Below are 260,333 nucleotides of genomic sequence, written 5' to 3' on the forward strand. Positions count from 1 at the left end.
GCGTACCGCAAAAAAACCCAAAAAACAAAAAACATACAGAATCACCTGTTGTACCTGTTTAAAACACATGTTTCTAGGATTAGTTCAGGTACAGATTCAAAGTCTCAGAGCATCAGTGGGGGGTAAACACTGGGAATTTACATTAAAAACAAACTAAAGATTCTTAAGCATATCCAAGTTTGAAAAGAACAAGAGTCTGTGTTCTGAAAGAGTGCTTTTTGAGTTTAAGCATTCAAGAAGTTCCACAAGGTCCAGAGGATGTTCTAAGAATGGAAGCCTGCAACAGAGGACACCATAGATTGTTGGGATGAGTCTGTCATGGAAATTTGGGACTAGGACACTGACATGCCCAAAATGGTGACAGAAAATGATGTAATAATCAAAGACTGAACCCAGTGCCAAACTCTTTGGTGTCTATGGGTAAGAGGTCTGAAAGTAGTGGGCTGTTTTCAACAGTGGGAAGAGATGTTGCCTCCTCGGTATAATGCCTTTTTCACAGTTATAATAGTGTGAGCTCTAGAAAATGAGAATATGTTTCTGATTTAAATTGTCTGTTTTATTTGTGTATCTGGTTATACCTAACTTAAGATTCCGCACTACAGTGTTGCTAGCAGATACTGTGAGAATGTTTCAAGCTCTCTATTTGGTTGAAATACATTTCAAATTGCTCCAAGTTTATGAATATAGTACCTACCTGTAAATGGGGCTTTAAAAACTTGAGGGAAAGGAAAGAAGTGCCTATTCTTCTCTCCTCAGTTACTTATTGTTACTGTTTATTGAGAAGCTAGAGATTACATGGTCATTGTCATCCCATAATCATTTGAGATGTGTCCTAAAACGTAGCTGAGCAATTCATTTTAAACAGAGTTTCCATGTGAGTGCAAAAAACTGGCATATGAAGAAGATGTAATATTCTGACTTGGTGGGATTCTACAATTTTTTCTCGCTTCTCTGTAATTCTTGTAGGGATATATGGCCCTCTACCTTTTAGGCAGTAGGAGCCCGAGTTGCAGGAACATTCTGACAAAATCTCCTTTCAGCACGAGAGGGAAGCAGACCCCTTGACAATGTGCTTATTTAGCATCAGAAATGACTGAGAGATGGATGCAACTAAAGCTCACTTCACCCAAAATACAGATTGACATGCAGACATTAAATATGTCATGAATTTTTCTTTTTTCTCATTACAGAGAAAGGAAATGAGGATGATGTCAAGGATTTTGATGACACTATTTGCTGAGATTTGCAACATTCTGGGAGGAACAGGTTTGTGATAGAAAATCCTGAGTTTGGTTTTAGATGCTACGTTTCAGATGATTGTTGGACAGCCAACTAGCAATGTCAGGTGGGCAGTTGGACATAGTGTCTGAAGTTCAGGGGACTGATTGGGGCTGATGACATCACTGGAGGAGCCCTGAATAGTATGTAAAGCCATGGCACTGATGCTCGTGTAGATGGATCCTGTGGATAGAGCTCCAGGGCACTGCAACCTTTAGAATCCTAGAAGAGAACAGCTCATCAAAGGGAAAGAATGGAACATAGCCAGTACTTTCATCCTCAAGAAAGCCAAAGCCAATGTTTTTGGCTGTCTGGCTTGACTGAAGCTTGAAAAATGGCAACTTGCCCCTTGCAAATGTCCTAAGAAGTAGCCACTGCCTTGGCCTATCAGCCCTGGCTTTCAGTGAGCTTTTAAAATGCCAATGAGCTCTTATTGTGTTGATTGCCTGACAGCTGTGAATACAAGATGCTGACTCCAGAACTGCAACTCATTCTGCGGAGGGCACCAGCCTTCCCCACTAATGACTGCTGAGCTGAGCCACCTGAAGCCTGCGTGAGGTTTAACAGCAGCTGCACGTCTGCTCCAAGAAACAGCTGGCTGCAATCAGATCACACCGAGGCTCTTCCCCACGTCACCTGGAAGCTTGGGTATTTGTTTTCAGAGCATTAAACAGTAAGAGTCCTAGCTTAACTGGCACACAGGCGCTTTGTGTCTGAAAGGGATTTGGCTAGGTCTGTGGTCTCCATCCTCAGTGTTTTGAAATCTACGTTTGAGCAGAGACCCTTGAGATGCTCCTGCTACCATTAGCTCTTCTGTCTGACTTTGCAGTGTGACGAGGGGTGAGGACAGAAAGAGAAGTGGCTGCCTATCAGAAGTTACTGGTTAGGCACTAGCATAGTGGAACTAGATTCACAACTCTATGAACTTAATTTCCTCTCCCTAACTTTTTCTCAATACAATTATTCTGGCCTTGTGTATATAAAAAATAAGCCTGCTGATTTACTTCCCACTCTGGCTCCTCCTCCAGAGAGCTCACGTTCACAAGTTGTCAGCTCCCTGTTAATACACTGCTTAAAGCAGAGGACTCAGCTCTGGCTGAACATTGCAGTCACCTGCAGAGCTTTAAAAACTCCTGAAGTCTGGTCCCATCCCCCAGAGATTCCAATTTCATTGTCTTTGAGTGTAGCCTGGGCATCTGGATTATAAGCAAACTCCCCAGGTAACTCTAATGTGATTGAGAACCATTGGCCTCCAGACTCTGTGCTTTCCAAATTAACAGCTAATTTCATGAATCTCAGTTATCGCGAGAAAGTGAAGGACTGACCGCCCCCACCCTCCCACGCCCGCCCCGGCTCGGGCTCTCTCCATTTCCAGGTAACGCTGCATTAGCCTTCAGGAGAACAAGCCCTGCTTCTTGTGATCTCTCTCCAGGGAAAGTCAGATCCAGGCAGAGACAAGACTGCAGAGGAGCACCTTGGGGAAAAGTAGGACCCTTAATACTTACAGCATGGAGGCACCTTCCTTTAACATTAAATTTGTCAGAACGAAAATTTGTCTATGTAAACCAGGGACTTGTCTTTGGCGTCCTCTCAGGGCTTTTGGGAACTGAGTTCTCTATTACCAGCTGCATATAGTTCAGCTAACTGTTGGGGGCATGCAAGCAAGGTTATAAAGCACGACCTCTGCACTCCAGGAAAGCCCGCTGGGAAGAAGGTGGAAAAACAGAGGGTTATACCCTTGCAAATCAAAGTGCGTTCTGAGGATCAGCGGCGTTACCTGGGAGCTTCCTAGAAACAGTGTCGGGGGCCTCATCCCAGACTTGTTCAATAAGAATCTGCATTTTAACAAGATGCCCAGGGGGTGAGTATGCAAGTCAGTGTTTGAGAAGCGCTGGCCTATATTTTGGCGGGTAACGCAGTGCGCAAAATCTCAAGCAACTGTAGGGACTAGGTGGAGAGAGCCACTTATTCCTCTTCCTGGACTGCGGTCTGTTTGTAGTAAGTGGCAGAGGCAGGAGGCTGGCGGGCCAAGGTGCTGGACTAGGTCAGGGCGGCTCCGCCTGCGCGCCCCGCCCCGCCTCCCTCCTGGGTCTCTGCCCAGCGCGCGGTTGCTGTGGCAGCGCCGGACGCAGCCAGAGCCGCGGCTGCCGCGGGCTCCACCTCCTCCCCCAAAGGCCTCCCCGGACCCCTGGCTCGGGCCCAGCCGGTAGCTCCGCCATGCCCCGGGGGAGGCGCGGCGGCAGGGTGAGCGCCCTGGAGGGCTGCCGGGAGGAGGAGGCGCCCCCGGCGGCGGACGCCGTGCCCTCGGTGCTGTGGGCGTCAGGGCAGCAGCCAGAGTCGGCGGCCGAGCTGATTCTGCTCCGGGGTATCTTCGAGATCCGGAGGGACAGCTGCGACGTGGTGCTGAGCGAGCGGGTCCTGAGGTGGCAACCCATCCAGCCCGAGCGCCCCACAGGTGAGTGGTCCCAATTAGAAGGTCCCGGCGTCTTCGCCCCCCGCGGCGCCTCCTCGCTCTCCCGGCCCCACACCCTCCTCCCGGCGCAGTCCCTCCTCAAGCTCCGCCTCTGCCACAGCGGGCTACCGCGTCCGGAAGCCGCCGCCTCCTCCCTCCCGCCAGGTGGCGAGAACCCGCGCCGCCCCCAGGGGCTTCCCGCTACCTGTCCCCTCCCAGCTGGCTTTCCGCCTGGGGTGCCATCCGGGGACCTGCGTCACACTCTGCTTCTGCTCTGTGACGCCGAAGAAAGAATTGAGCCCCGCAAGGGGAGGTGTTTTCCAGATGCAGGAAGGTCACCTGCTCCTCCCCTCCAAGTTGAAGTTTTACTCCGTCAACTTCTGACGGTAACGCTGAAAGTATAAGCATTTTACCGAGTATAACTACACGTGGGTTTCAAATCCAGCTCTCATTTTGCTGACTTCTGAAAGTTTCACCCCAACTTTTGGTCTCTCTGGACTTTTCCATCCCTCACATTCCTTGCCATTGTCTAGAATCAAGTCTAAAGGTCAGTCTAGAAACTTTTGGTGTTCAATATTGACTTTAGAATCATCTTGTTGTTTACGTGCATTTGCCTTTTGACCTAAACCTTTATTTAGAAAGTGTTATAATTCTGTACAATAGAACTATTTCAAGTCTTAGAGATGATTTAGGGGAAAACCTTGGGATGTGGTACACGTCCCCTCTAAATGCTAACTTATGAAATTTTAAAAAATGCCTTCCCCTGTTGGAAAACAAGACACAATGCGCTGTTTACCTCAAAGAATAGAAAAATGTCACTGTTTTACAGTTTCCTGTACAAAAATCTAACAAAACAGACTAGTCAGGGACCCAGTGCTGGTTCTGAGTGGGAATTCTGCTTCTGCTGCAGGTGTCCTGCTGACCCACTTAACTAAAACTGCCTTTGACTTTAATTAAAAATGTTTTCAGGTGTGTTGAAAACCAAGCTGTGGAGTATTTTCTAGAACCTTTGAGTTAAAAGCTAGGGATATGGACATAGAGTTATTCTGTTTAGTTTTTAAGTCTGTTCGAATTTGGGGACATAGAAGTTTACCATTAGAGTTTAAATTGGCCTACAAGAGTCGATTTAACCTACAATGAAGCTGAAATACTATAGGAATAAAAGGAGACATTGTGCAACCAGAGGTATTCAAATCAGTGTTGCAATACCGGTACACGAAAAGTCAAATAATGGCATGAAGGCAAAAAATGCTCTTTTATATACTGAGTGGTGATGGAGGGAAAATAGTCTTAATTAGCATTCCTGGCTGTAGAGTTTAAAAAGACATCCCGACAGTTATAACTCTAAAGGTGGCAAGTGTTGATCTGTAATTTTGACCTAAAACACTTTGGTTTTCTTTTCCTTCATTTAGATATACCACCCTTTCTTTGTAACTAACACCTAGTATGCAAACCACTTTGGGCCCTGAAAATTGGAGGTCCAGAAGCCTAGCACCTTAGTAAGCACTACTATTTGTAGGAGGAACCAAGAGATGTTTTACTTAGTAAAATAATAAGAGTGGGAAAAGAAAAGGAGGTATTGAGAGATATGTTTAAATGTGAGAAATACTCTCTGATGTGGAATTAGCTTAGATGTGCGTGGTGAAAGACAAATGAAATTGGTCCAGAAAATGGAGGAAAAACTACCTTAAGGTTGCCATACTTGGGAGGACGTGGTGTGGGAGGATGTAGTGGAGGAGACCATGTCTGTTGCTCCTTGGCCGGTGCCTGGCTGTCCCAGGAAAGGGTAGGGGTGGGGTCGGATTGCTGGGCATTATTACATCATATGAGATGCTTGCAAGATCACTCAGTTTTTAAACCTCATAGTGCCTTAGTAGCTGTTTTGTTTTTCGTTTTTTTTTTAAAAAATAGGCTTTATTTTTAGAGCAGTTTTAGGTTCACAGCAAAATTAAGCAGAAGGTGCATATACCCTCTGCTCCCCACACATGCATAGCCTCCCCCATTATAAATATTTCCCACCAAGGTGGTACCTTTGTTAAAACTGATGAACATTGACGCATCATTATCATCCACCGTCCATAGTTTACATTAGGGTTCACTCTTGGTGTTCTGCATTCTATGGGTTTTGGCTTATTTATAATGACATGTAGTAGGATTCTCCAGAGAAATAGAACCTTGAAAAAAATACACAGTACAATATATATTTGAGGAGATTTGTTATGGGAATCGGAGATTATGGGATTATGGAGGCTGAGATATGCCAATGTATGCCATCTGCAAAGTGAAGAACCAGGGAAGCTGGTTGTATAATTCAGACCAAATCTGAAGGCCTCAGAACTGGGGGGAACTGATGGTGTAGCTCCCAGAGATGGGATCTACATGAGAAGAGGGAAGATGTTCAGGACATCTGTTTTGTTTACTCTCAGCGCTTTGAAGAGTGCCTGACATAAACATTTGTTACGTGAATGAATTTGTTAATTGGTCTCATGAACTTTAGTTTTGCCCATTGCATTATAATCTGATTACTACACTGCTACTTAATAGTGACTTCTCATCACCTGTAAGAGTATCCCCCTCCCCTTTTGTTAAAGCATTAGAACTCTTTTTACAAAACATTCTTCAGCTGATGTTGGCTTACTTCTCCATTGTTAGCATCATGGTGAGAAGGTTCCATCTTGCTCAGCTGTAAGTTGGAAAAAGAAAGCAATCTATGACCAGGGCATAGATTGACCAGTATGTCACATCTGTAAGCAAACTGTATACAAAAGGGCATCATCCATTCAGAAAATATCTTCATTATCGCCTGCCATGGTGCCTAATGATCTTCCTATTGGAATCTCAAATTACAGTCATTTTACTTGTGGAATCGTATGAGTTTATTCATGTTAATTACCAAGTTAACTCTCTGTGCTCTAGGAAAGAGCAAAACCTTTCGTGAAGAAATGGGAGAGGGGTCAGATGAGGATTTTAAGGCCAAATGAGAAAGGTCAGGCACATCTGGGTCATGGGACCCTGTCTAGGCAGAGCAGGCCACAGTGTTGTTAGTCCCCTACGTGGTGCCTGGGACCAGGCGTGAGGTGTCAAAAATTGAGAAGAGACTCAGAAAAGGGGTATGGGCAGATGCCATAGACCAATATGTGTATTTTGTCATTTAGCCCTTAGCTTGTTGCTGGATCAGATATTTTCAGAGTTCCAACATTTTCAAAATTATCACTGATGGCCTGTTGGCATTGTTCTAAATCTCAACCAAGGACAGACTTCTAGGAACGTGCGCTTACCAAGTGGTAAACTTCTGTTGGAAACGTTAGATGGAAGCAGAAGGTACAAGCATTTTTGTGTATCCCCAATGCAGAATCTGCTTACTGTACTGCGAGACCTGGTTATGAGATTTTCCCGTAAAGGAAAAGCTACTGGTAGGGAGAGTCAGTAATGCATAGCCTTAGACTATGTTAAGCTCATATTTTAGTACACTGAAGAATGATTAATTTAGGATCTCTATGACTGGAATGCCAAATGCCCACAAGTCTCTGTTACCTCACACTGGGCACCTTTATCACTTACTGATGAATAGCACCTTGAAGTATGAAAAGCACTACAGGATCCTTTACAGGCACCCCACTCCGGCTGCCTGTAATCTCCCATCTGGTGTAGGAAGGGTTTCAGGAGTGCACCAAGGGGCCTGAGGTCTTGTCTACAACTAACGGGTGTAACTGACTTAAGGCAAGTCATTTAACTGCTCTGAGTGACAGTCTATTCATCTGCAAAATGAGGCGTTTACATTATATGATCTCTAAGAACCATCAACTCTGTGAAGTTGCATTTTAAAGAAAATACCTATTTTTATAGACTTTTGGTGTTAGGACATCGTAATAAACCTGAGTTAAGTTTTAATGATCAGATGCCAGGTGTGTGTGGAAGACTTGTATTTTACACCAAAGCTTCACAGCCCTAATGAATTTCTAATTAGAAGAACCGCCTGGGAAATACGGGCCAAGCTTCTTGCTCCCCTTCCCTAGCTTCAAGACACAATAATGAGAGGTGGGCAGTCACCTCAGCACAGGGTCTGTCTTTGGAAAGGAAGAAACCACTTTCTGATAGAAAATAGTGGGATAAGGCTAGTCATGAGCAGATTTTTCATGATGGACAAAAGGACTAGCTTATCCTTTCTTCAATTTCATTTCCTGTACCCTCTTATTAAATTTCAGGGCAAGGATCTTACAGTGTGTTCGATTAGCATGAGAATGTTATGTTTTAAATATTTTTTAAAATACGGTTAAGGTTTCAAATCTTAGTTATGGTTTACAATTCTCTTATTATTCTTAGACTTACTACCTCAGGTTATACCATTTCATGTTGTGTTTTTTCAAAGGGTTATTCCTACCACGACTTTGAGCTCAGCTTAATTAGAGCTGTAACCAGAAAAACCTGAAAAAGCTGGGCTTCAAAATAAGGTCTTGAAAGTGTTTCTTTTATAAAGGAGTTCATGATTTTCTTGTCCTTTAAGTTTATATAGACATTCATTTGCTGGAAACTTTGCAACGTGAAAGGTAATGTGGAAAAATGTGAAAATGAGAAAAAAACCAATCAATTTTAAAACAACAAGAGTTAGTGATTACATGGGACTTAGCAGAGCTAGGTCCATTCTAAGTATTAATCTGCCTGAGCTGTTTGGGAACAGATGTACGTGAAACAGATCCCAGGCTTCTGTTGTGTATATCCAAAGTGAGACATCTGTCGGTAAACCGTTGGTCAGAAATAATGGAAGCAGGGGTTAAACCCCGAAATGACCCATTACTCATGTGAATTATTGAAGGACTAATTACTCAGTAAAACATGATGCTTTGATTCACCAGTCTACATATGAAGAAGAAAAATACTTCTTTAAAAAAATTATTAGTGTATTCCTAAGCTGTCAAATTTGAAGGAATTTTTAAAAGCTGGGTGCGAAAAATCAAGCTTACCAGGCAACTGCATGTAATGTTTATAATGTTTTAAAACGCTTTGACAGATCTGTTATCCTATTGTATAAATACTGTATAAAGCTCATATTGTATAAATATTAGCTTTTTCTTAAATTGGTCCACACAGGAAAACAAAATATAGAATGAATCTCTAAGCATGACTGTTTAGTTAAACTCTCTGCACTAATGGAATGCTCTGTTCTGTCCAATACGGTTGCCACCAGCCACTTGGGGCACCTGAGGACCTGAAATATGGCTAGTGTGACTGAGGAACTGAATTTAATAATTTTTTTAATTTTAATAAATTTAATAGCCGTATGCAGCTAGTGGCGATCGCGTTGGACAACGTAGCTCTAATGCATAGACCCATGAAGAGTTGAAAACGTTTATTCCCTTTATTCCCAGGCATGGGTTTGCATCTTTATAGTAAGGTACAGTTTTCAGTAATTAATCTCAACATAGAACTGATATGACCATATAATCTGAGCTGCCGATTTAAAGATAAAACAACTGAGTCCAGAGATGCCCAAGTGGCAGAACCCTTTAACGTACTTTGTGAGTACAAAAACATGCTTTTGTTATTGTGAATTAATTGGCTGACAGTAAAATTGAAGTCTTGTCTGTTAAAACCATAGTCTTATTCCTCACGGTCATGATTTATTTAAGCTAAAATTTGGCAAAAAATCTGTTTCTTACTATAGGGATAGTAAATTTGAAATAACAGTCCTAGCTTGCGTACCTTGACCCCATGAAAGTCTGCATCCCAGTGTTGTTCATAAATATACCACAGCCATGTGGCACCATCTGAAGACAAACACTTCTAAAAACTGGTCTACTTTTGCGTCCCCTTCCTCTCGGTCTCCTCCACGTGGGGGTATTTGAGGCTGCAACTGGCACAAAAATATCCTCCTAGAAGTGGGGAATGGTACTTGCAATTGAAGGCAAGGGACGTACAAACTGCAAATCAGATAAACTGGATCAAGGTTGGTAGAGGCTGATCCAGATGGGATCCGTCATAGCAGGAGGACCTGAAGTGAACTGCAGGAGTCTGAACATGATGGAACTAAAGAACCAAAGAGCCACGGCAGTAGATAATAGGGATCAACGGATAGGTTGGGTACACAGGAGGATGCTATTGCCTAGACTGGACATTTTTGTGCCCTCTGTAATTTGGGAAATTACATCCTTGTTTAAAGGGCCAGGGATATAGAATATATAATTGATTGTGATCTTAGTACTAGAATGCTCCTTTTGAACCTTATTGCTAATCCTGCCTAGTCCATTAGTTGACTAGGTTATTAGATTACATTTCAAATATTGACAAATCTACAAACATCATCAAAGTCCTCAGCATAGGCCTCTCTCATTTCTTCCATATGACTGTATTCCTGCCCGAATTTTAGAAGTACTATGCCAATGATGGGGGTACCGTATGCTGAGCAAGTGACTTCTGGTCGGGTATGTGGTGGGCAAAGGGGAGAAACTCCTGGTAGCCATGGCTTTTTATATGCTCTTGTGTTTTCCAAGATCAGTAAGTGACGAGTTAAAAGGGAAAGTTGGGAGGGAAATGGAGTTTGAAGGAAATTAAACCTTCTGCTGACTTTTGGCATGTGAACTAGAAGTCGAGGACCCTTAGTATAATGGATGCCAGACTCCAGAGACAGGCAGGCAAGCAGGCGGGCAGGTATGCATATATTAAAAAACACTTGGCATAGTGCTATGGACTTATGGTAAGCCTACAGATACGTCTAAAATAATGTACCAGCTGGCATCGGGGAATTCCTATGTACATTCCAAGATTTTCATCAGAAACAGTGTTCTGGAAACTACTGCTGCTGCTATGCATTGGTGTCCGGTGTTTGACTGAAAATAGTGAACGTTTATTGATATTTACCCTGCCAGGTCCTATGCTAAGTGTCTTATCTTGTTTAATCTTCCCAACAAGACTATGTAGTCCAGACAGGATTTTTATTTCTAGGGCCCAGAGGTGACGTTCCTTGTCCAAGGTCATGCTAGTAATGGAGTTGCTGGGATTCCAAGCCAAGCAGCCTGACTCCAGAGTCTACACTGTACCCAGGAGGTTACGCTGTTTCCTCAGTCCAGTAAGAAAGAGTTCTCCCTAATGCCTTCAAGAGTCTGTGTGATGTCCGAGTTACTGACAGTGCAGCATCATGGTCCAAACCAAAACAATAAACCTTTTTTTTTTTTAGTGGTAAAACATTAAAAGTTTTATTTTCATATCTAGAATAAGAGTTAGATAGTAATGCCTACCATCTCCACTATTAATATTGCTCTAGAAATAGCACATGAAATTTGACGTGAGAAATGATAATTTAAGGGGTAAATCAGAATAATAAGCCTTAATACAACAAAATCATCTGACTTCTTTCAGACCTTCATGAGAGTTCCACTGTAGAGAGCATGTTCCACTTCTCTTGCCACTTCTACTTCCTGAGTAAATGACAAAATGGGACAGACAAAGTTTTTGAAACCCAATATTTTTATTGTGGAAAACACCAAACATACCCAAATGTAGAAAGAATAATATAATAAGCCTCCATGTTCAACCCAATGAGTGGTGAGACCCTATGTGACACGTTGAGTTTAAACAATTTTCAAGGCCAGTCTTATTCCATCTATGCCCTACCCATATGTCCCTCTACCTGGAATAATCGGGAGCAATTCCTAGACATCATATAATTGCACCTATAAACATCTTACATGTATCTCTAGGAGATAAGGATTTTAAAAATATAGTACACAATATGATACCCAGTATAGTCACTATACCACTATTCCAATTTAAAATAATCCTCTATCCTTAAATATTCAGTTAGTGTTCATTGTCTCCTGATTGTTTCTTTCTCTTTTTTATATAAATCAATGTTTGAATAAGGTCCATATTGCAGTTGGTTGCCATGTCTTTTATATCTTCAAATCCACAGATTCCTCTCCATTTTTAACTTTTTCCTTATAACTTATTTTCTGAACAAACTGGGTTGTCTGGACTGTAGTTTTTCATAGGAAAATGAAAGGTTTGTTGAGGGCGAATGTCTGTGAAAGATAAAAGGGGCAGGAAGCAGGTTGGGAGGGATAACGTTCAGACTGTGATGCCAGTCTGACACCTGTAAAGAGGGGATGAAGCAGGCAGGGTCAGGGAGAACCTCAGTCTATGGTGCTTATCTGATGAAGTCTTTGTTTACCTATGGTGAGAGCTTGGAAGCAAAGATTGCTCATTAGGGGTCCTGTCTTAGGCAGAAGTGGCCAAATCTAGTTGTGTTCAGTCATAGACTGGGGGCTGCCTGGGAAGAGTGAAGTTGAGGTGGATCCTAAAGGCACCCGTAGCTGGAGGCTGTCAGCTAACTGCATTCATTGCAGCAGAAAAGCAAGTTCTTAAAGGGAGAAATCACAGCAACCACAGCGACCAATAACGTTTATTACTATCATTATGAGCTCAGTTATTTCAATATATTTCAATTCACGGCAATGACTGTTCTTACTAATTCTCAGACTGCCCCAATTCTAGATTTTTGGACCAATGAGAACCTCCCCAGGCTGACTTCTGAGACCTTTTGACATTCTCTCAGCTGTCTCTATTAGCTTCTTTGCTTTCTGGAGTGGCAAGATATTCCAGGCTCATCTTGAACATTTTATGCCTATCATCAAGGAAGCCTAATTTTTAAAATTGACTAATGGTATTTAGAGACCACAGTTTGAGCACCTGTGTGCTCATTGCTAGAACTTCCCTTATATGGTCCTGTTTCCTAGGTTTTTCTGAAAGCAGAGCTAGGAAGTATGTATTTTTTTTCCGAAAGAGAAAAATGCACCGTGGAATCATGCTGTTATTTCCAGTAAAAGTTCAAGACCGAAAGGTTTTTACTTCGTCTTCTTGCTCCTACCCTTAAAATCCTGTGTTCTGACTGCAACAATATCATTACTGATTTGCCTTATCCTGCAATAAATGTACATCACAGAATACCAACACCAATGCCACCATCAATAATATAATTAACCAGAGCCATTTAAGATCATTCTGTAATATTTTGTTGTAGCTCTTAGGGACATACCACTTAGAGTATATGCTATGGATAGTCAAATTACTATGTCTTAAAGACACTTGGAATCATTCCTATCTGTGATGTTATGCCTCCAACTCAATATGCAGAATTATTTGTTTCATTTTTGCTTTTATTTTTGGGCATTGCTCTTTTTAATCCAATTTTGTTTTGTAATTATATAAAATATTTATATGGTTCCAAAATCAAATCAGCTAAACAAGCTATATCCTGGGAAGTATAATTTTTATCTGTGCCCCTTCTACCCTTTTTCTTCCTTCCTATTATTGGTAAGCCTTTTTAACTTTTTTGGTTTATTCTTATGTAGCAAACATGTACATATGTTATTCTCCTTACCCCACCCCTACCCATCTTCTTAAGTGCTTGGTAGTGTACCATATATGCTTTTTGCACTTTGATTTTTTTGAATTAACAGTATACCTGGTATATCACTTGATAGAGGTATATAGCGAGAGTCATCATTTCTTTTTATATCTGCACAATAATCTATTGTGTACTATAGTTTATTGAACCATCTTTCTGTAGAAAGACTTGGGTTGTTTCCAGTCATTTTTGCTATTGCAAATAGTGGTGTAACAAAAAAAAACCTTGTCATGTTTTTTTTTTTTTAGTATATTTTTGGAATAAATTACTAAAATTTATTTTGGAATAAACTACTAAAATCCTAGAAGTGGGATTGTTGACTCAAGAATAAGTATCTATATAATTTTTTAATAGACTTACTTTTTAGAGCAGTTTTAGGTTCACAGCAAAATTGAGTGAAAGGTACAGAGGTTTCCCATCTACTTTCTGCCTATATAATTTTGCTAAATATTTCCAAGTTCCCTCAAAAGGATTGTGCTGTTTTGCTTTTCTATTGTCATTGTATGAGGGTACCTGTTTCTGTGCAGTTTCTTCAAAAGAGTATATTTTCAGACCTTGTTTTAAAAAACCAATCTGAGATAAGAAGTGGTATCTTGGCATAATTTTAACTTGTATTTTCCTCTTTAAATAATTCACTTTTTTAGCTTATTCCTCCTAATATTAGGGAGCAACTATTATGTGCTAGGGTATCTGATAGGTTTCAGGGATGCTACAATCAATTTGACACAATTTCTGCTTCAAAGTATTCACAATCTGCACGGAGACTTATCAGCAAAATAACTAGGTAGTCTATTTTATGTGCCATTGAGGTATTACTTACAAGGCATTATAAAGAACCAAGGAAATGTAGCCAAAGGAGAAAATCATTTTGTTTGAGTGGGCTGGGGGGAGGTCAGGGAAAGCTGCAGAGGGGTGTGAGGGTAAACTTGAATGTGGGCCTTGAAGCATGATTAGGAGTTGGCAGCACAAAAGAATAAGGAAACCATTATAGGAAGTAATATTTTAGAAAAATCAGGAAAGAATGCTTTGACCTTTGTGGAAAATAAGACCATATCCTGTGCGGAGAGTGTATGTTCATGGGAGAAGATGATAGTCCTTTGTGTAAGTCAGTAGTTTGCGTTGGCCCTTGAACATCATGCCAGGAAGTTGGTGTCTTAAACTGAGGGTTGAGTAAAGGGTGGCAAAGGCCGAGTGTCAGAGGATATCAAGTTTTTGTTTTTTAAAGTAAGTGAGTTTGGGTTTTAGAAAGACAGCCATGGGGGTAGGATGGATTATAAATGGAGTCCATTTCAGTAGCCAGTACCCCAGAAGATCCAGGAGATGGTGTGTATTTGGCCGGGAGAATAGAGAGGAGAGGTGAGGCCAGGTGCAAAGGGATATTGTCAAAGATAGAACCTGGAGGATGTGGGGTTTGAGGGAAAGGGAAGAAACAATGGTGAAGCTGAGATTTTTAGCTTGGACAATGGAATGGATAATGAACACAGCTAAAATTGCTTCTTATTTTGCCAATCTAAGAATTATCTCACTCGAAATGTATTCTACCAAGAATCAAATATGCCAAGACTAGCAAAATGTTCAAACAGAAGGGAAATGGAAAGCTTGAAGAATGCATAAGCTTGAGAAATTGCTCTTGAAGGATTATAAGTTGAACCCTGTCAAGTGTAAGATGTATGTTTTCCATGAGCCTCGGGCTCTCCTTCTGTGCCCTTTCTTACTAGGTTGGGGCTACTTTGGAAAAAAGTTTAAAGCTATTTTCAGAAAACACTATTCATTAAAAATTGGTAAATAAAGTTATGATCTTTGTACAACCATAATGTTTAGGTATTATTGAAATATAAAAAAACAGTGAAATAATGTTAAATGTCAATTTTTTATTTATTTAAAAATTATTTATTTATTAATTTATTTATTAATTTATTAATTATTATTTATTTATTAACAGTTTATAAAACTGTTTCTATATCATTTTAAAGTAAAAAAATTCATTTATTTCATGAAATCTTTTTGTCTAATGCAAGTATAATATTTGTTCCAAATTAAACTTTCAAGCTTAGTAAAATGTTACAAACACATAATTCAAAGTATTTTCTAGTGCCCATCTGTGCAGGAAGAATAGGATCAATAAAATAGAACAACTGTTAGAGCGTACTGGTTTCCTTATATTTTAGGCATGTTTTCATGTACTGAAAGTGTAAAGTCTAGATAGTATGTTTTGTTGTGGTTTTCATTATACAGATGAAAACTTGTTACAGTTGAAATCTTGGTGAATATAATGGATTTTTGAAGTCCCATTCATAGCCCACTTATTTTAGATAATATTTAAATATTTAAACTAAATCATGTGGATACATTTTTGTCATGAGATTTGATTTCTAATACACTCATTTTAAAAGTAAAAATACATCCTTCTCTAAAAATCATTATTTCCATTTCTTTGAATTAGCATTTTTCATATTTTGGGGGAAAATATCTTGATATCCTAGCTTCTGAATGGAAGACAAGTCTATCATTTTCCATATTGTTTGAATGTTTTACACTGGGACCAAACCTACTCTGTTATTGAGCTTCATGCCCTGGAAACATCTTATGGGGGGACCTCTTTTACTCAAATCTTCTTGGTACTTGGATACTTTGTTAGGTGTGTACAGACTCACTTTGCATCCACTTCATCTGCATGGGAAGATAGGTACATTGAAATTCTAAGTGCTTTTTCAAATCTAAATTTCCTAGAGCGCAACATGAGTCCCAACAATGTAAAGCTATGAAATGCCTTTTCATTTTGACTTTTCAAAGACCTTTGTTCATTAACATTTAATCAGCATCCGTTCGTTGTGTACATTGTATACTTCGGGGTGATATGACTAGTAACAAGGAATATTCTAGAGGATCTTAGACTTCTGAGATTGAAGCTGATAATACACTTACTAAATTATGTGCTGCTTTACATTAAAAAGATTCAGCAGTTACCTATTTCTTTACTGAATATAGGACACCAGGTTGAAACCATTGATTTTGAAGTGAAGAATTCTTGGTCATATTCTGAACTAACCAAGTATTATCATTAGCTTTGAAAATAACTATCTTCAGTATTCTAGGGTAGACTGAAGAAAACCCATGTTGGAGGCCCGTAGAAAAACGTTAGTATCCTTATTTGGTTAATATTCTGCTTTTATGAGAATCTCAATAAAATCAGTTAAATGGAAACTCGGAAAATTCAACATACTGTCTATCACGTTCAGTTTACTGTTAAATAAAATTATGCCCTGGATATAACCTTCTAATTTTATTTTTTCACCTTAATGAAAGCACTGGTCATTATTGCTGCCACTGATGCTCTTTTGTCTGCACATACTGTTGCAACATAATGTGTTGTGCATTTGATACGGATATTACCATATTGCCATAAGGAGCTGCTATTATTTTAGACACCAACTGATTCCATGATAGTGTCAGATTTCTTTAACATATGCTTATGTTTTTGTACAAATGACCCCAAGAAACATCTGCTAGTTTTGTGGTGATATCTACAGTTTCTTTTTTAGAATTTGACCTGTCAGTCACTTTTTAATGTGAAATCTACAGTATTTCATTAGAATAAGCTCACTTTCTGTTTTTTTTTATTACTGATATTAATTAACAACATTTTGACTCAGCTTTATGACATAATTCAGAAAGTAATTGAACTGCCTGTGCACATTATTTTAAAAATCTCTTTTCATGATGTGTCATTGATACTTTAAAATAGAAAAGTGCCCTTTTAATGGATCCTTTAGCATCCAAAATTTTAGGTCCCAAATTGCTTTCTAATGGTTCTGAAATTATTCTTTCAATTTTACAAAAGTGTGCAGTAGTTGTGGTGTATCATTGGTCCGTTCATATCCTTTGCTAATTGCTAATCTTCAATGGATGTGTAAGGGCAGACAAAGGAAAAGGAAATGAACTTTCAATAAAGTTATGAAATCTTTCCTCTAGGAGATTGGAAAAACGTTTAGAGAACATAAACCAATGATTATGTTACGGGTGGGATCCTTTCTTTTACTTGCTTTGGTATGACCTTGACTAAGAAGCAATGGTCACAGACTCCCATTGTCTGGAATTTTCTTTCCTGCTTTCCTCTCTTTCCTCAAATGTCTTTCTTAAGTCATAGCTACTTATTCAAAGAAAGCAATATGACCATGTACTCATGGTACTTAAACAAACCTGGAACATCAACAAAATGAAAAACAGGACTTTGAATAGCAATATCTGTCCATGTTTTCCAGTGGAAAATATATAAATAGATTTTCCAACTCCTTTTATTGTATCAGAGGACATTGTCTATAAAATTTTGTATTACCTACATACTTGATACCCAATAGAGTAAATATACATGAGGTATAGTCCTTAATCTTGCCTATGTTATTAAGATAATAGAACACTCGGTTTTATTTTCTACTCATCTGCTTTCTATGTATCAGCTGTTGCACTCCTTTAGACTCGAAGTGTGTCATCATTTATATCTCCATGCTCATTCAGTAGCCCTTGCTGCTCTTACTCTCTCTTTGTCCCTTGGGTAACTTGTCATTAGGACAACCTTCTGTCTCCTGCTTACCATCTCTTGGCTGAAACTGAGCTGATGCCCTTGCCAGGTACCTTAGGTGCTGGACCTGCCTGGGTTCCGCTTTGGCCTTGGTGATGTCTGTGTGCCTTCCATGCCAAAACTCAATTCTGTGAGGGGTGACAGAATGACTGAAAGCTTTAGTTTCAGTGATAAAGCCCAAATGAGTCTGTATTGCGTACCTAAATAGCTTTCTCTTAGGTCTGAAATAGGAGAGCCAGGAGCCTCAATGTCCCTTGAGAAAGAAAGATTTCCCTCAGCCTTCTGGGCTCAACACTGAGCCATTTAAGTGGGTTAGTGGGCTGGACCCAAAGGGGGTGTAATTTCCTCAAATAGTGTTTTAGTTTTGCTCTGTGTATCATGGGAGTAGAACCAACTAAGGGAAGTCCCTAATGACTTTTCTTGCCTCTTGTAGGGCAGGCCATTTACTTTAAGTCATGGCTTCTTACCCCTCTGACACCTCTACCCTATGCAAGGCACTGGAGGAACCATGGGGATGGGGGAAGACATTCATGAAAAGGGTTTTCAGGTACTGGGTATATCTGGAGTCCTATTTGAAGGATAAAGACTATTTAGCAATTACCATTTTAATACTTATCACTGCCTATACTTTTTGTTGTTTTTAGTACAGAGAATTTTGTCATACTATCAATGGTGGAGTGGAGCAGGAAACAAAATGAAATCTATTTTCATTAACTTCGTATGGTGTCTGGTATGATATCATGAACAGGTGGGCTCATAATTGTTTACTTGATGCTCTTTTTAAGAAGTCAGTTATATCACGGGAAATTGAAGAATAGCAAAATTAATTTGTTGAAGCATTCTTTAGGAAATCTTGCCTGCATGTTCACTAGAGAAACATGGGGCTTCTCCCTTAAAGGACAAGGCTTTGTTTTGTTTCTAATAAGACACACTCTTTATAATTAAAACAAAATCCCAGTGTTAAGGGATTACTGTTTTAAATAATTGGATTTCTTTCCTTTGTTTCCCTGATCCCTATATATGAGAATAAACCTAATGGTGTCTTCGGCTAATACATATTTCCAAATTAAATAGTTCTGTTAACCAATGAATCTTAATAATGCCTCTCAAAGTTTACAGATGATAATATAGAAACCAATGTAATATCAGGAACTTATTTTAGATTTGGGAAAGGCAAAGATACAGAAACTAATTAAGAACAACAGAAGCTGTGGAAACTTTCTTTTTAAATGATGATATATTGATATTCACAATAAGTTATTAAAAAATATAAACAAACTATTTGTATAATTTTATTTAACTCTGCCATCAAAATACTAAATTCAGTACCACATATTTTTAATTTCAGACAAATGCTTTCATGAAATGGTATTTTAATGCCCTGAAGATGGTTTAGCTTAAAAATGGTTAGGGTTAAAATGAAATAGGAGAAAAGCAAAATGTAAGTGTCTAGTTGTTACTTTAAGAAAAATTCCCAGAATAAGCTCTGTCCCCCTTTCTTTCTCTTCTCTTTTTGATTTCCATACTCCAGAGCCCTTTTCTGAGACTCTTAAATCATGTGTGAGTGCAGGAGAGGACAAGCATTAGGGTGAGTGGTAAGAAGGGGGAGCATTTTGCTTGGGGCAAACTCTTCCTCCATATGGGACCTTCTTAAAGCCCTCCCTCAGCCCCTTAAATCAGAACTTGAGCTCCCAGGCAGGAGCTGTGTTAGGAGCAGCATTAGCAGGAGACCGGGGGTGTGGGTGTGGGTGGGGAGGTGTGGTGGTAGATGAAGGGCCATTTTTCTAGTTGGTCACTCTTGGACTTTGGTGAACCTTTTCAAACTGACCTGTTTCTCCACTTAATGCTGAGTCAGTCTTGACCCTTAACTTTTCAGGTGTAGCTATGCTGGGTCCTCCTAAGTTTTGAAGCTCAAGGAGGAAGTGTGTCTAGTTCCAGTACAAACTTGTAAAGAACGAGTGGGAGCAAAAGTGTCAAGGACTCTTGAGAGATTTTGTATTTGATCCCGTATGAAGGCAAAATGAAAAATATTGTAAGTGGCACTTTCAAATCTTACACAAGTTTCTCAGTTACCCTCATCTGTCGTTTCTGGGCTGCATTGCATCCCTTGCTATCTTGATTAATTCCCACCTAAAATAATTTAGTGTCCTCCTAATATAACTCTAGCATTCTAATTAATGATAACCTAAGTAATTATTTAAAGTTTTTTCTCCATTTGGCATTCAATAGTCTTCAGTGTTCACATTTGGAAATATTGAAACCTGGAAGGGAAAAAAGGAAAATGATTCATTTCTCTGTTTGCCATACTTTGCTTGATGTTGTGATAAGACAGAAGGTCACCACCTGGTGTAGAAAATTTAGAGATTCTATAGAGGAAATGAAAACTTAGGACAAGCTAAAGAAGGAAGGTGTATTAGTCTACTAGGGCAGACATAACAAAATACCACAGATGAGGTGGCTTAAACAACAGAAATTAACTTTTTTCTCACAGTTCTGGAGGCTAGAAGTCCAAGATTAAGGTGCTGTCAGAGTTGACTTCTGGTGAGGCCTCGCTTCCTTAGCTTATGGACGGCCGCCTTCTCACTGTGCCCTCACACGGCCTTTCTTCTGTGCACACATGGAGACAGAGATCTCTGGTGTTTCTTCCTTTCCTTATAAGGACACCAGTCCTATCAGACTAGGGACCACCCTTATGACCTAATTTAAACTTAATTAGTCCTTAAAGGCCCAAATATAGTCACCCTGGGGATTAGAGTTCAGCATATGAGTTTTGGAGAGACACAGTTCAGTCCAAAACAAGTGGATTTACTGTAGTACTCCTTTAGCTAAATCTTTTCCAATCCTGAAAGTGGGTTTTACCCCCTCCCTCCAAATTCCTGTTAACAGGTGAGGTTTTTCTGGTTTGTTTCTTTTTGATTTTTAATATAATAGTTAGTGTATGGTTGGTTACATCAAATTATATATAACGCTAGGAAATAAGAATTGTTAGAAGAGTCAAGTGAGCTAAAACATATTAAAATGATTTGGAAAAAAATTTTTTTTTTAACATTTTAAGTAGGTTTCCTCAACTCTAAATCTGTGTGAACTTGGCATATCTAATCAGTCTAAATGCAGGCCAAATAGCAATCTTAGTTATATAATAGTAAGCGCAGATCTCAAAGATTGTAAACTACATCTGAATACACTGATACTCATGAGTTTGCTTGTCCTAAAATTTTCTGAAAACATGAACTCATAACTTCAATATTCTTGTCTATGACTGTAAATGTTTGGTGAGAGATGACGTGTAGGATTTTTTCCCCCCGTTTATTAAGGGCTTATTTCAGGTTTCAGTACTGAAATTAGTGTTCATTTTGTATCTTCCTGGTAAATCTTGCCAATAAATATTTGCATATTTGGAAGTTCTTAGGACTATCATATTATTGGGCAGCCTTAAAAGGCCACGCAGAAAAGTGATTGGGTTGATACCGCTCTGCTTTATTTAAGTCTGAACAATTCACTTTTGTGGTACAATCAGAGTACTGACCTACATTTGAAAGTGCAATGCTGTTCTGTTATCTAAATCCACTGTGCTATGAAAGGGTGAAATACAAAAAAAGAGGTCACCATTATTATTTTCTCTGTTGTCCCGGAGTAAGGGGGTTTGTTTTCGGTTAGATGGTCTGCTTCTGAAAGATAACTGAAGTAGAAACTTCACTAGGATTCCTATATGAAATCATAGGAAACATAAATTGAAACATGATATAATAACCATGTTAACATTTAGCTAAATAAGGGCTGAGATGAGTTAATTCTATTTGGAAATATTTAAATTAGAATTAGCTTTTGATAAATACTGCCTTTTTAAAAAAAATTTCTGCTGAATCTTTAAGCTTTTAATACTTCAGTCATTCTCCTAAAATAGGTGTAGAAGCGTGTCCTTACCTTGGTTTGGTAAGCCTCTGAACATGCAAAGCAACAGATGTTATACCCAGCGTAATTATATGTATCCTGGAAACACATCTTTATAGAGTGGGATTGGTCCTTGGGAAAACAAAAATTTGGCAAACAAAGGGCATTAAATTGCTGATCTCAGCACTAATTACCTGGGATAGATTATAATAATCTTGTATAGGTAGTAACTGCATGCATGTATTGGAAAAATAATGTAATTGTAAAATACATTACAAGGAAATTGAACTTGTGTCAATTTTAGCTCATCTGTCCCCTTAAAGAGCAGAAGAAGACCTCACTTTTATTTTTTAGAAAGTTCTTTCAACAACTTTTTGGAAAATGTTTTGAAGAGTCCAAATCCTAATATACTAAGGCTTTTGAGCATGTCTCTGTAGGTTACTGCCTTTGTATTTTTAATATAGTGTCCACTGAAAATAGAGCGTTTTAAACAAATGGATGGATCCCTGATCTTCAAGCATCCTAGTATCTCTGAATACACTGGGCACTGTGAGAGCACAGTTACTTGAACCAACAACCATACTAAAGCAGTGGTTTTTGTAATTTTGATCTCTTCGTTCCAAGGGCATCTTAAAACACCTTCTCTTCCCTCCCCAATAGATAAAGCAAAGCAGAGCTCATTAGGTTCGTGTCATAGAAGGTCTAGAATCATCTGGAGGTCAGTTTGAGAAGCACTGTATAAACCATTGCTAAAATAGGGAGCTACAAAGTTGTGGAGGTCCTTACAGAAATTTCTGAAGTTTATGGTGTCGGTTTTTGGAGTCTGAAGTTTTTAAATAAGAATTTGTTGATAGTCACGGTCTAAACAGCAAGTTATCACCAAGATCATCTAAATGTAGGGTTGTTTACTTTTTTTTTTCCCCAAAAAGATTTTGAACACAAATGAAACCTTCAGGACAAGACATTATAGTTTGAGAATGTTCTGGAATAAATATGCTATGGGTTTTACTTTCTGTATCTTAGGTTATTAGCATGTGTTTTGTTGCCGTAGATGTGCTTACAGATAGGTCATCACTTAGTCAAAAATTCTTAGCAACTCCTTCACCCGTAAACTGTTGCTGTGGCATAGTTTTCATATCTGTTGAGGAACCGGAATGGTGAATAAGGAGAATGTCACGTTCGGAGCTGGTGTGTTCTCACACCATCTAGTGTTTCAGTACTCAGGGCAGTGATGTGTGCAGCCTTTCCTACCAGTAATAGAGTGTGCTAAGGTTTTCCTCCTCAGCACAGTCTGTGCATTTCCATAACAAAATCCAGGATCCAAGGAAAATACTACAAGGTGATGAAACTAGGTGATTGTGATCAAATTTCTGTTCCACACTACATCATCATTAGTGTTTGTCAGAAACGTTGTCCCATCCTGGGGTGGAATTGATGAAGAACTTGCATTGTGAGTGGGGCACATAAACCCTTTCAGGATGAATACAAACTGAACTTGATATATTTCCCAAAATATTTGTGCCTAGCTAGAATCAGAGTAGTAGTGACCTGTGAGTCAACTTCTGGTAATTTTCTCCTTTTATTATTATTTCTTTCTTTTCCCCTTTCTTTTTGCTTAATTTGAAAGATTTTTTTTTTTTTTTTTTTTTTTTTGCGGTACGCGGGCCTCTCACTGTTGTGGCCTCTCCCGTTGCAGAGCACAGGCTCTGGACACGCAGGCTCAGCAGCCATGGCTCACGGGCCCAGCCGCTCCGCGGAATGTGGGATCTTCCCGGACCGGGGCACGAACCTGTGTCCCCTGCATCAGCAGGCGGACTCTTAACCACTGCGCCACCAGGGAAGCCCTGAAAGACTTTTTAGTTAACTAATAGGAACAACAATCTTATTTCTCATGGGATAAAGCCACTATAAATTGAGCATTTCATTTGGGGCCACTGTGGATACATAATGAACCAATTAAAATATGTTCTGTCTTGATTATGTGATGAAAATCTACGTAAGTCTTACTATTATTTCTAATGTATCTTCCTAATACTGTCTATATTCTCTCAATTCCTACTTTTCTCCTCCTAACGTATTCCATAAATTTCTTAGTAGGCCCTTTGTAACAAGAGAGGTGTTTCCAAGTCTGCTTTGGGGAAGGCAATCAGGATGCCCCCTAATATTAGGAGTTACCTTTATAAATTCAAAACAAGCCCGGAGCATTTTTGTATTCTAAGTGTACGGAAGAGGTCTCCTCTAATCATTCCTGCCTAGTACCATTCTGTCACACATGCTACTTTCATGGTTTATCTAGTTCAGCTACTGGTGTGGTGACTCCAGGATTTGTTGAATTAGTTCAGGTAATAATAATAATAGTGGTAAACACTTATATAGCACATTGTATGTGCCAGGAACTGTTACCAGAATCTTACATATTAACTCATTAAATCTTGACAACAATCGTCAGAGGTAAGGGCTATTATAATCCCCATTTTCTAGATGAGAAAACTGCAAAAAGTTTAAGTAACTTCTCCAAGGTCACACAGGTAGTAAGAGGCAGAGCCTGGATTCCAGCCCCTTTTCTAAGAGGCCATACCTTTTTTTTTTTTTAGGTTGGATAATACCAAATTCTTTTTTAAAAAAAATTTATTGGAGTATACAGTGTTGTGTTTCAATGGAGTTACAATGTTGTGTTAGTTTCTGCCTGTACAGCAAAGTGAATCATCTATACGTATATCTGTATCCCCTCTTTTTTGGATTTCCTTCCCATTTAGGTCACCACAGAGCATTGAGTAGAGTTCCCTAAGCTATACAGTAGGTTCTCATTAGTTATCTATTTTATATAAGAAGCCATAGCTTTTTTTTTGATGTCAATAAGTCAAGTTTAATTATTATTTATCGAATTTCCAACACAGCCTCACTCTGTATTGACTTTGGCTGCTCAGCCATACAAACTACTACAGCAGAGCAACAGAAACCATATGGTCCCCAAAGCCTAAAATCTTTACTATCTGGCCCTTCACAGAAAAAGTTTGCCAACCCTTGGTCCATATGAACGTGTTGACAGCACACTGAATCGCAACGTTTACAGTTTTAATGTGACCAATGTACTTGATTTTTGCTGGTTAATTTATGTAATCCAAGTTGGATTGACAGCAACACCATCCTCAGAAAATCATGAATACCGAAATTCTAAATATGGTTTATTTTTAGCTGGAAAAGGCATATCACTTACCTCTGCTGCTTCTCTTTGGGACCTTTTTCTTAACAAAACCTGAAGTGCTGCTTCTGAAACTTGGAGTTTCAGAAAGACAGCAGAAGATATGCTGAAGTGTGAACCCATGCTATGGAATGAACCATATCTTCTCAAAGCCTAATTATAAAGCACATAATAATATTGTTGTAATAACAAGGTGGTTCTTTGCAAGTCCTTCTAGTCTGTAGAACAGGGGAAAAGAGTATGAGCTTTAAAGTTCAGTCTTATGCTCTGCCATTGACATCTGTCACTGATAAGCCCCTTCACCTCTCTGAGGATCTGTTTGGTCTTCTCTAAAATCAAGAAACAGGGATGCTATATCCTTTCATTGTCACCATAACCTGAAGATAATTTATGGTTAAATGAGATGGAGATCTGATTTAGTGCCTAGCTCGGCAGGCATGTCATCCGGCTTTCAATTGCCTGTGTTTCTGTGCCGTGCCATTTACAATAAAAAACTGACTGCTTCCTTGCCAGGAACACATATGAAACATATTTCCATTCCATTAATGGAATATATGTATAGTAAGGTAATTTGGAAAATATGTAAAGAAAAGCTTTACTACTTAGTATTAGCTTTATACCTACTGATAACTTGGGAAGGAGCTGAGCTTCTGAATGCAATAGTTTCCTCTTTAGTCAGTCATTCTTAGATGCTTAATAGAAGTTAATGAAGGAAGGGAACAGTTGGAATAGAGAACTAATTTCAGGCAAGTAAAAACTACAGCTTTAAAATGTTTTTTTTCCTTATTATACATATAAATTGTACTTGTAGAAATTTAGCTAATATGAAAGAATATGTAAAAGAAAATATAAACAAAAGCACACTTTTTGGAGGGAAATTTAGTTCTAATTTCACCTTTTAATGCAGGACTATTTTTTAAAAGAGGTCTATAGTATTGATACATCTGAATGAATCTGGATCTGTGTTGAGAAGGTGCTCTGGGTAGAAACCAGAAAGATGAAACAGATTGGGTAGTTGTTTCTTAAAATCTCTGATGGGTTCCAGTATCCTTTGGTGAAGGAATAATTTGTAAATATGAATCTGGTGAAGTTCCACAAGATGGCTAGTACCCACTGTGCTTCCATTCCCCAATATACTGAACCACTGGAGGGAAAGACCATATCTAATCATCCTTAAATATGCAATATTGAGGTCAGAAAACACCTAAATATAGTAGGCACTTAAATTTTGGAACTAGATAGATTATTAATGGGAGATACATTTCTTGTCTCCACAATTTATAAAGCAAGATGATCTCCAAATAATCTTCAGAATACTAGGGGAAAATGCCAGCTATAAGAATAGTTCTTCAAAGTGAAAATCTAGTTATTCTAATATCACCATTGTATGTGGAAAGCTCGGGAAGATAAAATGGCTCCCAGCCTGTGAGGGTCCCTGGCACCTGGTCCTGGCTGGACATCCACGATGCAAAGAGCGGAGCCAGATACTAGCTGTCTGCTGAAAATCAGAGGGTGACCTCAGTGGTCCCAAGACCAGGCGACTCATCTCTGCCTCCTTTGTCCTTCTCGGATTTCTGTAAGGATTTCACCTCTGAACGCTCAAGGACTGCTTTCCTTTTCAACATGGTTGTACCAAAAAAAATATGAGAAAGTATGCAGAGCTCCTTTCTGAAATATTTTACAGAGCATATTTACTCTGTTAGGCTCATTAGAAGTGTCGATTCTCAGTAGGGTTGATGAGCGGGCAGCGAGTTTGATAGAATGGGAGAGGCGAGGCCCCTCGGAGGAGCCCCGGTTCACCAGGCCTGTCCGTTGTCCTGTACAGTTAGGCATGTAGCACCTGGTGGGTCACTGACCTGATGCAGGAGCTCAAGGGCTGCTGTTCTCTTTCCTTCATGTGCTTCGCAAACCTCTTTTTTGTTCGTGTTACTTCACTGCTTTGGTTTTCTTGATATTTGTCTTTATATCAATATTCACTTCTAGTTCTGCAGTTTCTCTTTCACTGTTTTTCTTTTTTTTCTCTCTTACTCCTCTTTCCCATTTTGAACATTCAAAGACCATCAAGAAAAACAACAGGAGAGGAGAGTCAAACACCAGTAAAATGAGATATTATAGTAGTAACTTACTATTGAGAGTGATTGAAAGATGGGTTTTTGGAGCCATACTATATGTTAGAATTTGGGCTTTGCCACTTCCTATGTAACTGTGGGGCAAGCTAGTTAAGCTCTAAGCTCATCTCTCCTTGCCTCCCACCAGCCTGTAAAATATGGGATATAGTAATAGTGCCCAGCTTACAGTGCTGTGAGTTTTCAGTGATATAATAAATCTCAACTTCTTTGAACTAGCCTGGAATGGAATTTTTGTCTATTATTAATATTTATTTAACAACTATCGTAGCATTTTAAAGTTGAAAGAAACTTTTGTATCGAATATTCGTCATCTTCCTCAGTAAAGGGTAAGTTCCTTCTTTTTTCACCACTGTTTCTTTCACAACTAGAGTTGTGTCCAGCAAATTAGTATTCAATACATATTTGTTGACTGACTGAGTGAATGAATCTATTCCAATTCCCTTATTTTAGGAATGAGCTATCAAGCTCAAAAGTTACGGCATTTGCCTCAAGATTGGTGACAGAGCTAGAGCTAAAACAAAGGTCTCCTAACTCCCACACCAGTGTCCTTTCTGAGAAGATGATGTCATTTTCTCAATATTTATTTTATATGATAAATTCATAGGAAGCTGCATATTACTATAAGAGGATGTGCTTTGCTAATCAGACATGCTTGGATAAAATTCTAGTATTCTTATCAAAATCATTGGCACACTGCCTATCTTACACATCCTCATCTGTAAAGTGAGAGAATTTCTACCTTGTAGAACTATTACGAGGATGAATTGAGGTAATCCATGTAGAGTGCTTGGTCCCATTTCTTTGGCCCTCCCCACCACCAACTTTTTAGTCTAGTTAGACTTACTTTACATTCACAGTCTTACCTTGTTTCTCATTCTTTCTTGAATCTTCTATGATCAGGCTTTTGCGTCCCATCACTCTGCAGCTCACTTGTCAAGGTCAGTCCTCATGTGACTTCACCTATGAACAGGGTTTGACAGCTAAATCACACTGTGCTCCTTAATACAACTTTGTATCTCCTAGGATGTCACTCTTTTGGTTCTCCTCCCACCCCACTGGTCTGCTCCTTCTCTGACTAATCTCTTGGCTATCCTCATTTTTCCATGAGTGTCTTCTGACCCCGTTGCCTGTTTCCATTCTCTCTCTGGTTTAACCTCCTCTAGTTTCTGGCTTCAAATATTATCTAAATACCCATGACCTTCAAATGTATATCTCTAGTCCAGACCTCTCCTCAGAATGCCTGATTTATAAACCTAACTGCCTACTTACATTTCAACTTAGAGATCTAACAGATTTCTCAAACTTTTTTTTTTTTAAAGATTTTTTTTTTTGCGGTACTCAGGCCTCTCACTGTTGTGGCCTCTCCCGTTGCAGAGCACAGGCTCCGGACGCGCAGGCTCAGCGGCCATGGCTCACGGGCCCAGCCACTCCGTGGCATGTGGGATCTTCCCGGACCAGGGCACAAACCCGTGTCCCCTGCATCGGCAGGCGGACTCCCAACCACTGCGCCACCAGGGAAGCCCTCAAACTTTTTTTGATCTAAAATAAACTCCACGTTCTCTCCTGCAGCCTCCAACTATGTACTTCCTATAGATTTTCAGCTCTCAGTACATGGAGACTTCATCCTTCTGATTGCCCAAGCCCAAAACACTGGAGATCTGCTAGATTCCACTCTTTCACTCTACGTCCAATCCACTAACAAATCCTGTTGCCTCTTTCTTTGAAATATATTCAAAATTGAACAGGATTGCTGCCACCATCTTAGTATGAGACACCATCATTTCTCCCTTGGAGTATTGTATAAGCTTCCTTACTAGTCTCTGTCTCTAACCATGTCTTCTGTCAGTCTATTCTCTATGTATCAGATAGAATGTTATTGATACTTTGAAACTATATGTCAGATTACGTCTTTCTTCTGCTCCAAAACTTCCAGTGACCTCACATCTTTTTCAGGCTAAAATCTAAAGTCTGCCTGCTTCCAACCTTTGTATTCTCATGTTTTACCCTCCCCCCTTTCTCACTAACTCCAGCCACCTCTTGCTGTTTCTGGAATATACCAAGTATGCTCTTGCCACGGGGCCTTTATACTTACTGTTCCCTTTGTTCAGAAACCCTTGGAACGAGCTGTGTGAAAATTCAGCTACTTACTGATTTTAGAAAGCTAATCGGGACATATGTTTATGCGTATGTAAAACCCACAACTAGCCTCAGGTAGCATTGCATATTCAAACATTAATATTTCTGAATGAAACATTAAGAATATCTATGTGAAGTGGCATAAATAAAGACTTGACATTTCATGGTCAGTTCAGGTCCAACTTTGGGGCAAAATGAGGTCAGCTCAGGTTTTGTTGCCAAATGATTTAAGAAAAAATAAACAATTTTCAGAGCTTTGGGGATTTTAGAATTGCAGGTGAGAGATTTTGGACCTGTAACTACATGGCTTGCTCCCTTTTTTTTTTCTTTTTTTTCCAATCTTTATTCAATGATCATTGGGTAGTTAGGGTAGATCTCTATCTAAAAGGCTTTTCTCTTGTAGAGCAAGTCTGGCATGTGGAAAGTGTCTAGTTAACAATTATTGAAAGAAGGAATGAAGCTCAAATCATTTTTCACTCAAATATGTGTTATTTAGGAGACAGTGTGACCAGTTTAAGAACAGTTAACCATTATCAAAAACAAAGTACTCTTGATAAGTGATAGTTATCTCAAACACATATTAGTATTTGAAATATCAGAAATACTTAATGGCTGAATCATCTGCTGACACAAAACCCATTACCTATTTTAGTGCCTGGTAGCCTAATCGGTTGGATTCTGTTTCATTGATCTGTTATTAATTTGGCATGTAACTTTAAGTCGAATTTTTAGTATAATTTCATCCTTTTTTGATCACCCTGTGTCTCAGAGCATTTTCATGCAGTTGATCAAGGATATATTGTCACTATTTGAATGTAAGTAAAATTTAAAATTTAAATTCTCATATACATTTAAAGTATGATGTATAAAATAAATAGAAAATAAAAGTGCAGAACTTGCATTAAAATCACCCGAAATCTTAACATTCATTTATAACCCTTATATAAATGAACTTATTTCTCTCTAAAGAAAATGTGAGTAGTAAAGAGCTGTAATGGTTTTTGTCTTAGTTTTGGTTGACTATCCACTGGAGAAAGTTAGGCATGAGTAGGAATTATTGTAGTACCACTTTTCCCAGTGGTTCTCCAACAAGAAAAATTTTATGTCCTTCCAGAAATTAATCATTTTTCTCTTCTTTCGATCTGTGAGACCATAATTGTATTTAAATTGCTAATCTGTTTTGAAGGATACATAATAAATTGCTTAACATTTATATTGAATCAAATTCCTAATTTGTATAGCACTTTCAGAACATTTGAAAAATTAAATTTAAGAAAATGGGAGCGTTACTAGAATTTTACTGTACTTTAAAAAGTTAGCTCCCGATGTACAGACTGAAATCCTCCTTCAATCATGAATTTTTATTGCTTTTCTCTCATAGACTAGATAGAGCAGATGTGATTTTATTTTTTAATCCACATGACAGGGAGGGCTTTCTTTGTTTGGGTTTTATGGAAAGGATTTTATTTATTATGGTACTGATACTTCAGTTGCTTAAGAAAATGCTATTTTAAATATAAGTACTGACTTACTTGCATCCTTTAACTTATCGAACGTGCCTTTAAATAGCCAGTATTTTTGAAGGTCTTTATATGTGATCACCATGGCTTATATTCAACAGTGCCATTAAATGAAATAAACATAGTTGCCTCTTCTGCCACAGAGGCACAGGTGGACATCTTGGTGGTAAGCCTCATGCGGTGTGACACATGGCACAGCCCAACATGGGGGCAGAGAGCATGCAGCTTGAGCTAGGAGTCATCTTATGGACACTTCGCTGTAGATTTGTGTTTTTCTGTGGAACAGCCATCATTCAAGACATTTACATAGTATGAGGTTTGTTTTTTAAAAAATGTTTCTTATAATTTCTTAAAAATAGTCAAACCCTGATCAGCACAACCTACTTAGAAGCCAGTGTTCCTCCACCCTGCCCCTTGCTATCTATATAAATGATATTTTTGACTCTGTCCTTTATAATGTTGGCACCCTGTGCATATTAGATGTAATCGGGGCTGAAAGGAAACTTGAATCCATCTGGAAGCAATAAACTTTTCTAAAAGACTGCACAGTGTTATTTAATCCTGTGACTTCTTACTGTGAGTGAAATTAAGGTTTGATGCAGTTGTGTCACATCGTATTGATATCAAATTTATCTTTCTAAAAAAATTACTGACAGTAGTATTACAGCACAGTGGAGAAGATGGCTTGCTGTAATCCTACAAGCTATTTTGCTTCGATTACATGCTATATGGTGTAATTAAATATATACTTGATCTAAAATGTTCAAATTTTCTCTAAAATTTTCACACTATCAAAGTAATACTTTCTTACCTTTACCTTTAATTTTGGCCTTTTATCATAGTACTAATTATGTGGTAAAAATTATAACAAAAGGCATGGAGAAGAAACTGTTACTTTAAAACTCTTTAATTGGGAACATAACTGAATAAATACCATATATGTAGAACATCAAGGTCAAACATTGAGCTTATTTTCATATCAGACTCTTTGAATCAATTTAAGACTTTTTCAGAAAAAAAAAAACTTCTAATTTCTATTCCAAAATGGCTTTAAAAATTTCATTTCAAATAGGTAGGTAGAAGGTCATATTTTTTGTGAAGAGGAGCCTAAATGGTATCGACTAGCATAATTTATAGTCTTTGTATGTGTGTTTATTAAGATGTAATTTTTTTTTTACATTTTGCCTAAGTCCAACTGAAAATAAATTTAAAAGTTAGGATATTTGACTACATTTTATTGGTAACTTCATTTTAATATTTCTTAGTGAATCAATTCTCACTGGATTTACTTATCTAGAGGTTTTGAATGCCAAAAACAAAACAGAAACTAAACATGTTTGGCAACTGTATGCTTTTAATGGTGGAAATGAAATAAAGGGCTACATCGCCCATGTGCCTAGCATATTAAAAATAAACATAAACTTTGTCTTGAAAGTTATTAAGTTGGAATTTTTTAGTAAAACCATGATCAGCTACTTTAAAATTGTTTATCACTTTTCCTTTGTCTCCACTAAGTCTAGGCCTAGAAATCCTCACCAAATTAATAAGGGTTTACAAATATTTTTAGCATATCTCAAATGTGTATTTTTTGAGGTATAATTGACGTGTAACATATATTAGTTTTAGATGTACAACATAATGATTCAATATTTGTTTATATTTTGAAATGATCACCACAATGTCTAGTTAACATCCATCACCATAGTCACAAAATTTTAATTTTTGTGATAAGAACATTTAAGATCTACTCTACTAGCAGCTTTCAGATATGCAGTACAATATTATTAGCTACAGTCACCATGTTGAATGACTGTATCATCATCCCCATGACATTTTAAAGCTGGACGTTCTTACCTTTTGACCTTCCTCACCCATTTTGCCTACCCCCTACCCCTTGCCTCTGGCAACCACCAGTCCATTTTCTGTCTGTGAGCTTGTGGTTTTTGTTTTCTAAGATGCCACATACAAGTGAGATCATACAGTATTTGTCTTTCTTTGACATTTCACTTAGCATAATGCCCTCATTGTTCCATCCATGTTATCCCAAAGGCAAGATTTCATTCTTTTTATGGTTGAATAATATTCCACTGTGTGTGTGTGTGTGACATTTTCTATATCCATTTATCCATCAGTGGACACTTAGGTTTCCATATTTTGGCTATCGTGAATATGTTTGTATTTAAGTTTACTTTTGTATGTTCAGCATAAAAGTAACTTCTGGCAATTTCTCTTTATTCTCCCCCCTTGCTTCCTTCACACACACAGTGGTTCCTTGACCACAGATGTGCCATTTCTGGCATCTGGAAGGTGGACTAATGATAAGTTCAGGTGTCCTGGAGGCTGAAAGGTGAATTTCTTCCAGTTCATTTCTGGATGGTCAGGATGGTGGCATTCTCTTCCTAGCTGTCTTGGCTCTTCAGCTGAATTTTTCCCTTCCTGGTACTAAGATCAATCTTCATCAAGTGAAAATTATTACTTCCTTTAGTCTCTCATGTAATGGTTCTGTTTCCTACCAGCAACGTGGATCTGCATGTGCTAATTTCAGATACCCTGGATTTACAGTAGTTATTCTGAATACTTGTTTGGCTTCTTAGGAGCAAATAATGACAGTCTTGAAGGTAAAACTGAATGGGAGTGGTATAAAAGTGAGCCTTTTAGTGTCTCTCAGTAGCAAAACCCTTTAGATTATCTGGAGGGCTGTGTGGTAACTTCACTGTGACTACTATGAGGTGATGGGGGATGGGACCTGCGTAGCTAGGGCATTGATTGCTAGTAATGGCAGAGGTGAAAACAAAGTCATTGTGACTGTCTTTGAGGTCCTCAGAAAAATAGAGTATCAGTGAGCCAGCTTGGACTGTGAGATGAAAGGGCCCTTACCAGGCAGGAAGCCCATATGCAGGCATTGTCCTTAGATGCTGACAATAGAAGCCATCATTGTAGCTTAGATTTGGTCCTATTTCCACAGTCCAGCAAGTTCCAGGCCGTGAAGGATAAAGAACTCCTTAACCTTTGTTCTCTTAGAAACAGTTGTCCATGGAGATCGCTATGTTAATATTAGCATTTTAATATCCACACAGAAGTGCCTGGAATGTTAGGTGTTCAGACATATTGAAGAAATAAGCTTTTGGATTTATCCTAAACTATTACAGTCTGATCTTTCTCTAATCCCTCCCCCATTGCTGTTTTTTAAAACCACCGTTTAACTAGTGTGGGAAAAAATATATGTGTAACTTGTTTATAAGTTCTTAAAAGGCTTTGAAGGACCTTTGTGCTTTCACCTCTCTGAAGTTAGGAACTTCTGATATGTGACTGCATTTCAGCTGAGTAGTACTGGGCCAGCGGAGTTCAGAGGGACTAGAAAATGAAGGATGTTTCTTGGAAGAGGGGCTCCGTGTGCTTTGACAGATGGTTAATGTTTGAAAAGACTAGAGTCAAGAAGGCCTTCCATTTGCTGGGTAATGAAGGAACAAAGGTTCAGAGGTTGAAATGCATACACTATCATTAAGATATTATCTGATTGATGGTAAATACAGTCAATAAAAAAACTTTTATTGGAAACCTAGCCTGTGTTTGAAGCATTGAGCTAGATGCTGGGATACAGAGATTAGAGATGAGGAGGACGGTCAAGATATTGTTGAAGTGAATGACTGAGAAACTAGAAAAAGGAAGACCGATTACAGTACTTCTGACGTTCGTGGGGAATCTGCAAAGGTCATCTAGTAGGATATATGTGAACTGTAAATCCTGTGAATTGATACACATAACTGAACTGATAATGCCAAAAAAGACTAGATTATAAGATTAAGGTGACTCAATTAATGTCATATTTTCTGTTGGTGCCATTCTCAGAGACTCCCCATTTATAAATGTTTTTCCTAAGGAATAGAAATGGAAGTAGATGTGTAAAATGACAGGGGTAAATATATAAGTAGATAGTAAAATTGAGTAATACATAGTCCCAATAGATGCACGTGAGTGCTCTTGCTGAAGTGAAAATGACAAAACCCAATTAACTGCATGATAAAGTCATGCTATAGAATATGAAATACAGAATATGAAATTTTGAATTTTTCTTTCATTTCACTAGGTTTCATATGTAATAGGGACTTGTTGCATAGACAGTCTAAAAAAATTAATGATATAATCTCAGTTGTTTGATACAAGATGATGAAAGATAAAATGCGTGAACCATGACATCTTTAGGCTGCATTTTCTTAAGGTTAGGCCTATCTTTACAACATTATAGATAGACCAGGGGTTCTTGAGCCTTTTGGTCTTGGGACCCCTTTACACTCTTAAATTATTGAAAACCACAAAAGAGCTTTTGTGTATATAAGTTATACCCATTGATATTTATCACATTAGAGATTAAACATTCAAAACATTAATTCATTGAAAATAACAGTAGTAAGTCCATTGCATTTTAACATAAATAATATTTTGACTAAAAATAAATATTTTCCAAAACAATAAAAAATCAATGCCACTTTCTTGACTGCTTTACAGTTTGCAAATCTCTTTTATAGAAGACAGTCTTCTTTAATAGAAGGCTTAATAAAAGACAGCTGAATTCTCAAGATTGCTTCTGCACTCAGTTTGTTGTGAATATCTTGTTTTTGTTAAAGTGTATAAGGAAAATCCAGTTTCACACAGATGTTTGCTTAGAAAAGGAGAAGTATTTTAATAGTGTTTTCAGGTAATTGTGGATATCCTTCTTTGATACTACAGTAAAACTTGGTAAGTGCTAATTTCTTAAATGTTAGTTACAAAGCAGGATCTGAAGACATCAATTAACCTTTTGTAGTCTGCTATTTGAAAATTTATTGGTCTGTCTTGCACTTTGAATGAATCTTTCATTATGCATGATTTTATAATATCCTGCATTGACTCTTTGGAAAATTTGGTCTACTGAGTTATGTAGAGCTTCCAAATGTTGACACATTTTATGTAATATGTTTAAAATATCAGATACATTAACAGCACTGCATCATAAGATTCTTTAAATAGTGGGAAGCTGTCAAGCTCACCGTGACAGATACAAGTTTTACAAAATTCTAATTTTTGCTTGAAGGCTGGAATTTTATCAGTGACAACAAATATTCTCAGTTGTTTTGCTTGAGTGACTGGCCCACTTCGTTCAATTCCCAGAAAACATTTACCAAATACTCATGTCTGAATACCATAGTCTGTTAGTCCATCTTTCAAGCAAAAATGGTCTTCCACAAAATCCAGCTAGTCATAATGGGAAGGGTATAAGTGCTTTTCCTGGAGAGAGCCATCACTTTCATTTGTAGCAGAACTGCTTTTTGCACATTTCCTAGTTCACCACACATAATATTAAAAAGAAATATACTAAAGAGCAGAGAGTTTTTTTAAAAATTGAAGTGTTACTGCTTCATCAAGGACAGTTAAGTGAAACTTCTTTTTTTTAAACTGTGAGTTTGAGGTGATGAAGGATGCAACAATTATTAATGGAATTTAGTGTCACTGCCTTGATTCATGGTGACACCAGGAGTTTTAACCACGGTTGCCTTTTCACCATCCATGCAAATGTCAGCACAGTGAAAAAGGCAAATAACATCTCTAGTATTATTATAAAAATCATGTTGACCCTATATACCTTCTGAGATTACACATTGAGAATATCTAATTGATTGACTTAATTTGCCAATTTCTCCATTTGTCAGTATGAAACAACAGTGTAAGTATAGATATACTTTTATTAATGGTAGATATAGGAAAAAAAACTGATTTCTAAGAGCTCACTAAGATATATGGAACATGAGTAAATTATGTATCAAGAAAAGAGCTTTAGAACAGAAGATTGTCTATGATTGGAAGTCAACCTAAATTTTCAATTATACTGATTTTTAAAATACTGATTTTATGTGGTATTTGTGATTAAACAGACTATGTAATTTAAAATTGTTAATGTCACTCTGTATCATAGGCATTAAATGTTGTTTTGAATAAGAATTACATATTGTCTGTATTTCAAATCATCAAAACAATAATATTTAATTTTTTGCCTGATTAGTTCATTTTGGACTTCATGCAAAAGTACCTATGTATCTCCAGGTGCTTAGTTCTTAAGAGAAGTACCTAAGCTGTTTACACATGATAGAAATAACTAAGTGGGAAAAAAAATTGCAGATAAGAAATTGAGCATTAATGTTTTATTTGGTATGACAAAAATGTGACTTTTTGGTATGGGATTGGCATTTATCTCTCAGTAAGTGATAAGTTTAGAATTTCCTCTATAATTCTTTTACTAGATAATTCTATTTCTTGTCACTCTTGATAAGTATATATATTTAGGAACTTAAACTTTTATGCTAACATGTTAAGTCATAATTCTTGAGGATAGTAATGCATTGTGATGGTTTTTCAGTAAATTACTGGTGCAGCCCTATTTGTTTAAACCCTGGTTTAACCTGATTATTAACAATTAAATTGTGTTTTCTCCTTACAGTTAAAGTGTATTCAAATTTATTGGTCCCTTGCTTCACAGATTTATCTCAGTATGTGGTATATTCAAACAGAATTTTGTATTTTTAATTAGGGGATTAGATAAGTAATTCTGAAGAGCTGGAAAAAAAAATTGTTAGACATCACATTGCTTAACCATCTAATATACCATAAGTGTGTGTCTACACTCTGTTGTGGGAGCCATCTATCAGGCAGGCTTGTTTTTCAGGCAGTATTTTAAAGAGTGGACATGTGCAGGAACTGTGAGCGCAATTAGCGCCAAGCAGATAAATCCATCTCTAATCCTGTTTACGGTCTGCATCAGACAGATGTGCCAAGATTGATTTAGACAAGCCCTGGGCTTACAGTAATATTTTTAAAAGTGCCATTCACTGTTCTATTTCTGTTAAACCTTTGCTAAATATTCTTAAGTGTTGTTGGTTTTACTCTTCTTGTTAACCACTGTAACCTACTTTAAGCAGGTCCTGCTTTGCTTTCATGGTGACAGGGTAACCTGCCAGGAGAGGTTATCTTTATTCCTTATAATTAAATTGACTTTTCCCCCCAAGAAAATACAACAATAGGAAGTGGGTGCTGAATTAAATAAATAGCATGATATCCAATAGACGTATACTTAAATCCCATGCTGGAACAGATGGTCCCCAGCATCTATGTAAGTAATGTGAGAGGACAGTTAATGTTCTGAAACAACTAGCTATCACCAATATGATCCTAATGAACCAATAGATTTCAAATAATAAACCACTTGCCACAAAGAAAAACATATAAATATATATCATCTGTAAGGTTTTAATTCTCATAATCTGAGAAAGTGTCTATAAATGATTCTTATATTTTTATCTACTATTATCAAATATCAATTTATGGATAAAGTTTGACTTCATATTTTTCACCAGTAAAGCTATGTTTTAACATTAAGGTAAAATTAAAGTTATATTTAAACTACACCCCCCGAAGTATGTTTTCTTTTCATTAAAAAAAATATTTTTAATTCCCCTTTTACATACTGTCTGCATGTGTTAGGTTGTGCATGGAAATGTGGCTTTTGCTTCGTTATGAAAACATTTGCTTTTATACATGGCAGAAACTTGTTGTATACTCTAACAGAGGTGGCTGGTGTGGGGATCGAAGCAGCTATCTTGCAGATGAAAAAGTAAGCAGAGATAAAAGACCTAAATATGTTTCAGCATTTATAAATTTACAAATAAAATAGGTTATAAATCAAAAGCAGTATTTTTCTGATTCACATAGAGAATAAAGAGAGTCTGAGTCATTCTTAAGGTATTACTTATAAAGGGGTGTAGATAAGTGGTCAATTTTTATAGACCCTAAAACAGTAGTCTTCACTCTGAATATGGTTTATTTTCTTTTTTTTCCCTCTTTAATCATGTTTTTCATAAATATTTGTATTTTCTAAATGTGTCCCAAAGAGTAAGTGTTTTGGTATGGGGGTTGAGGAGAAACAGTGACCTTCTTAGATTTTTAGCTTATCCTATCAGATGATCTCTAGAACCTTCAGCCTTCACTGGGGGTTAGCCTGAGGGCTTTCCACCTAGAAACCTGAGGACCCTTCGGCCTTAGCTCTCTTTCAAGTCTTGGAAACCAATGTCCTGTTGCCCCGCAGAGCCAGCTGGCCCACTGCTTATATCTTAAGAACTTCAAAAAACAAAAATAAGACATAGACAAGCACCATCTAATCTGATGATGGATTAAACAATATTTAGACAGTTCCAAGCCATTAAATAAAACCATTTTAAATTCAAGTTCACAGAATTCTAACAAGTTTTAATCCTAAAGACCATATTCAGAAGAAGAAAATAATTTTCTATAAAACTAGTATACACATCTTCACATATGTTAGGAAACAGTTTTATTCAAAATCAGGTGTATCCTGTGATTAGAGAGAACTGGGCAGATTTACTCATGTCACGTAAATGATTAACATTGGAGAAATGAATAATAGGCCAGAATTACTATGTAGGAAATTGGCACCTGAGAGATCTCTATAGCTGCTGAGAAAAAGAGTGCTGAAGAACATTTGCATATTGTTAGAAGTTCGTAAAACAAAAACTGTTTTATTCACAGATCAATTATCTTTATTTTCATTTCAAGTAAAAACAAAATGTTTGTTCTAAATCTGCAGTTCTTCCTCTTAGTTTCCTGTTGTCACCCCGGCAAAGAGACCACGTGAAAACCCCAAATTTGAATCAGTGGGCAAATGTGGGAAGAGATTAGAAGCCTGAGCAGGGAAAGCAGGAAATACTACTCAGAGAGTTACAGGGATTTTCAGAATTTTCACTTCTGTCAGCTCCTGGTTGCTACATTCTAACTTTCCATTTCCTTGAAGGTTACCCTGAAGTTTCAGATGAAATACAGTTGACCCTTGAACAACATGGGTTTGAACTGCATGCGTCCATATATATGCAGATTTTTTAAAATAGTAAATAGTGGGTGGTTGTTTGCGTCCTTGGGTGTGGAACCACGAATGGGGGGAACTGTGGATACGGAGGGACAGCTATAAATTATATGAGGATTTTTGGCAGCACTGAGGGTGCAGCCCTAAGCCCTGAGTTGTTTAAGGATCAGCTCTGCTACTCAGTTAAGACACGTCGGTGGGGCTTCCCTGGTGGTGCAGTGATTAAGAATCCTCCTGACAATGCAGGCGGCATGGGTTTGAGCCCTGGTCTGGGAAGATCCCACATGCCGCGGAGCAACAAAGCCCTTGCACCACAACTACTGAGCCTAAGCTCTAGAGCCCGTGAGCCACAACTACTGAAGCCCATGCACCTAGAGCCCGTGCTCTGCAACAAGAGAAGCCACCACAGTGAGAAGCCCATGCACAGCAATGAAGACCCAGTGCAGCCAAAAATAAATAAATTTATTTTAAGAAATAAATAAAAAAGACATTGGTGGTTTGCTGTTTTCCTACAGAATAGAGACAGAATAATGGTTTGCCTACTGTTTTAAGTTTGACTAGAATAAAAAACAGATCCAGAGGATCAGACGAGTGTGTGTTTACTTGAAGAAGGTCCTTACTAATGTGAAATGTGGGTAAAGACCAGCCAAATTGCTTGGATGTAAATCTTGGATCTGGCCCCTACCAGGTGTATGACCGTGGACAAGTTATGTAAACACTCTGGCCTGAATTCCTTCTCTTTTAGGAAAAAGCATCTACCTCAGGTTAGTAGATCCACAGGTTAAGGATTAAATGAGATAATAGATGTAAAGTGCTTATAGCAATGATATAGCACAGTGATATAGCACATGCTCATTAAATATTAGCTACCCTTACATTTTAGAAAATGGGATTTTTTTTTTTGCGGTACGCGGGCCTCTCACTGTTGTGGCCTCTCCCCTTGCGGAGCACAGGCTGCGGACGTGCAGGCTCAACGGCCATGGCTCACGGGCCCAGCCGCTCCGCGGCATGTGGGATCTTCCCGGACCGGGGCACGAACCCGTGTCCCCTGCATCGGCAGGCGGATTCTCAACCACTGCGCCACCAGGGAAGCCTAGAAAATGGGATTTTAACAATTAAAACTATGATCAGGAACTATTTTAGGATGAGCAAAGGAAACATCTTTTTCAATTAATTACAGAAATACTTTCATTGTAGGAAAATTAGAAATTCATATACGCAAACTAAATCACAAACTCATTCTCCTTCCAAGTTTTCATATGCATCTTCATACATATGTGCATATGGAAATATATTCCACATGCATTATGTGTTCAGTAAATATATACAAAACAGTAATGGAAATGTGCACTGTTTTAGACACTTTTCTAGTCAGATTTCTACATTTTAATGACTGAATTGCATTCTGGTATATGAGTCTGCTTCATTTATCAGAACCAATACTCTGTTATTTCATATTCAGGTTGTTTCCAAGTTTCACTCAAATAATGCTTGGGTAAGCATTCTTTTAGCTAAATTGTGCATGTTACTTATTCCCTTAGGGTAAATTCCTGGAAGTAAATTGCTGGATCAAAAATATGCATATTTTAAAGCACTTTCCCTTCTCTCCATTTTAAAAAAAATATAAAATGTAATGCTGACTACAGAGAGGGAGGTTTTTAAGAAAAAATTAATCTTATACTCCCTCATATCTCTCTTTTCATGGGTAACCACTGTTTATTTTCCCCTTGGGTTTTTTTCTCCTTTTAAAGAAATGAGATCAAATTTCTCAGATTATTTTGTTACTTGCTTTTATTCCACTTATTCATACCTCTTAACATGAGTGTCTTTCCAGATTAGAACACAAAGATCTAATTTGCTCATTTGTGAGTTGAAGATTATGATTAAACTGTTCTCCTATTGAAGAACATGAATATTGCTTCAAATATTTTTGCTATTATAAATGCTGCAATTAACATTTTGAAATCTTTTGATACGTATTCCCAACTTGTTCTCCAGCAGTTACCATTTTTGCATTCCCACCAGTGCTGGGAGTGGTTCCCTTTACCGACATCATCACTGAGCATTATTTTTGATCTTGTGCCAATCTAAAAGGCAAAAAATGGTATCTTGTTGTTTTAATTTGCATTTCTTTGATTACTAATTAGATTGAACTTTCTCGTATGTTCATTGGTCAATTTGCATTTCTTCTTCTGTGAAATGCCTGTCTGGGCCTTTTATGTACTTTTCCACTAAAGTGTTTCTTTTCTTGATTAAATAGATTATTTAACTGTCATATGTTGCAAATATTTCTGCCCAGTTGGCTTTTGTTTGTGACTTCTTATGGGTCTTTAGGACTTTATTGGCATTAAATAACTTCTGTGTTGAGTATCTCAGTCTCTGTAATGTCTGCCTTTATTGCCATGCTATGGCTTTACTAATTTATGGTTATATAAAGTTCTTTCTAATCTAGGAATATTGGTGTATATTATGAAATAGAGATCTAGTTTTTCTTTTCTTTTTTAAAGATGAACCAGTTCTAAATCACCTTTCACTGAATATTTCCCACTGAACTTGGATACTACCATTATCACATTAGTGACTTAAAATATTTACAAGTATTTCTTTGGACCATTCATTTATCTATTCCTAGATGTTTAAATTATTATAGCCTTAAAAAATAGTATTTTATCTGACTGCGTATGTACTTCCCCTCATTACTGTTAAAACATTTTCTTCATTAATATATTTATTCCAAGAAAATTTGCAAATCATTTGATTAGGTTCCTTGCCCCTTACATCAAAGAAAATACCATTGAGATTTTGACTGGAATTGCATTAATGTAGTTATTAATAATGAGAATACTGGCATAAAAATATGTAATCTTCGAACTTGGTATGCCTTCATTTATTCAATTCTTTGTCTCTCAGTTTATTTTGAATGGCCTTTTCCACCCAAGCAAGTCCAGGATCATTTTGCTAAATTTGTTTCTGGATAATAATTTGCATAGGATCTCTTTATCTCCATTATGCTTTCTTTCTAGGTATTGATATATTTGTAACCAGCTTCCTTACTGGCTATTCTTATTAGTTCTATTGGTTTTAAGTTGACTCTTTTGAGTTTTGTGAATATATTGTGATACTATCTATAAATAGTTATAGTTTCAGCTGTCCCTCTACCCCTTCCACCATCAGTTGTTTTTATTTCATTTTCCTTATGTATGATAGTGACCAGAATGTCCAGAATAATTGAGAATAGTAAGAATGATAATAGGTATTCTCGCCCTGTTTCCGTAAATTTTTCTAGTTTTCACTACTAAGTTGGATCTTGGCTGTTGGTTTAGTATCTTTAAATTTGCAGTTTACAAGAGATTTTAACTAGGAATAGTCATTGAATTGTTTACTGCCAAAGTAGAGCACACACGGCAAGGAATTCAGACTAATATAGGACTTCGAGTGAAAAGTGTATATTTCATCCCTCTATTTTTTTTCCTCAGTGGTCCTTCCCTCCTTTTCTACTTCCCTCCTTTGGAGCTCTTATTTGCTGTATGTTTGACTACGTAAATACTCAAATTGACATGAGACGCAAGGTTATAACGAATATTATAAGTTTAGCCTAGAAGAAATTATTTGTAACATATATCATGCATATATAATAAAGGATTAATTTCAAGAATATTTGAAGGACTCCTACAGATTAGAAGAAATAGACAAGCAACCAAATAGAAATAGGGAAATGCATTTGTAGAGGCAACTCTTTTAAGAAATACAAATGAAAAATAAAAGATGTTCAACTTTATTGATTGTTTAACTGATTTTTGGAAAAGTACTCGCAGATATAATCAAGAATATAAATTCCTTTAGGGTAGGGAAGTGCTATGACCTGTCTATAACATTTAGCTTATGAAGCAGACACCCAGTAGCACCCGTATATGGGAGGCCAGTTTCTTTACACTTCACAAGGTATCATTTGCCATACAGACAGTACATACCACAGGGTGAGGATTTGTCGGGACCTTTGAAAGCCTGCTTCATTCCATTCTTTTTTTTTTTTTTTTTTTTTTTGTGGTACGCGGGCCTCTCACTGCTGTGGCCCCTCCCGTTGCGGAGCACAGGCTCCGGACGCGCAGGCTTAGCGGCCATGGCCCACGGGCCCAGCCGCTCCGCGGCATGTGGGATCTTCCCGTACCGGGGCACGAACCCGCGTCCCCTGCATCGGCAGGCGGATTCTCAACCACTGCGCCACCAGGGAAGCCCCGATTCCATTCTTGACGGTAGTGGAAGGATGTAAGCTCTCCCTGGCCCCTCCCAATTGTTCTAGAGACCCTGGCCATATGCCTACCTGCTCAACAAGTGCAAATAACTTGTACTAAGCCCACCAGCTGCAGATATCTTAATGATGATTTACTGTGAAAGAGCTTGGTTTCCCTCATATATAACACGTACTGTCCAGCTTTAGTTTCTAAGATATTCTTCCTGAGAAGGAACCAGGCTCCTTGAGGAATCCAGATGAGCTTGAAACACTATGCTGTTATAAGAAAGAAAGGTTATTTTCAAAGCTATTGGGATATTGTAACAAAGGAGGCAGATGGGAGGAACTCTCACTGGTCATTCTGTACCAATTTGGAGTATTCAAGTGGAAACAAGAATTTTAATTAATTGAAAAGTTGAGTCTATAAAAGGTCCTAACTTTATTATATGGTCAAAGGGAACAAACAATCTAAAATATGCTACAGCTGCATTTTCAAAATGTGTTCTAGGACCCTCTCAGGGAGTTTGGGAGATCAAAGCTATTTTCATAATTTTATTAAGAAGTTATTTGTTATTTGCACTCTTATTCTGTCTCGAGGGTACAGTTGAGTTTTCCAGAGGCTGAGATATGTGGTGACATATTTGCCCTGATGGCTAATACAGTGTGTGCTTTGTATTCTTGTGTTTAAAAAAGTCTCTGTTTTGATGTCTAATATGGTAAATATCAATAGATATAACCTCCATAAACAAAAGCTATTTGGGGCCCTCAGTCTTTAAGAATGTAAATGGGCTCTGAGACCAAAGAGATTGAGAGCCATTGAACTAGAGAAAAGTCAATCTTACCAACATGGGTTAATCCATTAGTACTTACAGAAGAGTGGGTGGGTTGACTCACTCTGTTCATGAAGGCATGTGGGACATTTTGGCTTCTGATGATACATTATTTTCACTCTGTTGATTAAGTGATGATTGTAGTAATAGTGATGGCTGTTTTATTTTCTAGAATATATAAATGTTTCCCATTGAAGTGATACTTTGAGGGTATTGATTCTCAGGTCACCGGGTGACAATAGAAGTAGACGGTACGCAGACCTGAAGCTTGAGCTTTCTGAGGAAATGACAGGCCTGAAAATTTGCCTGTGGGTTCACCCTATCCCACTGCCATAAGCACCGAGAGAAGAACTTGTCTTTGTTTCTTTTTCAGTGGTACATGTGCTTTGGGAGCAATTGGGCTGTTTGCTGAATGGTTGGGAAAGGCCCCCAAACTCCCTGAGAATGCAGAGAAAGAACTTAAATCACCTGAAAATTTTTGCTCCAGTCTGAGAATATCTTTATGCCTGCTTAAGGCCTAAGAAAGCTGAGAGAGGGCCTCTGCTTCCTGGGGCTATTTTAGCGCTGGTACCATTTCTACATCTGTTTCTATTGATTTCTTTGTCTCTTATCTTGGCTGGTATTTTTCTGCCTTTTTACATGTGTAGTGATTTGTGATTGAATGAGAGCAATTGTGAATTTTACCATTTAGAGTTGCTAAATATTTTCGTATTCCTGTAAATGCTTTTCTTTTTTTCTTTTTTAACATCTTTATTAGAGTATAATGGTGTGTCAGTTTCTGCTTTATAACAAAGTGAATCAGTTATACATACACATATGTCCCCATATCTCTTCCCTCTTGCATCTCCCTCCATCCCTATCCCATCCCTCTAGGTGGTCACAAAGCACCGAGCTGATCTCCCTGTGCTATGTGGCTGCTTCCCACTAGCTATCTGTTTTACGTTTGGTAGTGTATATATGTCCATGCCACTCTCTCACGTTGTCACAGCTTAACTTCCCCCTCCCCATATCCTCAAGTCCATTCTCTAGTAGGTCTGCATCTTTATTCCCGTCTTGCCCCTCGGTTTTTCTGACCATTTTCTACTTTTTTTTTTTTTTAGATTCCATATATATGTATTAGCATACAGTATTTGTTTTTCTCTTTCTGACTTACTTCACTCTGTATGACAGACTCTAGGTCCATCCACCTCACTACAAATAACTCAGTTTCGTTCCTTTTTATGGATGAGTAATATTCCATTGTATATATGTGCCACATCTTCTTTATCCATTCATCTGTTGATGGACACTTAGGTTGCTTCCATGTCCTGCAACTGACAAAGGATTAATCTCCAAAACATACAAGCAACTCATGCAGCTCAATATCAAAAAAACAAACAACCCAATCCAAAAATGGGCAGAAGACCTAAACAGACATTTCTCCAAAGAAAATATACAGATTGCCAACAAACACATGAAAGAATGCTCAACATCATTAATCATTAGAGAAATGCAAATCAAAACTACAATGAGATATCATCTGACACCGGTCAGAATGGCCATCATCAAAAAATCTACAAACAGTAAATGCTGGAGAGGGTGGGGAGAAAAGGGAACCCTCTTGCACTGTTGGTGGGAATGTAAATTGATGCAGCCACTATGGAGAACAGTATGGAGATTCCTTAAGAAACTAAAAATAGAACTACCATATGACCCAGCAATCCCACTACTGGGCATATACCCTGAGAAAACCATAATTCAAAAAGAGTCATGTACCAAAATGTTCATTGCAGCTCCAGTAAATACTCTTGAGCTTTGTTCTAGGATGTTAAGTTACTTGGAAACACTTGAATCCTTTTGAGGGTTGCTCTTAAGCTTTGTTAGGTGGAATCAGAGCAGCCTTTGGTCAGCTCACTAACGAGACAATACTTTTTTAAGTGCTCTCCCCAAAGTCCCACGAATTTCATTATTTTTCCACTTTGGCTGGTGGAAACACCTGTGTGATCTCTGAGTGTTGTTCTCTCTAATCCTTTGGGTAATTCTTTCCCTGGCCTCACACATATACAGATCCATGCTCAGCTGAAGATTCAGGGGGAAGATCTATAGAGTTCTCTTTCTTTTTATAATAATTTTCCAAGTGAACTCTAAGTCATCTTGGCTTTCCTGGCTCCTCAGTCCTCCTCAACTCAGGGAGACAACCAGACTCCACCAGGGTTCCGCTCCCTGTGGCCTGGGACAGTCGGCTTGTAATCATATGGCTTCTTTGTTTTCCCCCTCTCAGGAATCACTGTCCCGTGCTACCTAATGTCCCATGTCTGAAACTGATGTTTCCTTTCTCTGGTGTGCTCTTTTAGTCGTTTCAGGCAGAAGGTAAAAGCATTCCCTGTGATTCCATGTGGGCCAGAGTGGAAGTTTTGAAAGTACTATTTTTAAAGTATAAAACACTTCTACTTTGAGAGTCAGTTGAAAAAGTCCATTATCACAACAACAGGTGTTTTCTGACCTGTGTTTAAACATAACCAGTAAAATTTCATGCCACTATAAAATAAAGTCTGACTATAGTAAGATTCAGGTGCATCTTTCTTTTTAGAATAGCAGGCATTCATAATGCTTTCTGCTCACAGTAATCTTGCTCTGTTTCCTTTTTGCATATGTGTTACTTTCCCTAGAATGTAAATTTTCTTTCCTTTACATGTTGCCTTCAACAACCTGTCATAAACTCACTTCTGTTAGTGAATTCTCTTCTTTCCGTTACTTTACTCTGTCCTTGTAAGTACCAGGAAGCCTCTTGCATGATACTCACTTATTATTATTGAAATGTTGCTTTTTTTATGTTCCTGGAATTCTTCATACATTGAATATTCTCAGATTCTGAATGTCCTAGGCCTTGTGTGGCAGGGACTCCCTTCCACTTCTTCTATTTATGGGAAAATAGACCCAATTTTTCTTTTTTTATCCCCACCCATCTCATACAGGACTTGACATAAAGCATAATCAGTAAAATAACAGATGATAACGATTTTGTGGGTTTTCACTATTTATTATTCATACATATAAGATATAGACACAGTGGTTTTGATTAGAAAATTTAATTTCTTTTCAGGTGATTCCAAGTATAATTTTCTACATAAAGAAGAATTTATTGAACTCAAAGACATATTCTCTGTCAAACTGAAACGGCGTTATTCAGTTAAACAGCAGAGAAGTGGTACTTTATTAGGAATCACACTCTTCATATGTTTGAAAAAGGAACAAAATAAATTAAAGGATTCTACACTTGATCTTATTAATTTAAGTGAAGACCACTGTGACGTATGGTTTAGACAGTTCAAGAAAATTTTGGCAGGTAAGTACTCCTTGTGGAGATTTTTAATGAGTCTAGTTTCCTTGACGTAGGTTATTAATCTAAACATGACACTGTATTTATCAGTACAGTAACCCTTGATTATGTTGAGGTCATTTGCTTCTGTTGTTAGTTTGTTAAGTGTTTTTATCATGAAAGGTGTTGAATTTGGTCACATGCTTTTTCTACATCAATTGAAATAATCATATGGCTTTTTCCTTTCATTCTATTAATGTGGTGTATTACATTGATTGATTTTCATATGTTGAACCATCCTTGCATTCCAGGAATAAATCCCACATGGTCATGGTATATAATTCTTTTAATATTTTACTGAATTTGGTTTGCTAGTATTTTGTTGAGGATTTTAACATTGATATTTGTGAGAAATATCTGTGTGTAGTTTTCTTTTCTGCTTTTATTATCTTTTTTCTGACTTTGCTATCAAGGTGATGCTGACCTTATAGAATGACTTAGGAAATAACTGTTGAATGACCTCTTCCTTAAAGAAACTTTGATCATCTGAAATAAAACAATTCTTAAATATTTTTTTTCACTTGTTATTTTTCTATTAATGTTTCTTTTGAGCTTATATTGGAATTTGCTTTTCTTCCACCTACACATTGATGGCAAGTGCATATATGTACTGGATGGCTTGAGAATAACAGTTTTTTTTAAATTGGAGTATAGTTGATTTACAATATTGTGTTAGTTTCAGGTGTACAGCAGTGTGATTTGGTTATACATATATATATGTATGTGTGTGTGTGTGTGTATATATGTATATTCCTTTTTTTTCTATTCTTTTCTGTTCTTTTCTATTCTTTTTTATTACAAGATATTGAATACAGTTCCCTGTGTTATACAGTAAATTCTTGTTGTTTATCTGTTTTATATATGGTAGCGTGCATCTGTTAATCCCATACTCCCAATTTATCCCTCCCCCCCTTTCCCTTTGGTAACCATAAGTTTGTTTTCTATGTCTGTGAGTTTGGGTTTTTTAAATAAGTTCATCTGTACTATTTTTTAGATTCCACATAAAAGTGATATCATAATATTTATCTTTCTCTGTCTGACTTACCTAGTATGATAATCTCTACATACATGTTGCTGAAAATGGCATTATTTCATTCTTTTTTATGGCTGACTAATATTCCATTGTGTGTGTGTGTGTGTGTATCACATCTTCTTTATCCATTCATCTGTGGATGGACACTTAGGGTGCTTCCATGTCCTGGCTATTGTAAAAAGTGCCTCCATGAATGTTGGGGTGCATGTATCTTTTTGAATTAAAGTTTTCATCTTTTCCAAGTATATGCTCAGGAGTGGCATTGCTGGATCAGACAGTAACTATTTGTAGTTTTTTGAGGACCCTCCACACTGTTCTCCATAGTGGCTGCACCAATTTACATTCCCACCAACAGTGCAAGAGGGTTCCCTTTTCTCCACATCCTCTCCAGCATTTATTATTTGTAGACTTTTTGATGATGGCCATTCTGACTGGTGTGGGGTGATACCTCATTGTAGTTTTGATTTGCCGTTCTCTAATAATTAGTGATGGTGAGCATCTTTTCATGTGCCTGTTGTCCATCTGCATGTCTTCTTTGGAGAAATGTCTGTTTAGGTCTTCTGTCCATTTTTGGATTGGGTTGTTTGTTTTTTGAAATTGAGTTGTATGCACTGTTTGTATATTTTGGAAATTAAGCCCTTGTCAGTCACATCATTTGCAATTCTCTCCCAGTCTATAGGTTGTCTTTTGTTTTTGTTTATGGTTTCCTTTGCTCTACAAATCTTATAAGTTTGATTTATAGGTCTCATTTGTTTATTTTTGCTTTTATTTACATTGCCTTGGGAGACTGACCTAAGAAAACATCAGTGCTATTTATGTCAGCGAATGTTTTGCCTATGTTCTCTTCTAGGAGTTTCATGGTGTCATGTCTCATATTTAAGTCTTTAAGCCATTTGAGTTTATATTTTGTGTATGGTGTGAGAGAGTGTTCTAACTTCATTGATGTACACATGGCTGTCCAGTGAGGATAACAGTTTTTTGAAGATAATATTTAAATTGTCTATATTTCAGGGTAGATTTTTCTGAAGGTAATATCCAGAGAAAAGAGAGCATTTACTAGAATATTATCTCCTTTTGAATTCAGTTGTATCTAAAATTTCTGAATGGCATTTATATTTTACATTTTAAATAAAGTGCATGAATAGACATATAAAGCAAATTGGATTTCTAAAGGTATCTAGGTAAAGTATAATCAAACTGAGTTTTAGGACTTTTTTCTTCTCATAAACTTGTAAGTCTTGCTTTCTTTTTTTTCGTTTTTTGTTTTGGCCATTTCTTCCTGTTTGCCAGATTGATCAAGGTAGAGGCAGCTGGTGTAGTTGATGCACAGCTTGGGGTAAGATGACTCAGGACAGAGATGGGTGCCAGACAAAGAGCAGGCACATGGCGAGGTTAGAAATTTTCAGGCCAGGAATCATTGACCAAGAAGACTGAGGACCCAAGTTGGTCAAGGGCAGCCAACTGATACGATTTTATGCACAAAAGATGAGGTGAAGGGAAATATTAGAGCTAGGAGAACTGTTACTAAGTGGTCCCTTCAAAGAGACCTGATTGTTTTAAGAAGACAGGAAACTACAGAGGCTGTAGTTTGGTTCATCTCTCTGGAAACATACAGGAAAAAAAAAAAAAAAAAAAAATATATATATATATATAAAAGTATTCCACTTTAATGGTGAGTCTTTTACAGTGTTCTTATTTTAAATTCATTTGAGAAGAGATAAAAGAAGTTAAAATGAAAATGAAAACTTAATTGAATAAATTTCCTTAGATGGGCAGGTATTCGTGGGACTTGAATGGTCTATAAAATAAGAATGTGTCATTTGATTAGGAGAGGCAAAGCTCTTCCTTGCATTGACGGTCTGAGGAAGTCTCCCCAGGGGCTTATGAAGGGCTGGCTGAGTGATGTGAGAGACAACTTCCGCAATATATCTCACCCATAAGACCAAAAGCAAGTAAGCAGAGGGCATCACAAGAAAGCCCAGTTCCGTAAAAGCAATTTTATTGGAGTAGAGCAACTTGTCCAAACACACACACACCACAAAAATACTGTCCACATATTTTTTCAGTTTAATGAATGACGTTTTGGTTTGATCCAGGATTAAAATCTAGGCAATTATAGAGATGAATAAAGTACATATTTTTTAAGCTATCGTCCTTTGGGAATGTTACTTTTTGTACCTTTGATTTTGATAACAGTTGGAGGTAGTGAAATATATGAGGTCATATTCTCTGCCATGGTCCTGGAGGACAGAGCGATTTTGCTGATTAAAAGCAAATAGATTGACTTGAAATCAACCAATGCAAACAAACAAAACAGGTTTGAAATCATCTAATAAAAATGAAGGAACCGAATCAGGATGGTCTGAATGAATGGCTGTTCCATTTCTGCCTCTCAGTAGACTCAGTAGGTCCTATAGGAGGAGCCAACTCCTCAACCCCATGCCTCACAAAGGCAGTTCTGGGTCAGTTTCATCGTACGCAAATGCACGCTCAAGCTCCAAAGATCTCTGCCAAATGCTGCATAATACTGACACTTCCTTTCTTAAGTTTGTAATCTTAGAGCGTTTTTGTTCATATTTCTTTTACTTTCAAAGCTAGGTAATCCAGGTGTTTATTAAAATGCCTATTGTCTGAGAGTCAAATACAATTGGCTCGAGGCTCTTTCCATAAATAGAGGTGGCCTGTGTCTTTCCCACTCTTTTTGGGATGAAGTTGATTATTCACTTCTTCCTGGTCCTCTTTTGTTCTTATTTCCACAGAGTCGGGTCTCTTTGTGGATTATCTTTGTATCTCACATCCATTGTCCCTATTCTGTACCGTATATACTGCATCAGGTTTGGCAGATAGTGATTGCTGGTTTCCAAAAAAATTTTTTGACAGTCCCCAACCAAGGAATTAGTGTTTGCAATAGACCTGACGTAAGTTCAGGGGATGAGAGAAGTTTACATCACAAAACTATAAATGCCCTACATTTGAATTTTAGACATTACTATTTTTTTTTTTTTTTTTTTTTTGCGGTACGCGGGCCTCTCACTGTTGTGGCCTCTCCCGTTACGGAGCACAGGCTCCGGACGTGCAGGCTCAGCGGCCATGGCTCATGGGCCTAGCCACTCCGCGGCATGTGGGATCCTACCGGACCGGGGCACGAACCCGTGTCCCCTGCATCGGCAGGTGGACTCTCAACCACTGCGCCACCAGGGAAGCCCTAGACATTACTATTTTAAGTCCAAAGATCTTGCTTTAACTGGTTCTGTGGCAAAACAGTGAATTAAAAAAATATATATTTTTCCATTGATTTTGAATATTGTCTTTAATCAGCAAATGGATTTTTTTCCTGTAAGCTTTTACATCTTTTTCTCCTTTATTCTTCTATTAAGACAAACATGAAGAAGGTATTAAAAGCCTCAACTAGTTGGTCTTTTAGTGAGATTAGTCTAACAATTATAATTTGAGAATATTTGGATATTAAATTTTCAAATATGCACATTTATATTTTGAACTGGAGCAATGAATAAGATTTGGTGAATTTTTGAGGAAAGACCAAATTGGCAGTACTAAAAGGAGGATGAAGCCAACTCTCAAATATTGATACTTGAAGTTTCAAGACATTGACAAAGAGTAGCCAGATTAAAAAGGGTTTATGAGTATAAAAAAGGAGTCTTAGAACTGTTTCTATATTTATTTGGAAAAAAATTAACTCCTTTTACATTCCAATTTTTAATAACACAGTTGAGCACAGTATCTTTTTTATTCTTAGTAATAGAAAAGTCACCATAACTTTATTGACTAATAGTCAATATAAGTTAATTCATCCAACACACATTTTGGATCAGGCACTGTGTTAAGTGCTGGAAATACAAAAAAGAATGAAATGTAATCCTGTATAGAGCACTCTTGCCCTAGGAGACAGACAAGAAAACTCGTATTATAAATGTGTTAAGGGCCACAATGAAGATATGAAAAATTCAGTAGGGAACATCACCATTGATCATTGAATCAGAAATTTAAATCTTAAAAAATTAAGGCTGAAATGTAGTCACTGATAAGCCTAATATGTAGTCATTGTGGTGAAAGTCATTTAACGTAGTCTCTTCTGCTTTTTTTTATACCTGTGATGCAAAGATAAACATGCACAACCTTTAACTATAGCATGTGTGTACACTAGATGCATTAACTTTTATTCAATTAGGGTGTGTGATCCAGTCTCTGCATATTTGAGTTTCCTGGAAATGGTGAATTGCAAGCTTCTCTGCACCCTCAACCAACCTTTTCTCTAGGTACTATAATCTATGCTTTAAAGCATATTCATAGGCTTTCTGACAGGTATCCCATATAGGGGGACAAAACAAAGTATCCCTAAGGTGACATTTAGGGCCACTCAAAACTGAAAGATTTTCAGGAGTTGAACTGGTTGATCTTCAGTGGAGGACTTAGGGGAATGGTGTGGAAATGAAGAAAAAGATTTTAGGGCTTCCCTCGTGGTACAGTGGTTGAGAGTCCGCCTGCCGATGCAGGGGACACGGGTTCGTGCCCCGGTCCGGGAAGATCCCACATGCCATGGAGCGGCTGGGCCCGTGAGCCATGGCCACTGAGCCCGTGCGTCCGGAGCCTGTGCTCCGCAACGGGAGAGGCCACAACAGTGAGAGGCCCGCGTACTTCAAAAAAAAAAAAAAAAAAAAAGATTAAAAAAAAATCTAAAGCCTTATGCCCAAGTAACTTGGAGAGTGGTAAAGTCATAAACAGAGTGAAATCCGGACACTGGTTGATTTGAAGGAAAGATGTTCTGTTGCAGACACATTTGGCATATATAACATCTGTTGGAGATGTGCAGCAGGCTGGCAGTTTGAGAGGAGTGCATGAAGAGGTGAAGAAGAGCTGATGTGATGGGAATAGATGAAAGACTGCAAGGAAGTAGTATACTTCCTTCCTAGTTTAAAAAAAAAAAAAAGCAAAGGGCTAAATACAGAATCTTGGGGGGATACTCATACATTAAAATAGGCAGAGGAGACAAAAGCCAGAACTAAAATAGAAGGAATGGTAAAAAGAAAAAAAAAATGAAGAACCCTTTTATCATAAGACCATTGAATTTTGTGATTATATTTTGGTTTTTCTAATTTATTTGTAATATTTAATTGTTACCCAGAGACAACTGACAAAGGTATTTTTAGCCCATATTTGACTGAGTTAGTTCTGTTATCATATTTTTCTGTTTCATTTTTAAATGCTAACTTCACGAACCATTTTGATTAAACACACTTTGTCCTTGTAATATAATTTGCTCTTAGCTTCTAGTTGAACAGCCTCCAGGTTTTCAGTTCTGAAAAACAAAGAAAATAGAAAAATTACTTAAATAAATATTTGGCTTTTATTCCTAAGAAGAGCAAGTTTTCCTAGTTTCCCAAAGACGTCGAATCTGATTGCCATGTGATAATAATGATGGTTTTCATAGGATCCTTTCCTCAATAGTAAAAACCAGGGCTTCTAAACAATATTTTGTTTAATATTCATGTTGTCTTATGTAAGAAATTCATGGTAAAATATGTTTTGGGGTTTTTAAAAATCCAAACTGTATCGTGATTCATATTATCATGAACCAGGTAGAGTTTTTCTTAGGAGGAGAACATAATGATGTGAAGTTTTACTAGGATGTGCTGCCAGATGATGTACTTATAAGGAGAAATAAACTGGAAATCAACAGTATAATGGTTATCTTAAGATGAGCGTTTGTTATATATCAAAAGTATGATAGCTTCAGACATTTCGTTGTACAGTATTTGAGTTAGCAACACCTGCCTCCCTAGGGACAAATTATTTTCTGCAAGGACATTTTGTCTGAAGTATGGGTAGTTTTTCCTTTGAAGCACCAAAAAAATGATTCAAGACTTTGGTTGATGAGCATTTGAGTTGGACGTTAAAATATGAATGTCACTTAAACATTTAAAAAAATTTTTTAATTAAAAAAATTTTATTGAAATATGGTAAATTTACAGTGTTGTGTTAGGTTCAGGTATACATCAAAGCGGTTCAGTTTTATATATATTCTTTTTAAAATTTCTCTTACATTACATGTTATTACAAGATATTTAGTATAGTTCCCTGTGTAATATAGTAGGTCCTTGTTGGTTATCTATTTTATATATAGTAGTGTGCATACTTTAATCCCCAAATCCTAATTTACCCCCTCTTTAGTAACCATAAGTTTGTTTTCTATGTTTGTAAGTCTATTTATGTTTTGTGAATAAGTTCATTTGCATATATTTTTTTAGATTCCACAAATAAGTGATATCATGATATTTATTTTTTTCTGTCTGGCTTACTTCACTGAGTATGATAATCTCTAGGTCCATCCATATTACTGCAAAGAGCATTATTTCATTCTTTTTTTATGGCTGAGTAATATTCCATTGTGTGTGTGTATGTGTGTGTATATATATATATATACCACTTCTTCTTTATCCATTCATCTGTTGATGGACGTTGAGGTTGCTTCCATGTCTTGGCTATTGTAAATATTACTGCTATGAGCATTGGGGTGCATGTATCTTTTCAGATTATGGTTTTCTCCAGATATATGCCCAGGAGTGAAATTGGAGGATCATATGGTAGCTCTGTTTTTAGTTTTTTCAAGAACCTCCATACTGTTCTCCACAGTAGTTTACATTTGCACCAACAGTGTAGGAGGGTTCCTTTTTCTCCACACCCTCTCCAGGATTTATTGTTTGTAGACTTTTTAAAAAAAAATGTTTATTTATTTTCTTATTAGAAATCCATTTTATACACATCAGTGTATACATGTCAATCCCAATCTCCCAATTCATCCCACCACCACCACCACCCTCACCCCCCGCCACTTTGCCCCCTTGGTGTCCATATGTTTGTCTTCTACTTCTGTGTCTTAATTTCTGCTCTGCAAACCGGTTCATCTGTACCATTTTCTGTGTTCCACATATATGCGTTAATATATGATATTTCTCTTTCTGACATACTTCACTATGTATGACAGTTTCTAGATGCATCCACATCTCTACAAATGACCCAAGTTCGTTCCTTTTCATGGCTGAGTAATATTCCATTGTATATATATACCACATCTTCTTTATGCATTTGTCTGTCGATGGTCATTTAGGTTGCTTCCATGACCTGGCTGTTGTAAATAGTGCTTCAATGAACATTGGGGTGCAAGTGCCTTTTTCTGTTTTTTTAAATACCTTGTTTTTAACCTTAATTTTTTTTTAACATTTTTATTGGAATATAATTGCTTTACAATGGTGTGTTAGTTTCTGTTTTATAACAAAGTGAATCAGTTATACATATATCCCCATATCTTTTCCCTCTTGCATCTCCTTCCCTCCCACCCTCCCAATCCCACCCTTCTAGCTGATCACAAAGTACTGAGCTGATCTCCCTGTGCTATGTGACTGCTTCCCACTAGCTGTCTATTTTACATTTGGTAGTGTATATATGTCCATGCCACTCTCTCACTTTGTCCCAGCTTACCTTTCCCCCTCCCTGTGTCCTCAAGTCCATTCTCTAGTAGGTCTGCATCTTTATTCCCGTCCTGCTTCTAGGTTCTTCATGACCATTTTTTTTTTTAGATTCCATATATATGTGTTAGCATACGGTATTTGCTTTTCTCTTTCTGACTTACTTCACTCGGTATGACAGACTCTATGTCCATCCACCTCACTACAGATAACTCAGTTTCGTATCATTTATAGCTGAGTAATATTCCATTGTATATATGTGCCACATCTTCTTTATCCATTCATCTGTCGATGGACACTTAGGTTTCTTCCATGTCCTGGCTACTGTAAATAGAGCTGCAATGAACATTGTGGTACATGACTCTTTTTGAATTATGGTTTTCTCAGGGTATATGCCCAGTAGTGGGAATGCTGGGTCATATGGTAGTTCTATTTTCAGTTTCTTTTTGTTTTGTTTTTTGTTTTTGTGGTACGCAGGCCTCTCACTGTTCTGACCTCTCCCGTTGCAGAGCATAGGCTCTGGGCGTGCAGGCTCAGTGGCCATGGCTCACGGGCCCAGCTGCTCTGTGGCATGTGGGATCCTCCCAGACCAGGGCACGAACCCATGTCCCCTGCATCGGCAGGCGGACTCTCAACCACTGCGCCACCAGGGAAGCCCTATTTTTAGTTTTTTAAGGAACCTCCATACTGTTCTCCATAGTGGCTGTATCAATTTACATACCCACCAACAGTGCAAGACGACGGTTCCCTTTTCTCCACACCCTCTCCAGCATTTATTGTTTGTAGATTTTTTAATGATGGCCATTCTGACCAGTGTGAGATGATACCGCATTGTAGTTTTGATTTGCATTTCTCTAATGCTTAATCATGTTGAGCATTCTTTCATGTGTTTGTTGGCAATCTGTATATATTCTTTGGAGAAATGTCTATATAGGTCTTCTGCCCATTTTTGGATTGGGTGGTTGGTTTTTTGATACTGAGCTTCATGAGCTACTTGTAAATTTTTGAGATTAATCCTTTGTCAGTTGCTTCATTTGCAAATATTTTCTCCCATTCTGAGGGTTGTCTTTTGGTCTTGTTTATGGTTTCCTTTGCTGTGAAAAAGCTTTAGTTTCATTAGGTCCCATTTGTTCATTTTTGTTTTTATTTCCATTTTTCTAGGAGGTGGGACAAAAAGGATCTTGCTGTGATTTATGTCATAGAGTTCTGCCTATGTTTTCCTCTAAGAGTTTGACAGTGTGTGCCTTACGTTTAGGTCCTTAATCCATTTTGAGTTTATTTTTGAGTATGGTGTTAGGGAGTGTTCTAATTTCATTCTTTTACATGTAGCTGTCCAGTTTTCCCAGCACCAATTATTGAAGAGGCTGTCTTTTCTCCATTGTATATTCTTGCCTTCCTTATCAAAGATAAGGTGACCATAGGTGCGTGGATTTATCTCTGGGTTTTCTGTCCTATTCCATTGATCTGTATTTGTTTTTGTGCCAGTACCATACTGTCTTGATTACTGTAGCTTTGTAGTATAGTCCGAAGTCTGGGAGCCTGATTCCTCCAGCTCCGTTTTTCTTTCTCAAGATTGCTTTGGCTATTCAGTGTCTTTCGTGTTTCCATACAAATTGTGAAATTTTTTTTCCTAGTTCTGTGAAAAATGCCAGTGGTAGTTTGGTAGGGATTGCATTGAATCTGTAGATTGCTTTGGGTAGTAGAGTCATTTTCACAATGTTGACTCTTCCAATCCAAGAACATGGTATATCACTCCATCTGTTTGTGTCATCTTTAATTTCATTCATCAGTGTCTTATAGTTTTCTGCATACAGGTCTTTTGTCTCCTTAGGTAGGTTTATTTCTAGGTATTTTATTCTTTTTGTTGCAGTGGTAAATGGGAGTGTTTTCTTAATTTCACTTTCAGATTTTTCATCATTAGTGTATAGGAATGCCAGAGATTTCTGTGCATTAATTTTGTATCCTGCAGCCTTACCAAATTCATTGATTAGCTCTAGTAGTTTTCTGGTAGCATCTTTAGGATACTCTATGTATAGTATCATGTCAGCTGCAAACAGTGACAGCTTTATTTCTTCTTTTCCAGTTTGGATTCCTTTTACTTCTTTTCTTCTCTGATTGCTGTGGCTAAAACTTCCAAAACTATGTTGAATTATAGTGGTGAGAGCGGGCTACCTTGTCTTGTTCCTGATCTTAGAGGAAATGGTTTCAGTGTTTCATCATTGAGGATGATGTTGACTGTAGGTTTGTCATATATGGCCTTTATTATGTTGAGGTAAGGTCCCTCTGTGCCTACTTTCTGCAGGGTTTTTATCATAAATGGGTGTTGAATTTTGTCAAAAGCTTTCTCTGCATCTATTGAGATGATCATATGGTTTTTCTCCTTCTATTTGTTTATATGCTTTATTACATTGATTGATTTGCATATATTGAAGAATCCTTGGATTCCTGGAAGAAACCCCACTTGGTCATGGTGTATGATCCTTTTAATGTGCTGTTGAATTCTCTTTGCTAGTATTTTGTTGAGGATTTTTGCATCTGTGTTCATCAGTGTTATTGGTCTGTAGTTTTCATTCTTTGTGACATTGTTGTCTGATTTTCGTATCAGGGTGATGGTGGCCTCATAGAATGAGTTTGGGAGTGTTCCTCCCTCTGCTATATTTTGGAAGAGTTTGAGAAGGATAGGTGTTAGCTCTTCTCTAAATGTTTGATAGAATTCACCTGTGAAGGCATCTGGTCCTAAGCTTTTGTTTGTTGGAAGATTTTTAATCACAGTTTCAATTTCAGTGCTTGTGATTGTTCTGTTCATATTTTCTCTTTCTTCCTGATTCAATCTCGGAAGGTTGTGCATTTCTGAGAATTTGTCCATTTCTTCCAGGTTGTCCATTTTATTGGCATAGAGTTGCTTGTAGTAATCTCTCATGATCTTTTGTATTTCTGCAGTGTCAGTTGTTACTTCCCCTTTTTCATTTCTAATTCTACTGATTTGAGTCTTCTTCCTTTTTTTCTTGTTGAGTCTGGCTAATGGTTTATCAATTTTCTTTATCTTCTCAACAAACCAGCTTTTAGTTTTATTGAGCTTTGCTACCATTTCCTTCATTTCTTTTTCATTCTGATCTGTTCTTTATGATTTCTTTCCTTCTGCTAACTTTGGAGTTTTTTGTTCTTCTTTCTCTAATTGCTTTAGGTTTAAGGTTATGTTGTTTATTTGAGATGTTTCTTGTTTCTTAAGGTAGGATTGTATTGCTATAAACTGCCCTCTTAGAACTGCTTTTGCTGCATCACATAGGCTTTGGGTCGTTGTGTTTTCATTGTCATTTGTTTCTACGTATTCTTTGATTTCCTCTTTGATTTCTTCAGTGATCTCTTGGTTATTAAGCAGTGTATTGTTTAGCCTCCATGTGTTTGTATTTTTTACAGATTTTTTTTCCTGTAATTGATATCTAGTCTCATAGCGTTGTGGTCAGAAAAGATACTTGACATGATTTCAATTTTCTTAAATTTACCAAGGCTTGATTTGTGACCCAAGATATGATCTCTCGCGTGGAATGTTCCATGAGCACTTGAGAAGAAAGTGTATTCTGTTTTTTCTGAATGGAATGTCCTGTAAATATCAATTAAGTCCACCTTGTTTAATGTATCATTTAAAGCTTGTGTTTCCTTATTTATTTTCATTTTGGATGATCTGTCCATTGGTGACAGTGCAGTGTTAAAGTCCCCTACTATGATTGTGTTACTGTTGATTTCCCTTTTTATGACTGTTAGTATTTGCCTTATGTATTGAGGTGCTCCTATGTTGGGTGCATAAATATTGACAATTGTTATATTTTCTTCTTGCATTGATCCCTTGATCATTATGTAGTGTCCTTCTTTGTCTCTTGTAATAGCCTTTGTTTTAAAGTGTAGTTTGTCTGATATGAGAATTGCTACTTCAGCTTTCTTAAATTTCCATTTGCATGGAATATCTTTTTCCATCCCCTCACTTTCAGTCTGTATGTGTCCCTAGGTCTGAAGTGGGTCTCTTGTAGACAGCATATATACCTGTTTTTGTATCCATTGGATACCCATTTTGTATCCATTCATCCAGTCTGTGTCTTTTGGTGGAGCATTTAATCCATTTACATTTAAGGTAATTATAGATATGTATGTTCCTATTCCCATTTTCTTAATTGTTTTGGGTTTGTTATTGTAGGTCTTTTCCTTCTCTTGTGTTTCCTGCCTAGAGAAGTTCCTTTAGCATTTGTTGTAAAGCTGGTTTGGTTGTGCTGTATTCTCTTAGCTTTTGCTTGTCTGTAAAGGTTTTAATTTCTCCATCAAATCTGAATGAGATCCTTGCTGGATAGAGTAATCTTGGTTGTAGGTTTTTCCCTTTCATCACTTTAAATATGTCCTGCCACTCCCTTCTGGCTTGCAGTGTTTCTGCTGAAAGATCAGCTGTTAACCTTATGGGGATTCCCTTGTATGTTATTTGTTGTTTTTCCCTTGCTGCTTTTAATATTTGTTCTTTGTATTTAATTTTTGACAGTTTGATTAATATGTGTCTTGGCGTGTTTCTCCTTGGATTTATCCTGTATGGGACTCTCTGTGCTTCCTGGACGTGATTAACTATTTCCTTTCCCATATTAAGGAAGTTTTCAACTATAAGCTCTTCAAATATCTTCTCAGTCCCTTTCTTTTTCTCTTCTTCTTCTGGGACCCCTATAATTCAAATGTTGGTGCATTTAATATTGGCCCAGAGGTCTCTGAGACTGTCCTCAATTCTTTTCATTCTTTTTTCTTCATTCTGCTCCACAGTAGTTATTTCCACTATTTTATCTTCCAGGTCACTTATCTGTTCTTCTGCCTCAGTTATTTTGCTATTTATCCCTTCTAGAGAATTTTTAATTTCATTTATTGTGTTGTTCATGATTGTTTGCCTGCTCTTTAGTTTTTCTAGATCCTTGTTAAACATTTCTTGTATTTCCTCCATTCTATTTCCAAATTTTGGATCATCTTTACTATCATTATTCTGAATTCTTGTTCAGGTAGACTGCCTATTTCCTCTTCCTTTGTTAGGTGTGGTGGGTTTTTATCTTGCTCCTTCATCTGCTGTGTGTTTCTTTGTCTTCTCATCTTGTTTAACTTCCTGTGTTCGGGGTCTCCTTTTCACAGGCTGCAGATTCATAGTTCCCTTTGTTTTTGGTGTCTGTCCCCAGTGACTAAGGTTGGTTCAGTGGTTTGTGTAGGCTTCCTGGTGAAGGGGACTAGTGCCTGTGTTCTGGTGGATGAGGCTGGATCTTGTCTTTCTGGTGGGCAGGTCCACATCTGGTTGTGTGTTGTGGGGTGTGTGTGACCTTATTATGATTTTAGACATCCTCTCTGCTAATGGGTGGGGTTGTGTTCCTGTCTTGCTACTTGTTTGTCATAGGATGTTCAGCACTGTAGCTTGCTGATCGTTGAGTGGAGCTGTGTCTTGGTGTTGAGATGGATATCTCTGGGAGATTTTTGCCATTTGATATTACGTGGAGCTTGGAGGTCTCTGGTGGACCAATGTCCTGAACTTGGCTCTCCCACCTCAGAGGCACAGTCCTGATGCCTGGCTGGAGCACCAAGAGCCTGTCATCCACACGGCTCAGAATAAAAGGGAGAAAAACGAAAGAAAGAAAAAGATAAGATAAAATAAAATTAAATAAGTTATTAAAATAAAAAACAAAAAATAATTATTAAAATTTTTTTTTAAGTAATTAGAAAGAAAGAAAGAACAACCAAACCAAAAAACAAATTCATCAGTCGTAACAAGCAATGAAAACTATACTAAAAAAAACAAAGAAAAAAAATGGACAGACAGAACCCTAGGACAAATGGTGAAATCAAAGCTATACAGACAAAATGACACACAGAAGCATACACATACACACTCACAAAAAGAGAAAAAGGGGAAAAATATATATATATATCATTGCTCCCAAAGTCTACCTCCTCAGTTTGTGATGGTTCGTTGTCTATTCAGGTATTCCACAGATGCAGGGTACATCAAGTTGACTCTGGCAATTTAATCTGCTGCTCCTGAGGCTGCTGGGAGGACTTTCCCTTTCTCTTCTTTGTTCACACAGCTCCTGGGGTTCAGCTTTGGATTTGGCTCCACCTCCGCGTGTACATCATCTGAGGGCATGTGTTCTTCGCTCAGCCAATACTGGGTTAAAGGAGCAGCTGCTTCGTTGGCTGTGCCTCACTCAGGCCCTGGGGGAGGGAGGGGTACGGATGCAGAGCGAGCCTGCAGCGGCAGAGGCTGGAGTGGCGTGACGTTGCACCAGCCTGAGGTGCACTGTGTGTTCTCCCTGGGAAGTTGTCCCTGGATCACGGGACCCTGGCAGTGGTGGGCTGCACAGGCTCCCAGGAGGGGAGGTGTGGAGAGTGACCTGTGCTTTCACACAGGCTTCTTGGTGGCTGCAGCAGCAGCCTTAGTGTCTCTTGCCCATCTCTGGGGTCCGCACTGATAGCCACAGCTCGTACCTGTCTCTGTAGCTCCTTTAAGCAGAGCTCTTAATCCCCTCTCCTCACGCACCAGGAAACGAAGAGGCAAGAAAAAGTCCCTTGCCTCTTCGGCAGTTCCAGATGTTTTCCTGGACTCCCTCCCGGCTAGTCGTGGTGCACTAGCCCCCTTTAGGCTCTGTTCACGCAGCCAACCCCAGTCATCTCCCTGGGATCTGACCGAAGCCCGAGCCTCAGCTCCCAGCCCCCGCCCGCCCCGGCGGGTGAGCAGACAAGCCTCTCGGGTTGGTGAGTGCTGGTCGGCACCAATCCTCTGTGCAGAAATCTCTCTGCTTTGCCCTCTCCACCCCTGTTGCTGCGCTCTCCTCCATGGCTCCAAAGCTTCCCCACTCTGCCACCCGCATTCTCTGCCCGCGAAGGGACTTCCTAGTGTGTGTAAACCTTTCCTCCTTCACAGCTTCCTCCCACTGGTGCAGGTCCCATCCCTATTCTTTTGTCTCTGTTTTTGCTTTTTTCTTTTGCCCTACTCAGGTACGTGGCGAGTTTCTTGACTTTTGGGAGGTCTGAGGTCTTCTGCCAGCATTCAGTCGGTGTTCTGTAAGAGTTGTTCCACATGTAGATATATTTCTGATGTATTTGTGGGGAGGAAGGTGATCTCCACAACTTACTCTTCCACCATCTTGAAGCTCTTCCTGTAGACTTTTTGATGTTGGCCATTCTGACCAGTGTGAGGTGATACCTCTTTGTAGTTTTGATTTGCATTTCTATAATAATTAGTGATGATGTGCCTCTTTTCACATGCTTGTTGGCCATCTGTATGTCTTCTTTGGAGAAATGTCTTTTTAGATATTCTGCCCATTTTTTGATTGGGTTGTTTGTTTTTTGATATTGAGCTGCATGAGGTGTTCGTAGATTTTGGAGATTAATCCTTTGTCGGTTATGTGGTTTGCAAATATTTTCATCCATTCACTGGGTTGTCTTTTCATTTTGTTTATGGTTTCCTTTGCTGTGAAAAACCTTTGGAGTTTAATTAGACCCCTTTTGTTTGTTTTTATTTCCATTAGTCTAGGAGACAGATCAAAAAAGACCTTGCTGCAATTTGTATCAAAGAATGTTCTTTCTGTGTTTTCCTCTAAGAGTTTTATAGTATCAGGTCTTACATTTAGGTCTTTAATCCATTTTGAGTGTATTCTTGTGTATGGTGTTAAAGAATGTTCTAATTTCATTCTTTTACAAGTAGATGTGTAGTTTTCCCATCACCGTTTATTGAAGAGACTCTGTTTTCTCCATTATATAGTCTTGCCTCCTTTGTTATAGATTAATTGACCATAGGTGTGTGGGTTTATTTCTGGGCTGTCTATCCTGTTCCATTGATCTATATTTCTGTTTTTGTGCCAGTACCATACTCTTTTGATGACTATAGCTTTGTAGTATAGTCTGAAGTCAGGGAGCTGGATGCTTCCAGCTCCATTTTTCTTTCTCAAGATTGCTTTGGACATTCATTTTGTTAGAGTTCTGTGAAAAATGAAATTGGTAATTTGATAGGAATTGCACTGAATCTGTAGATTGCCTTGGGTAGTACAGTCATTTTGACAATATTGATTCTTCCAATCCAAGAAAATGGTATATCTTTCCATCTATTTGTGTCTTCTTTGATTTCTTTCATCAGCATCTTATAGTTTTCAGAGTACAGGTCTTTTCCTCCCCAGGTGGGTTTATTCCTAGGTATTTTATTCTTTTTGATGTGATGGTAAATGGGATAGATTCTTTAATTTCTTTTTCTGGTCTTTTGTTGTTAGTGTATAGAAATTCAGCAGATTTCTGTGTATCAATTTTGTATCTGTAATTCAACTTTACCAAATTCATTGATGAGCTCTAGTAGTTTTCTGGTAGCACCTTTAGGATTCTCTATGTATAGTATCATGCTTCAAGCAGTGACAGTTTTACTGCTTTTCCAGTTTGGATTCCTTTTATTTCTCTGATTGCCGTAGCTGGGACTTTCAATACTGTGTTGAATAAAAGTGGCGAAGGTGGACATTCTTGTCTTGTTCCTGATCTTAGAGGAAATGCTTTCAGCTTTTCACCATTGAGTATGATGTTAGCTGTAGGTTTGTTATATATGGCCTTTATTATGTTGAGGTATGTTCCCTGTATGCCCACTTTCTGGAGACTTTTATCATAAATCGTTGTTGAATTTCATCAAAAGCTTTTTCTGCATCTATTGAGATGACCACATGGTTTGTAATTCTTCCATATGTTAATGTGGTGTATCACACTGACTGATTTGTGGATATTAAGAAATCCTGCATCCTTGGGACAAACTTGATCATGGTGTATGGTCCTTTTAATGTATTGTTGGATTTGGTTTGCTAGTATTTTGTTGAGTATTTTTGCGTCTACTCATCAGCTATATTGGCCTCTAATTTTCTTTTTTTCTGGTGTATTAGTCTGATTTTGGTATCAGGGTGATGGTGGCCTTGTAGAATAAGTTTGGTAGTGTTCCTGCCTCTGCAGTTTTTTGGAATAGTTTCAGAAGGATCAGTGTTAATTCTTGTGTAAATATTTGGTAGAATTCGCCTGTGAGGCCATCTGGTCCTGGACTTTTGTTTGTTGGGAGTTTTAATAACAGTTTCATTTTCAGTTCTTGTTATTGGTCTATTCATATTTTCTATTTCTTCCTGGTTCAGTCTTGGGAGATTGTACCTTTCTAAGAATTTGTCCATTTCTTCTAGGTTGTCCATTTTATTGGCATATAGTTGCTTGTAGTAGTCTCTTATGATCCTTTGTATTTCTGTGGTGTCCATTTTAACTTCTCTTTTTTCATTTCTAATTTTATTATCTGTGTCCTCTCCTTTTTTTTTTCTTGATCAGTCTGGCTCAAGGTTCATCAATTTTGTTTATCTTTCCAAGAAGCAATTTTTAGTTTTGTTGATCTTTTCTAGTTTTTCTTAGTCTCTATTTCATTTATTTCTGCTCTGTTCTTTATAATTTCGTTCCTTCTAACTTTGGGTTTTGTTTGTTGTTCTTTAGTTGCTTTAGGTGTAATGTTAGTGTGTTTGAGAGTTTTCTTGTGTCTTAAGGTAAGATTGTATTGCTATAAACTGCCCTCTTAGAGCTGCTTTTGCTGAATCCCATAGGTTTTGGATTGTTGTGTTTTCATTGTCATTTTCCTCTAGGTATTTTTTGATTTCCTCTGAGTTTTTCAGTGATTCATTGGTTTCTTAGTAGCATATTGTTTAGCCTCCATATATTTGTTTTTTGCAGTTTTTTTTCTTGTAGTTAATTTCTAATCTCATTGCATTTTGGTTGGAAAAGTTGCTTGATATGACTTCAGTTTTCTTAAATTTACCAAGGCTCTCTTTGTTGCCCAGCATGTGATCTATCCTGCAGAATGTTCCATGTGCACTTGAAAGGAATGTGTATTCTGCTGCTTTGAGATGGAATGCTTATAAATAACAATTAAGTCCATCCAGCCTAATGTGTCATTTAAGTCTTGTTATTCCTTACTGATTTTCTGTCTGCATGATGTAAATAGGGTATTACAGTCCCCCACTAGTATTTGATGTTGTCCCAAAGGTCTCTTAGATTTCCACATTTCTTTTCATTCTTTATTCTGTTCCAAGGCAGTTATTTCCATCATTCTGTCTTCCAACTCACTTATCTGTTCTTCTGCCTCATTTATTCTGCTATTAATTCTTTCTAGTGTAATTTTCATTGCAGTTATTGTATTCTTCATCTCTGATTGGTTGTTCTTTATTTTTTCTAATTCTTTGTTGAAAACTTCTTATAACTTCTTGCTCTGTGCATCCATTCTTTTCCTGAATTGTTGAATCATCTTTACGGTCATTACTCTGAACTCTTTCTCAGGTAGACTGCCTATCTCCATGTCACTGGTTGTTCTTCTGGGGTTTTATCTTGTTCCTTTGTCTGGAACATATTCCTCTGCCATCTCATTTTGTCTGAACTTTTATTTGTATTTTTATGTATGTGGAAGGTTAGTTATGTTTCTTGACCTGGGAGAAGTGTCCCTCTGTGGGGGATGTCCTATGTGTTCAAGCAGTACACCCCCCTCTCATCACCCAATCTTCAGGTACCAGCTGGTCCAAGGGTAGGTTCTGATGTGTATGTAGACTCAATTCCACAAGCTTTGGGACTGTATATTTCTTACTTCTGGTTTCTGCCTCCTGGTAGGTGAGGCTAGTCTAGAGGATTTTATAGACTTCCTGGTGGGAGGGACCAGTACCTGCCCATTGGTGGGTGGAGTTGGGTCTTGGTCCTCTAGTGGGCAGGGCCATGTAAATGGGCATGTCTACCGGTGACTCTGAGCTCAGGAGGTCTTTAGGCAGCCTGTCTGTTAATGAGTGGGACTGTGTTCCCACCCTGTTTGTTGTTTGGCCTGAGGGATCCGAGCACTGGAGCCTACAGGCTGTTGTGTGGGGCCAGGTCTTGGTGCTAATATCCCAAGCAAGATGTCAGCCTTCAGATATGTTTGTCACCAGCTTTTATGTCCCAAGAGAAAGCCAGAGCCAACCTCCCTTCAACCCAGGAGACCATCCAAGACCAGCAGGCAGGTTTGGCCCAGGCTCATATGAAGTCACTGTTTTTGCCCTGGGTCCTGTTGTGCACAAGACCTTGTGTGTGTCCTCCAAGAGTGGTGTCTCTGTTTCCCCCATTCCTGTGGAGCTCCTGTGATCAAGACCCACTGGACTTCAAAGCCAAATGCCCTTGGGGGTCTTCATCCAGACCCCCGAGACTTGGGAGCCTGATGTAGGGCTCAGAACTCTGAGTCCCATGGGAGAACTTCTGTGATATAATTATTCTCCAGTTTGTGAGTTGCCCACCCCTGGGGGCTATGGAGTTTGATTATATCATGAGTGTGCCCCTCCTGCCATCTTGTTGTGATTTCTTTTTTGTCTTTGGATGTAGAATATCTCTTTGGTAGGTTCCAGTCTTTTTCATTGATGGTTGTTCAGCAGTTAGTTGTGTTTTTGGTGTTCTCGTGGGAGGAGGTGAGCTCAAGGTCTTCTACTCTGTAATCTTATCTTCTTTCCTGGTGCATGGGCCTGAGGGCAGATGGGGCTTTGGCCAGTGGTGTCCCTCATGAGTGTAGTAGCATTGTGGTTGTGGGTGGGGTTGGTGTTTGTGCTACTCTCTCCTTGGTTTCCGGGGAAGCTCAGTGATGGCAGAGGGAGGAGATGCTGAGTTCAGCCTCTGCAGGGACCCAGGCTTCATGCTGGGATGGTGTTAGGGCCACTCTACCCTCAGTCACTTGTGGACGGAGATGGGGATGCCAGGGATGGGGCGGAGCAGGATGGAGGAAGTGGGACGTGAGTAGGCGGTGGAGGACGGCTGCTCCACTGAGAGCTTCCACCTTCTACCATGCGTGTCACTGTTGAATATATTTTTACTATCAATATATATTGAAATAATGTAGAAACTGATTAAATATGTATTACCTTACTTACATATAAATATTAAAGTCCAATCCCATTTGAAGCACTGTGTCCAACAAAGATGATGTGATGTATGCCTCCTGTAGTGGTTTCCACCTGGGTTCTGTAGATTATCACCACCCTATCCCCCAGGAGTTGCCTCACTGTGCAGAATCCATATCTGTCACTCACTCTTGAGTGAGTGTAGCTCCTAATTGATACATTTTATATTCAGTAGTACTGAGTAAAGCTTTGTTTAAAGAAAGCTTCCAAATATACAGTCACTGTGGCAGCCACATATTTTGAACTATCCGAGTGTCCATGTAATTTTGTTGTTTTCAATAGAAATTACTTATTAAATATATGTTTAAATGTATTTTTCTTTTCTATAACTGTAAATTATTGAATACAAATCAATTTGCAAATAAGAAAAATATATGTTATCAAAGATTGAAATTGAGTCAAAAAATAAATTATTTCAAAGGTTTGGCTTTTTTCTCTTCCTTGAACTTTCTGTTGCTTTCTGATCTGGAGATTCAAAGGAAAACTGTGATAGTAAACTAATTTTTATTAAATTCTTAATGACTAATAACACTGCTTAGCTTTTCAAAGGATAGTACATAAAACTTTTAAAAGCCAAACCTCCCATTTCATGAAATTTGTAACTGAAAATATAAGTATATGGAAAAATCATTATCTTGCAAAATTTGCTAATAAAGAGAAGGAAAAAATACTATTTATCTTGAACCTGGAGAGTACCAGCTTAACATTTCAAGCCATTTCCATTCCAGAAATTAACAGTGTGAAAAATCACCATGAATAAGAGTCTGCAGACATACACTATAGCAGTAGATCCCCAAGAACTGCACATAATAGAACAAGCAGAGGATATGAAATAAATAAATTGAAAATTATCAAACAAAAAGAGAAATTGAAAATATAAAAGAATAGGGTATAATAAAAAAGGATAACATTTTTGCTATGACATATGTATGTATGCATGCTACTTTAAAAAATTCATCCTCCCTAGGACTTTCTGTTCCTGAGCCTGAGAATTCAGAGGTTTTGATTAAATGCGTCTGGATGGACCCAGGCATGAGCTTCCTTGAGAAGTCTCTTCAATGATTCTAATGTGTTGCCAGGGCCAAGAACCACAAATGTGGGAGATTTGAACAACATAATTTTAATTTGATGAACATCTGTAAAACTCTGCACTCCACACTTACCAAAGGTATCTGTGCAATGACTAATTATAGGTATAATTTATATTCTTGTTGTTATGTTAAGTATTCCTACAGGTTAGCCAGTACCCATTCCTGAGTCATGTAAGATTATCACTTATTTTCCAAGACCATTACCTTGGGCCTGGTTCACAAGAGCCTGGAAAAGACCGACAGAGGCATGCCAAGAGTTTCTCTTGTTCCTTCCAGTTTCTTTTCTTGTTAGCATCAGCTCTAACTCACAGCCGTGACTCCTTCAGCTGAAGGCAAGCTAGTGTTAGTTCTTTAGAAACTATTGATGCTGTTTATACTTGGGATGAGTGGCAAAAGTCCACCTTCCCAAGGGTTTCTCACAGGCCTCTGTAACATTTTTATCCTAAGAGAGGGATATATTTTGCATATAATTGATGATAATTATGTTTAAAAGCAAGTTGTTGATGCCTTATAGAAGAAAATTATATTCCTGCTTCAATCATTACAGACTACCTTGAGAAAAGAAATTAGGAGATATATTTATTCTCAAGTTATTTCTAATATATTTCTAATGCTTTTTCTGTATAAAAGTTCTTTTTGACTGTCTTTTGTGTAAATAAATTTCTTCTTTGGAGAAAAAAATTAGGTATGCTTTGTCACATTTTATCATGTGATTATATCAAAGACTAAATAAGAACTTTTCTAAATATTTCCAGTAAAATGTTGAATTAAGTTTTCATGCTGTTAAATGAATTAGTTAATATTTCTCCCTTTACTGAATTATAGAGAAGTCATTATTTAAATCTTAATGATAAAAAATTTAAATCTTAATAGCTAACATTTATTAAGCATTTACTATGTGCCACTCTTGTAAATAATTTTTATTACCTCATTAAATCCTTGTAATAATAGCATCAAGAAATATAAACATATTCTCATGTGAAAAGGGGAATGATATTGCTTATTTTATGAGTTTTGTTGTGAGGTTTGAGTTAAAATGATGCACGATTTAGCAAATAGTAGAATTAAGTAAATTATTTTTGTTAATATACTCTTCATCTTAGTTTATACATTAGAAAACTAAGGTTTAAATAGTTTAAAAATTGGCTAGTCTGAAGTTACACACCTACTGTATGGTGGAGGAGCTGGAAACAAATTCGTAACTGCCTGAATCTGGAACATGAACCTTTGACTGATGTGCTATTGCCTATCTGGTCTGTCATGTACAATTCTTAAAGTATACCATATTTACTGTACAGTTTAGACTCTATCCTGAAAAAAGGACTTCAAACACTTTTCTTGTTAGGAAGGAGCTACATTATCTTGTTTGAAGATTATCCCTTTCTAGACTTCTTTTCCAAAAATGATATGATCCAGAACTCTGGATCCTTGGAGTTCTAAAGGTAACCCTCTGCATTCAGGGCGAGCAGTAATACACTAATGTGTTTCTCGGTCCTTAAAAAAATTCCTCCTCATGACTGTCACCATTATTAATTGAGATTTCTCAAATGCCTTGGAATGAATTAGGAATGCACTATGAAAAAGATGGCAAAGAGTTCTTTCTATTAGCCTAAAGGAATTTTAAAACACATCAATACACTGGTTTGTGACTGATTTCCAGGCTCTATGTTTATCAGAGTTCCCTAAACAAATCACAAATGCTGTTAGCCTACAGGAGATATTAAAATTTGGATCAATCCTTAGATGAGAGTATAATGGATTGTCATTTAACAACTTTTTCGCTGGAAAGAAATGAAGTAAAAAGTAATAAAGCAGCATTCTCACAGTATGCATAACTAGTAAATACATAATATTTCATATCGTGACAAATAATTATTAAGCCCCCTGGTATTCATTAGACTACCATTAATGGTAATGAAATTCTGTATTTATATAGATATTATATGTAACTCCAGGAATTTTATTATAACCTTATATGAATATATTTACTGTTTGAGACAGGTAGGTGGATGTTTGCAGTGACTACATGCTGAAGAGTTGAGATAACATTTTTCAGATCAACCATTTTTTTTCTCCTTATTTGTCATTGTTAAAGAGAAAACATCTATTTTAAAAATTTTATTCTTTGAAAAAAATACCTTAAGTGAAACATTACGTAACTTGGTAAAGCGTATTTTCTGTTTCTACTAGTTATACACTTTAGTTGTTTTTTTAATGAAAAGAGAAGAGATGGGCAAAGATGAAACTGCTTGCATGGCTGGGTTCCTGGGCTCTCTGCAGCATCTAACGCTGGGCCCTGTTCTCTCATCCCTCATTGCCTGCCCATGTGCAAAGTAAGTGGCAAAGCTAGGAACTGCCATCTGTTTGGACTGCTCCTCATGTCCTGCTGGCACAGTGAGGTCCATTTTGCAGTTCAAGGCCTGATGTAACCACCAAATTCTCTGCAAAGCCAACTGACATAGCAAAACCAGGCATTTCCTCTTTTAGGTTTTTGTAGCACTTATATACCTCTGATAAAACACACAGTCACTTACATTCTAATTGTTGGCTTATACAGATGATACCTTATTAGACTGAGAGCTCTCTTGAGCACAGAAATTTTTTTTAAAGCACGTAGAGTTTCAAGTATAGTAAGTACTCTATTAATGTTTGTTATTATTTTTTTTATTTCTAACAGTACATAGTTCAGTCATGTTGGTGAAGTGAACTGAATCTATTATCTAGTATGTGATAGGCATTGTCTTTGCTGCTTTTAATATAAACCAACTCACTGAATCTTTTTTTTTTAATAAATTTATTTATTTTTGGCTGTGTTGTGTCTTTGTTGCTGTGCATGGGCTTTCTCTAGTTGCGGTGAGCGGGGGCTACTCTTCATTGCAGTGTGCAGGCTTCTCATTGCAGTAGCTTCTCTTGTTGCGGGGCACGGGCTCTAGGCGCGCAGGCTTCAGAAGTTGTGGTGTGCAGGCTTCAGTAGTTGCAGCGTGTGGGCTTGAGTAGTTGTGGCACACAGACTCAGTAGTTGCGGCTTGCGGGCTCTAGAGTGCAGCCACAGTAGTTGTGGAGCATGGGCTTAGCTGCTCTGCGGCCTGTGGGATCTTCCTGGACCAGGACTTGAACCTCTGTCTCCTGCATTGGCAGGTGGATTCTTAACCACGGCGCCACCAGGGAAGCCCCAACTCACTGAATCTTAATCACAACACTTTTATTGTGGTCAAGATTTTTTTTTTTTAATCTTCACAAATAGCTATGGAAATAGAACTCTGAGAGATGGATTGACTCCTGGGTCATGCAGTTAAAAAATAGTGGTGGAGCCACACTGCCTCCCAACAGAAAGGTTTGAAAACTTTTTATCTATTTTTAAAGAGTGGTATTAGTTTCTTAAAAGGCAGAGTATAACTGACTATGTTATGTATTTGGAACTAAATATATTATTATCAAGTATATTAAAAAAAAATCTGTGGCAGCTCTCTTGGAAGGCGTCTTTATTGCCTGGCTAGAGCTACAAGGAAGGGGACAGACCCCACTTTGGTAAAAGAGAACAGGGAAAGGCCATAAACAAAGAAAGACAGACTTGTAGTTTATTTTGTATTTTTTCAAAATAAATACACTTTACATTAAAATAAAAAATCTGTGGCAGCACTGGAAAGGATAACATCAATGGGCCATGTGGTTGAAGAATTTCTAGAAGATGAGACACCGATGAAATCAGTGATCCAGCAAAGCCAGCTTGTACTGAATCTTGATATTGGCAAAGGACAGGGTCCCTTTGAAATCTTCCGGGACAAGGCTTTCCTATTCCCCAAGTTTGGACCTGCCAGACTGGACGGCTCAAAATAGTCTGACAGGATGCATGCCCAACTTTTACCAGTGGTTTTCTATCTAGAAGGAGAGGAAAGTGTTATTCTTTAGAAACTTCTGATTTGTCTGAATGTCCTATCAAAAATAAAAATTTCCATTTTGTAATACATAAAGAATCAAAGGACTTTCAAGTTCAAACACCACATATTATTGTTTTGAAATGTCCTAAACAGCTCACCACAGATACCATTAAATCTGTCAGAAACAAGGTGACTTAGTCCTAACCACCAAGAAGGGTGGAAAGGATCATCACCCTAGGGTAGCATGGCTGGGTTCAATTCTTTTTATTCTCCTTTTACTTGAATGGAAAATCCATCATTGCTGGATTATGAATGAGTTATTCAAACCCGTGGAGTTTTTATTTGGATAATCTGGATTTGGTTCCTAGTTTTGCTACTTACTTAGCTGTGTACCTTATCTTCATGTCTTCTCTGAGCCTTTGGCTTTCTGTTTGTAAAATGAAGTCAGTGATACCAGTCTTGCAAGATTATTGTGATACTTAAATATGTAATGTGTATCAAACAGCAGGCACTCAATAAAGGGTAGCTTTTCTCATTATCACATAGCTCTCCAAGTTAGTGTTGCACTTCTCAAACTTTTTTATTTTTTAAAAATTTTTATTGCAATATAGTTGACTTACAATGTTGTGTTACTTTCAGGTGTATAGCAAGGTGATTCAGTTATATATATTGAGTGGGCCAAAAGATTTGTTTTTTTCTGCAAGCTCTAGTAGCACTTAGTTGTTTTTAACTTCATTCGAAACAATTTTGGTAGATTGTATGTGACTGCAGTCATATCAATGTGCATTTTAAAAAAGGACTTATCAGGGTACTTCCCTGGTGGTCCAGTGGTTGGGACTTTGCCTTCCAATGCAGGGTGTGTGGGTTCGATCCCTGGTCAGGGAACTAGGATCCCGTATGCCTCGTGGCCAAGGAGCTAAAAACATAGAGCAGAAGCAATATTGTAACAAATTCAATAAAGACTTTAAAAATGTTCCACATCAAAAAAAAACTTTGAAAAAATAAATTAGGGCTTCCCTGGTGGCTCAGTGGTTAAGAATCTGCCTGCCAAAGCAAGGGACACGGGTTCGAGCCCTGGCCCAGGAAGATCCCACATGCCGCGGATCAACTAAGCCTGTGTGCCATAACAACTGAGCCTGAGCTCTAGAGCCTGCAAGCCACAACTACTGAGCCCACGTGCCACAACTACTGAAGCCTGCATGCCTAGAGCCCGTGCTCCACAAGAAAGGAAGCCACGACAATGAGAAGCCCGCGCACCACAATGTAGAGTACCCCTGCTCACTGCAACTAGAGAAAGCCCACGCACAGCAACGAAGACCCAACACAGCCCCCCCAAAATTAATTAATTAATTAGAAAGAAAGAAATAAATTTTAAAAAGGACTTATCAAAATTGGTAAATTTTTGTGTAGCCATTTTAATATTAAAGATGGAAGAAAAAAAGCAACATTTTCAGCACGTTATGCTTTATTATTTCAAGAAAGGTAAAAATGCAACTGAAATGCAAAAACAGATTTGTGCAGCGTATGGAGAATTTTCTGTGACTAATCGAACGTGTCAGAAATGGTTTGTGAAGTTTTGTGCTGGAGATTTCTCGCTGGACGATGCTCCACGGTCAGGTAGACCAGTTGAAGTTGATAGCAATCAAATCGAAATGATAATTGAGAACAATCAATGTTATACCATGCAGGAGATAGCTGACATACTCAAAATATCCAAATCAAGTGTTGAAAATCATTTGCACCAGCTTGGTTATGTGAATTGCTTTGAAGTTTGGGTTCCACATAAGTTTATTTTTTATTTTTATTTATTTAATTTTATTTTTTAAATTTATTTTTGGCTGTGTTGGGTCTTTGTTGCTGTGCGTAGGCTTTCTCTAGTTGCAGTGAGTGGGGTCTACTCTTCGTTGTGGTGCGCAGGCTTCTCATTGCAGTGACTTCTCTTGTTTCAGAACAAGGGCTCTAGGTGTGCGGGCTTCAGTAGTTGTGGCATGCAGGCTCAGTAGTTGTGGTACATGGGCTTAGTTTCTCCACAGCATGTGGGATCTTCCCGGACCAGGGATCGAACCTGTGTCCCCTGCATTGGCAGGTGTATTCTTAACCACTGTGCCACCAGGGAAGTCCATGGTTTCCACATAAGTTTAGTGAAAAAAGTCTTCTTGACTGTATTTGCGCGTGCAATTCTTTTTTTTTTTTTTTTTTTTTTTTGCGGTACGCGGGCCTCTCACCGTTGTGGCCTCTCCCGCCGCAGAGCACAGGCTCCGGACGCGCAGGCTCAGCAGCCATGGCTCTCGCGCCCAGCCGCTTCGCGGTATGTGGGATCTTCCCGGACCGGGGCACGAACCCGTGTCTCCTGCATCGGCAGGTGGACTCTGAACCATTGCGCCACCAGGGAAGCCCTGCAATTCTTTACTTAAATGTAATGAAAACATTCCGTTTTTAAAACAAATTGTGACAGGCGATGAAAAGTGGATACTGTACAACAATGTGGAACAGAAGAGATCGTGGGGCAAGCGAAATGAACCACCACCAACCACACCAAAGGCTCATCTTCATCCAAAGAAGGTGATGTGTATATGGTGAGATTGGAAGGGAGTCCTCTATTATGAGCTCCTTCTGGAAAAGCAAATGATTAATTCCAACAAGTACTGCTCCCAACTAGACCAACTGAAAGCAGCACTCGACAAAAAGTGTCCAGAATTAGTCAAGAGAAAATGCATAATCTTCCATCAGGATAACGCAAGATCGCGTTTCTTTGATGACCAGGCAAAAACTGTTACAGCTTAGCTGGGAAATTCTGATTCATCTGCCGTATTCACCAGACAGTGCACCTTTGGATTTCCATTTATTTCGGTCTTTACAAAATTCTCTTAATGGAAAAAATTTCAATTCCATGGAAGACTGTAAAAGGCAACTGGAACAGTTCTTAGCTCAAAAAGATAAAAAGTTTTGGGAAGATGGAATTGTGAAGTTACCTGAAAAATGGCAGAAGATAGTGGTACAAAAGGATGAATACGTTGTTCAAGAAAGTTCTTGAAAATGAAAAATGTGTCTTTTATTTTTACTTAAAAAACCAAACGCACTTTTGGCCCACCATATATATATCCATAAATATCTATATATATGGATATATATATTCTTTTTTTAAGATTCTTTTCCATAATTGATTATCACAAGATACTGAGTATAGTTCCTGTGCTATACAGTAGGACCTTGTTGGTTATCTATTTTATATATAGTAGTGTGTATATGTTACTCTCAAGATCCTAATTTATCTTTCCCCACCTTCCTCTTTAGTAACCATAAGTGTGTTTTCTATTTCTGTTCTATAAATAAGTTCATTTGTATCATTTTTTTTAGATTCCACATATAAGTGATATCATATGATATTTGTCTTCTCTGACTTACTTCACTTAGTATGATAATTTCTTGGTTCATCCATGTTACTGCAAATGGTATTAAATTTTTTTTGTGACTGAGTAATATTCCATTGTGTACATGTACCACATCTTCTTTATCCATTCATCTGTCAATCGACATTTAGGTGCTTCCATGTTTTGGCTATTGTAAATAGTGTTGCACTTCTTGAGAATTCACAGTTCCAAACCCTTTAGCCCTTCAGTACTACATTTAAGCATCATCTTTGCAGAGGGGAGAGTGAGGGGAACTGTCAATTCCCTAATAGAATATATACTAATAGAATTCGTCTTTATTGCCATCATCACCATGATTTCTTGGTGTGCCAGGGAGTGTACCAAGTGTTTAACGTATACCAATTGATGTTAATTTTCCCAACGTTCCTGAGACAGGTACTATTATCATTACTGTCATTTTTCAGTTGGGGAAAAGGAGATAGAGGGGTAAAGAATTTGCACATGGTCACATAACTAAAGTTGTGGAACTGGGATTCAGACTTGGACAATATGGCTACACAGCTCATGTTCTTAGCCCACCATATTACCTCAACACTCTGAGTTAGAAGGCGTATTCCGTAGTCTGTAATGTTGATTCATAGAGAATCTAATTTTAACCTGGTAATGTCTATTAGCTGCTATTTTTGGTATATTTGTCAGATCTGCTATTCTAATAACTCCTTTCCTGGCTGCATGTGTAATTTGGGCTCAAATATATAAAAACTCAAAAACTGGTGGATGCTAACAAAATATTGGCTGGCCAAAAAGTTCTTTCGGTTTTTAAGTAAAAGTAAAAGACGCTTTTCATTTTCACCTAGAACTTTCTTGAACAATGTATTCACCCTTTTGTTCCACTACCTCTGCCATTTTTCAGGCAACTTCGCAATTCCATCCTCTCAAAACTTTTTATCTTTTTGAGCTAAGAACTGTTCCAGGTGCCTTTTACAGTCTTCCAGGGAATTGAAATTTTTCCCTTAAGAGAATCTTGTAAAGACCAAAATAAATGGAAATCCAAAGGTGCAATGTCTGGTGAATACAGCAGATGAATCAGAATTTCCCAGCTAAGCTGTAACAGTTTTTGCCTGGTCATCAAAGAAACATGCGATCTTGCGTTATCCTGATGGAAGATTATGCATTTTCTCTTGACTAATTCTGGACACTTTTTGTCGAGTGCTGCTTTCAGTTGGTCTAGTTGGGGGCAGTACTTGTTGGAATTAATCATTTGCTTTTCCAGAAGGAGCTCATAATAGAGGACTCCCTTCCAATCTCACCATATACACATGAGCTTCTTTGGTTGAAGGCCAGCCTTTGGTGTGGTTGGTGGTGGCTCATTTCGCTTGCCCCACGATCTCTTCTGTTCCACATTGTCGTACAGTATCCACTTTTCATCACCCGTCACAATTTGTTTTTATAAACAGAATGTTTTCATTACATTTAAGTAGAGAATCACATGCAGAAATACAGTCAAGAAGTTTTTTTTCGCTTATGTGGAACTCATCAAAGCGGTTCACATCACCAGGCTGGTGCAGATGATTTTCAGTGCTTGATGTGGATATTTTGAGTATGGCAGCTGTCTCCGGTATGGTATAACGTTGATTGTTCTCAATTATTGTTTCTGTTTGATTGCTATCAACTTCAGCTGGTTTACCTGAGACCAGCATTGTCCAACAAGAAATCTTTAGCACAAAACTTCGCAAGCCACTTTTGACGCGTTCAGTCAGTCACAGCACCTTCTCCGTACACTGCACAAATCTTTTTTTTTTGTTTCAGTTGCGTTTTTTCCCTTTCTTGAGATAATAAAGCATAATATGCTGAAAATGTTGCTGTTTTTCTTCCATCTTCAATATTAAAGTGGCTACACAAAAATTCACCAATTTTGATGAGTAATATTTTAAAATGCATGATGATATGACAGCTGTCACAATCTAACAAAATTGTTTCAAATGAAATTAAAGTAAACTAAGTGCCACTAAGGCCATCTTAGAGAAAAAGCAAATGAACCTTTTGGCCAATCCAATAGTTGTTTATAGTTGACATATGTTATCTGTGTTCTATATGTTTGAGGGCTGGTTGGTTCTAAAGTACCATACATTATTTGGACTTTAGTTAAAGCAGTAAGCTCTGCTCATATTAATGTTATGTAATTGTTAGTATTTCTTCTTGTTGACTAGTATATCTGTAAGTAAAGCTCAAAATTGATCTGACGATTTTAGATCTATCAGGCCCAGGAGGTAAGAGAAAAAAATGTAAATGTTTTTGTCATGATATCAGCTGAATCCTTCACGTATGTGAAAGAGAGAAAAAGAAATGACTCTGATTTCTTGCGTTGGTGGACTTGAGTGCCTGGAATTGAAATAAAGGAGCAGGTTTAGGGGGAAAGATAAGGAATTTCCTTTCATACAAATTGAGTTTCCTTTGAGGTACAGAGGTAAAGACATGTTGAGGAGCCCCTTAAAATTCTTTCAAACTTCTTCCATCAGTTTTGGAGCATTTCTTCACTTCTTGGCACAATAGGATATTCCAGGCTTAACTATAACTTCCTTGCCCCAGCCATGGAATGACCCACTTCTCCAAGGAGTTGTGGTTCCTTTTGGTGGGGAATGGTATTGAGAAACCAAAATCTGGGTGCTAGATGTACACATTGCTCTTAGGATGTCATAACATATAGGCTCTTGCAGTAGACAGAGCTAGGAAACATTGATCAGAAATCAGGACTTTATATTGATAACTTTAATCCAATCCTATAGGCTAATTCCTTGGTTTTCTCCTTTTTATATCTGCATCTTGCTTCTTCTGTAGGAAGAATCCTGACTCCCAATGACAGCAACACATTTTCCCATTGCTCCATCATATAATATACAAAAAATAGTTTCAGAATAGCTGCAAGCACACCACTATGAACAGGAAACCTACTAAAATGAGTTCAGGATTTGTTGGCAGTTCCTTTTTTGACCCCTAGATTGAAGGTATATATTTCAAGTACTCTGTTCAAAAGTTACATGGATTAGCTTTTCCCCCTTCATGATAGATATGTTATTAATTTGAAATACAGTTGGCTTTGTTTGTTCCTGTTTGTATTCAGTTTGGGTTTTTCCCCTCCACCATTATTGATTTAATTATATATATATTTTAATGTGTAGAATATAAACCTGTTTCCAAAAGAAAAGAAAAACCCTCCTCATCCATCTTATAGGTTTGATTTCTGGTTTGTATTACTTATATTTCTTTTTTCAAAATTGACAGATACATGTATTTTTTTGTTTTTGTTTTTTAAAAAATTTTATTTTATATTGGAGTATGGTTGATTAACAATGTTGTGTTAGTTTCAGGTGTGCAGCAAAGTGATTCACTTATACATATGCATGCATCTATTCTTTTTCAAATTCTTTTACCATTTAATTTATTAAAGAATATTGAACAGAGTTCCCTATGCTATACAGTAGGTCCTTGTTGGTTATCTGTTTTAAATATAGTAGTATGTATATGTCAATCCCAAACTTCCAATTTATCCCTCCCCATACCCCACAACTTTCCCCTTTGGTAACCATAAGTTTGTTTCTCTAAGACTGTGAGTCTGTTTCTGTTTTGTAAATAAGTTCATTTCTACCATTTTTTTTTTTAGATTCCACATATAAGCATTATCATGTATTTGTCTTTCTTTGTCTTACTTCACTTAGGATAATAATCTCCATACCCATCCATGTTGCTGCAAATGGCATTATTTCATTATTTTAACGGCTGAATAAAATTGCATTGTATATATGTACAACATCTTCTTTACCCATTGATCTGTCGATGGACATTTATGTTGCTTCCATGCCTTGGCTATTGTAGACAGCACTGCAATGAACATTGGGGTGCATGTATCCTTTCAAACCGTGGTTTTCTCCAGATATATGCCCAAGAGTGGGATTGCTGGATCATCACTAAACTATTTTTAGTCTTTTAAGAAACCTGCATACTCTTCTCCATTGTGGCTATACCAGTGTACATTCCCACCAACAGTGTAGGAGGGTTCCCTTTTCCACACACCCTCTCCAGCATTTATTGTTTGAAGACTTTTTGATGATGGCCATTCTGACTAGTGTGAGGTGATACCTCATTGTAGTTTGGTTTGCATTTCTCTAACAATTAGCTATGTTGAGCAGCTTTTCATGTGCCTCTTGGCCATCTGTATGTTTTCTTTGGAGAAATGTCTATTTAGGTCTTCTGCCCATTGGTTGTTTGTTTTTTTGACATTGAGCTGCATGAGCTGTTTATAGATTTTGGAGATTAATCCCTTGTCAGTCATGTCGTTTGCAAATATTTTCATCCATTCACTGGGTTGTCTTTTCATTTTGTTTATGGTTTCCTTTGCTGTGCAAAAGCCTTGGAGTTTAATTAGATCCCTTTTGTTTATTTTCATTTTTATTTCCATTACTCTAGGAGTCAGATCAAAAAAGACCTTGCTGCAATTTATGTCAAAGAGTGTTTTTCCTATGTTTTCCTCTAAGAGTTTTATAGTATCAGGTCTTACATTTAGGTCTTTAATCCATTTTGAGTGTATTCTTGTGTATGGTGTTAAAGAATGTTCTAATTTCATTCTTTTACAAGTAGATGTCTAGTTTTCCCATCACCATTTATTGAAGAGACTCTGTTTTCTCCAAGATATAGTCTTGCCTCCTTTGTTGTAGATTAATTGACCATATGTGCATGGGTTTATTTCTGGGCGGTCTATCCTGTTCCATTGATCTATATTTCTGTTTTTGTGCCAGTACCATACTGTTTTGTTGACTATAGCTTTGTAGTATAGTCTGAAGTCAGGGAGCCTGATGCTTCCAGCTCTGTTTTTCTTTCTCAAGATTGCTTTGGACATTCAGGGTCTTTTGTTTTTCCATATAAATTTAAAATTTTTTTGTTTTAGTTCTGTGAAAAATGAAATTGGTAATTTGATAGGGATTGCACTGAATCTGTAGATTGCCTTGGGTAGTACAGTCATTTTGATAATACTGATTCTTCCAATCCAAGAACATGGTTTACCTTTCCATCTGTTTGTGTCATCTTGAGTTTCTTTCATCAGCATCTTATAGTTTTCAGAGTACAGGTCTTTTCCTCCCCAGGTGGGTTTATTCCTAGGTATTTTATTCTTTTTGATGTGATGGTAAATGGGATAGTTTCTTTAATTTCTCTTTCTGATCTTTTGTTGTTAGTGTATAGGAATGCAACAGATTTCTGTGTATTAATTTTGTATCCTGTAACTCAACTTTACCAAATTCATTAATGAGGTCCAGTAGTTTTCTGGTAGCATCTTTAGGATATTCTATGTATAGTATCCTGTCATCTACAAACAGTGACAGTTTTACTGCTTCTTTTCCAATTTGGATTCCTTTTATTTTTCTTCTCTGTTTGCTGTGGCTGGGACTTCCAGTATTATGTTGACAAAGTGGCGGAGGTGGACATTCTTGTCTTGTTCCTGATCTTAGAGGAAATGCTTTTAGCTTTTCACCATTGAGTATGATGTTAGCTGTAGGTTTGTCATATATGGCCTTTATTATGTTGAGGTATGTTCCCTCTGTGCCCACTTTCTGGAGAGTTTTTATCATAAATGGATGTTGAATTTCATCAAAAGTTTTGTCTGCATCTATTGAAATGATCATATGGTTTTTAATTCTTCCATTTGTTAAAGTGGTGTATCACACTGACTGATTTGTGGGTATTAAGAAATCCTGCATCCCTGGGGTAAATCCCACTTGATCATGGTGTATGATCCTTTTAGTGTATTGTTGGATTTGTTTGCTAGTATTTTGTTGAGGATTTTTGTGCCTATTTATCAGTGATATTGGCCTGTAATTTTCCTTTTTGTGGTATATATTTCTGGTTTTGGTATCAGGGTGATGGTGGCCTTGTAGAATAAGTTTGGTAGTGTTCCTTCCTCTGCAATTTTTTGGAATAGTTTCATAAGGATTGGTGTTAACTCTTGTGTAAATGTTTGGTAGAATTCACCTGTGAGGCCATCTGGTCCTGGACTTTTGTTTGTTGGGAGTTTTTGATAACAGTTTCAATTTCAGTTCTTGTTATTGGTCTGTTCATATTTTCTATTTCTTCCTGGTTCAGTCTTGGAGATTGTACCTTTCTAAGGGTTTGTCCATTTCTTCTGTGTTGTCCATTTTATTGGCATATAGTTGCTTGTAGTAGTCTCTTATGATCCTTTGTATTTCTATGGTGTCCATTGTAACTTTTCCTTTTTCATTTACAATTTTATAGATTTAAGCCCTCTTCCTTTTTTCTTGAAGAGTCTAGCTCAAGGTTTATCAATTTTGTTTATCTTTTCAAAGAACCAGCTTTTAGTTTTGTTGATCTTTTCTATTATTTTTTTACTCTCTATTTCATTTATTTCTGCTCTGATCTTTATGATTTCTTTCCTTCTGCTAACTTTTGGGTTTTGTTTGTTCTTTCTCTAGTTGCTTTAGGTGTAAGGTTAGGTTGTTTGAGATTTTTCTTATGTCCTGAGGTAAGATTTTATTGCTATACACTTCCCTCTTAGAACTGCCTTTGCTGCGTCCCATAGGTTTTGGATCATCATGTTTTCGTAGTCTTTTTTCTCTAGGTATTTTTTGACTTCCTGTTTGATTTCTTCAGTGATCCATTGGTTGTGTAGTAGCATATTGCTTAGCCTCTACGTGTTTGTGGTTTTTACAGTGTTTTTCTTGTAGTTGATTTCTAATCTCATAGCTTTGTGGTTGGAAAAGATGCTTTGATATGATTCCGATTTTCTTATATTTACCAAATTCTCCCTTTGTGGCCCAGCATGTTATCTATCCTGGAGAATGTTTCATATGTACTTGAGAAGAATGTGTATTCTGCTGCTTTTGGATGGGATGCTCTATAAATATTAATTAAGTCCAACTGGTCTAATGTATCATTGAAGACCTGTGTTTCCGTATTAATATTCTGTCTGGATGATCTGTCCATTGATGAAAGTGAGGTGTTAGAGAACTCCCATTATTTTTGTGTTACTGTCGATTTCTCCTTTTATTGTTAGCATTTGCCTTATATATTGAGGTGCTTCTGTGTTGGGTATATAATTGTTATATCTTCTTCTTGGATTGGTCACTTGATCATTATGTAGTGTCATTCTTTGTCTCTTGTAACGGTCTTTATTTTCAAGTCTATTTTGTCTGATACAAGTATTGCTATCCAGCTTTCTTTTGATTTCCATTTGCATGGAATAACTTTTTCCATTCCCTCACTTACAGTCTGTATGTGTCCCTAGATCTAAATTGGGTCTCTTGTAGACAGCATATATACAGGTTTTGTTGTTGTATGCATTCAGCCAGTCTATGTGTTTTGGTTGGAGCACTTAATCCATTTATGTTTAAGGTAATTATTGAAATGTATATTCCTGTTGCCATTTTCTCACTTGTTTTGGATTTGTTTTTTTGTTGTTGTTTATTTAATAATTTAACTTTATTTTTTTATAGAGCAGGTTCTTACTAGTCATCAATTTTATACACATCAGTGTATACATGTCAATCCCAGTTGTCCAATTCATCACACCACCAAACCCACACCCACCCCTGCATGGCTATCCCCCTGTGGTGTCCATACATTTGTTCTCTACATCTGTGCCTCAATTTCTGCCCTGCAAACCGGTTCATCTGTGCCATTTTTCTAGGTTCCACATATATGCTTTAATATACGATATTTGTTTTTCTCTTTCTGACTTACTTCACTCTGTATGACAGTCCCTAAGTCCATCCATGTCTCAACAAATGACACAATTTCGTTCTTTTTCCTGGCTGAGTAATATTCCATTGTATATATGTACCACATCCTCTTTATCCATTCAACTGTCGATGGGCATTTAGGTGGCTTAGTGACCTGGCTATTGTAAATAGTGCTGCATGCTGCAATGAACATTGGAGTGCATGTTTCTTTTTGAACTATGGTTTTCTCTGGGTATATGACCAGTAGTAGGATTGCTGGATCATATGGTAATTCTATTTTTAGTTTTTCAAGGAAACTCCATACTGTTCTCCATAGTGGCTGTATCAATTGGCATCCCCAGCAACAGTGCAGGAGGGTTCCCTTTTCTCCACACCCTCTCCAGCATTTGTTTTTTGTAGGTTTTCTGATGATGCCCATTCTAACTGGTGTGAGGGGATACCTCATTGTAGTTTTGATTTGCATTTCTCTAACAATTAGCTATGTTGAGCAGCTTTTCATGTGCTTCTTGGCCATCTGTATGTCTTCTTTGGAGAAATGTCTATTTAGGTCTTCTGCCCATTTTTGGATTGGATTGTTTGTTTTTTTTTAATATTGAGCTGCATGAGCTGTTTATATATTTTGGAGATTAATCCTTTGTCCATTGATTCATTTGCAAATATTTTCTCCCATTTAGAGGGGTGTCTTTTCGTCTTGTTTATGGTTTCCTTTGCTGTGCAAAAGCTTTGAAGTTTCATTAGGTCCCATTTGTTTATTTTTGTTTTTCTTTCCATTACTCTAGGAGGTGGATCAAAAAAGATCTTGCTGTGATTTATGTCAAAGAGTGTTCTTCCTATGTTTTCCTCTAAGAGTTTTATAGTGTCCAATCTTACATTTAGGTCTCGAATCCATTTTGAGTTTATTTTTGTGTATGGTGTTAGGGAGTGTTCTAATTTCATTCTTTTACATGTAGCTGTCCAGTTTTCCCAGCACCACTCATTGAAGAGACTGTCTTTTCTCCATTGTATATCCTTGCCTCCTTTGTCATAGATTAGTTTAGCATAGGTGTGTGGGTTTATCTCTGGGCTTTCTATCTTGTTGCATTGACCTATGTTTCTGTTTTTCTGCCAGTACCATATTGTCTTGATTACTGTAGCTTGTAGTATAGTCTGAAGTCAGGGAGTCTGATTCCTCCAGCTCTGTTTTTTTCCCTCAAGACTGCTTTGACTATTCAGGGTCTTTTGTGTCTCCATACAAATTTTAAGATATTTTGTTCTAGTTTTGTAAAATATGCCATTGGTAATTTGATAGGGATTGCATTGAATCTATAGATTGCTTTGGGTCTTATAGTCATTTTCACAATATTGATTCTTCCAGTACAAGAACATGGTTATCTCTCCATCTGTTTGTATCATCTTTAATTTTTCATCAGTGTCTTATAGTTTTCTGCATACAGGTCTTTTGTCTCCCTAGGTAGGTTTATTCCTAGGTATTTTCATCTTTTTGTTGCAATGGTAAATGGGAGTGTTTCCTTAATTTCTCTTTCACATTTTTCATCATTAGTGTATAGGAATGCAAGAGATTTCTGTGCATTAATTTTGTATCCTGCAACTTTACCAAATTCATTGATTAGCTCTAGTAGTTTTCTGGTGGCATCTTTAGGATTCTCTATGTATAGTATCATGTCATCTGCAAACTGACAGTTTTACTTCTTCTTTTCCAATTTGTATTCCTTTTATTTCTTTTTCTTTTCTGATTGCCGTGGCTAGGACTTCCAAAACCATGTTGAATAATAGTGGTGAGAGTGGACATCCTTGTCTTGTTCCTGATCCTAGAGGAAATGCTTTCAGTTTTTCACCATTGAGAATGATGTTTGCTGTGGGTTTGTTGTATATGGCCTTTATTATGTTGAGGTAGGTTCCCTCTATGCCCATTTTATGGAGAGTTTTTATCATAAATTGGTGTTGAATTTTGTCAAAAGCTTTTTCTTCATCTATTGAGCTGATCATATGGTTTTTATTCTTCAATTTGTTAATATGGCATATCACATTGATTGATTTGTGTATATTGAAGAATCCTTGCATCCCTGGGATAAATCCCACTTGATCATGGTGTATGATCCCTTTAATGTGTTGTTGGATTCTGTTTGTTAGTATTTTGTTGAGGATTTTTGCATCTATATTCATGAGTGATATTGGTCTGTAATTTTCTTTTTTTGCAGTATCTGTGTCTGGTTTTGGTATCAGGGTGATGGTGGCCTCATAGAATGAGTTTGGGAGTGTTCCTTCCTCTGCAACTTTTTGGAAGAGTTTGAGAAGGATGGGTGTTAGCTCTTAACTAAATGTTTGATAGATTTCACCTGTGAAGCTATCTGGTCCTGGACTTTTGTTTGTTGGAAGATTTTTAATCACAGTTTCAATTTCATTACTTGTGATTGGTCTGTTCATATTTTCTATTTCTTCCTGGTACAGTCTTGGAATGTTATACCTTTCTAAGAATTTGTCCATTTCTTCCATGTTGTCCATTTTATTGGCATAGAGTTGCTTGTAGTAGTCTCTTAGGATGCTTTGTATCTCTGTCGTGTCTGTTGTAACTTCTCCTTATTCGTTTCTAATTTTATTGATTTGAGTCCTCTCCCTCTTTTTCTTGATGAGTCTGGCTAATGGCTTATCAATTTTGTTTATCTTCTCAAAGAACGATCTTCTAGTTTTATAGATCTTTGCTATTGTTTTCTTTGTTTCTATTTCATTTATTTCTGCTCTGATCTTTATCATTTCTTTCCTTCTGCTAACTTTGGGTTTTGTTTGTTCTTCTTTCTCTAGTTCCTTTGGTGTAACGTTAGATTGTTTATTTGAGATTTTTCTTGTTTCTTGAGGTAGGCTTGTATAGCCATCAACTTCCCTCTTAGAACTGCTTTTGCTGCATCCCATAGGTTTGGATCATCGTGTTTTCATTGTCATTTGTGTCTAGGTACTTTTTGATTCCGTCTTTGATTTCTTCAGTGATCTCTTAGTTATTTAGTAACATATTGTTTAGCCTCCACGTGTTTGTGTTTTTTACGTTTTTTCCCCCTGTAGCTCATTTCTAATCTTATAGCGTTGTGGTCAGAAAAGATGCTTGATGTGGTTTCAATTTTCTTAAATTCACTGAGGCTTGATTTGTGACCCAAGATGTGTTGTATCCTAGAGAATGTTCTGTGCGCAGTTGAGAAGAAAGTGTAATCTGCTGTTTTGGGATGGAATGTCCTATAAATATCAATTAAATCTATCTCGTCTATTGTGTCATTTAAAGCTTGTGTTTCCTTATTTATTTTCATTTTGGATGATCTGTCCATTGGTGTAAGTGAGGTGTTAAAGTCCCTCACTATTATTGTGTTACTGTCCATTTCCTCTTTTATAGCTGTTAGCAGTCACCTTATTTATTGAGGTGCTCCTATGTTGGATGCGTTTATATTTATAATTGTTATATATTCTTCTTGGATTGATCCCTTGATCATTACGTAGTGTCCTTCCTTGTTTCTTGTAACATTCTTTATTTTAAAGTCTATTTTATCTGATATGAGTATTGCTACTCCAGCTTTCTTTTGGTTTCCATTTGCATGGAATATCTTTTTCCATCCCCTCACTTTCAGTCTGTATGTGTCCCTAGGTCTGAGGTGGGTCTCTTGTAGACAGCATATATATGGGTCTTGTTTTTGTATCCATTCAGCAAGCCTGTGTCTTTTGGTTGGAGCATTTAATCCATTCACGTTTAAGGTAATTATCGATATGTATGTTTCTATTACCATTTTTTTAATTGTTTTGGGTTTGTTTTTGTAGATCCTTTTCTTCTCTTCTTTCCCACTTAGAGAAGTTCCTTTAGCATTTGTTGTAGATCTGGTTTGGTGGTGCTGAATTCTTTTAGCTTTTCCTTGTCTGTAAAGCTTTTGATTTCCCCATTGAATCTGAATGAGATCCTTGCCTGGTAGAGTTATCTTGGTTGTAGGTTCTTCCCTTTCATCACTTTAAGTATATCATGCCACTCCCTTCTGCCTTGTAGAGTTTCTGCTGAGAAATCAGCTGTTAACCTTACGGGAGTTCCCTTGTATGTTGTCGTTTTTCCCTTGCTGCTTTCAATAATTTTTCTTTGTCTTTAATTTTTGCCAATTTTATTACTATGTGTCTTGGCGTGTTTCTCTTTGGGTTTATCCTGTATGGGATTCTCTGTGCTTCCTGGGCTTGGGTGGCTATTTCCTTTCCCATTTTAGGGAAGTTTTTGACTATAATCTCTTCAAATACTTTCTCTGTTCCTTTCTCTCTCTCTTCTTCTGGGATCCCTATAATGCGAATGTTGTTGTGTTTAATGTTCTTCCAGAGGTCTCTTAGGCTGTCTTCATTTCTTTTCATTCTTTTTTCTTTATTCTGTTCCACAGCAGTGAATTCCACCATTCTGTCTTCCAGGTCACTTATCCGTTCTTCTGCCTCAGTTATTCTGCTAATGATTCGTTGTAGTGTAGTTTTCTTTACAGTTATTTTATTGTTCATCCCAATTTGTTTGTTCTTTAATTCTTCTAGGTCTTTGTTAATCATTTCTTGCATCTTCTCGATCTTTGCCTCCATTCTTTTTCCAAGGTCCTGGATCATCTTCACTACCATTATTCTGAATTCTTTTTCTGGAGGGTTGCCATCTCCACCTCATTTAGTTGTTTTTCTGGGGTTTTATCTTGTTCCTTCACCTGGTACGTAGCCCTCTGCCTTTTCATCTTGTCTATCCATCTGTGAATGTGGTTTGTGTTCCACAGTCTGCAGGATTGTAGTTCTTCTTGCTTCTGCTCTGCATTTGTTTTTGTAGGTCTTTTTTCTTCCCTTCCTCTTTTGTTCTCTTCTCTTGTCATGTGATGCCTAACCTTAGTGTTGTGTTTGGATTCGTTTTTCTTTTGTGAGTGTATTTCTGTTGTAGATATTCAATTTGTGGTTACGGTGAGATTTTGATTCAGCAGTGTATATAGAGACAAGGTTGTTTTAAGTTGATGTTCTTTTAATTTCAAATGCATTTCTAATATTCTGCATTTGTACTCTCCTCTTCTCCTGATTGCTAGTTGTGATAATCATATTTGTTTGTGGTTGATTTCCTACCTTTACTGTATTTTTACCTTTACCTGTGAGCTTTTCCATTCATAATTTCCTAATTTTTAATTGTGGCTTTTTCTTTTCCACCTAGAAAATTTTCTTTAGCATTTGTTGCAAAGCTGGTCTGGTGGTGCTGGATTCTCTTAGCTTTTGCTTGTCTCTAAAGCTTTAGATTACTTCATCGAATCAGAATGAGAGCCCTATTGGGTAGAGTGTTCTTCATTGTAGGTCCTTCCCTTTCATCACTTTAAATGTATCATGCCACTTCCTTCTGGCCTGCAGATTTTCTGCTTAGAAATCAGCTGATAATCTATGGTCCCCTTGTATGTTATTTGTTGCTTTTCCCTTGTTGCTCTTAATATTTTTTCTTTGTTTTTAATTTTTGTCAATTTGATTACTATGTGTCTCGGTGTGTTCCTCCTTGGGTTTATCCTGCCTGGGACTCTCTGCCCTTCCTGCACTTGGGTGACTGTTTATTTTCCCATGTTATGGAAGTTTTCGTCTATTATGTTTTCAAATGTTTTCTCACATCCTTTCTCTCTCCCTTCTCCTTCTGGGACCTCTGTAATGCACACTTTGGTATGTTTAATGTTGTTCCAGAGGTCTCTTAGACGGTCTTCATTTATTTTCATTCTTTTTTCTTTGTTCTGTGGCAGTGATTTCTACCATTCTGTCTTCCAGCTCACTTATCCATTCTTCTGCCTCAGTTAACATGCTATTGATTCCTTCTAGTGTATTTTTCATTTCACTTGTCATCTTGTTCATCTCTGTTTGTTTGTTCTTTAGTTCTTCTAGGTCTTTGTTAAAGATTTCTTGTATCTTGTCAATCTGTGCCTCCATTGTTTTTCTGAGATCTTGGATCATCTTTAGTATCATTACTGTGAATTCTTTTTCAGGTAGATTGCCCATCTCCACTTCACTTAGTTGTTGTTCTGGGGTTTTATCTTGTTCCTTCATCTGGGCCATATTCCTCTGCTGTCTCATTTTTGCCTAACTTTCTGTGATTGTGGTTTCTGCTGCGCAGACTCCAGGGTTGTAGTTCATCTTGCTTCTGCTGCCTGCCCCCTGGTGGATGAGTCTGTCTAAGAGGCTGTGCAGGCTTCCTGGTGAGAGCAACTGGTTCCTGCCCACTGGTGAGTGAAGTCTTTTCCCTCCGGTGGGCAGGACTTTTCCAGGGCATGTGTTTAACGGGAAGTTGTGTGCTCAGGAAGACTTTAAGCAGTCTGTGTGCTGACGGGTGGGGCTGTGTTCTCACCCTGTTGGTTGTTTGGCCTGAGGCATCCCAGCACTGGAGGCTTACAGGATGTTGTGTGGAGCTAGGTCTTGGTGAGAAAATGGTGGCCTCCAGGAGGGCTCATGCCAATCAGTAATCCCCTGAACTACTGCCACCAATGTGTTTGTACCCCCAGAGAGCCACAGCCACCCACTGCCTCTGCAGGAGACCCTCCAATATCAGCAGGTATATCTAGCCCAGGCTCTTATGAGGTCACTGCTTTTCTCCCTGGTTCCTGGTGCTCACGAGATCTTGTCTGCACCCTTCAAAATTATGAGTTTCTGTTTCCCCCAGTCCTGTGGAATTCCTGCAGTCAAACCTCCGTGGCCTTCAAAGACAGGTTCTTTGGAGTCTCCTCCTCCTTTGCCAGACCCCCAGGCTGGGGAACCTGACATAGGTCTCAGAACTTTCACTACTGTGGTTGAGCCTCTGTGATATAATTATTTTCCAGTTTGTGGGTTGCCACCCAGCAGGTATGAGATTTGATTTTATCACGATTGTGCCCCTTCTACTGTCTTGTTGTGGCTTCTTCTTTGTCTTTGGGTGTAGGATATCTTTTTTAGTAGGTTCCTGAATTTTTCTGTCGATGGTTTTTCAGCAATTAGTTACAATTTTGGTGTTTTCGTAGGAAGAGGTAAACTCATGTCCTTCTAGTCCACCATCTAGTCCTAGTACCTTGTACATCCACTGTGGTCCTGCGGCAGTGGGAGGCTCAGCCAGGGGAGGTAGCGTGCATGCCAGCCAGGTGCTGCAGATTGGGGCAGGACAGGGTGGGGCAGTGCAGCTGACAAGGGAGCCTGGAACTCCACAGGGCTGAGGGCTGACAGCTGGTCCTGAGCGGTGGTGGCAGCAGCTCCCATGGGCGGGTGTGGTGGGCCAGACCTGGGGACCTTACCAGCCCTTGGGCTGGCATGGCCAGCCAAGGAGCATCCTGGAAGCAGCAGCTGGTTCCAGAGTTTTTTTGTCGATGGTTGTTCAGCAGTTAGTTGTGATTTTGGTGTTTGCGTAAGAAGAGGTGAGTTCACATCCTTCTGCTCCACCTTCTTGTCTCTGGACCTGTATGTATGTTTTTAAATTTTCTTTGTTACACAAAAAGTAACATACAATATGAAGTCTTCTGCACTTTACTTTTTTCACCTTAACTACATATGCTGAAAATCAGTCCATGTTGCCTCATAGAGAGCTTCATTATTTTTTTAAATCTGTATAAAACTCTGTTGTGTGGTGTGTACTATATTTTATTCAATGCTTTTGCATACTTATGCATTTTGATTATTTCTAATATTTGTAATCACAAATAATGCTGCAATAAATAGTTTTGTACATATTGTATCTTGAGTAAATTTCTGGATTAAAGGGTAGATTTGTAAATTTGTTAGATATTGCCAAGTTCCCTTCCATAGGATTTGTGCCATTTTTCATGTTTACCAGCAATGTATGAAAGTGTCTGTTTCCATACAGCCTCACCAACAAACTGTACTTTCATGCTTTGGAAATTTTCCAGTGTGATAGGTGAGATATGTTGTGTCAATAGAGTCTTGATTTGCATTTTTTTTAATTATGAGTAAAGTTGAGTGCCTTTTCATATGTCTAATGTCCATTTTAATATCTTGTGAATTGTGTTAGTATTATTTGCCCATTTTTCTATCATACTTTTGGTCTTTTTTCCCCTCAATTTGTAAATGTTCTTTATATATTAGGGACATTAGCCCTTTGCTGTTATATATGTTGCAAATATTTTTCTCCTGACTTTTTCTTCTAGTGATTTTGTGATTCAAAGTTTTTATTTTAAAATTTTTATGTAGCTAAATTTGCCATTCTTTTTCTTTATTGCATATGGTATTTGAATCATAGTAGGAAGCCTTTCTTTATACACAGGTTATAGAGAAAATCATCAATATTTTCTTCTAGGACTTGCATAGTTTAATTTTAGATCTCTAATCTATTTGGGGTTAATTTTTGTGTGGTATAAAATGGACCTTTTTTCTAAATAGTTATTCAGTTGTACCAATACCATTTACTAAAAAGTCTATTTTTGTCCCAGAGTTTTGAGTTAACACCTTTATCATACACTAAATTCCCATATGAACTCAGGTCTATTTCTGGGCTTTCTATTCTATTTCATTGGTTGGTCTGTCTATTCATATGCCAGTGGTTTATTTAAAAAGGCTTTGTAAATAGTATGTTTCAGGATTTGGTGGGACTAGTTTCTCTCTTAGATCTTTTTTTTGTTTTTCAGTGTTTCCTACCTATGTTTGAAAGTTAATTTTATATATATATTTTAGTATCAACTTATCTAGATCTAGAAAAAATTTGATATTTTTATTGAGAGCACATTACATTTATAAATAAACTTAGGAAGAACTGACATCTTGGGCCAGAACTCGCGCAGCAAAATTCGGTTTCAGGCAGCTGCTATAGTGTTCCAAAATGGTAGTCCCAAAGCAGTATCATTTTGATGGAGAGTATCCCTCAGAATTCTTTCTCAGTTTTCTTATACTGAAATGTTAAGCTTTTGGAAACACATTATGATTATCATTTATAATGCAGGGCTAATTTTATGTAAGTATCAGGTTCCTGAACCTTTTCCTAGGCCCATCTGTGCACTTCCTCGTAAATTCCACTCTTAGCAAGACCCTGCTAAGTCAGTTAATCTAGGACCCCCCACCCTCCATATCTGATCACCCACAGTAACTGATCAGGTTTCTCATTCTCTGCCGTCTTCCTGGTAATATCTGATCATCCTGGCCTGTCTTCAACAAAGAATCCTGTTAGGTCGGTTTAGCCAGAATACCCATTACCTCTGATATTTCCTCTTAGTAATTTTCTATCCACTGACCCCTATCTTGCTCCTTGGATGTAAACTCCCAGTTTCTCATGCTGTATAGTGAAATAAGACTTGTTCTGTACTGAGGTCTCTTTCCTCCTATTGCAATAGTTCTTAATAAAATCTGTTTTTACCACTTCCACTACCGTTCAGCTCAGGTTTTTCTTTGGCAACATATATTATAGCACATAAACTTTTTCAGGAACCTTCATTTTATAATGGAACATATGTTCTTGGAATACAGATCTTCCTGGATTTATGATGGGGGTGTGTCCTAAATCCATCACAAGTTGAAAATATCTTTAAGTCAAAAATGCATTTAATACATCTATCTTACTAAACATCATAGCTTAGCCTAGCCTACCTTAAACATGCTCAGAACACTTACACTAGCTTAGAGTCGGGCAAAATTATCTAACACAAGGTGTTAAAGTGTTGAATAATTCACGTAATTCATTTAATATTGTACAGAAGGTAAAAAACAGAATGGTTGTAAGTGTGTCATTGTTCACCCTAGTGAACAATGTGGCTGACTGAGACATGCTACTGCCCAGCATTATGACAGCATTTTTTTTTTTTTTTTTTTTTTTTGTGGTACGCGGGCCTCTCACTGTTGTGGCCTCTCCCATTGCAGAGCACAGGCTCCGGACGCACAGGCTCAGCAGCCATGGCTCACGGGCCCAGCCGCTCCGCGGCATGTGGGATCTTCCCGGACCGGGGCACGAACCCGTGTCCCCTGCATAGGCAGGCGGACTCTCAACCACTGCGCCACCAGGGAAGCCCATGAGAGCATATTTTACCACGTATTGGTAGCCTGGGAAAAGATAAAAATTCAAAACTCAAAGTACAGTTTCTCTTGAATGTATATCACTGTCACACCATCATAAAGACAAAAATAATAAGTCAAACCATTGTAAGTCAAGGACTGTGTTGAAGACTGTGTGATTTTTTTTGGAGCCCTGCAGATAACTAAAAACTCTCTTAAAAGTCATACCTATTTACTTATATGTGATCCAGAGGTGATACTTTGTAAAAGCCTTCTAACTTATAAAATCATTGAATTAAAAAATGTTCATGAGAAGGCAGTTCAAGATGGTGGCATAAGAAGATCTTGAACTTGCCTCTTCTTCTGGACAAAAAAAATCTACAACTACATATGGAATAATTTTCTCTGATAAAACCCTGAAAGCTAGATGAATAGCAGCTCCACAACAAAGGGTAAAAGGGCTACATTGAGACAGAAGAGGCAGAGACAGTCTTGCCAAAATCCCAACCCAGGTACAGCAACCCACATTTGGGAGGAATCTCAAAACTATGGAACTTTTCCCCGAGGAACAAGCAGTTTGTGCCCCACATCGGGGCACAGCACTGGAGAGATGGGCCACCAAAACATCTGGCCTTAGAGAACAATGGGGAATATGTCCAGGAGAACCACAGAGCTGTAGGGAATGGAGAACCTGTTCTTGAAGGGCTTGCATGCAGACTCAGGGACTCCAATGCAAAAGCATCAGTCTGAAAAGTACATAAACCACATGTGAATACTAATCTTAAAGCATCTACTGGAGAGGCAGGAATCTGCCAGGACTCTCTCCACCACAGTTGTTGAGCTCATGCAACCCACACAGGGGATGCCCCTTGAGCACCTGTCTCTGGTGGCCGGTGGGGGTGCAGTTGTACTTCTGGGCCCCAGGGATTTTATCCTACAAAAAGCCACTCCTTCAAGACTGGGAGAAGTAGCTGTTTTGCCTAATGCATAGAAACAAACACAGAGAGGAGTCAGGCAAAAATGAGGAAATGAAAGAATAAGACAAAACCTCAGAAAAAGATCTTAATGAAATGGAGATATCAGGAATCTACCTGATAAGGAATTCAAAGTAATGGTTGTAAAGATACTCACTGAACTCAATAAAAGCATAGATAAACACAGTGAGAACTTCGATAAAGAGGTAGAAAACATAAGAAAATACCACAAGAAAGTACCAAATAGAAATGACAGAATTAAAGAATACAATATCTGAACTGAAAAAATATAGAGGTTCAACAGCAGACTGGATGAAGCATAAGAAAAGATCAGCAAGCTGGAAGACAAAGCAATGGAACTCACCCAGAAAGAGCATGTATACACACACACACACACACACACACACACACACACACGCCCCCTTTGGGCCAACATCAAGTAGAATAACATTTGCATTATAGGGGTCCTAGAAGGAGAAGAGAGAAAGGAGCAGAAAACTTATTTGAAGAAATATGGCTGAAAACATTCCTATTCTAGGGAAGAAAACAGGCATCAAGGTCCAGGAAGCCTGAAGAGTTACAAATAAGATGAACCTAAAGAGATCCACAGTAAGACACATTATAAGTAAAATATCAAAAGTTAAGAGAGAATCTTAAAAGTAGCAAGAAGAAAACAACTGGTAACATACAAGGGAAACCCCATAAGGCTATCGGCAAATTTTTCAGCATAAACTTTGCAGGTTAGAAGGGTATACTACAAAGCTATAGTAATTAAAACAGTCTATTGTTGGCATAAAAACAGACACATAGATCAATGGAACAGAATAGAGAGCCCAGAAATAAACCTATGCATTATATGGTCAATTAATTTATGACAAAGGAGGCAAGAATATGCAATGGGGAAAGGACAGTCTCTTTAATAAATGGTGTTTGGAAATCTGGACAGCTACATGCAAAACAATGAAACTGGACCACTGTTTATACCATATACAACTATTTACTCAAAATGGAATAAAGATTTGGATGTAAGACGTGAAACTATAAATATCCTAGAAGAAAACATATGCAGTAAGCTCATGGACGTTGGTCCTAGCGATATATATTTTTTTGATCTGAATACAAAGGCAAGGGCAAGAAAAACAAAGATAGCAAATGGGACTACATTAAACTAAAAAGTTTCTGCACAGTGAAGGAAACCGTCAACAAATACAAAGGCAGCCTACTGAATAGGAGAAGATATTTGCAAATCATATATCCAATAAAGGGTTAATATCCAAAATATATTTATAAGGAACTCACACTATAACAAAAAAACAAACACTCTGATTAAAAAATGGGCAGAGTATCTGAATAGGCTTTTTTTTTAAAGAAAACATACAGATGGCCAACAGACATATGAAAAGATGCTCAGCATCATTAATAATCAGGAAAATGCAAATCAAAACCACAATGAGATAATCACCTCACACCCATCAGAATCGCTATTATCAAAAAGACAAAAAATGTTGGCAAGGATGTGGAGAAAAGGGAACGCTCATGCACTGTTAGTGGGAATGTAAATGTTGCAACCACTATGGAAAACAATATGAAGGTACCTCAAAAATTGAGAATGGAACTGTGATGTGATCCGGCAGTTCCACTTTTGGATATCTGTCCAAAGAAAACAAAAACAGTAATTTGAAAATGTATATGCCCCCCTGTGTTTATTATGGCATTATTTACAATAGTTAAGATTTGGAAAGATCCTGTGTCCACTGATGAATGAATGGTTAAAGAAGATGTGGTACATATATACAACAGAATACTACTCAGTCATAAAAACAGAATGAAATTTAGCCATTTGCGAAAACATGGATGGATATTGAGGGTATTACGCTAAGCGAAATAAGTCCTAGTAAGACAAATACTATGTGATTTACTTATATGTGGAATCTAAAAAATCAGATAAAACAAAACCCAGACTCATAGGTACCGAGAACACATTGATGATTGCCAGAGGGGAGGGGTATAAGGGGTAAGGTGAAATGAGTATAGGGGAGCAGGAAGTACAAACTTTCAGGTATAATGTACAGCATGGAGAATACATTCAGTGATATTTTATAACTCTGTATGTTGAATATGATAACTAGACTTATTGCAGTGAATATTTTACAGTATATACAAATGTCGCATATCTATGTTGTACACATGAAAGTAATAAAATTGTATATCAGTTATAATCAATGAAAAAATTTTAAAGTTTATTAAATTATTCTCTAATATTTTTATAATTTCATGGCTTTAGAAGGGTTAAATGTACAATTATTTCATCAAATCAGATTTTCATAAAGTTAGTCATATTTAAATGCTAATTATTTTAACTAATTCTGTAGTCAACTTCTAAGCAGAGCAAGGGAATAAAAAACTTTCCTGAAGCCAGTAACATGTATTTCTTTTCAGTCTGGGTTTTGTATTGGGGAAAGTGATATAGTGAACAAAATAAATAAAAATTTATTTTATCAAGATTATTATAAAAATCTGGTAAAAATAAATGGATGATATATTTTGTTAAATTTTCTTTCTTTTTCTCTTCTTTCTGTTTGTCCTGGCTCTGTCTACATAGTCTTAACTCCCTTATTGTTTAAATACTGAAGTATTGAGGTGATTATTCCTGGCAGCAGGTGATTCTTTCTACTAATTGCTGCTCAGTCCATTTCAACTCTTAGAAATAGAGATATGTCACATTGGCGGGCTGCATGTGCATTCAGAAGTTATTGAGCTTGTTTGTTACTTTAAGTAGATTATATAGCATTTAGATTGTTTTCATTGGTATGTGTAAAGATGCGCATCAATTAGCTTTTGCTAATAATAAAGTGAAATTGATGCACTTAAATATATATCATGTAATATAAAATACTTCCAGCTCTGAGTGCTGCTGGGAAGTTGTTAAATCTTATGTGTGAAAGGTTTTTACCATCACTGTTACACATTAACTGGGTATAGTTTAATATTAATAGTTCCTGAGAATTGTGGCTAACTGAGGTCTTTATTTCCTGTGTATGGATTTTTGATTTGCAACAATTTGGTTGCTTTTCTGTGTAAAATGGTTGTGACTATATGCAAGACTATGACAAGGTTCTGGGCTCTTAATTTTGATGAACACCATGCCATTTCCATCATGCTGCACTCAAAACAGCACAGATGTGAGTCTGGGAGTGGCGTCCCCACTGCTCTCATGAGCCTTTGTTTGGAGAACACCCTGATTAACCCCCACCCTTCATGGTTCATTGACTCACTGATAGATCAAGTTTAAACTAGTACATATTAGCACATTTGTTACTAACGGAGGAACAGTTGGCCATTCTGTTTTACATTGCTTGTTCACTGCAAACTGGTGTGCTAAAAAGGTCTATACTCTAGAGTCTGAATTGAGAGGCTACCAAAAGACTGAGAACCAAGTCAGCTGCATATTAATGTTGAATCATATCTATAGTTTAATCTTGGATTATCTTTTGGGGGGATGCTTATACTATTGTAGAATTATGAATGAATGATAAAATCACTTTCAGATTCATTTTTTCAAAGAGTTCAGGGGATTTATGTGTCTCTATACAGCTTTCATATTAAACAGTTTGTCATAATTGGACGAGAGAAGAGCAAGGTTGTGACTGCCTGATGCTTCACATCATCTCATTCTAAAAATGTCTTCCTTAGAGTTCTTTGTAGCTAGTAATTTACATAAATCTTTACAGTGAACTATATTTCTATAGTACATGAGAATGTTTATTGTTTGGGCAAGAGATCTAGGATGCATGTCTATTTTCCCACAAATGAAATTAAAATGTCTCCTTTTTCTTTATTTATCAATCAATAAATAAATTTCATAAAACTTAGAGAACTTCCTCCTCTTTTTTACCTTCCTAACCTAGTTTTCAAAGTCTCCAAATTCTTTTCTTAACTGTTACAGTTCTTTTTGTGGAAGATAGGTTTATTAGATTATTTGACAGTCTCACCTGGTGAATTTTGCCTTGGTATAGATCATCTATACCATTTTTCTAGATTCCACATTTATGCATTTTTATGCGATATTTGCTTTTCTCTTTCTGACTTACTTTACTCTGGATGACACTCTCTAGGTCCATCCACGTCTCTACAAATGACCCAATTTCATTTATTTTTATGGCTGAGTAATATTCCATTGTATATATGTACCACATCTTCTTTATCCATTCCTCTGTTGAGACATTTAGGTTGCTTCCATGTCCTGGCTATTGTAAATAGTGCTGCTTTGAACATTGGGGTGCATGTGTTTTTTTTGAATTGTGGTTTTTGAATTGTGGCCAGGAGTGGGATTGCTGGATCATATGGTAGTTCTATTTTTAGTTTTTTAAGGAACCTTCATACTGTTTTCCTCAATGCAAATTGATAGTGTCTGTGTCAATTTACATTCCACCACACATGTAGGAGAGTTCCCTTTTCTCCATGCCCTCTCCAGCTGTTATCGTTTGTAGACTTTTGATGACGGCCATTCTGACTGGTGTGAGGTGATAGATATCTCATTGTGATTTTAATTTGCATTTCTCTAATATTTAGTCATGTTGAGCATCTTTTCATGTGTTTGTTGGCCATCTGTATGTCATCATCTTTACACACTGGTACCATCCTGTTGGCTACCTGCTTCTTTGCGTTGTCCTTATTCATGTGAGATGATGGCACACAAGTGCCCTGATGGGGCTGAAGGGCAGCACTCCCAGTCCAAGCCTAAGATGGGACAACTGACGTTGTTTTTCAAAACCAACTAGTACCATGTGCAGTAAAGGCAGTTTCTTTCTGGCCCACTTTCTGATTTTTTAATAACTGATGATTTTTTTTTGGAGGGCAAACTAATTTACTTTAAATTCTGAGCAAAAGGGTTAGTATTTATTTTCATTGTTCCTGTAAATTTAATTTAGAAAAGATTTCCCCAGCTCTTAAAAAATTCTTCTACTGGTCATAAATTTGTATATATAGGAAGTAAATATGAGTTAGTGATTGAATTATTTTTTAAAAGCTTAACTTGGCAGCAATAAGAGGTTGTTTGATTTTTCATGCTAAATGTTTCTTTCAAAGGATATAAATGTCTATTGCAAAACCTACTGTTGATAAATCTTTGGTTCTTTGTGAAGTATTTGCCTTAGTCTTTTTGTTTTACTTTAAGAATTAATGTAAGTGGTTATGTTTCTGGACTTACTTTATATCACAGCAATTTTAAAAGGAAGGCTTTTTGCTTAAATCTTGATCTCTTGTTTTCTTTAATGCAATTGTAATTACAATTTTATAATTTTTTCTTTAATTTTTGGTTTATTTTTAAAAAGAATACACACACACACACACACACATATGGCTTCTATTGTGTGCCACATACTATTCTGGGGGCTAGTAATATAGCAGAGAGCAGAACCACAAAGTTTTTGACCTCAAGTAGCTTATGTTCTAGTGGTAGTGGAGTGTCTTAGTCTGTTTGGGATGGTATAACAAAGTACCATAGAAAGGGTGGCTTATAAATAACAGAAATTTACTTCTCACAGTCCTGGAAGCTTGAAGTCTGAGCTCAGGGTGCCAGCATGGTCAGGTTCTGGTGAGAGCCCTCTTCTTGTGTCTTCACATGGCAGAAAGAAAGCTAGAGCCCTCTGGGGTCTCCTTTATAAAAGCACTAATCCCATTCATAAGGGCTCAACCCTCATCACCTAATTACCTCCCAAAGGCCCAAACTCCTAATACCTCACATTGGGGGACTAGGATGTCAACATATAAATTTGGGGGCGGGACACAAGTATTTAATTCATAAGAAGAGGGAATTGAAAAAAATGTCAAATATATTTATGATGTGAAATGTACACAGGTGGTCAAGGAAGAGACTTCATGGGCTGTGAAGTGTTAGAAAAGAGCTGAAAGTAACAGGGAGCCATATGGATACGGAAATGTTCCAAGCAGAGGGAACAGTAAGTGCAAAAGCTTGAGCAAGAAAGCTTGTGCAGAGTAGAGTCAACGTGCAGAGTAAAGTCAACAGGGAGCCAAATAATTGGAAATGACGTCACAGAGGTGGCTGGGAATAGCCATGAAGGATCTTGCAAGATTTGTATGATTTTTTACTTTTATTCTGAGAAGAATGGGGGCTCATTGGGGAGTTTTAAGCAGAGGAGCGACATGGTCTGACTTACTTTCAAAATGGATATTCTGGCTGCCAAGTAGAGAGTAGATTTTGCGAGTGGGTGAGTGGGTGCAGCAGGAGACCAGTTAAGTGAAATTAGTATAATCCGGGCAAGAGATGGTGGCTTAAATCAGGGTAGGAGCGGGAGACATGGTATGAAGTGGTTGGTCTTTGCATTTGTTTTTGAAGATAGAAATGACTGGATTTACTGACTTAGTGGATACGGGGGATATTGAAAAAAAAATTCAAGGATGACATCAAGATATTTTTTACTCTATTATGAAAAATTATCAAACATCAAGGTGCCCATTATAATGTTTTTAGATTTTCTGTATTTCTGTTACCTAGATTCTATAGTTCTTAACATTCTTCCATAGTGACTTCAAACGTTTTATTCTGTCAATGTGTTTTAAAGTAAATTATAAACATCATTATATTTTTCCCAGAAATATTTCAGTATGCATCTCTAAAAACAGAAATTTTACAAATAACAAAATATCATTATCCTATAAAATGAATGAACAATAGTTGTTTATTATGATCTAATACCTGGTCCACATTGAAATTTCCCCCCTGTTTTCCAGAATGTCTTTTATAGCTGATTTGTAACCATCAGTGTCCAGTCAATTAAATGCATTTAAACGACAACACTACAACATGCTCTTCCTCATCTTTTATATCCTCTCGGACACTGACTTATGGAAGAGACTGGATTATTTGTCCTGTAGACATTTTAGTGTTCATAAGAAACATTTAGCCCATTTAAATAAAGATTATTGGTCCTTACTCCCAGAAATTTTGATTCAGTGGATCTGGTGTGGGCCTTTCTAATGAGCTGCTGTGTGATACGGGGGTGTCATTGTGGAGACCACAGACTTTGAGCAGTACTGCTATGCCCCTATCTGATTGTTTCCTGGGGGCATCATTTAACTTGTTCTTCTATTCTCTGTATTTACTAGAAACTGGATTTTCAATCTAAAGACTTAATTAGATTTATGTTATAAAGTTTGGGCAAGGATACTTCATAAGTGGTATGGGTACTCATTTTTTATCATCTCAGGTGGTACATAATGAATGTCTGACTTCCCTACTGTTAATGAGGCCAAGATGACTTCCCCAAGGCTAAGACTGATCCCTGAATCAAGGAGGTGAAAAAGCTTGATCCCTCCATTGCAATGTCTCTATTTGAAACTAGCGGATAATTTGTTGGGTGGTACTCAGGGACCGAGGAAATGTCTAGTCCTCAGTAAATATTTCATCTAACGGTTTTAACATGCATTGATTATCCTTGCCTGAACTGATTATTTAACTAGGGGTAGATCATGGAGATTTTCTAATTCAACCATTCTTCCTAAATGAGTGCTATTCTTCTTTTAAAAAATGATGTTGCTTCTGTAACTGGTACGGTTTGGTTAGCTAGGAGTATAGTGCATATTAGAAAGGCAGGGTAAATGCTTAAGTAGTTGTTCAAAGTAAAGTGAAGTTTCTGACTGGAGTGAGTGGAAGGATGAAGTTGTCATTTAGTGAGAAGCGGAAGATGGTGGGTAGACAGACCAGGTTTGGTGGGGAAAAGCAGAATTTCAGTTTTGAATATGTTAAATTTGAAATGTCTATTAAACATTTGTATTGATCAAAGTTCAGTTGATATAAAACATAAAATACTCTAGCTATTTTAAATAGAAAGCTGTTTTATACAGATAATATTATTAATGGGCTAGAGGAGAAGGTTCTAGGGCATCAAATGTGCTGGTGGCCTACAACTGTTGCTGATTGCTTTTTTCCCCGTCACCCCACATATATGGCCTCATGAAACATTTTCTCTGACCAGTTGCCTAAGGGAACTAAATGGGGCCTAGTTCAGAGACAGCTCTGCATGGTATAATAGAAGTGAGCTCCTGAAGCATTACAGCCCCACTCAAGGTGTTCCTAAAAGATAGTAGGGAAGGGAGATCCTTCTGGTAGTCAGAACTTCAAACAGTTGACACTAGTTGTTAAGGAGTGATGGCCACGGGGATTGATGTATCTCAATGCATGAACAGTGGCGAAGAGCTTGGCCAAATAGTTGGAAGTAAAAATTTGGAGGGTTGGTGGCAAAGATGTATAAAGCAAAAGTATATGGATGACTTTCACAGAATAAGAACAGAATATGAGATTTGTGTTTATGTAAATGCTCACCAAAGAAAATTTATTCTCTAGAAATAACCAGGAAATAACCAGGTAGGTAAGATGCTCCATTCTATAGATGTTTGTCAGCATCTTTTCAGAGCAAACCCAGGGCTTGCACAATGAACATATAAACAAAGTGGCCTTAAAGCAGGAAGGAGAAAAATACAGGGATTTAGCAATAAGCACTTCTGCTCACCAAGGCTGATTTGACTACCACCATTGCTGAGTACTCTGCCTGCGAGCAGATCAGCCTTGAGCCCTGGATACACCCCATATCCCAGGGCAACCAGTCCACCACTTGGTAGCAGGTTGATACATTGAATCCTCTCCTTTGTGAAAGGTCAGTGGCTTGGCCTCATTGCTATGAATGCTTACTTCTGGTATGGATTTGCATTTCCTGTCCACCATGTTTCTGCCAACACTACCATTGGTGGCCCTACTAAATGCCGTGTTCAGTGAATTTGCATCCTATACAATACTGCTTTTGATCAAGGGACTCATTCACATCAAAAATAGTGAAACAGTTGGCTGACAAGTATGGGATTCACTAGTCTTACCATTTTTCCTATTTTATAATATTGTCTTCCACCTGGGAGACTAAATCTTGTGATATTAAAGTAGTTTTTAGTTCCATAAACAGAATACATGGGTCTATGGACTAATGAATGAGTTAAGGTAGAAGTGTCATTTCTTATCTCCATCTTTTGTGACCCACTCATAATATTTTTGCTTCTGGCCTCTACAACTTTGAACTCTGCTGATTTAGAGCTTTTAGTTTAAAAGAATACTTTCATATAGGAACATGACAGTGGTTCAATTGAATTGGACTTTGAAAACTACCTGGCCACATTATTGAACCATATCACTGAACCAGCAAGTGAAAAATTAATAATGAAAGTTGCTCTGCTGGCAAAGGTGATCAGTTCTGATTATCAGGGGGAAATAGTGTTGCTACTACTACTCAATAGGAGGATGATATTTAGAACCCAGCAGGCAACCTGGGCTGCCTCTTAGGAGCAGGATGAAATGAATGAACACATTGTCCAGGAAAATAAAAATGGCCAAACTGACTCCAGAAGACATAGATAATGTTAAAGACCAGTTATCACCAAAGAAGCAGAAATTTTTGGTTACTCCTAAAAAAAGCACCAACTCTTATATTTTCACAGGGGTGTGCACCATACCTTTAAGGAACAGGAAAACTTCAATACTATTTAAATTATTCTGGAGCATAGGAAAATATGGAAAACTCCCAGATTTTATTTCTAGAGCTTGCATGAAATTAATACCAACATCTGACAATGAAGTCCAAAGAAGGAAAAGTATAGATTGATTTTACTTATGAGTGTCAAACAACCCTTAATAAAATAAGAATAGATGGCTGTGTTATCAACATGATAAATATATATCTCATTTTAAAGCCTATAATAGGAGAAACATGTGAGGGAGTCCCATTAAATTTTGAAACTGACAACAGTATCCTTCATCAGCACTGTTGGTCACATTCTTCTGGTGAAACCCACCAATGCAAGTAGACTAGAAAAGAACATGAATTTGTGTGACAGTTGGAAAGAGGAAATTACCATTATTTGAAGATGAAATAACTATTAGACTGGAAAATCCAAGAGAATAAGGGAAAATCTATGATGAACAATGAGAAAATTAAGTGCTAGGTGTAGAAATCTAATGGTTTTGATATATGGCATCAAGAGTCAGGAGATGGAGTTAGAAACATATTGACAGCAGCAGCAAAAAAAGGTGAAAAACCTAGACTTATTCAGCATTTATCTGAAAAATGTTTACCATGGTACTTAGGGACACAGGAGACTTAAAATGGAAAAGCATACCATGTTTCTGTAAAGAAAGACTGAATCTCATAAAAGTGTTAACAGCCCTTAAGATAATATATATTTAACATAATCCAAATAAAATACCAGGAGAATTTTTTCACACTAGACAAACTGATTTTAAGGATCATGTGTAAAAATAGACATGGAAATTCTTAAAAGTAGTAAGGAACTCTATCAGCTACTAAGTCATGTTATGAAACTATAATATTTAAGACATTATGATACTGGCATATGAATAAATCAATAGATCTCAGACTAGACACTCAAGAAGAGATTCAAATACATCCAGAAATTTAGTATATCTAAGGGTGGCATTTGAAATCTGTAGGAGAAAGACTGATTATGCCATGAGTTATGTTGGGACAGATAGATAGCCACCTGGAAAAAAGTAAAGTCAACTCCCAATTTTGTATCATCTATCAAAATAAATTTCAGATAGTATTAAATAAAATATGAAATTGAGACCATAAAATTATTAGAAAAATATAGGGGATTTTTTTTGTCACAAAGGGAGCTTTTAAATATGACACAAAACCCAGAAACCATAAAAGAAGTGATAATTTCAACCATAGGCACATAAAAATGAAAACGTTTGACATAGAGAAAACAGCATAAATAAAATTAAAAGACTAAATGACACGCGGGGAAAAATATTTGTAACTCACACAAGTAAAAGGTTGATACTGTATGGAGCACTGCTACAATTAACATGACAAACAGTACAAAGAAAGAATTGGCTAATGATATAAACAGACAGTTCATGGAAAAATATAAGTAGCTCTTAAACATTTGCAAAGTTTCTCAGCCTCTCTCATAATAAGAGAAATGTAAATTGAAATTAGAGTGATATGCGGTTTTTCACCCCTCAGATTGTCAAAGATCAAAATTTTGAAAATTTACAAGGGTGTAAGAAAACACCCTTGTAAATTGGTAGTAAAAATAATAGGTAAACTGAGTACTTACTATGTGCCATGCACTTTTCTAAGTACTTTACACTTATTTAATCATCACAGTTTGTGAGAGGCACTCTTATTATCCCCATTTTACAGATGAGGAAACTGAAGAACAGAGAAGTTAAACAATAACCCAAAGTCACACAGTTGGCAAATGGAGGAGCCAGGATTTAAGATCAGTTACTTTTACTCTAGCATTTACTTTTTTTTTTCAGTCACAAGTCTAAATTTCTATGGCAAGTGATTTGGGAATGTGCACTCTAAATTGTACATACCCTTGGACCCAGTGTTTCTACTTCTAGAAGTTTGTCCTGCAGTTTTATGTAAATAGATGCAAAATGACGCTCATTGCAGCTGTATTTGCAGTAAAGGAAGATTGGAAACAACCTAAATACTCATCCCCAGGGAACTCGTTAATTAAATTGAGGTTCATCTGTAGGAAGAAAGCTAGGCAGCTTTAAATAAAGTAAGGTAGCACTCTATGTAGTGATATGGAATTATCTCCAAAATATTGTAAAAGGAAAAGCAAGGCACAGAATAGTGGGTTGGGATGCTACCATCTATGTAAAAAGTCACAGAACGTATACCTACATTTTTGTATATGCAGAGAATGATTCTTGACATGATGCCAGTGGTTGCCCCTCAGGAAGGGAACTAGATACCAGGGAATGAGCTGAATAATGAGATTTTTGAATTCTGTACAATGTGTGTATTTTAATTTGTACAGAAAATAATTGTGTATATGGTTCTCAGATATAGAGACGTTTGCATGTGGTCACGTGGTGAAGAGTGTAACCAAGTGCCATAGACAGACCTGGGTTCAGACTCCAACACTGGATGGTTACCAGATGGAAAGGGGCTTTGGAGCAACTGTAGTTCCGGGCAACTTTGCTTCTTCCCTAACTTGGATATTGACCAGAGGGAAGACAGAATCCATAGAGCTTTTTGTGCTTGGGGTAAAACTCCACTCATCACTGCCCCACTCTCCAATCCCAACTGCTGCACACAATTTTTAGCTCTTTACACACACTGTGTTGCTGCCTGAGGCCCTTCATCACCTAGACTCTCATCCCTCTAAGGCCCTCTCTGTGTACCGCCTAACCTGACACCATCCCCTACTCTCCTCAACTCCAGACACCATTTTATTTTTGCCCTGTGGAACGAACGATTCATCATTAGCGAAATCTATATTGTCAACCACTTTTCCAAATATCCCCCTTTTGCTTTAGTAGAGAGACACAGCTCTTCCAGGAGCTTATAGCGTCCCCTGCAGTCCTCTCCTTTCATACAACTGGTGCTGGAGGTGCTGTTGATGTCTTGAAGTCTTCTTGCGTCTCACTGATATTTGGGGACCATTTTCTCAGCGTACTCTCTTAAAAATCCTCAGCATTGAAGCTCAGTCCATCAGACACCACCTGCTAGCATTACTTGCTGTCCTGTACAGCCTGCTGCATCCTTCTGCCAGTCCTTGAAGACTCTAGCTCCTGCCTCACTGTCACTCGCTCCAATACTACTGCTGTCATAATTTTATGTGGTTTTTTTGTACATTTCTCTCAGTTTTTACCTCTTCTCCTTCAGAGATCTTGACAGGTATTTCACTTTCCCCATTTTCTCCCATAATCATATTTCCAGTACAGTAGTTCTCCAAGTGTGGCCCCCTGGACCAACATCATCAGCGTCACCTGGGAATTAGTTATAAATATAAATTCTCAGACCCCACCACAGACTAGTGAGTCCAGAACTCTGGGGCTGGGGCCCAGAAATCTCTGTTTTAAGAAGCTCCTTTTTGTGATTCTGATGAATGTGGAAGTTCATCAGATCTTGTTATTGTCACTAGCAATAACTCTCTGTCTCAATTTTAATCATCCTACCCCCCATGTGGCTACTTCCTTCTGTCTTCCTAGCTCACCAGATCAACTCTCCCAACCCCTATAATCCTTCAGCCCCACTGAGACCACAATTTACTGTTTTTGCCGCTTTTCACTAGTCCTTAGCCCTCTTATGTCCTTACTTTCCCCTTTTTCAGCCACACATGTGACTACTCTTTGTTCTCTTTCATATACCATATCAAAATAGGAAACAAATCTTATCCATTCTCCCTTCGAAATATATCTAAATATATTCAAAATACATTCGAAAGTTGCTAAGAAAGTAAATCTTAGAAGTTCTCATCACAAGAAAAAAATTTTTTTGTAACTCTGTGGTGACAGATGGTAACTAGAATTATTGTGGTGATTATTTCCCAATGGATACAGATGTTGAATCATTATATTGTACACCCAAAACTAGTATAATGTGTATGTCAATTATACTTCCATGAGGAGATATATCTAGAATCTGACTTTTCTTATAATGTCCACTTCAACCACTGTATCTAAGCACACAGTGTTAGACTGTTGCCAGTGTTCTTTGCTTTGTTAGTCCTTACCCTAACCGTGTCTACTTTCCATATGGCAGCTGAAGTGATCCTTTTAACACCTAAGGCTATGTTGCTGTAAACACTGCTCAAAATTCTCCATGCTTCTCTCACTCAGAACCAAAGCTAAAATCCTTGTAAATGCCTACAAAGCTCTGGGTGATCTGACCTTCCCTGGCCAGCAAGTCATTTCTTCTACCTTTGCCCTTCTTCTCTCCCACAACTGAGCTTCACTTTTTTTTTTTTAACATCTTTATTGGAGTATAATCGCTTTGTATACACCATAAACTATATGGTGTGTTAGTTTCTGCTTTATAACAAAGTGAATCAGCTATACATATATCCCCATATCTCTTGCATCTCCCTCCCTCCCACCCTCCCTATCCCGCCCCTCTAGGTGGTCACAAAGCACCGAACTGATCTCCCTGTGCTATGCAGAAGCTTCCCACTAGCTGTTTTACATTTGGTAGTGTATATATGTCCATGTAAAATATGTCTGTTTTACATTTGGTAGTGTATATATGTCCATGCCACTCTTTCATTTTGTCCCAGCTTACCCTTCCCCCTCCCTGTGTCCTCAAGTCCATTCTCTAGTAGGTCTGCGTCTTTATTCCTGTCCTGCCCCTAGGTTCTTCATGACTTTTTTTTTTTTTTAGATTCCATATATATGTATTAGCATACAGTATTTGTTTTTCTCTTTCTGAATTACTTCACTCTGTATGACAGACTCTATGTCCATCTACCTCACTACAAATAACTCAATTTCATTTCTTTTTATGGCTGAGTAATATTCCATTGTATATATGTGCCACATCTTCTTTATCCATTCATCTGTCGATGGACACTTAGGTTGCTTCCATGTCCTGGCTATTGTAAATAGAGGTGCAATGAACATTGTGGTACATGACTCTTTTGAATTATGGTTTTCTCAGGGTATATGCCCAGTAGTGGGATGGCTGGGTCGTATGGTAGTTCTATTTTTAGTTTTTTAAGGAACCTTCATACTGTTCTCCATAGTGGCTGTATCAACTTACATTCCCACCAACAGTGCAAGAGGGTTCCCTTTCTTCATACCCTCTCTAGCATTTATTGTTTGTAGATTTTTTGATGATGGCCATTCTGACTGGTGTGAGATGATATCTCATTGTAGTTTTGATTTGCATTTCTCTAATGATTAATGATGTTGAGCATTCTTTCATGTGTTTGTTGGCAATCTGTATATCTTCTTTGGAGAAATGTCTATTTAGGTCTTCTGCCCATTTTTGGATTGGGTTGTTTGTGTTTTTTTGTGTTTGTTATTGAGCTGCATGAGCTGCTTGTAAATTTTGGACATTAATCCTTTGTCAGTTGCTTCATTTGCAAATATTTTCTCCCATTCTGAGGGTTGTCTTTTCGTCTTGTTTATGGTTTCCTTTGCTGTGCAAAAGCTTTTAAGTTTCATTAGGTCCTGAGCTTCACTTTTATCCTTAGAACTTTGTACCACTTAGCATGCTCTGAATTCTCTTGTTTATTTCTGTCTCCTACCATTGGAATGGAAGCTTCATGAGGACAGAGGCTTTCCTTGTTCACTGATAGAACCTCAGCTTCTAGAGCCCTGCCTGGCAAATAACAGGCATGTAGTTATTTGTGAATAAATGAATGGCTGTTATTGTTATCTAGATGACCTAAAGCTAACACTGCCCTTTTATTCACTCATCAAGTATTTGATCATCTATTATGTGCCCTGCACTAAGGAAATAGAATGTGGAGAAAAACCCAGAGAGTTTCCAGTCTAATATGGAAGAATAATTAATAAATAGATATAAAATAACAGCAGTGTAAGAATCAAGATTGGGAAGTATATGGACTTGTGAGAACAAATGATAAGGGGGAAATGACCTAGCTGAAGTCACAAAGCCAAGGAAGCCATGGTAGGCTTTCCCTAGAAACAATGACTGATGTGAGATCAAGACAAAGAGAAGAGGGGGTTAATTGGGCAAAGTGGCTATGGTGGCAGCGGGTGTAGGTGGGCAGCTAGTGGGGAGAGCAGGTGCAAGGACCCTGTGGTAGAGGGAACAAAGGAGTTCAAGAAACTGAATGGAATAGGAGGAGGCTTGAGGAGGGAGCATGGAAGGAGAGAAGGATGGGGATTTGTTAGTTATGTCTCTTTATTCCACTTAATTAAGAAAATTTTAAAAATCTGACTTTATTCGGTAGAGGTCTCCATCGTGATCTCTAAATTGATTTCAAATTGCTACCTAATTCATATATACTTAGGCTCTATCTTCATAGTCATCATATTAGATGCATCTAAAAGAAAAAGAGAAATGAGGAAATGAATACGTGCTCTGGTAAAGAAAAAAGAAATTGGCTTTGTTGACTTGTATTTAAAAACCCCTTGATTGACCAGAATGTCTAAGGAATGGGACTTTCTGATTAATTTAGTTTTCATTGCTGTTGTTGTTAACTGAGGCTTAAAAATAAAATTATTTTGCTTAAATCCTTTTAGAAAGTCTTTAAAAATAATTTCAGCCCCTTTCCTGCCATTTTAAGAAGATTGTGTCACAAAGATTGGGTGGGACGTATAGCGTGCACTTTTAAACATATGTTTAAGGTCTACAAGCCTTCGACTGCAATGTGCTTATCCTCACTAACCCCGAATGACTGTTTCTCATTTCCACAAACGTCTGTTCCTCCACAGTCATGATATAAGAAAAGGGGGAAATAAAAGTTGGTTTGTATGACAGCATTTGGGGACTGCAATTTGGTGGCTAGACACCTTCCTTACTGGGTCTGTCCCTGCTGGAGAAATGAGGATATTCCAACAAATTTACCAGGTAAGGGAAACCTAAACAGATCTTTTGTCTGGACTCTGGAGTTTAGAACAAATTTCTGGTCCTTTTCGTGTTTTAATAAAAGTGAGCCCTAGATTAATCTGCTTCGTCCTTCCTGGTTGAAGGACACAAATGCTGTCCTTCGTGGCAGTTTTTTTTTTTTTTTTGCGGTACGCGGGCCTCTCACTGTTGTGGCCTCTCCCGTTGAGGAGCACAGGCTCCGGACGCGCAGGCTCAGCGGCCATGGCTCACGGGCCCAGCCGCTCCGCGGCACGTGGGATCTTTGCGGACCAGGGCACGAACCCGTGTCCCCTGCATCGGCAGGTGGGCTCTCAACCACTGCGCCCCCTTCATGGCAGTTTTGTTTTGACCTGATCCAGAGTCACATACTGCGTTTAGTTGTCACTCTTTAGTCTCCTTTAATCTGGTCTCCTTTAATCTCCTCAGTTTTTCTTTGTCTTTCGTGGCCTTGACATTTTTGAAAAGTTTAAGGCAGGTAATTTGAGAATGCCGCTCAACTTGGGTTTGTCTGAGTGTTTCATCTTGTTAGGTCCACATTATGTATGCACTTGGGGCAGGACTCCCACAGAAGTTGTGTGTCCTTAGTGCTGTGTATCTCGTACATGAGGCACATGTGTCAGTTTGTATCACTCAGTTTGTGTCAATTTGAGTTAACAACACTCAGAGTGTTGTTTACTTTGATCACCTGACTGAGGACGTGTCTGCCCGACTTCCCTACTGTAAATATTCCGTTTTACTTTCTGTAAATAGAGTAATAGGGAAGGACAGAGTTTAAGAATAAGTAAGTATTTTGTTCCCCAACTGACTGTCACCGATGGTTTTAGCATCCATTGCTGATTCTTGCCTAAATCCATCATTATTATGATGGTTGAAAATAGTGATTTTCTAACTCTGTAATTTTCCCGTATTTATTAATTGTTACTCTAAGATGAAGTTTTTCCTTTTCCTCCTTTATTTATATGTGTATTTAGTGTTGGTTTGACTCCCGGAATTGGGTTTTTTAAAAAGTCACTGTAGTATGTATGATATGTTACTGTCTTAATTCCATTTTGTGTTGTCCCAGGTTTGGCCAGTGGGAGTCCTGAGACATTGAGTCCTTTATCAGAGTTTTCTGTATAAATGATATAAAAAATCGATATTAGAGGTACAGAGAGTAACACGGGGAGCAAGAAGCCAGAGAGGTGACTTCTGCTGGTCAGGAAGGGCTTCAGTGAGGAACTGGTATTTGAGGTGAGCTTTGAAAAAGTGGTCAGATTTTTACAGGATTGGAGATGAGGCAGAGTGGAAACGGTGAACTGTCTGAACAGAGGAAGGCCTAGCAGCTGGTATTCAGCAAGTAATACAGTGGGTCTGGATCGTGAAGGGGAAGTGGAAATGGAACAGAAAACCCTCTGCACTTAGTTTGCTTCGAGCATCTTCTGTGCTGGTCTCACTGCTTGGTATTTCCTCCCTGACTCTACCCCTGCTGTTTCGCTAAGGGGAGGATGAAGTGTGAGGCAGGAGGGAATTGCAAGTAGTGAAAACAGCATGAGCCCAGTCCCGCTCAAATGCTCCCTTCTCTGGGAAGCCTTTTCTGGATCCCTAATAAGAATTAACCACCCTCCTCTCATCCACTCCCAGGGCACTTTGTGCCTTCGTGTTAACAAATCTGTTCTGTCTTGTACTGGTTCTATTTGTGGATACGTCTTCCCCCTGTAAAGCATGAACACATGTTAATCACTTTCCACCTCTTCCCAGTTCTCAGTGCAAATGCTCAACAAGTATTTCTTGAATATGTGTGAGAGAGAGGAGGATAGGTTGGAGTTGGTTGGGGGAGGCTCTGGATGTCATTTTCAGGGGTCAGGCTTGCCCCACAGGCAGTGATGAGCCCTGGTGCTTTGGACCAGTGCAGGGCTGCTGGGAGCTGTGATGTCTGAGGATATGGTGGAAGGGGGGGCTGCAAGGTACCCGTGAGTGGTCCTGGAGAACGCCGAGCCAGAGTGAGACAGCCAGGAAGGGCAGAGGCGTGGAAGCAAATAGTTATCACCTCACGAATCTGGGCACTCATTTGAATGTAGGAATTGAAAGAAAAACAAGGAATTGAGGTTGCAAGACTGGGTGATTAGGAGACTGGCAGAAGTCTCTCACCAAAATGGGATCCCAGGGCCAAGTACAGAAGAGGTAAGGAGTTCAGCATCGTCCCGTCTGGTCCTCAGCCAAGATACTCCCTGAATTCAAACAATATGTGTTGTTGAAAATTTTTTATTATTTCAAATATGGTAAGAAATAAAATATTGTCTCTACTTGAGGCACAAAAACTGACGTGGGTGTAATGGACATTTTTCTTTTGGCTTTAGTAACGGTTTCATTAAAAATGGATGCTAGTAACTGCTTTTCTAACTTTGAAGCATGGCCCCGTGAGAAGAGCTTACCGTGAAAGAAATAGTCGTCAGCTTTCTTCTGGCTCCTCTGTCCTCTCCTGCCCCTTCCTAACAACGGAAAATTTGCTTTGCACCTGCTCCAACTGGGCTCTAAGTGCTAAGCATCTTGCAAGCCCAGAAAATTGTAGTATCAAATCTCAGCCCCAACTGTGAGGCAGCACTATATTCCCGAACCCCCGCTGAGAGGCGTTGCTTTCCCAATTCCCCAGGGAAGAGTTCTTTCTCCCTTGGCCCCTTTTCAGGCTTGAACTCCGACCTAAACCCTCTTTTTAGCTTCCAGCGTGCATTGCTCTGGGTGCTGGCCCTGACCTGGCCTTGCATCCTCCACTCCACTCTGGGCTCATCAGCAGGTCAGCCCTGGGTAGCCCTGGGGTTACCGGAATGCCCAATTCCAATAATGAGCACATTTATCCAAGGAGAGGAAGTGGACTTTCTAATCTGTGATAGTCCATTGCTTTTTTCCCCAGAAACAAATGCTAAACGAACATCGGATATATTATCGGTGATTTGGTAAATATACTTAATCATTGCCTAATATTCATGAAGTCGCTTTCATTCACACCTTCCTTCATAAATTAAATGCTTTGTTATAACTCATGACTTATTTAAGAGGGATATTCTTATTTCACTGCTAGGAACTGTGAAATGTTTTAAAATAATGCCATATTCAGGAAAACTCTTGGAAGAATTTCAAATAAAAATAGCAAACAGTAATTAAATAGGTGTATAACATTCTAACTGGCCTTAGTGTATGGTTTTAAAGGGAAAGAAAAAAAATGCCGACAGAGACTATAATTTTTGTCTTTATATTTTCCTCTTAGGTTTTTCAGACAGACCAAAGTCATTAAAAATAGTCCTTAACCCTCAAAGCCACAAAAAAGAAGCTACTCAGGTCTATTATGAGAAGGTTGAACCACTGTTGAAGATTGCGGGAATAAAGACGGATGTAACAGGTAAGTATTTTCAGAATATAATTTCACCTCTAAAAAAAATCATACTTGAGGAAGCAAAATAACCTTGAGTTTGCTCTTGAGTCCAATTTAGGAAGCTACTTGTAATATCTAAAGCTTGTTTTTGTGCTTCGATAACTTACTGCAGCCAGCTCCAGGATTATAATTCAATTATTTTGTTTTCTTTTAATTGTGTTATTTTTATTAGAATATCAGTATTTTCTCTTTCAACCTTTTTTCAGACTTTAAAAATTATTAGGTGTCATTTTTAAAGGGGCTGCACACGTTTTGATGCCTTCATTGAGATGTTGGCTATTTAAACATTATCTCTGCAGTTCAGCAGCAATTGATTTTTGTTCACTTAAATGTTTGATGTCTTTCCATGGAATCCTTCATTAGGTGGTTTTTGTTCTGACTCTGACCCCTGCTGGTTAGGTCAAAACTAAGCACTTAACTGCTGATTTTAGATGAATTTAGAGAAGCCAGAAGCTTAAATTCATTGTCTAAAATAAGAAGGGTGCTTAGGTTTGTGCCCACGAAGACAGAAATTTGCTAATGCTAAAGTTCATATAAAGAAGATTAGTAAAATTCTTTTCAGCTTTTAAAATTTGGTGACCAGATTCCTTTGTTTCCTTGAGACTCTTATTTTTCCCACGGGGGTGGGGTGAGGAGGGTTGACGTTATCGTGAATCACACCCTCAGTTCTTCTGGTTTTATTTCTGTGTAGCTTCATTAACACACAGTGTAAATTTGTAGTAAATTTTAATTGATGAAGAATATTGCATAATAAGCCTGCTCAGGATACAAGGCCAGAATGTACTTGGAATCTCCCAGTCCCAGTCATAAGTTCCTAGGGAAGGGATTCAGAGTGACCTGGCTTTGCTCTGCTGTCACCAGGGGAGATGGGTCTCACAACGTAAATAAGGTTTATAAACCTACATCTCATGACTTGATGGATGGGGTAGAAGGAAATTCCTTTAAACAAAAAAAGCAGCAACAATAATCTTTTGGAGAAGGTCATCCACCCCAAAAGGCATCTACTACAATGAAGGTTGGAGAGAAACTACCATGAAAAACTCAAGAGGAGTTTCTGAATTAAAATAAAATTGTAGTGAAGGAGTTAATCTTTCATCTTTGTGGCTTTTGTCTTACTTGGAGGTGATTTATAAGAAAAACAATTCAGATCTATTGTTGCTTTCCCTGAAGATTTTCAAGGCTTGGAAGAAGGAAAAGTTTGAAGTTCATATTAGGATGAGCCAATTAAAAGTTGAACAAACTTATTGGTGAACACAATAGTATGTAATTGTTGTTTCGTTGATTTAGTATCCAAAACAGTTTTACATGGATATTACGACATATCATTCAGTTCAAGAAACTCTTGTTGAATGCTTTGTGTTAAACACTATGCACCATGCAAGATGGATAAGTTCTACTACCTGCTCTTGAGTGACCGTTAATTTATTAGGGATTAAAATAGATATTTAAAGTAGATATAATTGGGATATACATAAAGGAATTATGGTGTCTCAGGGGTCTTATTTATTTTGATCAGAAGACCCAAGAAAAGAATTTGAACTGGACAGTTTTAGAAAGTCAGAGAAGGCAAATAATGGTTGACTGTTATAATAAATATACATATTTACTATATATATAGAGCAGAAAAGAAAAGTGAGAGAAGGCAGGCACGCTAGTAGCACATACAAGTGGGTGTGGCTGTGTGTGCTGTACCCATAGTGTTTTGGTAGTTGTTTCATAACGTTGGCTTTATCTTAAATATGGTCCTTCCCATCATCGTAAAATGGTGCCAGTGAATTCAGTTCTTCTTTATTCAAATCTAGTGAGATGGGGAGAGGTGTGTATATGCAAGAGATTCAACATGTTTTAATCCTGAACAAGGATTAAAAATTTTTTCCTATCAGTTTGACTGTCCTAATGTAGTACATATACCCCACCTGGAGCACTTACTGTCTTAAGCATCAAGACCCTTCCCATGGGATGAGGGTGGGACCCCCTTCTCCTAAAGGCTGAGGACACCTGAACTGAAGTTGGGAAGGCTCCCAACAAAGTGCACAGGAGGAAGTCTGAGTCCAGATTAAGGATGAATCTTTATGCTACACTCAGGAGTTTCTTCATCATGCATTGATTCGGAGGTGGTGTACATTTTTTATCATAGTGTTGTAATCTAGTTTGGCAAAGATGATTATGTCATCAGAATAAATATCGGAAGAGAAGAGGGAGAGATTGGAGGAAAGGAAACCGGCCTATGAGGCCTGAATTAAAGTAGAGGAGATGATAGGAATGTGCTTTCCTTCTTAAAACAAGTGTATTGGAGAGAAAAATGTTATGTTCTAGGACTTTTTTCCCCTGAATTTTAGATGTTTTTGCTTATTATGTTTAGTTTAAGATAAAATTAGAATATTACATAAATGCAAATATAGAATTTATTTATATATTTGTGCAGCATGGCTAATTATTAGCTGCCTAACACTCCTCCTACAGGCAAAATTATAAAATTGCATCTTTTGCTTATAAAACCATTTTGATATGTATATTGGCTAAATATTTATATTAAAAATGTCTCCTGTTTCATGTGAAGGACTGAATAAACATTTGGGTATCTGAAAAGTTTTAGAATCTTCCTGCTTATCTCACAGTATAGTTTTATAATTTGAATAAGGTAGTATATTTAAAACTACCTTGTGTACTGTAAAGTACTATAAAAATATGGTCATAATGCAGTTGATTTGTTTCATAAATTATGTAACAGTAAGATTCAACTCAAACTTTGCAAAAGTATTTTCTATGAAAGAGTAAAGCAGAAAGAGTACATATTTTCTGCATGTCCAGTGTGACCATTGTTTTAACATATCTTCTGTGCACTGCCAAGTCCAAATGGAATATGAATTATGTAAGAAATTCTGTATGATGATGAATTCATTAAGAGATAGTGCTGTATAAATGAGGCATGATGTAAAAATTATAGCTAGATGAATACATTATAATTTTTCTATACATTAAAAAAATGAATAGCAAAACCCCCCACAAAAGAATCTGGTTAAAAAGTGCACAGATAACCTGAGTAGACATTTTTCCAAATAAGATATGCCTATAGCCAACTGGTACATAAACAGGTGCTCAGCATCACTAATCATCAGGGAAATGCAAATCAAATCACAAGGAGGTATCACCTCACACCTGTCAGAATGGGTATTTTCAGGGCTTCCCTGGTGGCGCGGTGGTTGAGAGTCCGCCTGCCGATGAAGGGGACATGGGTTCGTGCCCCGGTCTGGGAAGATCCCACGTGCCGCGGAGCGGCTGGGCCCGTGAGCCATGGCCGCTGAGCCTGCACGTCCGGAGCCTGTGCTCTGCAACGGGAGAGGCCACAACAGTGAGAGGCCTGCATACAGAAGAAAAAAAAAGAAGAATGGGTATTTTCAAAAAGACCAGAAATAACAAGTGTCGGTGAGGATGTGGAGAAAAGGGAACCCTCGTGCATTGTTGGTGGGAATGTAAATTGGTGCAGCCACTATGGAGGCCCGTCAAAAAATTAAAAATAGAACTACCATATGATCCAGCAATTCCACACTTCTGGGTATTTATCCGAAGGAAACAAAAACACTAACTCAAAACAGATATCTGTGCCCCATATTGATTGCAGTATTATTTACAACAGCCAAGACGTGGAATCAACCTAAGTGTCCGTCAGTTGATGAATGGATACAGAAGATGTGGTGTGTGTGTGTGTGTGTGTGTGTGTGTGTATACATATATATATATATTTGCATGCCATACCACAGAGTACTCTTCAGCTATGAAAAGGAAGGAAATCCTGCCATCTGGGACAACATAAATGGACCTTGAGGACATTATGCTATGTGAAATGAGTCAGAGAAAAACAAATGTCATATGATCTCACTTATATGTGGAATATTATTAAAAAATTCCCCCAAAGAAACCAGAACATGTAGCTTCAGAGAACAGATTTCCAGAGGTTGGGGGACAGGGTGTCAGAAGAACTGGAAGAACCTAAAAAAAAAGAGTTATTTATTCCTAATAACTTGATATGTGAATCAAATGGCATATGATACCATTTCTTTCTCTTCCTCTCAGAGCAGACTTTCGGAATTACACTATTAAAGGTGTGAGAGGAATTTTGGACATCATAGATTCATACGATAATTCATAGAACGATAAAGTGAAAGAGTGAAGGCAGCAGAGAAATTAAACTAGAAAGAACTTTGGAGGCCATCTAGTTCATTTTCCCTCATGTGGTGGAGTGCAGTCACGTGACACTCTTGGTGGAAGAACACCCAGCCTCGGCCTGGGCACCCTGTGATGGAGTCAGTGTGTGCCGTTACTGGACAATACTGATGGATATTCTCAACTGGAGTTCAGGGTCATATTAGAAAAGAGCACCTCCTTTGTGCTAACTTACAAAAAGGTGCTCTTTCTTCTGGGCTGATGTAGCCCAAGGTCACCTCGCATGCTGAATAGGAGTACTGGCTGGATTGCAAACCTACCTGACCCTTTGCCAAATGCCTTTGTGCAAGACATAAACTGCAAGAACTTGTGAGCTGACGTTTGCCACCTTGTGACTTTCAGTGTTGACGTTATCTTTAGTAGTGATACAAAATAAATGAAATACGTGTCTTCCATGAGCTTTGAGGTATTTGAAAACATTTCATGTCTGCCCGTGATCTCTCTTGTTCAAGACAGGCAATTCCACCTCCTTCAGTCAATCTTGGTAGTAACAAAGCTGCTAGACCTTATCACGCTGATTATCATTATCGTGGTCAAAGACACTTCTCTGAACGTAGCCTTGATCTCTGCCAGCTCAGGGCCCATGGGAGTGCCTAGTCACCAGATAATTTTACCTCCTTTCTGACCCTGGGCAGAGTTGTCAAAAGAGTGGGGTTTATTTTCACTTTTTTTTCCTCCTTCTAGAACCATGTGTTTAACTTTTGACACTTTTACCAAATCTTCTCTTTGAATTCTTTCCCTTTGGCTCTTTATGTCTCTACTTGAAGCCCTCCATTCCCTGGAGATGCCTCTAATGGTTCCTGATCTCACGGAGCAGGAGGCTAGGTAACCTGATAAAACTGTTACAAAAGATGCTAGTACGCTGAGGCATTACACACTTCCAGTTTTACCTACATTTTAATAAAAATCTGGATCGTAAATGTTCCATGAATCAGATCCAGCTAGAGAGGGAGAGAATTATGGGTGAAAAGTTCTTTTTATTATCCCTAGGATAATTGTGTATATATATGACCAATCCCATTTCTAATAATAGGATCTCAGGGAGTTGGAACTTTATCCCTGGGGACAATGAATAGTAATCAGTGGTGTTTATGTAGGGAAGAGATGTGGTTAAACATGTGCTTGAGAAAGGTCATTCTAGCTAGAGTGGGATAAATGTTAGAGGGAAACTGGAGGAGAGGCTGATGTAGTTTGCATATTAAAGATGGTGGTGACTAGGTTTAGGGCCTTGGCTTGAGGAATGTTGGTTGCAGCCACATAAACTAAAAGACAGAAACCACTGGCTTTGGGTATGGAGGGGTTTTGGAGAGTAAAAGAAAGGGATACTCTAGAAAGAAGACATTTTCTTATCCTGGGTAGTGGGGAGTGGATGATGGAACACACAAAAGAATAGTGTAACTGAAAGGCAGTATATTTGAAGGTGGAAATGACGGATTCTATTTTGAACTTACGAAGTTTGAAGTACCTAAGGGACAGGAAAGAAAATGACATCTCAGTACCTTATCCCATCATAGAATTTTATCACCAGACTAAGAAATGTTTCCTTACATTCAAATCAGAACTCATCTGATTTGACTTCAGCCTGTTTCCTCAACATTCAGTATCAACCTCAAGACATTTCCTCAGAAAGACAATATTGGAGGAAGGTAGTAATATTTAAACTGAAGGTTGGTGTGCATGGGGGATCCCAGCACAGTGAGAACTGTGTGTTCAAAGAGTTGTAAATGATAAAAACTCCAAATTTCCTATGTAAGAGGCGTGTCAGTCTCATTGGCAAAGGAAAGTAGTTGAAAGAAGAGGCCAGTAACTTTCTTTTGAAAGTGCAGCTGCCCAGCAGCCCCCTGTTGATGTCTTTGTGAAGTGGAGTGATCTGAATCTGGTTCTTTCTGCTTCCAGAGCCCAAAACACTGTCTAAACACACGTTTTGATTTCTTCTACTCCTTCCAACTAGTAGTTCAGATTACTCTCTATCCTTTTCCCCTATATTATTTTTCTTCATAATCACCTAATACTACTTTATATATATTGTACATTCATTGAAAAAAATCAGTGCGTATCCTCTGTCTCCAGAAGGTAACCTCCCTGAGGCCAAGGACTTGATAAACTTTGTTCATTGTCCTAGTATATTGTGGTCAGGTTTCAGTCATCTTGTCCGTCTGTTGTTCCGGATCAGTCATCTTATTTAACTTTTACAATATCTCTTAACAAATTACTGTTCTTGGATAATTTGCGTCAGTGTATAGTCACATTTCACCTGCAAGATGACAGGAAGAAATAGACTATTACTTCAAAATTTCTCCTAAATAAAAATAGCATTCAGCTACAAGATAATTTTAAGGCTAATTTTGTTTTGGATTCGAGAAGCTTTACCAAAGTAAGCTTTGGAATAAAAGCGAGACTTGATAAACTGATTCTCAGCATAAATATTTCTTCCTAATATCCTTAATTATTTTTAATGTGTGCTTGTAAGACATTTTATTATTTTGCTTTTTAAGGTTGCAACTACTTGCTGAAGTTATAGATGAGTGATCAGCACACAATCATTTACGATAACCTAAATTTATTAATATTAAATATTTCATTTTCTTGTAGCTTTCTTCTGAATAGAATTTAATAGAGAGAGGCTTTATTCATGTGAATGTTAACGGCATTTGAATAAGCTGTGGGAGAATTACAATGTAATGCTGCTGGATACAGAATGATTCTTTTAGACACCAAGACTGATCATTTTTAACAATATCTAAAAGCATTGTAGGAAAAGCTTGAACCATGCTGGCCCCAGGGACAGACAGGCATGAAAGATTAATGTAATCTTGCATATAATGATGCACATTCTTACACAAAAACATCCATCTGCAGTGTCACGTCAGTCAGCAGAAATCTTTGATGGGTGGGTACAGCTGGGCTGTCTCTTCTGGCAAAGCTGCCCTAGAAAATGCTAAATGTGGTTGGGATGCTTGGTGCCATCTGCAGTGTGCCAGTTTATCCTGTCTTCTCTGGCATTTGCAACACCGCATAGGGCATCATGACTGTAGAGGCAGCAATAGGGAGTGACAGATTCATTTCCTCAGAGAATCTGGGCTCTGGTGGGCCTGTGTGCCACCCTTCTTGGCGTTGGGTCTGTTATCCTTGGTGTTGGCTTTGCCTCACATTTTCACATCCAACTCCTCCTCTTTTTAGTCTAGCAGTTCCAGACACACATTCTTCTAGTATGTAAATCTTACACTAACCTTTCAACTAATTTATTCATGTAAGGTTGCCAAAGTGATTTAACATTGACTATTTGGTGCCAGCTAATATGCCTTATTTTCAAAATACTGCTGCTCCTAGGCTTCTGATTTAAAGGAAATGTGTCTTATTTAGGGAACACTAAACAGACAGGCACCAAGATAAATTATCTAATGGGATATCCCCAAATGACTTATGTAGTTGGAACAAATATATGACCCTCTTTTACATAAAGCTGTAAAACATAACAGGCAAGTAACACTTAATCCTCTTTCCCATGATTAAAATATAAATATTCAAGAATAAATGTTGTTTTACGACCTGACCATATGTTTAGCGTATTATTTTGCCAAACCAAGTTTAAAAGTGTAGATCATTTGTTTAAAACTTTCATCTTTTTCTGTGTTGTTTTTTTTCTCATATAGTAACAGAATATGAAGGGCATGCCGTGTCACTGCTAAAAGAATGTGAACTACAGGGATTTGATGGGTAGGTTGTATTATTAATCTATAAATGTCATATGGCTTATGTTATTAAATGTTTTCATTAGTTTTTAGCCACATATTTGAGACTTACAATTTTTAAATGTTTGTGATGTATGTAATTAGGCTGTAGTTCATTTGTATCTGTGTAATAACAGTGCTGATAATGTACTACGGCGTAGTCATCCACCTTGCAGGATGGGGCATAGGAAAGCAAAAGGAGGGATATAAATGTAAGTACTGAGAAATCACAGTGTATCACCTTATTCTTACCTAATGTGTATACATTTGCCTCTGTAATCCTTAATTCTTGGCTTTAACCCTGTGAGTATATAGAAAAGCATTGATGGAACATATTGTATTGATTGTGTGATATAACTATACTATGATCATTTTTTGCAAATTTATTGATAGTATTAATAGCTACCCACTGGTTAATTTGGATATGATTGACTGAGTGTAAATATTCTGTAAAAACAAATATATATTTTTCAGGATGAAAAAATATGCTAATTTTACTTACCTTCTATAATTTAGTAGCTACCAAATAAGTATGTTATTCACAGTAGGCATTAGAAACTGTTGTTTGCAATACATTGCTGGTGTGTGTAGAAATTGTTCACTGGCATGCAAACATTAGAAACAAGGCAAGTGACATATACTTTAATTGACATTTTTAAAATTTAGGTGAATCCATTTGCTAAAGTACTGGATTGATGTACAAAACTAAAAATATATTCTTTTAGGGAAGATTTTTTTTGCAAGGGTGGATATTTCAGAGTTTTAAAAGGTGGCAGGTATGTGAATTGTTTGTGTAACGTGGTAATGAGCAGGGGGGCAACAATACACTCACAATATCAGGAAGGGCATTTGGGTTTTTCAACTGAAATGAAAGGCTTTGCTCTTCCCGAAAAATTAGTAGAATGTGTTAGAGAGGAAAGTGCTGCAATCAGAATTAGTAGGGTTGTTTTTCAGAAGTGCTTAATATTTGTTGGTGTGAAAAGTATTATTGGATGAAGAAGAAAGTTTGGTAAGTAAAACATAATTTTTCAAAAAGGAATTTATATTTCTGAATTTTATTTTATTTTTTTATACAGCAGATTCTTATTAGTCATCCATTTTATACACATCAGTGTATACATGTCAATCCCAATTGCCCAATTCATCACACCACCACCACCCCACCCCCCGCCACTTTCCCCCCTTGGTGTCCATACGTTTGTTCTCTACATCTGTGTCTCTATTTCTGCCCTGCAAACCAGTTCATCTGTACCATTTTTCTAGGTTCCACATATATGCTTTAATATATGATATTTGTTTTTCTCTTTCTGACTTACTTCACTCTGCATGACAGTCTCTAGATCCATCCACATCTCTACAAATGACCCAATTTCGTTCCTTTTTATGGCTGAGTAATATTCCATTGTGTATATGTACCACATCTTCCTTATCCATTCGTCTGTCGATGGGCATTTAGGTTGATTCCATGTCCTGGATATTGTAAATAGTGCTGCAATGAACACTGGGATGCATGTGTCTTTTTGAATTATGGTTTTCTCTGGGTATATGCCCAATAGTGGGATTGCTGGGTCGTACGGTAATTCTATTTTTAGTTTTTTAAGGAACCTCCGTACTGTTCTCCGTAGTGACTGTATCAATTTACATTCCCACTGACAGTGCAAGAGGGTTCCCTTTTCTCCACACCCTCTCAAGCATTTGAATTTAATTGAGGGGAGCAAATCTAGATGGCAATGTTGTATAAATACTGAGCATGAAGAATATGAGGTAGGAGATTACTTCAGAGCTTTATACTTAGAGCTAGACAGATTGATTAATAGGCTACATTTAGGAAATTATCTTGCAAGTAGACAATTTAGGAAAAGTAATTGGGGGAATCATGCCTACCAGCTACCTACTTTAATATGCTGCATAGTCCTGAAGCACAGCTTGTGAGTATATAAGAGATGTTGCATTGCAAATAAGTCCTTGCTTCGAAACGTGATTATATAAATAATAAGAATAACAGGTATTTGTAGGTATTAGACCTGTTCTTGCCTGTCCACGTTATGAAATGTTCTGATAAATGTGGTATCTATAACTAAGTTCCATTGGTAATTAACTATGCAAGGATCAAGAAGAACTTTGCAGAATGATGAAAGACTATAGCTTAAGCACAACAAGTAATGTTTTTCTCTTTACCTGAACATACTTAATTCTTGTTTATTCCACATGGCAGGTGCTGTTATTTTGCAGTGTGGCAGTGCAAGATATATAGATCCTTTAGTTATTAACTACATTTTTTTAAACCAAGTAGTTTGGCCTAACCATTATGTCAATTGAGTTCCAGTGAGTTCACTGTTTCTAAACTCTATAGCAGGGGTCCCCACCCCCCGGGCTGAGGACCGGTCCGGTCTGTGGCCTGTTAGGAACTGGGCCATATGGCAAGAGGTGAGCAGTGGGCAAAGGGAGTGCAGCTTCATCTGCCGCTTCCCATCCCCGCCATCGTTTGCATTACCGCCTGAACCCATCCCACCTCCACTGCCCACCGTCCGTGGAAAAATTGTCTTCCACAGAACAGGTCCCTGGTGCCAGAAAGGTTGGGGACCGCTGCTCTACAGCATGCTGAATTAATTAGAACTTATAATAATTTAAAATTTCTATTGCAAGTTGTCTCATATTTCTAAGATCCTTTAAATAGCTTATTTATTTATTTATTTGAGCCCAGTCTTTCTAGTTAGGAGACGAAGTGGTGGTTGGGATAACTATCTTAATAAAATAGTAATTTTAAGTCACTCTACTTAGAATTACATAGAGAAGTATACGTATGAGGAGAACAATGGAAACAGTTTCTGTAGGCACTTCCAAAGAACAATTCTCTAACAAGTAGAGTTGTTTGAAAGTGGAAGACACTACATTCATGAGTTCCCTGTTCCTGAATCTGTTCAAAGAGTGGCTATAGGAGGACTTTTTCAGAAATTGATACAAAAGACTCAAGGTCGGGATAAGGTAACCCCAGGATTCTATGGTATTTTGATGAAAGAGGAGCTCAACTTAAGCCTGAAGCATCTCTGCCTGACTCTAGTGGAGCTGTTGGTAGGGAGTGACTAGGAAATCATCTAAAGCTTTTTAGACACAGACCAGACAGAGAGTTTTAAGATCCAAGAGAAATTCTATGTGTATTTTTCAGTAAAGCAAAATGATTAGTAAATAATGTTTAAGAAGATTATTTGTTAAGTTTTTGGAGTTTTTTTAATGAGTTGCATATGTTTCTATGAAGACATATTGTGACATATTCCTAATGCCAACAGGAACAGTGTATCAGTTCTCATGACAGCTTGTGTGCAGCTCCAGTGTGTTCTAGCAAATACTCTCAGATTCACTGCTAGAGCTTGCAGGAGCGTCCGTTTCCATATTGACCCCTCTTTACACTGGGCATGAATAGGAAGTTTTGTAAAGGCAAAGAAAAGTGTAATATTGGGTGCATAGACTTGAAGCGGTAACAGCTGGATTTATGAATGTGAAAATTGTTAAGCTAATCTGTAGCTCTTATGCAATTATACATATACTAATATTTTCCTCTTTTATTTCACAGCATTTTTAAATTTTAATTTGTTGAATTATAGTTTTTTCCTTCTTTTAATTTCACGAGAATCTAGACATTATTTGGCTTGCACTAACATTTTATCACCACCATATCTGTATTACTAAATAAGGTTAAAAAAAAGTATCTCTTTTCAAAAAAATTTTAAGTCAAAAATGCAATAATAAACATTTCAATAATGATATGGGTTGATAGACAAATACACAAACAGCAATTTAAAAATTTTCCTGTCACTTTTTAAAAAAGAGAAGTAAGATATTAGCCCCCAGTTGTACTTTTCTAGACAGAAAAGCTCTACTTTGGGTCATGGCAAGAAAGAGTTTGCTAATTCTGAAAACACAAGGTGTACCACTTGTAAAGGTTTATGTTTTAGGGGAGCTCTTAAGTGTGGTTAAATTAACTCATTATAAAAAGTTTATTTTTTGCCTTTTCTTGTAATATCTAGACTCTTGCGATATGTTTGTATTAAACATATTCCCTAGGTTGAGTAACTGTATCTTGAGATGATCTCAGTGATCTAGTAGTTGTCAAGATAAATAAATATATTCCTTTCTCACTTATTTAATTCCACAGTGATTCTACTGGTAAACTGATTTCCAAAATAATAAAACTCTCATAAGGCTATTTTCATTAGGTTTTATATATAAGAAAGGAGTCTAATATATCAAATAGTAGTGTAGTTTCTAAGGCCAAATTGTCTTGGTTCAAAATCTCATTCCATAGCTTACTATAGTATGACCTTGGAAAAGTCGCTTAATCTTTGTATGTCTTAGTTTCCTAATCTGTAAATTGGGAGTAAAAGTATCTATTGCATACAGTTATTTTTCAAATTTAAAAAGTTAACACATGGAGAGTGCTGACAACAGTGTCTGGTACATAGTAATTGTTCACTAAATGTTACTTTATTGTTATAATTATCACTTGTTATAGTTTCAAAATATTTAACACAGAATGTGTTATAAATTTATTTATTTATTTTTGGCTGTGTTGGGTCTTCGTTTCTGTGCGAGGGCCTTCTCTAGTTGCGGCGAGCGGGGGCCACTCTTCATCACGGTGCACGGGCCTCTCACTACCTCGGCCTCTTTTGTTGCAGAGCACAGGCTCCAGACGCGCAGGCTCAGTAGTTGTGGCTCACGGGCCCAGTTGCTCCGCGGCATGTGGGATCTTCCCAGACCAGGGCTCCAACCCATGTCCCCTGCATTGGAAGGCAGACTCTCAACCACTGCGCCACCAGGGAAGCCCCAGAATGTGTTATGACAAAATTGCAAAGGTTTTTGTAGCAGAGCATGTTCATAGAAAGGCCATTTCTACTAACTCTAGCAATGAGTTAACATGTGCTATAACTGGATGCACGATTCCAGGGTTCAAGTGTTGACATACTATATGGAAGAGGCAAGTTCTTTGTACTAAGTTAGATGCTGTGTTGGAAGACTTTACGGGTCCCTTTTAGGCCGCATACACCTCGGTTGGTAGACAGGCATGGAACTGAAAGTTATAATTAAGTTCACAGAACGTTTGGAAATCTGCTTATAGAGGTCTTTGAAATCATACAGATAAGGTTCAAATGAAACCTTGGCTTCCCCATATATAAGGATGAGGCTAATGCTTACTTTACAGAATTCTGGGAATTTAACAGAAAAGAGCCAATGTATTACCTGATGTGAAGTTGGTCCTCAGCAGGTATAATCACTCTTCTCTGAATCAGTGACCACACTGATGGCCCCTGGAATCAGTTCAGACAAAATAATACCCCCAGCCAAAAATGACCTGGGTCGTATCTCATATCCTGGAGTTTCTTCTAATTAGGATGGACCTGGATCACCCAGGCTATGTGCAGCCCTAGTGCTGAACCCCACCTAGGTGCCGGGGCTGGAAGGCTGAGAGGTAGAAGGGGTTGATGCAAAAAGTATTCTCAGCCTCTGGATTCACCAACTTCTGGAGCTTCCTAAACTTAGGGAACCAGGACCCCCTGCTGATTATGGCCCACAGGCTGTTTTGTTTGGCACATACAATTTTTAAATATATTGAATGCTAGTTGTGAGTGTTTGTAAGTTAGGAGACTGTCCCCAAAATCAGGACCCGTGGCTTCCCTAGAGAAATCAGAAGATGTGGTCCTCTAAAGCCTACCTCCTGGGTGACGGGAGTGGGCTGGTGCTGAGAAGCTGCCTGTTCTTTAGACTGAGCAGACTCTTCTGCTCCTGCTGGGCCTTGGAGGCCTTGGGGTGTGACCCCTGCTCTCAGTAACACAAAATCTTTTCCTTTTGGGTAAATTGATGTGATTTTGATACTTAAGATTATTTTGCATCATTTATTTTTTATTTGTTTTGCGGTACGCGGGCCTCTCACTGTTGTGGCCTCTCCCGTTGCGGAGCACAGGCTCCGGACGCGCAGACTCAGCAGCCATGGCTCACGGGCCCAGCCGCTCCGCGGCATGTGGGATCTTCCCAGACCAGGGCACGAACCCGTGTCCCCTGCATCGGCAGGCGGACTCTCAACCACTGCGCCACCAGGGAAGCCCCTATTTTGCATCTTTTAAACATGAATGATTATGACAAAACTTCTGATACCTTGTATGACTTTCATGGATTCCCACCCCATCACTCCTGTAGTGTACATATGGTGAGGTTTTAAAAAAAATATTAGTAGTACTGACCCGGGTCAAAGGGTAGTAACACTAATTTTAAAAGTGCCATATCGCAGTAATGTCCAGGAGATGAAAACTAGTTCAGGTTTGCAATTAACATTTACATACTAAAGATAATTAGCAGTTCCTTAAATTAAAGCCTCATATTTTACATGATTTTTATTGCTGTCTGTCTTTTCAGAACTATATTGAAAATTAGCAGGATTTTATGACTTTGGCTTGTGTTAGTTAAATGAATTGCAACGACTATTATTAACATAAACAAGATGAGGATAATATGCTTTGGGATATTAACTGAGCAAAATTCAGGTCAGATGTGAATTAACATGTTCAAGTGTTTAATGCCTCTTAACCCATTTAAAAATATTTTGCCTATGGGGTATCATCTAGGTATGATATTTGTGAAGTAAACTTTATCAGAGCAGTGCTAATGTCTTCTTATCCATTGACACATGTTGAAGTGTTTGAAGGTGTGAGTAATCACACGCACTGAATATATAAAATTAACATTGGGTTGGCCAAAAAGTTCGTTCGGGTTTTTCCATAAGCTGTTACGAAAACTTTTTGGCCAACCCAATATTTTAAAGTCAAAATTTCACGAATTATCACCAATTGTTTTGATGTTGTTCATTCTTTGACTTAATTTCTTCTTTTCTAGTGTGGTCTGTGTTGGTGGAGATGGATCTGCCAGTGAAGTAGCCCATGCTTTGCTTCTTAGTGCCCAGAAGAATGCCGGGGTGGAAACAGACAGCATCCTGACTCCTGTCCGAGCCCAGCTTCCACTTGGTGTGATACCAGCAGGCAAGGGAGGGGCCATGGATTTGCCAAATGGAACCCCTCGCCTATCTTCCCCTGGTTTACTTCCTAACCTAGGCAGTGTCACACAGAGTTAAACGCACAGACTTTGAGTTTGAAAGACCCACGCTTGGCATCTCCACTAGCATATGTGAGACTCTGGCCAAGTTATTTAATTTCTTTGAGCCTTATTTTTCTAATTCATAAAAGAGAGATAACACACATGACACTCACTTTATTACAAGGTTATTATAGTATTAAATTAGATAGTATACGTGCAGGGTTTAATACATAGTTAAGCAAACAATAAATGGGACCGTTATTCTACCTTCCCACATAAAGGTCTAATGATCACACAGTCCCAGATGTGAAATATTGAAACAGGGCCATTCCAGTCAAGCTGTTTATAATTTCTTGGGGGGGGGGGGGTAAAATGTGGTAACTCAATTCCCATAGTTGAAGTGTAAACAGATAAGCTTGAATATGCCAAAAGGATTCATCCTGACTGCTGTACCTCCAGCAGCTAGAACAGAATGTGATACAGTGAACACTCAATAAAGTCTAAGTGAATAAATGGAAAGAAGACATTACAGAGCAAGTACCACTTGAATTGCACCTAAAAATAGGTATGACAATTTTTTTTCTGGCCTGAAAGATGGGAATGAGTTATTTTCTTGGCTACAAAAATAATAAATGGCAAGGCAAAATCCAGGAATGTTGAGGAATAGAAAACAGGCCATTTGTTTCGTAGTACTGGTGTCAAAACAGGTCCACATCATGGTGGCTCCTGGATGCCACAGGAAGGGGTCTGAATTGCAGTTGATGATCAGTAGGGAACAATGGGAGGTTTAGAGCAAGGGAGCAACCTGCTGGGAGCCTGTTCTAGGAAGATTCCTGATTAGGGGAAGGGAGGAAAAGGAAGTGGAGGTCAGAGCCAGGGAGAGCAGCCAGAGCAACACTGGGATCCAGAGAAGACAAAAGTATCTTTTGCAGGTTTATTATATGAGTCCCTCCTCTCAAATTATTATTGAAACAAACAGTAGTGAAGGAAAGTGACTTTTTTTTCCACTTTAGAACATCACATGTTATTATCTCTACAAGAAAAGCGGAAACAATTACAGTTGACCCTTGAACAATTTACAGTTGGCCCTCCTTTCCTCTGCATCCTCGAATTCAACCATCCGGAGACCATGAAGTACTGTAGTAATTACAACTGAAAAATATCCATGTCTAAGTGGACCCACTCAGTTCAAACCTGTGTTCAAGGGTCAACTGTATTCTTTCCCATGAAAATAGAAGACACATGGTTACACATGGTTGAAAAAAAAGCAACATTCTATCCATTTGATGACCAGAGTCATTTAGTATGAATTTCAGTATATTTAGTATTGTTAATTGACAAAGAGCAAAAGACACACCAATGCCCTTCTAGAGAAAAAAGTCTTTCATAAAAATAAGAATTTAAAAGGAGAGGGATATTGGGGTGTATCCTGATGATTGTAAAAACCTGTTAAGAAAAATCTGTGAGAAAGACCCCCTTAGGTACAAGAGAACAAAATGCATCAACTCAAAACGATGCATTTGGGCTGCACTCTGACCTTTCTGTGTCACTTTAGAAGTGCCGTCTGTAATGGTGGAAATTTCCCAACATTTCCTTCTGTACAGAGTGGATGTGCTTAGGTCACTGTTTCTCTTCCTTAGTACTTACACCCCTGAAGTCACTCATTCACTGCTCTGCATCAAAAGTGGAAAGATGGGTGTCCCCATGGATCTTCATTTGACATAAAGTGAATAGCTAGCTAGAAAAACTGGTGGTTATGCTTACATTTTTAATACGTAACTCAGATGTTATAAAGGAACGGCATTGAGTTTTATTATCATTTATACTTTTTTTATATACATTATACTTTTTAAGCATATTTCTGATTTTGAAAGCATTTTTTAGATACAGTGGATATGTAGAAATGCCATTGGAACACTTTTTGTTTAGAAGATACAGCCTGTTGCCAAAACTTTAGTGGTTGTATAGAGTTCTAGGAGGAGGAAGTCATGTGCAGGATGTATTTAATATGAGGACTCTATGTCTGGTCAGGGCTTTGATAATGAATGGGAACACGAGCTAGGCAGGAAGTTTCTAAGCTAACGCAGAAGAGAGTCTGCCTTTGAAGCCATTTGCCTCCTGGAGAGAGACACCCAGAGGGAGAGTGTTTAGTAAATTACTCCACTGAGCCAACAGACTAAGCCGCTGAATTATGGTCAGACTCAGATGGATCAGATGTGGGGAAGCCTGTATTTGAACTGCTGGCCATTAGCAACGGTGTTTGTTGCTATGGGAACTGGTGCTAAGGAACTATACAGAGAGATTCCGATTAAGGGGATGAGGGGGAGGATAGGGAAAAAAGCCAGAGAGGACATAAAAATAAAAAAGCAATCCAGTTGTTGTAAAACAAGGCTCAATCCACATACTGATGCCTGGGAACCATATATTTCTATAGCATTCACATAAATAAATTCATGCTTTCCAATTAATTTGAGGAGAATAAAATATTGCCAAGGGACTGTTAATTTCTGTGATATTTCAGGCAAAGAACCAAAGTGTAGGTGCAGTTTTCATGAGAATTTTAGATATGCTTGACTAGGAAGTCATTACATCACATTTATCTGTTTGGATGTGGGAGACATTAATGGCCTTATGAATATTCATGATGTCTGGTTAATTAAGTTAATTGTTCTGCAGAAGTGCTTGCACTTCCAAGGACAATTTTTTTTTCTTTTTGCCTCTGTAGTTTCTGCCTGGTTCTTCTACCAGTCATGCTTTACATGAGCTGCTACTTCTGTCCTTACTCATTGGATGTGGCACATTTTAGCAGGTTTGGGGTGGCGGTGGTGAGCAGAGTTGCTGGTAGTGTTAAGAAAAATAACTTTTCAGGCTAATTAAAATGTTTACCTTGAGGTAGAACATTTATAGCTTTTTGAGAATGCTAAAATTACATAGTTTTTATTTATGTGAGCAGCATGTTCTTTTGGCATGTAGATATCTTTTTGGTTGGATCCCATTTTGTTTCTGGAAATTGTACTCTTTTAGATTATTCAAACAAAAATATGGAGCAATCTATAGTTTTATAATTTTACATCTACTTTCTTCATGAACTCTCCTTTTAAATTCAGAGTGTTAAAAACGTTCTTAAGGATTAAGGTACAGGTCAAGCAGAGTAGAAGATGACTGAGATGATTTTCTGATTTCTGGTCATGTCTGTCATCACTGCCAAGTTCAGTGGAATTAAAGAAAAGTGGCAAAGTTGCAAAGCCTGAGAAGACATAGAAATAAAAAAGCAATGAAATAAAAATTCTAAGAGGATTTGTACTTTGGCATACTTAGCATACTTCAAACTCACAGGGAATGAATGGTCTTTATTTTCTTGAGCCATGATATGTGTCATTCTCTATTGCACATGACAACATTACATTTTGTTTTTTAATAGTCTTTCTAGAGGAATGCTTTTATGGTCTACTCTTAATTAACCATGGTAATGGAGGAAATGTGTTTCATGGAGTACTGTAATCCATCGATAATCTTAAATATCTCACTCTAATTATGCGGCCTCCTCCAAAACCTTTACCATAAATCCGATTGGGAAGCAAAATTGATTTGTTTTTTCCCCCACCCATTCCAAGTTAATTAGTATTAGACAGCCAAAGGGCAGGCTGTAGAGGGTCAAAGAATAACTGGAAAAACCTAGGTAATTGACTCCTGGTAAAGATCCACTGAGGAACCGGTTTCTGGATCACTTTTTCTCAGACCTTAGGGTGCATACAAATCACCTGGAGAACTTGCTAAGACACGGGCACGGGGGCCCCACTCCCAGATACTCCCTTTCCATTGGTTGGAGGTGGAACCCAGAAATTTCCCGTTTTTTTTTTTTTTTTTTTTTTTTTTTGCGGTACGCGGGCCTCTCACTGTCGTGGCCTCTCCCGTTGCGGAGCACAGGCTCCGGACGCGCAGGCTCAGCGGCCGTAGCTCACGGGCCCAGCCGCTCCGCGACATGTGGGATCTTCCCGGACCGGGGCACGAACCCGTGTCCCCTGCATCGGCAGGCAGACTCTCAACCACTGCGCCACCAGGGAAGCCCCAGAAATTTCCCTTTTTAACAAGCTCGCAAGTAATGTTGATGCCGCTGATCCTCGAACCATACGTTCTGGAGGAGGGCCTCTCCATATGCATAACCTGAGGATCTTATAAAATGCAGACTATGCCTCCTTAGGTCTGGAGTGGGGCCTGAGAGTCAAGAGTGTAATAAACACGGAGGTGTGGCCATTGCTGCTGGGCTGTGGGACATATTCTGAGTAACAAGGGTCAGAACATAAAGTACTGTTTGATGAATCAGTTAAAACCAGTTTACCAATTGGTTAAGGGGGACATTTCTTTGCATTGGTTTCACTAGAGGTCTGGAAATCATGAATGCTTAGATAGGTACCTCACGATGACTATTGTTTTAATGACAGTCTTGCTTGATAATGGCTTCGTTGACTCAGCTTCTCCAGATGAGCAGCCCAAGCATAATACATCTGTTCAAAGTGACACAAACCGAAGGGATTACATATGACCACACAGGAAAGGTCCTGATTAGCTAGCCTTTGCATTGATAGCGATTGTACACAGTACATCCATGCTTTCACAGTTCTTGGGTGTTACTGGACTTAAATCAAGAAAAATGTAGCTTCTTAATTTTAAATGCTTTTTACCTCCTGGGAATGGCAGTGGCTAGCTGGTATTTTCCCCTTCGAAACCAGGCCTTTACCCGAAGATCTCAGACACACACAAATGTTACAGGGGCCTGACTTGAGAAAGCTCTTTCTCTTTGTAGGCTGGTGGGAAAAATTCATGTGGATCTTAAATAATCTTAGTGATTATGGAAAACAGAAACCTATAATGTCTCAATACAGATTCTCAAACTATGGCAAATACCATGGGATGAAGAGTTTTCTTCATCTGGGGTACCATTTTTCAGATAATAGAAGGGATCTCCATTTGGTTGAGAGCTTTAAAATGTATTTAAAGCATATCTTTTGTACTTTATAGTGATTCTATACTTTTTTCTTAGTTATTATTTGGCTTTTTTGTGTTTATGCATTTGTCTGCTTTCCAGAGCCATCCTTCTGCTGTTGGTGCGCATTTTGGTAAAGAAGCCCGTTTATTAAAGTTGAATGGAGCAGATTTTGATATAACTAGCACTTTTTCAGGTAGAAAACAGACATTCATGATGGAAGAAGCTGTGAGCAAGTAGATACTATAACTTGTTTCCTAATTTTTAAGTTATTTAAAGATTAAATAATAATTGAGTAGCCATTCAGTGTGCATCTATGATGTGAACAAAAACTTATACACTTATACACTTCCACTTAATTTTTCATTTGAACATTACATAGTGACATCTCTATAAAGTAGGAGCAAATGGTTAATTTAAAATGTTTGCTATACTGATCATACATGTTTTAAATTTGATTTGGCAGGATCTACTAATGTATTGGCACATTCTCTTCATGGAATTTCTCATGTGGTAACTGCAACTTTGCACATTATAATGGGTAAGAATTCTTCCAAAGAAGTTTATGTTTTATAAGGAAGTTTCTATTTATATAAGGAAGGCTATTTTATATCCTTCAGGCTTGTCTAAGACAGATTCTTTATCTCTCAAAGCAGGGAAATGTCTGACTAAAAACCAAAAGTCAGTTAGGCAAAGCTTCACTATTGTGACTGCTGATTTTTTCAGAATACAGGTGCTCTAAAGAGTAGTAAGTGAAGTTTTACTATAATCTTGATAGAAAATAATAGAATAATGTTCAAGATCACAATTTGATAACCAGGTCAAGAAAATCCATGCATACTGATGAAATATATCAGGTACTGTTGTTTGACTACCAAAACTCTAGGACTAGTTATTAAAAGAAAAAAAAAAGCACAAGAAAAAAACTTTTAGCCAGTGTACTTCCACTAGACCTTTTATTATCTCAACTGATATAAAGCATGTAAGCTCTAACAAATGCAAATCTGTTAAATCTGAGTTTACTCTGCACATGTACTTCAACTTCACTTCCTCAGCCATGCTTTGTTTAAAATAGCAGTAAGCTGCACCATTTACCACTTTGTGTCTCTTCCCTTGGTACCTGAAAACGTTATAAATGGGGCTTCCCTGGTGGCGCAGTGGTTGAGAGTCCGCCTGCCGATGCAGGGGACACGGGTTCGTGCCCCGGTCCGGGAAGATCCCACATGCCGCGGAGCGGCTGGGCCCGTGAGCCATGGCCGCTGAGCCTGCGCGTCCAGAGCCTGTGCTCTGCAACGGGAGAGGCCACACAGTGAGAGGCCCGTGTACCGCAAAAAAAAAAAAAAAAAAAAAAAAAAAAAAAAAAAAAAAAGTTATAAATGGCAATTGCAGTAATTGTAGGTAGTGAGAGTGGAAGAGAAAATAGGATATTATGGTATAAAGTAGCCTGACATCTTCTTCTTCTCTGAGTAAATAACTATGCTCTCCTATGTTTGCCATTTTGACACCTGGCTCTACTTACTTGCTGACTGACTAATGCTCAATATAACATTCAAGGGCACATACAACCGGTCGATGTCTGCACCTTCAGCACCACTGGCAAGTTTCTTCGCTTTGGGTTCTCAGCTATGTTTGGCTTTGGTGGAAGAGCTTTGGCTCTGGCAGAAAAACATCGATGGATGTCCCCTAACCAACGTATGGATTTTGCTGTCATTAAGGCACTGGCAAAACTTAAGTAAGTCTTTTTTTCTTAACCCCCAAATTTCATATCCCAGAGTCAATGAGTGCTAATAACAAATTTCATTATATTTTAGGCCAGAGGAATGTGAAATATCATTTTTACCAGTTAACGACCCTCAGGATTTAGGAGAAAGGTAAGTGAACAGCTCAAAGTAATACAGGAGTCTGTATCTTTCTTTGAAGCATAAAACTGTTTGATATAAACAGTTTATTAGACTTGTGATCTTTGGTTGTTCTTCTATCGTATTAGTGAAGAATATAGAATCATGGGGTCCTACAGATGCTATTAGGCCACGTAGTTTGGCATCTGTCTTCAGAAACAACTATTCACTCCATCCATCCATCCATCCGTCCATTCAATATCTGTTTATTAAAGTACCTGCTGTATGCCAGACACCTTGGATAAAATATGCCTACAAACAAACGAACAAAATCCATAGTTTCTGCCCTCATGAGAATTTCTAATGTGGAACAAAAATATTACTCAAAGCCACACAAAGGAAGTGCTCTAGTCTTAAAAGAAATTTTGAAAATCATTGTTACTGATGAATCAATGAATCAACAACCAATGCAGTGACAGAATTGTTCACATATTTTTACTTACTGCTGAATCTAATATATATAATGTTGGGTTCTCTAATCATCTCATGTTTAATAGATGCTATTTCTTCGTGTGTGATGTGATGTTTCTTTGTCTTGTTTTCTTACTTTTAGGAGGGCACAGGGATCTCTGAAACCTGGTGAGTATGAAGTTACCTCCTTGAGAACTGAGCAGGGCTCTATTGACATTTTGATCTGGTGGGGGAAAGTAACCAATCCCTTCCGTTACCTTTAGACTGTAATGATCAGTGGCAAATGATCCAGGGTCAGTTCTTGAATGTCAGCATTATGGCAATTCCATGCCTGTGTTCAGTGGCACCTAGAGGCTTGGCACCTAATACCAGGTTAGTAAGCGTTTTTATTGAATCATTGATACTTTTCATTCATTCATTTATTTATTTTTGGCTGAGTTGGGTCTTTGTTGCTGCGCGCGGGCTTTCTCTAGTTGCGGTGAGCGGGGGCTACTCTTCGTTGGGGTGTGCAGGCTTCTCTTGTACGCAGGTTTCAGCAGTTGTGGCTCGTGGGCTCTAGAGCGCAGTCTCAGTAGTTGTGGTGCACGGGCTTAGTTGCTCTGCAGCATGTGGGATCTTCCCGGGCCAGGGCTCGAACCCATGTCCCCTGCATTGATAGGCGGATTCTTAACCACTGTGCCACCAGGGAAGCCCCATTGAAACTTTTCTATAAACCACATTTATCTTTCAGAATACCCTGCTAACTCTTGGCTAACTAGAATATTATCAAGAGGTCATTTCTGAGTTGATTTTAAGGGATTTGTCTTCAGAGTAGGCTGAGAGTAACTGTTATGCTGGAAAAATGATAATTTACTCTGATTTTTTAATATCACTGAGGCTAAAATAATATTCCTTGGGTTTTATTGACATGATCTTATTGTGTTATTTTATGTCTACTTTGCTTTATTTATTTATTTACCAGTCATTGAGAATATTATATTTAATTCTGGTATTCCTTATGCACACCTCTGCCTTTCGATTTTAGTGCAGACATATACAGCCTTAGCAGGAATAGCATGTATGTGTGTATGATACTTTGAGTCAAAGGAAACATTTTAGTTATATTTAGTGTGAATTGTGGTACATCGGAATCTACTGCCCACATTTTCATGAGACATTTTATATATCATTTTATCCACAAGCTATAGCTATTCCATCTCTTGCACATCCTTTTCATGTAGTTGTCCATCATTGGTCTGAAAATATATTTCTCTTGCGTTTCTGTAGAGCATAGAAGAAAGGTGATGAATGTTGTGTAATGTCGTCACCGCTAGATTTTCCCCAGAAGTGGAATAAAAGAATGACTTATGTATGTACTTTGGCAATTCATAACATCATTTTAATGATTAGTTTCAACTTCCCTGCAAAATATTTAATCTGAAGGATTAACAATTGGTAAAGGGATTGATTTAAAATGTTTTCCTTGGCAATTGATAGGAAGGTAAGAAAGAGGGAAATATCCAAAGTTAGAGAAGAAGAGAAAATTTTTTTTTTTTTTTTTTTGCGGTACGCGGGCCTCTCACTGTCGTGGCCTCTCCCGTTGCGGAGCACAGGCTCCGGACGCGCAGGCTCAGCGGCCATGGCTCACGGGCCCAGCCGCTCTGCGGCATGTGGGATCTTCCCGGACTGGGGCACGAACCTGTGTCCCCTGCATCGGTAGGCAGACTCTCAACCACTGCGCCACCAGGGAAGCCCGAGAAACTATTTTAAAAATCAGATGTCAGAGTCTCATTAATTATCTCTAGTGCTGGAGCTTGTGTGGTTTAGAAATTGAGGCTGATTGTTTCCTCCCCATACCCTCAGAAACCCTAGATAGCTGTGCATCTCCCTAGTGTAGTTTCCCCCATGAAAAGTGAAGATCTGGCTGGCTGACTAGAGCTGCATTCTCCAGGACTCGACACAATGCTGCTCTAACCCTACGCCATCTCTGACTCTCGTGTTTGCTCGAGGACCTTCCTGGGAAGTAGTCCTGCTCTCCTGGGAGCAGTAGATTCATGCCTCCTTCCAAGCTGCTCCAGTCATTTTCCAGCTGGCCTGGAATTCCACTGCTTACTCTCCAGGTTCCATCTGCATTGATGAATTTTTCAGAGGAGGATGATTAGTTAGAGATGTCTTCTGTGGATTGTAAGCAAACATGCCATTTTTTTAAAGGCCTTTACATCAGAGCCTCAGCTGACCAAGGTATTCAAAAATTTAGCTTCTGGATGATTCAGCGAAATTGCAAAGGAGTTTCAACTTCCATCTTTATTTATTTTTTCACAGGAAAGTATAATTTACTTCAAAATACCTCAGTGTGAGTTGCTGATAGGAACTAATTTTTTTATATTCGAATTTTTCTAAGATTATATGCATTAATGTATGGAAAATATTTAGAACAGTGCCAGGCACATAGCTTGTGTTTCAATTACTGATAAGTATTGAAACGTAGACACGTGAAATGCTTTTCATGTTTACCAGTAATTAAATTTACTAAGTAATTAAAAAAAATCAAGAATGCACAAAACACTAATGTTTTGGTACTATTTTTTTTTTTACGTCTTTATTGGAGTATAATTGCTTTACAATGGTGTGTCAGTTTCTGCTTTATAACAAAGTGAATCAGCTATACATATACATATGTTCCCATATCTCTTCCCTCTTGCGTCTCCCTCCCTCCCACCCTCCCTATCCCACCCCTCTAGGTGGTCACAAAGCACAGAGCTGATCTCCGTGTGTTATACGGCTGCTTCCCACTAGCTGTCTATTTTACATTTGGTAGTGTATATATGTCCATGCCACTCTCTCACTTTGTCACAGATTACCCTTCCCACTCCCCATATCCTCAAGTCCATTCTCTAGTAGGTCTGCATCTTTATTCCTGTCTTACCCCTAGGCTCTTCATGATATTATTTTTTCTTAGATTCCATATATATGTGTTAGCGTACGGTATTTGTCTTTCTCTTTCTGACTTACTTCACTGTGTATGACAGACTCTAGGTCCATCCACCTCACTACAAATAACTCATTTTCATTTCTTTTTATGGCTGAGTAATATTCCATTGTATATATGTGCCACATCTTCTTTATCCATTCATCTGTCGATGGACACTTAGGTTGCTTCCATGTCCTGGCTATTGTAAATAGAGCTGCAGTGAACATTTTGGTACATGACTCTTTTTGAATTATGGTTTTCTCAGGGTATATGCCCAGTTGTGGGATTGCTGGGTCATATGGTAGTTCTATTTGTAGTTTTTAAAGGAACCTCCATACTGTTCTCCATAGTGGCTGTACCAATTCACATTCCCACCAGCAGTGTAAGAGTGTTCCCTTTTCTCCACACGCTCTCCAGCATTTATTGCTTCTAGATTTTTTGCTGTTTTGGTACTGTTTATTTCCAGTTGGGAAGAGGTGACATAATGCGTAAAAGGAATGGTGGACCCTGGATTAAGCGCTCTGGTTCCAGTGATTATTTTGTTTTTCTCTGTCTTTGAACCAATCACTTAAACTTCGGGGCTTCTTTTCCTTCTACGTAAACTGAGTGAATGACTGGGTAATCTCCAAGGTCCCTTACAGCTCTAACCTGAGCTTCCATAAGATTTAAAGAGCTCTTTTTTATGTCGTCATTGTTATTCTTGGAATAACTTTATATTTGCACTGAAACTGAGCCTAGAAGTCATTTGCGCATATTTCTGCAAACTGCCTTCTAAAGCTAGATGCATCTGTGAGTGGCTTTTTGGCACTAAATCACACCTCTAAATTTGCAGCCTCTTATATTGAACTGAAGAGTTATGCAAGATTAAAATGTTCAGTCATTTAACTGAACATGTGTGGTAGCATTTGTTCACTCCAGTTCATCCATCCAAGAGCCTCTGATTTATTTGGTTTCCTATGTCACTTAGACCTGCCCATAAATAAATATTTAAATCACACTTTAGATTTTAAAAAGTGTTGAACTAGTTGTTAGACCATTTGTATTTATTAACTATCGTACAACACATCTTTAAAAAAATACATGGTTTCACACTTAGAATCCCTAAGTAAGTACATTGGATTTCAAATTATGTCTTGATATGTGAATAGGATGCATGATGATTCATTTTTTAAGAAGTGCTTGGTGTCAGTGCTTGGTGAGAAGGAAATCAGTCAGTCGTTTAATAAAACTAATTTGAAAGGCTGTTTCATTTAAAAGACAGCACAGCAAGATATGATTTAATAATTTTAGGTAAATTTAATGTGATGGTGATTTATCTAGCTTGCCTATAACTTCTAGTAAACATTATTTGTTAGGAGGAATGATACAGAGTAGTTTCTGATGTACTCTCTTAATAAATATTTTAATGTTAAATACAAATATTTAATTTCAGATTAAATAATGGAAGCATGGCTCTTATAATTTCACGAAACACTTCTCGACCAGAATTTATAAAACACCTGAAAAGATATGCAAGTGTTAAAAACCAGGTACAGTAAACCATTGAGATTACCTGTGTGCAAAGCAATTAATCATGGGGAGAGAGATGCTGCCGGACTTGACACCGAGTCCTGCCTTGTAAGGAGCTTTATTTTCTTCTGAATGCATTAACCTTTCTTTTTTTCAATTTGTTCTTCAAATTCTGAAAAGTATCCACCAGTATTAATACGGATTGGCCTTTTTGAATTGTGGGTTGGTGGTTATACACATTTATGTGTGTGTGTGCAAAGAGAAAATAGAAAATGTAGTGTTACATTGAAATGTGAAGTAAATTAAGGATACAATGACATACTCAGCTGTTCTTCAGAATGAAGAGTAGTGAAATCTGAGATTTTTAGCCTTCTTGATTTTATGGCAGCAGACTCCCTCTAAAGTTATGGCCTTTGGATTTTCCTGTTGTTTAAGATCAGCCTACTTACATTGATTGAAATAGATTTGCAGAAATATATTTTAAAATACACTACTTTTATATAGATGTTATTTATTTTATTCTAAACTTAGGATATGTGGTGGTATTTGTAGAGATAGATAAAACTGTATTTCCGTTCTTAAGGGATTTGTTTTAAAGAGAAGCGATGACTGTTATAAGCCATATTCTTTGGGCAGACATTCTGAGCCGGTTATTAGGAAACTGATCCAGAAATATGTGAATTTCTGAAATTATGAATCTTGAAGTACAGAGTATGCATGTAAAACCCTACAGTCTCATACCTTCTTCCAGGTATAAAATTGTGCCTGGATGTAGTTGGGGGAGAACAAATGGGGGAAGGAGAGTAAATCCAGCCGGTGACCAGCAGCTGTATCTTTCTTACATAGGTAGCCACTGCAAGGCTGTCATTTTTGCTTCTTTATAATTTTAAACTTTCTCAGGCAGGCTTCATGAAGTTTCAGTTCTCCTCTGCCTACTACATTATTTGATCAATGTTTATTGAGCAACCAGTTGAATGAAATGTTTAGGAAATTATGTCATAAAATTATATACAGGCCTATTTTCTTTAAATATAAATCTCTAAGGAGACAAAGTGGAAAAAAGCTGATATAATGTAGGTTGTAAGACTAATAACTATGTGTTTGGGAAAATAGTGATTTATTGATTTTTAAAGGAATGTATGCCTTTTCAGATGTTGCTAATTTTGTTTGCAACTTTATTATTTTTCTTAATCCAAAGCAATACATGTTCATTGGTTTTTCTGTAAGTCAGAAAATAGAAACAAGATAACAATATATATAAAAAGCTCTCAAAATTCTATATTCCAAGAGATAATGAGTGCCATTATGTTGGTATAAACTTTTCCTATTCTTTTTCTATTAAATAAATATGAGAACTTAAAGGAGTAATAACCCCAAGGTACTGACCCTGAGAAGCTGTATATTTATTTTAGGGAGGCACGATTGCACAGATTACTTACAGAAGTTCTCTTTTGGAATTGCCTAAGGGGCAAATGTCTTAGGTAATTTTTGTAGACATCCTTTTTTCATTACGAAAGTAGCTTTCTTCTGACTTTAAAAGTAATAGATGCTTACTATAAAAAATAAAGACAAAGACAGTAGTGAATGTAATTCTGTATCTATAGGAAAGTAAAGTTTTTCAAAAGAAGACCATGTTATGCAAGACATAACCATTTTTCTCAGGTACTCAACCAGTCATATCTTGCTTTTGATACAAAAAAACTATTGCCTGTGTGTGTGTGTGTGTGTGGTGGGGGGTGTTCATTAGGCTGATTGGCTAAGCTCTTTCCAAAAATTCAAGTCCATGCTACTGCTCTGTAGTATTTTGCAAAGAAATTCTAAACTGTTTTGCATAATAGTATATAGTAAGAATAATTGGATTGATTCCCAAGGTGACTGCTTTCAAGCAATGTTAATCTGATACATTTGTTAAAAAATCACAGACATACATATACACATATACATGTGTATGTGTAGTCTCTTTCCTTCATGGTGACATGTTCAAAAATATAAACTTATATAAATTATGTACTATTATAAAGACCAGATAAATATAAGATTATATAATCCACTCTCAATTAGTAGCAGTTCTGGTATCCAAGAAGGGAAATGCGGCACTTCAGCCTAAGGAGAGCAACAGTCTAGGTCTCTGAACCATCTTTCCAGGTTGAACTGAATGTTCGCGTATCTGAAAAATTGTAGAATGTACTGAAAACCATCATTTGTAGGTGACGCATCTTGCGTTTCCCATCTCTGTGTGAAATAGATAGAGGTAAAAATTACTCTTCAAGTCTTTTCAACTCCATCCTGTAGCTGGCCTTTGTTTCCTCTGTTCATATTGAAAACATTCCTATGTTTGCTTTGACCCACATTTTTGTTTAGGGGGTTTAAAAACCCTTGTTATTCCCCAGGGATTTGTTTGTAACCTTCTTCTCATGATACCTTTTCCTGGGTGATCTCACTGCTTCCCATTGCTTGAACCACTATCTGAACTTTGCACACTACCAAGGGTTCTCTCTTCCTTTCTGATTTGCAGGACCACTGTGCCTTCCTGTGTGCTGAGAAGGTTATAAAACTCACAGGCATCTTGAGTCCAGCACGTCCACTACTTACCTTATCGCCCTCTTCCTTGATGGTGCTCCTTCTGTGTTTCCCTACAAAGGGCAATGGTACCACTCTCTACCCATCCTGGAGTTACTCTGGATCCCTCTCCCTCATTCCTCACAACCAGTCCACCAATTAATTCAAACCTTAATCCCTTCTTGCTTCCGATAGCCTCCTTCTGATCTTTCTTTTCTCTGGTCTTCCACACTGCATTCTAGAGGGATTTTTCTAAAATACATATCTGATTTATCTCCTGCCTAATTCTTCAGTGTGTTATTGTCATCAGAATGACATCAAATTTCCTCAGTGTGGAATACAAGGCCCCTTGTATTCTAGCCCTTGCCTGTGTCACAGCCTCGCTTCTTGCCATCCTCCACCAGATTTCTCGTGCTTTGGTCATTGAATTCGTTTTCTCGGGCTGCCATAACAAATACCACAGACTGGGTAGGTTTGGTTTCTCCCAAGACCTGTCTCCTTGGTTTACAGATGGCTGCCTTCTGGCTGTGTCCTCACTTGATCTTTTCTCTGTGCATGCACATTCCTGGGGTCTCTCTGTGTGTCCCAATTTCCTCCTTTTATAAGGATACCAGTCATATTGGATTGGGGCCTACCCTAAAAGACTCATTTAACTTAATCACCTTTTAAAGACCTAATCTCCAAATATGGTTACATTCTGAGGTACAGGGAGTTAGGACTTCAACATATAAATTGGGGAGAGGGGGGACACAATTCAGCCCATAACACCGTATGTGTCTATGTTTTAAAATCAAATATAGGCATTAATATACTCTGAAAAATAAATGCCAAAATACCAGTGTTGCCATCAGTATCACACTATGCTTGATCATGGCATATCTCTGTATTCTTGCAAACGTGGTTTCCTCTCTCCAGAGCTTCTCTTTACCTCCAGGCTAATTCTTCTGTGTTAAGACTCAGCTCAAGAGGGCAATTCACCCAATATCCTGAGCCTGTTTGCCTCTTCTCATTTCTCTGTGCTTATACCATCATGGCACTTATATATATATCACAACTTTAATTGTTAACTTCCCTTCCTCATGCCCCAAACACACCCTCACACGTGATATCACGCTCTTGGCTTCCCTAAGTCCCATCTAACAATGTCTGTGGCTTCCTAGGTAATAAATGTGCATGCATGGATGAATGGAGCTTCATTTTGTGACGTGTGCACATGAAAACTGACGATGTAAGACAATAGACTTACTGGTGATGGCCATCAGTTCCTGAGACTCCTTGGCTTTAGCTGCATGGCTCAAGTCTCTGACCCCTTCATCACATGACATTCTCCCTGAGTGTCTATCTTCACATGGCATTCTCCTCTCTTAACCAGGACATCAGTCATATTGGATTAGGGCCACCCAAATGACCTCATCTTGATTACATTTGCAAAGACCCTATTTCCAAATAAGGTGACAGTCACATGTACTAAGAGTTAGGACTTCTAGATATCTTTACGGGGGACACAATTTAACCCATAATGGGTTATGGGTTAAATGACTCATTTAAAACACATTATTTTGGGACTTCCCTGGTGGCGCAGGGTTAAGACTCCGTGCTCCCAAAGCAGGGGGGCCGGGTTCGATCCCTGGTCAGGGAACTAGATCCCACATGCATGCTGCAACTGAGAATTCACATGCCACAGCTAAGGAGCCTGCCTGCCGCAACTAAGACCCGGCACAACCAAATGAATAAATAAAATTTTAAAAAATGTTTAAAAAAACAACTAAAACACATTATTTTTACAATGAATGAAAAATGTAGAACATTTTACAAGTGCAGTGTGAAGCGTGGCCCCAAACCTTACACCTGAAATGGGAAGTCTAATGCAGTGACTATTAGGCAGTTTTAGAGAGAGCCTTGCTTTTTCCAACAGAGAGTTGCTTGGGGCCTGCTAACCCTGTACTTCAAATAGAACAACTGTTGCCATCATGTAACCCAGTATTATCCACCATGTAACCCATGCATTATTCAGTATAAAGTGTAAGATCTGCTGGACATTGATGTTTCCACATTTGGCAAAATAAGGGTTTTGGGGAAAATAGTTTTCCGGCAACTTTTAAAATTCTGTGCTTCATCAAGCTTTATATGTGAAAGAAGGGAAAAAAACATGTAGATAATATATTTGTGATAAACCTCATGCCATTTATCTGAAAACTGAAATAAATGAGTAGTTGTGCATTTCTACTAAAAAGTTACTTGGCTATCTTACTTATTTCAGAGAATATATATTTTTTCACTATAGTTTCCTTAGGCAAGTAAGAAAAATTTAAATTTTTAAAAACTTTTTAATGGAGTATAGTTGATTTACAATGTGCTAATTTCTGCTTACAGCAAAGTGATTCAGTTATACATATATATAATATTTTTCATATTTTTTTCATTATGGTTTATTGCAGGATATTGAATATAGTTCCCTATGCTACACAGTAGGACCTTGTTGTTTATCCATCCTATATATAATAGGTGGCATCTGCTAATCCCAAACTCCCAATCCTTCCCTCCCCTGCCTGCACCTTGGGAACCACAAGTCTGTTCTCTGTGAGTCTGTTTCTGTTTCGTAGGTAAGTTCATTTGTGTTGTATTTTAGATTCCACATATAAGTGATAGCATATGGTATTTGTCTTTCTCTGTCTGGCTTACTTCACTTAGTATGATAGTGTCTAGGTTCATCCATGTTGCTGCAAATGGCATTATTTCATTCTTTTTTATGGCTGAGTAATAGTCCATTGTATATATGTACCACATCTTCTTTATCGTTCATCTGTTGTTGGGCATTTAGGTTGTTTCCATGTCTTGGCTACTATAAATAGTGCTGTTTTGAACACTGGGTGCATGTATCTTTTCGAATTAAGGTTTTGTCTGGGTATATGCCCAGGAATGGGATTGCTGGAACATATGGCAACTCTATTTTTAGTTTTTTGAGGAACCTTCATACTGTTTTCCATAGTGGCTGCACCAATTTACATTCCCACCAACAGTGTAGGAGGGCTCCCTTTTCTCCACGCCCTCTCCAGCATTTGTTATTTGTAGACTTTTTAATGAGGGCCATTCTGACCAGTGAGGGGTGGCACCTCATTGTAGTTTTGATTTGCATTTCTCTGATGATTAGGAATGATGAGCATCTTTTCATGTGCCGATGGGCCATCTGTATGTCTTCTCTGGAGAAGTGTCTATTTAGATATTCTGCCCACTTTTCGATTTTTTTTGTTGTTGTTGTTATTAAATTGTATGAGCTCTTTGTATATTTTTGAAATTAAGCCCTTGTCAGTCATATCATTTGGAAATATTTTCTTCCATTCCTTAGGTTGTCTTTTAATTTTGATTATGGTTTCCTTTGCTGTGCAAAAGCTTATAAGTGTGATTAGGCCCCATTTGTTTAATTTTGATTTTATTTCTATTGCCTTGGGAGACTGATCTAAGAAAACATTGGTATGATTTATGTCAGAGAATGTTTTGCCTATATTCTCTTCTAGGGGTTTTATGGTGTCATGTCTTATATGTAAGTCTTTAAGCCATTTTGAGTTCGTTTTTGTCTATGATGTGAGGGAATGTTCTAACTTCATTGATTTTCATGTGGCTGTCCAATTTTCCCAACACCACTTGCTGAAAAGACTGTCTTTTCCCCATTGTATATTCTTCCCTCCTTTGTCAAAGATTAAATTGTCCATAGGTGTGTGGGCTTATTTCTGGGCTCTCTATTCTGTTCCATTGATCTATGTGTCTGTTTTTGTGCCGGTACCACACTGTTTTGATTAGTAGTAGTATTTGTAGTAGCTTTGTAGTATTGTCTGAAGTCTGGGAGGGTTATGCCTCCTGCTTTGTTCTTTTTCCTCAGGGTTGCTTTGGCAATTCTGGGTCTTTTATGGTTCCATATGAATTTTAGGATTATTTGTTCTATTTCTGTGAAGAATGTCATGGGTAGTTTGATAAGGATCACATTAAATCTGTAGGTTGCTTTGGGTAGCATGACCAAGAAAGACTGAAATATGAAGCTGACTTTGTACCATGCTAGAGTGGTCAGTAAGCAGCCATAATTATCATGCAACTTGTGTCCATCTTTAAAGTGAGGATGAGACAGGCAAATGCCTGTCAAAATCACATGGGATGGACTTTCTCTTTTTACCTTCATAAGTTTAGTTCTTCGTAATTAAATTCCAAATGTGAAACTTATTCTAGAGTTTGCTCTACATCAGTTAAACTAGTTGACAATAATCAAGTCAGTGGATTATATAAATCCTCTATAACAACAGACCAATATTAAAGATTTAGTTTTTATTGGAAATTATTGTATACAATTTCATGGACATATACTATTTGTCATAAAACAAGTTTGCCAGCTGCTAGATCTAAATGAGCTAGGAAAGCAGAAAAGGGGCTCCTTCTTCCAAAGAAATTGGAACTAATTAGGGTTTCAAAGCTATGAAAACATCAGCATGCACACTGATATTTACTTGCAAATGAGAGCACAGTGAACTTTCCTAGTTTGCATTACAGTTAGGGATAAAGCAAGTACCAAGATTATTTGCATTTATTTTTTGGTTTTTTTAGTTTAATTTTCCATTTGTTGAGACTTACACTGTTGAAGAAGTAAAAGTTCACCCAAGGAGTAACAGCAGTGGACACAATCCAGAGGAAGAAGACGTACCACATGAAACTGCTACAGGAAGCAGTTTCCCTTGGAATGTAGATGGTGATTTAATGGAAGTTGCATCAGAGGTCCATGTTAGGTAAGTCTAATTATTTCACCATCTTGTACTATCAGTTTTGTGTCTGATAGACATATAAATGGAAGTTGCTGCCTTATAACTATCAAAACAGGCAGTTGGGCTAATTTTGCTTTAAATTCGTAAGTCAGGGAAGCATAAAAAGACACATGTACAATTTTAATAAATAAAGAAGTGTAACTTTGTATTTATTCACTAATTGTTATGTAGAACCAAAGCATTTTCTTTGGTTATGAGTCTCTACGTTGGCATTCCGAATTACCATTCTTCACAAACTATACAGATAATGTATGTCTACAATTTCCATTTTGAATTTTAAAAAATGGATTAAGATCTGAAACCTTGTGATGCCATCTGAATAGCAGATGGTTACAATTTAATCCCCCAGTCGTTTAAAATTTCCTTTTACCCACAACAAATACTGTAACACTTTGTGTTCAGCAGTTTGCTTTTATCGTCTTTCCAAAGCATACTTTACGTAAGAACAATTTTACATATTAACAAGAGCAATGGGTTACAAACAAACAGGCTTGGGAACATGCAAACTTATTGTTGATAAGCATTATGACTCAGTGGGTAGAAGAAGTGTGCAGGGCTCCCTGAGTAGCCTGCTAGGTGTGAGCTTTCTACATTCGTGGGTGACTGGGCTTTACAGGAATTACTGCTGCTGATTTATTAGGCCCTGCATTTTTTCCTAGATGGCAGCTCTGCCATGAAAGTATGCTCGTTGGCTATCATTAGATTTCTATTTGGTATTATGCACCACATTCGATAGGGGTTATGTGTGAAAAATAACAGAATGATAGGTTGATGAAATAATCATACATATTATATTCTTTACAGAGTACACCCAAGACTTATCAATCTTTATGGAAAAAGCATGGAAGAAACGAATGATTCCAAAGTAACATGTAGTTGTTTATAAGAGGAATGTGAAAATTAATTAGAATTTTAATATGAAGGGATATTGTCATGTTTTAAACAGATATTTTAGTAAGGAAAAAACTATTTTAAAAGAAATTAAAATTGCTATTTTTGATGTTACTAAAAATTAGCTTCTAGGCTTTAAGACATGAAATATATAATATACAAAACGATTTAAATTCTGGTTTTTGGAAAGTATTTATTGGAATGGAAAGTAAATCTTTCATATACTTGAAATTTAAACATGATATATCAATATTTAACCTAGGTTAATTCCAAAATGAACTAATTTGGATTCCTGGATGGATTTGAGTCCATCAATTCTGATGTTAAATTTCCTATAGCCTGATGCCAACAGACCACAGAGTTCATGTAAGAAAGACTGTCCTGATTTCTTGATGAGGTACGTAATCCAGCGGTATTAAATTACACAGCTAGGAAATGATATAACCAGAAATAGTACTATTTTTTCAAAAGCTCTCTAATAATACCTAGACTACTTGCCAAAAAGAAAAAAGATGGATTTTTTAAAAAGTTAGTTAGTTATAGTACCACTTTGGTGAATAGTCTCTGAAAGTTGAAAACTCAAAGTGGTAGGGTTTTGAAATCCATAATACACATAAACTATTCAAAATATCTAACTGGTTAGAATCCTACCTGAAATGGTGTCATTTCTAGTAGGAAGGAACAAAATTTAAATTTCCTCAGGGATCATCCTTGAGGAAGCAATTCTAAATTTGGATTTGATTTTCCACCAATGAGCCTAGACATTTTCTTGAAAGAACTACTTGTTTTTTAATCATAAAAAAACATAGTATCGTTTGTTCAAAGGGTTCTTTAAAATTGAATTAATTTCTATTGGTACACCCCCGAGTTCAGGAGCTTTCGTGCTCATTGGGTCCCGCTGCTCAAATGCCTTCACAAGTTTCTGTGCATTTTTCATTGTCCAGCCACCAATTTGTGAACAGATAACTTACAGGAATTAAGTGGTCTGAGGAAGACAGCTGTTGGCAGGGACCTCTATGAAGTAATCCTCTTCCATAGTGGTAAAGACTGCCCTCTAACCTATCACTTCCCGTAACAGATTTCGAAAATTTGGCCACAACCTTCATATCAAGACAGATGTAGGGACAAATCAGAGGAAATTATATTCTGGTGTTTATCAGCATTTAGTTCATATGCATGAATAAATATTACAAAAAGTGATTGTATTTGCAAATGAAGAGGTATTTTAGACGCAGAAAAACTACTTCATTATAAAAAGTCTAAGATAACACCAACAAAAAACCTAAAATAGTTCAGCCATCACTAAAACATGGAAATTTTGATGTCACATTTTTACCTGATACAAGCTAAATCTATATTTTTCAATTTTACAGTTAAATTTGCTTCTCTACTGGTCCCCAATATGTTCTTTGCAGAGCTTTGATTTTTAAAAATTAGTGAGGTACAGTTTTCATAGTTTACATATATCAGCTAAAGTGCAACATTCGATCTGTTTTAGAATATAAATTAGAATTCTAAGTACTGTTGTTTTTATAAACAAAAAATTTGATTGATTAAAGATGGATTTTTACAATTTACTCTTCAGTACCTTTCCCTTGATAAAATTGTGTTATAGAAGGACTTACTGGATTTATACCTTTATAAACATATTTTCTCTTAAAAACTTATGTATATATATATATGTACAGAAAGAAAAAAATCCATAGCTGTATAAACAATAATTAGCCAGAAATTATCCCATTAAGCTCAAACCAGTGTATAACTTCAGTCTGAAGTTTGCTCATCAGGCCATAGAATTCATAGACTGCTGAATAGATGGTTGTTGATCAAAGGTTATAGGAAATATATTACAAATCAATGTCTTTAAAGATAAAATATGCTTTAAAATGATAATGTTCCTCTTCTATTCATTAGAAAATTTGGGAACAGCCTTTCAATTTCTAGAGAACATATTCCAAACAAGTCTCAAAGATCTATTAGAAATGAGTCCTTACCTATTTGGTGGAATTAATTTTACCAAAGCCAGCACATATGGTAAATAGTATTTCTTTTATGGTAAATAGTATTTCTTTTAAAGGAATGATACCTCAAAGTCCAAGTTTTCTCCAGTCAAGTTGTTTACTTCAACATAATTTTAATTCAGATGCACTCATTTCAAGGTATTGTCCAGGGATTACTTATCTTGGATAAGCTGATGCTTTAGTGTTTTTCTATCCATTTAAGAGCATTATCTTTTTGGATATATTAAAATATTACTTTTGGAGTTATTTTCTCTTAGAATAATCACTGCTTGAATAATCACTGCTTGGATTTTTCATCTGCATTAAGACATAACATGTCACAAGGTCACGACTAAAAGAAGTACACAGAAGTCTGAGGCAAAATTCACGGTTTCTTGTAAACAATGTCTAAATTTGTTATAGTATACTGTAACCTGAGTCTGTTATTCTCTCAATTTGAAAGAAGTCTTCAATCATCTTTACTGCTTTTACTGTTAATGTAACTCCAACTGTCTCTTCTGTTTTCTTGTTGTAGGATAGACTTGTACTGTCTTTTGAAGAAGCCAGCCTGAAAATAGCATTAGTCATGAACATTAGCTATTTGATATGAGTATAATAAGAGTCAATGTCAATTGTAGTCAGTAAAAATTAGTTTGGGAAATACTGGGTTAAAGAGCATTGTTTTGTTGTTACTGCAGGATTTCTCAGTGATGCACGCACTCTCCAAAATTGAAATTCAACATATAACGTGCAGTGTTTGCCCAATGCTTAGCTAGAAAGAACATCTTTCAAAACGTTTGTTATAGTTTGAACATTTGTTGAAGATAAGTTATCTTTTAAGAAGGCATATTTTTCTAGAAAGACTGTGGTACTAAAGTTAAGAGAAATATGCAATCAGTCAGTGTAAGAATTAACATTAAAAATACTGAAATGCTGAAATCTAGTAACGTGGGAGTCACAAGTTGGCTTTGAGAAGATCAAGAATGGCATTTTGAGTGGTTTAACAGTGGTAATTATTAAAGGCTTACCTTCCACATAACATATGAAATCAATAAAAGTAAAATAAGTCCAAGTAGCAAGCTACTTAAAATAATAGCTATAGTGAAATGGCGTTTGGGTCTTTGATGATGTAGTCCTTCGAGTAGCACCTACATAAATTAACCAAAATAAAGAAACACCACTTTAAAACCTTGCCTCTATTTCGTTTGAAGCCCCTCCACGATCCCCAATAGTATTCAGAATAACCCATCCCATTCTCTTGCTGGTCTAACACAAACCATAGGAAACATTGGTAATTGTTTAGCAGAAACAGGGTGTGTAATGGGCCATATCTGTGGTTCTTCCTCCAATCCATCCTACCAAAATCACCTCCTGAAAGAGCTATGTCATGCCTTCCTGGCAGTTGTAGAAAATACCAATCCCCTGTAAAGTATATTAGGCTTGCCATGATTTTCCTGACCAAACACTAGCAATATTTTTTTCCACAATGTTTATGTTTTGGTTAAAAAGGTAATAATCTTACATGTGCAACATTCTCATCCTTGTTTAGTTCAATAACTTTTGGATTTGGCTCTGGAAAAGCTGTTGCTCTTATTTCAAACTTCAGGGCTCTAGTCTCATCCTGTTTAATAAATAAAAAAAGATCACTGTAGCCTGATACATCGTTTTGTTTCATGAAAACACAGAGCAGGTAAGAATCATGAGAAACTCCTTCTATTCTAAAGGTTTTCACATAGAGCAGGTAAGAATCACGAGAAACTCCTTCTATTCTAAAGGTTTTCACATAGAGCAGGTAAGAATCACGAGAAACTCCTTCTATTCTAAAGGTTTTCACAAGTTATCTTCTCCGGTTTCACCATTTGTAGTTAATTGCAATGCAATGCTTCCTTTGGTTCCAAAGGCATGTCCTTGGTATTAATTTATATGGCATCATTTTGTTGAAATCCTTTTATGCTGCTTTGCAGAGAACTTGATTTAAATGCTTATAATATTTAATATTTAAATACTATTTGATAATTACCAGTGTATTTTTACCTTAGCTATTGAATTTTTATTCCCAAAGAAGACCTTCTTTGTCTGATAAACATTTCCTCAAATTAATTTTATTTGGGCTTGTTTGTTTTTCTTAATAGTGTTGTCATCTTTCTGCTCTGATCAAATACAGATTAGTGTACCAAATATCGTAATGAAAAAATCTGGTACAAATATTTATAACATTCAAAAATAAAATCAGTGGCTGACCTCAGAGCTTTACTGTCTAACATAGGGCTTTGTCACCCAGAATCCAGAGCTTGGGCATCTGTGGACAGGCTCCATAGACTCTAAGGATCTTTGAAGTTGTATTCAAAAATCGAGATTTTTTTTTTTTTTTATTTTTCATATGTGCGTTCATTAGGGTAGATGAGAATATATTCTTTTGTCAAATTCTTAAAGAGGACACTATGACCAACAAAAGTTAAAACTACTGTGTAGAACATGTAGAATTTTAGGGCTAAAAATAAATTATATACTTTATCTGGAGCAGTTTTTTTCAACAGGGATGATTCTGTACCCTCGAGGAGAGTCAGCTATGTCTGGAGACATTTCTGGCTGGCAGGACTTGGGAGGGAGTGTACTGCCATTTAGTGGGGAGAAGCCAGCTATGCTGATAAATATCCTACAATGCACAGGACAGCCCCTGACAACAAAGAAGCATTTGGTCCAAAATGCTACTAGTGCCCACTGTTGAGAAACCTGGACCTCAAAAAGAGTATGAAGGCAGGCTGCAAAAGTTTAAATAACTTGTAACTAAAACAGACAGCTCTTATTTCCCTGTCTGGTGCGTGTTCCTCTTGACCACCTTGTGGTAATTTCAACTACTCCTCTTAACAAAACATAACAGCTCTCATTTCCTTTGGCTTATTATGTGCTGTGCACTAAGTGCTTTATGAAAACCATCTAATCTGCAGCAACCCTGAAAAAGAGATATTACCCATATTGATCTGATAAGGAAACTGGAGAACAGAACTCCAGATAAAACCAATGATCTCAAAGTACTTCTCATAAATATGCATACTGCTTCTTAGGAAGAAGTCCAACACGTATTTAGTTAATTTTTAATTCAGCCTTTCAAAGTTCATCTTCTTAAAAGCGTGTTTGTGTTTTACTGTTGATAAATTTTGATGTTTTAGTTTGATTTTCTGGAAGTCTTAATTTTTAGCAAATATATATTAATAAATGTATACGATATACAATAGTAGGTTTTTAAGCATAAAGTAATTTGGAAAGAATTTTAAGGATATATGAAATGTTAAAGCAGCTAACTTCTCTAATTTGATCAAGGTTCATAAATAGTTGGACATGCTTTCTAAAATCTCTTAATTATAGTCTATTTACAGTCTTAGTAATCTGTTTAATTACTAAAGCCATGTCATTTAGACAGTGTATATTGTAGTGATAAATGGAAACAGTTTTGGAGTTTCACTCCAGATTTTACATTCATTCATACCGTCTTAATTTGTTGAATGCCTCCTTACATACTATCCTACCTGTATAAGATGGTCGCGTTTGTAGATTCTATATGAAATCTTCTCCACAAAGTTGTCACTGTATCATAGACTTACCATTTCTAAAATGGATGGCCGACCCTCCAACTGAATGTGAACACTGGCTTCTTTTCCACTGTCCATTCTCCCAAAATTGCATGAGAAAGTTAAACAATGTGGATCAGCTCTCATGCAGTACTTGAAAAGAATACAAAAGAGCGATGTTAAAATTTCAACATTTTAAAAAAAGATGGCTAAAATATTTAGATGGCTGAATATTTAGATGGCTAAATATTTAGATGGCTAAATACACGTGGAGTTCAAGATCTGCTCCCCTTAGTGGCATTTTGCAGAAATTTATCTTGATATAAACATGGAATTAAAGATATGCTTTCATTAGTGGCACTTAAAAAATTATCTTGTTTTAAACAAAACACAAATGTTTAGTAAATTAACAAAAACAAAGTATTCGAACTAGATCACATGTTTTCATTATTCTTATGAACTTAATCTTCTGGGATAGAAAAAGTAAGACACCTAATCAGAGTCTTGCTACGTTACATGTTCTATGTTCATTGTAAAACTTGGATCATTTTAAGGGCTTTCTTGGGTTTTTTTCCCCATACATTCACTAAAATGAAAATACTGAAAATTAATTTCATGCCACAAAGGCCGTTCAGCTGAGAACAGCATCTTGACCCGCAAAGGGTCTGACACAACGTCTGGTTGGCATAAATTGGGCACTTGTTGCATAAATAATGAAAGTATATTGTATATATTTAACCCTGGGTGTCTCTCAACTCTCCAATCATGCCTGTTCCTCACACACAAGAACATTACCTGAACTGGCTTCTCTCCTATACTCAACTGACAGTTCAAAACCCCTTGGTTCATGGGTTTAAGTGTTTCAGTTCTGTAGGTTGGAAAGCAAAGACTACAACCTGAAAAATTGAAACTTACCAGTAGCCTCTTATCAGTCTTTGATAAAAATTTGAATATATCTTTCAGGGTCTCCATTGTGCCTTTTTTCTGCTCTAATGCACACTTTCTTTGGTACTTCTTAAAATGGCATTCTCCAACAGTAGTCTACAAAGAAAGAAAGAAAAATCTTACCCAATATTGGAAAGAACAACAGCTACATGGCTTTAAAACTTACCTTTTAAAGCTCACCTTTCCTGAAATATATCAAGTACTTATAAAATTGTGTGAAAATATTTTTTGATGTGGGAGAGATTAAATCTCTGTGGCAAAAAACGCAACAAAAACCCAGAAAAATTTTAAAGGGTTGGATATAGGTCAATTAGGGCAATTAGGGCAATATGAAAAATGGACATTTGAACATTAGCATTATATTGAACATTCCTTTGGCTTTAGACATACAACAAAGTGTTCTAAAAGCATGCCCTACCATCTAAATCTGGGATTCAAGTAAGATTTTTAAGGATTATATATCAAATCTACTGAGTAGGTTTCTTTGTCGATTGTCTTAAAACTGGGAACGTAAAAACAATTCTGATAGAATCATCAACACAAGAATATTGATTCTTAAGTAGTTATTTGAATATTAATAAAAGGCTGAAGTACTGCTTTTTCAACAGTGGTCTCAAGCTTTATGGAGAATCCCACCAATTAAATTACTGCCACAGGTCCCTATCACAAAGAAAATCTACCAAAGATGGTAGAGCATAGTTCTTTTATTGTGTTAAGTCACATGTAGAGGTTCTACTGTAATCCTGCCATTCTAATGCAATATTCAAAGTGTCCACAGTAAATGCACGGTGCATTCGTAGTTTAGGCTAAGTGTGACTGAAGTAACAGAAATCTCCATTTTAGCAATATTACTTAGAATAAAGGAAGGAACACGTTTTTACCTGGACATCCAAAATGTTGAACAGTTTATCCGTTTGGGGAATAAAAGAATTTGGTATCATTATTTCCACACTAATATTTGGAGCCATGCTTTGGCCAGTGTTGATAACCTGATAAGAAGAAAGAAAATTTAAACACTCAAAAAATACTTTTTATAGAAGTACAGATACCAATGAACTTTTCAGGTGAACCCATACATTTCATGTAACATTTATAATGGTGGGGGTTTGGAGTTGGCAGCTGCACGGCAAAAGGAGACAGAATATCCAGTCAGAACTTTAAAACGTTTGTTAATAATATAACTAGTCATTATTCCCAGACCTCTCCTTTTGGTGCCGATGAGACCAAACTGTCTACACTGATGGTCTACCGCAGAAGTAGTCGGAGGAAAAAGACATCAATAATACACAGTTGACCCCTGAACCACTCAGGGGGATTAGGGTCACTGACCTCAGCACAGTTGAAACTCCTAATATAGTGTATACTCAGCCCTCTGCCTACATGGTTTCTCTGTTTGCACAGATTCAACCAACCGTGGATTGTGTAGTACTATAGTATTTACTATTGAAAAAAACCCCACATATAAGTGGACCCGTGCAGTTTAAACCTGTGTTGTTCAAGGGCCAACTGTACCTGGGTATGGCACATTATAGATCTAAAAAACCATGATCGGTTGTCCTTATAACTATCCCATGAGGTGGGCTGACATTTTATTATTTGCCATCTCAGGAGAATGCTGAGGTGTTAACGTTGTAACCAAGAGGAAAGTTAAAAAGTGACAAGAAGCGGGACCAAAACCCAGGTATTCTAATTCTAAATTCTATGTGGGTTTCACAAAGTCACTCTGTGCTGAGAGAATAATCAGCAGCAGTAAGTGAATAAAAATATTTTAAATTCAGGAAAATTATAATGCTGATGCACTCAGAAAATCAGAAGAGGCTAGGTTATTGGGTTTTAGGAAAAAAAACAGTTTTTTAATAATGCATAAGGGGAAGATATTTCATTATTGTTGATAAATCTGGGGTTTGCAGAACGCTGAAGAAGGAAATTGGGCCAAAATATGGCCTCCTGAGAACTATAAAACCAACACAGTAAGTCAGAAAAAAGATGTGCTACAATATCTAAATGAAATAGCATGACTCAAAGACTTGCAATAATCTTCTGAACACACACGATGTAAATATAGAGAGAGTATCCCTGGGCTTTGGGACAGGTGGTAACTGCCAGGCCTTGGAAGCACAGGGCAGTTGCAAAAGGAAATGTCAGCAATGGGGACCCAGCACTGCCCAGACCTTTAGACAAGGTCTTCCTGACGCCAGCAAATAACCAAGCTCACTTACAATATTCTTCATGCATGTTCGCCTAATAACATTTAGACCTCCGAGAACATCTTCATACTTGGACAAGTCACTAAGCCTACAGACTGAAAGAATCTCCATGCCCAGTCACTCCATTGTAATTTAACTAGACAATACTTGTGAACTATTATTTGCAACGTAATAAATAGGCCTTCTAGAGTCCAACTCAGTTTCTGTTTATCAGAGTACAAACCCCCACTGGACTGTGACAGGAGCATTTGGGGGGACTTCAAAGTAGAGGGCGACATTTTTCCAACACTAGGGTATACTAGTGTAACAACAACTTGAGTACGGACTCAAAAGAATTTTGAGGTCATTCTTCTTCCACAGATTGGGGCAGTGGCCCAGGAGTCTGCATTTTGGATAAGCACCTCAAGTGATTCTGATACACATTTTGAAAAGCATTGCCTTACAAAATATCATAATGTACCTAATGCAGATTCACTCACAGTCTGTCGATTGTTATATAGCTCTTGAGAATGTGTGAGCAGTGCTTTCGGTTCAAAAAATGTTTTTGTGGACATTATCTCCAATTATTTGCTCATTATCAACACCCATGCTGTAACAAAAATTTCAGTTTGATGGTAAAAAGTGTTTAATGAAATTTTAGCTCTCTATTAGTATGTTAATACTTCCGGATGATGATGATACTCTTTCCTTTTTAAAAAGATTATTTAGTAAATGATGGATCACTTGTCATGGGTCATATACCAATGGCTTGAAAGGCTGACCAAGCAGACCTTAAATGGAGATGCGGAGGTAAAAGCTTCCTTTACTTGCTAAGGTTAGGACTTGTATGAAGCTTGGACCACGAAGAGGTTTCACTGATTTGCACCCAAAGATGCCTTTTCTTGACCTATTCTGATTTCTGCCTGCATCTTTAGCAGATTCAGTTCCTCCCATAACTTTGCCTATTTCAGGCATTACCTCTGTTCCCAGGAGGTACTTACTGTAAGGAGAGGTAGTATAAGGAGAGGTAGTATAAGGAGAGTGGGCTCAATAACAGGGACAAGATGAATGGGAGAGAAGGCGCAGGGGCCCACCAGGCAAGGGCATGAGCCCTGCTGCAGCTCCCTTCTCGCCCTCAGCCAGCTGAGGTGGCCCAAAGCTGAGGGATGCCACACAGATATGATGTCCTCTGGAGCAATGCATCAGTAACATTCTTTCAGTTTGCTACAAATATCAGCACAATCAACTTTTCTTACGTGGAAAGTGAAGTTCATTTTCTCTGCCATACACATTTCAGGCTCACTTTCCTCCTTTGGGCCATACACAAACGAAGTTGGGTTTACAAACCTGCCAGAAATGAATTCAGATTTAATTTAACTGTCTTATTTGATGAGGTATTAGAAACAGTCTTTCTCTCTAGTCTAAATATAGCATATCTCTTAAATATCCCTTAAATATGCCATCATTCAGACGACAGGTGCCTCTAAGTACCATGGAATACTTTTGGTTTCTTGTAAAGATAAGAATTTTAGGGAAAATGTAATGAAATTAGAAAGCCACGTGCTCTGACTGGGGTGATCATTTCTCTTCCCGCCAATATCCTTTGCCTTCCCAATACTGCCTGGCTCACTCTAGTGACCATTCCTTCTCTCTCAGCCCTCAAATGCTTCACGCAAACTTGACGAATATGAGATAAATTCTTAGCTTTTCCCTAGGGCTCCAGTATCCTCCTGTATTTCAATCTAGCTGACAGATGTTTGAGTGATTTCTTATCACGCCCAGTTCCTGCTGGCTGTTTGTAATGGACCCCAAGTCTGGGGAACAATTCAAACATCAAGAAGTAGGGCAAATTTTTGTTAGGGTACAAGGTTGTCATTCCTTTACCTGAGATGAGACACACGCATGGTCAGTAATGAACTTTAAGACGTATTTTTCTAGGAAAATCCCGACTCCCCAAGTTGCTAATATTTGGCAGCTAATATGAGGTAATATGTTAGAGACTCTTTTACAAAGGAAAGAAATGAGAAATATTCCAATGTTGTAGATTTAGGCAGCTTGACAGTTGCAGAGCATCCCTTGCTCAAAATGAGATGTGGATGACGGAAAAGCAGGAGGACATACTTATAACAGAACCAAGGAGGTGAGGCGAGGTAAGCATTCGAACCCAGGCAACGTGCAACTGACTTCTCTTTACTCCCCACTACTCGCCCTTGAATGGATTCCTCTTTCCTCCGCTGGTTTTCTCTCACAAACTGGAGAATCAGTTCCATCAGTTTCGGACACTATTTTTATATAACTATATGCCACCTTTATGGGTGGTTAAAAATGACTAGGGATGCTTTATAGTTAGGGCAACTAGAAGAGCTCATCTATTTGTCCTGTGTCTCATATTGTCTATTGCTTTAAAAATGTGGTTTTAAACAAAGATTAGTAGGCTCAATAATTTCCAGTAAAATCATGAAAGGTTTTCATGATACTCCTTTAATTCCTTCTCTTCACATCTCCTTCCTGAGTCATAGGAGGGTCCATTCAAACAATTACTAAAATTGTGAGGAATCAGTGACTGCGGGGCTGTGGCTATGGAACTCTGTAATTCACGGATATAAAGAGGGGACAAGGGAACCGGCTCTCTTGTATCTCAATTCATCTGCCACGCAGGTAGATGCGGGGTCTGCACAAGGGCGATTTGGCCAACTTTCCACTTCTCTGAACTTCACACTTGCCCTGGCCACTGAGCATGATACAAAGTGCACGCTGGCACTCTGGGGCCCTGACCTGCACGGTGTACTGCTGAATGGTTGGACGTGGCCTCCTATTGGGCTTTTCCAGTAAGAAATCTCCTCCATTGGGGCATTAGTTTGAGGTGGTCTCAGTGATGACTACAGAGTGGGTTAAAATAACGAACACCTAAGCAATGGGCTGCAACACCGAGGTAATTGTTAAGAGACAGAAACAGCACATGACCTTTTCTTAAAAAACTTTAAATAGGCTTTTGACCAGTAGTTTAAGAAGCAACAGAATTCAAAATCAGCTCAGAATTTTACAGGAGTCCTCCATATCTACTCACCCATGAACAGTTAGCATGACTTCATACTTGAGAGGTACTGTTAAAGTCACTTTGTTACGCTTCACGTTGCCTGTTTCTCCTTCATTTTCACTACAGAAGCAAATAGAAAACACCGTCTTAGAATCCAGTCAGCACAAAACTTCTCTTCAGAGGGAACTAGTTACGCCCCATGTATACCTAATGTACTTGGAGGTTGGTTTAAAAAATGCTTTTTGAGGAGCGGGGATAAAAGTAGACGCAGTAGTAAGAAATATTTATGTCAGAGTTGGCAGAAATTTGCTCTCATTATTTATGCTGTTATTTGCTTCTATGCTATAAACCCCTGTGTTAGAAGGGTTTTTTGTTTGTTTAACAGATCACATAAGGAAGTTTTCTCCTGCAGACAATGGAACACAGCTCCATGGTTCCCCTAAGGTCACACCCCTTTTCTCCCCCCAAAAGTCAGGGGTTCATTTCCTTTAACACAATTGTTTTTTCATAATGAAATATACCAGGCGGCATGCACTGTGATGTTGAGATCCTCTTCTGCTCTGCTGAGTGAGCTGGCATCCAGAAGAAAGCTAATATCTGTCTGAAAAACATAGGGAACGCTCATTTTAAAAATAATCTAGGCACAAATATACAATGGAATATTACTCAGCCATAAAAAGAAACGAAATTGAGCTATTTGTAATGAGGTGGATAGACCTAGAGTCTGTCATACAGAGTGAAGTAAGTCAGAAAGAGAAAGACAAATACCGTATGCTAACACATATATATATGGAATTTAAGAAAAAAAAATGTCATGAAGAACCTAGGGGTAAGACAGGAATAAAGACACAGACCTACTAGAGAATGGACTTGAGGATATGGGGAGTGGGAACGGTAAGCTGTGACAAAGCAAGAGAGAGGCATGGACATATATACACTACGAAACGTAAGGTAGATAGCTAGTGGGAAGCAGCCGCATAGCACAGGGAGATCAGCTCGGTGCTTTGTGACTGCCTGGAGGGGCGGGATAGGGAGGGTGGGAGGGAGGGAAGGAGACGCAAGAGGGAAGAGATATGAGAACATATGTATACATATAACTGATTCACTTTGCTATGAAGCAGAAACTAACAAACCATTGTAAAGCAATTATACTCCAATAAAGATGTAAAAAAAAATAAAAAAATAAAAATAATCTAAAGTTTGTTTTTACAATCTGAATTTTAGTTTTTCTTATTATTTATGTTCTGTGAAATACAGATACGAAATGATGTCCTACAAGCATAGGCTAACCCTCACTCAGAGAACTACGGGGAAGCTGTCGGGTCTGTGGCAATTTTAAAGCTGCAGCATTTCCACGAGTGACGTTCAGAGACAAAGCCTCCTCTGAATGTAGATAGGCAGGTCCAGACTGACAAAATTAGAGATGCTTTAACAACTTGAGTGGGCACTCTTGCCAGAAACACCTTTTAGTAGAGGACAGGTGACATGCCTGGCAGATAGGACCACCCGGGGTGGAGTTGGGGGAGTGTTGGGGAAGGGTGAGGCTGGGCAGCGGAATTGATTGACACATTCACCTGCCCGTCCTGACACAAACAGGCGCTCCCTTCTTTTTCTTTCTTTTAAACAGTGAACATTGCCAAGAATATAAACACAATCTCAAAGATCTCAAGCCCAGTTGGTTTGGGTTTTATTTCATTTAGCTACTTACTCTTAGTAAATAATAAAAACGACAACAACAAATTATTTGCGTGCAGCACAAACATAAGGAAACAGAAAATATTTTATATTCATGTCAGTAACAAAAACTATAAATGCTAAATGCTTACCCTTGATAGATGATCTACATATATATAACCAACCCTGCAGTCAAGTTTTACTATGCCAGAGCTGTCTGTTACTTCGCAGTTTATTTGTTTCTCGTCCTAAAAGGAAAATGAAATAACTGGTTTAAGTAGGTAAGGAATGAGAAGTTCATAACATATGTTTAAGGATGGTTTTTGAAAAGAAAATCATCCCTGAATACTTTCTTGGAAGACTAATTTCTGTTTACTTTGGGGATAAATCAATAGGAATATAAATACACTACATAAATATGTGTGTACAAGTATAGATTCATTCTAATATTCACATATATTCTCCACAGAATAATTCCTGGATTTGTAGCTTTCAACCATGTTTCTGTGTTCCCTAACTCAAGGTTCCTTGAAAAATCACAAAGCAAGGGATTCATAAGGTCTATATTTCATTGGCTGCCTTCTGTCTGGGTTGTGAGAGTGTGATAAAGGTATTTAATTATAACTGTAATCACAATTATATATATATTCAAATATTCAGGGAAATATAAATTTATATACATCTCACAGATGTATATTTCCCTGAATAACTGAGTTTCCCCTCTTACCATTGCAAACAGGCTCCCAAAGCTCTAGAGGAAGTGGGTAGTAGATATTTATAAGAGGTCAAAGGCCTTTCTAAATGTCCTTAGTGTGAAGAAATGGTCTCTGGATAAGAGATGGGTAAATTTTTCTAAGAGGCAGAGGAGCATCCACGGAGAAAGTGACTGAGACTTTTCTCTTTCAAATTTAACATTATTAATACCTCACTGATGGATTTAAGTGCTCATGACTGAGGCACAGTGGTAAAAAGGAAAAAAAAAAAAAGGAAAAGGTCTCCAGGTGCTCCAAACTCTTGCAGGAAAGGAGAAACTTGCCTACAATCTGGTTGACACCAGGATTTTGGAATTTGACGCTGGTTCTAGCATTTTGGAGGTCCTCTGGGATCGAGACAGTGTACGTGAACTTAAAATGCAGAGCAGTAACTCTGGGAGCCCAGCATGAAGGACCAATATGGCCCGTGTAGAGACCCCAACCATGAGGAACACCATCACAGCACCAGATGAGGTTGTACCAGTGAGAAAAGCAATGACACCCGGGCAGCTTGCTTGGATAACTGGACAATCGCTTCTGTCTCACAGTAGCATTGGTAAGCAGGAAGCTGACTCTCTTGATCTCAGTCAGATCCCAAGGAACTTTCCATTTTGATTAGGGGCACAGAGGAAAAAAATTACTGGAAGCCCGAGTGATAAGTCTGAATATTAAGACTCATACGCCAAATATTTATACCTCAAATGATAAAGTGATTTATACATTTACATTCTTTAAAAGTTAAGTAAAATATTGCTACTGTAGTTTTTGATTCTTACCAGATCTAAAATCTTAATGAAGTAAAGACCAGTGGGTAGTCTGATATGCAGAGTTGTCTCATATGCATCATCTCCGGCATTAAATAAGGACACGTTCAACATTAATGTCTTCATACTTCCAACAGCAAGATAGGTTTTATTTTCATGTGGCCTAAAAATTAAGTACGATTTAGTTTTCGTTTGGAACTAAAAATCCCATCTCTTCATTTATGTATCCTGAGCATAAAATACTAATTTGGAAGCACAGCCATAGGAGATGACCCCACGCAAGTGGATGTAAATCCATTGTAAAAAGAACTCAGTTTCCCAGGTTTCAGATAAATTCAGTTAGTTATTACACAGGAAAAGTTTTCTAATTTAGTTATAATTAAACTAGTCTGCTTTCTGTTTAACTTCCTGCTTCTATCATTTTAGCATATTTTTCTCATTATTTCAAAATATCTTCCTAAAAGAAAGATTTTTTTTTTCTTTCTTCATTCTTGAGTAGACATTGAACTAGCTGCTGCCAAAGCCAAAGGAGAAGAGACTATTTCCACCAAAACAGAGGATGCTTTGGTGGAAGTGAGCATGGCATGGGAAAGGACTGCTATGGCCAGCACGTGGGTACCACTAAAATCTGTTGAACTAGAAAGAATTTCTTAAGGCAGGCTGGTCACCTCTACCAATAACTAGACCAAATTAAAAATAGAACTGCGGAAGTGTTTCACCATCTTGTGAACTGGAAAGGGAACACTGCTACAAATCCAAACACGTAAGTGAGTTCAAGTTCTGGCTCTTGCCCCCGTTCTTCCGGGGGAGAGGTCATTTAGCATTTTAAAGACTCAGTCACCCCACCTGTAATAATAACTACTGTTCAGTGAAGATATGACTCATGCACATTCCATGAAACCCCAAGGAGCCTGAGGTTTAAGAAATGTATTCAAGGTACCACAGCTAGAATGTTCTAAAGTCTCAAGGCAACCCATTCCCTTTACTGATTAGATGGTTAGAAGAGCTCAGAACCTGCTACAGAATGTCATGATTCTGTGAGCTGTCCTCAAAAACAGACACTCTTAGATATCAAAGTATTTAAATTAAAAACAAATTAGTTCAACCAGAGAAGAATATGACCCAAAGCAAAATATCAGACGAGGATAATCATAACAATAAGAAAGATATTCACCTAGCAACTAGAGTTTAGAAAACATTTCTTCAACAATGCTTACATTGTATCATTCTAATCAACATCTGTATTTGTGTTTGAATAAACTATTTATGGAAATGTTAAACACACAGTAGGCATTTAGTAGTTATTTGTGAGTTGATTTAAGACAGAATGTTTAAGGACAGAGTTAAAGAACAAGTTTCAAGATTGATGCTTTTAAGCATTACTTGAAGATGAAGAGTGATTTTAATTGAAAGCCCCTGTATAACAATCGTTACATCTATTACTCCCACATACAAAAATAGTATAACAAATTCCCAGCTTTGTAGAGCTTATAAAGGGCAGATTTATAAACAGATGTAAACAGATATTAGAAATACTTGAAAAGAGTTATGAACGAAGGGCTCTGGGACCAGGGCGGGGACCCATTTTGCCTGGGGGTAGCAAAGGCATGTTGCTTCTTGCTTTTGTACTATTCTAGTTATTTAGGTTGAGCTGAATGAAGATTAAAATTTCTTTTCTTAAATAAAGAACATCTGAAAATTTCATGATTGAACTGGCATTCACTTGGATTATACTCTTAATTGATTTGTCAAGTCCTCTTCCAATTTTCACACTACTGAGGGCGGGTGGTGGTCACTTTGCAGAAAGCAAACTTGATAATGTCACGTGTCTGCTTCCTTTCCTCCAGTGCTTTCAAGATAGAGTTCTGATTAGTGCAGCAGATGCAGCCTGCAAGAGCTGGTCGTGCCTTACTTTCCACTGCACAACCCATTCCTTCCCTTTAGCCATGCTCACCTACAAACAGGGGTCCAAACACCTGTGTTTTGTGTCCTATTTCAAGCCATCCCTCTGCCTTCAACCTCTTCCCTCTTCATGTTATCTGGTTAACTTATACTTGTTCTTCAAGACTCAGCTTGAGTGTCAATGTTAAGAGTCCTCAGAAGTTCTTCCAGTTGATACTTATTGCTAAGCCCCTTCACCCAGCATTGCATCCTCCCTAACAGAAATGGCTTCTCTCTCTGCCACTTTCCCACACACTGGGCAACCCTCTAATGCAATACGTTCACACTGTCTGGCTTTTCTCACCACTAGAATAAGTTCTCTTGGAGAAAAGGTGCCGGGTCATGAATATCACTGTTTTCTCAGAGACTAGCAACACAGTGTTCAAAATATATGTGTGGTATGTAAGTGTATCAAATATTAAAAAGGGCTGGATAACACTAAAAAAAAAGTCTGAAAGATTGAGGAAATTACTGGATAAGTGACTGTTAAGAGTTCATGAACTCATTACACATTCTATGAAATTAGAGCCATGCTTATCTGTTCTGTGACGGTATGCAAATTCCAAATGTTTCATTAAGATAAAGTAAACATCTACTACTACCACATCATGTGATCTATACCCCGCCCATATAACCTAATGTTTTAGTGGCTATACAACTATTGAGTTGACCAATAAATTAATGGCAACATTGATACTGTTTGAGTTTGAATTTGAGAAGCAAATTATTATGAACCTCAGAATCTACAAACAAAATTATTATAATTTTGAACACTTCCCCCCACTTTGATACTTCTAATTTATCTATGAGAAATTGGACATTTCACTTAATACCTAAAAGTTCTTCCCTCCTTATCCTAATTGTTTTTCACTTTAAACCTTCTTATCAAGGTAGGACATACATATAGAAAAATGCGCACAACCTAAGTACAGAGCTCAGCAAATTTTTATAAACTGAATACATGTGTGAAACCAGCACCCAGATCAAGAAAACCATATTGCCAGCACCAAAGAAATACCCTTGTGCCCCCTTCCAATTCTTGGCCCTACCCACCATCTTGCTTTTACTAGTATAGACTGGCTTTGCCCAGTTTTATATTTCATATAAATGGAATCACTGAGTATGTAATCTTGGAGTATCCAACATTCTTTACTCAAAATTTTGTTTTTAAGTTTAATCTATATTGATGCATGGAGTTGTAAATCGTTTCTTCTCATTGGTGTGTATACTAATTTTTGTAAATATGCCACATTTTATTTATCCTTTCAACTATCATTGGGAATTTTGGCAATTACAGTTTGGAGCCTTTATAGTTTTTCAGTAAACATATATACATAATTCCATTGTGTCAGTCTGTCTGTCTATCTATGAGCAGGCCCTTATGGTTTATTAACCCAGGACTAATTCCTGAAAAAAAACTCTAAATCTGGCTAATTTTGGCAACCAGCTTAAATTTTACTAACAAATTACATTAAAAAAATAAAATATAAAGGAACTATATTTAAATAATAAAAAATAAAAATGTCCTACAGGATTATCATATAAAAGAAAGCATACCAGAGAGTAGGGGTTCAAAAACTGCTGCCTGAAGGCCAAATTGGGACCGCTGCCTGGTCTTGTAAATAAAGGTTTATTGGAACACAGCCATGCTCTTTCGTCTGTGGCCACTTTTGCCCTATGACGGCAGAGTTGAGCAGTTGCGACATCTCTGTCCCACAAAGCCTAAAAATATTTACAGTCTGTCCCTTCAAGTAAAAAGTTTGCTGGCTCTGCCATTGGGCAGTCTGACTGAGGAGCATAATTAGTTTCAAAATAAGCGTACCACATCATATTACTATATTTAAAACCTGTATTATTCTGACAATAACAGAAGCTTCATTATTTCAGATGGCACCCGATGCTGCCTTAGAGGAAACGATCTCCCAGACCTCATAATTCCTTGTCTGGTACTAAAGACATCGAGGAGAAAGGAATGAAGAAAATGTCCCTATGTAGCATTTCTAGTTCCGATCCCCGGCTTTGAGAAGCTGGATATTTCTGGAAGGATGTATGATAAGTAACAAGGCAGTACCTCTTCTGAATCATGGCTATCATTTCAGGGTGGAAGAATCTGACTCCGTCATAATGTGCTATTCCTCCCAGTGTTTGAGGGGATGGCTGACTTATTCTTGTGTTGTAAACCTTTGTGTTACACAAGCACGCATCTGCTTGGTGGCCCTGTGATAAAGGGCAGAGTGAAGACGTGCGGGAACATGGCTGTCCCACATCCCCTCTACTTCTCTAGAACCACGTTACAACTAAAGGAAACTAAGAGGTTCTAGAAGTAAACTTCAGCTTGACATTAAAGTTTAATTAAGACTTGTAGAAGAGCTGCCTATAAATAGACATTTATAAAATATTCTGGCTTGTAACCAAAGCATTAGTCACTGAACACCTTTGGGAAAGAAGTTGGCACTTAGACAAGCAACAGAAGGTGAAAGCACTGCATAAACAGCTAGGTTCCAAGACAACAGCAAATGAAAGAGAAACACAGTATTCACATTTCAACAGCGAGGCTGCTGGTCTGTTTTCCATTTTTAAGCTATTCTGCCACATTACCATAATTACAATTCTACTCTTTATGTGTGTGTGTGTGTGTGTATATATATATATGTATACATCTTACTGTATCTTGATTAACAAGGTGCTGTCAGAAAGATACCCACTAGCTTTTTACATGAGACATAATAAAGGACCAGGTGCACATCTGGAAGTGTGACAAGGCCGAACCAGAGCTTTCCCCGGGAATCACAGTTCATTCTTTATTAAAACATGCATAATGCAGACTTGAAATTTACAAAGCAGCCTAGAATCCATGTAATTTAAACAAATCAAGATACTGTGTACATACAGAATCATAACTTAATAAGTGAAAGGAAAAACAGAAAAATGATGTATTTCGGCACCAGGCTCTACGTTTTTCCTGAATGAACGCTACTGTTCTATTTTGTGAGAAATGCTCCCTAAGTCTTCATATAATTAATGCATTTTGCCTTGATAAGATGAATGACTGCGTCATAGCTAACATGTTTTTAATCAAGATGCTAGAACAAAATATAACAGAAATTGCTATGTACCCAGGTCAAGGTAATACGAGTCATTTATTTGACAAAAGACTAGCCTGCGGCAAAGTGGCCTCAGGCCCAAGTAAAATTTTGTCCTCTTTTTTCTTTATTACTGACTTCAGGGAAAAAAATAAAATAGTGGAAAATTCTCATCTACTGGGCAATATCAGATACCTGACATTTAAGAAGATTTTACTGAACAGACAAATTCACTAAGATGCCAAGGAGGATAGCAGAAGAACATGGATTGGAAGATAGAGCTAGGAATTAGAATGTTTAGTGTATGAAGCATACGATTCCTCTTCCCCAAACTCTGTGACATCAGTGAGGCATATATTCCCACTATCTGCATTTTAAAAATGGACAGTTTTGTTACACTCACTCTTTTGGGGGTAACAGCACAGTGCGGTTACACACCGCTCACTGTCTACCCAACAGTGAGTTCCCTTCTTAGCTGCTAACAGAACCCTGGATTCGCCAGGCAGTCGGTAGTATCCCCTTGATACTGCAGAAGCTAAGCCCCCAGCTCAGCTTCAGGGAGTGAATTATGATTGATCTACTATGATCGTGACGACTCCATCCTCTTTCAACCAGGATAGATCAGGGGCAGCATGTGACACCACTCGGGTTAATCAGAATAAGGCGTCTGCTCAGACACTTCCCTTCCTTGAAAGGCAGCCTCAGGAGGACATAGAATTTTGCTCCTGCCCTTTTCTGTTTACTGGGAACCTTGGTGCCCCAGCCGCCACAAGGGAAAAGCCAAGAGAACTGGAAAGATAACCATGAACCACGAAGGCCCAGATTTTGGTAGCTTCTCACTAAACCTGCAACCACCTTCTCCAGACTGCTTATTATGCAAAAGAATTAAACACCTTTGTCTAAGTTACTATTAGTCCCGTACTCTGTTACTCACAGTTAAAAGCATTCCTCACTGATATGAAAGCACTTTTGTTCAGGAAAAGCCTCCATCACTTACCCTGGAAGCATGACGGAGGCACAGAAGAGAAGTAGTGTCATTTAGATCAGTCATCTCTGCGAAAGACTCGATTTTAAATTACCTAGGTGATGGTTAATACCTGCTCTTCTATTTGTAATCTTTTAGCTAAAGTCATATTTGTTCATTTTCACTTCGCACTGTAAGTCCATTTGAATGTGGTTTACCGTCCTGAGAATTTAGAGATTCAGGAGGAAGCCTCAACTTAACGAAAACATGAGATGGAGTGCATCAGCACTATTTAGTTTGCTGTCGGCAGTCTATTAGTGCAGTCATCAGAAACTCATCATACCTGAAGCAGGTATGTAGCTCTGAGACACAGAAATACCACTAGTGCCAGCGGAGTTACAGTCGGGAGAAGGCATAGGACATATGGTTGCAATTTGCCTACCACGACCGAGAAGGCAGAGAGGACTCCTTTGAGGGAGAGGCAAATTGTTCTCTGAGAGAGCATCATTTATTAAAATGCAAAGTAGTTTGTCAGAACCCTTCACCCGTGGGCCTAAAAACTAATTCAAAGAGTTTTCATTTGAAAACTCTTCAAATAAGTTATTTACCTAATGGAAAGAGCCTGTAATCTTCCTAACTGATGCAAAACATGTGGGGCTTACACTTTACACTGGCCTTGAGGCCACTACAAACTTCATAGAACTGAAAACAACTGACCCAGGCACAGTCAGCAGCTATCTCGGGACATAAAGAAACAATAAACTCTGGACAAATAACCAGTACACGTGCAGAAAATGTTTAGAATTCACCGGCAATATTTCATTTTTTTATCCAAATGAAAACATTTTTATCGTGGTCTATAACTATTCCAACCATAATTTATCAAAAATAACACCTTTTCTCAAATCTTCATATGTACCAGGCTTTGCGCTATGCAATACACTGGCCTGCATTATCGCATTTTATTTTTAAAACAACCTTACAGAAGCCCCAGTGGCCTAATGGATAAGGCACTGGCCTCCTAAAACAACCTTACAGAGTACTATTTTACCTTCTTGCCAATGAGGAAGGACGTTTACAGAGGTTGAAAGGCTTCTCTGAAAAGGTCATTCAGCTAGTAAATGGTAGATAGACTTGAACCAGGTTAGCCTGACTCCAAATCTAAACTCTAAACCACCACAACACTGGTTCTCAGATTTCAGCTTGATAAGAACCACTGACAGCCTTCTTAATAATGAACATTTCTGGCCTGGTCCCCATGGATTCTGATTTGGATGGTCAGGGGCCTAGGAGCCTGCATGTCTACCAAGCATCCCAGGTGATTCTCATGAAGGTGACTCAAAGACCACACCTTGAGAAAAACTGCCTTACCTTCTGTTGGCTGCCATACAAAATCATAATGGACTTGATATTTCGACTACAGGAAACATTATCACTTCGAATTAAAAATGCAGTGTAGGTAATGTAATTTCTCGTGAGAAATACGTAATGAAGAAAAACTGATAATTCAATTACATTAATGATTTAATATTTTAATTCAGTAAGATATTATTTTCATTCTTCAGGAAATAAGCATTCTCAGTAATATTTCCACATAAATTTCAACATCTCATTTTTTTCACGGGCCAGAGGGACTGCAGTGAAAGATGACAAGGTAACCATGGAAGTGTCTGATTTGAGAAGAAGAAAACACCACTTATTTGGAGCTTAGGTAATCTTTCCCACACAAAATACTTCTTCTTATCAAAGGCCCATGAGAGCCAAAGCACCAGGAAGACTAAGCATTTTAGAAAGAAAATAAATATGTGAATGGGAAGGTTATAAATTATTCATCTAATAATTCAACAAAGGCACCACAATTACATGCTGGATTACAAAGCAGTTAGCGGTTGCTGTTTTTGGACTATCTAAGCAGCCAATCTGGATAATTTAAGTATAAAGTCCAATTATCTATCAAATAGGTTAGGGCTTCTTGGCCCTCAACTGTGGATGCTCAAGGCTATCCTGGCATTGCCTAGGTGAAAAGAATTAATTTATTCTCTGCCATATGTGATCCCACCCCAGCAGGGTACTCAGTGCTGTTTGTCAACCTTTTTACTCATTCCTGGTTGATTCCCTATCCCATTTATCTTCACAGCTATTTTGAATCTTTTCCCATTCCCTTCACAAGGTCCCAAACCCAACCTCAGAGCCCTCACCTTCCATGTACAAACCCATTTTTTATTCTGGCCATCCATTAATTCTCTATATTTCCCTCCCTTCCACGTTAAAATTTCTTAATCAATGTCAGCATCTATTCACAGCTTCTTAGCTCAAGACAAGGGGAATCTTAACTTCTTTCTAAGGCTAACCCTTCCACCTGAGTCTGATCCCAGGTGCATGCTGTTTCCTTTAGAACCCTGTTCCATCCTCAGCAAACATCCATTTGTCACCTACAGTGTTCCAGGCACTGTGTTACCTATTGGGAACGCAAGATGAAAAGACAGGAACCCACCTTGAAGCAGTGTACAGGATAGTGTGGAGACAGACAATAATAGTTCTGAGCACAGGTGCAATGGGACCAGGGCCACAGGAGGACTAGGTTTATGTAGCTGGAGACAAAGTGGGGGGGGGGGGCTTTACCTAGAAAACAGCTGAGATTTATAAGATAAATAAGCATTAATCAGATAAGTCAAAGTGAAAAGATACAGAGGCTCAGGAGAGCATGGCATGGCCACACAACTATTCTGCAATCAATGGAAAAAAGTCCTGTGGAATTGCTGAGGAAGGGCACTAAGGACTTTAGATGTTAATGAGCTACTGAAGCCTTGCTATCAAAAGTGTAAGTTAGAAAGGTCACTCTGGAAACGTCTTGGTAGAGGAATTTGAATAATGTAAAATCAGAGGCCAGTAGCCCAGAAAGCGGTAAAGCTCAGTGATTCAGGCAGGATATTGAGTGCCTGATTTGGAGCAACAGTGATAGAGATGGAGAAGTATGATGGATAAAAAACACATCTGGGTGGCAATATTATAGGACTTGGTAATTTATTTGATGTCAGGGATAAGAGAGAGAGAAGAATGCAGGTTGAGCTCCAGGCTGTTGGCTTTGGTAACTAATGGTTGTGTCACTGGTGGATAGTGAGTGGGCACCCAAGACTGCATGTCTGTTAGCCAGCTGGATGGGTGGGTGTGGAACTCAGAGACACTGATTTGGGCATCAGCAGTGGAGGCAGAGCAGGTGAGGTTAGGTTGTGGGCAAGATTATCCAGGGAAAAAATGGGAGTGTGAGAAGGAGTGAGAGAGGGCTATTAAGGGAGCCAAAAGAGGCAAATTCAGAGGTCCTCCAAACACAAGTGAGAAGGAGGGCCTAGAGAAGCAAAAGGAGATTGGGAGCAGGATGGCATCCGGGAAATTAAAAGACATTGAAAAAAAGGAAGTGAACTGCTGTCAAATTCTTCACAGGACAGTTCAAGTAATATACGAAGTGTCCCCTGGATTTAAGCAGACCATTTCTTTGTTCAATTTATTCTTTTCCCTGCCTTTCATCCTCACACTTGTTTATATCTTCCCATAATTAAATAACACTTGATAAATACATAAAAATTCAGTTGAACCTACTTGTTCCTAATAAATTCTCCTTCCCTTAATCACTGATGCTGTCATTTAGCTATGACTGCACAGAAATTTCTGTTAAAATTTGCCAGCGACATCCTTCTTCTCCCCCACCAGTCACATTTTAAGTGCCAACTTCCATGACCTTTCCTCAGTCATTATGCTCTCTGATTGCTACAAAATCACAGCATTAGGTCCCTCTTTTTACATTCTCCATTGGCTATTTCACCTTGGAGGTGGTTTTCTCTTAGTTCGATGAAGATACTTTTTCAGTCTCCTGGAGTTAAGTCCTTATTCTTTTTAAGCTCTTTAAATAAAATTTACCCACCCCTCTCAAGATTTGATCCTTAGTTCTTTGTGAAATTCACATTTCCATCATAGGCATTCACATAACTAATGTGAAGAGGACCTCCAAACATAATCCTGAACTAGATTTTCCACTGCAGAGCTACATATAGAAGTCTCATCAAATTCAACACACCCCAATTTAAACCTGCTTCCTCTATATCCCTACCTCCCCCAAACAGTCTCCCATATTCCTGTCCTGTCAGTGATGCCTCCTTGCCCTCTTTCACTTTCCATACACAACCAGCTCTTAACCTGAAGTGTGGATTCTCTCTCTCTGGTCCTCATTTTCACATCTTCCCTCTGACATGCAGAACAATTTCAACAGAGGGGATATAGACATGATACAGAATTACAATGGTTTATTTCCCAACATAAATAATGATAGCAATCAACATTTATCCAGTTTGCACTGTGGGCACTATTCTAAGCACGTTTACATGTATTTTCTTTTTCCTGTTTCCCTTCTATGAATTTAGAAGACCAAGATGATTTATTCCCTTTCAAATGGGTCACATATATATTTAGGGATATCTTCGTTTTGTACATCAATCTGAATTATGTAAGCAGTTTTTGGATGATAAAATACTAAGCATTATGTAGTAAAGGTTAGCTCATTTTGAACCAAAACTCTATTACCAGGCACTTACAGATGTCTGAAAAATAACTACAGTTATGATAACAATAACCCAAAGCACATTTAAATCCTGAAATATCTTCCGAGTTATCACTGAAAGGTTAAAATCATGCTTGATAAAACCATGGTGCTCACACATTCTCATTCTTTTGAAAAGTGGTAATCTTTGAGTGTATACTTATGTGACTGCTGTACAGAACACTTAGTCTCTTTCAGCAGAATGAGACTGCTGTTCTTTTCCGGGTCTTTAAATGCTGCTAACCCCCAAGGATTAGTTCTTAGTCCTTTACTCTTTAGAACCCACATGCACACACCAATTACCCCATCCTGATAAGTAAGCAGAGAGCCAACTACACTTACCTCAAAAATCCAATTTTTGCAGAAACCTGTAAATCAGCAGAACAGTTTTCATGCGCACAAAATCTTGCAAAGTTTATCTGGAAATAAAATATGACAGTACTTTTTATCTTAGTTCAAATCAGTAGGTATATTTCTATGTTTTTTAAAGGATAAAATATCTATGACACATGAAAAAATAAAATTAATATAGCAAATGGATAACTCCTTTATACCTTTTGAAGAGTTCGATTTGAGTATCAGTAGGTTCAGATGACAATGCCAGGGCTAAAGTAACCACGTTCTTTCAATAGGTCAATTTAAAGCCTAAGTTTGTTAAGCGAAAGAAATAACTTCTTTCTTTCATAATAGTTGTATAAAAAGAAGTTTAATCAGACTGTGGTAGTGACCTCTGTAAATGTTTAGAACCTGTGCTGCCAAGATGTTCTTCGCTGAGTCCCTCTCGATTTTCTGGTGCTGCCGTTTGATCCCGCCTATTATGCATACGCATGACACTTAATTTTCACAGATGGCAGGACAGTGATTTTATATTGGTTGAAAATAATAAAATGTAGAAATTTTACTTTGAGGATACAGTGAATAAAAATAAATGATAGTTTATCAACAGGTTCCAGAATTTATTTAATTCTGAGTATTTTAATAGGACCCAGAGATACCGCAAGGTACACAGGAAGCCCTGAGGTATAAGCTGGACAAAGGAAAAATAGAGAGATACAAAAAGAAAGGAAGCTGAGAGGAACAGGTGAGAGAGGGAGAGATGCAGAAAAGAAAGAAATCTGGAAAGTCAGAGAAGGAGCCAGGCACATGAAATGTGAAGTGGGTAGAGCGTTGTCAAACGGCACGTCAGACCAGAGACTGCCTATACCAGCGGGAGCAGCGGGAAAGTGTAAATAGTTCTCTAGATTATTAATATAATTTTTTTCTACTTCTCTTATTCGTAAAGCAGGTGGCTTGAAGAATCAAAATGTAGCTCATTTGTAGCTCATTCTAATATAACTATAAATTGCTAAGGTTTGGGCTTATGTACTTTACAATATTGAGAGGTTCATTATTAAAGACATTTAAAAGTAGTTGATATTGAAAACTGAAGTTCAACAGAAGAGTGAAAAAAACCGACTTCCATAAATATTTTCATACAAGGCTATAGAAAGACTTCGCTCTTAATTTATTATCTTCATTTGATCTAGTATTGTAGACCAGACAGTGCTGACTGTAAGCTCAAATATGTTAAAGCGACTTAGGGGCAATTTTATCTGGACAGGATATGAACAGGACCTTTAAATGTCCTTTCATCTTTTGCATTCTGTGTGCCATTACTGAATGTTTTAATGAATGCTTTAACCATGGCCCCAAACATCCTGTTGACTCTGTCTTTGTGTTGTTGGACAGTAAAAGTCTGAACAACTGGACTCCTGGGAATAAACACACAGTGAGTGAAACTGATATATTTTGGGATACATTTATTTTAAATTTTTAAAAAAAATCATCATTAGAGTATAATTGCTTTACAATGGTGTGTTAGTTTCTGCTTTATAAAAAAGTGCATCAGTTATACATATACATATGTCCCCATATCTCTTCCCTCTTGCATCACCCTTCCTCCCACGCTCCCTATCCCACCCCTCTAGGTGGTCACAAAGCACAGAGCTGATCTCCCTGTGCTATGTGACTGCTTCCCACTAGCTATCTATTTTACATTTGGTAGTGTATATATGTATATGCCATTTTCTCATTTTGTCACAGCTTACCTTTCCCCCTCCCCATATCCTCAAGTCCATTCTCTGGTAGGTCTGCGTCTTTATTCCCGTCTTGCCCCTAGGTTCTTCATGACCTTTTTTTTTTTTTTTTGATTCCATATATATGTGTTAGCATACGGTATTTGTTTTTCTCTTTCTGACTTACTTCACTCTGTATGACAGTGTCTAGGTCCATCCACCTCATTACAAATAACTCAATTTCATTTCTTTTTATGGCTGAGTAATATTCCATTGTATATATGTGCCACATCTTCTTTATCCATTCATCTGTCGATGGACACTTAGGTTGCTTCCATGTCCTGGCTATTGTCAGTAGAGCTGCAATGAACATTGTGGTACATGACTCTTTATGAATTATGGTTTTCTCAGGGTATATGCCCAGTAGTGGGATTGCTGGGTCGTATGGTAATTCTATTTTTAGTTTTTTAAGGAACCTCCATACTGTTCTCCATAGTGGCTGTATCAATTTACATTCCCACCAACAGTGCATGAGGGTTCCCTTTTCTCCACACACTCTCCAGCATTTATTGTTTGTAGATTTTTTGATGATGGCCATTCTGACCGGTGTGAGGTGATACCTGATCGTAGTTTTGATTTGCATTTCTCTAACGATTAGTGATGTTGAGCATTCTTTCATGTGTTTGTTGGAAATCTGTATATCTTCTTTGGAGAAATGTCTGTTTAGGTCTTCTGCCCATTCTTGGATTGGGTTGTTTCCTTTTTTGATATTGGGCTGCATGAGCTGCTTGTTAATTTTGGAGATTAATCCTTTGTCAGTTGCTTCATTTGCAAATATTTTCTCCCATTCTGAGGGTTGTCTTTTGGTCTTGCTTATGGTTTCCTTTGCTGTGCAAAAGTTTTTAAGTTTCATTAGGTCCCATTTGTTTATTTTTGTTTTTATTTCCATTTCTCTAGGAGGTGGGTCAAAAAGGATCTTGCTGTGATTTATGTCATACAGTGTTCTGCCTATGTTTTCCTCTAAGAGTTTGAAAGTGTCTGGCCTTACATTTAGGTCTTTAATTCATTTTGAGTTTATTTTTGTGTATGGTGTTAGGGAGTGTTCTAATTTCATTCTTTTACATGTAGCTGTCCAGTTTTCCCAGCACCACTTATTGAAGAGGCTGTCTTTTCTCCACTGTATATTCTTGCCTCCTTTAACAAAAATAAGGTGACCACAGGTGCATGGGTTTAACTCTGGGCCTTCTATCCTGTTCCATTGACCTATATTTCTGTTTTTGTGCCAGTACCATACTGTCTTTATTACTGTAGCTTTGTAGTATAGTCTGAAGTCTGTGAGTCTGATTCCTCCAGCTCCATTTTTCTTTCTCAAGATTGCTTTGGCTATTCAGGGTCTTTTGTGTTTCCATACAAATTGTGAAATTTTTTGTTCTATTTCTGTGAAAAATGCCATTGGTAGTTTGATAGGGATTGCGTTGAATCTGTAGATTGCTTTGGGTAGTAGAGTCATTTGCACAATGTTGATTCTTCCAATCCAAGAACACGGTATATCTCTCCATCTGTTTGTATCATCTTTAATTTCTTTCATCAGTGTCTTACAGTTTTCTGCATACAGGTCTTTTGTCCCCTTAGGTAGGTTTATTCCTAGGTATTTTATTCTTTTGTTGCAATGGTAAATGGGAGTGTTTCCTTAATTTCTCTTTCAGATTTTTCATCATTAGTGTACAGGAATGCAAGAGATTTCTGTGCATTAATTTTGTATCCTGCTACTTTACCAAATTCATTGATTAGCTCTAGTAGTTTTCTGGTAGCATCTTTAGGATTCTCTATGTATAGTATCATGTCATCTGCAAAAAGTGACAGTTTTGCATCTTCTTTTCTGATTTGGATTCCTTTCATTTCTTTTTGTTCTCTGATTGCTGTGGCTAAACTTCCAAAACTATGTTGAATAACAGTGGTGAGAGTGGGCACCCTTGTCTTGTTATTGATCTTAGAGGAAATGCTTTCAGTGTTTCACCATTGAGAATGATGTTCACTGTGGGTTTGTCAAATACTGCCTTTATTATGTTGAGGTAAGTTCTCTCTACGCCTACTTTCTGGAGGGTTTTTATCATAAGTGTGCTGAATTTTGTCAAAAGCTTTTTCTGCATCTACTGGGATGATAGTATGGTTTTTCTCCTTCAATTTGTTAATATGGTTTATCACATTGATTGATTTGCGTATATTGAAGAATCCTTGCATTCCTGGGATAAACCCCATTTGATCATGCTGTATGATCCTTTTAATGTGCTGCTGGATTCTGTTTGCTGGTATTTTGTTGAGGTTTTTTGCATCTATGTTCGTCAGTGATATTGGCCTATAGTTTTCCTTCTCTGTGACATCTTTGTCTGGTTTTGGTATCAGGGTGGCCTCACAGAATGAGTTTGAGAGTGTTACTTCCTCTGCTATATTTTGGAAGAGTTTGAGAAGGATAGGTGTTAGCTCTTCTATAAATATTTGATAGAATTTGCCTGTGAAGCCATCTGGTCCTGGGCTTTTGTTTGTTGGAAGATTTTAAATCACAGTCTCAATTTCAGTGCTTGTGATTGGTCTGTTTATATTTTCTATTTCTTCCTGGGTCAGTCTCAGAAGGTTCTGCTTTTCTGAGAATTTGTACATTGCTTCCAGGTTGTCCATTTTATTGGCATATAGTTGCTTGTAGTAATTTCTCATGATCCTTTGTATTTTTGCAGTGTCAGTTGTTACTTCTTTTTCATTTCTAATTCTATTGATTTGAGTCTTCTCCCTTTTTTTCTTGATGAGTCTGGCTAATGGTTTATCAATTTTGCTTATGTTGTCAAAGAACCAGCTGTTAGTTTTATTGATCTTTGCTACTGTTTCCTTCTTTTCTTTTCCATTTATTTCTGATCTCATCTTTATGATTTCTTTCCTTCTGCTAACCTTGGGTTTTTTTCTTCTTTCTCTAATTGCTTTAGGTGTAAGGTTAGGTTGTTTATTTGAGATGTTTCTTGTTTCCTGAGGTAGGATTTTGTATTGCTATATACTTCCCTCTTAGAATTGCTTTTGCTGCATCCCATAGGTTTTGGGTCTTCATGTTTTAATTGTCATTTGCTTCTAGGTATTGATTTTCTCTTTGATTTCTTCAGTGATCTCTTGATTATTAAGTAGTGTATTGTTTAGCCTCCATGTGTTTGTATTTTTTACAGACTTTTTCCTGTAATGGATATCTAGTCTCATAGCATTGTGGTCGGAAAATATACTTGATATGATTTCAATTTTCTTAAATTTACCAAGGCTTGATTTGTGACCCAAGATGTGATCTATCTTGGAGAATGTTCCACGAGCACTTAGGAAAGTGTATTCTGTTGTTTTGGGATGGAATGTCCTATAAATATCAATTAAGTCCATCTTGTTTAATGTATCATTTAAAGTTTGTGTTTTCTTATTTATTTTCATTTTGGATGATCTGTCCATTGGTGAAAGGGGGGTGTTAAAGTCCCCTACTATGAATGTGTTACTGTCAATTTCCCCTTTTATGGCTGTTAGCATTTGCCTTCTGTATTGAGGTGCTCCTATGTTGGGTGCATAAATATTTACAATTGTTATATCTTCTTCTTGGATTGATCTCTTGATCATTGTGTAGTGTCCTTCTTTGTCTCTCGTAATAGTCTTTATTTTAAAGTCTATTTTGCCTGATATGAGAATTGCTCCTCCAGCTTTCTTTTGATTTCCATTTGCATGGAATATCTTTTTCCATCCCCTCACTTTCACTCTGTATGTGTCCCTAGGTCTGAAGTGGGTCTCTGGTAGACAGCATGTATACGGGGCTTTTTTTGGTATCCATTCAGCCAGTCTCTGTCTTTTGGAGCATTTAATCCATTTACAGTTAAGGTAATTATTGATATGTATGTTCCTATTACCATCTTCTTAATTGTTTTGGGTTTGTTTTTGTAGGTCTTTTCCTTCTGTTGTGTTTCCTGCCTAGAGAAGTTCCTTTAGCATTTGCTGTAAAGCTGGTTTGGTGGCACTGAATTCTCTTAGCTTTTGCTTTTGTGTAAAGTTTTAAATTTCTCCATCAAATCTGAATGAGATCCTTGCTGGGTAGAGTAATCTTGGTTGTAGGTTTTTCTCTTTCATCACTTCAGGGATACATTTTAAAAAGCTGTTCACTGTTTAGAATGCAGGATCCATCTCAAAATGCACATTCAGTTAAGTTAAAAAGAGAAACTGTTGTGTAACATAGATACACGTTTATAAATGAGTAAAATCTGACTAACAAGACATGAGTGAATCTGTGGGTAGGGTGACTGAGAGGCAGACAAACTGAAAAAAAAGGAGACAGAAAATGAGAAAGATAAGCTGAACACACATGACGATGCTGAATAACTCATGAATGCAACTCACTTCCATTAGGAGTGCTCTCTGGAAATATATTTTCTTCACTGGCAAGGCATCAAGGAGAGAAAATTAACATTTTATGTATATGGGAAACCACTGTTATGACTAAATGCATATTTAAAAGTATTCAGTTCAATATCCTAAAGGGAATATTAAAAATAAAGAAAAATGGAAAACAAGACATACCATAAATCTTTTTTATAAAAACATAATTTTAAAGAAATTTAGAGGGAGTTCATTTCCTCAGAACTATGTACTATTTCAAAAAAATTTCTTCAGTTATATGTCACATGATGTTTCAAATAAAGGAAAAATTTCCTACTGTTTTTGCAATGATGTCTTTTTCTTTCTTCTGCTGAAGAATTGGCTGAAGTGGTGGGAATTCCTCTGTACTTCGTTTACTGATGACATGATGTCCCAGGTGGTAAGCGGCTTCAATCTGAATTGGGGTGAGGATGTCCCGTACATCTTTCTAAAGAAATTGAAAGCCATATGAATTAATAACAAAAATAAGCATCTAAATAAAAAATATATATAAAGTCCCTCCTTTCCTGCATAAGGTCAAACACAATATATGGAAGTCAAAGAAAATCCTTTCCTTTTAAGCTAAATTGTTAAAAAAATGAACTATTTTCACACATTACAAAAGCAATCACATTTATTAGGAAAAAGACAAAATGTATTAAAAATGAAAAACCGTAACTATCCAATAATAGTTATGCAGGTCTACATTTTGGCATATTTTCTTCAATGCTATTTTCTATGCATACAATTTTCTTATTAGTTGTTACAGTTTTTCTACATTTATTGTGCTTTTACACTTTATAAAGAAAGAGTTCTTGGATTTATTTATCAATGATACAGGAATTGTAACCCATTTGGAATCCATTCTGCTCTGTATGACACTCTTTTAAGTTTAATATCTTACTAATTTTTTACACAGCATTTATCATTCTTAATCTTCTTTATATGTAGTCAAAAAGTCTTTGAGTGATTAGGTTTTTAAAATTTATTGTCTTCTGCCCCCCAAGGAATGACTCTTGAGTTTATTACACTGGTTGTCAATTCATATATTTTAATCTTTATTTCTACATGCAGGCATTATTTTTCTCTCTTTTAAAAACATTTTCCCATGAACTTAAAATTTATTTCATCTTTTCATTTGATTATTCAATAGCCCCTTCATTAAATGGGAATATACAACATTACTATCAAAATTATTTGCTAACATAAACATGCACAAACACTAAAATAACTGACAAGAAAATAACTTTGAAGTAGTTTGGCATTCAATTAAGAAAACACTTCCCTAAAGAGTAAAGGTGTTCTAGAATCCCAAGTCTGTAAAAAAAAAAAAAAGGAAGTCAAGTAAGATAAAAAACATGGCATCTCTTAGAAAGCGCTTCTCAGAGCAGCCCTGCCTATACAGATATGAGATTTTCAAAATATATTGAACAAAGCAGACTCATTTATTTTTCTCCCTATCTAAGAGGATGGGCAAATAAGATTCCACTATAAAGTAATCCATGAGGATTTATAACAGAATTCAGTCGACAATTTAAACTGCACGAAATAAGACATATTGATGGCAAATCTATAGAACAAGTAGCTTATGCACAACAAAAATTAAAAGTAGATATTACATCAGGATTTGAGAGAGAAGCTCACGATCAGCAGATACAGTCCACCTACACAGGAACTATGCAGTTTTTTTCTTTTTCTTGGTATTAGAATTGTTACTATACTCAGAAGATATTCAAAGAATTGGTCACACACTTTGTCTTTCACACTAACAATTTAAATGTAAAGCTAGGCTTGACTCTACGTTTCGTATGCCCGTTTCAATTTACATTTCTTCTGATTTAAAAAAAAAATAGATTCATCAAAGTCCCACTAAAGAAACTCAAGTGTTTTCATTGGGACTAGACATATTAATTTTAACCATAATTGAGCTTTATATTTATGAGGTTTATATTTACACTTAGTGAGTTCTTTAGTAGATCCATGACACTGTAATTGACAGACCTCCTACTGAATAATGTCAGCGGATTTCTATTTATCTAGACAATTCAGAGTTGGAATATAGCTTAAACATTTCTGCCTAAAAGCAGATTTCCAAAGCTCATAAATTAACAATCCCTACTGAATAGAAAAAAATACCTATCATACAGATTACTGCTATGCTATTTATGCCTATAGTAACTTTTGATAAAAATCAATGAAGTTAATAAAGATGACATTTCACATAAGACTACACCTATCCTATGTCTTTTATGTAATTATAAAAAAGGATGTAATTGTTTCTTCTCATCATTTACAACATTATATATAAATTATATAAATATATATATATATATAAATTGGTTAAAAGCAAGTGGTCTGAAGGTAGAGTACTGGGGTTCAAACCTCAGGTCCTTCACTTGTTATCTATATGTAACCTTGGGCAAATTACATAATCTGTCTATGGAACTATTACCTCATCTGAAAATGGTTGGTAATAATGATAATGAAAATGATGATTACGACACCTATACCTTATTGTGAGGATTCAATGACATAATGTATGTAAAACACTTAGTACAATGCCTGGTACGTATTAAGGTCTCAATAGATGTTAAATATTATAATTATTATGTGTATATTACTGCAAAATGTAGCTATATAAGCCAACCAAGAAATTACAGAAGTTCAATTTCTTATAATAAATTCTGGTGACTATTTGGAAGGAATAAGAAAAAAGAAAATTAGTCTATTGCCAACCAGTGAACACTAAATAGAAAATGAGCTACGTTTTCTACTAATACAACTATTAGACTTGTATTAATTAAGTGGTACCTGGAAGATGTGTAGCATGACTCAGAGTACTCAAGATCTCTCATGGCTTTTCCATTCTCACACATGGAGATGTTTTTATTAGATTACTTGGTAAGTGATCATCTCAACTCGAAACCTTGACCATATAGGAATGCTGCAAATCAAGGTCCAAATCCCAAGTTATCAACTTGTGAAAATGGAACAGCTTGAAGCCCTGAGTATTACAATAGCAAACTTGATTAAATTATTCCCTAGGTGTAGGAGCTAGACAGCCACTGACTGTCCCTCCACATGTCCACTGTTTTAATTCTTCTCAACAAGCTTGCTTTGACCACATCACATGTTATCTAATTCATACTAATTTTCCACAAGGTCTTCTCTACATCTGGTGTATATTACTTTCATTATCCTAATTTGCTATTAATTACGCCTTTCTCACAATATATAAAATGTACGTGCACTCTTGCAAGAACTGTATTTGACAGATATTCACACTTACTTAACTTTAACAGCTCCACCTAAGGACAAAAGCTATAATATCAAAAATTCTTAAAGTGACTAATTAATATACAGGAGGAAAAAGTAGATGTGCTTAAAATTTTTAATTTGGATGGCATGTGCTATCTATATTAAAAATAATGAAGATTCCATGCCACATTTTTATGGACAATTACATAAAACAGGGCACCCACAAGCATACAAATTAGCACATGCCTGAAATTACACAAAGTCTGCCTTCTTGTCTGACTTTCACAGAAATTTTTATTATGGCCAGCTTGAGAACTGAGCTGTAGGCCCACGTCATCCTATTGTGTTTATGCAGTGAGGGAATTTATTTAAAGGATGGAGCCAGAAATATTTATAAAATATTACTTAATGAACAATGATGTTGAGGTATAAATAAACATGTGAAAATATCTATTCATGGGTCTACTCTGTAGAAGACAGGATCTAGGGATACAAAACTGAAAGCCAGTGCCTACATTACACTTTAAAACCCATAAATCCACACATGTGGTGGAGGGGTGAGCATTCTGATACATGCAGACACAAGTACCGAAGAGGGAGGGCCACCTAACCTACACTCGAAAGGTCATGGGAAAATTCTTACATAGAAGAATTTTAAGAAGGAATGTGATCAGATTTGTGTGGAGAAGGTTAAGACTGAGGCATAGATTGGAATCTGAGCTAGCAATGCCTTGTGTAATTATAACCATTTTATCTAGTAAGTATGTTTCAGAGGGTGAACTGTCAAACATCTGGGACTACAACTTCCTGAGAAAAGACAACACCCCCAAGACAGGTGCCCTCACCATCACACGAATAGAACATTACAGATTTTCCCTCACAGAATTCTTTAAAAAGCTCTGAGAACACATCATCTATAAATTTATTAAATATTGATTGATTGGGGGCCTTATGTAATGAGTTGTGCTAGCTCTAAGAAGAAAACAAACATGGAAAAGATAATATCCTGTCTTCAAAGACCTTGTAATCTAACAAAGAATTAATATATGTTGGAATAATCAATCATCTTCTAGGTTACCATAGTATCAGTATAGTTATATAGTTGGTCTGTACTTAGATTTTCAGCAGAAATGCATGCATATATGGACTGGTCCACAGTGGTTAAAATATAACTACTTTGGAGCAAATGGTACTTCATTAAACTATGTGTTTGTATAGCTTAAAAATATAAGCAAATAAAATACAAATACATATATTTAGTAATCAAATACGTGTTCATTTTTTGAAGTTATTACTGAAAATGATGGGTTTTGTAAGTTACCTAAGACTTAGATAACAAAATAAAATTCCTTTATTTCAGAAGTCCAAAATCCAGAATTTAGAGAAACCAAAGGAAAGAAAGAATAAACTAATCTACTAAATACATAGGCGGGTTGATTTCATGATTATTATACAACATACTAAGGCCACTGAACTCACTGGATCTCAGATACCAGTAGAGACAGGCATTCCTGGTCCAATGACTAAGCTAAATATTTCTAGATTTTATGGAATGCTGTAGACAGGAAGGGAATGTTTGTTTTCTTCTCAAACATCAGAGAGTATTTTGATGCAGAGATTCCATCAAGATCAATCAAGAAATATCTCTAAAAACCTGAAGGTAAGTCTCACTACCATGGCTGCTCCAACATTTCTAAATATTGCTGCCAATTGTTGAATGGGTTTCTCTAAATCAAAACAGCCTCAAAATTATCCTTTGTCCTAAAATCTTGTCCTAAGAAATCTCTAAGACCTAATCAAGTTGTACCTTTGAAGATAACAAAGATTCATTTTCATATGCTTACATGGATGGGGAAACATTTTCATAAAGGGAAAAGCGAGGTCCAAGAGAACAGAATTTCAATAGATAAAACACTATAAGGTCTAAAAAATTAACCATTTGCCTTCTACCATAGAAACCTTTTATTAACTCCCAACTCTAAATTCTAGATTCTCCTTTCATAACATCTAATAATTGTAAGGCTCTAGCAGTAAAAAATAAAGCTTGGCATAATTAAAAACCACCAAAAAATGGAGTTCTATAAGGAAAAAAATAATTTCTGCCTTATTTTCTGAGGAATACATTTTGACCGTCCACATAAAACAGTCTTATGTAATACCCGTTTTAATTATGGGTAGATGAAGCAGACGTGAGAAAACTGATGTGCTTACCAACCAGGTAAATGACCATATAGTCTCAGAAAAATAACATACCAGCAAATGCATATGCTAGTGATGTGATACTTATTAGATTGCTAACAATGTCTCCTATATTCCAAGAAGATCCAATACATGAAACTAGAGAATGTGTGATTAAAAGGACTTAATAAAAGCCAAGTTTTATGAGAAGATGTGGATTTTCTAAAATAGCCAAATTCTCTACTATCAAAGACTGTGATAGGTTTTTTTTAAATATAAGTAGGTTTAAAGACTTTCATTTATGTGAGATCATCAAGGGGTTGTGAGCAAGAATAAAAATAAAATTCAATTCTTTTTCTCACCTTCAGGTCCCCAATGGCTCTAACATGTTGTCATACTGATGAAATCTTTCTGGCTCATTCTCTTTAATACTCAAGTCCAACAATGTGCTGCTGCCACTGGGACCTCCAATTCAACTTTGTTCCCCTGTCCCTCACACACCCTCTTGCTGTCCTCTCTCCTCTCCTTACCCTGCTTAATCTTCATGGCCAAAAATATAACCACTCCCTCGCATACTCCTCGGCTCTCTCGTGCATTCCTTCTTTGCTTCACTCTATTGGCAGACCACAACCATGGTTGATTGTAACTCTTCATCTACCCCCACCTGTAAGGTTGAACATGACTGGAAAAAACCACAACCATACTGACTCGTCTCACTTTCTGATGCAACTTAGAGCCTAACTCCATCTCAGGACCACACTGTACTTTCTCACTCTCCCACTCTCCTAGAAGACTACTTCACATCTTCTTCCCGAACTCTAAACACCACTTCTCCCATTCCGATGGAAGCTAATGCCTTTGCTTCTTACTTCGCTGATAATATTAAAGCAATCAGAAGAGAACTTCCAGTCCTCTCAACCACATCTGCCCAGCATCTGCAAGCAAATAAACAAATGAACTATGCATGTGCTATCTAGAATCAATCCTTTCATCTGTACAATTAATCCCACCCTTTTTGCCCTCTTTGCACTGACGATTCTTTCCTCGTATCTGTCTCATTTACTCTATTGGAACACACCCATCAGCATAAAAGCATGCTATTCCTCCCATCTTAAAAGAAACAAAAAGTCTCTCCACTTCTCTTGTCAGCTACTGACTCCCCACCCCTTTTCTTTAGCTCCCCTAGGAACAAAAATCTGTGAAAGAATAAGCTACACTCTGTCTCCAATTCCTCTCCTCCTTTTCCTCTGAACTGCTGTTGTCATGATCACCAATAGCTTCGACATTGCTAAAGCCAATGGTGAGTTCTTAGCCCTCATCTTCTTCAACTAAGAGGAAAGCACTGAAAACACTGTCACGCCTTTCTCCTTGCCCTGCTTTATTCACTTCACTTCCGGGATGCCACAAGCTCCTGTTTTTCTTCCTTACTGGTTAGTCCTTCTCATCTCCTTTGTAAGCCTTCTCTTCTCTCTAACCACTTCATGTTGTAGGGTCCAGAGTGCAGACCTTAGCTCTTTTCTCCTCCTGTGATGATCTCAGCCACCTCACATGACTTTCAAACCCATTCATATGCCAAAGATGCATTGTTAGATTTCCAGTTCCATGCCCCTCTCCAATTCCAGATGAGTATATACAATACAAATGATTAATTGCTGCTTACACTTAAAAGTAAAATAGGTCTCTCCAGCTCCGCAGGTCCACAACTGAACTCCAACATTTTACACCCAAAAGTTGTTTCCCTTGCCCTATTGATGAAAACTGTATTCTTCTAGTTGCTTGGGCTAATGACTTTGGAGTCGTCTTGGAGCCTTTCTTTCTCAAATGCTAGACATCAGTCTGTCAGTAAATTTTGTAGAATCTGTCTTCTACTACTTCTCAGCAGATCCACTGCTACCACCTTCGTTGGAGCCATCAACTCTCACCTGGCTTATTGCAGTGTCCTCTTCTTCCTGTGTCAACCTGTGGTCGCCTACTGTGTAGTCTCAACATAGCAGTCAGAGTATTCCTTTTTATTACTCAGTCAGATCATGTCAATTATCTGCCCCAAACTCTACAATAGATCCCCATGTCACTTGGAGAAAAAGTCACAGGGTCTTATGCGATTTGACTCTTTTTCTACTGCTCTCCCCCTTGCTCACTCTTCCAGCCATCCTTGCCTCCTCATGGTTTCCTAAAACAACCAGGCTCATTCTTTTCCTGATGCTTTTTTACCTAGCTCTTCTTTCAGTAATGTTCTCCTCCTGGATCAGGGGTTCTCAAAGTACAGCTCTCAAGCTGGCAGCATCAGCATCACCTGGGGACTTTGTAGAAAAGCAAATTCTCAGGCCTTGTTGAAGACATACTGAATCAAGAACTCTAGGTGGGGCCCAGCAATCTGTGTTTCAACAAGCCCCCCAGGTAAGGCTGTTGCATGCTAAAGTTGCAGACCACTGCCCCAGACGTCTACATGGTAACTTCTTAGCTTCCTACAAGTCTTTGCTCAGATGTCACCTTCTGAATGAGGCCCGCACTGCTCACCCTATTTAAAATTGCATTCTTCATTCCTTCCCCAGCACCCTATAATTTCCTGTGCTCTGCTCTCCTTTCCTTTTTCCATCACCCATATAATCCTCTAAAACAGGGGTTCCCAATCCCCGGGCCATGGACCGGTACCGGTCTGTGGCCTGTTAGGAACTGGGCTGCACAGCAGGAGGTGAGTGAGGGGCGAGCGAGCGAAGCTTCATCTGCCGCTCCCCATCGCTCCCCATCGCTCACACTACCTCCTGAACCATCCCCCCCGCCCCAGTGGAAAAACTGTCTTCCATGAAACCGGTCCCTGGTGCCTAAAAGGTTGGGGTCTGCTGCTCTAAAATACTATAAAATTTACATTTTGTTACTATTGTGCTATTACATTTTGTTACTATTGTGTTACTATTTGTTACTATTGTGTATCGTTACATTTTGTGCCATTGTTTATCTCACCACACTAGACTATAAACTCTGTGAGGGTGGTAATCTTTTTGTTTCAGTCACTGACCTGTATAAGTGTCTCAAACAGAACCTGACACTACATAGGTACTCAATATCTATTAACTGGAAGAAGTGGAACTTAATTGGTACAGCCAACAGGAGCTATGCAAAGAAAGCATGCCCAACCAGCAGGCAGGGAGTCCTCTGAGAGGTGGGGGCTGTGGCCCTGAGCACATAATTAACAAGTGTCACCTTATTTCACTGTAAGGGGCGCTGAGGTAGAATGCACATGTATATTAACACTCCTGACACCAGACGCGCTTTACAGAGCAAAGGAACAATCCGGTTAATGTTTCCGAAAGCCTCGGGTACCATGCTGGTGGGGGTGGGAAATGCACTCATTATATTTTCATCTCCTCCTAAATAACAGCTAGGGGTCCTTGACAAAACTCAAGATTAGGGCAGCTGTTTCTGTGGTTCTTACACCTGCCTTTGGATTTGTTGCAAGGGAGAGTGTTGGAGTAGCCTTTTGCCTTTCTATGTATGAGTTTTAAAACGTCCCAAACAAAAGCAAGTTAGGAAGGAAAAAAAAATATTGGAAGAAACAATCACTTTTTCAAAAACAGTCCCTCTATGTACCAATCCCAGAGCTAAGTGCTTTTTTTTTTGACATTGACAGTACGGCTCAAAGTCATGGCTGTAACCTGCTTTTGTTGTGTTACCATGGTAGTGACAAGTATATATGCAACTAACACAGAAACCTCTGCTAAATTGTCATTTCTGGTACAAATCTATTCTGAAGAAAGTGCACAATTTTGATGAACCCTCAGTCATAGGAACAATGTCAAGAAACGGGACTAAATAAATCAGATCAATTTGCTGCCATTTATACAGATTCAACACAATATGTCTGTCAATGCCTGATGTTGGTCCTTTTATTGCCCTTTAAAATGGTGTCAATGTTAGGCTCTAAAATTGATTAACCTGAGTAAAATCAACTATGCAGAATTAAAAAGAAAAAACCCTCTTTAATCCCCACCACATCAATGACGGTTGCACTAATATCATTCTATACTTTTGGCTCTCAACCATCTAATAGCTTTACTCTAGTACGACAATAAAAACCGTTAAGGGAAATGAGGAAATAGCATAGGGATTATTGCTGTTAGCATTTAATAGTCCTGATGTTTGTTTGCATTTGCTTGGAATAAGTATCTAAGGAAAAATTAAGTTCTAAGCTGAGGCTACTATTTGAAATCCCAGAAAAGGCTCCTGGGAATAGTTTGGCTTTTTTGTGACAGTAGTTTTTCTGTTGAAGTACACCATTCCCTAATGAAAAAGACCTGGCACCGCTTCATACGATAAAATGTGATCAATGCAAGGAACGTGATGATCAGTTTGGGAATGAGTGTTTTAATAAAAGAAACATGAAACTGGCTGTGCTTTGGCAGGATATACCCCAAACCATCATGAGAAGCATCATCCTGGCCCACAGATGATCCCCATCACGCTACAACTGTGCAAGTTCCCACTGACATCACCGACAATGCTGGCATAGAGACAAAGGCACGATCCAAAAGCAGTCACGTTGGATTCTGCTTCTTAAAGTCACATGAAAAATAAACCAACTTCCCTGCCTCCCCCCACCCTCCATTATCTACCAGGAATAGATCTGGGGCTCAGCAGAGCTACTCGACACTTACATTTTTAGGCAAGTGAATAAACAGAGAGGGACAATAGCAATTGTGAAGAGGAAAAGGCAAATCTTTAAAAAACAGTGACGCGGTAAAATGTGATAAATGTGAAATAAGGAAGAAGCAAAAAGTAGAGTTTGAATTATCTAGATCTGTCACAGGATCCTCTAACATTTTGACGCTGGAAGAATAGATCAGCTAGTTCAAGTAATACTTGCTTTTCACCGTGTTTTATAAAAGATACCAATGCAAGAAGATTTAAGCGTATTGATAATATTGAAGTTTACGTATCTGTTAATAAAAACAAGTTTACGTTACCCGCATAAATGCTTGATGTGTTTTGCAGTTAGCCACTCTGCTTGATACTTTTATGCTTCCTGTAATCACGTCAGAAGTTCCATTGGAAGAGAAGTAAAATCTCGATGGAGACTCTGCCTTTCGGTTCACATCCAGGCTCATGTTATAAAACAAAACTGCAAAAATGTAGAGAGAATTGCAATTAGTATAATTATCTGAAGGCATTTGTTTTGTTATTTTTAAAGTGATAATAGTCAAAGTTATATAGAATACTGGAAATATATTAAATTATCTTCATTAAATAACTTTCTAAAAACTAACCTGAAATATGAAAGAGGGAACAACTTAAAATACACATTTCAAAAATTATTTTTATAAATTAAAAAAAAGAATTATAAACTTTTCTCTAGGTTTCTACTTTTAAAATTAACATCTTTAGTGATTTGCTTAATCCTCCTACATATAAACATTTCACAGCTATACTACCAAAGTTGTTACTAATAATAAAAGTCTCAAGTAAAGTTTCAGATTTCTTCGAGTCCTTTTGTCCGTAGAACGTCTGGCTGAGGAAGTACAGGCACCCAAATGTCACTTGTAATAATTTTATCTTGTGTGGTTACAGAACTAATTTCATATATGGTTGGGTTCATTTATTTCCATTTGTTTCCAATTTGAGGGGTTGCTATTTTTCTTTTTTTTTTTTTAACGTGAAGTGAACACATGGTTTAAAAGTCAAACCTACATAAACAGCTGACTCACAGACCTCTCCTTTCCAGCCCTAGACCCTGATTATTTCCCTTCCTTGTTTTTATTGGTTTCTGGTTGGATCTTCCAGTGTTGATTTATGCAAAAATAAACAAATATATACAGACATTCTCTCAATAAATATTCTGGCAGTTTGGTAAGAACTTATTTCAAATCTGACATGGTAAATGATGTGCTAAAGAAGATCTTCAATAACCAAAAAATTAAGGAAAATTTACAACAACCAAAAAAAAATTCCAAGACCGATCTTACCAAGAAAGAAAGAGCTATTTCTTGAATATAAAAGGGTTCTTTGTCAGACTGGTGGTTGTCAGAGGTGAGGGGTGGGGGATGGGTGACGGGATCAAAAGGTACAAAGTTCTAGCTACAAAAAAATTCATGGGGATGTAATGTACAGCATGGTGACAACAGTTAATCATACCGTACTGCACACTTGAAAGGTGCTAAGAGAGTAGATCTTAAAATTTCTTATCACAAGAAAAAAATATTTACAACTATGTATGACGATGGATGGTAACTAGACTTATTTTGCTGATTATTTTACAATACACACAAATATTGAATCATCTCATGTTTTATACCTGAAACTAATATAATGTTGTTCGTCAGTTATACCTCAATTTAAAAAATTGAAAAATAAAAGGCTTCTTTGCAAAACAAGCTACATCTAGTAGTCCACCGAGAGATCATTCATTATATAGGAGAAATAATTCGTAAGTGATATTTAAAATAATTTATATTATTCCTCAAGTGTTCATTTACATTTTAGGAGTATCTTACTCTTCTGGAAGGATTTTATCCACTTCAAGGAAACATAAGTATAAAACCTACATCACTCCTACAAACTTCAAATAAATCTTTCAACCTTCCTTTTATTTAGAAAATAAAGTCCAAATCAATTGGCTTCAAAATTACTACAACTGAGGTTCAATGCCTCAGAGATAGAGTTGCAACTGAAATAGTCATCTACAAATTCATCACTCTGAGCTCAGACAAGAGCACATGAAACAAGGGAAATAAAAATCCATTCACAGTAAGTGGCAAAATGTCCTGGTTTTATTAAATATGCTTACTATGTGAATTATTTCTCCCAAGGAGTCATTTTATGACAACTATAAAGCATGTTTTGTAACAATGCTATGATTATTTATGATTTTCATATATTTGTTTTCAATCATTTAAAGAAATATTTGGTCACAATGGAATCGGTAGTACGACAAATACTGATTTTCCATAAAGGGAAATAGTTCTCTCTATTTAACGTGTGTCTCTCAGATAATCATCAGCTTGTCTGTGTCACTGTGTTACTAGGGTCATGCTCTCCAACTGCTACTTCTTCAATCAATAACCAGATGAAGGTTTTGCCCACTGGCCTATCACTGCATCTTTAATGAGGACTTCTGCAGAGTACCATTAAAAATGAATCTTATCTATGATATCTGTAAGAAAAGAATCTAAAAAAGAATGAATATACATATATGTAAAACTGAATCATTTTGCTGTACACCTGAAACTAATACAACATTGTAAATCAACTATACTCCAATAAAATTAAAATTTTAAAAAAATGAATCTGATCTAAAATAGAAATACCAGGCTCATTCTCTACTTCTTATTACAGGCTAATTCAGACTGAGGCCTCTGCTACATATCTATAGCTTGGTTCAATCAGTATCTGCTACCCTTCATGATGTTTAGATGACACCCGGCAGGGTCACGGGAACAAACAACTCTTGATAGGCCTTGCGGGGCTCAGGAAATATATGAATTATTTATGTCCAAATGGTAAACTCCGTTATGCTTCTCTCCTACCATGGGCTAGTTTCATTAGTAGTTATTCTAATATTAGCTTAAATATAACATAATTAGGAACATTAACCTGCTAGAAAAAAATGTAATGATTATGAAGTCACATAGACGTTATTTGAGATTAACCACAATGTTGGATGAGCCATATCAAAGATACTTTCTCCAGAGCAGATCACTGAGAGTTGCCTATGTACGGGCAAATGGGCATGGCTCTTAGGAGCCGATACTCATAGTAAATCCTTAAGAGATGTGTGTTATTTATGGAAATTAGAATCAGGGTCTAGACTCCAGATAAGCTTCTTCAATTACTCAAAGAGGATAGAATAAGAAAAAAAGAATCTTCCCCCTCTCAGGCCTCCAACTTAAGCCAGCTCAAGACTTCAGTGAGCCTCATAAAACAGGAGGAGCTGTGGTGATGTTCTTTTTATTCCAAAGAGATCTTACAGATTAAGCTCAATTAGTTTACCTTAAATAACACAGCAAGTGATACTCTTGCTCTATTTCCTGCCATAATCTCTAAACAACTAGAGCCTTAATGTGTCCAACTCATTGGTTAGAACAAAGCGAGAATCCGGAAGATGAAGAGGAAAGGTTATCAGGTGGCTGCTCTCTCCTGCCCTAAAATCCCCTCCATGGTGAAATACAGAGAGAGCTCGAAAGATGACCAAGAGATTTAGGAGGGAAGTGCACATTCTATCAGGCATTAATTTGTTAAGGGCACCCTTACCGATATAACCTGGAACCTCTTTGCCCTTATATGAGAAACAGAGTGTTAGATCCATGCACACAGAAGGCAATCCATTTTCAATACAGTTAAAATTTGTTCTATTTACTGACTCAGGATGGTTTAAAGAAGCTTCGACAATCACTACAGGTCTCGTCCTAAGAAGGAAATAAAATTAGCAATATTAATTGCAGAATTATTTTTCCTTAAGATGACAGTTAACATTTGTTTTGTCAGTTTCCACTGATCAAGTAATTTCATGAAACTGTTTAATAATATGTGTATATATATACCCAATTACATTTCCATGTATGAATCAAAAGAAATTTTCATTTAAACTTCTAAAAATATTGACTTTGATGATTTATGTATATATCTAGGTAAGGTGGGAAAAATATCCTAAAGTTCAATAATTAAATTTCAGAGTATCAAAAGGAGTGTTATGAGGTCACCACCCTGCTGATTTTAAAAACTGCCTCCCATCATTTAAATTAAGCCCAACTGTCATTAAGCAGTGAAATGTATCAACCTTACCTTAGCAGCACAGCAGAATCAGACCGAAAAGCACCAACTGCTACATCTGGAGGATAAAAAACAACACAGATTAATGATCATCATTAGTCAAAGAGAATTATTTTCAGCCATAAATACTTAACTACATATCACCTTTCGACTATATCAAAACACTATTTACAGAAAATTAATTAGAAGAGGTATGCTTACATCTTAAGATTCATTTCACATATGTCTGAATCTGCTCATTTACAATGACATTCATCCCTTTACAGTATAAATATAAACATTAGGATATAAACATATGATATAAAGACAGCCTTGCTGAAACAAGATTCAATTTTTGGACTATAAACATTCACCCAGAAATCTCTTTTTAAATTACCAAAGAAACCCCTCTTTCTTTTCATCATTGTGTGTTTGACTTATTTTCATGAATGCTTTTAATTTTTTTCCGGAACAAGGAATAAAGTGTTAAGTAACTAACAGTTTAAAGCTCAGGAATTACTTGATTATTTCTGATCCATCCTTGAATTCAAAAGAGCTTTAAAAATGAAGGAAAAAACTCATTAGTAAATTAGAACTTTTCTCTACCAGTTTTATGTACTTCACAATAAAGCAGCATCCACAACAGAGTTCACTTCAATTTATAAAATATGGTAAATTTTATACTCACCTACATATCCATTATTATCTGCATCAATTTGTCCAGATATAGACTGTCCAAACATACTTAATGATTTGCTGATTTGACGCCCTTCAATTCTCTGAAAAATAGTAAAGTTGAGTGGGAAACAGGATTTGAATACGTTAATATCCCAGAGAAACAATGATTTAGTTAAATAATGAGTCCTGGTACATGCCCTGGCACATTATTAACAAATGCATTGTAGTTAAGTCAAATACATGTGTCTAAGAGAAAGAGTAGTTTCCAGCTTGAAGTGGGAAGTTGACATCTATTTTGGGACAAGAAAAAAATCACTTTCTTTACTTTGTGAGCAAAGGGAAAATTATGTAGTAAAGATCTCCTAAAACAGTCCTGACACTCTCTCCCCAGTCTTCCTTCAGGCTCTGTGTTTATTTCCTTAAGCAACATGAGTAACCAAACAAATAAGAAGAAAATAAGACATCTATGATCACTTAGTGGAGCCTACTACTTAGGTTTATAATAACCACCTCATTTAGCCAGATTGCTTCCTAGTATTTGACAAGGACAACTCAAGTCTGATATGTGCTTCCTATCCCATGTGTTTAATTTCATGTCCAGATACTGATTTATAAGTATCAGGGTTGTCCATTCTAAGAGAATCAGTATTCTTTACTAGACAAGTATATATCTTTCACGTTATACAGAGAACAATTTACCTATTTTTGCCTAATCAAAAATAACAGTATTAGCTAATGTTTCCCTAAGAGTACCTTTGGAAAAACTTCTCTTCTCCGCACGTGTATGTAGCTTTTTTCTATGCAATGAAATGCCCTGGTTTTTCAAAATGTGAAAGTAAAGTCAGAGTTAGATCAGGGAACTTTCTCATCTTACTCTCTGCACTAAAAGGAACACAGAGTATCACATGCGTCTTTGCTCTCCCTGTGCAATCTCCGTGGAACATGGGGCTTTAGCCATAGGGCAAGACACAGTTAATCAAATCCAAATGGCCTCATCTGGAATACTATGGGTATTACCTCAGAACATAAATTTGATGAAATGCAGAGAGAATGTCTTTAATAGGTTAAATACAAGCTAGAATGGAAGCGAACCAGAACTCTTATTTATGAAAAACAAAATGGTTTCAAAGAGTTATTAATGACCTTAAAAATGAGGCCATCTACTGTTATTATAAGAAAATGGTGGAAGAGTACTAAGTATTTGAAAGACCAAATTAAAAAAAGTAAGTCCACATTAACGCTGGAAGTTTTAAGAAGGATTTTATTACCAATGCTTCTTTTGAAAGTATTAATAGAATAGTATTATCCTACCTGTGAGAAGGCTGACGAGATCCCATCTGCTCGGCCATTGTAAATATAAATAGCACCTCGCAAGTCATCTTCCTGTGGAGCTCCAATAGCAACATCTATTCAAGAATTTAAATGACAGAAAATAAATTCTTAATGCAAAGAATGCAACTCTGAAAACTAACCTTCATGCTCTTTAATTAATATCACATAAGAAAACTCCTTATCAAAAAACACTTTTCTGGGCTTCCCTGGTGGTGCAGTGGTTGAGAGTCCGCCTGCCGAGGCAGGGGACGCGGGTTCGTGCCCCGGTCCGGGAAGATCCCACATGCCGTGGAGCGGCTGGGCCCGTGAGCCATGGCTGCTGAGCCTGCGCATCCGGAGCCTGTGCTCCGCAATGGGAGAGGCCACAACAGTGAGAGGCCCACGTGCCGCAAAAACAAAAAACAAAACAAAGACACTTTTCTCACTGGACAGAAAAAAATTATAAAATACTGTTACCGTCATAACAATGTAGTGGATTGTACAGGTAAGTCTGCGTGTGGAAGAAGCTTAGAGTCTTAGGGTCTTAGAGACAGGCTAACAGAATGGTTAAGGACACAGGTCCTACAGCCAGATGGCCAGGCCTGACCCCAGCACTGCCCTCGTGCCCAGCTGTGCTATGCTGGGCCCATTTCTTAACCTCTCTGTATCTCAGTTCCCTCACCTCAGCACAGGATTGTAAGAGAACTCATCCTCGGCATAGAAAGATGTAACTCATGTGAAGTGCTTAGAGCAGTGTGTAGCACATAGTAAGTTATTATCACTGTAAATACTATAACCACAAGAACCCTTATTTTGAGCTCTAGGTTTTACTTTATCTGCAAAATGACTTCTGAATTAATTCCTGTTCCAATGAAAGTAATTAAAGTATCTGTTAAGGGTATGTTTTCACATAAGAAAACCAAGAGAAAATAGAAACTACGAATAACGTGGTTGCTTAAGTGCTATAAATACAAAGTACATATTGAAAGTACTGAACTATTAAGAAGGCCCAGATCAATTTAATTCCAAGCAGAAGATACTGAAGTATATTCGGTCTTTGGCTAGCTTATATATAGATCCAAACTCTTACTTCCTAAGATGACACTTGGATCTATTATATAATATCCTAAAGTTCTAGCTATCATTATAGAAATAAGGAGAATACATGTTAATAATAATGTTTTTCCATGCCTATGCAACACCATTGGGACAAAACATAGAGAATAAACAGAGATATCTGACAACTGTTTTTACTTTCCATTTGAACATTTACTACACTGTTAGTATAAACCATAACAATTATCATTAGTATGATCATAACAATCTTAACATCAGCTAGTATTTATATACTGTTTACAATGCAGGCATTGCGCTAGAGGCTTTACATACGTTATTCATGTTATTCTCACATAACCCACTGTAACTCGTGTAACTCTCACAACAGCTCTATCAAATTCTTTTTGAGCCTCACTTTTTATAGATGAGGAAACTGAGGCACAGAATGTAACTCACTCAAGGTCACCGAGCCAGGATGTGGTAGAGTTGGGATTTAAACCCCGCAGTCTGGCTCCACAACCTTTGCTCTCCATCACCATGTTCTATAAAATCATCAACAGTAAAGTTGTGACCAACATTCTCCCCTCTTAGCACATGTGTGAAAGAAGTGCTCAATATATGATCTGATAATATATAAGCATTTCAGGAGCACATAAAATAATATAGTTTACAGCTGCAGAACTTTATTATGGTTCTGCTCAAAAAAATATTCAAACATATAGTCTAAAAGTCAGATGACAGGGCTCAACATAAAAAAACAAAAATAAGTGGTCTTGCCAAAAGCATTTTATGGCTAAACTGCTATCATCTGTCTGTCTGGTCACACTGGTTGAATAGGTTTGTCTATTACCTATTTAACTTTCTCATACTTTTGATGAAATTTTTATGCTGGACTCTTGCCAAATTGATTGGTATATTCTTAGAAAATGGCTTGTTTTGCTTTCCTAAGGACACAGGAAATATATTCTAATTTTTTTCTTTTGAAGAATAAAAAAATGATGTCGTGAACGCCAAAATTACTGAGGTCTACTATGCAAAACACCACAAAGCTGTGCATAGTAAAAAAACATTAAGTCTGATTTGCATCTAAGACTGGAGAAGGAAGGAAAAAGAACAGGTGGGTTTTTCATCTCTTTTCTACACAATCCCACACACTCTGCCATGAACGTGAAGTAACTTCACTCATATCCCAGCAAAACAAACTAAGTTAGAAGATGGGGAAAAAGAATAGGGAATCACATAACGAAAAATTAAACATAGATGCCCTGCTGGCTCACCCAGGCAGACAGAGCGAGATGGTGGAATTAAAGACCTCAGTGAAGAGCTAGAACACACTGAGCCTACTTCCAAATCAGCATGGTCTTGGCTAATATCTAAAATGTAGAAAGCACATAGCCATGGGCAAAGCAGAAATGCTATTCAGCCATCAAAAAGAAGGAAATCCTGTCATATGCAACAACCATCTGTGTATGTTCACATGAGAAATGAAAAATCATTCTCAAATATTTTAATACATTCAAAATAGTGAATACTCTTCCCTGGATGTGTCAATTAAAAGAGGATGTAGAAGGAATTATAAGTAAACAAAATAAGTATTTTACTAAATGATGATTTTGTTTTTAAAAGCAAGAATTTTACTATTTTATATAATATATATGAAATATCAAGGTGCAAAAACATGGTTTTTTTCACAGATATTTATTAGGTTGGGTCTAAATTTACCACTTATATAATGTTTATTTTTTCACGTCTTAATCTTATATTCCATTCGATTGTAAAACTATAAAAAGGAGTGCCACTATTTCCTTCATTTACATTCATTACGGCACATACTCTACACCTGGCATGGTACAACTGACAAAAAATAAGTGCTCAATAAATATCACAGAATTGCTGATTGCTTGTGAAATGTAACATCATAATAACATTTTTTAGATATTTTAACGTAAAATTTTATGTGTAATCATAACCATAGAAACATATATGTATACTTTTTCTCTCCTTTTGTTTTAAAAATAGTAAAATACATCCAGAAATGGTAATATTTGTATACCAAATTACACTATCTTACATTCAAGAGGGCTCACTGGAAGCATATATTCAATAACCAACTAGCTTGCTCCTTGTAGAATAACATTTTATACATTTAAAGTAGAATGAAGCGTTTAGGCATAAGAAGATATTAAGAAAGTGAGAATTTACAGTACTCCCTCACTTATGTCCAGTATCCAAGTAAATTCTGACCTACTTCTACCATATACCAATTGCCAATGACCATATCTAGAAGACAATTCTGAGCCCTGAAAATATCGAATACTTATTTGCTGAACTTGAGGAATTATACACTCTCCCTTCAAACCCATTCATCATTTTAGGCACAGTTTTAATAGACTTAGTTACCGCTTAGAACTAGACTGAACAAAAAGCAAATTTTAAGAGGGAAGGCTGGTAGAGACAGATACTTCAACAGCAGGACTGATATCTAGGCAACAGTCACAGTTCTGATGAGACCATCTCTTCCATTATTGAAACGCACCCCTATCGAGTGGTAAATATCCACTGTCCTTGAGTCTGCCGGTTGCCCCCTTACCACCGCTCAGGACTCTCTCCTGGGATCCCCAAATCTTCCCACAACAGGGCAGCTGAACAAGGAAAGCCTGGCACAGCACGGGGGCTTTCAGAGCCCGGCTCCAGCTCTGTGGCCAGCCTCTGTTGGGTTTTGTCAGTGTCTTTACTACACTGATAGTTAAATACTGTTATCCAGTGAGTCTATGATGCACATTTTTTCCCACATTTTCACATTCCTGAAATCAGGGTCCTTCTTAAAATAGAAAAAAAGTGAGTCGCGGTTTAAGAGGCACCATTTTTTCCGGGGCACATAAAATAATGACTTATAATAAAACAACTTATAATCAATGGTGCCTTAGAAGCAATGAAATAAGGTATGTTGCATATCATTCTTTATTAACAGTAGTAAGAAACGATAGCTGGCAACTGAGAAGGAATCAGGGATAACACTAAAGAAAAACAACTTAGCATACCAGTCTGCCTCCATTTTCTATAGAAAGACAAACAACATAAAACTCCAATTATATTCTTTTCCATGTGCCACTTTAAAAGTGGAAATCATGTACCAAATTGGATACTTTTAATTACCTTCAAAGCCATCATTATCAATGTCGCCAAGATTGACTATAGATTCCCCAAATCTTGCAGCATATTTGTCACTTCCAATGAGCTCTATTTCCATTTCGTTCATGACTGCTCCCTAGATAGAAAGGGGGAGAAAGGTGTCATTATAACACAACTTTACACGTGATTTACTGTTGTAATTGGGTATGGATTTTTTCTTAATGCTTCAAACAGGTTGGACAAACTATAGCCTGAGCTTTAGTACACACATCTCAGTTCAATTCAATAAATATTTGTCAAGTATGTCAACACATATAATTAGAGCTCAGAGGACAAAAAAAAATTGTCAAACTCATGATCCCTAGCTTTGAAAATCCAATAAATCATTTTGATAATTCAATTTAGCAAATATTTAGTGAGTTCCTAGCAAAGGCAATGCACTGTGCAAAGACTGAATGGGTGAAAGGGGACAAGGCAGTGTGTGTATAAGACACTCCCTTTCCTGAAGAAGCCCCCAGTTACAGAAAAGGCATGGTCCAAGCATGTAAATGCCTTAGAAGTACAGACTGCTTCGCAATATTGACAAGCAAGGAGAGCATATCTAACTGTGAGAGCCAGCAGAGATTTCAAAAAAGGAGGTAGCGGTCAAGGTGGCTACTGAAGGATGGGCAAAGTTTTGATATACAGAGAAAATAATCAGCAAAACACAAATCGCAAAGAATTTGGCTATAATCAACTGTATGTACAATGAATGAGGCCGAAAAAAGTCAGACTGCAGTCTTATGGGGTGGGACTTTGAAGGCTGGGAGAAATTTACTCTCAATTTGTAAAACAAGACAGAGCCACTGAAGGTTTCTGAGTTGAGGAGTGACACGACTGAAGCTGGCCTAGGTGATCTTTTTCCAGCAGCACTGAAGCATGGATTGGTCAACTGTTGTCTCTGAAGTTGGAAGATGAGTTATTACAGTTAGACACTCAATAATGTTTCAACAGGAGCTGTTGCAGTAACAGCTGCCAGACCTCTTTCCAAACTCTGATCACGTCACTCCCTTGTATTAAAAACAAAACCAAACCCCATGCACTACTCATCATAGATCCTTCCCTCTTCTCAAACAAGTCTGTTCATTTCCATAGCACACACGTTCTTCCCCTTGTGAAGTGCCCTTCGCCTTTTATTTTCCAACTAAAAAAGTCCTATACTTGTTTTGCTCCTAGAGAAATGCCTAATGTAAAGAGCAGAAAGCAGAAGAGGCGAGGACGAGAAGGTGCAGACCTAAAACAACACAAAGGCACTGAAGTTCCAGGGGAAGAGCTTCAAGAAGTGGTGATCACTATTCTTCAAGTATTCTCCAGGCACAGAATGGTGACCAAGAGTTCACTGGGGACCCCTGAGAGCTATTTTAGCAGAAGTAGGTGGAAGCCAGATTCATTCAAGTATCACTCTTTCTTGAGTTCATGCAGAAACAATTACTGAGCACCAACTTGTCCAGGACTCTTTCAAGCCCTGAGGAAACAGTAGTAAATAAAACAGATGATTTCTCTCCACACGGTGTCTACACTCCAACGGAAGAACCGACAAACAACAGCAAACCAAACCAATAAACATATAATATAATGTCAGGTAGTAGTTAGTGTCTTTTTAAAGTTAAGAAACAGGAAGTTGGAAGGCAACAAAAGAAGAATAACTTATGCAAGAGGTTTTAAAAGCTGAAATCAATTATAAAATTAACCCCAGTATTCAACAGCGATGCCCTCTCTTGAGGGATGTAGAAGTGAGGGGCGAACAAGAGGATAGTCGAATGGGTAGATCTCCTCCCTTGCCCTCTAAGCAAAGGCAATTCACTTTTATCTGTTTTTCATATTGGGATTGCTTGAGATTTCAGTGGGAAAAACGTTTCTATTATTGCCTTACTTTAGGTATATATGCTACTGTTTAAACTGTTCTCAAAAACTTTAGTTTAAAGAGAAAGAAAAGTATGCAGCTAGCATAAGGAAGACCATTTATGGATAGGAAAATGTGAAATATCTATATAAGAGAGTAATGTCTGATTTCACTACTAATGAGATATGAATGATCACTTCATAGATGATACGCTTTTACTATTAAAATTAAGGTTTAAACAGTCGAGGAAATCCCAGCACGAGAATAACTTTCCTGCTCTATATTTGGAACATTAAGAATCTCCCAGCTTTGTAAGACTGAGTATTTTCTCTCTTAAATTGTAAAGAGTTTAGCCTGGTGCTAAATACTTACTAAATGCTCTGAAACAACTGATTTAAAAAAATACCTTCTGGAAACAGATTTTACTTTGTTAAATCCTAAATGAAAATGCTGTGACTTAAGAAATGAACCAATTTTCTCACAAACCTGTTCTTGCTCTTAAATCAAAGAAACAGGCCAAGAAGACCCCACTAAGGCCCTATCAATTATTTCTTTTGATTTGATGCCAGGAAGATAGACTGTCAAGATAAGGCCAGCAGAACTCTTTAAATTGAATTGTCAAGTGGTCAGTTTCTATTCCAAAACACCCCCCAGAATTGAAAAACTCAACCATAAGCAAGTAAATACCTATTTCTACAACTACTGTATCTACTTTGGAATAAACTATAGCAATTTTACATTCTTATCAGGAATATAATCTATATAAATTGTGCAAATTAACATCTTATCAAAACATATCTTGTTTCCAATTGTTTTCAAATCAAGAAATTAAAAACATTTCATACTTTATCTTCTACTTCTAGTAGTGTTTTTGTTTTGTTTTGTTTGTTTTTTTTGCAGCACGCAGGCCTCTCACCGTTGTGGCCTCTCCCGTTGCGGAGCACAGGCTCCCGACGTGCAGGCTCAGCGGCCATGGCTCACGGGCCTAGCCGCTCCGCGGCATGTGGGATCCTCCCGGACCGGGGCATGAACCCGTGTCCCCTGCATCGGCAGGCAGACTCTCAACCACTGCGCCACCAGGGAAGCCCTCTAGTAGTGTTTTATAATTACCAAATTACATAGGGACATTTACCATCAAACCAATAGGACATTCCCAGTTTTAGGGCTGTATAAAAATCATTCTTTCAAATTAGAGTTGCATCATAATAAAACTGGAAGAAACTTCAACTACTTCAGTGAACACATACAAGCTGTGCATAGGGAAACTCCAGACAACTGATCTCATACTTTCAAGATATCAAAATGGGACAGTGGGGCTTCCCCGGTGGCACAATGGTTGAGAATCCGCCTGCCAATGCAGGGGAAACAGGTTCGATCCCTAGTCCAGGAAGATCCCATATGCCGCGGAGCAACTAAGCTTGTGTGCCACAACTACTGAGCCTGTGCTCTAGAGCCCGTGAGCCACAACTACTGAGCCCGTGTGCTGCAACTACTGAAGCCTGCACGCCTAGAGCCCGTGCTCCACAATGAGAGAAGCCACTGCAATGAGAAGCCCGCACACCTCAACGAAGAGTAGCCCCCACTCGCCACAACTAGAGAAAGCCCACGTGCAGCAACGAAGACCCAACACAGCCAAAAATAAATAAATAAAATTTAAAAAAAAATGGGACAGTGGCCCATTCATCATCATATTCCATTTCATTTCTAAAGCATCAGTACAATACCACAATTTTTACTTTCATCAGTAAAATAAGCCTAAAAATCTATAGTCTCAGAACTTTGGAATAAGAAAAGCATCAGTTTCAATCAAAATCCCATACATGGCTTCCAAATTGCAGCCAATCAGACTTACAGTGCCAGAGTTGATGTATACAAACACTCTTCCTTCCTCCCTGACGGTGCTCTGCACGGGAGCTCCCACAAGTAGGTCTGAGAAGCCATCTGCGTTGAGGTCCACCGCACAGATAGAAGCTCCGAAATAAGACCCAAGCTGCTCCAAGGCAAACCAGATCCAGTCATTGAGAAAAAAGCAGAATTACTCACCAAAGCCCTCAGTGATACCGAAGGTAGAGACATATTACCTTTTTACCTTTCATTTCATGTAAGATATTTAGTTCTTTTGCATCAATGCTGAATATGTATGCCTGCAATGGGGAAAAGAATTCGGAAAGGTCAGACTGCTATCACATTAAAAATGTTTCAGTCAATGAAAACATTAATTTTCATAACTTGTAATTGCTCAAATATATTTCTGAAAAATCATTTTCAGAGTGATACAAAAGGTTTAGGGAACCAAGTTCACATTAAGATGCCTTCCTTGAAAAACTACCTTCTCAGGAACAATCTTACTGTTTCCTTAGAGAGCACAGAAAATACATATAGTTGCTTCGCTTCCTTGTACAGCAGAAACTAACACAACATTGTAAAGCAATTATACTCCAATTAAAAGAAAAAAAAAGAAAATGTTGTTTGTCTCAATCCTCAAAGTCATGTTCATGCAGCAATGTAACAAAAACTAGAACGAGAAATAACATTTTGTTCTTTCTGGTCCTACCACAATTGTACCAGGAATGTAGCTGCCTTGATTTGCCTTCAGCTATAAACTTATTAACCAATAAATGTATTCCTTGGACATCTTGAGACAATTCTATCTCAGAAACAATTACTCATAGGAAAGAAGAGCCTCATTTGATTTATGTAGTCTTCCTGAAAGCTTTCCTGCTCAATTGTATCTAAAAGCCATACGACTTTCGCCCGTTTTCCCCACTAAATGCAGCACACTAAATTTCGCCCACTAAATGCAGCACACTTCTCATCATTTCCAGCTTCATTGCTTAGAATTTTTGCAGTTCCTCCTGTAATATCTCATTCTCTCATGCAATCCATATGAACCTTTTAGAAGAAATAAATATAAAAATGTAACTCTTACTTTACCAATCTGTTCATGTTGAGGGGCTCCTCCAACTACCTCGGTAGTGTGCCGACTCCGAAAATGACCGGCTCCAACCGAGTATCCTTCAAGAAAATGGAGACAAGTATGAGAATCATCATTCGCAATGGGTACAATTCATTATCATAAATCCACTTATAGAATGGATCATAAATCCATTCATAATTAAATGAGACTGAATTCAAAATGACGACAGTAAATAGAGTTTTAAGAATATTTAGAATAGCAATACTCAAAATTGGTTTTTATATGCTTTAAGCAATTATTAATCTGTGTGTTAATATGGCTTATATGTTTAAGTCTTAGAAACTGAAGATAGCACCTTTACATGTGGTCTGTTAGTCTCTGTATATTAGGACATGGTAGTTTCTACTATTACAACAGAAATATTTTAACGTATATAAAATATAACATTTTGAACTTTAAGTAAAAAAAAAAGTCTTCTTAAACTTCAACTTTTCTTGCCCTGAAACCTTCCGATTGTGATAAAACTGTATGATTACACAAAAGGTAAAATATTCTTATTTTATTATGTGATAAAAGGCATAATACTAAGTTACATTTTTAACATAATGGTTCAAGATATCCTTCAACCGTAAACAAGTAAATGCTGAACTGTAACTGAATTCCCTCCATTTTAAAATAAATTCCTTCTGTATGAATGGGGGGGGAGGTTCACTTCAAATGTGAACAGCCTATATTCAGAAATAATTACAATAGGAATGATAAAAATAGTTATGCTCTGGGAAATATTCTAAGAACTTATGAGGCAAAGGTCAATGGGCCGTTTTTAGACCCATATTCTTCATAATGTTACCCATTGTCTAGAATGCTGTCTGCAGTCCCACTGACTTTCAGCTGGTCCTTGAAGAAACTATACTTACTCATCCATTCATGATTAAATGAGTTGTTTCATGTAGAGTGCTTACAAAAGTTCCTAGGAGATGACAGGCACTCAACAGATGCTATCTTTATAATAACAAGTTGACTGCATAAAGATAAGCTTATAAGTGATTTACTGCAAAAGAGGAAGCTAAACCAGGAGTTCCAATCTAAGAATTATATATTGATGACAATAGTTACATACATAAAATATTAAGTTAACTGAAGTTTCAGAGACTATATCCTTAAAAAGGGAGTTTCTGAAATGGCTTTTTAATTACTACTGGCCATTTTGATCTTTTTTTTTTTTTTTTTTTTTTTTTGCGTTATTCCGGCCTCTCACTGTTGTGGCCTCTCCCGTTGCGGAGCGCAGGCTCAGCGGCCATGGCTCACGGGCCCAGCCGCTCCATGGCATCCGGACCAGGGCACGAACCCGTGTCCCCTGCATCGGCAGGCGGACTCTCAACCACTGCGCCACCAGGGAAGCCCCATTTTGATCTTTTGAAGATACAACTTCCCTTATTTATAATTACTAGTATCTGTAAGGCAGAGATAATTCGAGTTTGTCCATTTTTATAGTACCTAAATAACTTCCGAATTTCACTTGATTGTGTCTGTCTAAAAAAGCTTTGTATTTATTTGTAGTTATATTGTAGACGAAAAGAGAGCCGGTCCAATACGATGATCCTGGAGCTCCCATCACAATTAAGTCCTGTAAGAAAAAAAAAATTATCATCATTTAAAAGTTTAATCTCACCACCCAAAACCTCCTCCAGATACACACTTTAAGAGTGACAAAAATACATGTTTATAAATTTCTGAAATGTAAGCATTTTATGAGTTTAAAAACACATCAAAAAAGCCAGAGAAGCTAGCTAATGAATTTTCACCTAAAATGAGAATTTCAGAGAAGAAACGCTGAAACTCTCATTTCATGCTCATCAGCGGACTTTAAAATCAAAGGTAGAATCACTGAACACTAGAGTAAGCTTTGGGGAGAAAGGCAATGTGGTTTTCTACTAAAGTAAACCCTATCTATCTGGGTAACTCATTAGTGCTCATTACAGAGATAACTGTGTGTTGCCAAAGAGTAAAAAATGGACTTAATTTATTTCAATTTGCAAAAAGCTAATGAATAGGTTCCTTAATAATGTTAGCTTGGAAAAAAAACAACTCGAATGAAATTGGGGCATACTTGATGATAAGCGTAGGAATTTAGAAGAAAGGAAAGAGCAGACACTTGTCTGGTGAAATATGAAAACTTTTCAGCAGTTAAAGCTATGTAACATTTCTAAATTTCCTAAACAATCCAAACTTTGACAAAAAAAAGGTCAATTTAAATAGAAAGAAAGCAAGCATTATTATTTTCCCATACTAGGCAATATTTAAGGAAATTGTTAACCCCAGGCGTGATACAACCTGTCTACAAAGATTTAGAAAACATTCATAACGTCATAATGGGTTGTTGAGAGAAACTGGGAGATTTAGGAGTTGAGTACAATTGTGATCTTTCACTGTGTATGTGATAGTGTTAGAAAAAGAATAATAGAGTTTGGGACCATATCTCATTTAAGAGGATATTATTAAGTTCTTAAATCTCCCAGTTCTCACACTTCTAATGAAAAGTGTTAACTCATACGCTTCCTCCCCCCAGCAATTTAATAACTAAATATAACACACCTAGATATTTTCAATGCTTAAATTAACAAATAACTACAGCTACTTTTGATTTCTATTAAATTCTTCATAAAAGTAACCTTCTTTAGTATAGACTTTTAGTTGGTCTTGCGTGACACAGCCATCTAAATATTAATATTTTATCAATACGTATGTCGAATATTGAGTGGTGAAAATTAAGTGGTATTACACTCAAATTTAAGAGACATATTATTTGAGTATTCTACAATTTTTCTTCAAAGCATAATATCAATCTTCTAAGTCAAATTAAAATTCTATATGTAAACATCCATAGCAGCTATTTTGGGACAATTACCTCTGTGTAAAAACTAGATATTCCAGCTTGACATGATGCAAAATTTTCTCCAAATTTTCTCACATAATCTAAAATAAAGTAGAAAAACAATTCATGATTTCATTTTAAAACAGACAAAATCTGCATAATTTTATTTATAAATCCTTATAAGTATACCTTTTAAGAGCTCTTTTACAGTATTATTTTTAAAAAAATAGTAAGTGGTAAAATTTAAGGTCACAAATATCTTCCACGTTGATCTTCAAAATATTCTTGTGAAATAGCACTAGAAAAATCTACCCAGCCTCTTTTCCATGGGAAGAACATGCGGCATACACTCAAAAAGTTGTCAGGTGAGTATCTAAGACAGAGGTAGGATTTGTGGCTTCCAGTTCAGGTTTCCATTTAAAATAGGCTTCCTAGATTTTTGCCTGGCTGAAAATAACAGAGTCAAGATCTGCATGGAGATGGAGGGTCTCTTCTTACAAAGCCCCCATGAATGGTTGCTTTGTGAAACTTACTAGGGGCACAAAACTTGCTTTACCTGAAGAACTGACATGAGTAAACCTCTATGAAGATACAGGACCACATCTTCATTTTGGCTTTGCTAACCAGAAATGTTAAATAAATTGCTGTCATTTATAATGACCACTCCCTGTCATGCTTTTTCATTCCTTTTTATATCTTCTCTGGTCCTATATATATTTTTTGATTTAAAAAATATTACCATAATTTTAGGTGTCTTAGGTTTCTGCCATCATGTCTTGTTTTTTCATAGAATGTGGCTAGGTATATATTTATACATATATTTATTTACATATATATTCATACATACATATATGTGTGTGTGTGTGTGTATATATATATATATATATATATATATTTGGGGGTGGTGCACATTGTCATCTATGGACACTGGATGTCCATGTACAAAGTCACCCAGAGAACACATGAGAAAATGTACAGGACTGAAGTCTACACCCAGGGAGGCACCAGCATTTTGTGAAGGGACCAGCCAGCAGTAGGACAAGAGTTGCAGAACATTAAGTGGTCAAATGCATCACTTCACACCAGTAGAATAGTCAGAAGTTGTTTCTGGGGCAATTAAAAGCCCCAGACATGGGGCCAGCTAGGTGGGGAGGGGTGCTGCAGTTGAGGGGTGTATTTAGCTTGCATCTCTACTAGACTGTCCTTTGACAGGTTTCCTTCAGCCTATACGGCTAATTCCTATTGTCAAACATTTGCACACTTGATTTTAAAGGGAACCAAGTTCACAAGGGAAAAGGCCTCACCTGAACTGAAGATTATGACTCAGGCTGGGCAGGTTTACATTATGGAGAGACTGCAAGACCCCAAATGACCATGAAGGCCGCTACAGCCAGGGAGAGAGGCCTCTACTGTGAAATGTTTTGAAGTGTAAAGCATAAACTATTACGAAAAAGAGGATAATAGCTAGAGTAAGTTTTACTGCAATTGAGAAGTTAAAATTCACCTTTTATCTTCTTGGCATTCAAAGGCAAATTAGGAATACAGACGATATAATCTTTTCTATTATATCAAATTCCAGGGAGGAAAGACTCCAATATTAATAAAACCAACTCAATTTGCATACTTGCTCCAAGTTTTGTCAAGTAATAGAAATTTCCTTTGGACACTGGGATAATCATTTTGGTTAGAAAAACTGGAACTTGGCATTCATATATATTTTATCCTTTCCAAAGACACATTTTCAGAATTTTAGTTCTGTTGCAGGTATCATTTTTTCAATACTCTGTGGACATTTACCTCTAACTTTGCTCATTTCAGTTTATGTCCTAGCTCTGCATGCACTAACCATGACCTAAAATTTTTATGGGAAAGACCTTTCAAACTTAAGATACCAATCCCTTGCAATGTCAAGGAAAACAAGTAAATTTGGGGAAATAAAAAAGACAGTGAGTGGGAAAGATCTGCTTACATTTATACTTTGGATCTTTCTAAATCTTGTTGGAAGCTAAAGGTAAAGCAAGAAACTTAAACAATTTTCTTGCTTCTGATCGTATTTTTCAATCTATTTCATGATTTGAAGTGTCCTGCACTTGCTGGGCATTAGACTCCCTTATACTGAATAGAAAATATATTTAATGCTAAAGTGGTAATGCTCAACTAGATGCTAAAATTATTCAAATTAAATTGTAGAATTCCTAGTCCTAAAAACACAGTACATTTTTGAAAATTAAAACAACCGCAAGTGGATAAAAAAGGAAATAATACTCTGAGTAGTTAAAGGAAACAGAGCTATTTCAAAGATCCTCCCACCCCAAACCAAACATCCCAAATTGAAAATTGAAGAAAAATTTTTAAAGGCATTCACTTATTTCTCTTGATTCAGTTAATATCAAAACCATGCCTTACCTTGATAGCATGGAGCTATTCTTTTACTCAGCTCTGTTCGTAAATCAGAGGGCATTCCATAGCAAACACCCGTGGGGAGCTTATTTTCATTCTTTATGTAAAATATATTTTTCCATCTATGCCCACAAGTCTGAATAAAACATAAAAGTAGACCATATGATGTGAAAGTCACACCCAGGGTATCTGATTTCACGATGTGATCAGTGGACTAATTTCAATAACCTACCACGATGGAGCCATTTTCTCCTGGCTGTCTGGAAAGCGTGACCCCCAACCATTGATTGTCTCTTTCTTCCAAACAAGTCTTTCCACAAGGTTCTCCATTAGGGCTACCTACAGCATTTGAAAATAATTTTATCATCAGTTATCTTGAAAACAATATTATTCTACAAGAGCAAACAAACACACATGCTTATCCCCAGTGTTTTTTCCTTCAGCCCTCTGTGGAATGCCCCCTTTCCCTGCTTCTTTGTCATCATACATTTGGTGCACATTGTTGGGGTAACCGTCAGTTAATCTGTGCCAACATAATTGTTCTCTCACAGGTGATTTTTGTTTGTAGAAATGCCCTCTGACTGCTAACACCAGGAAGAGATGGCCTTGATATAGGAGATAGCTAACCAACATGACTAAGAGAGGGGAAACCAGTTTAAAACAACATTGGCTCTGCAAGTCCAACTGCATTGTGTAATACTTGGCAAAGAATGTCATCTTTGTTTTGATCATTTATCTAGCAATGTAGGCAACATTTCCAGAGCACTTTTTTTAAACGTTTCTTGTTCTGAGACATTAAGAATAGAAGGACTACAATATGGTCCTCAGCATTTAAGTCACAATTTGTTGAAGCTGGAGGTGATGATGGAGCATGTGGAAAGCAGCTGTGTATAATTAGCATACTAATAATGCCAGTATTTAAAACAAACTGCCCTATGGTTTACATTTAGTGGTTTGTGACATTCTCAACAAAGAAAAAAAGACTTTGAAAAGCTGGATTATTTTAGCAAAGAAACAACGTCAATAGGCACTTTCACAAAGGCATGAATAACCAGAAAGCCAAAAGTAAAATATTACACACGGGCAATACTTCTAAACTGTGCAAGAAAAAGTGATCAGCCCAGTAATTTTTCTTTTTGTTAAAGTGACTTATTTGCTTTGTAGCTGGGATCCTGTATTAAATGTGATTTCAAGTAAGTGATTTTGGGGGAGAATAAGATGCAGTATATTAAGATTCCTTTTGCTATTTCCACCCACTTCAATTGCCACATGACAGTTCCGTTACAAAGGCAGATAAAAACATTTGCATCAATTTGACTGGATAGGGACATGGAACTTTTTTTTTTAACTTAATTTTGGTACCAAGTTTTCATACATTGATAGGGACCACGCTCTAAATCATCAAGCACTTATAACCTTGACCCCTAGATAATGCTTCCTGGGCAAACTCAGAATACTTTCATAGATGAGGTTAGTATTAGAAAGTGAAATTATTTGCAGTTAAGTCTCCTGGGTAAGAGAGATTTTAAGGAGTGTGGAAAGATATTTGTGCATACATTTTATGAACATTTGTTGGTTCTCTTAAAATGTTGTTCAGGACAAACCAACCCTTCAACACAGCTAAACTGAAGAAAGTTTCCTAGCCCCGTCTCTGGAGATTGATTTAGTTGGTCCAGGTGAGGCCCTGATTACCCCAGGTGATTCTCATGATCTGGAACATTGTTACCATGGTATATGGATAGTCTTTTTTTGGCCAATTTTCTTGGAGAATAGTAATGTCAACTCCCACCTATTGGTAGTGCCCGCCAAGGGCATGAGACAGAGAAATACGACTAAGGATCTGTCTGGAAAAAGAATGCTGGGGTTGATTAGCAATGTCTACTTGGAATGGGAAGGGGATATTGCTGCAGCCCAAACCTTGATCAAGGATGGTCCAGGTGGAAGCATAAGGTTTCTATATTCAAGTTAATAAAGAAAGGAAGGAATAAGGGAGAGGGAAAGACAATTATGTTGTACTACTGAATGGGTAAGGTCTAACATAGAAAGTTGTTACCAACGTAATTGAAAGAAAGTGAAAGAATGACAAATAAATTTAAATTTTCATTGTGATGCAAATTTCAGTTTGACTTTTTGCTAAAATTGTCCGTTGCTTTTTTTTTTTACTAATGTCAAAAATAGATGATAAATGGTAGATTTGTCTGCCTGAAGCTGAAGTTATTATTTATCCCAATAGATACTTCAACAAAGTATCTTCTCTGAAAATACCAAAGTCTTCCTCAAATTACAGTCAACACTCAGTTAACTAAGCAATTGTGCAGGAGGAAAATTAAGGACAGGAGAGGACAGAGTTCACAAATAACACATTATCTCTGTTAAAATGTGGTATATTTAATGGACAGTTTCATTAAGATTACGGCCAATATTTAGGAACAAATTTAGTGTCCTAGAGATGCCACCCCAATGTTTAAAAACATATAATAGTATGTACGTAGTAAACATACAATAGTTTAGAACTAAAAAATACCATGTAAATTGCTGAAGAAAATGGCCCAAAAGTTCTTATGCACAAAAATTGTGAATTGTCATCTGTTTCTTAGCTGAGCTCTCTTATTTGTAGATTTTAAAATGAAAACTAGAGAAACTCTTGTGTTATAAAACTGTTTTCTGTGTCCACAGATTATTCCCCATTGCATCCTTTCTGTTTTAGTTTTAGCCTCACCAGGTGACATCACAATGTCATCACTGCTCAGATTCTCACACTTAGAGTCACACACTTAATCTAACTCTAGTAAGTGGACAGACATACAGACTCACGCTTATACAGGTTTCTTCTTTCCACTTCCTAATACTGCTTCTGCCACAGAGTAGCACCCAACAGCAAAGAGAATCCTGAGGTACTTTCAGCACTGGTTACAAGACAATATCAGTTCAAAGAACAGCCTATAAATCCCCACTACTGACCTGGGTCTTCATTTCTAGCAACTTTTCACCTTTACTTCTGTAATGCCTGCAGAATCTTGGCAGAGAGGTCAGCCCTTCACATCACCAACTTATGCTCAGGGCCCCTCCAGAGCTTTGCCTTAACTTCCTTGCTCCGGAGGCCACGCCTTTTCTCGTGGTTCTCAGCCCTGACTGGACATGAGGATCACCTGGGGTGATGGTGGTGGTGGGGGGGGGAACGTTTGGAACAAATACTGACACCTGGTCCCACTCCCAGAGGCTCCGATTTGATGTGCCTGGGTTGAGACACAGACATCAGAATTTTTCAAACAGCTCCCCAGTAACAGTAGTGTGCAGCTGGGCTTGTGAGCAACTGCTCTGCAATGTACATGGTTATGTCATTTCCTGTGTTACATGTGAAAGGAACTACTCCATTTAGAAAATAGCAGTAATACCTTTTTGCCCTCCTTGGTTTCACCTAAATATTGGAATAGGATATCAAATATTAAGCCAATTTTCTTCATGTGGAAATACAGTATTTCTGATTTGGTCAGAAATGATGATCATTAGAACTGTCATGAGAAAGCTAATTCTCATGAATTTCCCTGACAGAACACCATAAATAAACGCAGATTATATTTTATCCAAATGTCATGCTGAAATGATTTATAATCTGGTTTTCAATTCAGCTCATACATTACTGATCTAAACTCAGAAAATCAAATCAGCTTCATAATTGAAAAAAGTACTTTACATGGTTTAACATAAAAGAGGTCAGCAGAAATTAACATGTGATAATTTTCCATGCTTTTATATAACTAGAATGACTAATTCTTAGCGCAGTTGAATGCATTTTCCCAGTAGACGTTAAAAATATAAAGCACATAAAAACCATAACCCTTATTCTAAAAATTAAGCCCATCTTTCCCTTTCTTTTTTTTCCTCTTTCGATTTTCATTTGGGAAAGAAAATACAAAAATGTATGCTTACTATTCAGTTTTTATTTCCACTTATTGATTTTGTTTCAGTGTATACATGAGTATATAAATGTGAATAAGCAGTAATTTTGATAGATGGATACAAAGGATGTTAGTACAAAGCCAATTAGGTACATTCTTTACCACTCCCCCCGCCTTTGTCTTTTTTGCTCTTATTCACATCATCTGTTTTAGTGCCATTTTTCCAAGTGCCAAAATGTGACAGAGAATATGGAAGACTAGATATTTGCTCTTGATTGTCATCTCCATGGGGGCAGACTGACTATTTTGTTGACTGTGGCATTCCCACAGCACAGAACAGGGCCTTACATGCAGTAGGCAGGAACAAAATATTTGCTGAGGGAGGGAATTCTGAAACCCCTTATACCACCACAAAATCCTCTAGTAGAGGATACTACTACAAAATTTTCACCAAACTCTCAGGGATCTAAGCTTTGGAAAGGTCTTCTTCCTTCTCTACTATTCTCTCCTACTTCCAAAATATTAGTCCCTTAAGTTTTAAGACAGTAACAGATGGTCTGAAGGAAAACAAGCGTTTGCAGGTTTGAAGATCTTTACAAAGTGCGATATGTGAGTAGGATGATGTAGGACTGAGAATTAGCTGGGCCTCCAGGAAGTGCCTGTCTCAGAGGGGTTCTGCAAGGATTTTGGGACTAAATGAGGTATATGTGAAGGGCTCGGGCTAGAGCCTGGCAGAGAAAGCAAGAAAACATTAGCTGATGCTGACATTATTATTTTAAGGATTAAGCTAAAGATACGATTAAGCTGCACATATGTCATGGGATATATCCTCCTCCCTAACATATTTGTGGCATATCAATGTCAGCGAGCCCTTACCATACACATTAACTCTTTATTTCTCAGAGTAGCAACAGAGGACAGTGTTATCGATCCCATTTTACAGGTGAGGAAATAGAATCTTAAAGAAGTAAAGTGATTTGCCCAAATCCATGGGGCTGGTAAACAGAAAAGATTAGAATCAAAACCCAAAACCTTTTAGAATGAAATACTGCCATTTGCAGCAATATGGATGGACCTAGAGATTAATATACTAAGTAAAGTAAGCCAGACAGAGAAAGACAAATATCATATGATATCACTTATATGTGGAATCTAAAATATGATATAAATGAACTTTTTACCAAACAGAAACAGACTCACAGACACAGAAAACAAACTCACGGTTACCAAAGGGGAAAGGGTGGGGAGGGATAAATTAGGAGTTTGGGATCAGCAGATACAAACTACTACATATAAAATAAACAACAAGGTCCTACTGTATAGCACAGGGAATTATATTCAATATCTTGTAATAAACCATAATGGAAAAGAATTTTTAAAAAAAGGAAATCAAAAGCTTTTAGAAATTGAAGATCTAAAAGTAGTTATTTTCCACTAATCTGGAGTATATACAATAGAACTGTACACATATTTCAGACATATGAATTATCTGGATAAATTTTACTTTCTAAACCTTTTTTTTCAGATGAAAATGTGTAAAATATCACAAGTCTGCCCACAGACTATACAGTCAACTTTCTAGTGTTCACAAAAAATGTTACTTACTTGGTCCCTATCTTACCCTGACCTTTTCCTCAACTGAGATCAGTTCTCAATATTTTGGCATTTACACTGAGGAAGGACCAAGGGGAAAGACCAGACTCAAAGGTCTTCTTTCTGTAACCTTTTGACAGCTTGAGTGACACACTTTGTGGGTAGGGGAGCCTGGGACTTCTGGATGCAATGACAAGTTTGGTTTATCTGCTTGTGTCACTGGGCTGTGGCTTCATCAGTTCAGACATTTGATTGGGGCTCTCAGACTGGCCTTTTGGCTACTAAGAGAACACATGCATTTATCTGATCTTTCAAAAGATGTGACATAATTTTCAAGTTTCAGAAAAATAGTGAAAGACCTTACTTCCACCAATTACTTTTTCTTTTTTTAACGTGAAGCTCTATTCCATTGAAAGATGAGTCCTGTATTTTCAAACTCTTCCACTAGAAATTTTTCTTAAATAATCCTGAAAAATAAATGACCCTTGTTCTAGTCTATGTTCTATAAAGATTCTTTGTTCATTCATGCAAGATATCTTTATTTGTAGAAGCGATAATTACCGAGGGAAAATGATCATACAATTCCTTCATTTACCAAGATTCAGAATATAGAAAAAACATATGGGATTAAAAGCAAACGAACCAATTCAAAGATGACCAGATTACAAGGCCTACCACTGGAGGGTTATAAAAATTACAGAAAATTTGTGTCTGTGCATACAAGACTGCCTGGCACCTAGTAGGTGTTCATTAAATGTAAATGCTTCTGCTCCCCAGGGTACCCACATTGCGTTGATGTGGACACACCAGCAGAGGGAGCTCACAACGTTGTGAGGTTGGATCAGCAGCCTTCCTTCAGCTCTTTAAGCCAAATGGCCGCTTGTTTTTGTTTCTTATCAGACACTAATTACTATTAGATTCATTATATTATTTTTATTATATTAAACTGTGTACTTTTCCCACACATCTAATAAAACGTGGTGGAGATGTTTCTGAAAGGTAACAGTGATGTTCATGAATTTAACAGCAATAACAATAACTTGGAGTAATGAAAAGTGAAATACCCAAGTTTTACAGGAGATATGGGACATGAAAGTACTAAACTTCCAAGACCATTTCCTCCAAGTCATCTAGGGGCAAACGAGAGTCAAAATATCAAATTAAACATCAAAATTAGAAACCATTCTTGAAGTATTTTTTTTCTGGAAAAATATGTTTAAGTGTCATATTCTACGACTTCCTAATAAAAATCTGATAATGGCTGATAATCACGCTCAATTTATGTGAGAAACAACTCCTATAATCACAGGCCTGAAAAAGCCAGCTATTTAAGTCCTCTATTTCATTTTATTTTAATTACATTTTTTATTTAATAACCATATTTATTTTACTGTGTTGTATTTAGGAAGAGAGTTCCACACAGAAGTGAACAAGTTCTGGCAGTAGAGGCAAGCTTGATGGTTGCAATTTTATGAATCTGAGTTGATCCTGAGACATCACTAGGCTTCAGAACCCTAGAAAACCATCCTGCTGGTGAGCTTGAACCTAAGATCGGGGTTTCCTCCAGGTGCCTTAGGGCCAAACTTCTTTAAATTCCTACAGAAAACCTGTACAAGTATTTTTACTAAGTACAGCAGAAAAATGTACAGCAACGGATATATTTGCTGTGCATAATTTAAAGAAGGAATGTTTTCTTACAATAATTACAGAATTATTTATATAATAAATAACACATTATATGCTTTGTATGTGCCAGGCACACTTTTAATACATGTAAACATGTATATTAAGTCATTTAATTTTCGCTATATCCCTATGAGGCAGGTATTATTATCATTATCCCAATTTCACAGATGGAGAAGCTGAAACAAAGGGAGACTAAGCATCTTGCCCAAAGTCACACTACTTGTAAGGGGGGAAGGAAGGATTCAAACCCGTACTGTCATCCACCACCGTACACCACTTTACAATGATTTGCTATTAGTATTTTTCACTGTTAATCAGGAAATGAATCCAAGTATCACCATTATTAATAATCTTATTCTAATTCTATTTCTATAATAACTTATTATATAACATTAACTTCCAATATTAGAAAATAAAGAAAGAAAATTCTGTACTTCCATGGTTTTCAACTAATCTCTTAGACTGAAGCATTCATTTGAAAAAGTATCACTCATATATAGATACCATTTTGAGTGTCTTTGAAACAAGAATAAGGCAAAAATGTAAACAGAAAAAAAACTCCAGGGAAACCTGCCCTCATTTAATGCTCAGTGGTCAATACTGAAGTTCTGAGCCTGGTTTTGGAATTCACAGGGTAGGATGGAGGAGGAGGTCAGGCTAATAACAAGGTTTAAAAATATGTGAGGGCTTCCCTGGTGGCGCAGTGGTTGAGAGTCCGCCTGCCGATGCAGGGGACACGGGTTCGTGCCCTGGTCCGGGAAGATCCCACATGCCGCGGCGTGGCTGGGCCCGTGAGCCATGGCCGCTGAGCCTGTGCGTCCGGAGCCTGTGCTCCGCAACGGGAGAGGCCACAACAGTGAGAGGCCCGCGTACCGCCAAAAAAAGTGAGAAAAGTAAAAATCAGTCAGAGAGTCCATGGCATCATTCTGTACCAATCAATGTAGGATCAGATTGAGATGAGGGGTTACCGATAACAGAGGACATCTTTTCGTTCAAAGTTTAAACTGTGGGATAATATGTTGCAGAGACAATGATTTGCAGACAAAATAATGATATTCTAATAAGTACTAGAAAATGGTCACAAGAAAACAGAGAATAGCACTGGGGCGAGGTAGACCTAGAAAGATTTCACAGAGGGTAGATATTGACAAGAGACTTCTACAAAGGGTATCATTTTAAAAGGACATGTCTAATCCACTTCACAAAATATTTCCTGCAAAAGAGATTTGATAACTAAATCTATACTCTTACTACTTCTGAACATATTCATTGAGAATTACAGTATTTCATATAAATTATATGAAAAAGATTTCAAATCATTAAAAATAGATTCTTGGGGATAAACTGAGAGCATCAGAACCAACACACTGCATTACTGAGCCCAGTTCTGTCACTTGCAAGTCCACTTCCATATTTAATTTGATATCTCCAGCTCTTCCTATAATTAAAATCCCCTTGTTTGAAAGACAGTCAGTTCCGAGCTTCCTATCTCAGGAGTGTGTATTCTTTAGATTGCCTGGTAGAGTAGGCAGAGTCTGGAACCCAAGGCTGGCCTAGACCTCTTGGAACAATATTGAAATATACAGCAAGCCCCAGAGGATCCCACCCATATCTGAGAAATGCACCCATCCATTTCACATTCATTGAGATTTTACTACATGCTCATCAAAACTGGTCAGAACTGGCTCAATTACTCTTCCAGGAAAACTTCTCTCGTCATCCAAACACTTCCTTCTCCCCACTGTGTGTCTCTATCATTATGCATGTTACGTTTTCTTGTAAGTAATTATCTGTTTCCCTGTTTCTCCTGTCACTGAGTTCTTTCAGGGCTTTAGCCATCTTAGCCACCTTTCTATTCCCAGTACCAGCATAAGTAATTGATAAAATTTATTTAATAAAGGAAGAACCCAGTTAAAAGAGTTGACATCTGCCACCAATATTTTCGCACTCCTCACTTCTCAACTCTCTGAAGTCTGGTATCACCACTAAAACTGGTCTTACCAAGGTTACTAATGAACCAATTTTCTCTAAATCCAACGAAACCTCCTAAGTTCTTACCTAGCTTGACCTCTTGGCAACTTTTGATACTGCCAACCACTCACCTCTTTATAGAATCTCTCATTCCTCTACTTCCATAGTGCTACACTGACCTGATTTCCTAGCTACCTCTTTGGCTTTTCCTTCTCAATCTATTTTTCAGGCTCTTTTTTCTTCTCCAATGGTTTTCAACCATGGATGAATATTGGAATCATCTGGGGACCTTTGGAAACTCCTGATGCACTACTAAGGGTTCTGCACCCAATTCCAACGTGTGTGTGTGTGTGTGTGTGAAGTTTTTCCACACCATCAACAAGCAATTCTCTGATACCAGGTGGGTGTCCTGCAATTCAACTCCATTGTAACACTATCTAACCTGTAAATAATGTCAGATCCCACAGGTTAAGGGTTCAGTCCTACATGCTCCTTGACATAGGTCTTAGTGATGATTTTTTAAATCTGACACCAAAAGCAGAAGCAACAAAAGCAAAAATAAATAAGTGGGACTACATTATACTAAAAAACTTCTGTACAGAAAAGGCAACATACTGAATGAGAAAAAATATTTGCAAATTGTATATCTGATAAGGGGCTAATATCCAAAATATATCAAGAATTCATATAACTCAATAGCAAAACAAGCAAACAATCTGAGTGGAAGACCTGAATAGACATTTTTCCAAAGAAGACATACAGATGGACCAGAGGTACATAAAAACATGCTCGACATCACTAATCAGGGAAATGCAAATCAAAACCACAATGAGCTATTACCTCACACCTATCAAAATGGCTATTATCAAAAAGACAAGAGATAACAAACGTTAGTGAGGATGTGGAGAAAAAGGATATGTATTGTTGGTGGGAATGTAAATTGGTACAGTCACTATGGAAACAGTATGGAGGTTCCTCAAAAAATAAAAGATAGAACTACCATATGATCCAACAATTCCACTTCTGGGTATTTATCAGAAGAAAATGAAAATACTAACTCAAAAAATATTAGGTACCCCCCATATTTATTGCAGTATTATTTATAATAGCCAAGATGGGAAACAACCTAAATGTCCACTGAAGGATGAGTAGATGAAGAAATTGTGGTACATATATGCAATGGGATATTATTCAGCCAAAAAAAGAATATAATCTTGTCATTTGCAACAACATGACTGAACCCTGATGACATTATGCTAAGTGAAATAAGTCAGATAGAGAAAGACAAATACTGTATGATCTCTCTTATATGTGGAATCCAAAAAAAAGAAAAAAAAACAAGCTCACAGAGAGAGAGAGAACAGATATGTAGTTGCTAGAGGCGGGGGTGGGGAGGGAAAAATGGTGAAGGGAGTCAAAAGGTACAAAGAGTAAAATAAATACAGTGCATTACTGAGCAACACCAAAAAATAGCTTACTATCATTTAGTAATTTGTGACTATCTTCTATAGTATTAGGAAATTTAGGCAACTTTAATAAATTAACACAAAACTTCCTTAATGGGTAATAGAACTTTTAAAAGAAACCTGAAAGGTAAAAATACACTGGGTGTATCTGTTTAATAGCTGATTAAAATAGATGAAAAATTTAAAAAGACTGCTTTCCTCCCATACCCCTGCTCCCCCCACATGCACAAACTTCAGATACCAATCTCAAGTCCACCAGCTATTGAAGTTTCCTTTGGTTTGAATAATTTGCTAGAGTGGCTCACAGAACTCAAAGAAGCATTTTACTTACTAGATTACCAGTTTATTATAAAAGGAAGTAACTCAGGAACAGCCGGATGGAAGAGACACATAAGGCAAGGCATGAGGAACTTGCAGGGAGCGAGCGCTTCCAGGTCCTCTCTGAATGCACCACTAGTCCTAAATCTCCACGTGTTCACCGACCCTGTCCTTCTGGGGTTTTATGGAGGTTTCATTACATAGGCATGATTGATTAAACCACTGACCATTGGCAACTGGTTCAACCTCCAGCCCCTCTTCTCTTGCTGGAGGTCAGGGGGATAGGAATGAAAGTTCCAACTATCTAATCATATGGTTGGTTCCACTGGCAACCAGCCACATCCTTAGGTCCTAAAGTCATCTCACTGACGTAACAAGATATATTTATCACTCTAGAAAACTCCAAGGGTTTTAGGACCTCTGTGCCAGAAATGAGGGTGAAAACCAAATATATCAATATATTCTTATTATAAATCACAACATCCTACCCCAGACCCACCCCCAGAGATTTTATTAGTTTAGGAGGAGGCCACCAGCACTGGTATTCTTAAACCTCTGCAGGAGAACCTAGGTTGCGGCCAGAGTTGACCAACACTGTTCTAGCCGCCTCTCAAGTTGTAGGAAGCCTCTGGGATCTCTTCTGGGCCTGATGATCTATTCAGCCTAGAGAGTTCCCAGGTTAAACTCATTAATCTCCATGGTTTTGATTACCATCTCTATGCCAATTACCTTCAACTCTGAACTGCCCTCTAGACCACACCTGCCCTCCAGACCCATACATCCAACTGATTTCCAGATATTTACTTTTACATCTCACAGGACATAGCACCATCATCTAGCCAACAGCCCAAGTCAGAACCTTGGGTAACATTTTGAAACCTCCTTTTTCATCTCTCTCGTTTAATAATTACAAAGTCCAGTTCACGGAGACCTGCTCTGCAGGAAAATAGCAGATTTCAGCACTAAGCCAAAGGCCAGTACAGCCACTGTGGACCCCCTGCAGATCTTGCCAGCTTTTGCCCCACAGGTATTAGTGTTAACTGATGCCTGGGTTCCTCCCGACTCCCTTTTTTTCTCACTGAAAAGACCAGAAACCACCGGTCATCCCAGGCCTCTGTGCCTACCCTAGTATAAGAAGCCAGCCACTTGAGCCCCTCCCTGTACCCACCAAAGCCCAAGTGCAAGACACCAGCCTAGACCCTTGTGGCTGACCCCACCATTGCGCCCGGCCTCAGGGTTCGGCCCTACAGCTGTGCATCTGCATGCCACCAGCCCTCTGCCCACCACCAAGCTTCACTGCAGTGCACACGCCCAGGGGAAAGTGTGCAGCCATGAGGGAGCACAAGGACAGCTGGGGCCCCTGTAAGTTTTTGTGGGCCTGCGTCAGGGTGTGCCTTCTGTTGCTCGGCACCACAACGCCCACCTGAAGCCAACACCTCCAACTGAGCATCTGCTACCCCCAGCCCAACACCCAGCACCAGCCTCCACTGCATTGTGCACACCCCGAGGAAGAGTGTGAAACCACACACGAGCATGCTGACAGCCAGGGCTTCTTCAGTTTCCAGAGAGCTTACCAAGTTGTAACACAAATAATCCCTGCTTACTTCTCCAACCTATCACCACTTCACACTCCACAGTTCAACTGTATGCATTTTTCTTTCAGTCCAAAGATGCTGCCCTCTCAGAGACCTCAGGGTCTTCATATACACTGTTTGCTCTGTCTGGCACCCTTTCCCATAACCTCTTCCTCTGGCTAACTCTTGATTTTTTTTTGTTGTTGTTGTTGTTTGCAGTTTTCCACTAGAACATCAATTCCTTAGGAAGACATCACCTCAATCTCCTAAACAGATTAGATCTTCTCACCATACTTTCTTATAATAACCTAACCTATAGACTGTAAACCCCTCGGGGCAAGGGCCATGTTTCTTTTGTATGCCCAGGTTCTCGCCCTTTGACATCCCTCAATAAATGACCTACAAGCACAATGGATTACCATATCTGGCCCAAGAACTACTGCCAAAGGGAGAGGTTTTTTAGTCATTAGAAATATCACCCAGTGGTCAAGTAAACTTTAGGCAAAAAATAAAATACATTTTAGAAAATCTCATCTCTTAAATTAGGTGGAAACCATTCTTTTAGAGATGGAGTTTGGGAAATTGCTGGAAATAAGGAAACAATTCTTGTAATATGATGGTTTATTCATGAAGCTCTCTGTCTTAATTTTGTGCGTAATTAGCATAACAACCTCTGTTCAGGGGTGATTTTTCAAAATGACCAGTCTGTATCAACATCATCTTCATAAGCTACAATTTAAAGAGTATCACAAATAAGAAAGAAAAGGAAAGTTATCAAGGACATATTTGAAATTTCAACAGTGAGAGGTTTGCCTTTTATTGTTAAGCTAATAATTCCTACAAATCAGGCAGAAGTGAGTGAGGTAATCATTAGTTTAATGACACAAACGCTAATTAACTTAACCTCCTCCAAGTAGGTTACGTAATATAAACCAGAAGGCTGGCTAAGGCAATATAATTTCCAGGAAGAAATCTGAAGGGGAATAATGATGACTAACTTAATAAACCACTGTTCTTTCTAGTAAGAAAAAGAGGTACAAGGAGAGAGCTTAAAGGTCGAGTAACTATACAACATTGGTCTAGAAAAGTGAAAATTCCAATCATTTTATGCATAGACACTGGGAAAGCACCTGCTAAAAAGTTAGTGTTATTTTACATAGGGAAGTTATGTTTCTCTAGAACAGCGCTGTCCGACAGAACCCTAATACAAGTCACATATGAAATAATTTTACAGTAGTCACATTAAAAAGGAATAGGTAAAATTGATGTTAACAATATATTTTCTTTAACCTAATACATCCAAAATGTTTTCATTTAAAAATGTAATCAATATTAGTTTCAAAATATTTATTTCAACATGTGATCCATATCTAAAAAATTAAGAGATTTTATGTATACGTATGTGTGTGTCTATGTATTTTTTTTTGGTACTAAGTCTTCAAAATCCAGAACGTAATTTGCCCTATAGTACTTCTCACTACAAACTAGCCACATTTCATGTGCTCAATAGCCACATGTGGTTAGTGGCTACTGTACTGTACAGTGTAATTGTATAATTTTAGCCTCTATTACCCAGACATGTGTGTGTGTGCGCACGCACGTGTGTGCGCACGTGTGCATGCCCAAACACGCATGTATAATGCTACTAGTGGCAACTTCAAAATAATGAAAGATCTAGTACGCCTTTTGAATGACCAAATAAAGGTAATCTTTTTAGTATAATTTTATAGCCATTTATGTATTTTATTATGTTCTAATTGTTCAAATACTGGAAATCCATGGATAAATACATTAATGAAGTCATTATTTGTGATGCCTTAATTTAGCAACCACCTGTGATCAAAGTTTCCTTTTAAAAAACTTAGCAAGGATGCAAAGCACCTGAGTGGAAAAGCAACTGAACCTGTGGAAATCACTATGGCCTCCTCAGACACGGAGTCTTCATGAACAAGTTTGGATTCAGACCCGCCTGATGGCGAGACTACTTTCCTCTGGTTCACAGAGAGCAGTACCAAGGAAGTGAGGGGAGAGACCCTTCTTAGGCGGGCAGGAAGGTGGAAGAAGCCTGTTTGCACACAGGAAGAAATGCACCTCTTCTACAGTCAATTCACTTCACTAAAAGGGGTATCTGATTCTCAACATCTCATACCCTGAACATTCTAGATAAACAGGCATTTGCTGCTCACTTCTGATTATGACTACAGTGAATATACCATAGTATGGGACAACATTAGCCACTGCAGGGAAGAGGGGTTAGGAGGTAGGGGGGAAGGGTATTGATTCCTCTTCTGAGGGAAGGAGTCTACCTGAATCAAACTTTGATCTGAAATTCTGAGACCTAAAGACTAGTCCATGTAGATAGCACTTTGAATTGTATAGGAGATTGGCACCATTTTAAGAGCTCTTTCAACTTCATCTCTTTGATAGCAAATTAGGCCATGAATGAAAGAAAACATTTTATGACATGGCAGTCATAGCTGAATCTTTAGTTATTATAAGATTTTTTGGAAACAGATGGAAGTCTATGTGAAGACACAGGGAAAAGACAGCCATTTATCTACAAGTCAAGGAGGGAGACCTCAGAAGAAACCAGCTCTGCTGAAACCTTGATTTTGGACTTCTAACCTCTAGAATTGTTTTCCAAATTGAGACAAAATTGGTCACGGAAACACTGCCAGATTTCACATGAAGGAGAACAGAGACCCCTTCTTCAGAAGGTGAGACACAGCCACCCCCCGCTTCTGCAGAATACCCTCCAACACTAGCAGCTGTGTGGATGAAAGGCTCTTGGTGCTGCAGCCAGGAGTCAGTGCTGTGCCTCTGACGTAGGAGAGCCAACTTCAGGACACTGGTCCACAAGAGACCTCCCAGCTCCACGTAATATCAAACGGCGAAAATCTCCCTGAGATCTCCATCTCAACACCAACACCCAGCTTCACTCAACGACCAGCAAGATACAGTGCTGGACACCCTATGCCAAACAACTAGCAACACAGGAACACAACCCCACCCATTAGCAGAGAGGCTGCCTAAAATCATAATAAGGTCACAGACACCCCAAAACACACCACCAGACGTGGACCTGCCCACCAGAAAGACAAGATCCAGCCTCATCCACCAGAACACAGGCACTAGTCCCCTCCACCAGGAAGCCTACACAACCCACTGAACCAACCTTAGCCACTGGGGACAGACACCAAAAACAACGGGAACTACGAACCTGCAGTCTGCAAAAAGGAGACCCCAAACACAGTAAGATAAGCAAAATGAGAAGACAGAAAAACAGCAGATGAAGGAGCAAGATAAAAACCCACCAGACCTAACAAATGAAGAGGAAATAGGCAGTCTACCAGAAAAAGAATTCAGAATAATGATAGTAAACATGATCCAAAATCCTGGAAACAGAATGGACAAAATGCAAGAAACATTTAACAAGGACCTAGAAGAACTAAAGAAGAAACAAACAACGATGAACAACACAATAAATGAAATTAAAAATACTCTAGATGGGATCAATAGCAGAATAACTGAGGCAGAAGAACGGATAAGTGACCTGGAAGATAAAATAGTGGAAATAACTACTGCAGAGCAGAATAAAGAAAAAAGAACAAAAAGAACTAAGGACAGTCTCAGAGACCTCTGGGACAACATTAAACGCACCAACATTCGAATTATAGGGGTCCCAGCAGAAGAAGAGAAAAAGAAAGGGACTGAGAAAATATTTGAAGAGATTATAGTTGAAAACTTCCCTAATATGGGAAAGGAAATAGTTAATCAAGTCCAGGAAGCACAGAGAGTCCCATACAGGATAAATCCAAAAAGAAACACGCCAAGACACATATTAATCAAACTGTCAAAAATTGAATACAAAGAAAACATATTAAAAGCAGCAAGGGAAAAACAACAAATAACACACAAGGGAATCCCCATAAGGTTAACACCTGATCTTTCAGCAGAAACTCTGCAAGCCAGAAGGGACTGGCAGGACATCTTCAAAGTGATGAAGGAGAAAAACCTACAACGAAGATTACTCTACACAGCAAGGATCTCATTCAGATTTGATGGAGAAATTAAAACCTTTACATACAAGCAAAAGCTGAGAGAGTTCAGCACCATCAAGCCAGCTTTACAACAAATGCTAAAGGATCTTCTCTAGGCAAGAAACACAAGAGAAGGTAAAGACCTACAATAACAAACCCAAAACAATTAAGAAAATGGAAATAGGAACATACATATTGATAACTACCTTAAATGTAAATGGATTAAATGCTTCCAGAAAAGACACAGACTGGCTGAATGGATACAAAAACAAGACCCATATATATGCTGTCTACAAGAGACCCACTTTAGACCTAGAGACACATACAGACTGAAAGTGAGGGGATAGAAAAAGATACTCCATGCAGATACTCCATGCAAATGGAAACCAAAAGAAAGCTGGAGGAGCAATTCTCATATCAGACAAAATAGACTTTAAAATAAAGACTATTACAAGAGACAAAGAAGGAAACTACATAATGATCAAGGGATCGATCTAAGAAGAAGATATAACAATTGTAAATATTTATGCACCCAACATAGGAGCACCTCAATACATAAGGCAAATACTAACAGCCATAAAAGGGGAAATCGACAGTAACACATTCATAGTAGGGGACTTAAACACCCCACTTTCACCAATGGACAGATCATCCAAAATGAAAATAAATAAGGAAAAACAAGCTTTAAATGATACATTAAACAAGATGGACTTAATTGATATTTATAGGACATTCCATCCAAAAACAACAGAATACACATTTTTCTCAAGTGCTCATGGAACATTCTCCAGGATAGATCATATCTTGGGTCACAAATCAAGCCTTCGTAAATTTAAGAAAATTGAAATTGTATCAAGTATCTTTTCCAACCACAATGCTATGAGACTAGATATCAATTACAGGAAAAGATCTGTAAAAAATACAAACACATGGAGGCTAAACAATATACTACTTAATAACGAAGTGATCACTGAAGAAATCAAAGAGGAAATCAAAAAAATACCTAGAAACAAATGACAATGAAAACACGATGACCCAAATCCTATGGGATACAGCAAAAGCAGTTCTAAGAGGGAAGTTTATAGCAATACAATCCTACCTTAAGAAACAAGAAACATCTCAAATAAACAACCTAACCTTGCACTTAAAGCAATTAGAGAAAGAAGAACAAAAAAACCCCAAAACTAGCAGAAGGAAAGAAATCATAAAGATCAGATCAGAAATAAATGAAAAAGAAATGAAGGAAATGATAGCAAAGATCAATAAAACTAAAAGCTGGTTCCTTGAGAAGAAAATATTGATAAACCATTAGCCAGACTCATCAAGAAAAAAAGGGAGAAGACTCAGATCAATTGAATTAGAAATGAAAAAGGAGAAGTAACAACTGACACTGCAGAAATACAAAAGATCATGAGAGATTACTACAAGCAACTATATGCCAATAAAATGGACAACCTGGAAGAAATTCTTAGACAAATTCTTAGAAATGCACAACCTGCCAAGACTGAATCAGGAAGAAATAAAAAATATGAACAGACCAATCACAAGCACTGAAATTGAGACTGTGATTTAAAATCTTCCAACAAACAAAAGCCCAGGACCAGATGGCTTCACAGGCGAATTCTATCAAACATTTAGAGAAGAGCTAACACCTATCCTTCTCAAACTCTTCCAAAATACAGCAGAGGGAGGCACACTCTCAAACTCATTCTACAAGGCCACCATCACCCTGATACTAAAACCAGACAAAGATGTCACAAAGAAAGAAAACTACAGGCCAATATCACTGATGAACATAGATGCAAAAATCCTCAACAAAATACTAGCAAACAGATTCCAATAGCACATTAAAAGGATCATACACCATGATCAAGTGGGGTTTATTCCAGGAATGCAAGTATTCTTCAATATACGCAAATCAATCAATGTGATACACCATATTAACAAATTGAAGGAGAAAAACCATATGATCATCTCAATAGATGCAGAGAAAGCTTTCGACAAAATTCAACACCCATTTATGATAAAAACCCTGCAGAAAGTAGGCACAGAGGGAACTTTCCTCAACATAATAAAGGCCATATATGACAAACCCACAGGCAACATCATCCTCAATGGTGAAAAACTGAAAGCATTTCCACTAAGATCAGGAACAATACAAGGTTGCCCACTCTCACCACTGTTATTCAACATAGTTTTGGAAGTTTTAGCCACAGCAATCAGAGAAGAAAGCCAGCCAGCTTTACAACAGACTTTACAATAGACTCTTACGGATGCTGAGTCAAAAATAAACTTCCATTATGTGCATACTCTATTTGACTTCATTCTCAATGAAGGGAAGCCGCTTCCCAGTTTGAGAAAAAGCAAAGATTACTACCAAAAATGGGGGGAGGGGAGTGGTAAAGATTCAGTAACTAACTTATCCCAATAAAGCAATTATACTCCAATAAAGATGTTTAAAAAAAAAATAAAGATTTTTTGCTTGGGCCAACAAAAAATATTTTTCATTGTGTTTCAACTGCTACCTTTTCATTTACACATTTAACTTTTGGTTTCATCTATTAACTATCCATATTTATAACCTCAACCTGCCTATAACAGATAACATGCAGATACAGATTTAAGTAGAAAATAGAGATAAAAAATAAACTAATATTTTTTGAATGTCAGTTGTATGTCACGTACCGAGCTAAACATTTTGCCTATTTTATAGTCACCCATATTTGAGACAGAACAACTGAAGCCGTCTTATATAGACGATTGTGTATGTATTTTTTCCTTGAAAATTCTTCATAAAGAATACTACATAGTCCACAAACCTGAGAATTTTTTAATGTCTTTAGTTACCGATGTATTGTTTTCAGTGTTTCCTTTCTAGACATTATCCTCAATCCCTTATTTTACAGTTTCAAGTTACTTCTGAGTCTGTGCTGAATTGAAACACACAATTTCTTCATATAAGGAAGAGAAGATATATCGTTTGAAATGTTATATGAGAAGTAATTTCAGTCAACTCTTTTGCAAATGTTCATAGCTATTACTACAGCTATTAGTGTTTCAACCAGTTGACTGACTAGAAATCTTGTCTTCCTTTTTGCCTTTCATCTCAGTAGAAACCTTTTTATTGATCAAAAATTTGAAAGTTAAAAATATCCCTTTGGCTTCTCATTTCTAACTAATTCTCTTATTCACCGATCAGGTCGATGACAAACTTTCACTTTGCTTTTATTCATTTATCCATCCAGTACATCTTCACTTAATTCATGTGTGTTGAACATCTATCATGTGCACATTTTTCTGTGGATATTTCTGTAGTCAACCCCTATGCTCCACGTGCCCAATCAATATACGTTTCCCTTCAATTTTGACAGGTATTATCATCTTAAATTTTAAATATTATATAATATTATGACAGAATATTTCCAGTTAAATACCGACATCTAGAAATAGATTCAGTGCCCTTCCAGACAGGAAGTAGGAGTTAAATACCAGTAGTTATAATGTCATGAATCAGGAAACTATGACAGGACAACAAAAATAAAACATCCCCTCCTGAGACCTTGTCAAGATCCTCTGGCAGATCAAGGCTGTCTGCTCCGCTCCCTAATTCATCCTACAAGTCTCTCATGCAATGAAAATTATACTTTGCAGAATTATTCCAAATGGATAGGTCTGTGAATATGTTATGCTTTCCTAGTCTGCCTTTGGGGATGGAAGATGCTTAATGAGAGGCTGGGGCCTATTCTACACACTGCAGACAACTCCTAGACTCTTACGGATGCTGAGTCAAAAATAAACTTCCATTATGTGCATACTCTATTTGACTTCATTCTCAATGAAGGGAAGCCGCTTCCCAGTTTGAGAAAAAGCAAAGATTACTACCAAAAATGGGGGGAGGGGAGTGGTAAACATTCAGTAACTAACTTATCCCAAAAGTCCATTGATAGCAAAGATAAATAGGAAAAAGGTACCAAATATGACCTTTTATTCACCATTCACAGATGACTCATCAGCTCAGCAGACAACATATCGGACTCGTCATTGAATTTTATTTTCACTGAAGATGCATACATGAAAGAAAAGGGCTTGGACATTGGACCCAGGCAGACCTGACTTTGACTTGAGGTCCCATCTTCCATTCACTAGCTGAATAACTTTAGAAAAAGTCCTTGCAACTCTCTGAGTCACAGAGTCCTCATGTGTAAAGTAAGAACAATGCCAACCATGACCCAGTGGTGTTTTGTGGAAAACAAGAAACATATATAGCAGTTCCTAACAATGTTTGAAGCAAGATAGGGTCTGCATTGATATTAGTTCCCCTTTCTTCCCCCATGTGTCTATGCAAAGCAAATTTGTTTTTGGCTTTGAAACATGAACTTTCTCCTCTCCGCCATCAGAATGCATTTTTCAAGCTGTCACAAATCTAAGAAGAGACACTAAGAAATGATTTCAAATAGAGGTATCCATTTAACATCGGAGTTTCTGGAAAGAAAAATTAATAATTATATGTTAAACTTCATTTTAATTATATTAACAGTGGAGATGCCAATCTTTTCTTGTGCTCTCCTTTTTTACGTTTCATATCTAAGTAAAACTGTATAATTTTCTTTTTCAGAAAGCCCTTGGGCTAAATGACAGGGTATGGGATCACTTCCAACTGCTATTCCTGATCTGCCCCTTAGCCTGTTCTTTAACAAGGCTGATAGGTCAAAGATAGAAATAAAATTCTCAAGTCTTGGCTCAGCTGGATCCTGTCCTTAATGTGCTGAGAGACTTTAAGATGTGTTTTACACTTTGCTGAGTGGGGGAGGGGTGGGTGGGGAGGGGAGAGGTGAGGAGAAGGTTTTATAAGAAATTTTTCTCCACGTAGTTTGGTCAGAGTACTGCAATCATTGTCATAAGCAAAAGGGAGAACAATATTGACAGAAAGGAGACCACTTTTATGTTTAGAAGGGAAGATGGCCTAGAGTTAAGTGAACGTCATTCGCTTTAAACTAAAAGTAATAGGCAACACGAGTTTTTCCAGGACTTCTGCTACCGTGGGGCTCACAAGTGTGTGTGTGTGTGTGTGTGTGTGTGTGTTTTGGGGGGAGTGGGTCACTAGCTCCCGGCCCCAGGTCCAACTCACCCAGCTGGAGCTGTTCGCACGTCCGCTCTGGGTTCTTTCCAATCCTGCATCTGTAAATCGCCCCAGGATTGACCACTGAAGTGTTGGCGAGCCAGCTGGCCGTGGGCGCCCCGACTACGAGCCTAAAGTGAGCAATGGGCACGTGCGCGCAGACGTGAGCCGTGCTGCCCACTGAACTCCGGGTCTTCACGGACTCCTCCGCCCACCACTCCGCGCACCCAACCCGCCACCCCAAACTCCAGGGCCTGGCGCCAGAACGCACCCCGGGTGCTGCCACCCCAAGATAAGTTAGTTTCCCGAGCACTTCTCTAGCGAGCTGGCCGTCGCAGGGTTCCCCTCCTGCCTCCCGCGGAGGGAGGAAAGTTTGAACCGGGCAGGGAATCCCTGAGGCGCCTTTCGCTCGCCGCTCTGAGATACCGAGGGCGCCGCCTCCGACCCCACTCACCATCGGTTCGCCCCGTGGCTGTGCAGCACCACCGAGTAGCCGAACAGGGTGTCGGCGGGGCCCTTGTAAACCATTGCGCTCTCGGTGTCCACGTTGTAGGGGCGCCCGGTCGGGACTCCCAAGCACAGCAGTAGCATCACCGCCTCCCATACGGCGGCCCCTCGCGGGCCCGGCCCGCACCTCGCTTCCGCAGCCATGCGCTCTCCGAGGGGAACATTCAACACCAAACGGCCACTGTCCGTCCCAAAGTTGCACGGGATGAGACGGTCGGCCAAGGGGAAGAGCGCCCCAAGAGAAGAGGATCAGCGTGTCCGGCGCCGGCAGGCGGGCGGGAGGAACGGGGGTGGGGGGGAGGGACAGAGGGAGGGAGGGGAAGTCAGGCAGCGGCGGGCGGAGCGATCAGAGGTGGCCGGGGATGTTGCGCGCTTGCCGGTCCCCACGCCCCGTTTCTGCAGTCTGGAGGTGCGGTGCTCACGTGGTCCCGGGGCGCGGGCCGCTGGGTGGGGTCCCGGGCGCAGTGCGGAGGCGCAGGACCCGATGCCGTCTCCCCGCGCGTGAGACTGTAGGGGGCGCTAGGGGACCTTGGCTGCGCAGAACGCGCGTCCAGGCCGGGGCCTCCTAGTCCCGGAGCACGGGATGACTCTGGGCTCCCGGGACTGCAAGAGTGGAGCCGGAAGGGGTCCGGGGCTTCGCCTTTTATCCGTGATTGAGGCCTAGATGTTAGCGGCGTGGCCCCAATCCGACCCGCGCGCGCCCCACTATGAACGCAGAGGCTCCTCGGCCTGCCCGGAGTAGCCCAAAGGCCGGCCACAAACCTGGGCGCCGGGAGGGACTGCGGCGGGGAACTGTCCTGACCTTTCGTTGATAGTTAAGCGGTATACCTGATTTTGGGGGCACAAGCAACCACTGGGGAGCCACAAATTAAACACAAAGCGCACTCCCTGAAGGTGCCCGATAAAGACGTTATGGTATATCACTTCAAGACTCAGAACCCTGCACTCTTCTATGCCCACTTCCTTCCTCCCCATACTTCCTCTTAAGTCCGGGCTGCTTGCTTGAGGAGCAGTGGCTCGAGCTGAAAGGCACAGGCGGGCAGTTTAGGTTGTGGCCGAGTCCAAGGGCGAGTCTGGGTTAAGGAAGCACTGTGACTTGCCTCACTTCAACGGATTCCTCCCTCCGGTTCTTGATGCTCCCCCTTCCCACGCATCCACTCAGTTCCCCCGGATACACCTGCCATCAGAGCTTAGACCCAGCTGAGGTCAAGAGTCAGGCATCATAATGAGCCTCTGAAAATGCGCTGGGGACCCACAGCACAACACACCTGAACTGGGTTTGATTCTCGTCCTAATTAATCCAGGTGTGCCTCAGGTTTCTTTCTAGAGCAACCAGAGACAGCCATAGATAATTAGGCCGGTATTTGCAGGAGATGCAGGTACAGTTATTAATTATTACTGTTTGGAAAAAAAGAGAGAAAGAAACAGCATTCATCAAATGGTGTGTGTGTGCGCATGTGCATTAAAACCATACTGAAATAGCACCTCTGAAGTTGTAAAGGCAGACACGTAATTAAATTACTTGTTCACTCACTCAGCATATTCATTGCGCAGGCACTTTGCTAGGTCCACAGGATGCCACGGTGAACAAGGCAGGAGAAGCTTTCAGGAAAATTTTCAGCCAAGTGGTAGACAAACATTTACTAACTAGAGAAAGTTCTGGATGCTTTAGGGACAGTTAGAGTTGAAGGACAAGGAGGGTTGTTAGGCTAAGCACTTTGAGAGGAGGGATGCAGGACAGGGCGAGCAGGGCCAGGCAGAGGAACCAGAAGAGGCGGTCTTGGCTAGAGCAGTTAGCGGCTCCCACACAGGATCGTACAATATGAGGCTGAGTAGGGAGGCAGGGACACGCTGTGAACCTCCTAAGCCAGGCTAGGAGTGTTTATGCTGGAGCTAAAAGGAGGCTGTTGGAGAACTGGTCTGGATCAGCTGCGGGTTTCAGAAGCCCTCACACACCCTCAGGCACTGGCGGCGTCAGAGCCACTGATCTGAACCCCTACCTCTTTCTTTCCCTCCTTTCACCAGAATCTTACACAATGAAATCCACTCAACACAATTCTTTCACAGGATAACTAAGAGGAGAGTGGCCAGTAGAGCACTTCATAGGGCAGGACCTAATTTCTGTGATGGTCATTATGGTTATGATTTCACTACATTTGCAGAAACAGCCACCCTTTATGATCTCATACACTATGGTAGCCCCGAGTTTTCGTCCTCCAAGGCTTAGAGAACAGTCCATGTTTCCTAAATTGGGAGAAATAAAGGGTATTTAACATTGCTATTACAGAGCCTGAAGATACTGCTCTAACCCCAATCAATTACTTTTGCAGGCAAGGGTGAGAATCAGGTGGGGGGTGGAGAGCATGTAGGCAGGAGAACAGAAAGACTTTTTCAGACTTCTCATGCCTATCACTCACTCTCAACTGAACCAAAATATTCAGTCATTCAATTAATGTGTCATTTGATTAATATGTTTCAAGTGCCCACTGTGTGCTAGGAGATGCGTTAAGGTCTCAAATAAAAGACAAAATACAAGTGATTTCTATCCTTGGTAAGAAGTCCTCCCCAGTAGAGAGGATTCTAATATGGGCTCACCCAATTTCTCAGCTGTTATCAAGAATGAGCATTTCTCCTTGAAAGGCTCTCTTTTCATGACACTTTTTGAGCCCTTCCCTCCTTTCTATCTGGCCACTCCGAGTTTCCTTTGCTGGCTTCTTTCCCTCCACCCTAAGTGTCGGAAAGGCCTACGGCTCCATTCTGAGCCCTCTTTCCTTCTCTTTCTCTCCTTCTTAAGAGCTCTAACCGATTTCCTGTATCTTTAAGTACCAACTAAATAATCCCGCTAAATACCACCATGATTCCCCAGTTCGTGTCTCCGGCCTGGACCTCTCTTCTCAGCTCCAGACCCATATGTTTTACTGCCTACCTGACATCTCTACTTGGATGTCTACTGGGCATGGCGCACGTAACACGTCTAACACTGAATTCTGACCCGTATCTCAATTATTCCTCCACTCAATCTTTCTTTCCCCAAAACAGCACTCCATCTGCCCGGTTGTTCAGACCAGAAACTTGGAAAGTAATTCTGAGTCCCCTCTCTCTCTCTATTCCCCACATCTAATCCATCAGTAATTAAGTTCTATTGATCGACCTTCAGAATATATCTCCAGCTCATCGGTTTGATGAGCTTCTTCTGCCCTGCTACTACCCTCTTTCAAGTACGGTAATCTCATCTGAGCTGTTCAGGAATCCAAGACCTGATCTCCCTATTCATCCCATCCCCACATCATCGATTTTCTACATAGAAGCTAAAGTGAATTTTTAGAATTCTAAATCAAATCATGCAGGCCACTCCCTTGCTTAAATCCTTTTTTTTTTTTAAGACTTATTTATTTATTTTGGCCGTATCGCGTCTTAGTTGCGGCACGGGGGATCTTTCATTGCAGCACGCAGGCTCTTCATTGTGGTGCGTGGGCTTCTCTCTAGTTGTGGTGCTCAGGCTCCAGGGCCCATGGCCTCTGTAGTTTTACATGAGCTCTAGTTGAGGCGCATGAGCTCAGTAGTTGTGGCTCGCAGGCTTAGTTGCCCTGCGGTATGTGGGATCTTAATTCCCTGACCAGGGATCGAACCCGCATCCCCTGCATTAAAGGTGGATTCTTTACTACTGGACCACCAGGGAAGTCTCTGCTTAAATCCTTTAAATAGTTTCCCATGCTCTTCTAGTACAAACCACACTTAACATGGCCTCCAAGGACTGGCCTCTTTGATCTGGCCTCTGAGTACATTGCCAGCTCACACTGGCTTTCCTTAAGTGCATCAAGGTTTTTTTCACTCTCTGTGCCCTTGCCCACATTGTTCCCTCTGCCTGAACACACAACCTCTGACTTCTCACATGATTCCTCTCTTTCTTCAGTCTCAGTTGAAAGATCTTCTTCTCACAGATGATTTTCCTGCCCATCCACTTAAAATAGGTCACCATATTGCAGACCATCCTGTTCATTCTCTTCATAGCTCTTTAATTTATAATCACAGGTGTCTTTACCTTTTCATTTTGTCTTCCTCTCTAGAGCACAAGGGCAGAACACATGTTGTGTTGTTACGTTATTCACCACTCTATCTCCAGCACCTGATACGCTGCCTGACCAACAGCATGTGTGCAGTCAGTATTTATGAATGCCCCTTGCATGATTTGGACTTTTAACATCACTAATGTCATAAACTGAAAGAAATCTGGATACTTATAAGTCTATGTTCATGCATTATGGATGTGTCCTTTGGCAGATTCAAAGATATACTTTGCAAGTATACAAAACATGGGTCTTACTCTTAATCAGCTTATAATTTATAAGGAGAGATATGATATGCCTTGAGAAAAAGAAAAGAAAAAGCAACCAGAAAAGAAGAGTTGGAATAGGGAGGGATAGGAGAATGTGTTTGGATAATGCTGGCTGGGTTCTAGAGATGAGTCTGAGATATTGGTGGAACATCCATAGACATGTCTAGCAAGTAGTTTTTAAGATTTTTTAAAAAAGCTTTTTTATGTTTTCTTTAATAGATATTTTTAAATTACCAAAGTAAAGCATGTAACATGTAAAACAAGTAGTGATGCATAAAGAATATATTTGCGATCTCTTCCTGCCTCCCTCTAACCCAACCTTCTGAAGTGTTCCCTTTCCCCAAGTAAAACAACTGCTTCCAAGTGCTTGTCTCAAGGTCTGCTCTTGGGGGATCTGAGCTACGACATAGGAGATAATTTTTTTCACAGTAGTAAGGTTCCCAACATGAAACAAAAAGCTCTTTTACCCTGATCGGTAATATTAGTCCAAATTTCCTGATGCTTGAATATAAATATAAACAACCAGGTTCCTTTTTAAAGAAACATGAAATAATGCTTCTCCTCGTTATAAGAGTTCTGAAATCTGCTGAGAAACTGTGTAAAACATACCTCAGAATCCCCAACCCTGGAAGACCTGGAGACTGGGGCATTTATCCAAGGACTCACCCTCTACTGGTGGAGAGCTAACCTTGCCACACTTACAGGTTGCACCTGTTCACAGGCAAGCATGTTCCCAAATGCCAGAGGAGTCCTCAGTGGGAGATGAGGGACAAAGGCACCTGAGCAGGGAAGCTGCCAACCTTCGGAAACTGTACTGGGCAGGGGAGCTCTGGGAGCTCAGGTGGCCCAAGGGGCGGGGGGCATCGACAGCATTGGCCACAACTGCCAATCAAAACCATACACGGTTTGTGAGTGTTACTCAAGCTTGGTTTTTGATCTCTTAAGTTTTCTCTGGTTGGCTGGGAAAACGAGTCAATGTGGATAATGCACTTTAATGCAGTACTTAGAACATAATCGATACTGAAAATAATAGTAGCCCTTTCTCCTTCATCCTTCTTTTCTTCTCGTATCATCATCATTAATGATGCAATCTGTACAGAAATAAACTACCAACGGAAATAAACTCTGTATAGAAATCTGAGTTCAGTGCCAATGACTCATGTGGAAGGTTGTTTAAGTTAATAAAAGGCATTTTCTGTCTCTATTTGCTTCTGTTTATTTATTCACTCATTCAACAAATATTTATTGAACACCTATTACGTATAACTGAGAGATGTTATGCATAACATGGCAGACAGATTTGGGATTCTTTTCCTCTTGATACTTTTATCCCCTTGTCACTTTTCAGTACATTGACATACATAAGCAGATGCTTTTTTCTACAACTATGAATACATCATTTCCCTTTCAGAGACCCTTAATGGCTCCTCCCCCAATTCAACCCAATTAAGTTAGAATTTCTTGCCTGGGGCCTAATACCCTCCATGCTGGGCCTCAAACTTTCTTTCAACCCATCCCAAACACAGCCTATTTTTCCTTCCCTCTGGAAATGTTCCCTTTAGTTTGGGAAATGAACAGATCAAGAAATAACTATTTGAGCCAGTAGGTACCAAATACCATACAAAATGGTGCCTAACAGAGAAATTCAACAGACAAGTTTCTTCTGGCTGGATTAATCGGGGCAATTTTTCTGGAATAGAAGGACAATTTTGAGAAATTTCACTTTTTATCAGTCTTTTTTACAACTCCTGAAACTACTGATACTTTATAACTTCTTAAACTAAGTCTATTTCATGCTTCAGTTCAGAAGAAGAAACAACTGCTTCTCTTGTTACAGTGTATAAAGGACCTGGTATAAAACCATTCTCCCCTCAGAGCACATAGTTATTATGTGACAACATTCTATCTCATAAGTAATCTGATCTGGAAGATTGGATTTGTGCACTGGAATGATTTAACAACTGGTCCATGCAAGATCTCAAAGGTTCACAAGACACACAGTTTACAGCATCACTCTCTCCTATTATCAGAGGTTAGAGTCCATGTAAAAGGGCTATACAACAGCGTCTTATCTGAAGCCTTTCATACGCATGACCTCATCTTGAAAAACCGAGTTCCTAGGCACTTTAGAAAAAGACATGGTAAATAAACAGTGTAAAATTGATTAATCATGGGTAAAGTTTTATCACACAACAAACATTTATGTACACATACCCCGAGTACTCTGAGGATACAAAAAGTTAAAGATGTGCTCTTATTCTTGAATAGCTGGCAATCTAGATAGATAGATAAATCTGCCAATTTAATTTAGATAGACAACACATGCAGACCTCAAACCAGAAAACAATTTCAAAGCAACTTACAAAATATGTTGTGAATATAGCAAAAGCTATATAATGCAATTGTGATGCTTTCAGAATAGCAAAAGGTTTTGTTGGGGGACTAAAAGAAATAAATTTAATCTTACACTTATGTTTCTTTTGTTTTGTTTTCTTTTTTAAAAAAAATCAGAGCAAACTGGGGGAACACAGAGATTAGTCTTTGTAGACTAGATAAAAGAGATAAGAAAACATCAGAAACTAAAATATCATCAGTAAATAGGAGGAATGTAAACAGTGGAAAGAGGCTACACCACTTTGTAAGGACAATAGTGCAAAATAAGAGAAATAATTTAATGCACCAAAGTTCCCTGAATTACTTAAAATCCCAAAGAAACTTTGGGAAAATAATTATAATTTGGATTAGTAAAACGTAATGAATAATACTACAAATACGAAAATAATTTCAGCTCTATCTCACATCTATGCATTGGAAGTCAGCAGACAGCTTGGATATTCTATTTTTGGAGCACACTGAAAAGCTTTGTTTATAACAGTTGCACAGTATATTGACCCAATAAAGTAAATTCCCTCTGTTTACAGAAACTTAAAAAACTATTTTGGTTTTAAAACCACATGCTGTTCATAAGGAACTCATCAGAATTGTAGATGAAAGTGAAAAAAAAAAACTCAGACCCATATTTTTTATTCTGGCCAAAGGATGGTAATACTAATTCAATACAATTATATATATATATTATATATATATATAATATATATATGGTGGATTGTAGAACTACTTCTTACTCTTTTCATTGCTTCACGTAAAAATCAGTAAGCTTTTTAAAAACCAGTTTTAGAAACCATACAGGGATTTAGGAGACATGAAACTGATAATGGAACTGCCCTTATATTTTTACAGCTTTTTTTTTAATCCATCTTTATTGGAGTATAATTGCTTCACAATGCCGTGTCAGTTTCTGTTGTACAACAAAGTGAATCAGCCATATGCATACATATATCCCCATACCCACTCCCTCTTGTGTCTCCCTCCCTCCTACCCTCCCTATCCCACCCCTCTAGGTGGTCACAAAGCACTGAGCTGATCTCCCTGTGCTATGCGGCTCCTTCCCACTAGAGCTAGCTATTTTATTAAACTGAAAGGGTTCACTTAGATTGTCTCTAAAGTTTTCCACTCTCCAAATGTTATTGTTTTAAGTTACCATTCACAACCAGAGAATACTGTTCTTACAGAGCCTGCAGTAGGAATCAAAAAGCACACACAGACAAATAGGCAGGTGAAGGGCATTCAATTCAGTTGCTAATTCTTTTCGAGAAGGTGAGATGAGCAACTGCAAGGAGAAAAATATGAATCTTGAATAAATGTCAACTCTACATGTCTATATGTCAATGTCTATAATTGGATATCTTATCTATCTATCATTTATCTTATCATATGCTGGCTTAGTTAAGTATATGCAAATAGAGAAGTTTAACTCATATATGTGTCTTCTGATAAATGAGCAAAAAGTAAATTGTGCTTGTGTGGGTCTTTATAATTTACAAAGTACATTTTCCAAGCTGTGCTAAAGTAGATGTGAAGTAATTATCAATAAAGCTTGTATGGTGCAAAAGGAAATAATACAAAATGCAACATGGTAGCCAAGGTACATTTTTTAATTAAAAACCAAAACCAAAAATAAAACCCCATGGGGACATGATTTTCATCAGAGGCTTAATCTGGAATTTCTTCATCTCATCTATAAGTGAGCAAGTAAGAGCAGTACTGCAAAACTCAGAGATGAAATGTCAAAAGTCTAGACAGATCACAGACAGACCTCAGGGACAGGGAGAACCGCAAAGACAGAGCATTCCTGGAGTAGTACAGACCTGATTAAAATGATTTTGCAGTGTAATTGGAAAACACTGGAACCTCTGTTATTAGAGATTGGGCTTTGAGTGAAAAACTGAGAAGTCTCTGTATTTAGAATGAACTGTCTTTTTTTCAATTAATTTTTTTTATTAGAGTATAGTTGATTTACAACATTGTGTTAGTTTCTGCTGTACAGCAAAGTGAGTCAGTTATACATATACATATATCCACTCTTTTTTAGATTCTATTCCCATAAAGGTTATTACAGAGTACTGAATAGAGGTCCCTGTGCTATACAGTAGGTTCTTATTAGTTATCTATTTTATATATAGCAGTGTGTATATGTCAATCCCAGTCTCCCAATTTATCCCTTCCCCCCTTTTCCCCCTTGGTAACCATAAGTTTGTTTTCTACATGTGTGACTCAATTTCTGTTTTGTAAATAGGTTCTAGAATGAACTGTCTTCTAAAAGGAAGTGCACCTCAGGTCCTATTAATGTGATACAAGTACAAACCAGGGCATGGAGGTAAAGGATGTACAGGAAGCAGGTCAAAGAACAGATAAGAAACAGCATTGACCATGCCAGTAAGAATTTTCTTGGCCACGACTGGGTAAAGATTATTACTGATTCTTCAGGGAGGACAGATTGAAAATTACTATCTGAAGTCTAACCTAGCTGATTTTTAAAACTTAGTAGTACCGTAAGTCACATGTAGTTCACATTACTCTGTGAGTTTAGTCAATCCCAGCTGATGTTTTATTACTAGTACAAAGTACTGAGATGCCAGCTTTAATTATACCTAAAGCATCTTGACTAAAAATTGCAGTCACTACTCTGCTGCCTAGAATACATACCAGTTAAGTAGGAGGTAATGTTATTTTACCAAGGCTCATTCCTGACTACTTAAATACTTTATATTATAGGTTTACATACTCTAAGTTTATTGATCCTTAGAAGAAAATACTGTTAGGTAGAATGATTTATTTCATTTTAGAATAATTTATTTCATTTAAAATACTGTTAGGTAGGATGATTTATTTCATTTAGAGGTGAGGCAATGGCTTCCAAAGTGTTAAGGGCTTGCTCAAGGTGAGGGACTACATTCCTGACCCTTTCATATTCCCTTACAAGGAAACTGGATTGGCTTATCTAGAAAGACTGCTATCAGAATGGGTGCCAGGGCTTGGGTCTCTGGGAACAGAACTGGGCAAAAAATAGGAAGACCTTCTTAAAGTCTGAGTTAGAGAAACCAAGATGAATCCATTTAACCAAAGAACAGAAGTGGGGAAAGAAGAAAGCAGAGCTAAGGTTCAGGAAACAGGCAGACTGACAAAACAGGAGCAGGTCCAAATGGTCCTGGGCCATTGCTGTGAACAGAGCGGAAGCATGTATGGCTTGTCTCGACTGGCTTTAACATCTTAAAGATATGGAGATTGCCCAGGGAGGATGTTACAGTATTAAGTGACTGAGATAGAATTCAAGGACGGGTCTGCAATTCAAATGTACTATTTTTTTTAAAGTATTTCTTTCCAACATACCCCAGTGCCTATGCTATCTGTGTATACAGAGGAGAAGCTCAGTATCTGAAGACATCTGAAAAAGAGTCTACTCTGAGTAATCATCCCTGATTCCACCAAGAAACCATGCCTTTAAAAGTTGGCAGTACCTACTTGTTTAATTGCTAGCTTAGTTGATTTCAGATTCACAACTTTCCCCTTGTTTTCCTTGTAAACTAAGGAAGCCTTAGGAAAGCAGACTCTGAACCACTCTCTCTGTCAAGGCAGTTTTGAGAAGCGACTCTGCCTAGCCTAGTGCTCTTCATGTACAATAAGGGTCAGGAATCGGAAATGAGGCTGAAGGAATGAAATTGAAGAGAATGATTTTCTAGATCCATGGAAGTCAGATCTTAATAATGAAACTTTATTAAAAATAATTCCTGGAATACCTGACCTACCTACGTTCAGGTATAAATGTAAAACTGAATCTATTTCAACCTTCGTTCAGAATAATTTTCAGGTTATTGGCACTTAAGACATAATTATCCCTTGTAACAACGGGGTAATCGTTACTGCCAATAATTAGGGGTGGGCTATACTAACATTTAATTGAACTCCAATAAGTTAATAGTATAAAGACTGCACTCCAAGGCTTCAGCAAGCTTGCATAACTCATTAGGGGCAGTGGACATGGGCCCTGCAGTAGACAGAGCAAGGTCTGGGTGGGAACGATCCAAATCTTATCACATTGCTCTTCTACAGCTGTCACTTCTACAGGCCTCACCTTCTATTCAGACATGGAAAAAGTTACTATATGGCTTTCAGCCGTTAAGTGATTTTGGAAGTGTTCATAAATCTTTATGAAATCCAATTCAGTTTCCAACTAGGAACGGTTTAGGAAATGGGCAGAAACACTTTCATAGCTCCACCGAAAAATCTTCATTGAGTCAAATGAAATTTTAGCGGCTTGACTGCAAAGAATCCTTGCTTTGGGATCAATGTCCATATTGACAGCAGTTGCTGCCAATGGACATTTTAGCAACTTGGACTCCTTCAGGCAGTTTATAAAATAAAAACAATAGAGCAGAACGAGGGTGGGGCAGGATAAACCTTTTCCACTGCCCTCATAACAGACTCTCATTCTAAACCACACTGTCAATAGCATCAGACTATTTTTTTTTTTAAGAAAGAACTGGAAATTTTTATTCGAGCCAAATATGAGGATTATAACCCGGGAAGCGCATCTCAGAAAGCTCTGAGGACTGTTCCGCCGGCTAGAAGTCAAGACACAGTTTATATAAGTTTTTTTTTTTTATAAATTTATTTATTTTATTCGTTTAGTTTTGGCTGCATTGGGTCTTCGATGCTGCGCATGCACTTTTCTCTAGTTGTGGCGAGCAGGGGCTACTCTTCGTTGCGGTGCACGGGCTCTAGGCGCACGGGCTTCAGTAGTTGTGGCTCGCAGGCTCAGTAGTTGTGGCTTGTGGGCTCTAGAGCGCAGGCTCAGTAGCTGTGGCACACAGACTTCATTGTTCCGCGGCATGTGGGATCTTCCCGGACCAGGGCTTGAACCCGTGTCCCCTGCATTGGCAGGCGGATTCTTAACCACTGTGCCACCAGGGAAGCCCCTATATAAGTTTTTTGAGATGGGGGGCTGTATATCGACGAGGTATTATTGACAGTTTACATGATCCATATCTAAGTACCATTGTGGTGGGTCATGTGACCCCCTACAAGATCAAGAAGGAATGCTATATTCCAAGGAGTTGTCCTGTTGCTTCCGGGAGAATGTTGCTCTTTATGGCTGAGTATGCATTCCCGCCAATGGGAGAGGCCTGGTCAATGCACAATGCACGATGGATGGGGGTAGACAGGCAGCCAAACGGCAGAGAAGAACCTTCATGTTTAAATTTTTCTTGTCTTGCCACAAAATAGGAACTTTATTTCACACCAGTGACCCCTGAATGCATGGGAAGCCACAGGCAAAGCCCTGCATGTCTGTTTTTTTTAAGCCAGGAGAACTGTCTTAAAAAAAAAAATCCCAGATTTCATAACTTCATTAGATAGTCCTTCACTAAAAGGACTTCCGAACAGCTTTTCAATTGAATTTAGGGGAATTCCTTGTTTTTCACAAGAGAGAACTCAGCAAAAAGAGACGAGATGTACACGGGCTAGGGATATTGTTTGAAGTGAGATGGTAGTGTGGCTAGTAAACAACATCAAAAGGTCTCCTAAATGGGAATTGAAGTGAAAAGAGAAACATCTGTCTGAGGGTAAGCCTTCTTCTTCTTTTATGTTCCTCTGTATTTGTAACTCAGATGTCTGTTCACAGATAAAACCTGCCTTCTTCTTTTGGAACCTCCCTGACCACTTGTCAGTGCCCATATCTTAGGAGATCTGCTTCCTCTCAGGTTCCCCCATCACAAGAATGACTCTGATATCCTTCCTTCAGCAGTCCATGCTGGAATGCCTTCCAGTCTCATTTTAAACCTGGATTGGTCACGATAAACTTGAGGCATCAACAAGTAAACTACAGACAAGTTCCCTGTTTTCCTTGAACTCATCCCATGCCTGTATATTCATTCTCTCTCTCAGTGAATATTTACTGACACCTACTCTCTGTCAGGCACTGTGCTCAGAGCTACAAAAATAAACATAATTAAGACAGGTTGCCACACTCCAGGAAATTACAGTAGATACACATGAGATTACCATGAAACAAATAAAGAACTACATTTTTTTAAAGTGCAATACTCCATGTAGGAACAAAGAAAGGAGTAGTCAGTTCTGAGACTCAGAAAAAGCTTTATCTCAAGGGGGACATCTCCATTGACTCTTTCAATATGATTAGGTGCTTCCTGGATGGGTTGGTGGCACGACAGGACTGCATGAAGTTACGTGGTACAGTTAGGGAACGTTAGGCATGTGGCATAGAGCAGGGAATGGTAGGAAAAGATGCAGAAGAGGTAGTCAGGGTTTAGATCATGGAAACCTCATTGTCATGTTAAGTAGGATGAATTTTTGCTACATTCAGAAAAATATTTTATGCAATACCATAATATGCCTAGAGCGATTGGAGTGATAGAAAATCAGATGCAGATAGTTTAATCAAATGACTGATGTATTAAAATAGGAGAGAAATGCCAAGAGCCTGAATTAAATCTTAAAAGGCTAAAGAGGAAGGAATGGAGGCGAGGGCAAGGGAGGAATTGAGCATGGTGTCACAGTTCTGGGGTGACTGGGTGCTGCCATTCATTGTGATAAAGTGTGAAGGAGGGGAGCCTTTCAGATGGGAAGATAATCACAGCAGGGGTGGTTGTGCTGAATCTGAATTTTCTGAGAGACATCCAAGTGAATGTTCTAGAGACAACTAGATAGACAATTTTGGGACTCAGGAGAGACACTTATGCTACAGATATTATTTCGGTAGCATCATTAATATAAAGATGGACAATGGAGAGCATGTGTGAAGAGAATAAAACAGAGCTTTGAAAGAATCTTGAAGGATACCAAAGTTTGGGGTCACGCAGATGAAAAGCAAGCCACAATCGGTCTATGAAGGAATCATCAGAGAGGTGAGAGAACCAGGGACATGTCATGTCTCAGATGACCAAGAGGACGGCTCCCTCTGAATGTTGCTTTTTCCATATGGCTGGTTTCCTCAATTCCCTACCCACTTTTTCCACCAGCATAGGCCTCATTTTCTTTCTCCCTGGTTACTATTGGGTTGGGTTTCGTAACATCTTACGGCAAAACCCGAACAAACTTTTGGGCCAACCCAATACCAGACAGCAAGCCCTCTCTCAAGTCTCGACTCTACCAGCCTTAGTTCTAACTTTTAGTTCCCTTTCTGCTCCTCTATGGATGGCAACTGACGATGACCACTGCCTACAAACAACTTCACTGCCCCCAGTTCTGGCTACCTCAGCCTCTTCAAATTTAGAAGGAGTTGGTTCTTTGAAGGAGATGATGGACATATAAACCTTAGTGCTTGCAAACCTCACATGGAGAATACAGCTGTATTGGAACAGGAGGGGAAGCATGAGGGTATACACAGGAAGGCCAAGTCTTGGGCTCAGCAGGGGAAGAATGAAGGCAGCTAAGGACATGGTTGTTCTTCAACATAATACACCAGGCCCTGTTGTCAGATGCCAAATCTTCCCAGTAGCACTGCCCCTGTACTGGGCTGAGGGATCGGCATGGAATTCTGTTGTTGGGTCACAGAGGTCAGACTCTGAGACTATCAGAGGTTCTTGACATTTTAAGGGAGCTCAGCCACCCAGGTAGTTTGGCCAAGTGTTTGAGAGTGGGCTGAGTTTTGAATAAACTTGGGGATTTTAGAGAAACATGGTTCAGAATCTAGGATGGAAGGATTTCAATGAGGCCATAGACTTCCAATAAAGTCGGGGTTTTGTTCTGGAAACTCAGTGGCTAAAGACTTGGCTGTTTGAATATTTGCTAATGGATGAACTTGGAACTCAGGCATCCCCTGCTCTCTTTCTGTCTCTATTTCTCCTCTCTCTCTCTCTCTCTCTCTCTCACACACACACACAAACACATGCACGCACGCACACACATACAGGTTTGTAACCTTGTGCCCTACTAAAGGAAGACTAGATAGATGTGAATTAATTATCTATTCAACATTTGTACATCAGACCTGCACAAAGTGTGGCAGGTATATTGCACTCTAAACATTATTCTCAGTCTATTGCCACTCACACATTTTAAGTGGGTGCACAGGGAAGGGGCTGGGCTGGAATCGCAGTGTCATGTTCTTAGGGAAACCTGCTGATCACCCCAGGTGGTGGCAGAACAATCCTCAATGATAGCAAAACACCTGGAGAATGTCTTCTAAGACAGAGCTTCTCAAAACTTAATGTGCCTATGAATCACTTGGAAATCTTGTTAAAATGCAAATTTTGATTCAGCAGGTCTGGGGTGAGGGCCTAAGATTCTGCACTTCTAACAGGTTCCCAGGTGACGCCATAGCTGCTAGGCTCTGTAAGGTTTTAAGAGAATATTCTTGGTTGAGTTTCATTACACAGTTAGACCAGTAAAGTATAAAATCTACTGTCAGTAATGCCAGCAAAGAAAATCTGAACTGAGCAGCTAAGTGTGAATCGTTCTTTTCTGTCAACATCTTGTGGTTGAAAAATTAGACCATGTAACGAAAATCTATTTTGACATTTAGTTATAAGCCATATTAATCCTTTTTTTATGATGAGATAAGATTTTGAAGCCTGTTATCTTTTACTAACAGAGTCAATGAATTACAGGTAGAAACCCCATCTCATTCTATATAACTGTCTGTAAATTGTCATGGTAAAATTTCTAGTGTAGTTCAGATTCTTTATTTAAATACTTTTTTCACACTAACAGAATAATTTGTACAGAAGACTGTTAGCTGTTTCTTTCCTTCCTTCCTTCCTTCCTCCCTTCCTTTCTGCCTTCTTCTCTCCCTCTCTCCCTCCCTCCCTTCCTAAAAGGACAGTAGTAGCTTCCATAATAACTTAAGTTCACAATGAGTCTATTAATAAGGGGGAAAATCCAGAAAGCAATTTTCTAACTGGATCCTTATTGAAATTTTAATTTGAATGAGTCTTCTAATTCTGGAGAATGAATATGATTTCTGAGAATCCAAATCTTAACATCAAACATCTATATTGATAGATTCTACCAAGTAGTTGATCTATTTTTATCTCGAAAGACTTCAACACTTAAATATTTAGTTGTTTGCAGCCTGCTGTGGGCTGAGTATATCAATGATGTACCATGATTCTGAAGAACAGTTGATTCTAAAAATTCACCCCTTTGTCCAATATTACCATAAGTGATGTTCTGAAGAAGACTAATTCTGTGAACCAGATTATTATTCCCCAAAGGGGAATTCTGTGGTTATATAAGTTTGGATTCTTTAACCCTCTCTTAGACATCCACAAATTAGAAAAATTCTGAAAATCAACCTGTTGTACTCTATCACAGTATTTTCTCAAATTTGTTTGTCCACAGAGTACACTTTGGAAAACGTTTCCCCTTTCGATTTTCAATCTTTTTCCATATTGATTAAATTTTTGGCTTGAGGAAGACCTGGACAGGATGTCATTCCTTCTCTCATCAATAAAAAAGAAAGCCTTCAGAGAAAGTCACATGACTTTCTCTGAAGTCTTTTTGGAAAACCAGGACATTCTGAGCTCTGTTGGCCAAGGGGATGTCTACCAAGGGAGGATGGAGTGGTCAGGATACAATTAGACCTGTCCCGATTCGTCACCTGGCTGGCACACCAGATGAATGTCAGAGAGCTGTGAGCAAGGAATGAAAGTGAGGATGGCTTCTGGGAAGGCAACTAGCAAAGCCTAGAGGAGATTTTTCTTAAAAAATGTTTTTACCACCTCCACCCTTTTCATTCTGGTTCAAGTCACCAACTTTTCTCATTTCTTTAAAAGCCTTTTTACTGGTGCTTCCACTCTTGTCTCCTTACCATCAATTCTCCACATAGCTGTTGGAGTGATCATTTAAAAACATAAATCAAATCATGTAACTTCCCTGCTCAAGCCCTTCCAGTGGGTTTCCATTTCATTTAGCACAATGAAATACAGCTCCTTGGTCACGGCTAACAGGCCTTGTGAATTTCTGTAACCTCACCTCATGCTTTGTTCAGTTCATTCTAGTCCTGGCCTTTTTGCTGCAAGTTACACAGAAATGCTAGACTTTTTCTTTTTTTAATTTTAAAAATTTATTTATTTTTGGCTGCATTGGGTCTTTGTTGCTGCACGCGGGCTTTCTCTAGTTGCGGTGAGTGGGGGCTACTCTTCATTGCGGCGTGTGGGCTTCTCATTGCGGTGGCTTCTCTTGTTGCGGAGCACGGGCTCTAGGCACGTGGGCTTCAGTAGTTGTGGTGCCTGGGCTCAGTAGTTGTGGCTTGCGGGCTCTAGAGTGCAGGCTCAGTAGTTGTGGCTCACGGGCTTAGTTGCTCCACGGCATGTGGGATCTTCCTGGACCAGGGTTCGAACACATGTCTCCTGCATTGGCAGGCGGATTCTTAACCACTGCACCACCAGGGAAGCCCTAGACTATTTTTTAAATCTTGTGTCCTTGGTACTTTCTATCATCTGCCCATACATTTCTTTCTTCAGATTTTCACATGACTTGTTCCCTTATTCCCTGCTATGGTACCTCCTCAGGGAGAACCTCCTTGATCAGGCTCTCTAAGACACCTGCTTTATTGTTTTGATATATATTTTTTGTCATATACTTTTACACTTGTCTATTTTCTGCTGCCTCCATTAGGATATGAAAACATGAGCTGCTCTTGTCTACCTCTGTGTGCTCAGCACTTAGAACAGTGCATCACATAGTGTCTTGAAAATATGTGTGGAATGCATGAACAAAATCCATAAAGTTAAAAGAGAAAACCATCATGGCCATTTAAAAGAGAAAGAGGTTGGTTGTTTGTAAAGAACATTACAGAGTAATAGAAATCATTTGGAAATCACTGAATAGCAAAGTTCTTGCTGACATCTTTGATCTCTTTAAACCCAGGGATGAGGCTAAATTCACTGAGTGTTAGCAAGGCTAAAAAAATTGCATTTTTAGTATTTATAGGATGGATAAACAACAAGGTCCTATTGTATAGAACAGGGAACTGTATTCAGTATCCTGTGATAAACTATAAAAGAAAAGAATAAGAAAAATAATATATATGTATAACTGAATCACTTTGCTGTACAGCAGAAATTAACACAACACTGTAAATCAGCTATATTTCAATAAAATTTAAAAAAATTGCACTTGCAAAACTTGATTTTGAAGTTGTGTCTTTGACTCCATTTGAACCCCCATCTGGGCCTTCTGCTGACACCTCTTGCATCTACAACACTATCATGTTGATAAGAGAGGGCTGCCTATAAAGATTTCAGATTGGAGCACTGATTCTTAGAGAATACCACAGATTGAAATGGACCAAAAAAACCCCAAAGAACAACGCCCCACCTCAAAAACCCACCTCTGAATTAGACAGGATCTAAGCTGTCTTCTACATATTAGGTTTTGAATTCATTTCCCACTTAGCCCAAACTAATCCTTCCCTTACATTCAAATTCTATTTGCAAGACTCTTCCTTAACATACATACACTACCAAATGTAAAATAGCTAGCTAGTGGGAAGCAGCCGCATAGCACAGGGAGATCAGCTCGGTGCTTTGTGACCCCCTAGAGCAGTGGCATACGGAGGGTGGGAGGGAGACGCAAGAGGGAGGAGATATGGGGATATATGTATATGTATAGCTGATTCACTTTGTTATAAAGCACAAACTAACACACCATTGTAAAGCAATTATACTCCAATAAAGATGTTAAAAAAAAATAATAGGTAGGTTAAAAAAAAAAAAGCCACACGGCTGAATAAACAGGTGATAGAGTGTACAGATACTAGGGTTATTAGACATGAATCTTAAAATAATCATGATTAGTACCTAAATGAAATTAGACTTTCAAGAATTACACTTTATAGAATCAGAATTTCAGCAGAAACCTGGAAATTATAAAAAAGGAAATAAAACTATAATTTTTAAAAAAAGACTCTTCCTTAAAAAAATCTTCTCAGACCTTAAAATTCAAGTCTAGATTATTCATAAATTTAACAGATAATTTTATCTGGGCTGTGCATTGTTTCACATACACAGAAACCAGATTAATTTTCCTTATATGCAAGAACATTTTGAGTTAGATAGATGATGTTGTCAGACCTTAATACTTGGCCTGATTTCTGTTCAAACCAGAATTTTTAAAGCTTATGGCTTATCTATCATACCTTGTTTCTTACAGTACATATTAAATTCAAGGAGCAAGATTTATACTAGAAGTTAGATTGGAAATCTGGAATTGATTAAAGACATTCATTTTTAACTTATGGCCTTAGTCCCAGAAATTTTATATGAGCAATGTAAAGCATTCCAAGCTAAGAGAAAAATTGGATTAAAATGAATATGAGGTTATTTTTCAAAAGGCTTTGTAGTTATGTCAATGACCTGATGATAAATGTTCAAGTAAAATCTGCACCGTGAAGAAGGCTTTCTACATATTCACAGCAGCCTGGGCACACCACAGTCTGCTTTTGGACAGTAGACACAGAAATGTAGCATGAGCCAAGGCTGACTAAGACATAGCTATGGCAGGGACTGCTGGCTGTTCATCACAGTTCATTCTCCCCTTAAAGTAATACAGCTAAGCTAGGGATGTGACCACAAAGCAGGGGCTATCTTTTCTAGCACTGTCACTCGTCCCCCAAGTCTCTCCTCTAAATATGGCTCTGTGACTTCATTCTCACCAGGAGAAAGTCACTGGAAGTGCTGCATGCCTCTTCCAGTCCTGGGACTTCAAACATTGTGCATATGATCCTTCAGGCACTTTCTCCCTCAAAAAGCTGGAAAAAACTCCAACCTTCCTTAGAAAATATTCCTTATGGGGTAGGGGAAACACCCCAGATGATAATTGGAGAAGACGACGGAAGAAGCCTGGATATCGGAAGCATATGCAGGATAGCAGGATAGCAGCCTGCTTACTTGGCCCAGATTGATATGTGAAGAGGAAATAAAAGTCATTTTGAAGACTTTCTATCGTTAAGACTCCCCGGGATAGCATTAGAGCAGCTTAGTCTTTTACACTACATAATACAGGGGTCAAAGCCATCTTTGGTGCCTCCTCCTCTTTCAGGTTCTGCTCTGTCTTCATGATGCCTTTTCATTCACCCGGACTCTCAGAAGCTACGTGTACGTGCGCTCTGTTCCGGGATCCTTCCTTCATGCTCTCGGCTTGTTTGGCATGTAAGACCTGAGTCCTGTTGCATTTATTTTTAGCCATCTGACACTTTCAAAAAACTCTGATAAACTCAGTTTTTAGAAGCTTATAGGCCATTACTTCTCTGAAAGGTACTTATTTTTCCTAAGAGTTGTGACTTAATATAAATTGAAGGATTTTTTTTCTCTTGGCAGAAGTTCAAGCAGAAGCCCACAGACCATTCCAGAGTCTGTCCAGTTAAATTCTATAATTCTAGACCTCCCCTCGTGTATGAAAAGGAAAGAACCTTTGCCTCTCAGATTCTCAGGCTACAGCCAAGCTCAGGCTCCCCTCTCAAGACAGAAAGAGAGCCGAATGGGAGGCCAGACCCTTCATCTCATCTCTTCTCCACTGTTTCTCTAGGTGGCTAGAAGTAAGAGATGATCCCAATTTTTAATCTGAGAAACAGGCTTAATTAATAATATCACATGGTCATGAAATGCATAAACATCAATGACTACCTGCTATTTCTAAGCAGACTTAACCAATGAGATTGTGTGACTCAATTTAGGTTTTAGAGGTTTCCATTTACTTGTCTCAATGTATTAGACATTCAAAGTTTCTTAGATTCTCCAACTTTATCAGTCTTTGTGAGGCAAAAAGTGAAAGAATTTGTAGACAGCACTGATCAAAGGAAGTTCATGTTCCCTTGGGCACCTTTACCGGAAATTGGAGAATAACAGGTGCTCATCTCACGACAGTCTTTATAACACACTTTACAGTGCTTTTCAAAAGCTGGGTGCTACTCTTCAGCGGGACACGACATAACTTACTGGGTTATGGTCAACATACAAAAAATAGGATGAAAAGAATAGAATAGTAAATATAGCTTTAGCTATAATTCCAATAAGTACTGTTTTGTGAAATTTAGTTTCAATTATATATAAATGTGAGGGGGGTGTGTGTGTGTGTGTGTTAGTATACTGTGTCATGATTCAAAACTGTATTTCTTACTCTTAAAAACAAAGCCTTCTCAAAGGCTTAATTCAGGGCATCGGCTCATTTTGGACACAGGAAGGCTGCTCTTCATGGGCACTGTCTATGGCCTTGGTGTCACTGAATGGAGTCTCTTGACTCGGTCTTGAAAGTGCTTCAGTGCCACGGAATTGAAAACTACATATTTACGTACCAGAGAGTCAGCTCCAAGGCCATCCTTTCGCAAAATTATTTAATTCTTTCTGATTCTATAAAAATCAATCTCCAAATCCCAACAGTGCTCTGGTTTACTAAGAATAATGTCAGAAAAGAAAAGAAAATGACCCCACAATATATATTTATGGTTACTAACTGAATTAAACACATGGAATAAACACGTGGCCTCTAATTTTAAATTTCCTTAATCATAGACAATCTTATGTTGTACTTTCTCACAGTACCATGCAGTTTCTTACCAAGAAAGCTGCAATGTACAGCTGAACAATGTAGATGATGGATTATTTACTGCAGTAAAAGGAATTTGGTCAGCTTTATGCACAAATTCATTTGTAGATTCTGCTACAGATTATCTTTTGAGGTAATAATGTTAGGGAAACATTTTCATTCTAATTACAAAAAAGTATTACTTGGTAGAACTCAAATACCTTAAAGTAAATTGTGGACTACATTTAGATTTTAGATTTTTATGTATAGAATTATTTATATTCCAGATGAAATACTTAGAGCTAGATGCATTTGTTTAATTATTGTACATATTAAAATGTATAAAATATTTGCCAATACACTCAAAAACATAAATCAAGGGAAAGGAGAAATTCCTGATTGCCTTAGTTAGAAATACTGACACACTAGTTTATCTTACGAATGATCATATCCAGTAGCTTAACTAATAACCTGCACCATTGTCTATTCTACAGTGAAAAGAAAATTTGAGCACAAACATGACTGAACAATGAGCAGATGAAAATGTTTACATTGTTCTAAAAAATGGTTTCTTTTCAACTCTAAATATTCTGCTTTTCAGAAATCAGTCTGCTAAGAATAACCTGTAAACTCATTAATTTGCTCAAAAGTACCAACTTTAAAAATGAAAAAAAGGGCTTCCCTGGTGGTGCAGTGGTTGAGAGTCCGCCTGCCGATGCAGGGGACACAGGTTCGTGCCCCGGTCCGGGAAGATCCCACATGCCGCGGAGCGGCTGGGCCCGTGAGCCATGGCCACTGAGCCTGCGCGTCCGGAGCCTGTGCTCCGCAACGGGAGAGGCCACGGCAGTGAGAGGCCCGCGTATCGCAAAAAAAAAAAGGAAAAAAAGGTAAAATATCAAAGCTCATGTCTTAAGAATAGCTTATAATAATTTTATTCTAATATGGTGCTCTTAATACTTCAGTCAAGAGCTCATTATTGTATATTTGAAAGCTTTATGAAACTGCTTTACCTTTTTCCTATATAATACTATCGAAAATGGTATTCAAATAAGTTATAGGCTTCATGTATCCACTAAAATTTCACCATAAAATAAATCATTTGGGGCTAAGACACAGTTTCTGTGAGCAGAGAAATATCTAAAAATATGCAAAAAATAAAAAGGGCAAAGAAAACGAGTATTTTTCAGGCTTCTATAAAATATAATGTGCGATTATTCAGTTTTGGCCTACGGTGCAGTTTATCTTTTTTGCATGATCATCTGAGGAGAGGGAAAGGCAGGGAGGAAGGGGAGTGGCTTGGTAAGCAAATGAAGAATGCCCTGCTTGGCGCTGTTTTGAAGCACTTGAGAAGTTTGCAAACACTGTAATTGCAACACAAAGGCCACCCCTACTCAGCTCGACCTTTGATATGAAAACTACAGATCGCTTCTTCCTTTAATAAAGCAGCATCTCTAGAGAGCAACATTTGGGTCCTGCTGGTTTGGGAGTTAACACCTTTCTCCTTTTTCAGAGGACATTTTCCTCCTAGTAAATTTGGATCACAGGTGGTTTTACCGCTTTGCCTTGCGGCTCCTTTGCAAGCCACCAAGCAGCTTTAGTGCACTGGCCTCCCAGCCCAGTGAATCATTAAAACAGGTGGGGGTCAGATGGGTGGGTACATGAAGGGATTTCCAAAACTGGAGATTTTATTTCCATCCCTTAAAAAAAAAATCCCTTAAGCTGCCTTTGAACTTTGAAAGATAATTTTTGGATTATCGTTTTCTTGTTATTTGCAAGGTGTGAACAGTGGCCATGCTATATCCATGAGCTGTAAGCTTAGTGGTATGTAATAATTTTGTGGAAAATATTCTGTGGCCTCCCAAATAAATAGGTACACGTAAAGTCAATTTACCCTCTAGAAAATGCTATCTTTAACAATTTGACACTGGACTGAGTCCCAAGTATTCAAGGACTCAAGCAACTCCAATGACCAGCCCAAGGAGGAATTTGGCAAACAGAAATTTTCTATGGAAAGACTGGCCTCAGTGTATCAGGAAAGGGATGGCACACCAATAGGGTAAATGAAGAATATTTAATCAAGGGACTACCTAACAGTGTGAGGTCAGGGTTACAGGTAGGTAAAAAGTGGCAGAGCGCCAGTATCACCACTAGACCTGAAAGGCAAGGTGAGGAAAGCAGTTACTGGGATCCGGAGAAAGAGGGAGCTCCAGCTGATGAAGAGCTACACCATTGGAGGCTTTTCCCAATTGAGAAACCAAGCTGCTGACAGCCCACCATCTGCTATGGAAGAAAATCCCCAACTTCCTTCCCCTGAGCTCTCTAATCTTCTCCGTGCCTGTGTCTCTGTTACAAAGCTTAAAAACTTTCCAAAGGGCAAATGAGTCCCTCTGAGGTCATAGGTCGAGGTTGAAATGAGGTTTTTTTAGAGGTCAGGTCTCTTCTTAGGTCACGTAGTTTCTCCTGCACATAAAGAAACTAAAAAAAAAAAAAAAAACTAAAAGAGAAGTTTGTCGTCTTTCTCTATTCTTTCAATATCTGAATGATTTTGTGGCACATACTTCATGTTTATTGGAAAAAAAGTCCCTCGTTTGTTCTCTAGTTTTTCATATAAAACACGTATGCAAATATTTGGAAATGAAATCCTATGACTCATCTCTTTCTCTTGTAATTACGCTCCATAGATGTAGAAAATAGTTTATTTTCCCCTTTGAAGTGTGATACAGGGTTGAAAGTGCAGTTTCTCTGGAAATGAGTACTTGCCTGAGGGGTTACATGCGTTCTACACATCCTGTGCTCTTGAGCTCTGTCACCCTCCTGGTCATAGTTTCCCTCATTCACTTTCTCTGGGTAAGGCTTTATTTACCCAGATTTGTCTTACAGCCAAATACTAATTTTATGGTTTTGATAAGTGTCTAATCCATATCTACATCTCAGTGGTAACAGGATGTTAAGCAGGGCTCTTCCTGTTTGGGTTTTAGCTGAGACCCAAACCAGAGGTGACAAGCGTGCTGCCACCTCACAGTTGAGGGGCTGACTAGCGGGACTTGTACAGGAGGGGCTCTTGCTTCCATCAGCTAACCATCTGATTCCAGCGTATAAAGCTTGGAAAGCTCAAGAGAGAAGAAGGGGTTTCCGAGAGGATTCTTTAGAGAGAGAGAGGCATCAGAATACTTGTGGTTCTTTCTGGTGAGAGAGGGTCGAGAGGTACATCTTTGTTTCCTCAAGTGAGAGGGGTTTTAAGGCCACACAGAGACTTTCATAGGTACGCCGTGGAACTATGGAAGTACGGTAGACTGCAGTCATGCCTGAAAGCCTCATGAGGACAGGTGTCTAGCTGAAGTGGCCCACAGTGACGGAGGAAAGCACTGCTCTTGGAAGTAACTGCACGGCCCACAGACAGAGGCCCACACGGGGAGCCACGTACAAGTGCTGTCTGAGTGGTTTGGGGGGTTCTTCCCAACAAGGCTTTGGAGGGTCAAGGAGGCCTCGTCACAAAGAGCCCGGATGTGACTTCCAGAGACTAAGAAGTTGCGGAATGTAAATGAGACATCTCTAGTGATGTGGGATCTCAGAAGAACCCAAGAAAATATCCATAAGAGAAGAGTCACTTTAAACACCTGCCAAATGCAGAGAAGTGAAAAGTCATGGACGTTTCAGCGGGGAGGGAAAGAGCTAGGCCCACAAAACAGCTTTGAATGGCTAGGAGAAGAAAAAGAATAAAGTTCTTTTGTGATATGTAAATATAAGTTTTACTTTGTTTAAAAAAAAAAATGACTCAAATCTCCTTACATGTAGTGGGCATCCTTTTGTCAGGTGGAGAGAGCCTATGGAGGCCCTTTACAAAATGCTATGTCCTATGCTTCACACACACGTACACAGACTCCCAACATCTGAACACTACAGAACACTTCTCTATGGATTTCAAGCATCCTTTCTATTAATTAACAAGAATTTGTTACAGGCAGTGTGCAGAAAACTAGTGCAATAATTGGAAATCCGTGTTTCAGCTAGGTGGTGATTTACAATAAACAAGGACTTGGAATTTTCTTGACTGCTCTTCAAATATATGCCTCTGATCAGAGAGGGGTCACACATACATAATGCAGTTTCTACCTCTCTGTCCTCTGTCCTTATAGTCTTTTCTAAGACTCAAAATTTAGGCAACAGCTCACACACACACACACACACACACAAACAAAAACAAAAACAACCTCAGGCCTTAGAGTGCTTCTCTTTGTGCCAGAACACATTCTTTGGGGTCAGAAAAGGGTGTTCTCCCTCGAGAAGACACATTT

At 38.0% G+C, this 260,333-nt stretch overlaps 2 protein-coding genes and 2 long non-coding RNA genes across 5 annotated transcripts; 2 read left to right on the forward strand and 2 right to left on the reverse strand.

The window, feature by feature from the left end:
- Positions 1–430: 430 nt before the first annotated feature.
- Positions 431–2,824, forward strand: LOC141279166 (uncharacterized). Its single transcript, XR_012333047.1, has 4 exons — positions 431–479; positions 1,191–1,266; positions 1,732–1,951; positions 2,711–2,824. It is a non-coding gene; the product is annotated as an uncharacterized lncRNA (long non-coding RNA).
- A 592-nt stretch (positions 2,825–3,416) lies between these two features.
- On the forward strand, positions 3,417–150,232 carry CERKL (CERK like autophagy regulator). 2 transcript variants are annotated; one of them, XM_019931577.3, is made up of 13 exons: positions 3,417–3,733; positions 47,636–47,878; positions 115,031–115,162; positions 123,073–123,136; positions 130,033–130,175; positions 135,681–135,755; positions 136,769–136,946; positions 137,026–137,085; positions 137,666–137,691; positions 137,787–137,895; positions 141,906–142,002; positions 149,132–149,310; positions 150,151–150,232. In XM_019931577.3, the coding sequence occupies exons 1-13, from the start codon at positions 3,496–3,498 to the stop codon at positions 150,230–150,232; spliced, it is 1,626 nt and encodes a 541-aa protein (XP_019787136.1). In that variant the 5' UTR covers positions 3,417–3,495. The 2 variants fall into 2 exon arrangements, with proteins under 2 accessions (XP_019787136.1, XP_019787137.1); XM_019931578.3 differs by lacking the exons at positions 123,073–123,136; positions 130,033–130,175.
- Positions 149,465–235,125, reverse strand: ITGA4 (integrin subunit alpha 4). Its single transcript, XM_033859973.2, has 28 exons — positions 234,766–235,125; positions 234,321–234,442; positions 212,878–212,984; positions 212,652–212,781; positions 210,279–210,346; positions 208,868–208,997; positions 207,383–207,468; positions 206,535–206,597; positions 206,306–206,443; positions 202,596–202,707; positions 198,384–198,478; positions 197,083–197,173; positions 196,428–196,473; positions 195,897–196,051; positions 192,617–192,771; positions 182,518–182,667; positions 176,086–176,162; positions 165,177–165,327; positions 163,801–163,896; positions 162,496–162,575; positions 162,005–162,094; positions 160,194–160,284; positions 157,633–157,740; positions 156,722–156,847; positions 155,840–155,959; positions 153,760–153,858; positions 153,266–153,385; positions 149,465–152,805 (listed from the first exon to the last, which is right to left on the reverse strand). Exons 1-28 carry the CDS (start codon positions 234,960–234,962, stop codon positions 152,707–152,709), a joined length of 3,102 nt encoding a protein of 1,033 aa, XP_033715864.1. The 5' UTR covers positions 234,963–235,125; the 3' UTR covers positions 149,465–152,706.
- Positions 183,254–185,376, reverse strand: LOC141279070 (uncharacterized). Its single transcript, XR_012332822.1, has 2 exons — positions 185,031–185,376; positions 183,254–183,536 (listed from the first exon to the last, which is right to left on the reverse strand). It is a non-coding gene; the product is annotated as an uncharacterized lncRNA (long non-coding RNA).
- Positions 235,126–260,333: the final 25,208 nt, after the last annotated feature.

Source organism: Tursiops truncatus, chromosome 7, assembly GCF_011762595.2.
Source record: "Tursiops truncatus isolate mTurTru1 chromosome 7, mTurTru1.mat.Y, whole genome shotgun sequence".
Lineage (NCBI taxonomy): Eukaryota > Metazoa > Chordata > Mammalia > Artiodactyla > Delphinidae > Tursiops > Tursiops truncatus.

Excerpts from the sequence above, each read along its gene's own strand:
- CERKL (XM_019931577.3), top strand. The coding sequence starts at position 3,496 with ATGCCCCGGGGGAGGCGCGGCGGCAGGGTGAGCGCCCTGGAGGGCTGC. Across the intron at positions 47,879-115,030 it reads GTTCAAGAAAATTTTGGCAG|GTTTTTCAGACAGACCAAAG; the intron begins GTAAGTACTCCT and ends TTTTCCTCTTAG. Across the intron at positions 123,137-130,032 it reads GAACTACAGGGATTTGATGG|TGTGGTCTGTGTTGGTGGAG; the intron begins GTAGGTTGTATT and ends CTTCTTTTCTAG.
- ITGA4 (XM_033859973.2), bottom strand. The coding sequence starts at position 234,962 with ATGGCTGCGGAAGCGAGGTGCGGGCCGGGCCCGCGAGGGGCCGCCGTA. Across the intron at positions 162,576-163,800 it reads ATGTAGATCATCTATCAAGG|ACAGATATTAGCTTTCTTCT; the intron begins GTAAGCATTTAG and ends TATGTTTTTCAG. Across the intron at positions 156,848-157,632 it reads TCAACATTTTGGATGTCCAG|ACTACTGTTGGAGAATGCCA; the intron begins GTAAAAACGTGT and ends CTTTCTTTGTAG.